Here is a 288,358-nt window from a genome sequence, read left to right on the forward strand (position 1 = left end):
TGAAAGAAAGAAGCAAGCAAAACCCATAAGAGCTATAATGCCAGGTGTCAATTGCGGCAGTTTCATTCATGGGCAACAGGACCCACAGCTCTTACAGCAAAAGAAACCACACCTTCCAAGCAAGCCTTGGCCCTCAGCATGGGACCTGGGCAGCTTCAAGACAAACATCAGTTCTGGCTTCATTGTTGAAAGTCACCAACAGTAAACTGGCTGCCATTTGGAGCATTAACAGTATGAAGAGATTTTCCCACAGAGTTCTTGAGCAGGAAGGGAGACAGACATGGTTTCCACAGTTTGGCCAAAGGAGCTAGTTCATGGAACCTTTGTGAGATACTCCTTGAGCCTCCCAAGACCATCTGGAAAGAATCAGACATGAGAGTTTCAATAGCATGCAGGACATGGAGGCTGAGCCCAGGAATTTCAGCATGTGTTCATTTTCTGCCAATTTATGTTTGTCATTTTGTATGAGAAGATTAACAAAGTCTCACTTTATATGCAAAATGTGAGAAAATTCATAACTTTGAAAATTCTAGAACCCATAATTCCAAAGCTGCATGACCAAGCGAATTTCATATTGAGTCTATCCAGTTGTCACGTGGCACAACTATATCAGCTATGAAACAGAAATAGCGTTCCTATTAGAATATTCACCTGACTTGTGTGGGTTTTGAAATACACAAGGTTTATGAGTTGACCTATTCAAACTCTAGGATGGTGTGGCTGGAATTTGGGGCTTATATAAGTATCAGAGGAAAAAAAGGTTGATGAGTCAAATATAGCCATTCCAAACAATGAAAAAAGAGCCATTTCCTTTCCTTCCAATAAACAAATACTTCATTTCTTACAGCATAGAATTTTTTTTCAGAGGACTCCTGAAAATGAATTAAGCAGTAGTTGCATTTTTAAGCTAGCTCCTGCAGAGATTTATCACCTAAGTAGTCATTATACTGACATAGCTGTAATATTTTTTTTTATTTTTTGATTCATCAGTGATAACTCTGATGTATTTTTCATCTCAAAAGTCACTCTTGCCCATAAGCAGTTCAGGAGCCTTTTGTATACACAGTCTTCCAAAATAAAGAGACTGTGCATGCTATAATTGATTTTCATTTTTGTTTGTTATGGAAAAGGTAAATGTAGTCAGTGAGATAAGCAGGCTTTTACAGCAAGTTCTGCTTGGTTTTTTTCTTTTTAACAAAAAGCTTTGGAGTTATTTTAGTAACCAGAGTATATAGAATTAGACCTATACTCTCCAACATGGCAGCCACTAGTCACATGGAGCTATTGAGCACTTTAAGTGGGTCAGTTTGAGCTGAAATGTGCTTTAAATGTAAAATGTACATCAGATTTCAAAATTTTAACATAAAAAATGTAAATTACCTCATTAGTAATATTTTATGTTGATTAAATATTCAATAATCATAATTTGAATCTCTTGGGTTAAATGAAATAAGTTTCAAAAAATTATGTATTTTTAAAAAATTTTTTGCAGGGGAGGCCTGGGATTGAACCCAGGGCCTCTCACATGCTAGGCAAGCACTCCCAGCCAAGTTACATCCCCAGCTCTCTTTTTACTTTTTTAATGTGACTAATATAAAAAATTTAAATACATAAGTGGCTCAAGTATATTTCTCCTCAGCAGTGCTGACGTACATACTGCCAAAACTTTTTTTTTTTAATATTTACTTTTTTTAGTTTTCGGTAGACACAACATCTTTATTTTATTTTTATGTGGTGCCGAGGATCCAACCCAGTGCCCGCGCATGCCAGGCGAGTGCGCTACCGCTTGAGCCACATCCCCAGCCCCTTACTGTCACAAATTTGCCTTCATTATTTCTCTTTCATCTTTAAATAGAAGACATGTTGGGTCAGGTAATTTATCACTTGGCCATTGGTGGAGATTCAGGTATCTCCAGAATATTTCAGAATACTTTCAAGGATTATATATATGCTCTGGTTGTCATTCTGAACTGCCTTCATGTTTCTGCCACCTCAACAGGGTCTCACTGAGTTGCTTAGTGTCTCACCTTTGCTGGGGCTGGCTTTGAACTCGCAATCCTCCTGTCTCAACCTCCTGAGTTGCTGGGATTACAGGTGTGTACTACCGTGCTACCATCTTTGTGTCTTCACTCCATAGAATTGACAACACCTCACTGGGCAGGGTCTGAAGTCAGGGAGCCATGTTGAAAGAGCCATTTGTTTACCATGACTGCCTGACTGGTTTTGCTCCCTTCAAGACTTTTTGCTTACTTAAATAGTATTCCCCCTTAATCTCTGCAACATCTGTGCATTTTTAAACAGCTGGTTGTGAACCATTAATTTTGATGAAACACCATGTCCCTTTAGCCCCTTCTGTGGGCCAAACATTGTTCTGGGTCTGAGACATGCTGGGAGCTTAGGGGCAGGCTTTGGCTCTACCTCCCACCGTAGCTACTTCCATCCAGGTGATCTTTCACTAAGCCTCAATTTGTGGCACTTTCCTCACATCACTCCCAACTTCTGTTCCTAATGTCACATCTTCTCTGGCCTGCCTCTCTCTTATAGAAGCCCTTATATTTATATTGAGCCTACCCACATAGTCTAGAATAAAGACCCCATCTCAAGATTTTTAATGTAATCAGGTTTAAAAGTCCTTTCTGCCATATAAGTTCACAAAATTCACAGATATCAGGGATTTGGACATAGTCACCTCTGAGGAGGGGCATGATTCTGTCCACCATAGTAGATAAAGGACAGAACAGGCAGGCTGGGTAAGGAACTCAGGTCTTGAGAGACAAACTGGAAGAGAGTTTCTAAGGTTTTTTTCTTTTCTTATATATCCCTGTTCAAGCTCTGGGGCAACCTGCAACTCAGAATTGAGAAAAGGCCTGCTCTCTAGACATTTTGCCACACTGAAGGACCTAGAACTTCCCTGCCCTATGGCAGGTAAAAACCTGAAATGATAAAACAGCAAGAAATCCCCAAATTTGGGGGCAGAAATGCTCTTTTTAGGATTAGAGAATCAAATCGAGTAAAAACAGTACCAGCAAAGAACACCATGGAATCTTTTGAGTTTATTTGTTCGTGTAGTAGTACTGGGAATCAAACCCAGGGCTTAGCATATGCTAGGCAGATTCTGAGCTACACCCCCAGCCTGTAAGTCCTTGGGTTCTAAAAAGATTTTTGGAAAATTAAAAATAAGAAAGGAAAAGAAAGACTCTTTGGGTTGAAAAGAAGGATCAACCATGCAAAATGTAAAAGAAAAGAATATGACCCATGAATTACAGATACATGAAGAAAATATGTAACAATTATACAGGAAGAGCCAGGTGGAGTGGTGCACACTTGTAGTTCCAGCTTCTTGGGAGGCTGAGATAGAAGGATCACTTGAGCCCACAAGTTCAAGAACAGCTTGGGCAACATAGCAAGGCCCCATCAAAAAAATTATTATTATACAGAGAACTGGAGATGTAGCTCAGTGGTAGAGCACTTGCCTGGCATACACAATGCTCTGAGTTCAATTCCCAGCACCACCAAAATAAAGAAAATATAATACAGAAGATAGAATTAGGGTAATTATTTGATGAGCTACTAAAGACAGAACCCCAAGTCATAGAAAATCTTCTGCCTATTTTCTTAGAATTTTCCAAGAAAATTTTTGAAGTACCCACCTGCTACACAATTTCAGGTTCCTTTCACAATTGTCAATCAAGCCAGAGAACATCCAAAAACCATTTAAATCAATTATGTGTGTCTAGAAAGTAACAACATTTGACTAACTCAAAAGAAAAATTTAAAGGCATTCTGAAGGAACTCCTGCCTCCTCATGGGTTCCCTTTTCTGATGCTCAACCTATCTCAGAGATGCAAGCCATGACTCCTTGGTACCTAGGAGGCCAGAGAAAAAGGGACACAGACTCCAGCCACTGCCATGACTTGGACAAGCCTTAAATTCTCTCTGTCCTCTCTGCTTCTTCCCAGAGTTGCCCTGCAGGTACTCAGGCTGTGATGTCTACCTATTCCATTTTTTTTCTGTCCCAAGTCCCTGAAGATGCAAAAATTAATTCACTCACCACTTCCCACAAGAAACTCACTCATACTGAGCATTTTTTGAGTTTTTAAAAATATTTTTAGTTATACCTGAACACAATATCTTTATTTCATTTATTTATTTTTACATGGTGCTGAGGATCGAACCCAGTGCCTCATGTGTGCAGGATAAGCACTCTGCCACTGAGCCACAACCTCAGCCCTTGGATTTAAATATAACATTTACAAGGTCTAAGAGTTTTCAGGGAGAGGTCACATGTGAGAGTGTGAGGACCTCTCCCATCTCTTTCTGTCTTTCACACCTTAGTGTCTCCTCTTCATCCTGAATGGATGATCTCCCCAGTCCCTAACTCAAAATTTTCATTTATTCATATAAATATCTCTCTCTCCCTCTCTCTTTCTTTCTTTTTCATGCCCAGTAAAGCATGTTCCAATGACTATTTCTTTCTTTTCTTTTTTTTTTTATGAAGCAGGGTTTATTTAGAAAGGGGTAACATAGACTTCTCCTGCAAGGGAGAAGGGGGGCCATAGCTGGTATCCTGGTATTCCAAGAAGCGAGGTGTTCTGCCTTTTTTATATGTCCTAGGCTTCCTCTGTTCTCCTGCTTTTCCCCACTTATCTTTCTCCTTCCTGTGTATGGGACTAGGCCAGGAATGCTGGTAGGATGGCCAAAAGGTGGGAAATAGGTGGGCTGAAGGGAGAAGGGCAGGATGGAGTAGACAAGGACACATTAACAACCTTATAGCTCCCTGTAGGGAGGGGAAATTCCTGGAACAGATTACCTTGGCAACAGGTTGGAGGGGTGGGCAGGTTCTTGATAAGATCCCTCAGGGGACAGTCTCCAACTTCCCAGACTCACTCAAAATTGGCCTCCTTGACCGACTTGACTCGATTTACCTATCTACACTGACTGCCTGTCTAATTCTGGCTTCATTCCCCGCCTCTAATTTTAGGAACTCCTTACTGCTGTAAGGAGAAGGGGCGGCGGTTTGTTCTGGCTGCTTCAAAGCTGAGAGGGGGTGACATAAGGGGGCAAGCAGCTTTGGAGTTCCCTTTTAGAAGTCAGGTATGGTTTGAAGTCTGGTTGGGGAAGAACAGGTTGTAAGTCATCTGGGGATGGGTGCTTCATACAACTTTAGTTTGGAGAACACCAGCTTGATATAATGCTCTTTCAACCTTAAAGACTTGTATACCTCAGTGTAGACCTCGGTGGAACCTCCAAATATGATACCGCCAGTTATTGGTGACGAGTCCTGCTTCCCTACATGTTGAAGTTTGAACATTAGAGAAGCATGCCGAGGCAAGCATATGAAACAGGGTTTATTTAAAAAGGGTTAACATAGACTTCTCCCACGAGGGAGAAGGAGGCCATAGCTGGTATCCTGGTATCCCCTCCAGTGACTATTTCAAACATAAAATTTTGATGCATGGAATTCTCTATCTCAGTTCATCAAGGTAGGATCATTTCTGAACTTAGTACTTTTCTCACAATCCTTCACAAAGTTCTTGAGAACTAAGTTACGTAAAACACACTTGAGTTTTACATACTGAAGTCCCGTTTCTACCACTGTTGTGTTTTCTATTACTTTTATTTCCTATGCCCTAACCCTAACTCTAACCCTCAGGTAAGATTCCCCAAGCAGCAGGCACTGAGATAGAGTTTTAGATGCAAGTAGCTAATTTGGGAGGTGATTCCAGGAAGCTCTGGTAGGGGAGTGGGAACATGAAATAGAAAACAAGAGGAAGTAATAGAGAATGCATTCATCAGCAAGTTAGCACTATAGGCAAACGGGTCTCAACTCTGCTGGTTCTTTGGGAGATGATGTTGAACAGGCCACTGGAGAGGCAAGGAAACTGAGCTATTTATTCACCAAGCCTTCTGTCATTGGTTGAGTGTAGCTCCCAGGAGTCTTTAGTCCCTACACTTACATAGGGCTAAAGCACAAGCCCACTTATAGACAGAAAAAGCCCTCAGTCAGAGTTTCAAATGCATCCAGTAAGAAGCCATTGGTACTTGTGGGTACAGGAATGGTGAGTGGTAAGTGTAGACGGGCATGAGTTTCTTCCACCATGATGAGTACCCTACACCTGGACTAGACTGATCTCCTGCATTAATTCCTGTTGTTGTTCTTCCTATATGCTATCCAACTGATATAACACAACCCACTTGTACTCCAGTCCCCCAAGAGGTTGGCTTGACCTCTTCTGTTCTCAAGTAACCATTTCAGAAGGAACCTTATAACCTAGTGAGCATAAGCAGAGAAGACAAAAATAAACAAGTCAATGAATATGAGTTGTATTCACCATTGTTTGCTGATGTGGTGATGACATTTAATTCCAATGCTTCTTCCCACCATTTTAACAGCTTCCTTATCCCAATGAATTTTATCAATGTTACTCTGGATTTATAAGCAAATTCCCATTAATCAGTAAAAGTAAAGGAAAAATCCATAAGCAAGAAAGAAAATGTCTGTAAAAATAATATTGGATCCAGAAACCCTGATTGTTTGATTATTTTTTGTCATAAAGTCTTGACCTCAAAATGTGATTGTGTTAGTCATCTTTTCATCAGTATAAACAAAATACCTGACCAGAACAACTTAGAGGAGGAAAAGTTTATTTTGTTTTAGGGTTTCAGAGGTGTTTAGTCCATGGTCAGATGAATCCATAGCTCTGGGCCCAAGATGAGGCAGAACATCATGGCAGGAGGGCATAGTAGAGGAATGCTGCTCTTTTCAGGAAGCAAAGCAAGCAAAGGGAAGGGCTTCCAAAGAAGATGAACCCTTCCAAGGCACACCCCATGTGGCTCGCCTCCTGTAACCATACCCCACTTGCTTATAGTTACCACCCAGTCAGTCCATTCAAACTAGGATGGGTTGATTAGGTAACAGCTCTCATAGTCTAATCATTTCAACTCCAAACATTCCTTCATTAAAACAGGGGCTTTGGGGGGATACCTATATCCAAACCATAACAGCAACTTACTCTTATTTGATTATATGAATGATATAATGAATGTTAGAAGGTAAAATGATTATTTTTTCCAAGTAAAATTTAAAAATGGTCTCCTTTTCAGCTGAAGCCTAAAGTGGGAATATTTGAGGTTTATTGTTTCTATTTCTCACTGTGTCCCATCTCCCATTCTTTTGGTAAACATTCCATCCAATGTTCTGATATTTCAATAGAAAGCAATGTTTGATAATGAAATGAGGGGGCACCTAGGAGATATGGGTGGGGCACATTTGTAGCTCCACCCAGGCATCCTATCATGTTCCTAATTTATATTTTCCTTTGGTCTCACCTCTCAAAGTCCTTATTCCAACTAACTTGTGTGTATCTAACAAACTAATTTATATTATGGCATAAATATATTAAAAAGAGTTTAATGCTGTATAATTCCCCCAAGACACTTGGCATTTAAAAAGCAATGTGTTCTTAGTGGTGGAATCTTAGATGATATATAGAAAAGGCTGTGGAAATGCTTTTTTTTCTATAGGAAAGCCTTTAATTATATCTTTCAAATCCTTCTGTTTGGGTGGCCACCTTTTCCATCTCATTCTAGAGGGGTCTGCATAAAAATGTCATAAAACAAAATGAATCACCTATGTGAAGAACAGATAAATTAGAATGTAAAGACTTTTCTCTATGGGATGCTCCCTATTAAATTTGATTTCTACAGAGTTCTATTTATTTATCCCATGGTGGTCTCAGAAGGAGAAAAACACACAGAGAAGGAATTCTGAAAAGTAATTAAATAGTAATTGTGTGTGTGAAGGAATTACCAATAGAAAATAAGTTTTTGGAACAGAATTCAGCTTCAGAAAAATAATTCCCCTGAGACTGACTATTCATCACATGCTAAGGCATAGACTGTTAATTGTTTCCTCACATCCATTATAATTGCATCCTCTTATAATCCCTGATTTTCTGCTAGGGATATGGCCAACAGGTGAAGACTACATTTCCCAGTCTCCTCTTCAGCTAAGTGTCCATGTGACTAAATTCAAGCCAATGGGCTATAAATATGATCTCATCTAGTGGTCTCATCTGAGGACCTTTCTTAATAGCAAGAGTTCACATTTTTCCCCTTCTCTTTACTCCCTCTTCCTTCATCCTGATACTTAACATGTTAATGGGATCATTCTAGCTTCATTTGGACCATTGAGATGTGGGTAGACCCCAGGGATGGCAGAGAGGAGAGCAAAAAATAGCCCGAGCCTCCAAGTGCATCACGGAGTTCCTTCAGACTTCAAAGTGAGAAGTGTAACTTCTGGGAGTTTCTATTACAGCCAAAATAATTCTGATTCAGCATTCTCCTTATTTTAAAATTAAACATGTAAGTCAACTTCTTGTATGAAAGAATGACCTATGCATCCTGCAGGCATATTCCCAGAATGAAGACTTAATTTTCTTACATATGTCAATACCCTGATATGATCCAAATGGTTTTTTAATATTCTTCTCTCTTGTCATTTCATTATGATTTTTGATGGCTTTGAGTGGAGCATCTGAGTAAAGTGACAAGAACATAGCCAACATGATAACTGGTTAATTAAAAAATAATAATAAAGAATAATCAAACTCCTGCATTTAATCCAGGCTTTAGCTGCACACTATTTAAAAGAACTCTTTTAGAAGCAATTGGATGAATAATAGGTTTAATGACCTTGTATTCCAATATAAATTATAATTTTCAGACTCAAAACATTTTTCATAAAGCAATTAATATGGTCTTGTATATTTTAAGAACAAAAGACCTAAAATTCATGATTTTTGAGATTGTGTTTGTTGAAATCACTTTAAAACAGTGGCAGGCAGGCATAGTTCTATGAGATATGATTTCAAATAATGACAAATGTGAGAGAATGACATTCTTTTGCAATTGATGAAAATTTTTCAGTATGAAAAGGCCATATTAGAAAAATAGGCCCACAAACATAACTAGCAAGACACTAGCTGTTCCCCAATAAGATAAGTCAAAAAAGGGGTCTCCCTGCAGAAGGGGAAGAAGAAGGAGGACAGAAAGCAATTAAGAGGGGCTTCTAGGGACTGGGAAGGATGCTAAGACACAATGTATGGATGTATGGTCATATCACAGTGAATTCCATCCATTTGTGCAGTTAATATGTGCTAATAATTATATATAATAGTTTTTTAAAAGAAACAGTTTTTCATACTGAAACTGAACCCTATTACATTGGTAAATTCATTTGTTCTAATAACTTTATCTGAAAATGGTTTAAATTATTTTTTTTAAAGTCTCCCACTTACTTTTTTTTTCTTTTTTTGTGGTGGGGGGAAGTAGCAGGGATTGAACTCAGGGGCACTCAACCACTAAGCGACATCGCCAGCCCTATTTTGTTTTTTATTTAGAGACAAGGTTGCTTAGCACCTCACTTTTGCTGAGCCTGGCTTTGAAGACTCAATCCTCCTGCCTCAGCCTCCTGAGCCACTAGAATTAGCTCTCCCACTTACTATTAACATGTCATTTTGCAATCCCTGCCAAATCATCCTGTGATTTTTGTCTCACACATTGTTAAAGAAAGCCGGACCCTCCAAGACCCTTTGTAATTTCCCCATAACAGTGTTCTCAAACTTGACTACACATGAGAATAACTAGCCTTTCAAAATAACCCTTTCTCAGGCCCAATCCCAGATCATCAACTGGTCTTAATATAAGAACCTCTAACATTTTCCATATCACCCCAGATGATTCTAACGTGTAGCATAGGGTATGTTGCACAGCTATAAATGTGCCCCACTCTGATGTGCCCAGAACAGACTTAAATTAAAATGTACAAGTTAATCATGTCATCACTTTCTCCCAAATGTACCATATTTAGATTTTTCCCTCACATTCTCATGCTGGCTTCATTTTAGATAAAGGGATCAAGAAAAAATGTTTTCCTAAAATATTTCCTTTTTACAGCTTTGCACTTTCCAGTTTGACTAAAATCTTCTCTAAATTAAAAAAAAAATAGGGCTGGGGATGCAGTTCAGTGGTAGAGCACTTGCCTGGTATGTGCAGGGCCCTGGGTTCAATCCCCAGTACCAAAGAACAAAAATGAAAAAAATTATTTGTCCTTGGCAGGTGAGAGGAAGCATTAGAACAAGGTAAAAGAGCAGGAGATACTTTTCCTTGACTGGAGATAGAACTAATCAACTCTCATCTTCCCTTCCATTCACCCCCCAACCTCAACCATCTTGGAACATCTGGTGCCTGAGTGTTTCCAGAATCATTTCTGTGGGGAAACTAAGCAATAAATTGGGGATACATTTGTCTATTACCCTGCCAGACAAAAATCTCACTAAAACATGAAAGGAAAATAAATATTGATGTTGATCATTTTTGATCATCCACATTCACCACAAGTTTGACTATTTGATTTGCAAGTGGCCTTTTTCCTCTCAAAGCAACCAGGTGGTGGTTGGGGTGGGGGTGAGGGGACAATGTTAGAAGTCCAAGTAGTTTCATTATTGATTGTTGAGTAATTCTAGAAGATTCATCTAGAAAATATGGACATAATCTGATTCAAATCCCAAACCTGCTCCCCTGTTTCTTTGCTACATGAGAAGATCAAAACTGGAAAATGGTATCCACATACCAGACACTGTGCATAACCAATTCAAAAGTTATACATGAGTGTCTATTAAGTTACATAAAATTGATTAATCTAATTTTAGTACATTTCCTTCTCTCCAACCTAATCCTGAATCAGAGGTTTTCAGTAATCACAGAGCAAGAAGAATTTCCATATTTAAAATGATACACTTAAAATGTTGGAAATGTTTAGAATATTAAGTGATTATACAAATGAACAGTATTTGCCTGTTAATCACATAGTGTAAAATGAATAATACTTTCATATATTTAAATAAAAGATATAAACACTGAAAATAATTGTGGTCAAGTTTAGATTATCTATAATCATGGAAAGTAAAGGTAACCCAAATAATAAAGTAGAATATAATTCTGGAAGGGAAGACAATTGTCAATTCTTCTAAACCAAATATATAAATGCCATTATAATCAGCATGAATTGGGAATTTTTTTAACACATGAAACAATTTTAAAGTTCATATGAAAGAATAAATGTAAGAAAATACCAAGGGAAGGGGGGGTGGCTCAGTGGTAGAACACTTGTCTAGCATATGTGAGGGCCCTGGGTTTGATCCCCAGTACCAGACAAAGAATGAAAGAAAGAGAGAAAGAAAGAAAATCATCCAAGGAAAAAATTAAAGAAAAATATGAAAAGGTAATTTATCTTTTCAGATATTAAGACTTAACTATAAAATCTGTTATACAGTATCTGTAAGAAGAGAAAAATAGATGGTAGAATGAATAATGGAGACTTCAGACATAGATTCAACTAAACATAGAAGCTTGTAAGAGTGCTATTGCAATTAATTTTTAAACAAAGTAAATAGATAGTTAATTTTTTTCAAGTGAAAACCTATCTCACACTATATATTTTTTTAAATTCTAAATGTGGATTGTAGTTGTAAGTATAAAAATCTCAAAGATTTTTTTTTTAAAATTAGGAGACCCAGGTACGATGACGTATTCCTGTAATCCCAGCAGCTAGGAGGCTGAGGCAGGAGGATCACAAGTTCAAGACCAACCTCAGCAACTTAGTGAGGCCCTAAGCAACTTAGCAAGACCCTGTATCAAAATAAAATATAAAAATGGACTGAGGATGTGACTCAGTGGTTAAGCACACCTGGGTTCAATCCCTGGTACCAAAAGAAAAAAAAAAGTTATTAGTCCCAAAGTCCTCCACTGTGTCCACTCCAAGTCATCATCTTCCCCAAGGGTAACCAACTATCCTTACTTCCATAACCACCAATTAGTTTTTTTCTATTTTTAGATTTTATATAAACAGAATCATATGGTGTGTTCTCTTTTGTATCTAGCACTTTTGACTCCACCATATTTGTGAGAATTATCTATTTTGTGACATAGATATACAACTCTTGATAGATATTTAGGCCATTTTAATGTTTGATTATTATGAATAGTGCTGTTATTAATATTTAATAGTTACTTCTTCTGGGTATGTACCTGGGAATGGCATCAAGTATTATAGCTATGTCCGGATTCGGTTTTTAGTAGATGTTACAAATTTTCCAATATGATTGCACCAATTTCCAACCATGTACCACCAGCAGAGAATAAGAGTTCTTGGTATTTTACATCATTGCCAGCATTTAGCATTGTCAGTTTTCCTAGTGCTAGGATTTAAGTAGTGTATAGTGTCTTCTCCTGATGTCTTAAATTTCTTCATGAACTAATGGGGAAATTTAAACTTATTATGTTTATTAGCAACAGAGAGCTTCTTTTATGAAGTGCCTATTCGAGTCTTTTGTGCACTTTTAAAAATTGAGATGTCTATATTTTTCTCATTGACTTGAGTTTTTCAAAAATCTTATTCGGTGCGTAATAATTACACAGAGTAGTGAGATTCGTTGTGACACTCACACATGCACATAACATAATTTGATCAATTTCAACCACCAGTATCTCCCCTTGCCCTTCTCTCCTCCCTCATAATAAAATATTCTTTAATATTATGCAGCCATAACAGTGATGGAAGAGTTTGAAATATCATGAAAATTACCAAGATTTCCATATATGCGTTTGTACACATAGAATGTCTCTGGAAGGAGATATAAGAAAGTGGTAACAATGGTTGTTATAGAAACTAGTTATCTGGAAAGTCTCCATTGGTCCCTCTAGGTCCACTTTTCATTCTTCTTCAACCTGCTCTATCCCAGACCTTTCACAGACTGAATCAACTGGTTCCCATGTCTTATAATTTCCAAGTGAGTTCAGCCAATTAGAGGCATCAGGGAGAAAGGTGATATAGAGGCATTTATTGCCCCAGCTTCTCTGTCTGGTGCCCAGGATTATCTATATGTCCCTCTAAGAAAAACCATGGCACCTATTGTCTCACCCTCTATATTAGTATTCTCCAGAAAAACAGAAGCATAGGAGATTGTGTGTGTGTGTGTGTGTGTATGAAAAAGAGAGAGAGAGAGAAACAAACAGTGACACAAAGACACAGAGAGAGATTTATTATAAGGCATTAGCTCCCATGATTACAGAGAAGTTCCAAGATCTTCAGTAGTCAAGCTGGAGACCCAGAAAAGCCATTGTATGTTTCCAATCTGCATCTGAAGACCCAAAAACCAGAATCAATGCTGTGAATTTCAGCCTGAAAGCCAGCTCATGCACGCAGGCAGAAGGAATTCCCTTTTACCTAGTCTTTTTGTTCTATTCAGGTCTTCTATTGATTGGATGAGGCCTACCCAAATTAGGACAATCTGCTTTATTCAGTTTACCAATTCAAATGCCAGTTTCATTTAGAAATACCCTCACAGACACACAGAGATAACATTTGGCCAAATGTCTGGGCACCATGTGGTCCAATCACCCTCTCCTATATATATATACTCTCTGGGTTCTGGTAACCATTCCTTCCCCTAACCCATTCAAATCTAAAATACTACTTGCTAATATTTTGCATGCTAAATGTTTGGTCCCCAGAACAATATTCAGAGATTCTGTGAACTTTTAAGAGGCAGGGCCTAGTGGTGGGGGTCCTTAGGTCACTGGTGACATACCCTTAAGGGAAGAGGGAGAGCCCCATCTCTCCATCTGTCTCTGCTTCCTGGTTCTGAAATGAGCTCCTACCATTGCCATCCATTGCCCTTATCAGAGGCCAAAACAACAAACCTCCAAACTGCGAGCTAAATAAAACTTTTCCCTTTACAAAATCATTGCCTCAGGTATTTCACTGTAGTCATGCAAAGCTGATGAATACATTACTTCACTGTGCCTTGTTTTCCTGAACCTATATCATTATAAATAGTCCCATAAGTAACAGTACTCTATTGTCCCACTTAAGTATGATGACACCTGTTTCCTGATGGGCCCCTGACTGGTACTCATTTTTAATTATTAGCTATGGTTAAAATTCCTAACATCATAAAACTCTATAAGCTTATTGGCAAAGAGCTTTTTCAAATACAATGCAATCATAGGCTAGTTGAGTAATAGGGAAGGCCTTCAGTACACAGTCTGTCCCTCTCTTGTCCTCCAGGATGAATGTCCAAGTGAAACCAAGAACAAGAGGCCAGAGGAAACTTCAATTGCTAACACCTCAACAGCCATGGTATCTTGCCCAGAATCTTTGAACTATAGTCTGGCCTCAGTGTCTCCTCCAGGACACAGATGGCCACTGACAATACAACATTTAAAATTCAAAATGTGAAACTCAGAATAATGAAGCCATCTGGTCCATATTATGTCATCCAACAATTATAAGTAATGTGAGCTATAAATACAACAAGCAAAAGGAAGCAAACAAGAGATCATTAATCAATACAGACAGTTGGTGTGAGATATGATGACTCAAGTGTATTTACACAAACACAGAAATTCCTTTCTCAGGAGCCTCTTTACAAACCATGGGCTGAAACAGGCCTAGATTAAAGTATTAAAACAGCCTGCCAGTGCCCTTCAGTCACATAATTTCTTTTAACAAAAACCTGCATGAGAATTTCACACAGAGAACCTTGATGTTGACTTTTAAGAATGTACAGTTAGGCCAGGTTCTGTGATGCATGCCTATAATTGCAGCGGCTTGGAAGGCTGAGGCCGGAGGAGCGAAAGTTCAAAGCCAGCCTCAGCAAAAGTGAGGTGTTAAGCATCTCTGTGAGACTCTGTCTCTAAATAAAATACAAAAGAGGGCTGGGGATGTAGCTCAGTGGTTGAGTGCCCCTGAGTTCAATACCTGGTACTGTCCCCCCCAAAAAAATTTCCTTTCATGTATACATGAAAGGAAACAGGACCAGTCATGGTTCTGAATCTAAAGTAACTTCATAAAGTTATATCATGAGGACACATTCATGGAGATGACCCTAAGAAACTAATAACATTTGCCATCAGCCCCACTCACAAAACCTATACAAGCTTGACTGGGAAAATAATAACCAAAATGGATCTATATGGCCAACAGTCTCCTTATCTCTTTGATTACCTCCCAGACTCCTTGAACTCAGTATACCTAAAATTGAACAAATGCTCTTTTCTTCCCAATCTGGATGCTCTCTTGTATCCTAGACTCCTAACAGGAGCAGCTACTTGGATAATGATATAATCATATGAGAGAGGAAACCACATTTAACTCACAAGTTAATTTCTCAAAATGGAGAGTAGGATGGAATGGATTATTTGTTCTCAATTCTTCCTTCCTTTCCCTCCTTTACCACGGTTTACATAGGCAATCCTCATTTATTTGGGGCTTGGACACTGTGACTTGTTTTACTTAATGGAATTAAAGCAGAAGCTTTAATTGTGTTCACATGGTCTGGCTTGACCTCATTTTGCCCTTCTGCCACTGGCCTCAAGAAGGATATGCCATGGGTGGCACTTGTGATAAATGGAGCAGAACAGAAACCAACCTGCAGCCAGCAGCCATGTCCTACAGGGCAAAAACCACCTGCAGATCCCTAAGTAAGAAACACCAGGTTGGGGATGTGGCTCAGTGGTACAGTGTTTGCCTAGCATGTGCGGGGCCCTGGGTTCAATCCCCAGCACTGAAAAAAATTTGTTTAATTAAGTTAAAAAATAAATGCTTGCTTTTGCAAGTCATTGAGATTTGAGTAATTAGTTATGTGCCATTATTACAGCAGAAACCTGAATAATACAGGTTTCTTCCCTGCTCTGGATAGACAAAATAATAAGAGTATACAATAATCTCTCCTTGGTAGTTCAGTGTACACACACATACATACACCATTACCCTCCTGCACATATTTTGAAAATGCCATTATCTAACAGCACTGTTCCCACAGACAGCCAAAAATGAACAGCTCTCTCCATTTGGAGACAACCCAAATCACAGCCAGTCTCCTGGCCAACTCCCAACTCAAGTATCTCTTTGGTGATGTCCATGACTCAGGCAGGATAAGACATCACTTCATATGGTTTTGCAATTTGTGGACTGAATAATATCTGATATACAAAGTGAGGATAGGAGACCAAAAAGTGCGATTAAAGAAAAAAAGAAACAAAACACCTCAAACATGTTGTTGACTACTTCTCTGGCAATGGAGAAAGGTCCTCATTCAACTCAGGTTGTGTCCATTGAATTTCCTTTTCCTAGAGTCCTCTAAGGCCTGGGTACTATACCACCTTAGCAGCCCATTTCCTAAGGGATTAGGACTGACAGGTTCTTTGTATATAAGATCATTGGCCAGCATATAGTTGGTTAATGAAATTATACCTCAGTCTGGTTCTCTGCATTCACGTGAACCATCTTGTACCAAAACTTAGTTCTCTTTCATGAAGCACTTTGAGAAAAACAGAAAGAAGTAGCCCATTCTTTTTTTTTTTTTTTTTTTTTTTTTTTTTTTTTTTTGTACTGGGGATTGAATCCAAAGAAGCTCAACCATTGAGCCTCATTCCCGGCCCATTTTTATTTTTTATTTTAAGACAGGGTCTCGCTAAGATGCTGAGGCCAACTTTGAACTTGTGATCCTCCTTCCTTGGCCTCTTGAGTTGCCAGGATTACAGTGTGTGCCACTGTGGCCAGGAACATCCTGACCTTTTTACAGGTGGTAACATTAGGAAATAAACCATAGTCTGGTTAACATTTTTGCTGTGCTTTATTATAACAAAATGAATGGCTCTAACATTCACTCCAACTCAAGCAATTCCACATTGTACTGTCTGTTGCTTACTAAAGCCCTTTTCTAGGTAAAAATGTTTTCTTTGTTGAAAAAATACAGGTTTGTGCAGAAACCTGTACGAACACGAAAATAAAGAAATCACTCCTAATGTTATCACTCAGACATAAGCACTAATAACATTTTCTTTTAAGTGGTCCTTTGTTTTATGCACATATGAGTTAATAACATATATATTATGTATTGTATTATATATTATATAAATGAGTTAATATTACATATACTGCAGTTAATATTTTTTTATTTTTTCCTAATATTGTAGAGATGTTCTAGAATTTATACATTGTTTCCTTTTTCTTTTGTTTCAACTTTACCAGTTTGGTCACCTAAAAAACCAGCATGTTTGTTTTGCATACTTATAACCTCAGAAATTAGCAATTATAAATACTCAACAAATGTTAGAATTCCTAGTTCAATTTTGTTCTCTCGAAATAATGTATGATTAAGAAATTGCTGCAATTACCTATTTGATTATACATTTTCGTTCCAGACATGCAGAGTAATTCAAAGAAATTTTCATTTCCTTGGGTGACTTCCTCTTTACTGGTATAATTTCAGAGAAAAGAATTGTAAGTTCATTTAACTCTTGCAAGATTGCTTCAGTAATTGTTTAAAGTGAGTCAACGTAGATTTCAGAGTTCATATTGTGCACTGAGAAGTTAAATCTCAAACTCTAGTGTACATAAGAATCACCTTATTAAAACAAGGGTATCCAAGCCGTGCCCCTGGAAATTCCAATTCAGTAACTCTCAGTATTTGCTTTTCCAATTAGTTTCCAAGTGATGGCGGCCCTGCTAGTCCTCTCTACTAGGAGTAATGATGTACTCAAGTACATGGAAAGGGGTAACCAAAGAAGAAAAATCCTTGCATCTATTCTTCAAGCAAACACTGAGAATCTTCTGGATCAAGTACACTGTGCTAGGGACAGAAAGCTTGGGCTGGGTTGTGGCTCAGTGGTAGAGTGTGTGCCTAGCTCACATGAAGCTCAGGATTCTATCCTCAGCACCATATAACAATGAAATAAAGATATTGTGTGTCCGCCTACAACTAAAAAAATAAATATTTTTTTTAAAAAAAGAATTGTATGCTTTTCAGTCAGGTGCATTGGTACATAACTATAATCTCAGCTACTCAGGAGGCTGAGGCAGGAGGATCTCAAGTTCAAAGCCAGCCTGAACAACTTAGTGAGACCCTATCTCAAAATAGAAAGGACTAGGAATGTAGCTCAGTGATAGGCTGTCCCAGAGGTTTTTTAAAAATGCATGCTTTTCAGAGAAAAAAGGAGCTATTCATTTTTATCTCAAGCAATATTTATGGAGCACCTACTGTGTGTCAGCCATTGTTCCCAACAATGGGGACATGGTCACAAACAGTATAAACAGCTTTGATGAGGTCATACAATGAACTAGACCCCAAAGGATGTAGCACCCAGTTCAGCCTTGACTGCATTAGGGGACTGTGAGGGAAGTCTTCTACAGGAGGGAGAAAATGCCTAAGTTTGTAAGTGATTTTTTTGTGACAATTGTTTGTGATGATGGTATTTACATACTTTTCAATAAACTATCTCATTTCCTTTTACATAGCTTGATTCAAATTATGCAAGCCCAGCAAAAAAAAAAAATTAAAAAGTAAAACACAATAATTTGATTGTGCAGATGGTTCTCTTTCTGGCAACAGGATTTTTTAAAAATCTGAAAATCCACTACAAAATATTATGAAATGCTGAATAAAATATTACAAACATCCTTGTAAATGAGTTTCTTAGCTTGCAAGAAAATAAAGCCCCAAGGCCACAAACAGAAAATGAACTAAAAACTCAAAAAGTAAGAACAAACTGGGCATGGTGGCACATGCCTGTAATCCCAGCAGCTCAGGAGGCTGAGACAGGAGGATCACAAGTTCAAGGCCAGTCTCAGCAATTTAGTGAGGCCCTAAGCAACTTGGTAAGATTCCATCTCTAAATTAAAAATGAAAAGGGCTGGGGAAATAGTTCAGTGGTTAAGTGCCCCTATGTTCAATCCCAGTATTGATAGGTAGGTAGGTAGGTAGGTAGGTAGGTAGATAGATAGATAGATAGATAGATAACATGAGATAATGCTGCAACTACTTTTCAGAGTGGGAAGTGAGAGCAAATAAATGGTTGGTGCCAGTCCCCAAGAGATCTCGAGTCTTAAGGCACCAGAAATATTCCTCATAGAAACAGGAAACATGGGTTGGGGTTGAAACCAAGGTCATCCCATTCCAACACACAAACAAGAACGAAATTAAATGGTGACCTTCAGTGAAAGAATAAGTTGGAAAAGCCCACTAGATATTTCTCTGCAAAATTATTTTTAATTTATTTCATATAACTATTTTACATATAAATGATTTACACTTTTATCACTTTGTCTTTGATCAGTATCATAAAATAGTATTTCTTAAGGTTAAATAAGCTATGGCAAAGGGGCTTTAAAAGTTTTCAACAGATGGATTCGGTCCCTTGTGTAAGGTCACTTCTAGGTGTGTCTCTTGGAGGGGAAAAAAAGATGCCTTATTAGGGGAAAAAAGGCATTTTCAGTTATGTAATGAGTATATGCCACCTTATTTACCTCCTTAACTATTGTTTTTGCACCTCAAATGATGTAAAGCTAAAGAAAACTTCAGGTGCAGACAATAAATAAAACAACTTGATTGGATGGGTTCCCAATTTGTAGGCATTCTGCATTTTCTCACAGCTGTGGAATCCCAATAGCAGCTTCGCCTTCAAAATAAACCATTTTCCTAGAGCTTAAATTCTCCATAGTTTAACCCATAAAGTGCTCTCATGGCTGCCTTCCTAAGTTTCTACAATCGAGGAAGCAAAGAAAAGAAAACAAAAATACTGTTGAGTTTACCAGACTTACACTGTGCAGCTATGTGGTAATTTAGGTTACATGTCACTTTTCCTTGGAGGCTCTTTCTGAATTCTTATTTCTGCTTAGAGGAGAACTGGGTTTTAAGTTAGGCTGTTTGTACGAGACCAGAAAGACACCAAGACCAAATAATTGCTACTCCAAAATTAGCTGATCCATATTGTGTGGCTTCAGATTGAACAAAGAGAAAGAGAAAATGAACTCAGAGAAATACCACCACACCCTGACTGAGTAGCAGCTGTCATATTAGAGGCTACTTTCTACCTAATTCAGTTAAGTATTTTTCCAGGGCAGCTGTTTTAGTCAGCTTTTTCTCTGCTTTGACTAAGGGCTCAACCAGAACAAGTGTAGAGGAGGAAAAGTTTATTTGAAGGCTCACAGTTTCAGAGGTCTCAATCCACAGTCAGCAGGCTCCATTCCTTGGGGCCCAGGGTGAGGCAGAACATCATGGCAGAAGAGTGTGGCAGAGGGAAGCAGCTCACATGATGATCAGGAAGCAGAGAGAGAGAGACTCCACTTGCCAGATACAAGATAAATACCCCTGCAGGGGTTGTGGCTCCATGGCAGAGTGCTTGCCTAACACATGTGAGGCCCTGGGTTCAATCCTCAGCACCACATAAAGAAAAGTAAATAAAATAAAGGTATTGTGTCCATCTACAACTTAAAAAAAATTAAAAATAAAATAAATAAATAAATACCCCATAGCCATGTCTCCAATTAACCATTTCCTCCAGTTATACCCCACCTGCCTCCAGTTACCACTAAATTAATCCCATCAGGGATTGATTCACTGATTCAGTTAAGGCTATCACCCAATCATTTCTCCTCCAAACCTTCTTGCCGTATCTCACATGTGAGCTTCTGGGGGACTCCTCACATCCAAACCATAACAACAGCCATCTTGGCCAGGCAGTTGGCCTTTGTCTGGAACAGTGTTATCCTATTTGAAGATGAAACCCTATCTCTCTCAAACGTAAAGGTGTCTATTCTCCATTAAGGGGGGCTTTCGTTACTAGCTTTTTGGTGAGTTTTCCGTTTACAAAACAGAAGTTAAGGTTATTCTTGACCTTGTATTCTTCTAACCAATAAAGAGAAGTTACATCATATATATATATATATATATATATATATATATATATATATATATATATATATATATATATATATATATACACACACACACACACACACACACACTCCATACTGTTACTAACAATGTATTCTGGATTGGATACTGTCTTACTTTGGGCTGTTGTAACAAAAAATACCAGAGACTAGGTAGCTTAAACAACAGAAATTTATTTCTCACAGTTCTGGAGGCTCTGAAGTCCAAAATCAAAACGCTAACAGATCTGGTGTCTGGTGAGGACTCTCATCCAGGTTTGCAGATGGCCACCTTCTCCCTGTATCCTCCACATGGTAGAGAGAGCAATCGTTCTCATTTCTCTTCTTATAAAGGCACTAATGCCTCACACTCACCACTAATTACTTTCAAAAGTCACACCTCCAAATACCATCACAATGGAGATTAGGATTCAACATACAAATTGGGGGTGAGGACACACATATTCAAGTCCATAGCAGACACCAAGCTTCCTACTTCATGGGACCAGCTACAAAATATGGAGTATGGAATAAGAGAGAGTGAGCTTTTTTTTTTTTTTTTTGCTCCAAGCAACCCAGACTACATGTCAAATGTAAAACAAACTTCCAACAGACATTAAATATCACTTCTAAATTAAGAAGCCCATCATTTACATAGACACTTGAAGGATTTTCTGCTCCACATTTACGGTTTGCCTTAACTGACATTTTAAAACAACTTTGATTGGGTCATTAACATCAGAGAATCCCAGCCTGCTACAGGCTTCCTAGGTTACCTTCATTCTGTTTCGGATTAGAAAAGAATCATACTAATGTATAGTTATTTACTATCAAGCCAAAAATAGCCAGGAATCAAGAGAGGTATAAAAAAAGTGTTGTAGTGCAATCTGAAAATTTTAAAAGTTCCCAGTTTCAGATCAGGACTGCATTTCCTATTGTTTGTTCCACAGCTGAAAGTCCTGCTATTATTTTTATAGAATCCTTTCATGAAACATGTCACAATTCCACCAGTCTACCCAGTTATATCCTTGGTTGAAGCCAATCACTCTTGTGCACTGCTTCCCTCAGTAACAGAAAACCTGACGTCCATGTGGTCACTTCTTCAGTAAGACGCCATGTCATTATTCTATCTCTCTACTGAAGCACTCTTGAGAAACAGATGCCACTCATGTTTGAATCTCTACCTGTCCCTCATGCCAGACTGAATTTCTCTGAACGCAGACAGGGCTATAAGTTACCTTTGTATCCACAAAAAGGTCGACTCAAAAAATTGTGAATAGGGCTGCAGGCATAGCTCAGCTATAAAGTGTTAGTCTAGTATGTGCAAGGCCCCGGGTTCAATCCCTGGCACTGCAAATAATGACAATGATGATGATGATGGTGGTGGTGGTGGTGGTGAATTGAATTATCCATGGGTTTCAACACTTCTTAATTTAAAGGTTTCATTTTGTTTAGTCCTAATGACTAGAAGGGACAAATTTTCTGATCAACAGTAGCTTTTATCTGATACTTGTCAGGGAATCTGGGTGTTTTCTAAACTATGCCTGAATTAAAGACAAGATATTGAAGTAAAACACTAGTGATTTGATTTGTTTTTTCTCCTTTAAATGCAGAAAGTACCCATTACCTGAAAATGTTCTTAAGGGGTTTCTGAATGAACTTTAACTATCATAGGTAGAGAATGGTAGATGTTAGAATAGCAAATCCAACCAAGCAGTATGTTTGCTCCCTTCGAGAACACTATTTGAGGCTGGGCATGGTGGCGCATGCCTATAATACCAGCTATTGGAGGAGGCTGAGGCAGGAAGATCCAAGTTCAAGGCCAGTATTCAGCAACTTAGTGAGACCCTTAGCAACTTAGCAAGTTAGTTGTTAATGAACCTTTATTTATTTATATGTGGTGCCAAGAATCAAACCCAGTGCCTCACACATGCTAGGCAGGCACTCTACCACTGAGCTACAACTCTAGCCCTAGCAAGAGCCTCTCTTAAAATTGTTTTACAAATTTTTAAAAAAGGACTGGGGGTGTATGTAGCTCAGTGGTCAAAGCACCCCTGTGTTCAATCCCCAGTACAAAAACAAAACAAAACAAAAACAGTTTGGCTTCTAAATTCTAAAGAAAAGAGAAGCAAGCCCTCTCTCAAAAACCAAAGGTAGTGTGATAGGACTAGGGAACCTGTGGTATGACTTGAAGCAAGATGACAGATTACCAAACGAAATAGCAGGCCTCTTACATGGCCCCACTATACAGGTTTCACCCAAAACACAGAGCTTATAAACGGTCCCATATCATACAGTTTAGATTAAATAAGTCAGTGTGCTATTCTCTTGCTAATCTGTCATTTGTTATAGGAGCCTCAATCACAAACCTAAGTATTTTTTCTCCCTTCCTCATTTCTGCTTATCTCCCCTCACTTTGTACAGCACCTATAGCTGCAGAACCTCAGTGCTGGAGGCAATGCTGGTGAGTGCCAATGTCTAGCACTGACCTTAACAGAGGCTAGATCTGCATGGAACTAGGACCTATTTAAAAAAAAAAACCAGTGCAAAGTAAGAAATAAAGTAGCAAAAGTGATCATTAAGATTGGTGCTGGGGCTGGGGATGTGGCTCAAGCGGTAGCGCGCTCGCCTGCCATGCGTGCGGCCCGGGTTCCATCCTCAGCACCACATACAAAGATGTTATGTCCGCCAATAACTAAAAAATAAATATTAAAAATTCTCTCTCTCTCTCTCTCCTCTCTTTAAAAAAAAAAAAAAAAAAGATTGGTGCTAAGCCAGGCACAGTGGCACACGCCTGTCATCCCAGCAGCTCAGGAGGCTGAGGCAGGAGAATTGCAAGTTCAAAGCCAGCCTCAGCAAAAGTGAGGCACTAAACCACTCAGTGAAACCCTGTCTCTAAATAAAATACAAAATAGGGCTGGGGATGAGGCTCAGTGGTCAAGCGCCCCTGAGTTCAATCCCCATATTCCCCCCCCAAAAAAGATTGGCACTAGATGGCTTATGAAGAAAAAAATTTTAAAATCTCTTCAGCTTCAATCCAAACTATAATTCAATCCAAATGAAGTATAGGCTGAGGCTGACAGCAAGTGGATGACAACACGGTCACTAAAACAGTATCACCATCCAACCAACTGCATCATCAGGGAAAGCCATCCCCACTAGGTCTCCTAGGTCTGGGTCCACCATCTTGAAACACTATGTGGCCAGGCACACATCTGGGTAAACTATTTACTCACTTTGCCCAAATAGCCTTCCTTGACTCTCCGGCTTGTCACAGGACCCCATTTTATTCTCTCTCTCACAAGCCCTTTTGTTCTTGTTCTTTGACACCCTCAGCTCCCTGAACATACAATTATAATTATGTACTTATTTCTCTATAGATTTAAAACCTGCCTGCCCCAAGAGACAGGCAAGTGCAAGAGGTAAGTGACTCCCTCTATATCCTGTACCTGACACCATGCCTGGCTCATGCTGGGGGCTTAAGACAAATTTGTTGAATGAATGATTCATAGTGACTTCCTAGGAGCTCTTGTCCCTCAGTTGCTCTGGTATTCTAAGCAGCCATGCCACGACTGTTCTGTGCTTCGCTAGAATCAAAGTTCAAGGAGAGTGTCCAAAAGAGAAAAACCTCATGTACCAACAACAAAGAGGCTAGCTTATTGTTTTGTAAGTGCTCTCTGTTCTGGTCCTATTTACATACACCATTGGTCCAAAGCAAAAGCACTTTGTTATAAGTGACTTTAGAAGTCCTAATCATTAAAATTGAAAACTTCCATTTAAGTCAGACTACCCCTTTGTGATATTAAAAGTATCCCCCTCTGTGTTTCTATCCCTCTCTCTATGAGACCTATTCCAGCTTTTAACCTGGGCTTTTCATTCGGAACCCCTTATGATCTTTGAGCTGTAATTTTCACGAATGGGGCCCTGAAGCTCTTTTTTGTTTACCACAATTGTTCATTTCATTTCTGCATGTATTTGGTAGATGAATTTCCTGTAACGTCTTACAAAATAATGCTGTAACATCTTGTAGTATTAAAAAAAAATTGAAAGGCCAACAAAAAAACCTACCAAAAAAAGAAAATAATAGAGCAGTTAAAATATTTAAATTACTATTAGAAAGTTAAAATGTAAAAACAGGAAGTATACTAGATGAGAATGTTGTGTATCAGGGCCAGGACCGAAGGAAGTGAGAAATGTGCAGGACTGTTTTTATATTTTTATATTTTTCAATTATTTTAAAATTTGATATTTTGTTCACTGTGGATTTTTTTTCCTTCAGTGCCGAGTATCAAATCCAAGGCCTTGGACATGCTGGGCAAGCACTCTATAGCTAGCCCTAATTTTTTAAATTGATTTTGATTTTTAAAAAATATTGCATGAAAAGATTAGTGATTGTTCCTCAAAAGTTAAACAGAAATACCATATAACACAGTGATTCCTGGTATAAACCCCCAAGAATTAAAAAACAACCAGGCACAGTGGCTCAGGCCTGTAATCCCAGTGGCTTGGGAGGCTAATGCAGGAAAATCTTGAGGTCAAAGCCAGCCTCAGCGACTTAGTGAGGCCCTAAGCAACTCAGTGAGACCCTGTCTCTAAATCTAAATAACATATAAAAAAAGGACTGGGGATGTGACTCAGAATGCCCCTTAGTTCAACCCCTGGTACAAAAAAAAAAAAAACAGGTGTTCCAAAATGTATATGCAAGTGAATGTTCATAGCAGCATTATTCACAATAGCCCAAAGCCAAATGTCCATCAACAAATGAATCAATAAATTGTGGTAGAAATATACAGTGGAATTTTATTCAGCCATAAAAAGAAATGAAGTTCTGATACATGCTACAACATGGACAAGCCTCACCAACATTACAATATATGAAAGAAATCAGTCACAAAAGGTCACACGCTATATGATTCCACATGTATGAAATATATGGATAGGAAATACAGGATAGGAAAATTTATACAAATCAAAGAGAGATTTGTGATTGCCAGGGGATACGAAGAGGGGGGATGAGGAGGAGCTGCTCATGGGTACAGGGATTTATTATGGATTATTGACAATGTTTGGAGCTAGATAAAGGTGGTGGTTGCACATCGGTGCATGCTACTGTATCATTCACTTTTAAATGGTTAATTCTATGTTATGTGAATTTTACCTCAATTTAAAAATTTGTATATATTACTGATCTTGATTCCTGAGTTTTTTGGATATTGTGTCTAAGGTGAGACCCTTATTTGCCACTCCAAGTCTTCAACCTGCTAAATTTCACTTTTAACTGGAAATAAGCAGGGTGAGAAATTGAAATAATCTTCATCCACACATGAACCTGAGGATGAGTTCCAGGTAACAAAACAAATCATTTTTTACTCAAAATTAATTACGGCATGTGCCCTGCCACATAACACCAGGAAGGCCCAATTACCTGGATCCCTGCTCACCACCTTGACATCATGTTGCACTGGACAAAACACAGACATACTTTCTCCCCCATTATTGTTGCTAGGGAAAGTTTAATTAACTATGGAAATTTGTGAATACCAAAGGCCACCTATGGAAGGAGAAGAAAATTACCCCCTTTGATTCTGGTTCATGGAAGTAAGCATTGCCAAATTCCCTTTGAGCCTTTATATCCCATATTTGGAGAACAAAGCGATTCTTTATGAGTGTGGTGATTTCTTCAGATAATTCCTTCATCTTCACTACAACTACTTCAGAGGCTTAAAAAAAAAAAACACAAGTATTAGCCACATCAAAATAAAATAATACATGTCCTTAAAATACCTCTAGATCGTCTTTACACCATTTTAACTTGCTCCTAAAAGCCAACACATTTGAAGCAAACCTAAATGGATACAGTTTAGCTTCCTCCCCCCAATGAACATCCATAGTCTGCCCCTCATACAAATATGAAGGGAGCTCACACTAGAACAATAAACTCATGACAAGTTTTCCAAAAGCTATTGTCCCTACTAAAGAGAAGCTTATCCAATTTGAGGCCAGCCATAACCCCTAGGGTACTCCCAAACCATATCCACCTCTGAATATAAATTTAATAATGCTATCCTGGCAGCTATCCTCTCTCATAATGCATAATAGAGCCACGGGGAAAATAAGCTGCCCTTGGACACCAAACCTATCTCTGGCACTTCCCTACAAAGAAATAAAATGCTATTTTATTTTATACAAATCCAAGAAAATATGCTTTGGGAGGAGTGGCCCTGACTAAGAGTCAGCAAAATGATTTTTGTAAATAAAGTTTTATTAGCACACAGCCATGTGCATTTATTTCTGTATTGCCTGTGGCTGGATTCCTACTACAATGGCAGAATTGAGTAGTTGTGACAGAGACTATAAGATCCACAAATCCTTTCTTGGAAAGCTGGGAATGGAGCCACCATTTGACCCAGCTATTCCCCTTCTCAGTCTATTCCCTAAAGACCTAAAAAGAGCATGCTACAGGGACACTGCTACATCAATGTTCATAGCAGCACAATTCACAATAGCAAGACTGTGGAACCAACCTAGATGCCCTTCAATAGATGAATGGATAAAAAAAATGTGGCATTTATACACAATGGAGTATTACTCTGCATTAAAAAATGACAAAATCATAGAATTTACAGGGAAATGGATGGCATTAGAGCAGATTATGCTAAGAGAAGCTAGCCAATCCCTAAAAAACAAATGCCAAATGTCTTCTTTGATATAAGGAGAGTAACTAAGAACAGAGTAGGGTCAAAGAGCATGAGAAGAAGATTAATATTAAACAGGGATGAGAGGTGGGAGGGAAAGGGAGAGAGAAGGGAAATTGCATGGAAATGGAAGGAGACCCTCAGAGTTATACAAAAGTACATACAAGAGGAAGTGAGGGGAAAGGGAAAAATAATACAAGGGGGACAAATGAATGTCAGTAGAGGGGGCAGAGAGAGAAGAGGGGAGGGGAGGGGAGGGGAGGGGAGGGGGGATAGTAGAGGATAGGAAAGGCAGCAGAACACAACAGACACTAGTATGGCAATATGTAAATCAATGGATGTGTAACTGATGTGATTCTGCAATCTGTATATGGGGTAAAAATGGGAGCTCATAACCCACTTGAATCAAAGTGTGAAATATGATATATCAAGAACTATGTAATGTTTTGAACAGCCAACAATAAAAAATTTAAAAAAAAAAGAATTAAAAAAAAAAAAAAGATCCACAAATCCTAAGAGACTTACTATCTGGACTGGCCTTACAGGAAAAAAAAAAAAAAACTGTCAACTCTAAACCTAGACCATTTATAACTCTACGCCCTCCATCCTTCAGGTACCCATTTATAGGTGTACCTGTAAATTGTTGACCTCAGATGCATTCCATTTGGGTTCAGTCTATCCTACTAACTGTACCGGTCAAATAGGAGCATCCCAAGGGAGAAGGATCCTGAGACACAAGTCCTATAGCACTCCCATAAGCTTATAAGACAAAAACACTCAAAGATTCCATCTTACCCTTTTAGGCAGTCCCCGTTATTCCGGGACATGTATTAGCTTCAGCTGATTTCCAACTCAGCTATCCTTGGCTCTGAAAAGCTGTCATCGCTGGCATCACTGTATCTATCACTAGATCAAAAGAGGAACTAATTTAACAAGGCATAAAACACAAACAAACAAACAAACAAAAACCTAGGCAATGATTCAATTTTCCATTCCAAACATGTTCCATAATTAACCTCTACTCAGAGAAAATATTAGGAAATATTCTATTATCACGTTCTAGTCACTACAGAAAGAGGTCAGTCCAACCACAAGTAACAGCTGACTTCTTTGGCCAGAGAAATTGATGGCGTGCTTTCATTGAAAATTGGAAGTTACTTCTTCAGAAAATTTAGAAAAGCATTTCAATTTAAGTTGAAATCTATAATTTTCTGAAGACCACTGATCACTTGTATATTTCAACAAAAGCCTTGATTTCCCACCTGCCAACCTTACCTATTGTTTGCTGTCTACTGGAGGTGTTCTATTAGTAAATTGATTTAAATAAAAGCCTGAGTTGATGCACCCTTTTATTCTCTGTGAATCTACTCTTGTCCAACTAAGGGCTAAATAAAGCTCAGTCCATCTGAGTTTGAGCCACATTTAGACCTATTCCGACTGACCACAATTTTCTCAAGTGCACAAAATATTACATGGCTATTTAGAGCTCTTTCACTTTTTGCCCTTCTGATGACAACTGTTTCTTTAGGCAATGAAGGGAGTCCAGGACACACTACTCCAGAATACAGCACCTCAGCAGAGTGACAATATTAAGCCATAGGATGCTGAGAGACAGTATGTGCTAGAAGGTCTCCTGGACCTTCCCCTGCCCTCTGGCCCTGAAGCAGATAATAAGAACCTCAGTTGAGAGGTAGTCTCCCTAAACCCCAATGGAAAGGAGTATTCTTCTCTCAGAAAACACTGAGACACAGAGAAGAATAATCTGAATAAAATGACCTTGCTAAGTTTCCCCTGGTTCATTACCATGACACTATACTCACTGCTCTATTCTATTTCTCCATGACTCCCCACTCTTCATTACCTGCTATAGAAAACACTAGGGTTGCTGAGCACGGTGGTGCATGCCTGTAATCTCAGTGGCTGGGGAGGCTGAGGCAGGAGGATAGCAAGTTCAAAGCCAACCTCATCAACTTAGCAAGGCCCTAAGCAACTCAGCGAGACCCTGTCTCTAAATAAAATATAAAAAAGGGCTGGGGATGTGGCTCAATGGTCGAGTGCCCCTGGGTTCAATCCCCAGTACCAAAAGAAAAAAACACTAGTGTTTATCTGTTTGTTTGGGTCTTCATTTCCTTATAAAGACTCCATGTCACATAAAACACAAATAAACGTGTGTGCTTTTCTGTTGTTGATCTATCTTTTGTTATAGGGGCCTCAGCCAGAAACTAAGATGGTTAGAGGAAAAGATGGTTTTTCCTCCTCACTGGCCATGTGAAAGGATTAGAGAACAGTAAACACAGCTGTGTGTCCCTGATTCTGTTAGTCAGCTGCAGGTTGGCTTTTGCCTCTGTTTAAGAACTATGGCTCCTCCTTAGATACAGAATTCTGCTTGCCTCTGTGCTTGAGATAACAGCAGCTCCTCATTACATGGGAACCTGTCATCTATGGTCAGCACATTCCACAGGGAGCTTGAACTTGGTGGTCATTAGGACTAGACATGCATGTTGGCTCAAGACCCAGGGAACACCAGCAGTGCACCAGAGTGCTAATGCACTCTCTAAACTCACCTTGAAATCTTATCCACTTCAGATCATATTTTCACAATGATTTATATGTCAGCAGCATGAAAGTTTTCCATTCCAACAAACATTCTCATTAATCCAAGGTTTTGAGTCACATATAGCCTTCAGAATAGGACCGATTATTGACACCTGTCACCATGCTGGGTTCCCTTAGAAATACACCTTCACCGTCAGTTACCTCTGCAATTGAACTTTTGCTCTGAGCCATGGGCTCTGTTTGGGTTTCCTTTTGCTTGGTTTAAAATAAATCAGCACATCGATGAACTCCACTAGAGTTCTACTGATCTGTGGAGACACACTGCCAGGAAGCGTTCCATGCGTGACCCATCCCTAACCTTGGCCAAGCTTTTGCTGAGTAGTAACAATGTCTGAATTTCATAACAGGTGAAATCACCACCACCACCTGCCTTTTTCTTAAATGGAACAGTTGGAGAAACTCTGTGTTGACGGGCTAGAAAACAAAGAGTTTATTCTCTACCTATTGAGTGAAAATCAATAAATAGATAAACCAAATCATAAAAGACCATCTATCTTTTCTGGTTTTCATTCTCACTGTCCTCCCTGACTTTTGGACAAACAGCAGAGGTACTGGGGCACTACAGCAGGGAGAGGAGATAGAAGATTAAGAAGAGGTATAAAAACCCAGAGTTGGTGGCACACACCTGTAATCCTAGCTACCCTGGAGGCTGAGGCAAAAGGATCTCAAATTCAAGGCCAGCCTGAGAAACTTAGTGAGACCTTATCTCAAAATAAAAAGTAAAAAGTGCTGAGGATGTGGAGCTCAGTGGTAAAGAGCCCCTGGGTTCAATCCCCAGTACCAAAAAGAAAAAGAAATTGTTGGCAGAAAAAACAAGATATGTTAAATAAGCATATAAAAATATATCCTTAAATTCAATAAAGTAGAAAATGCCACCTAGTTAGACTTTAGTTCAGGAAAAATCATTTCTGTCACACAGAAATAATCATTTAAAAGGAAAAAAATAAATTTATTAAAAAATAAATATTCTTTAAAAACTTGGCCAAAAATTGGATATAACCTCTCCCTACTCAAATGCTCAATCCTTGCTGGTTCCATGCTTCATTTTGTTGTCAGAGAATTAGCAAAGGAAGGGAATTCAGAAGTTGTACTCAACTCCCTATAGGAGAAGAAATGAAGGTCAAGGGTGTTCAAGTGACCTACCTAGCACACAACTTGTTTGAGATGGGGCTAGAATTCCCATCATACTAACCCAGGCCACAAATTCATCTCTAAGTTGGGCTGCAATGGGGCAGCCAAGCCCACCAGGGCATGTCACCTGACACTACAAGTGAGAAGGGGCCAAGGACCAAGGGACCTCCATTTCCTCAGGTATCACATGGTACACACACTTCCTTCCCTATTTCTAAGCCCTGAAAGGAGTAGGGTGGGCTCACATTTTTCCTCTCATATTCCCCCTCACACTATTAATAGTATTTATTTATTTACATAAATAAGTATTATGTATTAACCATGTATCTTTGGACAAGGTCACTTGACTCCTGAGACCCAAGAAAACGTGGCAATAATAAATTACAACTTCACCACAATGTTATGAGGGCCAAAACAGAATATACATAAACTTGCTCTGAAAGTTACATAAAAACATAAGTTGCTACTATTTATGAGGGTTACATATTCATACTGATATCACCTGCAAAACTCGTGAAATATAAAGAATCAGTTGAAAACTGTTAAGTGCATGTTTTTCAGAATTGTTTCTGGTACCAAGTGTAATTCCCTACCCACATTAGCCAGTGGACTTGTGTGGGTCTGTTTTGAATATACTGGGTCTTGATTCTATCCGAAGGGTGTCTGCCCTGAACTCTGCTAATACATCGAAATGGCCCAAACTGATATGACAAAATGAGGCTTAGCTTGAGTTTATGCATCTGCAATGCTAATGACTGGGTTCACCAATTTTCTTTTGTATAGGTTGAGAGATAAGCCATGACACTCAAGAACAGAACTACTGTTCTGTAGCTCAATGGCAGAGCATTTGCCTGGCATGCATGAGGCACACAGAACAAACTTAAAAGAAGTCATAAGCTAAATTTATCTGGGTGAATTTTCACTTAATTTAATATATATCAGCTCCATCTTAAAACTAACCCATCTTTTTGAGTAATCTCCATACACACAGAGAGCGAGCTTCTCAATGGGAAGAATTATCAGATATTAGATTTAAATTCTATGAAGTACCACAAAGTACAGACACATTCAGTGTGCCTTGTTACATTTGAGAAGGGGAAGGTTTTAAACCTGAACTGTTTAATACAGTAGCTACAAGCCACAGTGGCTATCTAAATTTAGATCAAATAATATTAAAAATTCCATTCCTCATTTGCCCTATTCAGTTGCTCGATAGCCAGGTGTGGCTAGTGATGGCAATATTTAATAATGCCAGTTATTAAGCATTTCAATCATTCCAGAAAGTTTTAATGGATAGTGCTGATTTACAAAGAAATGAATAATGAGATTTTAAAAAACAAACTACAATCAACATGCAATGGTCCTCAGTGTTTTTAAAGGTCTGGATACCTATAGTTAATTAAAAATCACAGCAAATATCTCTCATGCATACATGTGCCCTCCCCAAATAGTAGAAACTCTTCTTTTAAGAAAGTATCTCACAGGACCATTTCTTCAAGACAAAATGAAAATCAGCAGCAGCGACTCATGGAAATCCCTATCCTCAGGACACTAGCCTGACTTAAAAAACTTGACCACAATGGTCTCCATGTGGTTGAGAGACAAAAGGCTTGTCATAGTCAAGCGTATCTGTCCTGGCTCCTAATAAATTCCCATTATAAGAAAACATATTCCAAGGCTCCAGAGAAAGGGTATAGTAATGCCTCATATAACCCACCTTTTATGCAACCTCAAGGCAACCATTAAATCACTTCTTCATTAACGGAAGGAGGTGGTTGGAATTTAAAATATTTTAATGGCATAGTTAGGATTCCCAGCATGCATGAGTTCCTACAATACTTTCTATCAGAATCCATTTCACGTGAAAAAGCATGTCTTAAAACACGTTGCCATGCACACAGTTTTCCCCAAAGCATTGTTACTGCTATACTTACTTCCTTCTCAAAGGGCCCCTGGAAGCCATAAAATATAAGAGCAATGGAATAAAAACTTAGTATGCTTTGAATGAGTTTTGCATTTCATAGTAAACAGTAGAATCGACCCAGGCAAGGCATTAAAAGCACAGAATTCTGTATTACTTTGAACTCCACTCTGGCTGACCCCACATCATCAACACTAGAGTTAATCAACATCAATAAAGAACGTCTTTTTAGCCCTATATAACCCCCAAGGTAAGGTGCACTCAAATGTGATTTCTTTAATAATAATTTATCAGAAAAAAAGAATCTCCAGGCATGGAGTTGAAGTTAGTCACAGAGCAGGGAAACAGATTTAAAATGTTTAAAACAGCTGCTCAAAAGATAGCAAAAAAGGACTGGGGTTGTGGCTCAATAGTAGAGTGCTCACCTAACATGTGTGAGGCACTGGGTTCTATCCTCAGCACCACATAAAAATAAAGGTATTGTTTCCACCTAAAACTAAAAAATAAATATTTTAAAAAGATAGCAAAAAAGAAGCAAGCTCTTTTTTCTAATTTTCAATTCCTTTATGCTTGAAATACAAAAAGGGGAGAAAGTAGTATTTTGATAATGGTTCATAAAGCACCATCTCAACTATTCCTCATAGCAACCCTAAGAATGAAGAGTGGTAACTTGGACAAAATTTTCCAGTAAGTGATACAGCCAGAGGTCAAATGCATAGTACTTACTCTATGTGTTGATACTGTCCCCACAGAAATAAAAAATTTGCACCATATATTATAATAACAACCCCAGGCAACATCAACCTTGCAGACAAAAAAAAGTCAAAAAGCAAGAGGATTCCAAGTCTGAAATGGTGGTGGACATTGAATATCAATTCATGCAGGGGAAAACAGCAACTTACTCTGACTAAGCCTAAATGGAGTAAGCATGCCTCAGAGGGAGAAATGACCACTCTGCCAAAAACAGAGGGCTACTCTCACCTCCATGCCCCACCTTATCCATTCCCATGGGCTGGCATACTGATAGGATAGAGATTGGTCTTCCCAGCTCACTAAGCAGTTCAGAAATACATATCAAAAGCCAAGAAGCAAAGACATTAAAACCCTCTGGGGAGTTCAGAGGACTACAAGCTGTTTCACATGGATTTATCCTATATGCCCAGGGAAGACACTGAGGGTGGGTTTTAAGCTCCAAAATAATGTGGGAAGATCACTCTGAGGGCAGAAGATGGATTAGGAGGAGGAAAGCTAGAAGCACAAGACCAGGTAGGAGGCTATGCAGTAGGCAGGCGATGAAGGAAATTGGAATTAAGGTAAAATAATAATAATAGCATCATCATTCCTATTTAAGTTCCTACCATAGACTAGTCTAAATTGTTTTCTTACAATTACACGAGACAGTCTCCCTCCACTATACCAGCAAGACCACCCTTTTATACATGGGACAAATTATACTTAGACACGAGAGGAGAGACATCACCAAAGAATTAGAAGCTTTATTTAATGGACCACAATTTCCCATAGATTTATTCATTCTAAAAATGGTCTAACCAAGTACAGTGGCACACACCTGTAATCCCAGCAGCTCAGAAGGCTGAGGCAGGAAGATTGCATATTCAAAGCCAGCCTCAGCAACTTAGTGAGACCCCTGTCTTTAAAAAAAAAAAAAAAAATGGAATGGGGATGTAGCTCAGTAGTTGAGTGCTGCTGGGTTCAATCCCTGGTACCCCCCCCCCAAAAAAAAGGTTTAATGATGTAATTAATAAGTTACACTTGTAAGACTGGAGTTGTGGCTCAGTGGTAGAGCTCTCGCCTAGCATGTGCGAGGCACTAGATTCAATCCTCAGCACCACATAAAAATAAATAAATAAAATAAAGGTATTATGTCTCAGTACAACTTATATATATATATATATATATATGTGTGTGTGTGTGTGTGTGTGTGTGTGTGTGTGTATATTTTAGAGTTATACTTGTACAAAGAAGATAGCATAGCAGGCCTGAGACAGCCATCTTTAGAAAGGGCAACAGGGTTGGTTCTCGGCTGGTGTCTATACATGTGCCTTTCAGAATGTATGCTCCATTACTAACTGATTAAAATCCTTTTGCTGGGCCCAGGTTGTTTGTACAAACAATGTGATTTATAGTGAACACAGTTGTCCTTCTAGGAGTCTGGAATTTGGGGGTTGCTAGGCAGAGAACCTCTACGTGATCAGTCCTCAACAAAATCCCTAAAGACAGACAGACTTCTCTGGGCAGAAATATCATGCACATTTTGCATTCACTGCTAGAAGGAGGGTGAGCTCCGTGTGACTTATCACAGAAGGGAGAAAGCACTGAAAACCTGCAAATGGATGTTTCCAGACTCCACTTCCATCTTTTCCCTTACTGAGCCTGCTGTATATATTTACTGTGTCACTGTAATAAATATTAGCTGTGAGTTCAACTGTATTCTTATTCCTTCTTGAGAATCATCAATGTGCAAGTGGTCTTGGGAGACCCCAAAAACCAGACTCTCAGTTTGATTTTGCATATACTTTTTGAGTAGCTCACACACACACACACACAAAAAAAAAAAAAAAAAAAAAAACAAACACTACCCTAAAAATTTCATGTCCTTGAACAGACCACTACCCATCTAAAATCAAGTAGAACTGGTCTTCATAACTCCTGTCTTTCTGGAGATAATGGAATGGTTGACAAGTTAACTCACCAGCTCTAAATACCCCAAAAAATATTCTTACTACAACTTCCCTTGTGCTCAAAGATAAATATCTTCCACTAAGCAGAATGCAGAGGTTACAGCTCAGGTATTCTTACTGAAAGCCAAGGATTTTTACACTCTGTATCTTAGAGATATCAGCTGTCCATGTGCCATACAGTTGAATATCATCAGCCAATTTCTGGGAAAGGAAGTCATTATTCTAGCATTTGTTCTAGGGTCAATTAGAAGCAGTAATCTTGTCTGAAAGAAATTCAGCTCCAACTCAGCTCACATTAGAGTCTGGCCATCAAAGCAGTTATTTACTTTTCAAAGTGCACTAATCCCATGGAGCTGGGCAGAGAGGAGCTGAAGTCACTCTGGTATCTGTCTCTGGATTAATTCACAGTCACCATTCTTAGTTGGGAAACCTCCTGCAATGTGTCAAGACCAGACTAGACAACATCCATCCTTTCCTGACACCTGTATTTACTACTTTAACAGGTAATAAACAATCCCTTGTGCTAGGGAGCCAGGGAGACAAAGATAAATAAGATGCCAGTTGCCTCTAAGGAATGAGCCAGTTTGTAGCTGATTCGTAGGAATTCTCTTACAACCAAGGAAGTCTGCAATCAGCTGGAATTCTGATTCTCCAAGACATATTGCATCCTGCTCAGGAGTCACTAGCAAGCAGAAACTGCCAAGAAGCTTCCATTGAAGTCGGCGAACCTCCAAGAAGGAATTGGCAGGACACACAGCATGTAGGTGGGCAACCCACACACACCAAACAACATCCATATATTAGTTAATGCTTGCAAACAATTAGATGGTTATTAGTGAATAATTTCTCCCAGCCATCTACTTCGCTCCACTGTCACCCCCGCCCCTTTCAAGTGTGAGAACGTGAAATAACAGAGATGATTGGCTGTGAAGGGTCACGGCACACATATGACACATGTCACACATATGACCCTGGAATTTTCAATCTGCTGTATCAGCTGTATATCCTGACAACCCAGGAAGGTCTTCTTCATATGAAATCTCTCATGCAGAACCACAGCACATGAGCCAAAGAGTGTGGAGCCACTTGGCTGAAGCAGAGAAGAGCCCAGGGTGCCTTCACCCCACGCCCAGACTTCAGCTCTGTGGGCAAAGTTTGAAAGAATGCAAGTAGCAATAGTTAATTCAGTAAGGTGCACATCATGCAAAATATGTAAACCATTCCCATATAAATACACAGCTAAAGGAAATACTAGAGAGCTGTGAGCTTCTCCCAGCAAGCAATGGCATTAATAAGCAGGCTTTTGTGACACGATCTCACACATACACCCATGTATAGAGCCAGGCAGCCCTCAAGAGTTGTTGTCTAGGAAGAGGGCTGGCAATGTCAATCTTTTAAACTGCACAGAGGATTGTTGTGGTAATGACCTTTCCTAATCTCTGATATTCTGAGTTCCTTCCACTTTTAAATTTTTGGCATACTTTATTCTTGGATAAAAAGAAATAAAGAGATAAATTCTCCCCAAAGTGATATTTAAATGTAATGAAGTTCTCATGAAAATCCCTCAGGAGTTTTTACTTGAACCTGATCTAACAATCATTGTACAGTTCATCTGGAAGAATAGTAAAATACATTTTTAAAAACTGAACAACAGGAATAGAGTACATGAGGTCTTCCTTTACAGTAATGCTCTGACAGTGAAAAGAATAGTGAAGGTTCAGGTATGAAAGAGAAAATCATCAATTGAACAAAAGATAAATCTCTGCAATGAAACTAAATTGCCCAACTTACAATTCATAGGGAGCTGAGGGGGAGCCAGATCCCTACCTTGAATGCTGTGCTAAAAAGAAAGTCCATATAGATTATAGATTTAAACCAAAAAATCAAAACCATAATAGTGCAAGATGAAGATATCCTGGTTATTATTTAAATAGTCTTTGCATAGGAAAAGACTTTAGGCATGATCCTAAAGGTAGAAACCAGAAAAGTAAAAAAAATTGACTACACAATTTTTTATAAAATAGCTAGGCATGGTGGCACATGCTTGTAATCCCAGTGACTTGGGGGGGTGGGGTTGAGGCAGGAGGATTCCAAATTGGAAGCCAGCCTCAGCAACTTATCAAGATGCTGTCTCAAAATTAAAAAATAAAAAAGGGTTGGGGATGTAGCTCAATGGTAGAGCACCTCTGGGTTCAATCCCCAGAACAAAAAAACAAATTTTTTTTACATAAACTTTTACAAAACATACATAAAGCCAGGTGCGGTGGTGTATGCTTATAATCTCAGTGACTCAGGAGGCTCACAAGTTTAAAGGCAACCTCAGCAACTTAGCAAGGCTCTAAACAGCTTAGTGAGACCCTATCTTAAAAATTAAAATTTAAAAAAAGGGCTGTAGATGTGGCTCAGTGGTTAAGCACTCCTGGGTTCATTTTCCCCAGTTCCACCAAAAAAAAAAAAAAAAAACATAGAGACTACATAAAGTCCTTATCCAAAATGCCTTAGGAAGGATGAAAATTTCCATTAACAAGCCAGAAGAAAAACAAAATCATTTTGAAAAAAATCTGCATACAATCTAACAAAGGATTAATTTTCCTTATAACTAAAGAAGTTACTAGTCAGTATGAAAAAGAATATAAAAGGGAAAAGGGAGCAAAAGAACAGAAAATCTTTTCATAAAACAAAGAGCCAAGAGAACTATGATATTCATATATAATTATTAATCAAAGATCAACAAAAGAAAGTCATTTTTTACTTATCAAAATGAAAAAAAAAATATATGAAACAATACCCAGTGTCATCATGATCTGAAGAACTAGCACATTATTGCTGTAAACATGATTAAATTATTTGGGGGAGAGAAAACTTTGTTAAGGGTGAAAAACTGATCCTTTAAAAAAAATGCTATGATAATATTCGATTTTAGAAACATAAGATGCTAGTAAATGCACATCTCGGGTCATTGCTAGGAGTAGTGAGCTGGTTACCTGGAGGACAGTTTGCATCCCTGTTGCAGGTAGGTATTCAGGTTCCCAGTTGCTGCAAGTAAGAGCCCCAAGTATGGAGGGGAAGGCTTCATCGGCCTAGAAGAAAACTCAGGATGGAATTGGACACCGACAAAATAAGGATGATCTGAAATGAGAGCAATCAGGATGTGATTGAAGCAGACAAATATAAGAACTGCTTGAAAGGTCTTCATATCTTTGAATAAGAAAACTCATTAAATGCTAAGATGATTTTTTAACTTGTCATCACAGTTACTTTCATGATCCGTTTCTGGAGTAGAATTCTAAATATAAAGCACATCTCACTTAATTCAGGATTTTATCTGTGGAAGGTGTTAGCAAAACTAAGCGATAGTTTGTGAGTGCCATGATGAATCGTACATTTCCCAAAGTCAGCCTGCTTCTAGAAGGCCCTTTGCAGATTTGTGTTGGCTCTGTTTCCATGGTATCCCTCAGACTGCAGGCTAACCCAGGATCATTCTTTTTCTGAGATGGCTTCAGGCCATTTCCTGTAAAGTCTTCTCTGTCCCTGAGGGAAGGGTCCCCAGGGATAAACAAACACAATGCTGACCCAGTGGGCTGCCCCTGGGAAACAACAAGGACAACTGCTTTTCTAGTCACAGCTTTGTTAGGTATTAATCATAACACCATAAAATGGAATTGGTACTCATATTTCAGTCTATGCCAACTTGTCTCTGAGTGATGAAAAGATAGGCTTTCAACATGTTCACAGTAGCTACATCTCAAGGTGGCAAGAGTTCAAGCTCTTTTCTTCTTCCTTATATGTTTCTACATTGGGTGAACCTTCATGATGAGCATGTGTTACATTATCATGAAGAAAAATTAAGCTATTTTCATATCAAAGGTTATAAGAACCCCCTATATGATGAATTCAAATTCTCCCTCAGGTAATAGGAACAGAAAAGTAGCTTTTCCCAGATATCCAGAATCTTGTTTTAAAATAAAAAGAATTAAAAGGGTGACACTTCCAAATCTGGGTAGAAATTCCATATTCCTCACCACCACCACCACCACCAATCACAACTCTATAAAGCTACGTGTACTCCTAGATCATGGAGCACATAGATTGAGCATGTCTCTCTAATCCTATCATTATCATAGTACAGAGCATGGTTATTATGCTGTATTTCCAAATTTGAAAAATAATTGCTATATGTATCAAGCTGAATATAATTAAATAAAATGCTTTATGGGAAAAATAAAATAACTTCAAAGCTTTCAATAAGATGTTTTATCAAGTGGTCTAAAAATCTAGTACAGAATAAAAATCACCAATTCCTGTCACCCCTAGAGACCCAAAGGTACTGTATAGCAATAAGGAAATGATGATTGAACAAAAAATTTCTACTTCCTAAGGTTATCATTTAGCCTACAAAATGGTAGTTTCTAGTAGCATGTGGCTATTTGAACTCACTAGAATTAATCGAGCACATTTCAAGTGCTCTGTAGCCACATATGGCTAGTAGCCACCATACTAAACAGGGCAGAATAGTTCTATCATAGCAGCTCTGATCCCAGAAAAATCCGGTGCAGAAATCCTCTGTATGTAAGAAGAAGCCTCCTTGAATTAGAAGGATACTTAGGTATGAAAGTTTCGTCTGGTATATAGTACATTCCTTGTCCCAGGAATTCATCCCTTTAAGAAAAGAAGAGAAATCATCCACACTTAGAGAAGAAATTAAGCAATGTAGCTTTAAATTTAAGTCAGGGTAAATCTTATAGCATAGTCTTGGAAAGAAAGCAGACAGTAATTGTGTTTTTGTGGCGCTAACAGATAGAAGCTCAGAAATGGATCATGTAAAAGCCAGGGATAGAATATCTGAATGAATGAATCATTGTTCTGAATCACTCTATCCAAAAAATTCTCTACACCAATATGAGGAAAGACTAAAAAGTTTTAAATTTTGATGATCCTCTATCAGTCAGATAAAGTAACTTTAAAACAATGTTCTCAGGGGCTGCAAGGTGGAGGGTAGCTTAGTGGTAAAGCACTTGCCTAGCACGAGCAAGGCCCTGGGCTCCATCCCCAACACGCAAAATCACTACTTTGGCTTTAAGCCAAATTCTTTTGTGGGGGCGGGGAGGGGGGGTACAGTGGTAGTGCTTGGGCCAGAACGCAGGGGCACTTGACCACTGAGCCACATCCCCAGCCCTATTTTGTATTTTATTTAGAGACAGGGTCTCACTGAGTTGCTTAGCACCTTGCCTTTGCTGAGGCTGCCTTTAAACTCATGATCCTCCTGTCTCAGCTTCCCAAGCCACTAGGATTACAGGTGTTCGCCACTGCACCCGGCCAAATTCTGACATTGTAAGAATCTCAAGCTTTGTTGTTCTTCGAACCATTTCAGGACAGTGGAGATCCCTGAATGTGCTTCATCTGGGGAATCTTCCATCATAAAATAAATTTCCTTGCAGTCAGTTTTTAAAAATCGTAAGGTTTTACAGTGGCTCTCATTTTCTTTCCAACCTGCATAAAATTTGAAAGCATTGATGGGAATCTAAATCTTCATGATGAAAGAGGACTCTCAGTATTTGCAGACAATAATGGGAACCCAGTGAATTAAAAGAGAATGAGTAATTGAGCAAAGTAAACAAAGAGTAATTTAAGAAATTCTCTGCCCTCTCACATGCTAGAAGGACTTAAGAGGCTTCCACACCAAACAGTGATACATGCTTTAATTCTAAATGATGGGCATTTTTAATCAGAAAGATCCCTAGAATATATCCTTACTATTCTAACTCAAAACTCTGGGCAGAGCTGGGCAAGGTGGCAGCACACCTATAATCCCAGTTTGGGAGGCTGAGGCAGGAAGATCACAAGTTCAAAGGCAACCTCAGCAACTTAGCAAGGCCCTAAGCAACTTAGTGAGACCCTATCTCAAAATTTTCTTAAAAATTTAAAAAGGGCTGGGGATGTGGCTAAGTGGTTAAGTGACCCTGGGTTCAATCCCTGGTACAAAAAAAAAAAAACTCTAGGCAGAGATTGATAATCTTAGGCTGAGTAGTGAATGAAGATGAAGGTGGAGGCAGTGGAGGCAAGGGCCTGGTCTTACTCCAGCCCCACCAGTGCCTGTGGGCATATTACTTAACCTCTCTTCACTCCAGCCTCCTCTATAAACTGAGACAAGCATCCCTGCTTTGTAAATTACACAGGCATGTGGAGTCCTCAGTAAAGGGTCCAGTAACACACATGTAATGAGTGCATGACTTTCCTTCTTCCAGGGTCCAGGTAAAATGCTACCATGTTCAAAGGAGCCTTCTCTGACATCAGTTCCCCTCTTCTTGGGAATCCTGAAGTACTTGAACAGATTAGAGACAGAAAGGGCAAAGAACAGAAAGGCACTTGATGTAGAGAACAGTGACATGGGCTAAGATGGAGAAAGAAGTAGCAAAGTTACACAAACAGTTTGGGACCTAAAGCATAGAGGTCGAAAGGTAAACTCTAGAGTCTCATGCTACCATTTTTAGAGTATCCCACTCAATAAATAAGAGAAGTTACTCCAACAAATTAGTGTCAAAGGCACTGCATTTGTCAGAGCCTTGTCCTCCTTATTAGGAGTTACGAGAGAGGAAAGAAACTAGAGGAAGGGAGGGGCTTGAGGACACAGAGCTGGAGTCACCATGCACTGGGACTATGGTGGCACAAATGGAAATGCAATCTCAAACATCATCTTTCTTTCCAGAGACAGACCTACAGGACTCAACAACTGATCACAATTTGTAAAGGGGAAGAAGAACTAATGGTCCAACCAGGGGTAAATGTGCCTCCCAGGGATATTTAACAATGTCTGCGTATATTTTAGAATGTCATAAGTAAGAGGGAGGGGAAGAGATCTACTATTTTCATCGAGTTTTAGAGGCCAGGGATGTTGTTAAATCCACTACAACACATAGGACAGCTCAGAAACAAAGGTGATCATGCTTCAAAAGTCGCTGGTGGTCAGCAGAAGAAATTCCAGACAATAAGACACCTTCACAGGAATAGTCAGAGAGGGTGTGAATTTAGTTTTAAATAAGTTGAGATGGAAGTGCCAAGAGAACATCCAGATAGACAAATGGGGCAAGGAGGCACCTGAAAATGTTGAATTCAAGTGTGTTAAATGAAGTGCACCCAGGCAGGTCTACACCAGAGGTTGGCAAATATATCAGTAAATAATAAATATTTGAGGCTATGCAAGCCACAAGGTCTCTTTCCCAACTGCTCATCTCTGCCACTGACAGACAAAACATTAAGAAGGAGTGTGGCTATTGTCAAGACTCAAAAAACCCTGCCAAGAAGTACTCTGAATGGAAGGAGATGGGGCGGGCCCAGAAGCAAGAAGGTCACTCTGACCTTCTGGTCATAAAATCTCTGCCTCTCTGTTACCTTGTGTGAAAGTAGGTCTGAGACTCTCATTCCAGAGGGATCCTGCCCTACATCTCTTGAGAAGGAATGATACACAGAGAGGCCAAGAAGAATCTGAAGACAGGCCTTAGACCAAAACCTCTTATCCAATCAAATTTGCACAGCTGTCCATGCATCACTGAACCTAAGCATAAAAGTAGACAGTTTTCCCTGGACCCTCGGGTCTTTCTTTCTGAAGGTTCCTATGTCATGTACAAGTTTCATTAAATAAATTTGTTATGCTTTTCTCTCATTAACCTTTTGTCAGAGGAGTGTCCACCATGACCCTCACAGTGGGTGAGGAAAAGGTAACACCTTTCTGCCCCTATGCTATACTCCAATAAAACTATTTATGGACACTGAAATTGAATGCCACGTAATTATATAATTTTCATGTGTCACAAATATTATTCTTCCATTTCTTCTTTTAGCCCATTAAAAATGTAAAAAACATTCTCAGCTCATTAGCCACACAAAATAGTCAGCAGGCTGGATTTGGCCTATGTGGGCTCGAATGTCAAAGAGCCAAGGCCAGCTGTGACCATGGGCTTACCATGTCCTTGAAGACCTGAATGTTTTATCAATAATAAATGAATGCTTTGTGCCTGTGTTCTCAGGGGTGGCCCAGCCCAGCAACAAACAATTTCAGTGCTCTTCCACAATAGAAATCCAATCCTTGGCTAGAATTTCAAGGATGATATTGAATAGAAGGGGTGAAAGAGGACATCCTTGTCTTGTTCCAGCTTTTAGCAGGAATGCTTTCAATTTTCTCCATTTAAAATGATGCTGGCCTTGGATTTAACATATATAGCCTTTACAATGTTGAGGTATATTCCTACTATCCCTAGTTTTTCCAGTGTTTTAAACATGAAGATGTGCTGTATTTTGTCAAATACCTTTTCTGCATCGATTGAGATGATCATATGATTCTTGTTTTTAACTCTATTAATATGATGAATTACATTTATTGATTTCCATATGTTGAACCAATCCTGCATCTCTGGGATGGCTCTCATTTGATTGTGGTGCACTATCTTTTTAATATGTTTTTATATGTGATTTGCCAGAATTTTATTGAGAATTTTTGCGTCTATGTTCATCAGGGATATTGGGCTGAAGTTTTCTTTCCTTGATGTGTCTTTGTCTGGTTTTGGTATCAGGGTGATACTAGTTTCAAAGGATGAGTTTGGAAGGGTTCTCTGTTCTATTTCATGGTATACTTTGAGGAGAACTGGTGTTAATTTTTCTTTGAAAGTCTTGTAGAACTCAGCTGATAATCCATCGGGTCCTGGTTTTTTCTTGGTTGGTAGGCTTTTGATGGCATTTTCTATTTCATTACTTGAAATTGATCTGTTTAAATCATGTATGATGAGGGTCTCCTTTCATATACCTTATACATACCTTATATATATTCAGAGATATGATAAATTATGGTATAATGGTGTATTAAGAATTCTAATACAAAAATAATTTTTTTAAAAAAAAAGAATAACCAATGCAAAAATAAATAAATAAATAAAAGTAAATCATGTATGACCTCCTCATTCAGTTTGGGTAGGTCATATGTCTCTAGAAATTTGTCAATTTCTTCGATATTTTCTATTTTATTAGAGTATAAATTTTCAAAATAGTTTCTAATTATCTTCTGTATTTCAGATGTGTCCGTTGTGATATTTCCTTCTTCATCTTCTATTTTAGTAATTTGAGTTTTCTTTTTTTCTCTTCATTAGCATGGCCAGGGGTTTATCTATCTTATTTATTTTTTCAAAGAACTAACTTTTTGTTTTGTCAATTTTTTCAATTGTTTCTTTTGTTTTGATTTCATTAATTTCAGCTCTGATTTTAATTATTTCCTGTCTTGTACTGCTTTTGGTGTTGATTTGCTCTTCTTTTTCTAGGGCTTTTAGATGTAGTGTTAGGTCACTTATTTGTTGATTTTTTTATTCTTTTAATAAATGCACTCAATACAATAAAGTTTCCTCTTAGTACTGCCTTCATAGTGTCCCAGAGATTTTGATATGTCGTATCAGTGTTCTCATTTATCTCTAAGAATTTTTTTATTTAATCCTTGATTTCTTCTACTATCTATTCATCATTTAATTGGATGGATTCAAATTAAAAAGCTTCTTCCCAGCAAAGGAAACAATAATGTGAGGAGAGAAATTTTTTACCATATGCACCTCCAATAAAGCATTAATCTCTAGGATATATAAAGAACTCAAAAAACGTAATACCAAAAAAACAAATAACCCAATCAATAAATGGGCTAAGGAACTGAACAGACACTTCACAGAAGAAGAAATATAATTGATCAACAAATATATGAAAAGGTGTTTAACATCTCTAGTAATTAGAGAAATGCAAATCAAAACTACTCCAAGATTTCATCTCATTCCTGTCAGAATGGCAATCATCAAGAATACAGGCAACAATAAATGTTGGCGAGGATGTGGTGGAAAAGGTACACTCATACATTGCTGGTGAGACTGCAAATTGATGCAACCACTATGGAAAGCAGTATGGAGATTCCTCAGAAAGCTTGAAATGGAAGCACCATTTGACCCAACTATTCCACTCCTCAGTTTAGACCCAAAGGACTTAAAATCAGCATACTACAGTGACACAGCCACATCAATGTTTATAGTAGCTCAATTCACAATAGCTAGACTATGGAACCAACCTAGGTGTTCCTCAACAGATGAATGGATAAAGAAAATGTGGAATTCATACTCAATGGAATATTACTCAGCTTTAAAGAATAGTGAACTCATGGCATTGCCAGTAAGTGATTAGAGTTGGAGAATATCTGCTAAGTGAAATAAACCAATCTCACAAAACCAAAGACTGGATGTTTTCTCTAATATGCGGATGCTCATTCACAATAGGCGGGGAGGCACTAGAGAAGAATAGCATTACCTAAAATTAGGTAGAAGGAAGTGATGGCAGGGGAGGGGATGTGGGGATAGGAAAGATAGTAGAAGAAACAGATATTGTTACTGTATGTATATTTGTGACTACATGACCAATATGATTCTGCAACATGTACACTCAGAAAAATGAGAAATTATAACCCCTCTGTGTATAATATATCAAAGTGCATAAATGCATTCAACTGTCATGTATAACTAATTAAAACAAATTTAAAAATTTAAAAAAAAAATACAATCCCTTTGTGCTCTCTTTGGTCTTACAAAGAAGTCTGGGTGCAGTGATTCAAGTTTGGAAGTAAAATGACTGGCCTGAGCTTCACCATTGAGCATGAGCAGAAGGGAAAGGACAGGAGAGGAGCCAGGCTCTTCACACAACAGACATCAACAGCAGTCACTAATGGCAAGGTGGCCATTCATCCTCAAAGAAGGAAAACAAGCTTAGTGTCAGTTAACAGTGAGCTGTCTGCCTTCTGCAGAGCATCTAACCTAGAGGCTGACATACAGGAGAAACCCCAGAATAGGAAGACGGGGAGAGAAAAGAAGCCTACTACTTGTAGAACTGGTAGAGTTGGGAAAAGCCATTATTTTATAGTAGATTCAGACTAATAGACCCCCAAATGATTAGGACTAGAAGCCATCTGTTTTTCCTACACCCCATAATTTCATATTTCTTTCAAAGGCAAGAGGAATAGGAAGAGCGAAAACCTAGATCTCAAATTAGTCTGTGGTTGACACAAGGCTTTTCAAAAACAAAGAGCTCACTTACTCGCCAGTTCGATGATTTCCATCCTCTCCCCATCAACATCCTGACCAACAAAACTTAGGTCTTTCTGCTCAAAATGGTTGATCAGGTTCGGGTTCACCTGGAAATACAAGAAAGTAAGTGGTTTCGTTTTTGGGTTTGTTGTTATTGCTGTTGTTGCTATCGGGGATTGAACTCAGGGGCACTCGACCACTGAACCACATCCCCAGCCCTATTTTGTATTTTATTTAGAGACCGAGTTGCTTAGCACCTTGCTTTTGCTGAGGCTGCCTTTAAACTCATGATCTTCCTGCCCCAGCCTCCAAAGCTCCTGGGATTACAGGCATGCACCACCATATCCAGCTAGGAAAGTGTTTTTGAGCTGCAGTGCAATACAGACATATGAGCTTGTGAAACAATCCTTTATTGTTTGGGTGGATTTTTCCATTTCAGGGATTCTCTAACTAGTACTTAATTTCTCTACTTAATACCCAAAGCCTAATTTTAAACTCATAATGAACTTATAAGTCTAAACCCATCACTTCAATGTGAGAGGTCCACCTTCTATCACTCAAAGATGAGATTCAAAAAAGTAGAACTATGACACAGATATTCTGACTTGGAACTTTGAGACTAGCTAGTTACAACCTGTACTTGCTTCTTCCTTGAGTGGTGTGTACTTAACTATCTTTCTCCAAAGAATAAATTTGTTTGAGGATTGAAACTGTTCTTTTCCTTGGACTTGGAACTCTGTCTGTCCCACTTCAGAGGTTGACCTCAATTGGTCTAAACCAAATAAGATAAACCAATCCCTCTTGGTAGATGAATGTTGCAAAAACCCAGGTTTAAGCCAGGTGCAGTTGTGCACTCCTATAATCCCAGCAACTTGGGAGGCTGAGGCAGGAGGATCACAAGTTCAAGGCCAGACTGGGCAACTTAGCAAGACCCTACGCAACTTAACTAATACCTTGTCAGCTTAGTGGTTAAGCATCCCTGGGTTCAATCCATAGTACCAAAAAAACAAACAAACAAAACCCAGATTTAAACCCACCAAAAGGTTAAAATGGTTACTAATACACAGACTGGTAAAGTAAACTAAGGTAACCCAATCAGACTGAAGAAAAACTGCATGTCACCTCAGTTGCTGCTGGCAGCCATTCTGCAACTGTGAGAGAGACTAGTCAGAGGGCAAAGCAGACACACACAGAAAAGGGTAGGGCCAAGAAAACCACAGAGGTGACAGAAGCCCTAACTATTCCATGCCTGGAGTCTACCCAGGCTCTGGACTACCTGTTACTTGAGATAATAAATTTCATTATTGTTTAGACTTATTTGAATGACTAATAGAGATTTCTGTTCATTACAACCAAAAGCATCATAATTGATATATTAATTAATTTTGGTACAGACAATCTGCAGTTCTGGGCACCTGTGCTTCTCATGTGGCAATCTCAACTCCTAACCACTCTTAACCATGTGACACTAAACGTCAAGCTCAATGTAAGCTGCCAAGAGGTTTCCTAAATCTAGAATCCACCATATAATATGTAGGAACTCATCCCTATCCCAAGAGGCATTTGGTCTCTCTTTGGAGCTACTGCCATTTTCTCAAACCTGGAAAATAAAGGGCAGGGGTTAAGGAAGGGGAATGCAGGGCTTATCTTGCTCTGGAAGATGGTGGTTGGAGTTAACAGAGAACCCTGATATGCCCTTGTGCAGTCACTGAAAGCTTTTGCCTCTGGAAAGCCAAGGAGAGAAGAATCTCCTACCCCCACCCACCTCATCTGAAAGCTGTGGGAAATTTGGCATGTCTTCCCTGGCCCTCTGGATGCTATGGGGCTAGAAACTTTCTCCAGAGGGCCTGCTTATAATCACTGGGGTTCTTCACACTAAGCATCCACATTCCATAGTGATTCTGTGTGAAAGGCATACCTCATACCGATGTCTGTGTCTTTCTTCTATAAAAGGAACATTGCCATAAAGTTTCCCTGTAGAGATACAACAGTGAGATTAACATTGGTGTAATCAGCTTCAGAAGCACATTCATTGGCACATGTGTGAAAGAAGCCTCTGTGATCTCTAGCAGAAGCCCCCAAATGATCACACTCTAAGTAGGAATCTAGATTTTCTTCTCTTCTAGTGGAAGATGGTGTTAGCTAATTCAAAACCCTGAAACAGTTCTTTAATTAATTTATTTTAATTAGGTATATATGACAGCAGGATGCATTTTGATTCACTATAGTACACAATTGCAGCACAACTTTTCATTTCTCTGGTTATACATGATGTAGTGTCTCACCATATGTGCAGTCATACATGTACCTAGGGTAATGATGTCCATCTCATTCCACCATCTTTCCTGCCCCCATGCCCACTCACCCCCTCCTCAAAACCCTGAAACAGTTATTAAGTAAACCATCACCACTGCATTACATCAGGGAAGCCTGTACAATGCCAGGATACAAGCCCACCATGGAATCCGGCAGATCCTAGAGGATCGACCACGGATCCTCCTTTAATACACCTGCCTGAAGGACTGAAAAATCGAGTAACCTCCATACCATTGCTTCTGTGTGCACTCACCACAAGGCTCATCTTATAAAAGAACAAAATGAAAGCAAAGGACTTGCCCAAACCTCCCCCTACCCCATCCTGCCCTTTTGGACAGCACAGTCGATTCTGGAACAGAGGCCTCGGCATATCTGGCCCAATGCTTTCTCCCCAACACCAGCCACTTCTGTGTTTTCACACAGTACTGGCCACATTAGTCTATACCCCACATTAGAAACATACTTATCCTGTGGCTTAGTGGTAGCACAGCTTGCCTAGCATGTGTGAGGCACTGGGTTTGAGTCTCAGCACCACACATAAATAAAATAAAACAAAGGTCCATCGAATACTAAAAAAAATATTTTTAAAAAAGAAAGAGATCTTATTTTTAAAAATATATAGTTACCTTTGACCCTAAAATTTGGCTTCTGGGCTGGGGTGCTGCTCAATGGTAGAGCACTTGCCTAAAGTATTTGCAAGGCCCTGAGTTTGATCCCTAGCACCACACACACTCAAAAGCATCTAGCAGAAGTAGATAACAATACACCATGTTGTTATGAGTGGTCCTACAGACAGATTTGTTGAGCTCAAGTGCCATACAATGTCCCTAGGCGTGGGGGGAAAATCTCAACAAAATGACATAGTCTTCTCTCCCAGTCTTTTTGGAGACAAAATAAAGTACAGCAGAGATTAACTGCACATAAGCTTAAGGTTCACTTAAGAAGTGTCAGCAAGGCTTTAGAGAAAGACAATTGATAGAAGCCTTAGGACCTCTAAAATGCTCCCAACGCAGGCAGCAAGACACCAATGATGTGCATAAGAGGGTTATCAGAAACAAAAGCACTTTGCCAAACTATATATACCATCTTTTTCTCTAATTTGCTACTGGCTAGCATCTGTCTCATACTTAATATATTTTTAACACATCAATGGCCCTGCCTATCCTCACCCTCATGTTAGTAATCCTAAGCAACTCAACCTAATTTATTGCTCTCTCCTTTTTATTTTTTTATTTTTATTTGGAGGTGGGGGTGCCAGGGATTGACTCCAAAGGTACTTACCACTGAGCCACATCCCAGCCCTTTTTATTTATTTATTTATTTATTTATTTATTTTGGTACCAGGGATTGAACCCAGGGGCATTTAACCACTGAGCCACATCCCCAGCCTCTTTATATTTTATTTTAAGACAGAATCTCACTAAGTTGCTTAGAGCCTCACTAAGTTGCTGAGGCTGGCTTTGAACTTGTGATCCTCCTACTTCAGCCTCCGGAGTTACCTGGAAGACAAGTGTGCACCACCACACCCGATGCTATCTCCTTTTAAGAACTAAAATTTTTCCCAAGAAAAAGCTGTGCAAATTTAGAAGTGGAAACAGTCCAAATGTCCATCATGGATGAATGGATAAACAAATGTGGTATAGCACCAGGAATGATGGCACATGCTAGTAATCCCAGCAGCCTGGGAAGCTGAGGCACGAGGATCACAAGTTCAAAGCCAGCCTTAGCAACTTAGTGAAGAGGCCATGTCTCAAAAATAAAAAAATAATTTAAAATGGACTGGGGATATGGTTCAGTGTAAAGCACCCCTAGGCTCAATCCCCAGTACAAACAAAAAAAAAAGTTAATATAGTAAATTTTACTATAATTAAAATTTTTAAAAATGCAAGTTATATAGCTTCACTCTTACCCCTGGCTTTTTTCCCTGTTATGTTACAGTACTGCTTTCTGCAGGTGCAATCTGAGTGACATCCCCACCCCCTCTGGGATCCCTTGCCCATTTACCTGCTCTTCATCTTTAACAAAGGCCCCCTGCCCAAGACAGAATCCCCCACTTCCTCTCCCACATTCATGCCCTTGGAGCTATCACCCACATGTTGTCAATTCCCATCTACACCTTCTGAGCCATCTTTCAACTGGTTCCACATTTCCTGTTTCCAGAGAGGCTGCGGGGAAATAACCCATGTCCTCTACAAAAGACAAAATCACTACCTAATGGGCTTCATTACCAAGTTGCATAAACATCTTTTGACTGCTTCATCCAGTGTCTTAATTCAATTCTCTTTCAGGACTGCCCAAAATAATGCCCTATGCAATTAGGCATTTTAGGAACTTTCTATTCACCTGCAAGAATTTGCTGCTGTGTGTCTAATTCAGAGATCCTAAGAGGCTGCCTTAGGTGCAGGTATTTGGTGTATTTGATTTGCAAAGTGTTGGCAGATGGATAATTTTTTTTTTCTTTTGGTACCAGGAATTCAATCCAGAGGTGCTTAACCACTGAGTCACAACCCCAGCCCTTTTTTGTACTTTATTTAGAGACAGGGTCTCACTGAGTTGGTTAGCGCCTTGCTAAATCTTTGAGGCTGGCCTTGAACTGAAGATCCTCCTGCCTCAGCCTCCCAAGTCGCTGGAATTACAGGCATGCACCACCACACCTGGCTTAGTATTCTTAACTCATATTTAGCATCTCTTTTCTTAGCTTTTATTAATTCTTCTGATAGGGTATATTGGCAAGAAGGGGAGCCAAGAGATAGGAATAGAGGGAAGAGAGAGAACCTGCAAAACTCAGGGGATCCCTGTGCCCCTCCTCACACCACTCACTTCTCCCCTCCCACGACCTTAGGATAACCTCCCCTCTTTTTTGTGGTCCTGGGTACCAAACCCAGGGCCTCACACATGCTAGGCAAGCACTTATCACTGAGCTACACTCCCAACCTGACTGATCCCCTTAGTGCCAGATTATAAGCAAGTTCGCCCTGAGCTTTGAGAGGATCACAGGTCAATATAAGTCCTTCACATTTACAATCCCATCGGCCACATAAGAGTTGTGCCTTCTCTGTGCCAGACAACAGTATAAGGATTCACACGCGTTAACACTCACAAGAACCTCAGTGAGGCAGGCACTCTTGTTATCCCATTTTTCAGATGCAGAAACTGAGGTGCAGTAAGAGTAAGTAGCTATGTACAACCAGTGACCGAGAACTGGGCCCAAGAGACCTCTGGTAAGCAATGTGGCCTCAGGGGGTGAACTCAGAACCACTGTACTAGTTGCCATTGGTGAATTGATTAGGAAGTGCCAATCTGGTCAGGGGGACATAAATATCACCTACCAGTAGGCTCAAAGGAGCTCTGTCCCAGACCCCTGAGCCTCCATATTAACAAATACACTTTAGCAAATGGTTTCCCCAGGAAAAGGCAAGCAGCAAGGAAGAAAGCCACTCTGTGGGGTGGGCCTGGGGTCTGTGCATAGTCTCTCACAGGTCCCACCACACTGGTTCCTAATTCATGTGTCAGCACGGTGACAAATTACGATAAACCATTTTGTAAACCACCTCAATAACCAGGCAAAGGTTATGTGTGTGTGTGAGTGTGTATGTGTGTTTTAACTTTCTAATCACACTAGAAATTCAAAGCAGTTTATCTGTAGCAGTGCTTTGATAAGAGGAAAGAAAGCAAAAGTAACTTTTCTAGCCCCTGAAAATATGTTCTACCTAACCACATTTCTTTCAGCTCTTTCAAATGTTAGATTTGACCACTTTGCCTTTCCAGTGCCATGAATGTTCCCCAGACCCTTAACACTGGGACTCATGCAATACCTTCCTAATTGGCTCTTGCCTCTGTTCTTTAAGAAAGAAAACCTTTTTTTCCTTATAGTAAAGCAGAATCAACCATTTTAGTCAAGTTCTTCTCCTTAAAATGAGGAAATGCAGAGGAGGTTCCTGAAGCGAATGAAGTCTTTTCTTAAAGCATTTGATTTGACACATGCCTTGTCCAGATGGCTTTGCTGGTGTCATACTCCTGCTGGTATCACCCTGAAGAACTCTCCTTGTCCCCTTTTGCTAGCTGTCACCTGCCTACGTCAAGTTTCTGCCTGGTCCTGGGTGTCTGCCCTGAAGATAAGGACCACCTTCTCAGAACTCTGACAGAAAATCATCAGGTCTTAGTCTCCAGTTGCATAAACTGCACTGGACACCCATGAGGGGAAAATGGCGTCCACCTCACTTTTAAAGACCCCATAACCCAGCACTGCACTCAAGGAGTGGCCCTCCTATGGCCCCCAGAGCCCTTAGGCCCTCTCTATACCTCTCTGCACCCTTCCACCCCATGACAGTCCCCTATTCTAAAGGTTAAAGAGACCCTAGCATTTGGGTGTTAGTTTGGAGGGCATAAGTATTTGGGAGCTTAAGTTAGGTTGATGTTAACCAGCATCCATACTTAATGCACATAAACCAGATTGTGCAGTATTCAAACCTTTTAACTGAATGGTCCAGAAGCCATGTTCTTTCTAGAACAAATGAAGACTGAGGTCTGTAACATTTCGGAGGCACCATCAAACATATTGTCAAACATGCCCTGAATGAACTCTGAACCTTGCCTAAATTTCTTTGTGCTTTACTATGTTCCCATTTCTTGTGCTCAGTTGAGAGCCACAAGCAAAAATGATGAAGTTTAAAAACCAAGTTCCTCAGTGCACCTCCAGTTCCTCTCACCTGAGCCTAAGCCCCTCCATCTTGATTTCTTATTCTTCAAAGTATCCCAGTTCATAATGAACTGCTCTGTGCCATTCTCCCCACTTTTCAAAAATTATCTAATGAATCAATCGACTACTGGTGTCACTATAAGAAGACAGGTCCTAGTGCCTAAATTCCCTGATAAAATGTGGGGGGTTTTGCCTTTCTTTTTTTTTTCTTTCTTTCTTTTTCTTTTGGAGGGGGGTACTGGAGATTCAACCCAGGGGCACTTAACCACTAAGCTACATCCCCAGCCCTTTTTATTTTTTATTTTCAGACAGGGTCTCGCTAAATTACTGAGGCTGGCTTTGAATTTATAATCCTCCTGCCTCAGTCTCCCAAGTCTTTGAGATTATAGGCATGCACCACTGCATCCGGCCCAGATAAAATGTTGTTTTAATTGTGGTATAATATCTATGCAATAAAGAGGAGGGCATTCAGCGAGTCTAACAATTGTAAGACATGTATGTTAAGAGTTACATTTTGGACCAAAAACTAAAAAATGAATATTTAAAAAAAAATCCCTCCCTCCCTCCCTCCCTCCCCCTCTCTCTCTCTCTCTCTCTCTCTCTCTCTCTCTCTCTCTCTCTCTCTCTCTCTCTCTCTCTCCCTCTCTCTCATAAAAAAAAATAAAGAGTTACATTTTGGAGAGTGATTATAATGGTGGGACTGTGGAGCCAGGAGGTGTGGCTCAGTGGAAAGCTAGAAACGAATGGGACACAGTATCCTGAGTCCTGTTCTTGACTCTTCCAACCATCAGGTGCCCCTTCTCAACTTTCTACTTGCTCAGCCAAAATATAAAGATTTTTGGATCAAATGGTTTCTGGAAGCCCTCTTGTCTTATTCTCTGTCACTAAACGGAATATTTATGCTGGTGAATAGACAAGCAGTAACCTTGCTGTCCTTCACCATGTGCTGGTTCTTGTTTAGACCAGGATTCAGCAACCTATGGCCCAACCCACCACCAAATACAATTCCCCTGTTTTTGTTTGGCCCTTGAACTAAGAATAGTTTTTACATTTCAAATAGTTGGAAAAACATCAAACAATCCAGAAAAATTAGACATTAAATGTCAGTGGTCATAAATAAAGTTTTATTGACACATAACCATGCTCATTCATTTACAAATCATCTATGGCTGCTCTCACACCACAATAGCCTCAGAGCCAAAAATGTTTACTACCCTGGGTAGTAAATCCCAGGTTTAGGTGATTTAGATAATGGGCTTTGGGCAAGTAGATCTCTCCCTTGCCATGTTTAAGTGCTGATGAAGACCCTAGACCTGGGCAGTCTACACATGAGTAAATCAACATTTGAGGGTATAAAGTTTCACTCTGTGGCAATGAAAAGAAAAGCAAGATAAAGCACAATCATAAAGGGCTCCTTTCGCTCTTGCTAACAGAACAGGAAGAAAAATATTAATGACCCAAGAAAGACTAGGCAAAGCAAGCACCTTAGCACTGTTAACGTCATTAGGAACTGACTCGCCCCTTCTTTCAAACAATCTGGCAGAATGACCAGTCATAAAAGTGTTCATACCTTTCAACCTAATAATCCAACTCCTGGAAATCTAGCTTAAGGAAACATTCAAAGGAACAAAAACACCATGTTGAGATGTTTGAATCAGCGTTTTTCTAATAAAATGCTGGAACCAATCTGAAATGTTTATCAACAGGAAATGAATCAGCAAGTTAGGAGTCCTTAACTCAATTAAATACTATATGCCCAGAGCTAGGCACACATCTGAAATCCCAGCTACTCAGGAGGCTTATGCAGGAGGACCACTTGGGCCCCATGCATTGCAGGCCAGCCTGGGCAACATAGCAAGCCTCCATCACATACAAAAAAAGAGGACTTGCTATGTGGCTCAGTGGTACAGCACTTGCCTAGTATGTGCAAGGCCCTTGATTCGATTCCCAATACATGAAAATAGTATATGCCCAAATAATGGACATGAACTCCATCATATGAAAAAGATATGCTACAATAAGACTATGTAAAAACCAAACATAATATAAAGTTTAGAAAAGATCATGGATATACCAACTTAGGTAAAGGGTCATACATATACATTTAGAAAATTACCTGATTCCTTTTTGTTTGTTTGTTTTCAGTACCAGGGGTTGAACCCAGAACCTAGCACATGCTAAGCAAGTGCTTTACCACTGAGCTGTACCCCCAGCCTTTCTATTAAATTTCATTTTGAGACAGGGTCTCACTCAGTTGCCCAGACTGGTCTTGAACTTGCAACCCTCCTGCCTCAGCCTCCTGAGAACCTGGGATTACAGATGTTCACGACCATACACAGCTAAAATACCTAATTTCTAAAGGCCCTTAAGCCAGCTTTGACAATTCCACACACACTGTCATTAATCTTTTTATAAGAAAAAGGCTTTGCAAACAAAGACAAAAACACACAAATGGAACACAGAACAGGAGTGAGCTTCCAGGAACACATTTCTTATAAACAAAGCAAATGATAACTACCAGTACTTTTGTTCAAATCAATTTATACTTATCATCTCCACCTCAGAAAAAGTGACTTCATGTTTTCATAACCCTTAAGGGACTAACAGATGACTGAACAAAGTAGGAATTACTCCTGAACATAAAAATAGAATCACTCTGGTAATCCACCCTTTATGTCCAGTAACCTCTTCAGGCTCTGGTTCTATCTTAAGGCAGTCTCTTTTACTAAACAACTCTTTTCTTTCCTTATTTTTTTTCATTTAATCCACAACATTGTAAGTACTGGCCTATAAATAAAAAATTTTAATATCTTTATCTTATTTACTTATTTTTATGTGGTGCTAAGGATCAAACCCAGTGTCTCACACATGCTAGGCAAGTGCTCTATCACTGAGCCACAACCCCAGCCCCCCATAAATCAAATTTAAATTTTAAAAAAAGCCTCAAAAAGCTTTCCATCAAAACTGTTCTACATTTCTACAAGCAATGTAGGCAAATGTATTTTGCTCATACCGTCCTTGTAAAAATGTGCTTACTGGAAAAAATGCCTACCCAAGGAAATGTGCCAAATTGGGAGTGGGGGAGGTCCTACAAGAGAAATGTGTCAGCTTATGAAAAAATAATAAGATGCCACAAACGAAATATGCCAACTGGAGGCAGAGGAAGCCCATAAAACACCATGGTGCTATTTGTTTTTATATGTTTATGATACCTAATAGAGCTATGCACAGTGTTCATATTCTTATCCCCAACATAATCTTTTCTGGAGACCCATGCAAGCCAGTCTCACACAGGTGGGAAGGCAAAATCTTATGCTTTTTGAGGACCATAGGTTCACATATCACTTGCCTTTTGCAAACTAAGAAGCACAATCTAAATATAAGGCAACAAAATTCAACAAATTATTGCCTGAAAACCCAAATGTCTATAAGCTGATGAATGAATAAACAAAATGTTATGTATCCATAGAATGGAATATTATTCAGCCATTAAAAGGAATGATACATGCTATACTGTGGATGTATCGTGAATACATTGTAATTGAAAGAGCCAGACACAAAAGAAGATCTAGCATATGGTTCCATTTATATGAAATATCCAGAATGGGCAAATCTATAGACAGAAAGTGGATCAGTGGCTGCCAGAGGCTGATAGAGTAGGGGTGGTGATGACGAGGGGGTTCAGGTTGTCTAGTAGAGGTGATGAAACTATTCTAAAATTGACAGTGGTAATGGTTGCAATAAAATAAGAATACAATAAAATCCAGTGAATTGTACACTACTAACAGATGAATTGATGGGATGTGAATTATATCTCAATAAAGCTGTTTTTTAGAAATGTTTTAAACAAGCTTTGGTGCTGTATTTAAGATTCACAAAAATCGTAAACATTATTTTCATGTCTACTGTAAAGAAAAACAAATCAGTCTTATTTTCATTATCTTTAAATACATTGAGTACACTGCTCTTTTTAAAAAGCCTAGTACAATTATTGTTAGGGTCTATAAACAAGTCAGGATGGCGCCTGGCATTTTTGCAGAGGGAGTGGTTTGTGAAGTAACGCCAGCGAGCCATTAAGTGTGGAGATTCCTTATTGGTTGACTGCTGTATCTAGTTTATGTTAATTAAGATAAGCTGTGTGGAATGTATATATACCCCTCCTGTCCTAGAATAAACGGCTCCCACTCCTGCTGTATCAATCAGGAAAGTTGCTTGTCACCCCCCGGTTATTTTGCTGCCGGCAAATTATCACTGAATCTTTTATAGTGGATATAATTTTAGAACATTAATTTTTTTTTCACTAACCCTTTTTTGTCACTTAGGCAACTATTTGTAGAAAGTTCCAAAGTATCTGAAAACATCTGAAAGCCAAATCATCGCTAATACCCACAAAGAGGAAGCATCTTATGTTTATAAAGAAAAATGCTAGTCACTTAAAGAACAATGCTTCTTAGCCAAAGAAAGAAATGTATTCATTTCAAAACGTTTTCAATTTCATTCTTGCTAGGAAGAACTATATTCCTTAGAACTATTATATTCATTTTTAAAGCAGAAGCTCATATTTCTGGTCTTACTTATCCTATTAGCTAAGAAGGCATTTGTCTAAGGTATTTTCTTTTTGTTTGGTTGGTTTTGTGGGGTTGGGGATCCAAAGCAGGGCCTTTCACATGCTAGGCAAGCACTCTACCACGGAGCACCAGGCCCCTAAGGTATTCTTATAACTTCACAGGAATGACTCTAGGTGTCCGAGATCATTGGGCAAACTCTCCTCCCCCCTTGCTGGGGATAGTGAGGGAACAAAGAAATAGCAAACTTTCTTCTCTGGGATACTGAGAGAACAATGGAACATATATTTAAATTTTTTAAAAAGGGGCTGAGGATGTGGCTCAGTGGTAGAGCTCCTCCTGAGTTCAAATCTCAGTACTACAAAACAAATAAACAGAACTTTTTGCCAATCATCCCAGAATCCCCTGTGTGGCTGTCCTAATCAATGTTTCCTCCCCCGCTGCCTGCCCCACAAAAGGGCCCTCTACAGCCATCACTTCCTTATTTTGTCTGGTGTGGGAGAATGGAACCCAAGGCCTTGGGCATAATAGGCAAGCATTCTCTGTACCACTGAGGCATACCCTCAGCCCAGAAGAAAAATACTTCTGAGACATATACTTCTGAGCCTTCCTCCTTAGGAAGTTCATTAATGAGGCACCCAAGGCCAGTCAGACTGCAACAAAGAGCCAGTTTCAATGTAGTAGAGAGAACTGTGGATTCAAAAGAATTGAGTTTGAATCAGAGCGCTCTCCCCCAGTCCAAGTTCATCTCCAAGCACATTGGTAAACTCACAAAACAGCTTGCTGAACAAAGTGTCTTGCAGTTCAAATGAGAAGGAGCATTTATGCTGTGTTCTACCAAGTCCTGCCAGGGAGAAGAATGCCCAAAGCAGAGGGGCCAGCAAGAGAAAAGGGACAGGGCTGGGATTGTGGCTCAGTGGTAGAGCGCTCACATAGCATGGGCGGGACCCGGGTTCAATTCTCAGCACCATATTAAAAAAAAAAAAAAGATTCTCTCTCTCTCTCAAAAAAAAGAGAGAGAGAGAGAGAGAGAGAGAGAGAAAAGGGACAAGCAAGAGATAGAGTCGAAAGTCCTGAAGCTGCTGGAAGGGATGGGGCTGAGCCTCCAAAATGGGCTGGGTTCCTGTCATGGCCACGTGAACAGCCAGAAGTCTTGTAAAATAAACCATCTGGGAAACTTACTCAATATTGAATTTTCCGTTTTGAAAACAGTTCTTCTTAGTCCCAGTCTCATTGTTCCTCCCAAATTGCCAGGGTTGTGTTCAGGCATGTCAATCACCTTAGGAAACAAAACAGATTCAGTTTTACCATTTTGTAAAATTATCATTTCCCAAATTTCAAGCTGTACTTTTAGAGAAATGGTCATTGGGTCAGCATGTTCCCCAACGTATAATATCTGATCAGTTCCTTGATGTTCCTGTCCAAAAGCAGCCATCCTTCATACTCACCTCACACTGCGCTTCCATTTCATCTCTACTTCTCATCTTTCATTCAAATCACTTGTTAAAAAATTATCAGGAGCATCTTTATGACCCTTTTCCTATCATTTCTCAATCTGTCAGTTCCAAGCAATGTTCACTTTTCAAGTTCTGGGCTTCTGAGACCTTCTATTTTGGTATTCATGTCTCTCCCAGGATAAACTTCTTGCCACCCATTGCAAGATATTCTCTAAAGATTTTCCATAAGTAAATCTGTCAGTCCTTGTAGAAAGGTAAATCACAAGTATCTTATCTATAGAAAACCATTAGAAGAATTCCTTAAAAATCAAAAAGTAATATCCATTCTAGAACATTCTGTGGATCAGGAACCTAAGTAGCACCCTTGATCTCTCCCTCTTTCTCCTATCCAATCGGTCAAGTCCTGTTGATTTATCACCTACAGACCCTCTTGTCCAATTAAGGAGCTGTAGCCTAATGAGGGCCTTCTCTCTATGGCCTCACAGACCCAAGTTCTTCCCTTGTCCCTGCCCTTCTCAGTCTGTCTGATGGGTGTTTTGAGTGTGAGACTGGGGTGGTTTTGTTTTTTCTCACCATTGCATTCCTAGTCCCTGGCATGTGTGGATCTAGCACATGGTATACACTGAATGAATGAATGAACTCAAAAGAAAAACTTCAAATTCATCTTTATGGTTATACCACAGAAATTCAGAAACAAGTGACTTTTAAGTTTTTCACCTCTTCTTGTTAATCTGGTAATTCATGTGTTTTCCGGGTTCACTATGATCTCATGGTTTTGGTTCATCTCTTTTTTTTAAGTTGTTATAACAGATTACAGTTGGGTAAATTGACCTGTGCTGATGGAATTGCTTGGGCTTCCCTCATAGAAACTTCCTTTCCTTTTTTCCCCCACACCCTAACCGTCACATATTGATTGCTCCACTGGCATCCCTGACAACCAGAATTTCCTGAGGTAAGAATTTTCTAAGAAAACAACTGATCTTATCAGTGCTCCAGAACTTTTAGAACCATTTGAACTCTGTGTCCCAAGCAAGCTCCAAGAGTCACTGAGGGGAAGGGGTGGAGAAAAATCTGGATTACATCCCTCATTGGATGGAGTGCTCCATTCGGAACTGCTCTTGGCCTTGGCATCTCTTCCCTATCTTCTTTGCTGGGCTAATTATGGCTAGATTAAGTATTACTGGAGTGAGATGAGAGAGGGCATTGGCTTCCAGTTTATGAAGCTGAGCTGCTTATGAACACCTGGCCTTTCTAAATATTTTCTAGGAAAGGGCAGATAAGACCACACCACCTGTCATGGACTCACAGGAAGTCCTAAGTGTATTCAGAGCCTCAATCTCATTTAACTTCCATTTAAGTTAAGACAATCTAAACCATCTTGGCAGACCACAACAATAAACTCTACTAACATCCTGTTAAACTTGTGTGGCACATGCCTGTAATCCCAGCAGCTCGGGAGGCTGAGGCAGGAGGATCACAAGTTTGAGTCCAGACTCAGCAATTTAGCAAGGCCCTAAGCCACTTGGTGAAATGCTATCTCAAAAAGAAAAAAATTACTGGGGTTGTGGCTCAGTGGTAGAATGCTCGCCTAGCATGCATGAGGCACTGGATTCGATCCTTAGCACCACATATATGTAAAATAAAGATATTGTGTCCACCTAAAACTAAAAAATAAATATTAAAAAAGAATTTTAAAAGGGCTTGGGATGTGACTCACTGGTAAAGTACCCCTAGGTTCAATCCCCAGAACTACAAAAAAAAAAAAAAAGATCCTGTAATTCTCCATTCAATTCACCCACCTTACTGACTTAGCTGAGTCCAAGAACACACAGTCTTTCAATGTAGTATGTTCCGTTATTGGTGAATTTGATATTCAAGAATGCTCTGATCTGAACCATTGAGAACAGATAAAATTACCCAACTAAGATGAGGAAACCTGTCTTTGTGCTTATTTAGGATGAAGTTAACAGATATCTCCAGACAAGCAAACATTTTCAAAACTAAAGTATGGAGGTGGTGAGGGAAAGAAGGAAAATGTAGTGGACACGGAGGCTGTTAAATACTAAGGCCGTTAAATACTAATGCCATTAAATACTCACCTAACATGGGAAAATGTTTAAATTCCTAAAAGAAAAATGTGAGGATGTTATTTAGAAACCTGGAGGAGAAAGGGGCTGGGGCTGTAGCACTTGCCTGGCATGTGTGAGGCACTGGGTTCAATCCTCAGCACCACATATAAATAAATAAAATAAAGATCTATCAACAACTTAAAAAAAAAAACACCCAGATGGGTATTGAAAAAAAAAAAAGAAAGAAAGAAACCTGGAGGCAAATACCAGGAGAAACATCTAGAAGGGTTGAGAGGGTGAGGAAAGAGTACTGACTCTTTCATTATAGAAGAAACAGTTCTTTGGAACTGTTGGCTTTGCCCATAATATTATTTTAATGAAAATAAAAGTTTAAGGCACAAAGAGTGAAATGTATTACTAAGGCCTTACATGAGGGTATTAGTTCACACTCTCTACAGTGTGTTCAGAAGTAATAAACATGACCTTTCCCTAAAATGAGAGCAAAGAAAGAAATCCCAAAGGGTAACATCTACAGTGCTGCTCTGACTGCAGTGTGCTAACACAGGAACCAGTGGAGAAGGAAAAAGTGCAAAGAGATTGGAGAGCAAAGGAAACAGTCCCCCCACCACTCCAGACGATGCCTTGGACAGCAGTGAAAGGGGAAAATCAGAGAGGATCAATAGGAAAGGTACCAGGGAAGGAGGGAACAGGACAGGTCTCTCTGGGTGTCTCTAGGAGGCTCATCCAGGGATGCCCAGGACTTGCTCAGAATTTCTCATGTGTTCCTCAAGTACTCTTAACAATTCCCCAACCCCTTTCTTTCCTGCTGTCCATTAGGTTTTTCTGTTCCTTTTTGTTTTTCAAGTCTTACTCAGGCAAAGAACCTCACAGTTATCAAACAACACTATTTGCTCGAAAGATGTGCCTGACAGCCTCTTGGATCATAAGCAACCTGATTCAGCAAAAAAAAAGGAACCCAAACATCTTTGTTCCTTGCATTCCTTCCAAAACAAGCCTCAGCTGGGTGTGGTGGTACATGCCTGAAACCCAGCAGCTCAGGCTGCTGAGGCAGGAGGATTGCAAGTTCAAAGCCTGCCTCAGCAACTCAGCAAGACCCTAAGCAACTTAGCAAGACCCTGTCTCAAAATAACAAAATGGCTGGGGATGTAGCTCAGTAGAAGAGCGCCCCTGAGTTCAATCCCTCATATTAAAAAAAAAAAAAAAAAAACCTGAGAGATAGGAGAACATTCTCCTAACTATTTTATTATTGCTGGGTGATCAAAGAAAAGAACCTGAAATATGCTATAGATTTGTTGCCAACATTTTCAAAATAACCCAGACTTCGCATCTAAAAGCAAATTCCTCTTCCATTGCAAAAGGACTGCCTTGGCCCCTCTAATTTGGCCAGAATACTGGCTGTCATCTGTTCCCCAGATCTGTCCATTCTTGGAATTGAGCCATAGACATAAAAAGAATAAAAAAGGATCAATAAGTAATAAAGCTTTAGGAGATGTAAAAGCACCTCATGAGGATAAATATGATACTAATTAACCTTTACTAAATTTTTCTTCAAACCACAATAAAAGTATAATGGGTTCAAGTCCTTATTGCACTCAGGTACCTTCAACAGCAAAGTGTAAGGACGTTCAATTCTCTTACTAATGATACAACCCCTAATGGCAGTGTGCATGGGGTCTGTCTGATGGAGCTCTTGTCCTTCCTTCCTTTCTTTGCCTTTGGATATTTCACTGGGGGACAATGGGAAAGCTTCACATCTAGCAGACCATCTTCAGTATCTCAGGCAACATGCAAAGCAATTTGCTCAGGTATTTTAGAGTATTCTCTGAGTATATTTACAAGGATTCCCCAACCCATTCCTTTCCTAGCACTCTTTGGTTTTTCTCTTCCTTCTCTTCTTTACTCTGATTTTGATTCTTTACAGGTCCATATTCAAGTTGTACAAAAATATACGGGCTAGCTTTATTGTCAATGGTACTTACCTAATACTGTTTTACACAGCTAGCTCCAGCAGCCTCCGTCACTACAGATCAGATCTAAACTGCTGGGGGCACTCAGGTAGCACCTCATGCATGAGCCCAGCTAGCTGTGCTCTCCTTATGGATTCTAACCTGCTGTCTACCTCAGCTACACTGGTCTAATACCAAGGGCTCCTCCACTTCCTCCCACTACCCTGTGATTCACAAGACCACCCCTTTAACACTTTTCTGAAGGCACTTTCTCCCTCCCATTCCACAAGAGCCCATGCCTTAGGGATATCCTCCAGTACACCTTTTTGCCCCATAATTAATACCATTGCTCTGCCCACCCTCCCAAATAAATAATCTATACATTGTTAACTCATTTTTAGTTAGTCCCTGGAGAAGGCTGAATAATGCCTCCCCACAAAGATGTCCATATCTTATTCCTTGGAACCCAAGAATCCATGACCTTACATGGCAAAAGACTTTGCAGATAAGTTAAGGCTCTTGAGAGCCCTCATGCTGTGTCATAACATGGCAGAAGGCATCATAGGAGAGAAAGAGACAGAGACAGGCTAAACTCAGCCTTTATAAGGAACCCATCCACGAAACAGAAAATTATCCTGGATTATGAGGGTGAACTCAACATAACCGAGTAGGCCCTAAAAAGAAGGAGGCACAAAGGTAATAATCAGAGAAGGTAACTTAATGACAGAATCATACAGAGATTGGAAGATGGGGGGTGGGCCAAGACTAAGTAGCCTCTAGAAGCTTAAAAAAAAAAAAAAAAAAAGCAAACAGATTCCCCCATAGAACATCCAGAAAGAACACAGCTCTGCCAACCAACCCACTTTATACTTCTGACCTCCACGACTGAAAGAATTTGTACTGTAGGGCTGGGAATATAGCTCAGTTGGTAGAGTGCTTGCTTCACATGCATGAGGCCCTGGGTTCAATCCCCAGCACCACAAAAAAAAAAAAATTTTAAAAGAAATTTTTATTGTTTCAAGCCACTGTGTTTGTGGTAATTTGTTACAGCAGCAATAAGAAGCTAATACATTATTTAGATGTTTCTGTAGACATCCATTTCATAGCATTGCTGTGAGGATTTCATGATGTCACAGAAGTCGGGTGCTTAGGACAAAGGAGTGCCCATGGTAAAAATAAACTCCCAATAAGCATTGGCTATAATCAGGAGGCCTCTAAAACTCAATCACTGAGCATGAACACAGACAGGCCCAAAGGCAACAGACTCACAACCCAGGGAAAGGTTAAAAGTAGAAAAGAAAGTGAACTCTGTCTGAGGGTCCAGGGAAGGCAGGCACCAGACAAGGGGACAGGCAAACTATAATATAATAACCAGTCTTTTGAGTATTTATCATTTGATGGGGTGGTTATCATAATAAAATATAATAACCACCCCATCAACTGTAGCTCACAAGTGATTTTTTGAGAAGACAGATGATTTTAGGAATAGCTATAATTTAGTATTCAAGGTTTCTTTTAAACTTCAAGATTACATGATAGCATTCCACACGTGTTCTGCTTTGCAAAGACTGGGTACTAACACTGTACCCTCTTTCTCAAAGGGCTTTTTCAGACACTGCATACTGTTCACTTGGAGCAGAATAACATAGCCATGGAAGTTTGTGGCACCCTGAGCTTTTAAAATAAATTACTCTTGGTTTTTCCTAAGGAAAAGTTAAGTCTGTTCAAAGATCAAGCAATTGAGCAGCAAGATGATAAATAACCTTTGCCTCTCCATTTTTCCATTACCAATCTTGTACCTGTCATTCTTTCCCCTTCTCGCATTTCAAAATGCACTCTTGTGAACACACCCTGCATTTATCGCTTGTCTTCATATATTTCTAGTTAATGTTTCATGAGACTATCTATTAGTGGATTTAGTGTTTCTGACTGCAGGCTTACCCTCGTGGATTTAAGTCTATGGGTAAAGAGGTGTCACTGGAGGAAATGAGCAAGCAAAACTGAAAAGACCCACAGGTTGTTTTTCAATTTCTGTTAGCATTTGCTGCTGTATAAGTTCTGACAAGCAGCATTGGGCCCATCTTTCCTTGAAATGAGAAGTTGTAACCTGAAAGACTGTTAACTGATAAAAGTGCTTCTTAGAATGTATTTATACACACACACACATATATGTACATGTCATATACACCATGTGTCATGTGTTATATGTGTTCCTTATATAAAATGTTATCTGCCATATAATCTATTTCTATTAAGATTATAGGGGCTAGGGATATAGCTCAGTTGGTAGAGTGCCTGCCTTGCATGAACAAGGCCCTGAGTTCAATCCCCAGGACCACGAAAAAAAAAAAAAAAGATTCTATATTTATTGGGCTAGTGGTGTAGGTCAGGGGTAGAACACTTGCCCAGCATCCATGAAGCCCTGGGCTCAACTCCCACAACCACAAAAAAAGTTAGGTAATTATTACAATCATATTCTTCAATATACATACTAGAAGAGAAATATAATAACCACCCCATCAACTAACTGTAGCTCACAGTGATCATTTGAGGGGACAGATAATCTTAAGATTCTGTTTCAATAATTGGAGAGATTTGAATATAGTCTGTGATAATGGCATTGCAACTATGTGGGAGCATGTCCTTGTGGCGGGGGTGGGGGGGACACATGCTGAGGCATTTAGGGGTAAGTACATAAATGTTCACAACTGATTCTCAAATGGCTCATGGTGGAGAGGGGTTGGTCCAGAGAAAGAGAAAGCAAACATGAAAATATTAGCAATTAATGAATCTAGTCAAAAGGTAGGCTAGAGTTCGCTGTACTATTCTTGTACTTTTTTATAGACTCAGAATATTTTTAAAAGATGTTGGAGAAAAAAGATAGCTCTTGATATGGTTATTCACAAAAGCCGACTTCTTCCTAAGAGAACAGAACCTACACATAAAAACATCAGAAATTTTCTAAAATTTCAATTTAAAAAGCACTGTCAAAATCAGAATATTTTTGTGTAAAATCTTACAACTAAAAACAAAATGCACTAAAAACACAATGCCTGTCTTAACTCCAACCAGTGAATGAACACATATTCTATACTGGTGCAAACCAGACTTCAATAATCTGTAATAAAAATAATAATACATGCAAGACAGAGAAGACACATGGAATGATAAATACTCAAGACTGGTAGGAAGCTTTTAAGGAACTCTTTAAGATTTCACGTTTGTTCTCCAATGTAAAGACAGCTCTAGATTTTTACAGCTGAAAAGCATCAGGGAGAAATACAATCTGATAGTTCAAGCCTCAATTTGTAGGTGATATAATGCAGGTCAGAGAAAATTATACCAGTGTGGAAGTGTACAAGTGTTTAAAAGCTGTTAAGTGCTTTTAAAGTCGACCTGGAACCCCTTCCTGTGACTTATGATCAGTATTAGATCAATGTCCCCTGGAAATGGCCTAGTTATTTCATGGAACTCTTTCCAATATAAATCAATTTTGTCTACAATTTTAAATCCTGGCAGTTCCAAAAAAGTTTGAAGGATTTCCAATTGTATTAGAGTAGGCTGAGTGTTTTTGTAAGTTTGTAGAATGATTCCCAAAATATACTTGATAAGGAAAAGGCTAATGAGAAAAATAAAGCAGACAATGGGATCAACAAATAATGGAAAAGTTGAAAAATGACCATGTTACTCAGTAATCTTGCTTTGCCAAATGAAACCCCAAATTATTAGGTATCTTCTTCCCATATCTTAAAAGTGCTTCTGAAGCAATACTTCCATTCATTCATTCATGTATTGAAATATTTAAGTAACTGTCTTGTCCAAGACATAAGTGGAGACTTCAAGGGCCATACTAAAATTTTTTTTATTAGAGCTTAATGGTGAATGGCCCTGCTAAAATTTTTTTTAATATTTATTTTTTAGTTGTAGTTGGACACAATACCTTTATTTGCTTTTATGTGGTGCTGAGGATCGAACCCAGGGCCTCATGATTGCTAGGCGAGCACACTACCACTGAGCCACAACGCCAGCCCTGCTAAAATTTTTAAAACTATGTAACAGGGACTGGGGATGTGGCTCAAGCAGTAGCGCTCTCGCCTGGCATGCGTGCGGTTCTATCCTCAGCACCACATACAAAGATGTTGTGTCTGCCGAAAACCAAAAATATTTAAAAAAAAAAATTCTCTCTCTCTCTCTCTCTCTCTAAAAAAAAACAACTATGTAACATTTTCCTTCTGTGATAGCATTTTTTTTTCCTGGATATGAAGAAAGTGATTTTTTTTTCCAAGCCTAAGAATGCAACTAAATTGAAAACAATCGTCCACATTTAACTCAATCTGAAATGTGAACTGTGAGCAAATATCTTAATTTTACATTGGAGGGAAAATACAACCTAAGGAAGACAAAAATCCAAGTTTGCTCTTGGGACTCTGAACCATTAATCAATTAACTGTTGAGGTGGCCCTTTATTGGATCTTGCCCTTAATTAACAGGTTTATGCAGACTTAAGCTTGGGTTTCAAAAACCATTAATAATTACCCTTAAATGGCAAACAAAAGGAAAATTTCATAATCAGGGTGGTGTGTCTTGAAAGACTATAAAAGTCACAGGATCCTTCCCAACTCTTCACGCATCTCTGATTCTTCTAGCAGCTGCACAGTCAGGCGACCAGGTTAGTGTGATTTTAGTCCCATCTAGAGCTCCTTCTGCTTACAGGAATACTTTGCTTCCTTTAAGAATGGTGTTCAAGTAAGTAAGCTGGAGAGAAAGTGGGTTTTGCCATCTAAGGATATTACCAGTAACTTAGAGGCTAGAAGCTATGGTCAGAGATTCTTCAAGACTGCAGCCTAGAGCACAGACCGTGGACATGAGAGGGGAATGTTATTAATTACTAAGAAAAATGTTTATCTCCAGAGATCATTTCCTAACAAATGTATTCTAAGAACAGACATTTAACATACTATCTAAGTTTGTTTTATGCAGTGCTGGGGATCAAAAACAGGGCCTTGTACCCATTTATATTTCAAAAGCATTTAAACTTGTGCTAATTTCCGTTATGCACTTAAATTTGCAAGTATTTTACCACTGAGCTACATCCCTAGCTCTAAGATTATTATTTTTTGAGAGAGAGAGAGAGAGCGTGCGCGCGAGCCAGCCTTTTTTTTATGTGGTGCTGAGAATCGAACCCGGGTCCCGCCCGTGCTAGGCAAGCGCTCTACCGCTGAGCCACAATCCCAGCCCAAAGATTATTTTTAAAATCCATTGACAGGGGCTAGGGTTGTGGCTCAGTGGTAGAGCACTTGCCTGGCAGACGTGAGGCATTGGGTTCAATCCTCAGTACCACATAAAAATAAGTATATAAGATAAAAGTATTGTGTCCATCTACAACTAACATGTATTTAAAAAAAAACTGATGATTACTAGTGCCATTCCCATATTCCCACCCTGACCCTCTCTTCTCCTCTCTTTCTTCTTATTCTCCCATCTGGGCCAAGGAAAAGCCCCAGTAGAACTAAAATTCTGCTGATAACACTCAGCATAAAACTCCATTTGAATTTTTTGGTAAGTTAATTTCCTTCCAAATTTCCAGGACTCCAAAATGAGTTGTAAAAAGTCTCCCGAAGAACTAAAGAGCATTTTTGAAAAATATGCAGCCAAAGAAGGTGATCCGGACCAACTGTCGAAGGATGAACTGAAGCTATTGATTCAGACTGAATTCCCTACTCTGCTCAAAGTGAGTACAGGTCTACAGAGCTGTTGAATGATCTTCAGATGGTGGGAGGGGCGGAGGAGGAAAAGGAGCCCAGTGCAGGCACTTTCCCTAAAGTCAGGCAAACTCCCTGAAAACAGGGGCCCAGCCTTCTACCCCTCCCACAGCCTCAGCACAGAACTCTCTATGGTAAATGGCTTTGGCCAAGCTATGCCTGCAAGACCCACAAGTCACCATGCAGATCCACTAAGGCCTTCAGCCTGGTTTCAGCACCTCTGTGCCAGGCTTTAGGAAAACAAAGAGGACTGCAAAATAATATTTACTGGCCTGGAATGTGCTTCATTTTTTTTTTAATGTAGTGCCCTCAACAAAACCAACACTTCCTTGGGAATGTGTTAAGAAAACCCAGCTTCAGGCTGACAAATTGCCCTGTGGGCACCCATTTATATTTCAAAACCATTTAAATTTATGCTAATTTGTGTTATGTGCTTAAATTTGTGTTAATGAGGCAACCATGCACTCACTTCTAAACAACTTTCTAGAAAGGACTAAATTTCTTTGGCCATCAAGTTTCATATCAAAACCATCCCAGAGTCAACAAAATCATAATGTGTCCAGAGGTGGTGGGGGGGCCTGATTCTCTTTATACTTTCTTTGCCTTTGTTAGAGAAAAAATATTTATGACACTTGTTAAAGATAGTAAGGCAGTTATTGGGGGGTGGGGGGAGGGGAACAATCAGGATAAGTATGGGGATTACCATGGGGTCTTGCAATGGAGAGAGACCAGTTCAACTTGGGACTCCAACAAGGACAGATGGGGGTTTATAACCAAGTTTTGCAGGGTGGAATCAGCAGGTGGAAAATACTAGTGAAACAACAAGGATAAAGTGACCTGACAGGATTTTTGCTAAAGGCAGGCCAAGTTAAAAAGATAACCAGGGCAATCAGATCCCAAGGGCTAAGGATTTTCCCTAAATTGACTTAGCAGGTTTCTTGCTCAAACTGGATTCCCAGAGAGGAAAGCACAACACCAGGCCCAGTCAAGCAGAAGACTCAAGGAAGGCTAAGATTTGGTTAGGGACATAGTTTTTATCTTTGTCACTTTGCAACTAAACATGACTGTGCAGCAGTTACAGCCAATTCAGAAGAAAGTATTTGTTTCAAGTACCCCTGCTTTCTAGGTTTTAACCAGAAATGTCCCCTTCTGCCACTATGGCATTTGGAAAGATTTCTGTTTGTAATACTAAAAAGAAAAAAAAAACTGCTGAATTCAACAACATTATAATCTGATGTTTCCTCATTTTCTTAGAGTTGAAATATAAAGTAACTTGTGTGTGTGTGTGTGTGTGTGTGTGTATGCGCATGCACGCGCAAGCTCATGCATGTGTGTTGCTGGAAATTGAACCCAGGGCCTGGTGCATGCTAAGCAGGGACTCTAACCTTGAGCCACACCCCCAACTCCTAAAAATAACTTTTTTGGTGTGGTGATAGGCATCAAACCCACGGTCTTGTGCACACTAAGCAAGTGCTCTGCCACTGAGCTACATACTCAGCCCTAAAATAACCTTTAAAAACAGTTAAAAGCACTAGCAAGAAAAAATGATTCTTAATTAAAAGAACAAAAAGAAAAATAACAATCTAACAGGAAAACCCAGGCAACTAAACGAGTCATTTTAAAAGGTAAGACTCACCAGGCACAGTGGCCCATGTCTATAATACCAGCTACTCTAGCAGCTGAGGCAGGAGGATCACAAGTTTGAGGCCAACTTAGCAAGAATCTGTCTCAAAATAAAAACTTAAAAGGGTTGGGGATGTGGCTCAAGGGTAGAATGTTCCAAAGTTTGATTCCCAGTAGCACAAAGAGGAAAAAAGGTAAGACTAGTGAATTTTTCTTTATTTTATGTATTTCCTACAAAAAGTACATAAGACTATTATAATTTAGAAAAAGATAGGAAGATTAATAGTAAGTTTTGAAAGTCTGCTTACATATACCTGATTATATTTACTAAGATTTTCCAGCTGTACGCTGTATTATTATCAACTTATATGGTTTGGAATTTAGTAAATGCTTTGCATTTATAAAGCAGATGTTGAATAACTAAAGAGTTTGGCCTTGTGATTCCCCAAAGGGTCAAGTGTCTTTGTAGGACTCTTAAGGATTAAAATATACCCTGCCTGGAGAGATCTGTTGTATAGCAAAGTAAATAAACTCAGCACTACTGACCTGTCCATTTAAAAATAGTTAATAAGGTAAATTAAATGTTGTTTATTTTAACCACTATTTTGTGTATACATACCTATAGATATAGAGAGACAGCCAATGTCATTTGAAGTTGACACAAACTTAACAGTTATTTCAATAGGCTTTCTAAGTATTATTTGGCCACAAATAGACTCCCACCTAAAATTCCAAGTAGTAAATGGTTTTAAGATTTGAGCTTTATGGCAGAGACAAAAAAAAGTAAGTCTGCTTAGGATACAGGAATACCAGTAGTCACAAAGCCTGAACATAAGCTCATGGGGCATCTCAAGCAGTAGTTCTCAAGCCTGGTCCTGGACCAGCAGCATCAGCCCCACCTAGGGACCTGTTGAAAATACAGATGTTAGGCCTTCCACAGGGCTAGTGAATGATAAACTCTGACCCCCATGAAGCTAGCCATCCATCTGTGCCTACTAAGGTCAGGAAGCCCATCAGGCAACTCTGATGCATGCTAAAGCATGAGAACTAGTAATCCAAAGTCATCTTGGATAATCCAGAGGTGTGCTGCTGCCCAGGGTTTGGGAAAATCTCAGGTGGTGGCTCCTTACAGTGTTGGGCTCTGGGGTCAATGTCTGAAGCCCAAGCCCTCTGCTAACTACTGTGAATGCTGGAGCAAATTAGCAGCTGTCTCTGAACCTCAGGTTCCTCACCTATAAAGTAGGTCTCCCCTATAGAGTGGCTGAGAGGATAACACAGGCTACTAAAAGCCTCACTTGACCCAGAGGCAATATGGGCCAGCTAGTCCTCACTGCCTGCTGCCTCTGGTTATATGGCAACCACAGGCTTAGAGCCAGAGACAAAACCAGCTCCCAGGAAAAGCTTGAAGCAGAGGTCCTCAAATGTTTGTGGGTCAGGGGTAGTCTGGTAAAGCCCATGGACCCCTTTTCTGAGGAATATTTTTGGGGCACAAAGAAAATGTCATAAGATCACATTTTTTTAAAGTACATAAAATACACATTATTCTATTAAATATTAAATGTGATACAGTTAAAAAAAAGAAAGGTACTGTGACATGGACCAACCTAAAGCTGGTTTTTCCACACCTAACCATCAATAGCACATGACTGGAAACTCAGGCAGCCTTCTTGAAAAGAACACTCAGTCTCGCTAATTTCAGAGAATGTGTAGCAGTATCTGATTCATCTCCCCCCCCAACATGTCTTCCTTTTTGTCTAAAACCAGGGTTCAAGCACTATCGACAACCTCTTTAAAGAGCTAGACAAGAATGGAGATGGAGAAGTTAGTTTCGAAGAATTCCAAGTGTTAGTAAAAAAGATATCCCAATGAAGGAGCAAACAAAACAGCATCCTGAGCCCTGAACGAAGAGCACCTGGTTCTAACTCACATGGAATCCTCAGATTTCCGGTTGAATTCTTCACAATTATAATGATCTGGCTGTGAGATCCACTTATTGTCAATAAAGAAATTCTTAGACATGTCTCCCCTCTTTGAGTACTGACTCTCTTCACTGAGTATATTTAAAATTACTTTAAATTCCTGACTCATCTGATTTTAAGATTTTTAAAAATGGGGCTGGAGATGGGGCTAGTGGTAGAGCATTTGCTTAGCATATGCAAAGTCCAACACCATACAAAAAAAGAGAGAGACCCCAAATAACTATGAGAGTACACCCAAGACCACAAAGATGGTGTCAGGGACTTGAAAAGAATCCTGGAGTGTCAAAGCAAGGCCATCACTCCACTTTTCCAGAAGAATAACTCAGTTCCTTGTTTTCTCCCCCCAACTACTCAGTCCTGGCGTCATTTCCAATTTCAACCCTTATTTCATGTTATTCAATAACCAGTGAGGAACAGACTTCAAAAGCAGACACTTGTCTTTAAGTCACCTCCCAGCACTCACTGTGCCTTTTGAAGGAATGACCCTCGAGGGAACAGAAGGAACACAGGACCAAGAGTCAGTCGCTCTGCTCCTAACTGAGGGGTGGCCTCAGGTCTACCGGCCTAACATCTTGGTTCTAGAAAACAACATTCTGAACAATGTTTTTCAATCTTTTTTATTTTTAACTCATGCTGGGAGCCAAAATTGCCAAGCTTTACTTTCTGTAGAACACATCAGAATGCTATGGAACCATTTCCCCTTCAAAATGTAGAAAATAGTAATAATGAATGTTTTTCAACTGTATAAGCCCTTCAAAAGATCGCTGTATTATCCTACCCTAAACTGAGACTCCAGGGGTTTTCTTTTTAACCTAATGAACTTAAGTGTATACTGGGTGTGTCAGTCAAGGTGGCTGCTGTCATTTACACACACTCACACACATACAGCCCCAGTAGCTTAAAGACCCTCAAAGGCAGCCAGTGGAGCAAAAGCCCAGGCTCCCATCCCCATCCAAGTTTAAGGCCAGCCTGGGCAAACTTAATGAGACCCTGTCTCAAAATAAAATTTTAAAAGGGCTGTGGATGTAGCTCAGTGGTAGAGCACTTGTCTTGTAGGTGCAAGGACCCGAGTTCAATCTCCTGTGCAGAAATTTTAAGAAAAAAAAAAGGGGGGGGGGGAATACTCGTTCCCTTAAGAATTATCAGGTCCAGCGGCTCAGGAGGCTGAGGCTGGAGGATCACAAGTTCAAAACCAGCCTCAGCAACTTAGTGAGGCATTTAGCAATTCAGTGAGACCCTATCTCTACATAAAATACAAAAAAAAAAAACAGGGCTGAGGATGTGGCTCAGTGGTTGAGCACCCCTGGGTTCAATCCTCAGTACCAAAAAAAAAATGATCAGGCATTTGAGATTTAGCTCAGTTGCAGAGCATAAGGCCCCGAATTTGGTCTTTGGACTCAACCCTGAAAAAAAGAAGTATTAGTCTAGCCAGGTGTGACTCATGACGCACACCCATATTCCCAGTGGTTCAGGAGGGCAAGGCAGAAGGATTGCAAATTCAACACCAGCTCAGCAACTCAGTGAGGCCCAAAGAACTTAATGAGACCCTGTCTCAAAAGAAAAAATAAAAATACTGGGGATGTGGCTCAGTGGTTAAGCACCCCTGGATTCAATCTCCAGTACCAAAAAATAAAAATAAAAAAGTACCAATGTCTTCTTAGTTTGTTATGAGACTGAGAGACTGAGATCACCAGGGTGTGGATATTATAAACTGTCTTTGCAGCATCTATGGGGTCTCTATGTTTTGTTCAGTCAATATGTGTTAATTGATTCAATTCCCACAATAACACAGTATCCAGTCATGATTGATTATTCTCTAATGCTGTTAAATTAGCCACTCTAATATTTTAAGATTTTACAGCTTCATTCCTAACCAACATTAGTCAATAGTCTGAATGCTTATTATTTGCTGCCTGTGCTTCATTAGGTGTGTAGTATCCAGGGCACTCTAGCTTCCCATTTTAGCCTATGGTAAAGGTATCATTTAGCCCCTTCTGAGTAGCATTTCACCTGGGATTTGTAAGAAGCACCAGAGGGGAGTACACAAGGAAGAGGCAGCAGTGGCTATTCAAAAGAAAATACCCCAAATAAGCACATTGTGTCCATGTACATACACACTGTGTCTTGGATGGAAATCCAGGTGTGAGGAATGCAGGGCACACTGGCTTCAGACCATCAAAGTCCTTGGCTGTCATTCTGAAGAGCCAGCCCAAGGCCAGAAAGGGAACAGAAGGTGTAGGAGTCACAGAATGGCGTGAATGTGCTTTAAGATGAGGTAGATGCCATCTAAGAGCCTACTAGGGTGTGGAGGACACACAGTGAAAGCCAGGGCCATGCAGGGGGCCTCCACAGCAAGCAGGGCAAGAACAGGGACAAGATATAGCAAACAGACAGGAGAGATACCTCTGATTGGCTGGCATGGACAAATTATTGTTTGAGGTTTAACCTTCATAAAGGGTAAAAATGAAGCTGGGCGCAGTGGCACATGCCTGTAATTTCAGCAATCTGGGAGGCCAAGGCAGGAGAATTGCAAGTTCCAGACCAGCCTCAGCAAATTAGTAAGACCCCATCTCAAACTTTAAAAAGGGCTGGAGCTATAGCTCAGTGGTAAAGTGCCCCTGGGTTCAATCCCCAGTACCAAAAAGAAAAGGTGGAAATGAGTGGAGTGGCGTGTGCGCATATGTTCATGTTGTTAGCCTTCTTGGCCTCGATTCCACAACATTGATCTGATCTCCCACGTCACCAGAGTTCACCTACATTTCCCCTCAGATCAACAGTCCAGCTTTTTAACAGCCCCCTACCTCCACTCCTCACTAGACTACAAGTTCTACCAGGGCAAGGGTTTGATCTGCTCTTTCACTGATGTATCCTCAAGTCTAGACTGGGACCTGGTATGTAGAAGGGCTCAATAGGTATTTGCTGGTTGATTCTTGACTATCTAGTCACTAAATCTTGTTGACTGTTCCACTTTCCCAGTCAGATCAGCAGTTACTGTGACTCCTGCTCTGGCCCAGCTCCTTAACTTGAAGTTGGAAGCTCCCAGAATCCTCACCCATGTGCCCTGCCTGTAGTCTTTTCTCTCCTCTCCTCAAGCTCCCATGCCAGGTGAATCTTCCTAAACTATCCATTCTATAGAAAAGCCCGGAATGAGCATGGTATTTGTATCAGATGTCCTAGATGACAGGAATTATCCTATTAGCTCCTTTTTGGCTTCAAGTTAATTTTCACACTGATACTCCTGGACTTTCACAAATCAGCACCAATCTCCCTGAATTCTTTATACTCCCTACAGGAGCCATGTGCTTCTGCCAAGCTACGCACTGTTTCATGACCAGATCTTGGATATCCCAGCCTAGCACATGTCTCCTCTCTTTTTTATAAAGTCCCCAAGCCTGGGCTGGGGTTATAGCTCAGTGGTAGAGCACTTGCCTTCCACATGTGAGGCACTGGGTTCGATCCTCAGCATCACATAAAAATAAATAAATAAAGGTATTGTGTCTGTCTACAACTAAAAATATATTTTAAAAAAATAAAGTCCCCAAGCCTTCAATAATCTTCCCTTCTTACTCCAACCCACAGTATTTTTTCTTGACTCTGAATTCTTGAGAGTGACATAAATGGTCACACTCTGGCTGACAAAGTAGAAAGAATGACCTACTTGCACTGTCCAATACTGTGGCCACTAGACACATATGGTTATTGATGTATAAATCAATGAAAATTAAATAAAATTTAAAATTCAATTCCTCAGCCAAACTAACTACATATCAAGTGCTTTCTATGTGGCTAGTGGCTACCATATTGGATGACACAGATATAGAACATTCCATCATGGCAGAGAGTTCTAGTGGACAATATCATTAACATTAATGAGGGCACCCTCATATACTGCCCATGTATTTGGTTATTTGTTTCTCCAGTCTGGCTTGAATCCTCAGCTAGACTGCAAGAGAAATAATGAACTCAAAAGTTGATTTGTAATACACTGTATTTGGGATTTCAATGAAGTGGACAAGCTCTAAACATAGTAATTTTTTTTTTTAAGTAATCCCTTTCCACTAACATTCAATCATTCCTACTGCCAAAAAAAAGTCTTTAAAGAGGTTGAAATACTTATTTCTAAGGCATTTCCTATTGAACTCAAGGTACAAAAGCTTTAAACTACTTTAGATTTGAAGTACTCATTTTGTCACTCATTTTTTTGTTAACATAATGGATTACCCTTGTGATTCACTAATGGGTGCTCACTCCAAGCTGCACTGTCTCCTTTCCAAGAGAAGACACAGGGATGAAGGCCAGGAAAAGATGCCCTGAGTCATTAGGCAGAGGCCCTCACCCTGGAAAGGAGATTTCTTTTTTTTTTTTTTTTTTTTTTTAAAAAAAAAAAAGCTCTTTTAGGAAATTATTGACAAAAATTATATATATATTCAAAATGTACAATATGAGTTTTCATATATGCATACATTGTGAAAAGATTATTAAAATCAAGCTAATATCCATTATCTCACATAGTGACCATTTATATGTGTGTGTGCATGTGTGGCAAGAACACTTGAGATCTATTAACAACAGTCACTAGGCCTGTGCATTAGGTCTCCAGAATGATTCATCTAATAACTGCAAGTTTGTACCCTTTGACTAACATCTCCCTGTTTCTCCCACCCTCAGGCCCTGGTAACTGCCCTTCCACTCTTTGTTTTTATGGGTTCCATTTTTTTTTTATGTTCCACATATAAATGAGATCATGCAGTGTTTGTCTCTGTGTCTGAGGTATTTCACTTAACATAATGTCCTCCAGGTCCATATACATTATTACAAATGGCAGGATTTCCTTCTTTTTAAAGGCTTAATGAAATTCCATTGTGTATATATACCACATTTTCTTTATCCATCGAGGGACGCTTAGGTCAATTCTACATCTTGGCTCTTATGATTGATGCTGCAATGAACATGGAAGTACAGACATCTCTTGAACATACTAAGCTCACATCTTTTGGATATATACCCAGAAGGAGGAGTGCTAGATCATATGGTAGTTTTTAGTTTTAGTTCCATTTTATTTTATTTTGTGTGTGTGTGTGCGTGCACATGTGTGGTGCTGGGGATTGAACCCAGGGCGTGCATGTGAGGCAAGCACTCTACCAATTGAGCTATATCCCTAGGGCAGTTTTAGTTCCATTTTTTGTTTGTTTTTTTGTTGTTGGGGGGATTGTAGGGGGGCACTAGGGATTGAACCCCAGGGCACTCTACTACTGAACCACATCCCAAGTCCTTCTTATTTTTTATTTGAGACAGGGCCATGATAAATTGCGGAAGCTGGCCTTGAACTTGTCTTAGTCCTGCCTCTGCCTCCCAAATGGCTGGGATTACAGGAGTGGACTACCACACCCAGCTATTTTCAGTGTTTTGAGGAATCTCTACACTCTTTCCTATAATGGCTGTACCAACTTACATTTCCATCAACAGTGTGCAAGGTTTCCCTTTGAGAATTTTTCTTTGTCCAGGTAGAAGGTCGCTATCTCAGTCTGCTATCAACTCAGAACCTAACATCTCTTTAGAGACAGGATCAAACAACTATTAGGTTGCAGGACAGGTCCATAAAAAGCTATTTCACCACATTAGAGCTGAATTCTTAATAACTGCTTTTATAGGGAGGGGGTTTAGCCCAGCTCACTTCAAAATAACTTCTATAAGATCTTTTGTCAGTTGAGAAATATTTTAATGTTCACAAGGCAAATTAGTCCCCGAAGTAATAAAAGTCGCCTAAAAGGTAACTCTAAATGGGCTGTCTGGTTTTTTAAAAACATCTCAATTTGCATACCACATAAAGTTGTTGAAAATTAAGGAAGGGAAAATATTTCAAACACAGTTTTAAATAAAGGCAAAAAATGTAATGCATTCATTATGCTTAATGTATGACATAAATTACTCTTCACCTGAATTAACTTTTAATTATAAGTGACTATTTCACAAATCAACCATGAGATATAAAATTAAATTAACTTTGAAAGTTAAGTCATACTAATGATAACCAAAAGTGAAACAATATCAACTATCCAGTCTCAAATATCTATCTGCATCTTAAGAAAAAGCAAGAAATTTGAAGTACTTTATTACCAATACTACCATCCTGGTGGGCACATGTGTGTTGCTGTGTTTTGCAGTTGGAACAGACATTCTGTTTCCAGGGTGTTATGCAAATTCAGGGGGGTTTTGTTGTTGTTTGGGGGTTTGTGGGTTGCAGCACTGGGAATTGAACCCAGGAATACTATTACTGAGCTACATACCCAGTCCTTTTTGTTTTGTTTTAATTTTTTTAATATTTATTTTTTAGTTGTAGGTGGACACAATTTCTGAGGTTTGAACCCAGTGTCTCACACGTGCTAGGCAAGCACTTTACAACTGAGCCATAACCCCAGCCCCTTAATTTTTATTTTTTGTTTTGAGACAAGGTCTCACTAAGCTGCTTAGGGACTTGCTAAATTGCTCAGGCTGGCCTCAAACTTGTAATCCTCCTGCCTCAGTCACTGGGATTACAGGTTTATGCAACTGCATCTGGCTTGAGTTTTCTTTGTTTATTTTGTTCTGTTTATTTATTGTGGTTTTGGTTATCTTTTTCAACAAATGAAAATGAAATGGTTTCAGTTAAGCAGATCCACATGTCTATTTTTTTCCCCGTCTCCTCAGAGTTACTTATCCTCACGGAGCTCACATGTCTAAACATTAGATTGAGATCACTCCTTATGTATGTGCCTCAGTGCCACAAGTCCACAATGTTATACACTACCCTACAGATGAACAAAAGAGATCTTAAGCCAAAGTCAAGGTCAACAATGTCAGCAGCTGACATGGGATTGACATAGATAATGTAAGTCAGCTATGTTCTTCATAATCATTATCTAGAAGGCAGAGACTACTTTGAAACAATCCAAAACACCAGAGTTGATATAGAACCCTAAATACACTGTAATATCCCAGAGCCTGCTATTACACCTTGTGGATCAAGCAGAGAAATGACACTATAAGATAGATTTTACTTACTCTAAGATTCAGAGTCTACCTTAACCCTTAGAGAACATTATGTTCCTTCTTTTATGTGTAAGAGTCACCTCCTCTTATATCTGTTCTGGGTGCCAGGGTCTCCACTGATTCCATAAGCAACCATAACATTTATCATGCATACCAAAGGAGGATCATGATGCCTACAAAACAGATTTTAGCAGCAAATAAACCCTACAAGAGCCTCCAAATTGCTTACTTTTTTAGCTAGAATGGCAGAATGACCATGGACCACTAGGTTATTGTGATTTGCTCAAGTAAAGTGGCTTCCTAGGCTTCATTCATTGGCTGCCTCGTGATTCTGCCACCTTAGTCTTTCTTTAATAACCTTCTCACCATTAGTACAAACGCTGGTTCTTATGGCTATTTTTCTCCAGCAAACTGATTGCAGGCTATAAAGATGTTCAATAGCAATTAGGTTTTATTGTTCTCATCTCACTTATGTGTATAGGAGCCATCGAAATGTAAAATGCACATCGCCTCCAACTTAGCAATTCCCCTTCGAGGAATTCATCCTGTAGATGTGTTCACATGTGGGTGCGGGACATATGTACCCGGAGACTAATTGGCAGCATGATTTAAGATTAACAAAGCAAAGGGCACAACCTAAATACAAGATGAATTAAATAAAAACTGACGTATCCATAGAACACACAGCTAAATAAGAGCAAGCAGGGAAAGATCCATTGATGTGGGGCAACTGGTACAAAAAGCAAGGTGAGAACAATGTCTCAAGCTTACTAGCATGTGTCAGTTTTTAAAAGGGAGGACAGGGATCAAGAGTGTCACTCAGTGGTAGGGCAATTGCCCAGTATGCACAAAGCCCTGGGTTCCATTCCCAGCACAGCCAAAAAGAAAAAAAAAATACATCTATACACACACGTGGGTAGGTCTCTCTCACACACACACACACACACACACACACACACACACAGAGCTTCTGAACCAATAACAAAAGAAACAGATAAAGGCAGTTGCCTCTAGGAAAGGAAACTGAGATGACGTGGGAGCAAATAAGAAATATTTTTACACCAGGGCTTAACTTTTTTAAATTTTTTTTTTTAGTTGTAGTTGAACACAATACCTTTATTTTATTTATTTATTTTTATGTGGTGCTAGGCAAGCACTCTACCACTGAGCCACAATCCCAGCCCCAGGGCTTAACCTTTTTTGTTTACCCTGAGTTTACAAATTTATTTAATGAGTGTATACACATGTGCACATGCACACACGCACAGAGAATAAAGAATAGTCATCAATGCCGAGTGTGGTAGCACACACCTGTAATTCCAGCTATTCAGGAGGCTGGGGTAAGAGAATCACAAGGTCGAGGCTGGCCTCAGCAATCTAGCAAGACACTGTCTCAAAACAAAAAACAAAAAGGGCTGGGGGCGTGGGGTTGTGGTTCAGTGGTAGAGTGCTTGCCTAGCATGTGTGATGCACTGGGTTTGATCCTCAGCACCACATAAAAATACATAAATAAATTAATCAAATAAAGGTCCATTGCCACCTAAAAATATTTTTTAAAAGGGGGAGGTGGGCTGGGGATGTAGCTTAGTGGTTAAGTGCCCCTGGGTTCAATTCCTAGTACCATAAAAAGAAGAAAGAAAAGTCATCAAAGAATGAGCTATGCCAAAGTTATCTAACAGTGGCACCTACTGGTAAAATCACATCCTATCTCAAAGTATACCTTTAAGAAAACCCATTATTTTCCTGGTATAGCTATCTCAACTATTAGTCAGGAAATGAGTTTATATTAAAACCTCATAAGGAACTCTTTGCTGGTATTAGGACTTCTGAGCATAAGATTTGAAAGTACCATCTGGCTAGGAAGCTATGGTTCATTATGGTTTGATTCAAAGCTATAAAAAGGCATGAAGAGCTGGGTGTGGTGGCACATGCCTATAATCCCAGCCACCAGAGAGACTGAGGCAGGAGGACTGCAAGTTCAAGGCCAGCCTCAGCAACTTAGTGAGGCCCTAAGCAACTTAGCAAGACCATGTCTCAAAATAAAAATAAAAAGGGCTCAGGATGTGACTCAGTGGTTAAGTGCCCCTGGAATCAATCCCCAATACCAAAAAAAAAAAAAAAAAAGGCATGAAGAATCTGTATCCTACCATGGGATTATCTATAGCATATAATGTTGTGGAAAGAGCAAAGCAGGAAAAAAAACATGGAGAGTTTGTATCACTTACCTAAGAAGGGGAAAGGTCATAGAGAGATACGGGTCTTACGTGTGTGTGTGTGTGTGTGTGTGTGTGTGTATTAGTTGTAGGTGGACACAATACCTTTATTTTATTTTTATGTGGTGCTGAGGATCAAACCCAGTGCCTCACATGTGCCAGGCAAGTGCTCTACCACTGAGCCACAACCCCAGTCCCCCTTACTCATATTTTTTAAATGGAAAGATAAACCAAGAAAAACAAAAGAACAAATGGTTATCATCAGGGAAAGGAGGGAACAGGAACAGAAGTAGATTTCTTTAAGTCAGCACTTCTCAATAGGGCAATTCTGCACCTGCCCCCAGGAAACTGGAGGTATTTTCAGAGTTGGGGGATGGGGTCCTACTGGCATCTAGCGTCTCACATACAACAAAGAATGATCTGATCCAAAATGTCCACAGAACAAATCATATATCTGATAAGGAACTTGTATCTAGAATACATAAAGAACAACTTACAACTCAGCAATAAAAACAAAAATAGCCCAATTTGAAAATGGGCCAAGGATATGAATATCCAAAGAATTCATACAAGTGGCCAATAAGTATCTGAAAAGATGCTCTACATCCCTGGCCATCAGGGAAATGCAAATCAAAGGCACAAAGAAATGCCACTTCATCTGGACTGGGATGGTTATGATCGAAAAGACAGATAGTAACAAGTGTTCCCAAGGATGTAGAGAAATTGAGACCCTTGTTCATTGCTGGCGGGAAGGTAAAATGTTGTAGCCTCTTTGGAGAACTCTGGAAGCTCCTCAAAGGAATAAATATAGAGATGCCATATGACCCAGCAATTCCACTGCTAAGTGTCATGAAAATATATCCACACAACAACTTGTACATAAATGTTCACAGCAGCATTATTTGCAATAGCAACCCAAATGTCCAGATGAATGGAAAAATAAAATGCGTATGTCCATACAATGGAATATTCATTACCCATAAAAAGAAAAGAAGTGCTGATACATGCTACTATATAGCCAAATATTGAAAGCATTAGGCTAAGTGAAAGAAGCCAGTCACGAAAGGTCACATATTTTATTATTCCATTTATATGAAAGGACTAGAATAGGCAAATCTATAAACATAGGAAGTAGATTAATGTTTGCCCATGGTGGGGAGTGGTGGAGGACAGGAGGCTTGGGGATATCAACTATGGGGTAGGAGAGTTTCTTTTTGATGTAATGAAAATGGTCCCAAATTGATGCTGTGATAGTGACACAGATCTGTGAATATGCTAAAAGACAGACATTGGAGCTGGGCAGACAGTGCATGCCTGTAATCCCAGCGACTCAGAGGAGGTTGAGACAGGAGGATCACAAGCTCTCAGCCAGCTTCAGCAACTTAATGAGGCCCTAAGCAAAATAGCAAGACTTTGGCTCAAAATTAAAAAAAAATAAAAAGGGCTGGGAATGTGGTTCAGTGGTTAAGCACCCCTGGGTTGAATTCCCAGTACCAAAAAAGAAAAGAAAAAAGACATTGGGGCTGGGTATGTGGCTCAAACGGTAGCACACTCGCCTGGCGAGCACGGGGCGCTGGGTTCGATCCTCAGTACCACATAAAAATAAAATAAAGATATTGTGTCCACTTAAAACTAAAAAATTTTTAAAAAGACTTTGGATGGCATATTTCAAAGAGATGAATTTCGTTGTATGTGATGATATCTCAATAAATTGTTAAAAAAAAACAAACAGTTATGAACTGGGTTTGTGGTTCAGCAGAACACTTGCCTAGCATGTGTGAGGCACAGGGTTCGATCCTCAGCACCACATAAAAATAAATGAAATAAAGATCCATTGACAACTAAAAAAAATATTTTAAAAAATCATATTCGGTGTAGTTCTACATCACACACAACCAGAGAAGAATGAGAAAGTTATGCTCCATTTTTTGTATAATGTATCAAAATGTATCCCATCATCATGTATAACTAATTATAACATATTAAGAAAATTTATTTAAAAAAAAAAAACAAAAACACAATCACAACTATTGGTGAGTCGCTTGTTCTATTAGAGGTGGGTGCTAAGCAGCCAGGACACAATTGTGTGCACACAGGTAACTGGTGAGCAGGCAAACTCAGGCCAAGCACAATCGTGAAGAGCTTGTCTTATTAGCAGTGAGCGTGGCCAAAGAAGGCAGAGGCAGGGAAAGACACGAGGTCAGGAGAAGCTTCTCAGGATGAATAGAAAGTTTCTGATAACCAAATTGTTGCTTTAGCTAAATTCTTCATTGGTTTTATTGAGATCAAAAGATGGGGGACATCTCAGGCTACATGTGTTCAAACATCAAACCCAAAGCATGGGAGGAATTGGGATGCTATGGGACAAATGAACAAAGCAGCGTGTGACGGATCACAACAGCCTTTGGGGCCCAGCCAACAATTCTGCACTGAATATTTTAGGGGGAAAGGAATTGGCAGAACATGAGGCCCAGCAGCAGAATGGTTGTCACTTTTGTTTTAGAAAGATAGATGGCCACCAATGTGGAAAATAGACAGACCGGGGATGAGTCTAGAGACAGGACAGCTCATTTATTTATATTAACTGTTATAAATTGTTGTCACAGCCAATTTAATCCTTTCCTAAACATTAAGCTTGAAAGCTGCTACAAAGAGAAATCAGTCCAGGACTGTATCTTTTCTTCAAGGCACAGCTGACAAGATAGACAACTGCGAACAAAGCCGTTTGATATAAAAATAATAGATAATAATAAATTCATATAAAAATTTAAATGTTCTGGCACTGTAAGGAAAAAATAATAATTGCCCCTTATGAGCTTAGGCAAGAGCCAGAAATGAAATGACAATGACTGGACCCAGAAAGATCAACAGGCTGAAAATGGAATGTAGCTCAATGGTAGAGTGCTTGCCTAGCAGGTGTGAGGCCCTGGGATCCATCCACAAAAATAAAATAAAGTAAAATATCCCAGAGAATATTCCAGAAAGATAAACAAGTCACTTACCATAGGAACTAGGGCATTTGGTTCAAACTCTGTGGAATTAGCATCTGAAAATTAAGAAAAGAGTTCAGTAATTTACCAATATTGCTAAAAATATTTAAGTGATAACTTTTTAAATAAATGTTTATTAGACTTACCTTTCAAATCAAGGCAGTTTCTTGCAAACTCTATCACTGCTAGTTGCATCCCAAGGCAAACTCCTAGTTTAAAATGCACACATATACAGAAAATGAACACATTTTGTATTTATTCACATTTTCGGCTCATTTGTATCTGCTTATCTCCTCCATCTAGAATGCAGACTCCAAGAGAGTAAGACTGCCTGTTTTGTTCCCTGCTGTTCCCTACTGTCCCCTCAGTGCTCAGAAAAGTCCCTAGCAGAACCAGGAAGGGGGTTAAACTACTAAGGATCTACCTTAGGTGTAAACAAGAAAGCATTGGAGAACAGAAAAGAGGGCAAAGTTCTAGAAGCTTTCCACATCTCCACCTAAATCAAGGTAGGTGTGTGGGTTGCAGAGCCACCTCAGAGGGCCTGATTTCTTCAGAGAATTTTTTTTTTTTTCAGAGAATATTTAACAACAGTGATTTAAGAGGGAGGTTCCCTGGGCTGGGACTTCACAAGATTTCATAGCCAAAATACAGGTGTGGCCTGAGGGCAGCCTCAGGCCAGCCAAAGGGCTAGTATTTAAGGAACCTCAGGCTGCTAATCTGCAGAGCAGTTGTGGGGACTGGCACCTGCCCTGTGGGTGTGAGCATGGCAGACGGTAGGGAAGGAGACACAAAATGGAACTGAACAGGAACTCAATGATGGCATAAGGCTGAGACCTGTGTCACCGGATGCCCCCAAATCCATCTCCACATTTACTACAGTCCACCAATTCTCTCCATTAAACAAACACTAAAGGCTGGGGATATGGCTCAGTGGAAGAGCATTTCGGTAAGGCCTGGACTGCATCCCCAGCACTGAAAAAAATAAATAAATAAAATGCCAAGAAGCACTGCAGATGCTGTTATAGACATATACAAGGTATCCAGGGGATGGAAAGCAGGAAGAAATCAATACACGGGGCATGCCAGAACAAAAGTCGATAAGCAGGAAACAGCTGAGTGCTCAGGGGACTCCAGAAAGTTCCATATGGCTGGAACATAAAGAGCTGCTGTGTTCAAGAGAAACCTAAAAAGACTCACAAACCATTCTGTTCGGTGAAACTTATCTTAGAAATATTAATCATGTTTAGATGGAAACCAAGTTTAAATAGAAACATCAAAAGAAAACAAAGGCCCAGATGAGCTTAGACCAAGGTAAAACGAAACAGGTATCAAGATAACTGATCCTGTCTTCTCTTTTGAAAAGGGATCCCAAGAGCAGAGAGCCTAGGAAGCTAATCACAGAATTTGCAATGGGAAAAATAGTCTGCTGATAGTAAAAGGCAGCAAAGTCTGTCCAATCAGCTCATAAATCTGTCATCCAAAGTACAATGGAAACTAGGCTTCTCCACGCACACCCCCCCACCACATCCGACGCCTCCAACCAGAATCCCCAGCCGCAGGGTTGCCTTTAAGCACATCAACTTCCCATTTCATCTGGCTTCCTGGTACAGAGCCATGCTTTCTAATTTGAACAAGACCATTAAAAACACCCAACACTATACTTGACATGGCGTCGAGCATCTCTAGTCCCAGCTACTTGGGAGGACAAGGCAGATCACTTGAGCCCTGGAGTTTAAGGCCAGCCTGGGTAACATAGTAAAATCTTGTCTCTTAAAAAAAAAAAAAAAAAAAAAGACTGAATAGGCTCAGTGAAGCACTCCAGTGAGACCACATCTCAAAATAAAAAATAAAAAGTGGGGGATGATGTGGCTCAGTGGTTAACTGCCCCTGCTTTCAATCCTGGGCACCAAATAAATAAATAAACAAAAGGCCAGAGGTGTGGGTCAGAGGTAGAGTACTTGCCTAGCACGTGCAAAGCCCTGAGTTCAATCCCCAGCACCAAAAAAAAAAAGAACCTGACCACCAAATTTTAAGAGTTGTTCCTATGACACTGGTTGCCCTTTCTCTATTATCTTTTCTAGAAATAAGCATATACATTTCAACTGAAACATACTTCCTTTCTAAACAGGAAGATTACTATAGAGTTCCACTGAATGGCTCTTTGCTTGATGTGGCAAGAGAACAGGTTGGAGTGGGAATCAGAGGTCAGAGCAAGCACAGACAGACTTCTCCCAGCCTCTTGCTACCCAGAACTTGCTAGAACAGTGGCAAGTTCTCCTAAGGGGGACACACTCTTTCTGTAAAGTACCAGACAGTAAGATTCTGGGCTTTGCAAGCCATAGGGTCTCAAACTGTCATTCTACCACAAAAGCAGCCATGGACAATATGTAAAACAAACTGGTATAGTAGTGTTCCAATAAAATTTTATTTACAAAAATAGAGCCAAGTGTGGTGGCCCACGCCTATAATCCCAGGGACTCCCATATAATCCCAACAATTCGGGAGGCTGAAGTAAGAGGATTACAAATTCAAGGCCACCCTCAGCAATTTAGTGAGACCCTGTCTCAAAATAAAAAATAAAAAGGACTAGGGATATAGCTCAATGGTAAAGCACCCCTGAGTTCAATCCCCAGTACCAAAACAAAACAAAGACAGGCTATGAGCCAGATTTGGCCTGCAAAATAAGAGTTTGCTAACCCCTATAGCAGACTATTTAGTGCCTGAATTTTCAAACCTAAGTTCACATCTTCACGATAGCAAACCTTATCGAGTGTTACCCTAATAGGTGTCAAAAAAATCTAATTAAGTCATAGTCAGGATCAATAAATATGAGTTTTACCTAGAAAGGGAATCTTCTTTGTCCTTGCCCAAGAAATTGCTTGGAGTTTTCCCAATGTTCCTCTGATTCCAAAGCCTCCAGGCACAAGAATACCACTGAAATCAACATAAGAGGAGGGTAAAGTTGACCACCCATTATTTTTATCTTTAAACCTTGTGTTTTCAGCCATTCGTGCTTACTAGTTCCAAATCCAAAAAACTATACTCAAGTTCTATTTTCAGAATCGATTACATGATTTCATATCCTGGACTTTCTTCTTGAAATCCTCTCAATGCTATGAAGAAGTTATGACAATTTCACACCAGTGACCTTGATATATATTTTTTCTGATAGCTCTTTGTGGCATCTGAACGTAATAACTGGGAAACTCAATCCAATAAAGAATGCCACTGAAGGCCAGGGTTAACACTCCTAGGCTAGCGTGCTGAAAGCCCTGGATTTTAAGGCTAAGTACTGCCCCACACCCCCCCTCAAAAAAAAAAAAAAAAAAAGACAAAAAAATATCACTGGAAGAAGAATATGAATGAAAACGGTAAGGTTCTTTTCAAAGCCCTGTTGTAAAAATGTTAAGCTCTCCTGCATAACCAGAAAGAGCTAAACTGGTAAAATCAGCATAAGATTTCAATTGCTAATTAAATAGTTATAATGAAAATATCCTGGCTGGAGGCCATCTAGTCATTCAGGTGAAAAGACTAGAAGCATTCAAGACAAAAACCGGCAAGGTCATGCTACCTCATGATACAATGCTGCCCCCAAGAGTTCTGTCCATTACTTGTGAAATAAAACCTAGAAGCAAAACATGCAGAAAAGCAAAGAAAAATCAAGGGAAAAAGGTTGTCATTCTTGTCCTGTAGCTTTGTGTATGTACTATTCATCTCTGTATCTTTTGGTAGAATCAACACACCTTCCCTCTATTACAGTCTCCCCATCCTCCCCAAATAAAACTATTTCTGTTGCACACTCCGCCAACATTAATCTGGCGCATTTCAAAGCAATATTGGATGCAGCACAGCCACCTGTGAAGACAGCTATTTTAAATTACCTTTCAAAATGCACAAAAATTAGTAATTGGAGTAAATGGAATAATTAAAGGAAAAGCCATTGTGCGAACAGCCCTGGTACTCACTCAGCTTTGCATAGCTTCTGCCAAGCTTCATGGAATTTCACAGGGTCCTCGATTTTGGTGATCTGTTCCAAATCGATGGAGTCTATGTACTAAAAAAAATCCAACAGATGAAAGGAAGCTTTAAGAAAAATAAGCACTCAAAAATACTAGAACTGTCTAACATTATGACACAATTATTCAATAATTCCAGATGCTGCTCAACTTGTGATGGGGTTACAGCCTGATAAACCCATTGCAAGCTGAAAATATCATAAATCAAAACTGCACCTGACCTATCAAACATCATAGCTCAGCCCCGCCTTCCTTAAACAAGCTTAGAATATTTACATTAGCCTATAGTCATCTATAGGCAAAATCATCTAACACAAAGCCATTTTATAATAAAGCATTTAATAGCTTTTTATCAAACACCGTTCTGAAAATGAAAAACAGGGTAGTCATATGGGTGTGCTTTCACCCCATCATAAAGCTGAAAAATTATAAGTGGAATCATCATAAATCAGAGACTGTGTACTCATTATGCAACCACAGCACTGGGGCTGGAAAAAGATGCTCAGTGTTTTGTGGCTCGTAATCTTTGCAAAGATTACAAAGCCAAATAAACAGACATCTGTACTGTGGTGGGATCATGGCTAAGAGAGGCAAAGAAGAAAATGCTTCAAATAGGAACCACACCTAACATATAGGTGAACACTGTAAGAAAAAAAGGAAAGCCTGCACAGTAGCGAGTCCCAATAACTCCAGAGACTGAGGCAGGAGGATGAGAGTTCAAGGTCAGCCTCAGCAACTTAGAGAGGCCCTAAGCAACTTAGTGAGACCTTGTCTCAATATAAAAAATAAAAAGGGCTGGGGATGGTGCTAGGGTTCTGGCTCAGTGGTAGAGCACTTGCCTAACATGTGTGAGGCACTGGGTTCAATTCTCAGCACCACATATAAATAAATAAAATAAAGGTCCATCAACAACTAATAAAAAAATATTTTTAAAAGGGCTGGGGCTCAGGCTGGGGTTATGGCTCAGCGGTAGAGTGCTCATCTAGCACGTACAAGGCCCTGGGTTTGATCCTCAGCACTACATAAAAATAAATAAAATAAAGGTATTGCGTCCAACTACAACTAAAAAATAATAAATAAATAAAATAGGGCTAGGGCTCAATGATTAAGTGCCCCTAGATTCAATCCAATTCCCTGGTACCAAAAAAAAAAAAAAAAATCTCTGGAGAGATGATATCTAAAAAGCTAAGCACCAAGAATAAGCGCGCGCGTGTGCGTGTGCGTGTGCGCGCACGCACGTGCTAGGAGGTGACCAAGAAGGTGTTCAGGAGATGAAGGAAGGAAGGGAGAAGGCTATGAATTCTCACAGAAAAGAAAAAGTGCTGATCACTCACTCTGCACTCTAAGACCCTCAAAAGAGGCTCTGCCTAGCCAGAGGAAAGATCTGATTGGTCAGAGGGAAGTAAATGATGAAGCTGAGAAGCCATGACAGTGTTTTACACATGAAATTACTTGCAATGGACTGAATATGTGTCCCCAGAATTCATATGTTGAGACAGGTGCAATGGCACACACCTGTAATCCCAGCGGCGGGGAAGCCTGAGACAGAAGGATCACAAATTTCAGGCCAATCCCAGCAATTTAGCGAAGCCCTAAGCAACTTAGGGAGACTATCTCAAAATGAAAAAATAAAAAGGGCTAGGGATATGGCTCAGTGGTTAAGGCCCCTGGGTTCAATCCCCAGTACCAAAAAAAAAAAAAAAAAATTCATATGTTGAAATCCTAACTCCCATAACTAGGTCATGAGAGTAGAGCCCTCATGAAAAGGATTAGTGCCCATATAAAAGAGGCCCTAGAGAGCTCCCTCACCCCTTCCACCAAATGAGGATATTACCAGAACAGGATATTACCATCTACAACCTGGAAGAGGCCCCTCACCAGAGCCTGACTCTGCTAGGGTCCTGATCTCAACTCTCAGCCTCCAGAACACTGAGAAATATATTTCTATTGTTCATAAGCCACCTAGTCTGTGGTATTTTGTTATAGCAGCCCAAACAGACTCAGATACCACTGAAGAGTCTTAAGTAAGAGGATGACAGGAACAAAAAGAAGAGAATTTAGAAAGATCACTGGTACAGCATGGAAAAGAGAGGGAAGACTGGTGTTTAGAAGCCAGTGGGGAAGATATTCAGGCTATATATAATAACCACACTTCTGCTATTCCATAATAATGATTTTTAAAACAAATAACCATTGTTTACCAGGGACTATTCCTTCAAGTCAGAAAGGGCAATACAGGCCAGACAGGGTGGCACAGGCCTATAATCCCAGCAATTCAGGAGGCTGAGGCAGGATGATTACAAATTCAAGAACAACCCAGCAACTTAGTGAGGCCCTCAGCAACTTACCAAGACTCTGTCTCAAAGTAAAATAAAATAAGAAGGGCTAGGGATGTAGCTCAGTGGGAAAGTGCCCCTGGGTTCAATCCCCAGTATGAAAAAAGGAAAATATTTTAAAAATCTGTATTCTATCCTACCTAATGCTAAAGAGAAAGGAATGTTCTATTATTTTCTTGTTAGGTAAATAAAATGTGCTTAAATGAGCATGAAATACATGTTTAACTGGCTATGCAAAGTCTAATTTCAGAAATGTGCCTTAAACCTGTATGCAGAAAAAAGCTAGCACAGAAGACATAACCATTATCCTTGGAGAGGACTACTTAAAAGATTGACCCTTGGTTGGCATCTGGAAGCGTGGATTTCAGAAGGGTTCCCATCATTCCAAGAACTGATAAGAGTGGCTCTTTGTACCTAAAGTGTTTGTTACAAACAACAAGATTTACTCTGAGTACATGGTTCCCTCCTACAGGGCTGGAATTCAGGTACATAGTAAGCAGAGAGTACTTACATAACCAACCCTCAATAAAAACCCTGGGCACAGGCTGGGGGTGCTAGCTCAAGGGTAAAGCACTTGCCTAGCATACAAGAGACCCTGGGTTCAACCCCTAGCATCCCAGAAAAAAAGAAAAAAAACCTGGGCACTAAGTTTCTAATGAGCATCTCTGGTAGAGAACATTTCACACATGTTGTCACAAGTCATTGCTGGGGGAATTAAAAATTCGCTCAATCTGTGAGACTCCACTGGGGGAGGCTTGCATCTGGTTTCCCCAGACCTCTCCCTTTGCCAATATTGCTTTATATTCTTTGGCAGTAAATCTTAGCCATCAGTATGACCTTACGCTAAGTCCTGTGAGTCCTGGTCCATCTGAGTGTGGTTGCAGGGACTCTTTGGCACAACCTGCCCCTTTGGAATGCAAGGTATTGCACTAAAAGCTAACATATCTAGGAGACCTGGTCTGGACTCACCATCAGATTCAACTTGTGATTGATGGCCAAGGCTGAGTGTTCCAGGGCCTTAAACACGGAAGCGTAGCAGTCTCTGAGTTTGGTATATTTACCAACCAGGGCTATGGAACATGTTTTCTGTAATCTTTCATACCTGAGAAGAAAGACAAGCTCAAAGTTTATATGCATGTCATGGAACATCATTAAAAATAAATAAATAAATAAAAAACAGGCTAGGTGTGGTGGCATACGCCTGTAATCCCAGCAGCTCAGGAGGCTGAGGCAGGAGAATCTCATGTTCAAGCCCAGCCTCAGCAAAAGCAAGATGCTAAGCAACTCAGTGAGACCCTGTCTCTAATAAAATACAAAAAAGGCCTGAAGATGTGGCTCAGTAGTCAAGTGCCGCTGAGTTCAATCCCTAGTACCAAAAAAAAAAAAAAAAAGATAGCACTGCTCCAATTTCAAGGCACTTAGTACTTAATAAAATCTTAGGAGCAGGGCTGGGGATTTAGCTCAGTTGGTAGAGTGCTTGTCTTGCATACACAAGGCACAAGGCCCTGGGTTCAATCCCCAGCACCAAATAAAAAAAAAAAATCTTAGGAGCAGATAAGGCTCATGCTTGATGAACCTGAGTCAAATCTCCCCTCCAAAGCACCAAAATCTCCTCACCAGGTTTCAAAATCCTAATAAATGCCAATGTTGGCTTGTATAAGCAGGTGCAGATATAAATCTGTGAAAATTTAAAAGCATTCAAAACAAGACATTTAAAAAGCTATCTCATAAACAAGAGCTGTTCATAAATTAGTTTATAAGGTGACATTGAATAAGAAAAAGCATTCTGCTTGTCAATAGAAAACATTCCTATATTAATTTCATAAGGTGACATTGTATAAGAAAGTGCATTCAAAATGTCTCCATTTTAAATTCTTGCATTCCCAGCTGGCTCACAAATGTCTGTGTATTCATGCCATGCCTGAAGAATGGTGCTAAGAGAACTATTTAAAATATTACAAGCCATTTAGATCATTTTTATGAGAAAGTTCCATTCTATAGAAGATGCTCAATCACAATTCACCATTAGAGACATAATCCTTCATGTGGCTTTCATCAAGAAATCTGTTCAAAGAACAAGAAAAACATGTGACCTGGTATTAAGTAGGTGGAAATGTCATCTTGGGGCTGAAGATGTTTGGGGTCTTTGATGTGGCCCTTGCACTAACACCTCCCAAAAATTCCATGGTGAGAAATATCTTTCTTCTATACAAGAATACCAGGGCCAAAAACAGGTTGGGTGGAGAAAAATGCTCAATAAGAGGTCAAAACTTCCAGAAAAATACTTCCTTTTGTTTGTTTTGGTTTTGGTTTGGTTTTTGTGGGGGTTTTTTGTTTTGTTTTTTGGTACCAGGGATTGAACCCAGGGGGTGCTTAACCACTGAGCCATATCTCCAGCCCTTTTTTTAATTTTTTATTTATAGACAGGGCCTCACTAAGTTGCTTAGGGGCCTTGCTAAATTGCTAAGGCTAGCCTTGAACCTGTGATCCTCCTGCCTCAGGTTCCACAGCTGCCAGGATCACAGGCATGTGGCACCGTGCCCAATTTAGGAAAATACTTTCTAGGAAGGTGACTGAAGTACCTACAGAAAGCTGCTAAACCTTGACCTCCCTGCTAAAGTTTATGTTGCTCTGGAGATTCCATAGCTACACACATCTCATGCCATCTCTCCCTAAGGGATTCAGATAACAGAAAGCTAGTTGATAGGAAGCCAAGTATCAGCAATGATGATGACTTCAGAGGCAGGTGACCCACACCTGGGTCCTGGCAATCACAGCTGCCTCTGCACAGCAGGTTGGCTGGGCCTTACTCCTCCTCCCTCCTCCAAAGAGAGGAGGGGCATCAGCTCTGCCCTGGGAAGGAAGCTGCTCCAGCTGACTCCTCCTTTGGCTCTTTCATGTCTGGGCTTCCCAAAGAAGGAGGAGTCACTTAGTGGTGGCTGGAACGGGTGAGTCCATGGGTCACACCTCCCAGAAAGGGGGCTGCTGTGCAGGCAATCCCTTGTGCCCTTTTTCCCTCTTGACTCGCCCTTCCCAGAACAGCCTGGTGTGCTCCACAAAGCTAACACCAGGGGGTACAGGCAAGCTTTGGGTAAAACTATAAGCTGCTGCAGGAACAGAAGAGGGAATCCACTTTGCAAGCCTATCCCCAGGCAGGTCCCAAAGCCAAGAGGGGTGCTCCACGAGCTTTCCTTCCAGTTTAACCAAGGACCCCTGGCTCCAGGCATCACTAGGCTTCCATCATTGAGGCTGCTCCTTTGAATAAGAGTAGTCAGGGAACAACATCTAAAGAATGGACATTCTAGTCAGGTGCACTGGCTCATGCCTATAGTCTCAGCTACTTGGGAGGCTGAGGCAGGAGGATCACTTGAGCCCAGGAGTTCAGGGCCAGCCTGGCAACATAGTGAGACCCATCTCTCAAAAAAAAGAAAGAATATGGCTAGGCACAGGGCCGCATGCCTGTAATCCCAGCAGCTTGGGAGGCTGAGGCAGGAGGATCTCAAGTTCAAAGCCAGCCTCAGCAACATCAAGGTGCTAAGCAACTCAGTGAGACCCTGTCTCTAAATAAAATACAAAATAGGGCTGGGGATGTGATTCAGTGGTAAAGTGTCTCTGAGTTCAATACCCAGTACCAAAAAAAAAAAAAAAAAAAAAAGAAAGAATAGGAACTGGTGGTGGAACTCAATGGTAGAGCACTTGCCTAGCATGTGTGAGGCCCTGAGTTCCATCTCCAGCACCACAAAAAAAGTGGATATCCTACATCACCATTATCAGTTAACCAATATCACAGCCCATGTGGAATTATCAACATCTCCTTTGAGTAAAGACTATGATAAAGCTAATGGTGCCCACCTAAATAATATGTCCCCCTTATGTGGAAAAAGGGTTTTTGTTGATACAACTAAGTTAGGGATCTCCAGATGAAATCATCTTGGATTAGGGTGGGCCATAAATCCAACGACAAGCATACTTCCAAAAGAAGAGAATGGGAGAAGACACAAGGGAAAGGGTGATATAAACACAGAGGCAGAGATTAGAGTGTTAGGACCATATGCCAAGGAACATCAAGGATTGCAGGAAGCCACTAGAAAGTAGAAGAGGGGCATGGGACAGATACTCCAGAGTTTCCAGAAGGAACTAACCCTATGGATATCTTGATTTGGAACTTCTGGTCTCCAGGACTATGAGAGAATAAATTTCTATTGTTTAAAGCCACACAGGTTATGGTACTTTGTTACAGCAGCTACAGTAAACTAATACAAAGACCAAACATTTGGCTTTAGAAAGCATATAAGCACCCAGGCATGGTGGCACATGCCTGTAATCCCAGCAACTCAGGAGGCTAAGGCAGGAGAATCACAAGTTTGAGGCCAGCCTCAGCAACTTAGTGAGAGCCTCTCTCAAAGTAAAAGATTTTAAAGTGGGGGTTGGCCTGGGGGTGTAGTTCAGTGGGAAAGAAATGCTGAGTTCAATCCCCAGTACCAATAATAATAATGGTAATAATAATAGAAATCAGGCTGGGGTTGTGGCTCAGCTGTAGAGCACTCGCTTAGCACTTGTCAGGACCTGGGTTCGATACTCAGCACCACATAAAAGTATTGTGTCCAACAACAACTGAAAAATAAATATTTAAAAATATTATAATAATAATAAAAGAAAGTTTAGAAGCATAAAGCTATTTTCAATAAAAGAGTTAAATACTAAAAATCCTAGTGCTAAAGAGGATCAGCTCCAAGCTACTCAGAAAATTCCTACAAAATGACAGATTCTTTAAAGCTTTCTAGAGGGCAGAGGCTTGATTATATCATTATTTATTAGAGTACCTAAGTCAGAAATTTTGCATTATTCTTGATTCTACTTGCCCCAGAAAGTCTAAAGCAGTTTCGGGGCTGTTTGTTGTTGTTGTTGTTTAAGTGAAAGTGGTGTGGGGGTATAACTCAGTGGCAGAGCACCTGCTTAGCACAGAACCAAGAAACGAAAAAAAAATATTTAAGTGAAAGGGCAAGAGTATTTCAGTCTACCATACTCAGTGATTTTGTCACAGTCAAATAATTTTAATTATGGTTGCCAACATCAGCAACCAATACTTGGTGCCTGACTCAATGTGAAGTCCTGTGTTTTCTCTCGTTAATTCCCACTAGGTGGGTACTGGTAGGCCCCTGATATGTATAGATAATATGATGAGCCAAGAGAAGTGAAGTAATCTACCCAGATTTACAGTTAGTAAGACAGCCAGAGTCTGAATCCAGAATCTACTGACCTAAGCTGCATAAGCAATCAGATAGCCTGTGACTTGTAGAGTCACACCTCAACTGCATTGAAGAAAAGAAAACAGGGTTCTGGGATTTATTTTTAGGACTTGAAATTTAAGCAAACTTGGCTTAAATTAAAATAGTTATATTAAAGCTAAAACCTGTCAGGAATTTTAATAATGATATTAACTAGTTAATAGCTGCAGAATTGAACATTAATGGTAATAGCTGAAACTTCCCACTCAACAGGATTTTCTTTAGGAAATGTTAGCCAAGTCTTAAAAACAAACAAAACAGAACAAAAAGCTTGCAACATTTAAAAAGTGTAAAACTTAATAAGGAATAAACTAGCCCGGCATGGTGGTACATGCATGTAATCCCAGCTATTGGGGAGGCGAGGCAAAAGGATCACAAGTTCAAGGCCAGCCTCAGCAATTTAGCAAGATCCTGTCTCAAAATATAAAATAAAAATGGGCTGGGGATATGGCTCAGTGGTAGAGTGTTCTTGGGATCAATCACCAGTACTGAAAGAGAGAAAAGAGAGAGAGAGAGAGAAAAGGGAGAAAGAGAGAAAAACAAATAAAATCCTAGGGCTGGGGTTGTGGCTCAGAGGTAGAGTGCTTGCCTTGCATGTGTGAGGCACTAGGTTCAATCCTCAGCACCACATAAAGTAAAATAAAGACATTGTGTCCACCACTAACTAAAAAAATTAAATATAAAAAAATCCTTCCTGGGGCTGTAGCTCAGTGGAAGAGTACTTGCCTTGCACATATGAGGCACTGGGTTCGATCCTCAGCACCACATAAAAATAGACTAATAAAATAAAGGCATGCTGCCCATCTACAGCTACAAAAATTTAAAAAATAAAAATAAATAAAAATTTTAAAATCCTTCCAGAATTAAAAATATTCCTTCTAGGTAAAAATTCCTTCAATTCACTTTGGTTTAAGTAATGCAAAAATCAAAGGCTCCAGACATTTTCAGAGTACAGGAATTATTAAAGATTCTATAAGTAATTCCTTTCACATACCTGTCAGCCATATTCTTCCACTTGAAAAGCAAATTGCTTGAAGAATCACCAATGGGCAGGTCCAATCGCTCTTTAAAGTATTTAACAATGCCTTGTTCTTCCAAAAGCACAGGCACTCGGTAGGTAGAAGAAACATCATGGATACATATGACCTAATCAATAATAATAAAACACCACTCTTAGATAGATTGCCTCAAATGTGCCACAGAAATGAGACAAAACTCAAGAGACTGGCAGTTTATTTATATTGATATAAGAAAATGCAGTAACCTAAATGAGAGTCAGAATTAATACAAGGTGAGTTTGATTTAATAACAAAACTCTTTGAGTTCATTACTCTACTTCCAGAACAATGGGTATCATGTTAAAATAAAAAGTAAATATACAGCAATATCCACGGGTTCCACATATCTGATGGATATAACCAACCATGGATCAAAAATACTCAGAAAATAATATCTGCATCTGTATTGAACATGTACAGACTTTTTTCTTGTCATTATTCCTAAACAGTATTGCATAACAACGATTTACATAGTATTTGCATTGTATTTGACATTATAAGCAACCTAAAGATAAATAAAAGTATACAGGAGGATGTGACCAGGCACAAAGGTGGCTCATGTCTATAATCCCAACAGCTCCAGAGGCTGAGGCAGGAGGATCTGAAGTTCAAAGCCAGCCTCAGCAACTTAGTAAGACCCTGCCTCAAAAGAAAAAAATTAAAGAACTGGGAATGTAGCTCAGTGGTTAAGCATCCCTGGGTTCAATCCCTGGTACAAAAAAAATTTAATTAAAAAAAGAGGATATATGTAAGTTATGGGCACCATTTTATATTAAAATAGAACTTGAGCCCCACAGAATTTGGTATCCAGAGGGGTCCTAAAACCAATCACTTGAAAATGATGAAAGACAACTGACTGATATTTGTCCCCAGTTCCTGGTACAGCACTTGAAAAATCTTCAGAGTTTCCTGAGTAATAGAGTATCTTTATTATGCAGCTGAGGTGACTCCCGGTGCCCCTAGATAGCTTCAGGATGAGAATGGTGACCAGAAAAATAAACCAAGTGATTAGAGGACTGGAACTTTCAGCCACCAGCCTAACCTGTGGGGAGGGAAGAAGTTGGGGGGGGGGAAGAAGTGGGGGGATGGGGATTGAGTTCAAACACGTGGCCAGATATTCAATCATGCCTACATATAATACCCCAATAAAAACTTTGGAAGAGCAAAGCTTGTAGGGGAACTTCCCAGTGGGAAACTATATAAAGGTACCAAGAGGGACACACACCCTGATTCAGCAAGTCCTGTGCCTAGAACTTTCCTAGACCTTACCCTTTGCATCTCTTCACCTAGCTGTTCATTTGCACTTTTATAATAAAATAGGAACTATAAATACAGCATTTTCTGAGTTCTGTGAGTTATTCTAGTGCACTATCAAAGAAGGGGATCACGGAAGCCCCAAACTTGTAGTTAGCTGGCAGAAGCTCGGGTGGCTTGGGAACAACAGAAACTTGCATGAAGTGGGGTGGGGGGGTCTTATAAGAAAGTGAGTCCTTAAATCTGTGGCATTGGATGCTCACTCTGGGTAATTAGTATCAGAAGTGACCCTGTACTGTTGTCAGAGACTTGGTATTCGAATGTAGATGCTTTATAGATCAATATCCAAGATGCACTGTCCAAGCCACCATCTTTTACGTGTGAGTTAAAGCAGTCGCACTGAACACATGCACCTTGTCTTCTAAGTGTGAGTATATAGTTTATTTGTCCCTTCGTTTATTGTCACTGCTACTATAGTTGCTTCTGTCTGTAATCTTGTCCCCTGCTCCCTTCATTTGGGTACATTTGCTGGTGCACATTGACCACAGTAAAATTAATTATACCTGTTAGAAGAGAAGAATACTTTTAAATAGCAGCTGATATCTGGCTGTGGTTGTTTTTCACATTTACCCTAATGAGCTTTCAACAGCCTCTCAAATACATCCAAGGGGCTACTTGTAGTCATTTAAGGATCTGTCACATCCTAAATAAATGCCAAGAAATGTTCTGCCAACTCTGTGTTCAGTCTACCCAAGCCCATAGCTCTAAGTCAAGTGTTCTTAAGCTGTTTGAATATCATCAACTTGATACTCAGATTACAGAGCCTCTCTTGTGCATGCACCAATGCAATTCCAAGACACAAGATATCACTAGTATGGGGCTCCACCCCAATTGCTAATGAAATCTCTGCCCAGCTGCAACTCCCAAAAGTGGAAGGCATGAAATGTGGAACTATTTACTCATTTATCCTCCAGGCCAGAGAGAGACATTTTTCAAATATGGTGATGGGCCATCCACAGAGATGCCTGTGGCCCTCTTCATCACCTCCTCAGAGATACAGATGAAAACAACTTGAAATGCAGATTCACCACTACTCATGAAAAGGCTGCAATTAAGAAGTGGGGAGACTAGTTAGGTGTGGTGACATACATCTATAATTCCAGTGGCCTCAGGAGGCTGAGACAGGAGGATTGCAAGTTTGAGACCAGCTTTACCAACTTAGCAAGACCCTATCTCAAAATATATACACAAAGTACTATCTACACCAATAGGATGGGTACTCCAAACGACTGAAAGAAAACAAAAATGGTATGACAAAAGACAAAGACAAAAGAGTTCTCTATTTTTTCAAAGTAGTTCCAACTCATTTACTGACTTTGAAGCATCAGGCAGGAGGCTCTTCATCAGCCTGCCTCCCAAGATATTAAAAACCCCATTAAATGGTTTTTAGACTTCAGAGAACTCAGGGTTCAAACTCAGGTTTCTGCCAAACCTCATCCTTTGCCTGAGCACCATTATGCCACTTTATAAACTATAGCCAAGTCCCAGCCCTTGGAAACAAAAGACAATAAATAGGAGAAGGAAAGAAAAAGAAAAACTAATTTATCACAATACTCAGGTGAAAAGTTCTGCAGAACTTAGGGCCTGAGCCCAAGTCATAGTACAGTTTCTATAGTAATGCTACGAACTGAGGCCACTGTTGTGATTAGCAGAGAGAGAACAAGTGTTACTGTACTGGTGTGGCTTGGTGTGAGTTAAGCTGTACAAAGGAGAAACAAATGAAAGCAGTTAAGTGTCCAGAAGGAAAGACATGATTAAAAAGACAATTAGGAGAAGCTGGGTGTGGTGCCACACACCTGCAATCCCAACAAACTCAAGAGGCTGAGGCATGAGGATTACAAGTTCCAGGCCAGCCTCGGTAATTTAGCAAGTCTCTCAGCTTTATTGGCTGACCCTGTCTCAAAATAGTGAGAGACCTATGTGAAGTTTGTGAGTTAAAAAGCTCACAGTGGGTTTGTGCCTATAAATTAAGGAATGATGTCTAAGGAATCAGGAGACTCAAGATTGTTCACTTAAGAGTTAGGGAGCCATAGCTGGATAAGATGCCCCCAAAGCTTATGTAAGTGCCACCCAAAACAATACAATATTGAAGAGGTACTAAACTCTGGCTTCAGAAGAAGCTCGTGCAAGACAATAAAATCTGAAGGGCAGCACCAACCTGTTCAGGGTTTACGTGACAGAACATAGAAATCTTCTCCTTCACGGCCATCTCAATGGGTGTTGAACTTCGGCAGACAATCTGTCAAGGCCAGTTATGCACAGGTCAGCAAGTGGGAACTGGGATGTTCATGTTGCACTGATTTTTAGCATAACACTATATTCATTTCTTTACAGTACAAGAGATTTGGCCAGGTATGCGATTGCTCAGTTTAAGCAGTCCACTGGACTACTACATATTGGGCTCAGCACTAATATAAGGAAACAATCAAATTCAATACAAATCTACCAGAAAGAGCTCAAAATGTCAGCACATCTCTGATGAACAGAGGCAAGGCTCACAAGTGTTGCTTCATTAAATACAAGAAAAGAGCTAGATCAGGGGTTGATGAACCTTTTCTCCAAAAGCCCAGTTGGGAACTATTTTAAATTGACAGGTCAGTCACTGTCCTGATCCTCAGCTGTGCTGCTGCGGTACAGAAGGAGCTATAGACAATATGGAAATAACTGAGTGCATGCCAATAAAACTTTATCTCCAAGTTGGGCGCAGTAGCTCATGCTTGTAATCCCAGCAGCTGGGGAGGCTGAGATAGGAGGATCACAAGTTGAAAGCCGCCTCAGCAACTTCAAGGCAGTAAGCAACTCAGAGAGACCCTGTCTCTAAATAAAATACAAAATAGGGCTGGGGATGTGGCTCAGTGGTCCAGTGCCCCCGAGTTCAATCCCCCATATGAAAAAAAAAAAAAGAAGCCAGCCTCAGCAACTTAGTGAGACCCCGTCTCAAAATAAAATATAAAGGGCTGGGGATGTGGCTCAAGCGGTAGCACGCTTGCCTGGCATGCGTGCAGCCCGGGTTCGATCCTCAGCACCACATACAAAGATGTTGTGTCCGCCGAAAACTAAAAAAAAATAAATATTAAAAAAAATTCTCTCTCTCTCACTCTCTCTTTTAAAAAAATAAATAAAATATAAAAAGGGTTGGGGATGTGGCTCTGTGGTTAAGCACCCCTGGGTTGGATCCCTGATTAAAAAAAAAAAAACTTTATTTACAAAAATAGGCAGCTAAATTGAGAACTATTATTTGCAGATCCCTGATCTAGATTATTGGTGATAACCAGATTATGTGCTACAAGGCCACACCGCTCTTTAGACTAAAATAACAGTAGTGGGGCTGGGGATACAGCTCAGTTGGTAGAGCGCTTGCCTCACATTCACAAGGCCCTGGGTTCAATCCCCAGCACCACCAAAAATAGTAATAATAATAACAATTGCAGTGATAGTCCGTCTTTATCAGGGTCACAGAAAAATCCCAGGATCCCACCTTCAATCTAAAGGATCCAGGAACCACACAAATGGCAAGACCATTGCACTTGCCCAGCTGTCAATGTGGCCAATCAAATGAGGGCCTGGAGAAGAATAAATGGTCAATTTAAACATAAGGAAATAAGCCTTTCCTGGTTCCCAGATACAAAAAGCTCATTGTCATAAGGAACCATTGGAGAACTACAAAGAACTTGGATGAGGTAACAGATTAAGGGCTGGGAGTGTAGTTTAGAGACAGAGCACGTGCTTAGCATGTGCAAGGTCCTGGGTTCAATCCCCAGCACCAGGAAAAAAAAAAAAAAAAGATATGGAGGTCCTACTCCAAGAGATTTTAGGGATAAACTTACCCACTGTGGTTAACTCACCAGATCTGGAGACAAACCCAATCCCCTCAGCGCACGGACACTGTTTTGTGTGGGTTTAGTTTTTTGTTCTCCAGTAGCACTGGGCTAAAAAGAAATGAGTCTGTCAATACACCAGACAAGTAGCCTTTTGGACAATTAATGGCTCCCCAGTTTCAAATATAGGACACATATATCATAGAAATAGTGAGCAAAGTTGCTGTCCATATACTTATCTGGAAAGCCTACCTGTGGGACAAGACTGACATGGATATTATAGAAATTCTCTCTTTTTGCCTTAAACTGGAATTGTCTGAATGCTTCCACAAATGGCATTCCCTCGATGTCTCCGATGGTGCCTCCCAGCTGGGAATGGAAAACAAAAATAAGACACAAAGGACTCAACATTTTCCATTAGTCCAGAAGCTAACAGAATAATTCTTAATAATCTGAGCACAATGCTGGGTGTGGTGGTGCGTGCCTAACCCAGCGGCTCATAAGGCTGAGGCAGGAAGATCACAAGTTCAAGGCCAGCCTCAGCAACTTAGTGAGGCCTGGTCTCAAAATAAAATAAAATATAATAAGGAGGGCTGGGGATGTGGCTCAGTGGTTAAGTGCCCCTGGGTTCAATCCCAGGTACCCCCCCCCCAAAAAAAGAAAGAGCAATAGGACCACAGAGGGGGCAAGGTAAGCTACTTTCTACCAGTGGTTCCAATCGGAAGAAAAATTCAAATCCAGTGACAATATGAGAAAGGTGAGAATCACCTGGTTCTGTCTGAATTTAAAAATGAGCATTAGCATTCCCTCTCTTTCTCCCACATTCTATACACACTCACATACACATGCCTACACGACTCCTTACGGTGTTGCCTATAAAAATTGAATCATCTTATTAAAACATGCTGGCTTTCTGAAACAAATAGTACCAAAAGCCCTATGAATGTTCCTTACAGTGTAATCCTTTGATAAATGTCAACTTAATTTACAATGTGGTTCCAATAAAGTTACTTAAAGCATTTCACTTAGACCAAGATAAAATTCACATTAACTCATTCATCCTCTTTATATTAAATACTTAAAGACTATCACATGGATTTGAAAATGTATTCTCCAGTATTTGAGCCTCTACTACATGCTCAACACTATAAGCAAGGTGTTGGGAAGAATTTGAGACATGTTCTTAAGGAGATCAGAATTTAACAAGAAAAGCAAGACAGGGCTCAAGAGTAAAACTTGCTGGGTGCAGTGGCACACGCCTGTAATCCCAGCAACTCAGGAAGCTGAGGCAGGAGGATGGCAAGTTCAAGGCCTCTCTTAGCACCTTTCTCAAAATAAAATTTAGAAGTCTGTGGATGTAGCTCAGTGGTAGGGCACCTCTGGATTCAATCCCCAGTACCACAAAAGAGAAAAAATTATCATAATAAACTTGAGTACTCAGTGGAATGATGCAGATGTTGAAGGAGGAGGGATCATAGTGAGCCCAGTTCCAGATTTCACCATCGTCTCTGGCTTCAGCTACCTGGATGGATCTGAAATCTTGTAACCCTACCCTCTCCCCACAGCATTGAGTTTTGGAGCCATTGTGTCCTTGAGACCTTAGGTGGCTCAACAATTACTCTAGCTTAATGCTTCCCAAAGTAAACTCTTGTCCCCCATCAACCCCCCCACCAAAGCCTGCATTCCTTGGTGCTTCTACATCACAGCAAAGAGCATCTCCCTCTACTGACTGAATGGTCTTCTCTTCACCCAACCTAGTCTAGTGGGTCACAGTTCAAAATCTCCTGAGAATCTCTCTACCGCTACCATCCTAGATGCACCCAGCTAGTATTGTCTTTTGCCAGGATAATTGTAATAATCTAAACCAGGGGATTGGTAAACTAAGGCCCAGTGCCTGCTTTTATAAATAAAGCCTGAGTGGCACACAGCTATGCCCATTCTTTTTGTTTTTGCAGTGCTAGAGATCAAGAGATCCTTACAAATACACAAATGCTTTGTCAGTCAAGTACACCCCCATCCCTGCCCATTCCCTTACATATTGTCTAAGGCTGTTTCACACTTAATGACAGAATTGAGAGGTTGTGACACAGATTCTCTGACCCGCAAAGCTATAAATATTTAGTATCATGTCCTTCACAGAAAAAGGTTGCAGACCTCCAATCTAAATGGTCTTCCAACTTCCACCCTGTCCCATCCTACAATGAAAGCATTTGTCTCACACCAGCAGAGTAACTATTTTTTTTTTAAATATTCTTTAGTTGTCAATGGACCTTTATTCCATTTATTTTTATGTGGTGCTGAGAATCGAACCTAGTACCTCACACATGCTAGGCAAGCACTCTACTACTAAGCCAAACCCCAGCCCCCAGAGAAACTTTTAAAAATTTAAAATATGGAGCTAGGAGTATAGCTCCACCATTAGAGTATATGCAAGGTCCTCGGTTCCATTCCCAGCACAGCAAAAAAAAAAAAAAACAGATTCAAAATGTCTCTCCTGAGCTTATTAGTACCTCAGCTCGCTGCTTCACTAAAAAATAAAATCTCAACTCCTGGGGCTGGGGTTGTGGCTCAGTGGTAGAGTGCTTGCCTAGCATGGGCAGTACCCGGGTTCAACCCTGAGCACCACATAAAAAGAAATGCATTGTGTTGTGTCCATCTACACCAAAAAATATTTAAAATCTCAACACCTCCAGGCCCTTCATGATCCGGCCCAAGTCTCTAATCTTACCTGTTCCCCTAGCCCTACTGTCTGCTCCAAAATGAGCCACACTCTTTCTGCCCTTAAGGTCCCCCAGTGTCCTTCTTCATCTACAGCTTGCTCTTTTTTTTTCTTCAGCCAGAAGAGAGATGCATCCCTCAGTAAAGCTGACCCTGAATACCCACCAAAAGCAACCTGCATCCCCACAAGGCCACATGCCTAGCACCCAGCATGGTGCACTGAGAGATTAGATTAGTGATTGAGATGTAACATAAATTCTAAGTAAGTGTTCTAGTGAACTGTTACCAAAACTACAACAGAATCAAACTAAGAAGTCTAAGACCACCCTGATGTGGAAGAGATTATTCCTTACTAACTTTAATTCAAATAACAAAACATAATTAAAATTCCAAATTCCTGAGTATGGAAAGAATAAGAATATATGGTCAGGTGCAATGGCACACACCTGTAATCCCAGCAACTCAGGAGGCTGAGACAGGAGGACCACAAGTTCAAAGCCAGCCTCAGCAACTTAGCAAGGCATTAAAGCAACTTAGCGACACCCTATCTCAGAATTAAAGAAAATAAAAATGGTTGGGGATTGGGCTGGGGTTGTGGCTCAGTGGTAGAGCACTTCCCTAGCACCTGTGAGGCACTGGGTTTGATCCTCAGCACCACATAAAAATAAATAATAAATAAATAAAATAAAGGTGTTACGTCCACCTACAACTAAAACAATATTTTAAAATTAAAAAAAAGGTTGAGGATGTAGCTCAATGGCAAAGCACCCCTGGATTAGATCCCCAGTATCAAACAAACAAAAAGGAATAGGAATATATGATATGACCTTTCTGTAAGAGAATCACACAATTATGAAACTCCAAGTAGCAAAAACATATCACATGCAGGCAAGAATTTGATGGGGATGGAGAGTGTAAGAGCTCACTCACTACAACACACCAGATTTTAATAAAAACGATATTTTTTGAGAAGAGGTCTGCACTTGAACTGAAACCATGTGCAGATATCTTGGGGGTTTTTTTCTTCTTCTTTCTTCTTTTTTTCTGAAGTGCTGGAGGAGGCACCCGGGACCTCACATATGCTAGGCAAGAATTCTATCACTAAGCTACACTCCCATCCCTTTTCTGATTGTTAGTGGGAGTACTCTAGGAGAGAGTACGAAGAGGCCAAAACTTTAAAACTTCAAACATTATCCACGCCTGCCCTCAAGTGGCCATTGCTGGTACAGCATTCTCTCCACCTACTGGGCAGTTCCCTTTCCTGTGCCTCTGGGTCAAGGTCACCACTGTTCAGAAACCTTCAGTTCCTCTTCTGCAGGGTTTCACTTTCCACAGTTTATTACCTCTAGTCAGCCACAGCTCAAAAATATTAAATGAAAAACTCCAGAAATAAACAGTTCGTAAGTTTAAATTTTTATTATAATATGTTGTTATAATTTTCTATTTATTATTAGTTATCACTCGACCTTTTACTGCATCTAATTTATACATTAAAACTTTATTATAGGGCTGATGCTGTGGCTCAGTGGTAGAGCAATTGCGTAGCATGTGTGAGGCACTCAATTCAATTCTCAGCACTGCATATAAATAAATGAATAAAATAAAGGTTCATCAACATCTAAAAAATTTTTTTAACTTTAAGTATATATGTGTAGGAAAATACATAGTACATACAGAGTTGATACTATCTGAGGTTTTACACATCCAAGCTAAGAATCTGCCACACATAAAGGGAGACTACTAGATTAAAAATTGTTTTGTTTTGTTTTTTTTTTTTTTTTTTGGTACTGGGGATTGAACCTAGGGGTGCTTCACCACTAAGCACAACCCCAGCCCTTTTTTTAATTTTTTCATTTTGAGGCAGGAACTCGCTAAGTTGCTTAGGATTTTACTAAATTGCTGAGGCTGGCCTCAAACTTGTGGTCCTCCTGTCTCATCCTACCAAGTTGCTGGGATTACAGGCATGCACCACCACACCCTGCTCTTAGATTAAAAACCAAAGCAGCAGCAAATTTATGGATGTTCAAGGTTGGTCTTCTCTTCATTGAAGAAGTCACATCCATCCTTGCATCCCTGGCAGCTGTCACCAGGCTAGTACATATTATGTGCTAAATGAATGGTTGCTAAACTGAAAAAGTAAATTCAAGGGCAGAATAAGAAAAAAATAAATAATAAAGAACCTAGAAATGAAAAAAAAAAAAAAAAAGGAATAATGTGCCAGGTACAGGCCTAAAAATGCTTGCTGCTTGTTGAGATGGAAACTTCAGTTTAATTTGAGATGTCCCTGAGGATTCTTTTGGGGTGGGTGCAGGGATGGGGTTTGTCTATATTGCCTAGGCTGGTCGCCAGCTACTGAGCTCAGACAACCCTCTGGCCTTAGCCTCCAGAGCAGCTGGGATTACAGGCACTTGCCACCACACCCAGCTTTGTCAGTAAGAATTCTTTCTTTTAATTTTTAATTTTTTTTTTATATTAGAGATTAAGCCCTGGGGAACTTAACCACTGAGCCACATCCCCAAGCCTTTTTAGTTTTTATTTTGAGACAGGGTCTAAGTTATTGAGGGCCTCACTAAATTGCTGAGGCTGGCCTTGAGCTTGCAATCCTCCTGCCTCAGCCTCCCAAAACACTGGGGTTACAGGCCTGCACCACTGCACCCAGCTGTCACTGAGAATTCTTTTTTTTTTTTTTTAATATTTATTTATTTATTTATTTTTAGTACTCGGCAGACACAACATCTTTGTTGGTATGTGGTGCTGAGGATCGAACCCGGGCCACACACGTGCCAGGCGAGCGCGCTACCACTTGAGCCACATCCCCAGCCCCCAAGAATTCTTAATTCTATTATGCAAGTGGAAATGTCAACAATTAAAAGTCTAAATCTACAGTATACTTCTTTATAAAAAGATGACAAAAAGAGTGAGGTACACTGGCCCCAGAATGAAACATAAAAGTTTAGTTCAAAGAAGATTCTCAAAAACAATAGCCAGGGGTTCGGGCTATTGTTTGTTCATGCTATTGTTTGTTATTCATTGATAGCATGCTTGCCTAACATTCACAAGGCTCTGGGTTTATCCCCAGTACTGCAAAATAAATAATATAAAATTAGAAAGGAAGAATTTTATCTTTCCTCAGGGAAAATTAGGAAGAAAGAAATACCCAATGAGAGAAAATTTTGTGTAACACTCTACATTATGTATTCATATTATATTGATCAGTCATATTATTACAATAGTATAATATATAGATAATATATGACATAGTACATTCATTTATACTAAGTATCAGCTGTACTACTAACAGCGGATCTTCTACATAGCGTATTATCAATCTGCAAAGGCTTATAATAACGATAATAACAGCCAATATATTCATATATATATTTTGTTTCTGAGATGGTATCTCACAATGTTGCTGAGGCTCACCTTGAACTCACAAGCCTGCCTCAGATCTCAGGTAGCTGAGATTATAAGCATGCGCCCAGCTGGCTAGAATATTTTGTGTCTGTGTTTGTGTGTGTGTGTGCATATGTTACTAGGGATTGAAACCAGGAGTGTTCTACCACTGAGCTACATCCCCAGTCCTTTTTTTATTTTTCATTTTGAAACAGGGTCTTGCAAAGTTGTCCAGGCTGGCCTCAAGCTTGTAATCCTCCTGCCTCAGCCTCCTGAATAGCTAGGATTATAGGTATGTACCATTGCACCTGGCCTGGTTAATGTGTGTTTACTGAGCACTTCCTAAATGCCAGATAAGGCCAAGTGCTTTATACTATTGCATTTAATCTTCAACAATCCTTTCATTATCACCTTGCTATTACAGTATTACATATTATCATATTATTATCAATGAGTACTTTTGAGTAATAAGTAATGTGCTAAAAATTATATAGGCATCCTAATACTAGCTAATAATTTTGAGCACTTCCTATATCTCTGACACCATTCTAAGCACTAGGTATAGTGACTTAATTATGAAAACAATAAGTGTTATTTTTATTATTATGCCCATTTAGGAAATGAGTGAACTGAGACATAGAGAAGTTAAGCGAACTTGTCCAAGATCACACAGCTGGCAAAAGACCCACCTGGGCTAACCCAAGTAGTCCAGCACCAGACTCTCAACCACTAGAATATATCACCTGGGGCTGGTGTGGTGGTGCACACATGTAAACCCAGTGACTCAGGAGGCTGAAGCAAGAAGATCACAAGTTTGAGGCCAGCCTCAGCAAATTAGCAAGACTCTAAGCAACTTAGTGAGACTGTCTCAAAATAAAAACTAAAAAGGGCTGGGATGTGGCTCAATGGTAAAGCACCCCTGGGTTCAATCCCCAGCACCAAAAAACGTCACTTGGGGGGGTAGGGGGGTCACAGCAGAAATTTGAACCTGAGCAGTCTGACTCTAGGAACAATACTATCCAACATTCTATTCCCATGCCTGATAATTAGATTAACTGACATTTAGATGAGATGGACATAAATGTAATTCTCACTCTGCACATGAAGAGGAGGGGAAGAAGGTGAAAGCCATGCCAAGTGCCCAATTCAGATACTACTTTCTTTCTTCTACCTCCCTTTCTTTTTTTATCAGTTGATACTTACTTCTCACCTCTACGGTCTAGCTTGCCTAATTCAGTCGACTTCCAAAGCACTTTACAAATAATATTATTTTTATTTTTATTTACAAATAATATTATTTTTTTCAAATAATATGTACTAGGATACATTCTGTTGTGCATGGAACAGGCTGTCTGCAAGCTCCTCAAGGACAGAGACTGTGCCCATTCCAGGCCCTGGCCCTAACACTGACTTGATCAGTTAAAGATCTGTCTCTACATGCAGATCACTGCACACCCACCACAGGAATGCATGCCATTGTTTGTCTAATGACAATCTTGTGCACTGACTTGTGACCACAAGGGCAGGGACCCTCTATGTTGTTCCTCCCTACCTCCTGGCCTAGTGTTCAGCACCCAGGAAGCCACCTGTACACATATGTTGAATGAACAAAGATCAGATGCTTAAAGACCCAGCAGGGTGTAAGTTTATAAAGAAAAGTTCCATGCTTACCTCAATAACGCATATTTGGGGCTCTTCCTTATTACCATCCACAGGCACCTTGGCTTGGTTCATAACCCATTCTTGGATAGCATCAGTAATGTGGGGGACAACTGCAAAAAGAAGTAATAACAGCTTATTTCACACTCAAGAGAAAGGGAAGTACTTTAGAACTCTCAGGTGATCTGAAAGTCACCTGTCAAATTAGACAAGCTGCAGGTCTCATGCTTCCTTTACTGAAATGAGCAGGTACTGATGTAATTTAGGTTGAGTCACCTAAATGTTAGGCCTTTTCTTTTGAAACTGACCAGTCACAAAAGAACAAGACACAGAAAGTACAAGTGGCATCTGTGATGAAAACACCTATAATGCCTACTAAGAACCATGCAAGGAGGGATGCCAAGCAAGCTGAACGCTATACTCCACTGGGAAGGACACCCAGCTGGGGCACCAGGGGAGGCCACCAAGGTCCACTTCAAGAGCATGAGGGAAGCCTACCCACTGACCAGGAACCCCTGCAGGGGTGAAGAGGCCCATGACTGTTAATGTCAGAGGAAGAGGTCAAAGGGTGCATGTTCACCTACACTTAAAAACCAGGGGTCCCATAGGAGGTGAAAGGCCTAAAGTTGCTGGTCTCAGCTTTGAAGAAACAAAAAGGTGACATGTGCACAGGTTCACAGAGACTCAACCTCCTAACTTGATGCAGGAAGTAGAAACGATGGAATCTGGGAGGCTGAAATGAAGGAACAAGGAGTTCCAACTAGCCCTTAGGCTACACTGAATGAGAAAGTTGCCTGATTGGTGAACTCGGAACCATCCACTGCACACTGCAGTGGGCCTCCACCTGGGGGCTAAGGAGTCAGAGCTCACAGGGCCCAAGTTAGGAGCCTTGCTCTCTCCCATCTTTGGGATGTGGCAAGTGTGAGGCAGCAACTCCACCTCCAATGGATCTTCCCAAGACCGTCACTTGGGGAAAAAAAAAAAAAAATCACCTCAGAAGCACAATTTAGCTGAGGTCTAAGCACACTGCCCTGTTTCACAGCTGATCTTCTGATCTCCAACTGTCTACTGCTCAACTGGCTCCAACTTGAAGATGATTTAAAGGGGATGGGAATTTTCACCTCCATAGGAAAATAAGGATACAAAACTCCAGAGGGGAGCTGGGGCTGTGGCTCAGTGATAGAGCGCTTGCCTAGCACATGTGAGGCACTGGGTTCGATTCTCCGCACTGCATATAAATAAGTAAATAAAGATTAAAAAAAAAAAAAAAACTCTAGACGGTACCAAAAGAGTTCCTTCTAAGACAAAATAGAATCATCCCACCCAGGAAAAAGGTTAGTAGAAAAAAAATGTCAGGAATCTGCAGATGGTGCTGCCTGACACTCCAGTTCAATCCTTCTATCCCTCCCCAGTGCTACTCCTCTTCAAACAGGCGTGATCACCACCCATGCAAATTATAAGAAAAATGAAGAAGAATATATTAAATACAGATACATTAAATAAAAGACAAAAATAAGCTTTCCAATTAAAAAATAATTAAATGGTTCTCTGTAGATTTTCTGAACCAAAGCTGAAAGAGAGGGAAGAAGGGATGGGCTAAGGGGAACAATGACATTATTTTTGAAAAAAGAAGAAAGAGGAGGAGGAGGAGAAAAGAAACACTGATGAAAATAAAATCAGTAACATGGGGGGAGGGGTAAACTACATTTTTATGGAAAAGGAAAAAAAAATAGAGACTTCAAAAGGATTTGAATTTATGGAGCTTGGGGCCCAAGACATTTTTGCTCTATTTTTGAGCAGCCTGCTGGTTCTTGACACACAGGGTTCCATATTGTGTATGGAATACCTTGAACTGTTCTCCCCAAGTAATCACCACGCCTCTCTTTATTGATCACATGCTGATATATCTTCCCGGTGGTGATGTTGTTGTCTTTATAAAGGTTAATATCCAAGAATCTTTCATAATTTCCAAGATCTAAATCAACTTCTCCACCATCATTTAAGACAAATACTTCACCTAGGATAAAAGGCAATGTAGAAATTGATTACTTTTCCAAGATGGACACATTTTTATTAAAAAGCTGGTAAAAACTGTATTTATTAGCCGTATTCTACTACCATATTCTTATTTTGATGGGGAAATTTAAAATTTCAATTATATCTATGAAAATGCATTAGAAAAATTCTGGTATTCTATCATAGTATCTTTTTAGTCGCACTGAAATTCTGTCTTCGAGATTTAGCTTTTCCAAACTCCTCAGGTACCACTTGAAAAGAGAATTTTAAAACAGCAATTTTGAAAACAAATAGCAATTTACTTCAAGGCAACCATATCCTGGTCTCTGGAATTGGCATAAGGATATTCTCCTTGATTGTCATCTGGTTAAAGCCACTATTAGATGGTAGACAACAAACTCACAAAGGTCCATGGCTAGCCCATGGGAAAACTTTGTGAAATTAGGAAAAAGACCAGTGTGTGTACAATAAGCCACCTGCACAACAGCATTGTGACAAAGAATCTAGATATGGACTTTGTCACACTGCCTTTACTACTGGGTAGTCTCTGGATCTCCACTGTCACTTGAGGGTACTAATTGGGAGTTAGATGTTCTAAAGCCATCTTGTAAGAACTGAACCTCTCCCTAATCAAGAAACTCTCCTTTACTCCTACTGCTAGATGCTCACAACAAAAAATGAAGGCTGCCTAGTTTAGGAACCTAATCAAAAACTTCATTTACATCTTCATAAAATACATAAGTGTGACTGGGAAGATGAACTTAAGGATCAAAGAACACAACATGAAATTTAAATATTTTTATATTTTCCAAATTCCAGTTCAAATTCAAATTCTACTCTCTCATATTCATCAGGAATCACCAATCGATGGAAAAGTATTCCCCCTTTGATCTGTGTTCTTAACTTCCAACACATTCTTTGGGGGATGGGGGTGGGAGTGCACAACCTCTGAAATTTCTTCAATTACTTCACGTTAAATCCAGGTTGGCAAAACTCCATGTATATGTCAAAGTCTCAAATGTCCAAATTACCAAATGTTAAAAATATGCACATATTATATTCTTAGAAAAGAAAAATGAACTATAAAAACAGTTTTTTAGATATGTCATATAATAAAATTCCAGTAGATTTTATCTTGACAAAGACACTGAAGTTAATTTGGAAGAAAAATAGGTGAGATTACCAAAACCAAAAAAAAAATGAATATACCCTGTAAAGAATCCTAGTGAGGATGGACAAAGTGGCACACACCTGTAATCCCAGCAGCTCAGGAAGCTGAGGCAGGAGGATGGAAAATTCGAGGCCAACTTGGGCATTTAGCAAAATCCTGTCTCAAAATTAAAAATAAGCACCAGGCATGGTGATTCACTCCTATAATCCTAGCAACTTGGGAGGTTGAGGCAAGAGGATCCCAAATTCAAAGCCAGCCTTCAGCAACTTAGCAAGACGCTTTTTCTTTTTTATTTATTTATTTATTTACTTATTTTTTACATTAATCTACTCACACAGTCATGGCAGCAAGACCCTTTTTCTAAATAAAAATTAAAAAGGGTCGTTGGGCTGGGGTTGTAGTTCAGTGGTAGATCACTTGCCTAGCATGTGTGAGGCACTGTGTTCAATCCTCAGCATCACAAAAAAATAAATAAATAAATAAAATAAAGAATGTTTGAAGTATGATATTCCCTTAAAAATGCCCCCCCCTTGGGGAATTGTTGCTCAGTGATTGGGCACCCCTGGGTTCCATCCCCAGTATCCAAAAAAAGAAAGAAAAAGAAAACAAGTAACCTCCAAGTCTCCCAACTTAGAAAACATATTTATTTCTCCCTCATGAGGGACTGTGGGTTAGTTGAGAGTCTATTCTTTATGTCTCCTCTTTCCAAGACCCCTGATGAATAAGAAATTCCTATACAGAGCAAGCTGTTCTCATGGCAGATGGCAGAAGCACAAGAGAAACTGAACCAAATCGTGCATCTGCATTTAACATTTCTCCTTCGACAAGGCATGTCACATTTGCTAATGTCTCAAAGGGCAAAATAAATCACATTGCCAAAGAGAATGACCAATCTCTTCCATTAGCCTAGGACTAAGGGAGTTTCAGTTTTAAAGCCTGGAAGGTTCCAAACAAAACAGGAGAAGCTAGCCACCCCAAGTGGCCAAAGTCTAACGTCTAGAGGTGGGGAACATACTCCACAGAAGGATGTTGGGTGATCTATTCAAACAAAAATACAATCTCTAGACTTGAGTAAGTCATTCAGAAGATCAAAATCAAAGAAATCTAAATTAAAACAACAAAATATTTTTTGTTTGTTTTACTGTCAGGTTAATAAAGTTTAAAAATAATATTCAGCAAGGAGATAAGGAAATTGACATTGTTTCACGTATGGTGCAGATTCACAGTCCTCATCAGAAAATCCTTGGGAACAAGATGGATGTTGGAATTTGAACTTTTTGGGATTATAGAATGTAATATAGAACATGTCCCATATATCAGAAAATACTCCATAGTTGCTGAATGTGGTGGCACATGCCTGAAATCCCAGCAACTCAGGAGGCTGAGACAGGAGAATTGCAAGTTCAAACCCAGCCTCAGCAACTTAGCAAGGTCTTCAGCAATTTAGTGAGACCCTGTCTCAAAATAAAAAAGTAAAAAGGGCCAGAGATTTGGCTCAGTGGTCAAGGGCCCCTGGATTCAATCCCTAGTACCAAAAAGAAAGAAAGAAAAATACCCAATGGGCTATGGGTGTAGCTCAGTGGTACAGTGCTTGCCTCCATGCTCAAGGCCCTGAGTTCCATCCCAGGCACTGCCAAAAAAGAAAGAAAGAAAGAAAAAATAATAATACCCCCATAATCAAATACATTACAAATGAAATAAAGTGAAATAAAATCTATAAGGCTGGTAATATAGCTCAGTTGTTAGAGTGCTTGCCTCGATTGCAACAAGGCCCTGGGTTTGAACCCCAGCACCACAAAAAAAAAAAAAGAAAAAAATCTATAGCCACAAACTATTTGTTTTCAGAAATTTTGACTGCCAGGCATGGTAGTGCATACCTATAATCCCAGCCACTCTAGAGGCTGAGGCAGGAGAATCACAAGTTCAAAGCCAGCCTCAGCAACTTAGCAAGGCACTAAGAAACTCAGCAAGACCCTGTCTCTAAATAAAACACAAAAAAAGGGCTGGGGATATGGCTCAGTGGTTGAATGCTCTGGGTTTAATCCCTGGTATTAAAAAAAAAAAAAAAAACCCACTACAAATAGCCATAAAATTACAAAGTATTTTAAATTTTCAGAACTTTTCAGACTTCAGAGTTGAAGACAAGGGATAGTGAACCTAAAAACCTTTAGCAATATACATTCTGTGGGCTGGGGCTGTAACTCAGTGATGGAGACTTGCCTAGCATGCACGAGGCCCTGGGTTCCATCCCCTGCACTGGAAAAAAGAACAAAATATGCATTATGTATTAAAAGACTGAAAAACATCCTTACTTTTCAAATCAGAACTTTATGCACCTAGAAATGCATGCTTAAAAAATTAAATCTTATAGATTTCTAGCATGGTGTTGTTTACAATGTCAATGAATTAGAAATCATTTTCTGTTATTATATAGGTTCTGTGCAGTGTAGAATATATAAATATGTCCATAGTATATTAAATTTTAAAAATTAGATTAAAAAGTATTGCGGCTGGGCACAGTAGCCCACACCTTTAATCCCAGCTACTAGAAAGGCCAAGGTAGGAAGAACACAAGCTCAAAGTTAGTCTAAGCAATTTAGCAAGACCCTGTCTCAAAGTAAAATAAAAAGGGCTGGGGATGTAGCCCAGTGGTAGAACACTGCCTAGCATGCATGAGGCCTGGATTCAATCCCCAGTACCACAAGAAAAAGAAAAAAAAGACACAAAAAAGATATTATAACTGTAAAATTCAACTAAATTCAAAGTTTAAATGAAAGTTCAAAACCAAGTAAAATTAGCTGGGCGTGGTGGTGCACTTGTAGCCCCAGCTATTTAGGAAGCTGAGGCAGGAAGATTGCTTCAACCCAGGAGTTCAAGACCAACCTGGACAACATAACAAGACCCTGTCTCCGCCCCCACCCCACCCCCAAAAAAGCAAAACTAACGCACAGTGTCAGAAGACATGATAGCAGTTTTCTTGGGAGTTTGGGATTGAGAACAAAGGACACAAACAGGATTTCTGTTCCTTGATCAGAGGCTGGTTATATAATAGGTTCATTTAGTGAATATTCATCAAATCAGGACTTATGATTATGCACTTTTCTGCTTGTATGTAAAAAAACGTTTTTTAAAAAATGTTTTCTCGGGCTGGGGATATAGCCCAGTTGGTAGAGTGCCTGAGTAACATTCACAAGGCCCTGGGTTCAGTCCCCAGCACCACCTAAAAAAAAAAAATGTTTTCTCTCATATGCAGAAACTAGAGCAAAATAAGGGGTAAAAGGCGGGGCACCCCATGAAGACAGAAGGGAGATCAGTGGAATAAAGGAATAAAGGAGATCAGTAGAATAAAGACAGGTGTGGTGGCAAGGCAGGAGGACTGCGAGTTCAAAGCCAGCAGAAAGCAAGGTGCTAAGCAATTCATTGAGACCCTGACCCCTGTCTCTAAATAAAATACAAAATAGAGGGGCTGGGGATATAGCTCAGTTGGTAGAATGCTTGCCTCGCATGCACAAGGCCCTGGGTTCAATCCCTAGCACCACCAAAAAAAAAAAAAAAATACAAAATAGGGCTGGGGCTCAGTGGTCAAGTGCCCCTGAGTTCAATCCCAGTGCCAAAATAAATAAATAGATAAATATAAGGAATACCAGTACAGCAGAGGAAGAGAAGGAGGGGAGGGAGAGATGGTGGGGACTGAAATGGAACAAATTATATTCCATGCATGTATGATTATGTCAAAATGAACTCAAATATTATGTATAACTATAATGCACTAATGAAAACATGAAAAAAAAACTATGTAAAGGCTCATGCCTTTTTTGGTAATTAATATATACATCAAAATGTCAACATTAATAATAGTTACCCCAAGCAGTGGGAAATGTTAACAGAAATATATAACCTTTACGATAAAATAAAACAAAACATAATCCATAGCAGAAGACACAATGTTCTAAAAGGGTTGGCTAACTTGGAATGTTATCAGTAATCTGAAATACTATCAATGACCATAAGCACATCGACACATTCCTAAGGCCTGACCCAGCAAGCCTACTTCTGGAACTCTGTCCTAAAGAAACAGATCAAAATACAAGAAAGAAATGCAGTTTAGTGCAGTGCTTTATAAAGAAGGAAATGATCCTTTCATACCGTGTTCGTAAGGTGAAAAAGTCCCGGCATCAATGTTAATATAGGGGTCGATTTTGATGGCAGTAACTCGGAGTCCACATGATTTGAGAATCGTCCCAATGCTGCTGGCAATGATTCCTTTACCAATGCCGGAGATGACCCCACCAGTAACCAGGATATACTTCATTGGTGAAAGAGTGGCTGGTTGCCAGCACCCAGGTATAATCTGACAGGCAATAAAATTAATAGTCAAGGAAGAGAAACATTTTCTCAAAGCATCAAAGTGCATTAAACTAGAATTTCAAAAGCACATAGCATTGCATTTTTCTACTTGAACTAAATACCCGAAACTTTTGTGTAATCTAGTGGGCTTTTAATTGTTGTCACTATACAGAAAGCTGAGGACTGGGGATATAGCTCAGTTGGTAGAGTGCTTGCCTTGCATGCACAAAGCCCTGGGTTCAATTCCCAGTATCACCTAAAAATTTAAAAAAATAATAAGTCAGAAAGCAAAGTGGCTGGCTCTGTACCTTGGCCAAATGTATCACAAGAAATCAAATTTCCCTGGGAATCAGAGGCATAGTAAAATGTTTACAAGTTCAGACTCTAAAGTCAGACAGATGTATACAACCTACACGTAGGCAAGTATTTGTCCTTTCCATGCCTGCTTCTTTTAAAAAAAAAAAAATTAGTTGTATATGGACACAATATATTTTTATGTGGTGCTGAGGACCGAACCTAGTGCCTCACACATGCCAGGCAAGTGCTCTACCATTGAGCCACAACCCAAGCCCCCATGCCTGCTTCTTCATCTGTAAAATGGAATAACGATACCAAATGCTTGGAATATTATTTGATGCTAAAAAGAAATGAGTTATCGGGCTGGGGCTGTAGCTCAGTGGTAGAGCATTTGCCTTGCATGTGTGAGGCAATGGGTTCTATCCTCAGCACCACATAAAAATAAATAAAGATATTGTATCTACCTACAACTAAAATAAATAAATAGAATAATTCTTCTCTCTTGCAAACTTATCCTGGTTTTTTTTTTAAAAAAAAAAAAAAGAAAGAAAAAGAAAAAGAAAGAAAGAAAAAGAAATGAGCTATCAAGCCAGGAAGACATGGAGGAATTTTAAATGCATGTTACAAAGTGAAAGAAGCCAATCAAAAAAAGCTACATACTGTATGACTTCAACTATATGACATTTTGGAACAGGCAGAACTACAGCAACAGTAAAAAAAGATCAGTGGTTGCCAGGGAGTAGGAGGGAGATACGGATGAATAGGCAAAACATGAGGGATTTTAAAGGCAGTGACACTATTCTCTGTATGATATGATAATGGTGAACACATGGCATTACACATTTGTCATGACAAAGATTCTTTGCTTGGCCAAACTTCTGAATATCCTGTACACTTTCATGTAAAGCCAGTTTTAGCAAAGAACCCTGCTAAGTCCATTTAGCAAGAACACTGCACCCTCAATATTTGATCATCATTGATATCTGATCAGAGTCCTCATTCTGCGCCATCTCCCATGTGATGTGTGATCCTAGTCTGTCCCTCTTACTGCTGTTATATTCTTTTTCCCATCCCCTGGCCACTATGCCCCAACACCCTGCTCCTCAGGTATAAATTCCCCCTTTTCCATGCTATATTTGGAGTTGAGCCCAATCTCTCTCCCCTGATTCCAGACCCCATTGCAGTGGTCCTAATGCAATGGACCTAATGCAATGGCCCTGAAAAAAACTCTTCTTATAGTGCTTTAACAAGTGTCATTGAACGATTTTTTTTTTTTTTTTTTTTTAACAATTAAGGTACCAAAGCTCAGATAGGATCAGCTTCATCATTGATTCCCTGAGCCTCTCACCCAGGACCCAAAGTAAGTGCCTTTGCAGGCTTTGTCTTCACTCTTTTTTAAAAAAAAATATTTATTTTTTAGTTTTCGGTGGACACAACATCTTTATTTTATTTTTTATGTGGTGCTGAGGATCGAACCCAGCGCCCCGTGCATGCCAGGCAAGCGCGTTACCGCTTGAGCCACATCCCCAGCCCTGTCTTCACTCTTGATTGACTGATCTGGGATTCATTCATCCGTGAGTCAGAACCATTGACTGTTACTGGCTGCTTTCACACTAGGGTGGCACAGTTGAATCTGGTGCCAACCAAGACATTCCGTCCCACAAAGCCTGAAATATTTATTACCTGACTTTTACAGAAAAACGTTTTCTGATGCCTGATGTTATGGGGAGGGCATAGAGTAAAAGCTTAAGATTTGAGGCCGGGAGTGTAGCTCAGTAGTAGAGCCCATGCCTAGCATGCAAGGGGCCCTAGGATCCATCCTCAGTGACAATAAAAAAGAAAAACATAAAGATGGCTATTAAGTATTTTTATTTTTTTACATTTATTTTATTTATTTATATGTGGTGCTGAGGATGGAACCCAGGGCCTCGAACATACTAGGCGAGCACTTTACCACTGAGCCACAACTCCAGCCCCAGCTATTAACTATTAACATCTTTTTGCTTTTTGATTGTTGTTGTTGTTTTCCAGTGCTGGAGATGGAACCCAGGGCCTCTTGCCTGCTAGGCAAGTGCTGTACCACTGACCAACACCCCCCATTTATGGTTATTATTTATTATTATATCTTATATTATTATGAATATATCCATTTTAACTAAGAGTGCTGAACATAATCTTTTTCATTATTCAGTTTTACTACTGAAGAATATCCAAGCCAGGTGTGGTGGCACAAGCCTATAATGCCAAAGACTTGGGAGGCTCAGGCAGGAGGATCCCAAATTCAAGGTCAGCCTGGGCAATTTAGCAAGACCCTGTCTCAAAAAAAAAAATGTTTCTTTATAAACTAGGGGTTGTGGCTCAGTGGTAGAGTGCTTGCCTCATACATGGGAGGTACTGGGTTTGATCCTCAGCACCACATAAAAACAAATAAATAAATTAAAGGTATTGTCTCCACCTACAACTAAAAAAGTTTTTAAAACAACTGAGGGTGCTGGGGTTGTGGCTCAGTGGTAGAATGCTTGCCTTGCATGTGTAAGGCCCTTGATCCTCAGCACCACATAAAAATAAATAAATAAAAATAAAAATATTGTGTCCATCTACAACTAAAAAAAAAAAACGGGGGGTAGCCGGCTATGATGGGACATGTCTATAATCCCAGTGGTTCCAGAGGCTGAGGCACGAGGATCACAAATTCAAAGCCAGCATCAGCAACTAAGGCACTAAGCAATTCAGTGAGACCCTGTCTCTAAATAAAATACAAAATAAAACTGAGAATATGGTTCAGTGGTTGAGTGGCCCCGAGTTCAATCCCCAGAGCCCCCCCCAAAAAAAAAACTGAGGATATAGTTCAGTGGTAAAATATCCCTGGATTCAATCCCCAGTACCAAAAAAAAAAAAAAATCCCAAAAGGAAAATTAAAAGAAAATATGTTAGGCTGGGGTTGTGGCTCAGTGGTAGAGCATTTGCCTAGCACATGTGAGGCACTGGGTTCAATCCTCAGCACCATACACAAAACAATAAAGAATTGTGTCCATCTACAACTAAAAATATTTTTTTTAAAAAAGAAAATATGTCCTAAGGAATTTTTATTTTTCTTCTGTTGTCTGATGCAAATGTTTAACAAGTCAAATATCTTGATTTTCTTTGAGTACCATCATTTTCCCTTGAGTGTGTGCAGAGGCCATCTGCTCTTGTAATTTTACCAGTACAACAAAGTACTTCCTTAATGGTATTATTTGTGTAGTCGTGGCAGGCAAATGGGCAATTCCTTGAGACTGCTAATATGAAATTACAACTGCCAAAAAAAGAGAAACTAACAAAAGTTAATAACTATACATCTCATTTTTTTGTTACAATTCACACATTTTTTTAAAGTACTTGGAAATTAAGCATAAATGCATTCAGGTGGAAACAATTTCAGTTACCCATCCATTATTTGTATCTCTTCCTCAAAGAAATGCCCATACTGATTTTGTACCTTCCTCTGCTTATCTTTCAAAACAAACTATCTTAACAGCTACCACACTTAAGACTAATCTCACTTCAGAGCTATGAGTTTCATTTGAAATAGCTATTGGTCAGCTGAACTAAGATATACTTGTTCCATCCCAAATGTCCTCCCTAAATCCCTGGGCCTGCCTTACTCTACCATGGTATGGTCACATTCAGAATCACTACACTTCTTCCTACTAATCTGATCTATATATTTATAGCCTAAATGATTCTCATTCCAAACCCAGAATTCTCTTGTAAATCCCAAATGTAATTGATATTCATATCTTTCCACTTTTATTGCTCCATATCTTACTTATCCCACTATTGATCTATAGTCAGACAAACTAGATTCACTTACATCTATGATCCTAAACAAATTCTTTAACTTTTCAAAACCTTATATTCCTCAATTCATGCAATATACAGGGCTAAAGACAGTAGCTACCTTAGAGAGCTGTGCAAGAATTTACAAACAGGGTGCCTAAGGGCAAAATGGCGCCCAGCTGTTATTCTTCACATCCACCTATTTATTGATTCCATCAGTGAGCTCACAAGTGTTTATTGAACACTTATTTCATGCTTGATGTGTTCCCAGGTCCTAGGGATGAGGGATGAACAAAAAGTCAAGGTTCTGCCCTCTTGGAGTTTACTTTTCTTGTGAGATTAAGGGGCAAGTAAACTGTCATACTGTTCAAATGACTTCCTGTTTGTTAAAGTCAGCAAAAATCAAAGTGTGCCATGAAAGTAATGGTCAAGAAAACTGGAAGACAATCATGTGAAGTCACAAGATGCCAGATAATTTTTCATATAAGAAAATGCTTATTTTATGTGGAAAAAATGCAGGTATAAAATTGAATAAAAATATCTCAAATATGCTTTTTAAAATTAAGATAAGTCAGGCATGGTAGCACATGCCTGTAAGTCCCACCACGCAGGAGGATTGCAAGTTCCAGGCTAGATTGGGAAATTTAGTTAGACCCTGTCTCAAAATAAAATAAAAAGGGCTGGGGATGTAGCTCAGGTATAGTACACCATGGGTTCAATCCTCAGTACCTCAAAAAGGAAAGAACAACAGGGGGAGGGGGAAGGGGAGAGACAGAGAAAATAAATAAATAAATAAAAGCACTGGGGATATAACTCAGTGGTAGAGCGACCCTAGGTTCAATTCCCAGTACCAAATATATATATATAAAATTAAGATCAAAGTCGTAACTGTCAAGATCTTAATTTGATAGAAAATAATACACCATTTTCCTGTGTAATTCTACATCATGTACAACCAGACAAACAAGAAGTTATACTCCATTTATGTATGATGGGTCAAAATACATTCTGTCATGTCTAACTAATTAGAACAAATTAAAAATTTTTAAAAATACACCATGTTAAATTTTAATATATTTAGGTGATTGGGTTTTAGACAATTATTAGTTTTCAGTATTTCAAAAACACAAGATTCCCTTTTAAGGTACAAGAGTCCTTTTTGAAAAATATAACTTAATAGTAAAAGGTGGGCCTAATTCTACCTCATCTCAACAAACAAGTAAGTTTGAAAGAAGTTTTAAAACTGCAAGGTAGGCTGTTTGAAATCACTTCCTCCAATAAGGATGATTTCTGGTATGAAGATCCAAGTTTTTCATTTACTCAAATGTGGTGAACAGAACCAAATAGGAAATAGAACAGTGTTAGCAGAGCTGCCTGATAAAAATACTACACAGTAAGTCAGGTTAGTAATTTAAAATTTTCTAGTAGCCACGTTTAAAAAATAAAGAGAGGGCTGGGGTTGTGGCTCAGTGGTAGAGCACTTGCCTGGCATGTGTGAGGCACTGGGTTCAATCCTTAGCATCACATAAAAATAAATAAACAAAATACATATATTGTGTCCATCTACAACTAAAAAAATATATTTTAAAAATAAAGAGAAATGAGGTTAATTTTAATAACATATCTAACTCAATGTATTCACAATTATAATTAATAAAAGAATTCAGGTGTAAGATTGTTCCTTTTTTGTTTTGTTTGGCAGCACTGGGGATCCAATCCAATGGTGCTTTATTACTGAGCTACAATTCTGACCCTTTATTTTTTTGAGACAGGGTCACATTAAGTTGCCAGGTCTGGCCTGGAACTTGCAATCCTCCTGCCTCAGCCTCCCCAGTCACTGGGCTTACAAGCCAGCACCACGGCGCCCCTCATGTTACCACCTTTTACTAATCAGGTGCTTTTACTTAAGCATATCTCTATTCAGATTTGCCAACTTTCAGGTGTTCAATGGCCACATGTGGCCAGTGACTCCTACATTAGATCAGAAAAGCAAAGAGCAACTAAAAGCACCCAGAGGCACCAAGGTACACCTTCTCAATAACCGCCATTTACAAACCAATGTAAGTCAAACACAACAGAGTACTTTCTGAAAGAGCCCATTTTATGAAGTTCAAAATTTACAGGCAAAACTAAGCCAAGAACAGCAATCAAAACAGTGCAGGGGTGGGAAGGTGGAGTTACTGGAAAGGGGCACAAGGGAACTTTCTGGGGTGATATAAATGGTCTTAAGTCTATGATGGGTGGTAGTTAATGGATGTATAATTTGTCAGTCCCATCGATCTGCAGACTTAAAACGTGGCATTTTATTGTATATAAACTATGCATTGATTTTTGTTGTTTAATTTTTCCCCAAAAAGCTATTTTGTAGCAATAGCGTAGTTCTGCACTCTGAGCAGTAACCAGCTAATACACCAGGAATGCGAGGGTCGTTGTTTAACCGGGGCAGTAGGGCCAGGAGAAAACAGAAAGACCTTGTTCCTTAAGCTGATCACCAGCCTCGCCCGATTCCCGCGCGGGGCTTCACTTCCGCCAACGCCATCTCAGGGCTCTGGGGGGGCAGGAGAAATGGGGCTGGGGGCGCGGGTGGCGCGGGAGTGCGCCCCAGGGACGTGCCGCTCCCGACCCCGGACCACCGGCAGCCTCAGGACTGTCTCTGATCGCCCTGGGCAAGAGTGGGCGTCCAGCCGGGCCGCGAAGGTCTGCAAGCGCGAAGTGCAGGGCGCACTCCGCTGCCAGCGGGACTCGGACTCTGCGCCAGGGAAGGCGCGGGCGCCATCGCGAGGGGACAAAGGCTCCTAGCTCTCCAGTGCATAGGGACTAGGGGAGTAGGACGGGGGCAGGGAGGCCCGGGAGGCTCGGGATGGCCCAGGCGCCGCGGCCCTGGGGGTCGGGGGAAGGCCCAGCAGGGGAGTTACCTGCGCAGTGGTGCTGGCGCCTTGCAGGGAGGCTGGTGCGGGCTCCGCCCCGCGGCCAGCCTGGCGCTCACCTGTCGAGCTGAGAAGGGGGCCGCCTCTGGGGTTGTCCGGAGTCGCCACCGGGTCCTTCCTGCCGCCCGCACCGCGGAGCCCTCCTCGCCCACCTTCCCCTCTCCGCTTGGCTACTGGCCTCGCTGACTCACGCTAGTGAGCTTGGGTTTGCAACCGTGTTTTGTGCGATCGTCCAAAACAAGCGCCTAAAAAGTGATTCCTCCGGACACAGGCAGCTCCCGACACCCCCTGCTCTGGCCGCCCTTGGCCTCAGGCCTCGCTCAGCCCAGGCCTGCTCCTCCCTCCCTCTCGTGGCTCACTTTGCACAGACACTTCGGGTGTGCAGTGAATTCCACGGTTCCCGCCGAGATCTGGTTTCCCGGCCAACCGAGACCTTCAATCGGGTCCCCCGCGAACTTCACTCGCCACAGTCGTTTGTGGATCACTAGAATGCGGGAATTCTCTTTCCTCCTAAGAAGATTTAGGAGGAAAACAAAAGGGTATTTCTGCCCTAGTTGAGCTCAGGTCTGGTGGGAGGTTTACATATCTATCTATGGGAAGCAGTGAATTTCCATAGAACAATACTTGCTACTGCGCATCAGGGACGACGCGGGGGGGGGGGCAACTAAGACTTTACAGAGTGACTTTTTTTTTAAAAAAGTGTTTGTAGGATGGTTGGTACTAGGAAGGGACCTGGAAGGTTGTTTAGGCGAACACAAAACTGTAAACAAACCTCTGAAGGAGAAAGACTAACTGAATAGAAAGAGTTGAAGTAAACCAAAGATTCAGGATAGTCGTAAAATTTTTAATTACCAGTGTGAGACACTAGCGCGACAAGTTACACCTAGTGGAGTTTAGACATTATAATTGTGAGTTGGGGGGCGAGGTGGGGGTGCATGCCTGTAATCCCAGCAACTCTCGGAGGTTGAAGTAGGGAGGCTGAGGCAAGAGGATCAAATTCCAGGCTAGTCTGAACAACTCATCAAGACCCTGTCTAGAAATGAACTTTAAATAGGACTTGACATATACTTAAGTGGTAGAGACCTGACCTACTTGCAAGCCCCTGGGTTCTATCCCCAGCAAGGGCACAACAGGAATAATAATTGTGTAGTGCTGTCCAGTTATAATTTTGCAACATATCTATATCTATCAGTAGATAAAGATCTGATTGGTAAGACCAGAGTTTGCTGGTGGAGTCCAGTAGGGCAAGAGGAAGGTGCAGAAGTGGACAGTGCTAGAAGGATGCAATTGTAGTAATGGATGACCGGTCTAGTCCTAGAGGACAGGAACTGAAACCAGCAGAGAACTGATAGGCTGAGAGAAAGGAAAGAGAAAGGCCCAAAGAGAGTACTAGAGGACTGGCCAGTTGGCAGCAGTGTGATATTGAAGGCAAAGATTTCAAAGCTGAAGCAATTCAGGAGCTAGTTGCGGTAGCACAGACCTGTAGTCCCAGCAATTCAGGAGGCTCCCAAGTTCCAAACCAGCCTCAGCATTTGAGCAAGACCCTGTCTCCCCCATACACACTGGGAATTGAAGTCAGGGGCACTCAACCACTGAGCCACATCCTAGCCCTATTTTGTATTTTATTTAGAGACGGTCTCACTGACTTGCTTAGCGCCTCACTAAATTGCTGAAGCTCACTTTGAACTCACGATCCTCCAGTCTCAGTCGCCCGAGCTGCTGGGATTATAGGCGTGTGCCGCCACGCCTGACTGCAAGACCCTGTCTTTAAATATAGATAGAGAGAGAGAGATAGAGATAGATAGATAGATAGATAGATAGATAGATAGATAGATAAATGGGGCTGGGGATGTAGCTCAGTGGTAAAGCGCCCATGGGTTCAATCCCTGGTACCAAAAGATATAAAAAGGCTGGGCACTGTGGCACATGCCTGTAATCCCAGCAGCTCAGGAGGCTGAGACAGTAGCATTGGGAGTTCAAAGCCAGCCTCAGCAATTTAGCGAGGTACTAAGCAACTTGTGAGATCCTGTGTCTAAATAAAATAAAAAATAGGGCTGGGGAGCTCAGTGATTGAGTGCCCCTGGTTTCAATCCCTGGTACAAAAAAAAAAAAAAAATTACACACACACACACAAAGCAATTCCAGAAGATGAAACAAAGAGATGGCTGCTGAAATAGAATAGAAAAGTGAGATGGGGATGCCAGGACTAGGGTCTAGTGCCTGGAGGCCCTCTTTTTGAACATGGTGGAAGGGGGCAGAAGGATGGTGAACAGAGCTTACTCCATCGAGACCAAGGAACTTCCGGGGAATGTGGGGGAGTGTCCCCGAAGCTGACAGATGACTGCAACTAAGAAGGTTGCCTGGTGCCGGGGGAGGGTTGCTAATGCCTGTAATCCCTGTGACTTGGGAGGCTGAGTCAGGAAGATCACCAGTTCAAAGCCAGCCTAAGCAAAAAGTAAGGCCCTAAGCAACTCAGTGAGACCCTGTCTAGTATGCTGTTTTTAAGTCCTTTGGGTATAGACGAAGGAGTGGGATAGCTGGGTCAAATGGTGGTTCCATTCCCAATTTTCCAAGAAATCTCCATACTGAAAAGCTAATGAATTTCTAAGCTAAGCAGATCTTTCCCCGCCACAGATTAAAGAGTAGTGTTATGGAAGAAACAGGAGGAGCTTGGGATACTGAGTTCTTTTGGGAAAATAAGCAGAGACATCACTTAGCAGGGTATCCTTGCAGAAGACCCCAGGTCTCCCCCCAATCCTGCCCCAGTGGGGGAGAATAAAATAAGATTACCTTGTAAAAAGGCTGGAAGCACAGAGAAGCTTGTTAATGAAACAAGTCTTCTTACAGAGGGCAGAGTGGAAGGGATGCTTTTAAAGGGATTGATGTGGATAATAATACTTTACACCTGGGGTGTTTGTAAGGTTCCCTTGCACATTTCAGAACTTCACTTTCCGTTTACCCTTTTTGGAATGAGGAACCCGAGGCTCTGGTATTACACTCACCTGTAATACCAGAGACTCTCGAGGCCCGGGCTGGGGATGTAGCTCAATGATAGAGTGCCCCTGGGTTCAATTCCAGTGATGGAAAGGTCTTGACCAAAGACAATTAGTTAATATGAGTAGCAAAGCCAGGGGCATCAATATCAAATGTCTGGCCCCACAGCCAGACTCTTCATCACGGGATACAGGACCTGATCCAGTTATCTTATTCTATTATTCTATGAGGCTAGTGGATGAAACATATTTTGCAAATACAAAGGAAGGGGGCTATTATGGTAAATATTGCATCTGGAGTTTGGAAATTTAACTATGACCTGGGCACAGGGCACAGTTCATGAGCATCTGCTCATGAAAAACATAAACAGAAAAAAAAATTTTTTGATAAGAGTGCATATTGAGGGGCTGGGGATGTGGCTCAGTGGTAAAACCCTTGGTTAGGGTGAAAAAAAAGAAAGAGCAGATTGATCAGGTACAATGGCACTCACCTGTAATACCAGAGACTCTCGAGGCCTGGGCTGGGGATGTAGCTCAATGACAGAGTGCCCCTGGGTTCAATTCCCAGTGATGGAAAAAAATGGGGGGGGCAGATTGACTGAATTGTACATGATAAAGATGTGTCCTCATTCAGTAGGTGTCTATTCATGGACTACTACCCACATGACATTGTACTGGACCCTCAATCTGATTTTTTTAAAAAAAGAAGCCGGCGTGGGGGGCACACCTGTATTCCCAGCTGCTTGGGAGACTGAGGCAAGAGGATCGTGAATTCAGAGCCTGCCTCAGCAATTTATCCAGGCACTACGTGACTCAGTGAGACCTTCTCAACAAGAAATACAAAAAGGCTAGGGTGTGGCTCAGTGGTTAAGTGCCCCTGGGTTCAATCCCCTGTACCCCCCCAAAAAAAGCCATACACACACACACACACATATACATATACACATACACACATTTACCATTGAATTATACACTTTTAAACATGTCAGTAAAGCTGAGACGGGGAAAAAAACAGGTCAGGCTTGTTAAGATAAAGTCCTGAACCTGAATAAAATGTAAATATAGTTCAGTTTGGAATCATTGGCAACCATCCAGAATAGATTGCTGGAGTTGTTTGTGTGTGTATGTGTGTGTGTGTGTATATATATATATATATATATATATATATATATATATATGTATATATGTAATAGACATAATCATCCAGCGTCAATAATTACCAACACATGGCCAGAGTTGTCTAATCTATTACCTGTCCATTTGCCCCCAATTTACCCCCATCTTGTATTAATTTGAAGCAAATTCCATACATGGTATCATTTCTTTGGTCAATTCCTCAGTACAGTACAATTTATATTTAAAATATAAAACTTTAAGAACATACATATATAATACCATCACCACTTTTTTTTTTTTGTACTGGGGATTGAACTTAGGGGCATTTAACACATCTTGGTCCTTTTATTTTTTATTTTAAGACAGGGTCTATGGGGCTGCGGTTGTGGCTCAGCGGTAGAGCGCTCGCCTTGCACTTATAAGGCGCTGGGTTCGATCCTCAGCACCACATAAAAATAAATAAATAAAATTTAAAAAAAAAGACAGGGTCTAAGTTGCTGAGGACCTCTCCAAGTTGTAGAGGGGCTGGCCTTGAATTTGTCATCCTCCCCCAGCCTCTGGAGTAGATGGGATTACAGGTGTGCTCCACTAAAACTTTTCAAATTTTCACAATTCCTTAATTTCACAATTATTCAGTGTCCAAATTTCCAATTATAAGCATCATAATTTTTTTCAAAGTTTCTGCTGAATTAGGATCCTAATAAAATGCACAAGTAGCCTCTTTTCTCCCTGTGTTCTAGGGACAAACGAGGCAAGGCACCAAAGACAGCAGGAACAGTTTTATTTGGCTGCAGCCAGGTTCAGAGGGCATAGCTTTTGCTGTAATCAATTAATCCCCTGAACCCCGAGTTCAGGTAGTTTTATACCCAGCATGTAAAGGGAGGGGCTCAAGTTCACAGTCTGCAGAAGCAGCAGCTTTCTCTTTCACTGTTTTGAGCAAGTTAACCCTTCAAGGACAACACCTGGGAAGGGGAGAGCTTCTTCTTCCTTTCTTTCCTCCCCCTGCCAGCTGTTACCATGGAGTCCAATTGCTAACTTATCTTAAAAATGTAGACATCTCTGTGAAGCCCAGCTCAAGGCCAGAGGCCTTGTTTGCACAGTTCTACAAAGTACTATACTAGATACGTTTGTGAAAACTAGTAAGGGGTGTCCAGCACCTGGAGTGCTGGTATCTTCTTGGCCAGTGGCCAAATAAAACAGGGCTACAGGAAAATAGGAAGTTTATCTACATTAAACTCTTTTGCAGAGACTCTTGCTGGCAGTCCTAAAATCAGCCATGGTGCAGATTTCTGGAGAAGCCCAGTTAAGACTTTTCTGTGGAGAAAGGGGGCGCCACTTCACCTGTAAATTGGATTTAGAAGACTTGGGTTAGCATAGTAATGCCCCAATTCATTCTACTATCTTTTATTCCCATTTGCCATGCGACCAATGCGTGGTACATCATGTACCATCAAAAGAATGAGAAGTTATACTCCATATATGTATAATATGTGAAAATACATTCTACTACCACGTATGACTGCTTAGAAAAAATAAAATAAAAAAATCTTTGAAAAGCTAAAAAAGAAGCAGCAGCAGCAGCCGCAGCCTTGGGTTAGTTTTGACTTGGGCTCAGTGGAGGTTAATTTCCGCGCTCGGGGGTGGGGGGGGGCAGGTCTAGCTGGACCTAAAAAGTGAGGCTATGTCACCAGCCCAGCTCTTAGAGGCAATCATAAAATGAAACTAGGTATGAATGTGACAAAAAAGCTGTCCAAACACTCAGGTAAATCACCTACAAATCTGGGAAGGAGGGAAAGGGGCGGAGTGGGGCTGAGCTTCTGGGGAAAGCCCTTTGTCCTTTTTCCACGCTTGCAACCAACCAATCTGTCACAATCGCTGCGGAGGGGGCGGGGTGGAGCCTTTGGACGGAAATGAGGCATGCGCGTCCACCGGTAGCGTCGTCACAGAAGGGGGTAGATGGTAGATGGGCGGCACCAGCGTCTCTGCTACTTCCGGCCATTTCCCACCGAGTCTCGCAGAGTCGAGTAGCTACTAGGCAGTTCCCACAGGGGTCTAGGGGGATCCGGACTGCGGCGGCGGCCCGGCGGGCGGGATGTTCCGAGGGCTGAGTAGTTGGTTTGGCTTTCAGCAGCCGGCGGCGGTGGACGAGCCATCCCAAGGAGACGGGCAGTCAGCGGGAGACAGTCCACCTGAGCAGCCCTCGGAGACGGTGGCAGAGTCCACCGAGGAAGAGCAGCACTCTACGGAGGACCAAGAGTTCCTCCACCAGGCCAGAGGCCTCAGCAGTGAGTCTCTCGCGATCCGGGATTGAAAGGGGGTGGGGGGTGTCCCTGGATTGCGAGCCAGGCTGGCTGGCAGGAGCGGGGGCCTGGGAGGAAGGTGGACTTGCGGATCAGTCCTCTAGAGATGAGAGATTGGTGAGAATCTGAGCAAAGCCAAAGTTTCGTCTAGCAGTCAAATCCTGTCCCTGAAGTTCCTGGTGACATGCCATCCTGAAATTTTTTTTTTTTAATCACACTTTTCTTTTACTTAGTTTTTTGTTGTTGTTGTTGTTGTTTGTTGTAGGTTTTTTTTTTTTTTTTTTTTTTGGCTGTGCTTGGCATCGAACATAGATCTGTCCTTGTGCAAGCTAGGCAAGCACTCTACCACTGAGCTGCAACCCCAGCTCTCTGCAAAGTTTTCTTTTTTAATTTTATTTATTTTATTCATTTTAGTTGTTGACAAACCTTTACTTTTTATTTATATATGGTGCTGAGAATGGAATCCATTGCCTCACACATTCAAGGCAAGTGCTCTACCAGTGAGCCACAACCCCAGCCCCTCTGCAAAGTTTTTAAATCATTGGCAGCAGGGCCACAGTGGGTCTGGTCCCATTTGTCTTCAGGTTTTACAAATAATCTGCTTTGTTCAACAGGTCACGTTTCACCTTTACCCATTCACCCCACAGTGGGCTGAAGTCTTGGAAAAAATGCTTTTCTGCCCTTAGGGTAGAACGTGTTATCTCAAGTAAATAGATAGTTCCTGAATTCCTCAGTCCTGGTTGGTCATCTTGAGTGCAAGAGGACCTTTTTCTTGATGTGGAAAAAGAGCGGTCAATTGTCAAATTACTTAGATGTTTTATGAACCATGTCTCATTTCATCTGTTAACCCGTTAAGTCCCCAGTTTTCAATTCTTTGAACACAGATGTTCAAATACTATTTTGAAGTTACCATAAGTGATATGTTTGTTTCTCAATTTAAGTTTTTACAGGTGATCCACATCTGGGATGGTGGGACAAAATGGGTTTAACATCCTCGTGATTTGGGGGAACAAGCCTGAGCTACTGGATTGAAGTTATGCTGATAGTAAATGGTAGAGGTGGTATTTTAATCTGTCTAATTTCAAAGTGGTGCTTTTTTTTTTAGAGGGCGGTATTGGGGATTGAACTTGGGGGCACTTGACCACTGACCCATATCCCCAACCCTATATTGTATTTTATTTAGAGACAGAGTCTCTCTGAGTTGCTGAGCACCTCGATAAAATGCTGAGGCTGGCTTTGAACTAGCAATCCTCCTGTCAGCCTCTTGAGCTGCTGGGATTACAGGCATGTGCCACCTCTCTGTTTTGAATTTACAGTTTAGTTATGGGGGCACAGGCAGTACAATACGCATGAAAAATATAAATGCATGCTGTAGTGATTCTGATTCTGAAGAAACCTTCAAGAAACATAGGCCTAGCTAAAGCAGAGAGGGTCTATTAGGTGGTTGAGATAGATGAAAGTGGGATAAAGTTATGAACTGTGAACTATAACGTGTAGGTATTTACATGATTAAATAGAACCATTTTCATGTCATAAGGAGAGAATCAAAGTTGGTTTCTTAAAACTTAGGGCTTTACTGTTGATTTGAAATCTTATATTTCAATTTAGTAATAAAGACCTCTGAACAGTTTTTAATAAATGTCTTCTGGATGGCTGGGGGTGTGGCTTAGGGTGGAGCACATGCCTAGCATTTATGACATCATGGGTTATGAGGTCAATCGCCAGCATCACAAAGAGGAAAAAATGTAGTTTTGATAGGGTTGACTACTTTGGAGCTAATGTTGCCATCTTTCTTTCCTCACCAGGTTCTCTTTTGATATTTGAGGAGACTGGGGTTAGACGGAAGTTCCTGCCCACTCACACATTGTTTGTAATTTGAAAGTTTCAGAATAAATGAAAGCTCTTGCTTCTAAAATTTATGTGGTTCTAGGACTGTGTAAAGGGTCAGGTATATACACAAACTTTGAGAGAAATAAGACAGATGATCAGATAGTTTGAAAACTGAAATTAAACATCTCTGAGCCTAATTCCCCGTGAGTAGATTGGTTTCTTTAATTTTTTGAAATCTACATGGATTCTCCTAGGAACCTCCTTTGTTCTGCACACCTTTGTTGAGTGCCTGCCTCAACTGGACCTTAGGTGCTTTCTGTTGATAGTGATCTATTTATGAATTTAGGCCTTTCACCAGTTACCAATGGTGGACATCCAGGCTACATTCCTCTCTCTCACCCAAAACCAAACCTGATCCTTGGATCTTTCCCACCCCCATAAGTTTATGATGTCCTGTGGTCACTGTCTTCAAAGAGGGAACAGTACAGGAACTCAAGAATTCCTCCTTTCAGCTGGTAGCACACACCTGTAAACCCAGTGACTTGGGATGCTGAGGCAGGAGAGTCTTGAGTTCAGAGCCAGCCTCAGCAACTTAGCAAGGCCCTAAGCAACTTAGTGAGACCCTCTCTCTAAACAAAATATAAAAAGGGCTGAGGATGTGGCTCAGTGATTAAGTGCCCCTGGGTTCAATCCCTGATACAAAAAAAAAAAATTCTCCTTTCCCCTTAAAGGCACCATGCCCCAAAGTAACTTCTATTTACTACAGATCGGTTGGTGTTTGTTAGTCAACCAAATCAGAGCATTATCTGGACTCTTAAATAAAAGCAAAACAACAAAAAAATACCCTGTATTTCTGGGAGTTTTAAGAATCTGAGTCATTCACACAGCTTTTTAATTTTTTTTTTTTTTTTAGTTGTTGATGGACCTATATTTTATTTATTTATTTATATGTGGTGCTGAGAATCAAACCCAGTTCCTCACACATGCTAGGCAACCCTCTATCACTGAGCCACAACTTCAGCCCATTCACACAGTTTATACTCTTGGGAAGGTAGCCAATATTTTCAAGTTATGGCTTTTTCAGCATAGTCCCTATAAGATCAGCCTGTGCCCAGGAATAGAGGTCTGGCCACCTCTTCTAATTGCTCTTTTGAGGATTGCTACTGCAGTGGGACTTTGTGAATAAAGGCATCCTCCCTTTTTTTCCCTATAGAGAAAATCCATCTCAAGTTCCAGATGCCTGACTTAGAAACTAAGAAGACTCCAAAAATTAGTGTGTACATAGGAAAAGTAATGTGTCTGCTTTCATGTAGAAGTAGACTATCTAATTGAGTTCCAGTGACCGCAGTTTTGATGACAGAGTCAGATACACAGTACAAATGGTCATGAGCTTGAATCCCATGGCTTATGCACAATATCCTTTAGAATTGGGGGTTTTAGTTCAAAAAAAGAAATATCTTAGGGACATTGCTTTAGAAATGATTTTCATTTTGTGAGATGTCAGGCCTAAAATTGACAGGTGAAATTGTCATATGAGAAGTGAAAAGAAATTTCTAATTAGATGTGGGTAAAAGTAATAATTTTCTGCCCTTCAAAGTCCCCAAAACCACCTCAGTTCAATGATTGGTTAGGAGGACTCACAGCTCTGATTTATCACAATGAAGATGGCAAAGTTAGCAAAAGGAAAAGGTGCATGAGGCAAAGTCCAGAGGAAGCCAGTGGAGTCACAGGACATGCTTAATTCGTCCAGCAGTGAGTTGCGACAATGCATGTGAAATGTTCTCTACCAGGGAAGCTCTTTAGAAAATGAGTGCCCAGGATTTTTATGGATGGCAGGTCACACAGGCACCCTATGTCTACAATGTACTGTAATTCCAGACTCCAGAAGGAAAGCAGGTGTTGACTATGAACCATAATATTCACACACAGTTCAGTGAGCCACTCTCACAGTTTGGGGAGTGGTAGAAACCCTACTGAAATCCAAGTTGCCAAACACTAGCCAATAGCCAATCTTGAAAGCAGGCCTTTTAGGGGGTGAGGTATAACTCAGTGGTAGAGTGAGCACTTACCTAACACATGCAAGGTGCTGGATTTGATCCCTAGAAACACACACACACACACACAGGCCATTCCAAAGATAGCGGTCTTGGGCCTGCCCAGTTGAATGAATACTCTTGTTGTCTTTGATTCCTTTATTTATTTAGGCTAATAAATTCCTAGAAGGTGAGAATTATGCTTTTTCAAGCCTCGGTGTGATCAGTAAAATGCCCAGGTAGTCACTAAAATGTAAGAATTGAGATTATTATGCTAAAAGACCACTTTTTCAATGAAATTTCTCCCTTAGGGGCTGGGGTTGTGGCTCAGCAGTAGAGCACTTGCCTAGCACGCGCAAGGCCCTGGGTTCAATCCTCAGCACCACATATAAACAAATAAAATAAAGGTATTTTTAAAATTTCTCCCTTAGATTAAAATGACAGTTTAAATTCAAAATGGATTTCTGAAGGAAAAAAAAAAATTTTTGATACTACGGATTGGATCCAGGGGTGCTTTACCACTGAGCTACAACCCCAGCTTTTTTATTTTGAGACAGGGTCTGGCTAAATTGCTGAAGCCGACCTTGAATTTGCAATCGTCCTTCAGCCTCCAAAATTGCTGGGATTACAGGAATGCACCACCTCACCCAGCTATGAGAAAACCATAAAAGGAATACTCTTCTTTCAAAACTTTGTTTCTTTATCTGCAAAGAATAGCTTTACATAATAGCATGACTGTTTGTTTATACATTTTATCATACCACATTGCACATTAAACTATTTGTAACCAAAGGAGTGAATAGTTATAACTAAAGAAATGATGTTCTTTCTAAAATTCAGCATTAATTAGGTCCATCCATTCAACAAGTACTTACTGGTCACCCAGTGGGGATATAGTAGTGAATCAGACAGCCTCAATCCCTGCCCTAATGGGGCTTAGGATAGGCCTTTAGCTAAGAAGACATTCACCAAGTTATCAGTAGAGAATTATAGATATTGTTGTCCCCATCCCCAAAATATGCCAACGGAACACATCTCAGGGGCATCTACTTTTTTTTTTTCTTTTTGTACTGAGGGTGGAACCCAGGGTGCTTTACAATTGAGCTATATCCCTATCTCTTTTTTATGTGTGTATGTGTTGTACTGGGGATTGAACCCAAGGCCTTGTGCATGTGAGGCAAGCACTTTACCAACTAAGCTATATCCCCAGCCCCCATCTTATTTTTTATGTTGAGAACAGGGTATTGCTAAGTTGCTTAGGTTCTCACTAAGTTTCTAGTGCTGGCCTCAAACTTGTGATCCTCCTGTCTCAGCTTCCCAAGATGCTGGGATTACAGGCATGCACCACTGCACTTGGCTCTTATAAAATCTCTATTTAAGGGAGAAACATAATATCCATGGGTTCCATATCTGTTGGTTAAACCAGCCATGGATTGAAATATTTGAAATTGTGTCTATACTAAACATGTATAGTCTTTTCTTGTCATTATTCCCTAAACAATATAACAACTGTTTATATAGCATTTATATTGTATTAGGTATTATAAGTAATCTAGAGATATAACAGAATTATATGGGAGAAGAATGTGCATAAGTTATCATGTGAATGCCATGTGGTGCCCAACTATATATAATTCCAGCAGCAGCTGGGGATATAGCTCAGTTGGTAGAGTGCTTGCCTAGCGTGCACAAGGCCCTGGGTTCAACCCCCAGTATCACCAAGAAAGAAAAAAAAAATATGTATGATGTGTAATCCTAGCAGCTCAGGAGCCTGAGGCAGGAGGATTGTAAGTTCAATTCAGCAACTTGGCAAGGCCCTAAGCAATTCAGTGAGACCCTGTCTCTAAATGTAAGAGAAGGGCTGGGAATGTAGCTCAGTTATTAGCACCCCTGGGTTCAATCCTCAGTACCCAAAATAATAATAATTATAACAATATGAGGGACTTTAGCATCCACAGATTTTGATATCCAAGCAGGTCCTGGAACAAACCCTCTCCCAGATACCGAGGGACACCTGTAGTCATTATACTGGAATGAAACATTGATTCTCTTTATCCTTTACAGACTATCTATATAATTTCGCAAGTGCTGCCACAAAAAAGATAACTGAATCAGTTGCTGAAACGGCACAGACAATAAAGAGATCTGTAGAAGAAGGAAAAATAGATGACATCATTGAAAAGGTACACTTAAATATCTTTTGGAAGTAGAAGTATATGAAATTTATTAACAGCTAATACAATCAGTCCCCTCTTAGGAACTTTTTAAAAATGCAAGTAGGGTATCATATTCTAATAAAAATCTAGATTGTTGAGACTCTTGGGTTTTTTTTTCCTTCTCCCTGTACAGTAAGTGACTGAGATATTAATTACTTTGGTTATAAATAGCTTTGGTTTTTATTTTAATATAGTTGAAATGCCTTTATACTGTTGAATTATATAAGTAAACTTTTCATGTTGTGAGTTTAGTTATAAACTATGGCTATCTCAGGGTCTATTTATATCTTTGTGTAATTTGGTTAAGTTTTTTAAAGTCCAAGCCCATTAGGAACAACTCTGTTAAGACTCTTAAGGAGAAAGTTTGTTCATTTTTTTCCAGTGTTAATGTGCAAGCCTAGGGAATTTCATTTATGTTGATAATGATTTGAACTAAAGAGGTCATTAGTTCAGACTTAGATATGTTATTAGATGTTTTTGTTGTGTATACTCTATTAGATAATGAGATTCAACATGTCCTTTATTGTTTTTGGTTTTGGTCCCAGGAATTGAACTCGGGGGCACTCGACCACTGAGCCCCATCCCCAGCCCTGTTTTGTATTTTATTTAGAGACAGGGTCTCACCGAGTTGCTTAGTGCCTCGCTTTTTGCTGAGGCTGGCTTTGAACTCGTGATCCTCCTGCCTCAGCCTCCCAAGCTGCTGTGATTACAGGTGTGCACCACTGTGCCCAGCTTCCTTTATTGTTTAAAATTGGGTTTCACTTTTTATAACTTTATTTATTGTTTATTTATATGTGGTGCTGAGGATCGAACCCAGTGCCTCATATGTGCTAGCAAGAGCTCCATCACTGAGCCACCCAGCCCTGGGTTTCATTTTTGAATTTGAAAAGATCATGTGTCATAAAGGAAGTTTTATACTCAAAATTGAAAAACACTGAAGGATCCATTCTTGTTGAGGAAATGGAGATGTATCGCATTTTTAGCCTTTTTATTCAAAGGAAATGGATAAAATATCTCCATTAGACTTCAAAATCTTGAATGTAAATTGTTATCTAGTAGTAAACTTTTCAAAGTAATTTGAGCCGGGTGCAGTGGTGCACACCTGTAATCCCAGCGATTCAGGAGGCTGAGGCAAGAGGATAGCAAGTTCAAGGCCAACCTCAGGAATTTAGATGCCCTAGTGAGATCCTTTCTCAAAATAAAAAGGGGCTGGGTTGTGGCTCAGTGGTAAAGATCCTCTGGGTTCAATCCCTAGTACCAAAAAGAAAGAAAGAAAGAAATGTAATTTGATTCTTTATGTATTCTTTTTAACAGACAATTATAGGAGATTTTCAGAAGGAGCAGAAAAAATTTGTCGAGGAACAGCACACAAAGAAGTCTGGTACGGTATAGTTTTATCTTAAATACCTGTTATGTGCTGGAATGATACTAAGGCTATGATATTTATTTATTTATTTATTAAAGTTGTTTTTAACTCAGAAGGGCACCGCTTCCCCCTCTGCTTTTTTTTTTTAAAGAGAGAGAGAGAATTTTTTAATATTTATTTTTTAGTTTTCGGTGGACACAACATCTTTATTTTATTTTTATGTGGTGCTGAGGATCGAACCCAGCGCCCCACGCATGCCAGGCGAATGCGTTACCGCTTGAGCCACATCCTGGGCCCCAGGCTATGATATTTAAAAAAAATGTGTATGAGGGCTGGGGTTGTGGCTCAGTGGTAGAGCACTTGCTTAGCATGTGTGAGGCACTGGGTTCGATCCTCAGCACCACATATAAATAAATAAAATAAATGAAATAAATGTCCATCAACAACTTAAAAAAATTTTTTTTAAACGTGTATGAGGCTGGGGATGTAGCTCAGTGGTAAAATGTGTGCTTAGCACATACAGTGCCCTGGGTTCCATTCCAGCATTAAAAAAAAAAAAAGTGTATGTAACAGCCCCCATCCTTCGGATTGCACTAAGACTAGTGGGGAAGACATACTGATAAACATTTGTGGTTTAAAGAAAGGGAGTAAATTGTTCCCAGTGACTGGGACCGTGTGTAGGTCAAGCCTGTAACAGCCCCTCTAGGGAGTTGGCTCTGAAAGGGCGAGTAAGCTTTCATTGCTCATTTCATACCACATGCCCAGCGCAGTGAACACTGTGTACCTAAAGGGCACTTATTAAGTCTTAGTGCCCTTCCTGTTTTCTTTAAAAGAAACGGAGTAGCTTTCTGGGGGAGCCAGGACACCTGCAAGTGACATCACCATGAAAAGTCATGGGGTTTCTTTACTGACAAATGCCTGCTTAAATGTTTGCAGTTATAAGGACTCAAAAATGCCTACTTTTACCATTTGATGATATGCATACCTAAAACCAACCTCCTGTATTTGAATTTGGCAAAAGTAGCATAGATTCAGTTTGAGCTGTGCCATAATTCAGCCAATGATAAGTTCCCACCAGGTATTATTGTGCCTAGGTGAATTCAAAAGTGTGAAGCAGGGGCTGGGGCTGTAGCTCAGTGGTAGAGCACTTGCCTAGCATGTCTGAGGCACTGTTCAAACATCGGAACTACATAAAAATAATTAAAAGAAGAATAAAGTTTTTTAAATGTGATAAAGATATTGTATCTATCTACAACTAAAAAATATATATTAAAAAAAAACTTTTAAAAATGTGAAGCAGCCAGGCACTGTGGCACACACCTATAATCCCAGCAGCTCGGGAAGCTGAAGCAGGAGGTTCTCGAGTTCAAAGCCAGCTTCAGCAAAAGTGAGGCCTAAGCAACTCCATGACACCCTGTCTCTAAATAAAATACAAAATAGGGCTGGGTATGGGGCTCAGTGGTCAAGTGCCCCTGACTTCAATCCCCAGTACCCAAAAAGAAAAAGAAAAAAAAAATTAAAAAGTGTGAAGTAGCTGGGGGCACAGTGGCACACACCTATAATCCCTGGGATTGGTCAGGAGACTGAGGCAGGAGGATCATAAGTTCAAAGCCAGTCTCAGCAGTTTAGCAAGGGCCTAATGAATTTAGCAAGACCCTGTCCTAAATAAAACATAAAAAGGGCTGAGGATGTGGCTCATTGGTTAAATGCCCTTGGGTTCAATCCCTAGGACCAAAAAAAAAAAAAAAAAAAAATGTGAAGAGCTCTTTTGGACAAACTATACAAATTAGCATAATTTTGTGATTAAATGGAAGCAATAAAACTGATCTGGTGGGCTGCTTGCTGTAGGTGCCTCTGCATTAGGAATTGTGAGGGAGTGGGACTGAAAAACTTGGAGGCGATTTTAGTTTTGAGGTACCCATTAGACATCCTGGTGAGAGGAGGGGGTACAGAGGCAGAGAAGGGAACACAGGTGGTTTATCTGGAGAAAATGTAGTCGCTTAGTTGCACTAGCCACCTTTTTTAGTGCTCAATAACCACACATGGTTAATGACTTCCTTTTTATTATTATTATTATTTTAAAATTTATTTATTTACTTATTCATTTATTTTTGGTACTAGAGTTTTAACCCAGGGGCACTTTACCACTGAGCCCTTTTTTATTTTATTTTTTTTAATTTTAAGATAGGGTCTTGGGCTGGGGATGTAGCTCAAGCGGTAACGTGCTCACCTGGCATGCATGGGGCACTGGGTTCGATCCTCAGCACCACATAAAATAAAATAAAGATGTTGTGTCCACCAAAAACTGAAAAATAAATATTAAAAAAATTTCTCTCTCTCTCTCTCCTCTCTCTCTCTTTAAAAAAAAAAAGATAGGGTCTCACTAAATTGGTAAGACTGGCCTTGAATTAAGATCTTCTTGTCTCAGCCTCTCAAGTCACTGAAATTACAAGCATGCACCACCCCAACCAGCAGAAGGCTAATGACTTCTGTGTAGACCCTGCACATATAGAACATTTCCATCATTATAGAACACTTCCATCATTATAGAAAGTCATTTCCATCATTATAGAAAGTCATGTTCATCACTTCAGCTTTAAATAAATTATCTGGTTCCTGTAGTCATTTGCTCCTGTCTAAAGCATATAACAGAATTCAGTGTAGTGATACAGATTAATAGTCAAGTCACATAAAAATAGATGAGCTCCTCCATAAGAGTGTGTCAAGCATAAAGGGAGATGAGAAGATTCACAGTATTTAGGGAACAGAGGAATGGAAGAATTGACAGCTATCCGGTGCCTGCTAAGTAACAGACATTTTGTAATACAGCATCTCATTTAATAAAAGATGTAGTCAGCAAAATTAGAAATTTGCTGAAAGTCACCCAACTGATAAGTGACAAAACTGAAATCTACTATTAAAGCCAATGCCCAAGGGGCTGGAGTTGTGGCTCAGTGGAGTAGCGCTTGCCTAGCATGTGTGAGGCACTGGGGTCGATTCTCAGCACCACATATAAATAAATAAAATAAAGGTCCATCAACAACTAAAAAATATTAAAAAAAAAAAAAAAGCAGTGCCCAACCAGGCATGATGGTGTGCACACCTGTAATCTGAGTGACTGAAAGAGGATAAGACAGGAAGATTGCAAGTTCAAGGCCAGCCTTAGGAACTTTGCCAGACTCTGTTTCAAAATTAAAAGGGCTAGGGATACAGCTTAGTGGCAAAGTGCCCCTCGGTTGAGTCGCTAGTACTGCCCCCCTCACAAAAAACAATCCCAGGAGCTAGGGGTGTAGCTTAGTGATTGGATGCATGCTTAGCATGCATAGAGTCCTGGGTCTGATTGCCCAGCACTACAAAAAATAATTCCAATGCCCATTTACCCAAGAGAGAAGACCCCTAGGCAAGACAAATAATGGAAGCCCAGAGGGGGAGAATTTCCAGGAATAGGCTGAGAGGTGCAGTTACAGTGACCATGAAAAAAGGCACCATGCAGGGCTGGCAGGTAGCTCAGTGATAGAGTACTTGTCTAGCATGGGAAAAGCCCTGGGTTCTGTCCCCAACACCACCAACAAAAAGCACTGGGGCGGGAGGAATGTTTCTCTTGCATTTGTTCTCATGGTCATAGCACCCAGGGAAGTACTTTCCTTATCAATTTGCAAATAAGGAAACCTGCTGTAGAAAAAAAAAGAATTAAGTATCCTTAGGAGTTTAGGTAACCAGGAAGTTATTGGCCACCCTACAAAGAGCAATTTCAGAAGAATCAGGAGTGGGAGGGGCAGTCTCCTTCATACCCAATAACTTGGGCCTTGGGAGGGACCTCATCTGAAGATAAGCAGTGCTGGGAGAGGTGACCCAAGGTAAAGGACTTAAAATGGGCACCAAATTTTTAGTAAAGTGTGTGGGGGAAAAAGTCTTGGGGTGCTGTACTCTAATTTTTTTCTCTAAAGTATGAAAATATGTTTATATTAAAATGTAGCCATGTGTGGTGGTGCACACCAGTAATTCCCAGAGGCCTGGGAGGTTGAGGCAGGAGGATTGTGAGTTCAAAGCCAGCCTCAACAATATAGTGAGGCCCTGAACAATTTAACAAGATCCTGTCTCTAAGTAAAGTATAAAAAGGGCTGGGAATGTGGCTTCATTGTTAAGTGCCCCTGGGTTCAAACCCTGGTACCAAAAAAAATTAGCAGAATGTGTCACATTCCACGACTAAACACTCAGGGTCACTCCAAGTGAACTGGGCTACATAAAATAACCACACAGAGACAGAGATACCTTTTTCTTTGGGTCCTGTGACCGCTCCTCTGACCTTAGGGGTCTGCAGAAAGAGAGTGAGAGAGAGAGCACATGCTGAACCCTTTTATTGGGGAGAAGCCATTCAAATGAAACAAGGGGTCAGATTTCAGTCAGCAGATTGACTAACATCTAGGAAGGCCACACCCAAAGGCAGAGCAAGAGAAGGGGACATACAAAGGGAGTTTCCATGGAACATTCTATCCCAAACAGGACAAAGGGCTAGGATTACAAAAGAATAAGTGAGTGTAGCTCACCCCTAGGGGTATGCCTACTCAGAAGACTGGCCTTGCTATCTGAGCAGGGGGAAAAGACCGAGTGACCAGTCATGGCACTACTGCGCCAGAGTACAGTGATCTTTCAGATCCCCATGGTGCATTAGGACTGGAAAGCGTGGTAACTCAATGTGGCTCCCCACAATAATTGCTACCATTTGCTGGTTTAGGATGAACCAAAGAAAGAACTATGTGCTTATCTCTCCAGCCATCCGTGTGTCCATCCACACTTACGCATAACTTTTCTCACACTTGGTACACGATAAGGATGTGCCTTCCATTTGACTATTGCGATAAAAGGGTTATTTCTACAAAAATATTCCAAGACAGTATTCATTCTCCCAAGAGCCTGTCATGATCACCCCTTGGTCTTCAACAGCTCTTTTGAAGTATCTGCTAGGTCACCAGACTTATGTTTCCTTCAGCTATCGCTGCCCTAACTGCCCGGTCCTCTTTGTTGGTGGCTTTGTGGTAATGCAGGCAGTTTTCTCCAGAGTCACTTTTCTGACTGTGCATTTTGCAAAATTTACCCTCCCCCCACTTTTTTTAAAAAAATAAAAGCTCACCTTTTTTATTGAACAGCTACAGTAGGGGTTTAGTAAAGCCCCTTCTTTAATAAAGAAGGATCATCAGACCAGATTCCTTTTTTACTTCTCCTTGCTTCTGCCCAGAAAGGCAGCAGCAGCAGCAGAAGGGCGGGACCTCCTGTTGCTGCAGCACCAGCTGCTGGAGCAGGTCTGCCAGCCCCCGCATTGCAGATGAGGCTCCTGATGTTGACATTGGCCAGAGTCTTTGCAAACAAGCCAGGCTGAAAAGGTTCAACATTTATAGCAGCTGCTTTAATGAGGGCTTTGAGCGATCCTCCATGACGGTCACCTCATTGGAGTGCAGAATGAGGGCAGAGTAGAAGCAGGCACTCCAGCGCACAATTGCCTTTTCACCTTGAAATGGATTTCCCTGGGTCCGACACGTGTCGCGCAATTGGTAGTGCTAGAATCTGATACCCGCTGGAGGGGTGATTATGTGGAATTTGTGCTCTAAGCAGTTCCCATCCTAGTCTTGCTGTTGGGGGCTGCTGAATGCAGAGTATTAAAGACTCCCCCCCAACACCTGTATGTATATCTTCTATTCTGGTCTCCCAATTCCACACCATTCCCTCTTTCTCCTCACCCTGCTCCTGACTTCTTTGTAGTATATACTGACCTTCTCCAGCTGCACACTGCTCAGGTGGGAAAAAAGCGTCCCCCTCATTGCTTTCCTCCACTCTGAATACCCCACCCCATCTATCATGGACCTCCTTCTCCTCCTAGTCTAAGACAGGGCTCCCGGGTCACCTTATGGACCGGGTGCAGTGGCGCACACCTGTAATCCCAGCAGCTTGGCAGGCTGAGGCAGGAGGATCACGAGTTCAAAGCCAGCCTCAGCAACAGCAAGGCACTAAGCAACTCAGTGAGAACCTGTCTCTAAATAAAATACAAAATAGGGCTGGGGATGTGGCTCAGTGGTTAAGTGCCCCTGAGTTCAATTCCCCCCGCCCCACAAAAAAAGAATACCAGGTCACCTTAGGGAACACCCAGGAAACCTTACAGGACACACCTCTCCAAGGGATTGTCATTTGCTGTCTGACATGGAATTTACAGAGCTGAATTCTAATCATCTCTGTTTTGTAGGCCCCAAAACACTTGGGCTACATTTGTGTCATTTGGGTATTCCCAGTGTTTAGGTTCTAACTGCTTAGTGAGGATTTGATCCCAGTCCTATTACTTATTGCCTTTGATTTGTCTTTTTTCATTTACATTCACTCCCAAAAATCCTTTCTCATTCCCCGGCATATATATATTTTATATATATATATAAATTATTATAATTTTTTTAGAGAGAGAAAATCTTTTTTTTTTTTTTTTGGTAGATGGACACAATAACAATGCCTTTATTTTTATGTGGTGCTGAAAATCAAACCCGGGTCCCGCCCATGCTAGGCGAGTGCTCTACTGCTGAGCCACAATCCCAGCCCAACACATATTTTTTTAAATTTTTTTTTAGTTGTAGATGGATACAATATCTTTGTTTTTATTTATTTTTATTATGTGGTGCCAAGGATCGAACCCAGGGCCTCATGAGTGTGAGGCAAATGCTCTACCACTGAGCTATAATCCCAGCCCCCCAGTCACACATCTTGCTTTGGTTTTGGTTTTGATTTTGAGATGGGGTTTTTCCAAGTTGCCCAGGCTGGCCTCAAACTCCTGGATCCTCCTGCCTCAGCTTTCTGAGTAGCTGGGACAACAGGCATGCACTGCCCTGCCTGATCACTCACTTAGAACCAATCCTCATCACTTTTGTCATAAATCAATTACAGTAACTTCCTAAAAATATTTTTGTTTGGAAAATTATTTCAATTTACAGAAAGGTTGCAAGAATAAAAATAACACAAAGAACACCCAATTGCCAGTACCTAGAACATTAAAGTTTTGTTCATTTATGTAGTGTCTCCTTGCTCTTGCTGTGTCTGTGTGTCTTTTTCTCCTGGTCCATTCAGTATGCACTTCCAAAAGAACCTAGGCTTATTCTCTTTCATAATTATAATATAGTTAATGGCATTAGGAAACTTAACATTCATATAATGCTTTATCATTTATCCATTAATTTTGTCAATTGACCCAGTGACAGCCTTTATAACATTTCCCCCCTGAGTACAGAATCTAATCAAGGACAAGATATTGGACATGTTACTTAACTTCCTTTAATATGGAACATTCCAGTAGCCTTTCTTTTTCTTTTATGACATTAATGTTTTTGAAGAATACTCCTCCTCCTCCTTTTACATTCAGGCTTTGTCTGATGCTTCCTCATCATTAGATTCATATTATGAATTCTTGGCCAGTGTATCTCATAGGTGGTGGTGTGTCCTCAGGATATCACATCTGGAGGTCTACAGTGTTGTTCTCCCACCTTGTCGGTGACATTGATTTTGATCACCTGGTTAAGGTATTATCCAGTTCTCCATCGTATCATTCAAGTAGAGTTATTTTTTACCAAATTCATAAAGTTTTACCAAATGTATCAAATTCATAAATTAAGTCTGGATATTACAATGAATGTTCATGTCTGGGCACTTACTACTAAATTGCCATTTTAAGTGGTCATGTAGAAACTTTCTCATTCTTTGAAACCATAGATTACAGTGGAACCATTATAATCTATTTTATTCTCCTTTCTTCTTTGCCATTAAAAACTATACAGAAGCAGCTGTGCCCCCGTGGGTCGACAGTAATGATGAAGAAACAATTCAACAACAAATCTTGGCCTTATCTGCTGTAAGTTTCTTGAGATATCCTGAATATAAAGTACTTACTTCCTATCCTTGTACATCTCTGTAGATATAACTTTGTCCTTAACTGAATTTTTTCTTCTATAGTTTTTCTTAAACATTTTGAGATGTTAGAAATGTCCACATCAACTGTTATTGTTATTTTTTATTAACTTTCTAGATTTGGGCTTTTTAGTTGTTGTTGGGCCATGCTTGGGATTGAATCCAGGGCTACTACATGCTAGATAAGTGCTCTGCTACTGAACTACATTGTCAGCCCTTCTTATTTTCAATTAGTTTATCCTTAAGGTATTTTGTTTTTTTCATAATGTAAAAGTATAGCCTATTATGTGAAAATTCTTTCAGCCTTAAAAGGATACTTTTGGCCAGGCATGGTGGCACATGCCTATAATCCCAGTGACTTGGGAGACGGTGACTAGAAAACTGATGCAAGGAGGATCCCAAGTTTAAGACCAGCCTCAAAGACTTAATGAGACCCTATCTCAAAATAAAAAGTAATTTAGGCCAGATGCTGTGGTGCACACCTATAATCCGAGCATTTTGGGAAGCTGAGGCAAGAGGATCACAAATTCAAAGCCAGCCTTGGCAATTTAGAAAGGGCCCTAAGCAAGACCCTGTCTCAAAATAAAAAATAATAAGGGCTGGGGATGTGGCTCAGTGGTTAAATACCCCTGGTTGGGTTCAATCCCCAATTTAAAAAAAAAAAGATTGCTGGGCCAGTGGTACAGGCATGTAATCCCAGCAGCTTGGGAGGCTGAGACAGGAGAATCACAAGTTCAAAGCCAGCCTCAGCAACTTTGAGGCGCTAAGCAACTCATTGAGAACTTGTCTCTAAATAAAATATAAAATAGGGCTGCAGAGTCAGTGATCGACTGCCCCTGAGTTCAATCCCTAGGTACTAAAAGAAAAAAAAGGTTGGTTTATAACAGGGCAAGGGAAAGTTGAGGGGAGCCAGTTATTCTCCTCTCCTCTCTCTGTTGTATGCATCCTAGCACAATGCCTTTTGCATCAGAAACTTGCAAAAGGAGGGCTGGGGGTGTAGCTCGGTGGTAGAGCATGTGCCTAGCATGCTCAAGGCCCTGTGTTTGATCGCCTGCACCAAAAAATTTTAAATAAAAAGAAAGTAGCAAGAGGCACCAGGTGTGCAGGAGTGATCTGTTGAAAGGATTGTGTGAAAAAGTTAGAAGCAACTAACTTTCAAGTTCATAATCCTAAGGTGGCAGGATCTTGCTGTGTCACCATCCCTGTGGGTAGTATCCCACCCGGTGGCAGTGTTCATCTTGCAGAGTCAAGTGATTGTTCTGGATTAAAGTGTCCAGAAAACCTACATGATGTGTAAGATAGCACACTGAGTTTGAAACTCTGCTAAAGCAGAACTGTACCTGGGAGGGGCAGACTTGGAGTTCTGGCTGTGCCCCTCAATAGACCACATGCCTGACCTTGGACAGGCCATTTTTGCTTCCCTAACCCTTTTTCCTCATGTGTAAAATAAGAATAGAGGTGTTTGCTTCCTGGAATCCTTAGCAAATAGGCCAGAATAGTGGGTAAGTATTGAGTAATAATTTGTACCCACTCTAAGAACCACTGTCTCCCTTACTGGTTAAAAAGGGCTGGAAATTTAAAAAAATAATAATAAATGAAAACATTTTCTAAAAAAAGAAATAAAGGGCTATAGATATAGCTCAGTTGGTAGAGTACTTGCCTTGCATGCACAAGAAGGTTCAATCCCCAGCACCATACAAAAAAAAAGAAAGAAAGAAAAAGGGTTGGGGGTGTAGCTCAAAAGTGATAGGCAAGCGCCTAGCACTTTTCTGGGATGTGTGAGGCCCTGGGTTTGATCCACAGCACTGCAAAAAAGAAAAAAGAAATGAGATGGGTTTTTCCCACATGACCACACGGCTCACTGACTCTTCAACTTTGGGTTAGAATGTTTCTAAGAGGATTTACATTCGTTTTTCACATACCTAATGGTGCCCACTAAAACAAACGTGTATCTGTATGATTTCAAAATATGTGCTTTCAGCCAGTCACATGATTGAATTGCCTGGCCTCCCAAGAGGCTCTCTCCAGGTGAGTGTTAAAAAATCCATGAAAGGATCTGTTGTTCTCTAGTCTCTCTTAAAGTGGGTAGGTCAGTGATAGCTTAGTGGACTTTGTGGCTGAAGGCTCTAAGTGGAATTCAATACTTGTCCAATCTATGAACATTGTGACCTATTAATTGCAGTTTGTGGTCCCCCCCCCCCATGTTTTTCTCCCTTTTCATCAAAGGACAAGCGGAATTTCCTTCGCGACCCTCCGGCTGGTGTGCAATTTAATTTCGACTTTGACCAGATGTACCCCGTTGCCCTGGTCATGCTCCAAGAGGACGAGTTACTGAGCAAGATGAGATTCGCCCTGGTTCCTAAACTGTAAGCACTGTTCCCAAGCTGGAGTGGCACTGCTCACACAGCTCTGACTTCCATTTCCTGATGGCCATGGTTATGTGCACAGTGACAGGGAAGAATCATCAAAGAGAGGGCCAGAATAGTCTCAAGACTATCCACCCATAAAAATGGGCCCTGCAGCCCTTCACAGTTCCCAGCTGGCAGGGTGCCATCGACTCCAAACCCAGGACCGACTTGGCAGGAAGTTTGTGGTGAGGATAGGATGTGCTCTTATCCCAGTTAGAAGGTGGAACACGTTTTCTTTCAGAAACAACAAATATTCCTGTGTCTCCTCAAATAAAAGTCAGGCCTACAGAGCTCATTAAGACCATTGCCATTTTAGAACAGGCTCCTGCCTTTTTTCAAGCCGAGGATGTTCTCTATTCAGGCTGTGCTCTCCAGCAGCTGTGTTTTGTTCTTGTTCTTGTAGTCTTTCCTGCACCCGAAGGCCTTTCCCCACTCAGAAAATCCCTGCTGTCCCTTTAGCTCCATCACAAATAAGCATGTGCTCTCAGACCTGGCTTTGCCAGCAGGGGGCACCCTTCTCCTCTGCTGCTTCCTTTGGCTTTTGTGTTCCTTTCCTCATCCTTTTCTAGTTCATTCCCTTGTGTTGAATTTGTCCTGTGCATTTGTTGTTTTTTTGTTTGTTTGGGTTTTTGTTTTTGTTTTTGGTATCAGAAATTAAACCCAGGGGCAGTTAACCACTGAGCCATATCCCCAGCCCTTTTTTATTTTTTGAGACAGGGTCTCGCTAAGTTGCTTAGGGCCTCACTAAGTTGCTGAAGCTAACTTTGAACTTGTGATTTTCCTGTCTCAGCCTCCCGTGCCACTGAGATTTCAGACATGCTCCACCACACCCAGTTTCTATCATGTTTAATAATACTGGGTTTTTTGTTGTTTGTTTATTTGTTTATTTATTTATTTATTTTGAGAATACTTGGGATTGAACCCAGGGATGCTCTACCACTGAGCAACACCTCCAGCTCTTTTCATTTTTTAAGACAGGAAGACAGGATATCACTAAGTTGCTGAGCCTGGCCTTGAACTTGCACTCTTCCTACTTCAGTCTCCTGAGTAGGTGGCATCACAGGCACTTTTAGCACTCTTACTCTTGTTCTTGGATACATGATCTTCCTCTTCCCTGAGACATGGATTATAATTTTCTGGACATACATTTTTTTCCTATGTGGATTGTTTGGTTTTTTGTTTCTTTGGCACTGAGGATTGAACCCTGGGGTACTTAACCACTGAGCCATATCCCCAGCCCTTTTTTATATTTTATTTAGAGACAGGGTCTTGCTGAGTTGCTAAGTGCCTCACTAAGTTGCTGAGGCTGACCTTGCACTTGTGATCCTCTTGCCTCAGCCTCCCAAGCCGCTGGGATTACAGGCATGCACCACCACACCTACCTCCTATGTGGTTTTCTCAGAATCTCTTTGTTTATTTTGGACTCTGTTGTTTGTGTTGCAGGCCCTGCTTACCCATTCTTCTGCAGTAATGGTGCTGTGCTTAAAGGGTACTTGGACACTCCATGTTGGGACAGGCCTTTTGGATTGTGGTAGCTCAGTAGCTATAAAAGAGTAGCTTCCCATATACAACCAGAGATATGAAAGATCATGCTCCATATGTGTAATAAGAATTGTAATGCATTTCACTGTCATGTATAAATTAAAAAAAGAGTAGCTTCCCCATAGAAGTCTCCTCAGCCTCCTGGCTGGCTATAGATAGGAAACAGAAAAGGGCCTGCTTCTCTCTGGCTGCACACCCCCACTTCTGCAGGCAGCCCGGCGCAGCTTTCTCTGGTCAACAAAGTAGGTTACTATTTGCCTGTTGACTTTTCAGCTTCCACTGTCCCTCGCTCTCCTGTTCTCATCGTCCTTGTGGGATTAATCTGTTTAATTCCTTTTCTGTTATTTCCGTGGCATTTTCCGAGGGAGTTGAGATGAGCACATGTTTGTTTTGCTATGTTTAGCTGGCCACATAGGGATTTTGACAAATATTGCCTAGCCTTTGGGTCCACACAGGAGCACAGGTCTTTGTGTCTATGAAAGCACCTCTTTTGAAATGATCTACCAGACGTGAAAAACCAGTTATATAGAATCCTTTCTTTCTGTTTTTTTTTCTTTATAGTGAAACTCTTCTCTCCACCATTATTAACATATTGGTGGTAAATTTCTACAGCTTTACCTACCCTCCCCAAAGAAAAACATGTTTTTTTTTTTAATTTGTCAATTGTCCTTTATTTTATTTATTGATATTCAGTGCTGAGAATCGAACCCAGTGCCTCACATATGCTAGGCAAGCGCTCTGCCACTGAGCCCCAGCCCCAGCCCCAAAAAACATGTTTTATGGCTAAAATTTCATTACAGATCTCATCTATAGATCTGTCTAAAAATAGCTCCTTTTAAAAGTCAATGATATAAAGAAAATGTACCATCTAATTTTAAAAAAATATTTCTTTTAGTTGTAGATGGACACAATACCTTTATTTTACTTATTTTTTTTATATGGTGCTGAGAATCGAACCCAGGACCTCACACATGCCAGGCAAGTGCTCTACCACTGAGCCACAACTTCAGCCCCCATCTAATGTTTCATTGCATATGCTCATAAAACTTTAGAAATTTGCTTTTGGGGGGGGGCTTTTTTGTTTTTGTGGTTCTGGGGATTGAATCCAGGGCTTCTATCACCAAAGTATATGCCCAGCCCTTTTCTAATTTTATTTTGAGACAAGGTCTTGCTGTGTTGCCCAGGCTGGCCTTGAACTTGCAATACTCTTGCCTCAGACCCCCAAGTAGCTGGCATTACAGGCGTGTGCCACTGCGCCCAGCAGGCGTTGACTGTTTTTTAATTTTTAGTTTGTTTATCATTACGTGGTGCTGAGGATCAAACCCAGTGCCTCACATGTATGAGGCAAGCACTCTACCACTGAGCCACAACCCCAGCCCCAGGCATTGACTTTTAAACCCTTTATATATATAATGTGTGTATGAGTGCGTATCTGTTTGAAGCTCTTTCATCTTATAATTTGAGATCATGCCTAGTCTGTATAACTGCCTCTGAGGGAAGAGTAGCAAGGCTGTGGGGTCCAGGTGGGCTTCATGACCTTTAGACTCCATCAACCTCAGGATCATTCAAATCACTCTGGGCCATGTGCTAGGCTCCCTGCCATAACTCATGTCAAGTATCATCAAGCACTGAGTTGGTGGGACCTATAGCCCAAGGTACTTAGGGCAGGAATATCCACAATTTTGGTTCTTGACTATTTTGGATCCTCTCTGCTGATAATTTTAATTTTTTTCTTTGTTTATGGTACTGGGGATTGAACCCAAGAGTACTCCACCACCAAGCCCCTTTTTAGTTTTTATTTTGAAACAGGGTGTCACTAAGTTGCCCAGGCTTGTCTTGAACTTGTGATCCTCATGCCTCAGACTTCAAGTTGCTGGGATTAAAGACATGCCTGGCTGAATGGTTGTTTTTGTTAATCTGAAGAGCAAACTGTGCCCATGAGTCACCATGGAGACATAAGTACACCCACGGTTCATGTTGGGCATTTCATGGAGCTTAGAATTAAGAGGGATTTAGGCAACCCACTACCTCCTGGGAAGGGCCAGTTCACTTTTGTATGGTTCCGATGTTATATGGTTTAAGATCCTAGAGCTTGTCAGGTTAAACAGGCCCAATGCTTAGTTCCTCGGGGGTCTTCTTTTGGAGTGGGGGTATCAGGGATTGAACTCAGGGGCACTTGACTACTGAGCCACATCTCCAGCCCTATTTTGTGTTTTATTTAGAGACAGGGTCTTGTTGAGTGCTTAAGGCCTCGTTAAGTTGCTGAGGCTGGCTTTGAACTCGTGATCCTCCTGCCTCAGCCTCTCGAGTCACGGGGATTACAGGTGTGTGCCATCACACCCAGCCCCTCTCTTTACCTCTGTATCCTCCTTACTATATAGGTGATTTGCCTCCAAATATCATTGTTGATTTTTTTTGTTGTTATTGTTTTGTTTTTTAGGGTTTTTTTGCTACTAGGGATTGAACCCAGAGGTGCTTTACCACTGAGTCACATCCCCAGCCCTTCTTATTTTTGAGACAGGGTCTCACTAAGTTGCTTAGGGCCTCATTAAGTTGCTGAGGCTGGCCTCAAACTTGCAATCCCCCTGCCTCAGCTTCTATAGTTGCTGGGATTACAGGCATGTGTCACCACACCCAGCTCTAGATACCTTTTGAATTGTCAGTGTCCCCATTAAAATGAGTTCTCAGGAGTGAATGTGATGTTTCCTACTTGCAGGAGACTTCTCTTGTGCAATTTTTAATGTAGGTGAAGATTTCATTACCTCTCCCCACACCCTGCCCCTGCTTTGGTTCTGAGGATTAAGGAACACTTTACTACTGAGCTATACCCCAACCCTTTTATTTTTTTATTTTCAGACAGGATCTTTTTCAGTTGCCCAGGATGACCTCATACTTGTGATCCTCCTGTCTCAGCCTTAGCCTTGTGAGTTGCTGGGATTACAGGTCTGCACCACTGTGCCTGCTTCATTAGCTCTTTTGGCAGCTGTAATATACTGTTGCTTGCTCAGTTAAACTCGCGGTCAGCTATAACCAATTATAAACTGCTGGTAAGCCAGCTCTCCATTTTGCAGAACTACTTCCAAAAGATGTTATGAGAAAAAGGGAATTGTGAGCCAGGCACTGTGGTACATGCCTGTCGTCCTAGCTGCTCAAAAGATAGAGGCAGTTTGATGGCTTAAAGTTTAAGGCCAGCTTGGGCAACTTAGTGAGACTAGCCTCTCTTAAAAATAAATGAATAGCCGGGCACAGTGACATATGGCTGTAATCCCAGCGGCTCGGGAGGCTGAGGCAGGAGGATTGCTGAGTTAATAGTCAGCCTCAGCAAAAGTGAGGCACTAAGCAACTCAGCAAGACCCAGTCTCTAAATAAAATACAAAATAGGACTGGGGATGTGCCTCGGTGGTTGAGTGCTCCTGAGTTCAATCCCTGGTACCAAATAAATAAATAAAACTAGAGATATAGCTCAGTGGTAGAGCACTTGCCCTAACATGCATAAGGCCCTGGGTTCAATCACCACACTGCAAAAGAATAACAGAGAAAGAGAAAAAGAGACATGTAACCACATGGGTTCGGGAAATGCTTGGTACATAGTAAGAACTTAATAAGCTGGGCAGGGTGGCGCTTGCTTATAACCCAGTGACTTAGGAGGCTGAGGCAGGAAGATTGCAAGTTCAAGGCCAGCCTGGGCAACTTGGCAAGACCCTGTCTCAAAATAAAAATTAAAAAAAGGACTAGGGGTGTAACTCAGTGTAAAGTGCCCCTGGGTTCAATTTCCAGTACCAAAAAGAGTTTAACAAGTGAGAGGTTACTATGCCTGTGACTGACTATCTGTGATGGCAGACAACTTGTTTTATCCATCCCTGCATCCCTCCAGCACCTAACATGATGCTTGACACATGTGACACTTCATAAATATTAGTGGAATTCATAAAAGAAAAGATGGGCCATATCTTGCAGCAGATTCCATCTTGTTGCCTGGCCTAGCTTGTGTAGATTATTTGCATTTTGTCCCCGACACTAAAAAAACTAGTTTCCTGGCCCAGCTCCACTATTTACAGTTGTGATGACCATGATATCATTGCATTTTTTTTTTCAGTGCTGAGGATTGAACTCAGGGTTTGTACATGCTAGGCAAGCACTCTGCCACCGAGCTAAATCCCGCATGTGACCAAGCTTCTATTTTCGCCTTCACCCCCTCCTCTCCTTGGTTCTTACTCCATTCCAGGTCACTCATCATAGGCACTTAGCTTAACCCACTTGGATGCCAACACCTCATGCCAGGCAGTTCTCATATGCAGCCAAGTTTGAGAACCAGCGACAGTTCTCAAGTTGAACTGCACTTCACTCATTTTATCAACCACTTCCTGAAAGGCCTGGGGGTATAGTTCAGTGGTTGAGCATTTGCCTATCATGGGTGAGGCCCTGGGTTTGGTCCCCAGCACCAGGAGCTGGCAAGGGGGGCAGTAAGCTCTGTAATCATCCCCTGCCACATCACTAACTCTTACCAGTTGCTAGTTAATTAGCAAGCTGCCCACCCCTTTCTTTCATAAGGAACAACACCCACAATGCTTTCTTACTGTTTGAAAGCATTTAATCCTCTAGGAAACAGCTAATGATTGGTGGAGTCCTGGCTCTGCTTCCAGTCCCCTGCCTTGGTCACACTGCCTCACAACAATTCTGTTTCCCTCTCCCAAGGCCAGTGTTGGTCTCCTTAACCCATTAAGTCCCAAGATTTCAACTCTGTAAATGTTTCAACCGCACAGGTGCATTAAAATAGGTTAATATGTGTTGCTCAAATTAAGTTTTTGTACATGTTGCACATCTGGGACAGTGGGACAGAATAGACTAAAATACCAAGAAGTCAGGCATGATGGGTCATGCCTGTAATCTCAGCAACTTGAAAAGCTGATTCAGGAGAATCATAAGTTCAAGGCAAGCCTTGGCAACTTCGTAAGACCCTGTCTCAAAATAAAATTTAAAAATGAAGTGGATGGATGATGTAGCTCAGTGGTAGAACACTTGCCTAGCATGCACTAGGCCCTGGGCTCCATCCCCAGTACCTAAAAAAATGCTGCACTTTCATTGGTGTTATATAACTTGTTTTTTTTTTTTTTTTTGCCACTAAGGAGGAGATAGCTGTTCTGTTTATTCTGTTGTTCAGCTTTGAGTTGTAAAGCAAATGAGAATTTCCTTTGAACCACATTCAGATTTAAAAATGCTCCTAAAGAGGGGGAGGGAAGGATAGGATAACATAAAGATGAAGGGAGGATCAGTAACATAGAAACATAGAAGAAGGAGACCAAGAGACAGAGTGGAGGGATAAGGAAGGGAAGGCAATGCAGATGAAGTCTTTTTTTTTTTTTTTTTTGTACCAGGGACTGAATTCAGGGACAGTTGAGCACTGAGCCACATCCCTAGCCTTATTTTGTACTTTATTAGAGACAAGATCTCACTGAGTTGCTTAGTGTCTCACTAAATTGCTGAGGCCGCTTTGAACTTGCAATCCTCCTGCCTTCGCCTCCGGAGCCGCTAGGATTACAGGTGTCCTCCACCGCGCCCGGCTCAGAATGGAGTCTTAAAAATCATGTTATGTGGGGCTGGAGTTGTGGCTCAGAGGTAGAGTGCTTGCCTAGCATGCGTCAGGCACTGGGTTCGATCCTCAGCACCACATTAAAAAAAATAATAATGGTATTGGGTCCACCTCCAACTAAAAAATAAATGTTTTTTAAAAAATAAAGGTCCATCAACATCTAAAAAAACATGTGTATATATAAATGTACATAGGGAATTTCAACTTTATGTATAGGTAGAGAGAACCAATCAAATATAAATAGATGAGTGAAAGAAAATCTATTAGAATAGAGGAAGGAGAACGGGGGAGAGGAGAAAGTGGGGGGGTCATGAACTGAAATCGAATTCCATGCATGTATGAATTTGTCAGGATGAACCCAAATATTATATATAACTATATAAAGCTAATTTCAAATAAAATAAAATAAAAATTCTCCTAAAACTCATCTATTCCAGCATCTGTGGTGTAACTCAGCGGTAGAGCAGTTGCCAGGCATGCATAAGGCCCTAGCTTCAACTCCTAGTACTGCAAAAAAAAAAAAAAAAATCATTTATTCACGTCTCCTCTGCAACAGATAGCCCCTGCATGCACATTCATTCTCACCTGCACCTTTGTCTATCTTTAAAAGGGTGAAAGAAGAAGTGTTTTGGAGGAACTACTTTTACCGTGTCTCCCTGATTAAGCAGTCAGCTCAGCTTACTGCCCTGGCCGCCCAGCAGCAGGCCTCAGGAAAGGAGGAGAAAAGCAACAATAGAGAGAATGATTTGCCTCTGACAGGTATGTTCTGGGGATAAGACTTCAACTCCAGAAAAAGAGAATTACTGTAAAAAAAAATTTCTTAGAGATGCTAATGAGCTTGTCATCTTGTATGTACCAGAAATGTTGACATCACTATAGAGAAAAATTCTTTTTCTTTCCAGAGGAAATTTTCATTCTTGTTGCCCTCTCTCTGACCCAGCTCACCCATATCTTCCCCAGGCCTTCCATTACTATGCTATTCTTGGTGTTTTTTTTTTTTTTTTTTCTTTCTCCAACACCAATCATCCTCCCCACATCTCTATTTTTTCCCTTTACCATGTTCTACTTCCTGACCTCCACTGTCATTCAGTCACTCTCCTTCCCTTTGTTTCTCGGACTGTCATTCAACCTTGTTTCCTCTGTATGTGTGGTCTGTGGAGTAGAGCAAAGCTCCGTTGTGCCCCAAATTACAAGTGTCCCGCTCTAAGCTCAGTTCTATTCAGTTAAACATTTGATGCTTTCTTCTTGTGACATGGTAGCCCTGGTTGTGAGAGAAAGACTTTTATGATATCGGCAACTGTTTGCACCTATTAAATATCTTATACTAATTAAAATAAGGAATGTGGGTGCTGGGGATGTGGCTCAGTGGTACAACACTTGCCTAGCATGCATGAGGCCTTGGGTTTGATTGAGTAATACAAAATAAACTGTAGTTTGTTTATTTGTTTGTTTGTTTGTTTGTGGTACTGGGAATTGAACCCAGGGCCTTGTGCATGAAAGGCAAGCACTCTACCAACTGAGCTATATCCTCAGCCCCCCAAAAATGTATTTTGTGCAATATTTTTAATTTTGTATGAGTACCCGCTGTGTATAGGTAGGTACTAATTGCACCTGGACATTCATCCCACAATAAGTGGGGTAATTTTAGTTTGCAGAATTTTAGATGATTAAGGAAAACAGCATGACCTAAGATTAGTATAGACTGTTGAAAAGACTCCAAAACTGCATTAGGGTCAGGTAAATATAATGAAGTTCCTCCCCACAGGGTGATTTGTCGTTTGGCCTATAGATGTTAATATTGCAGCCCAATGGGCTATCCTTTTTTTTAATATTACTTTTACTGAAAAATAACCATTTTGCCAAATCCTGCCTGTGTAACAAAATGGACTTAAGACAGTATTTGGTAAAGACTGTCAATCTTTAAGTTTATTAAGATAGAAATATGAGGCCCATGAGAAAGAGAATACTGTGACTGAGTATTGACAACAGGGAAACTTTGCTAAACAACTTCCATTCTCATTATCCTCAAAGATCAGAATTAATTTTGCTAACACTGAAGTCAAAAATTATTTCCTGCTAGAAATTTTTATATAAAGGGCATTCAAGAGCTGGGCATAGTGCTGCATGCCTGTAATCCCAGCAGCTCGGGAAGCTGAGGCAGGAGGATGGTGAGTTCAAAGCCAGCCTCAGCAACAGTGAGGCTCTAAATAAAATACAAAATAGGGTTGGGGATGTGGCTCAGTGGCTGAGTGCCCCCTGAGATAATCCCTGGTACCCCCCTCACAAAAGGGGGGCATTCAATATGGTAACATTAAAATATACCCAAAAGCAAGAGTTTGAGATGGTTGCTCATGGCTATTTCTTGTAATAACTTAACAAAAAGCTGAAAATATAGAATATCATTTCTGAAAATTATTTAGTATCATTATACTTGTGGATATTTTAGCAGTTATTGTAATATGTATTCAGAACTGAATCAAGCAATTATTCTCTTTTATTCTCACTTCTTAGAGGCAGTACGGCCCAAAACGCCACCTGTCGTAATCAAATCTCAGCTTAAAACTCAAGAGGTAATACAGTTTTATGTTGTACCTAGTAGTTGATGTCTGAAAATGAAGTAACTGAGTTAACAATCTCTGATACCGCTTAAGACTGCTTAGGAGTGTGGGTCTTATCTGTTTCTAAGATAAGGAGTCCAGTATTTGAATAGTCAAGGACTGACAGCCACTAGGTGACTTGCTGGCATAAATCATTGTAGATGTGCTCAGCAGGGATTAGAAGAAATGGTGAGAGTGATCCAGACTGTGAGAACAAATAATAGCCTCGGGTGGTAACTCATTTAGTTACCAAGCAACTGTGCAAGTTAGACGGTTGGAGAGCAGTGGTCACTGTCTTCCAGCTAGCAAAGGAGAGAACAAAAACCAGGCTGTATTCCACTGAGACAACTGTAGGCCAGAATTCTAGCGCATAAATGTCACCGAGGAAATCATGTCAAGAACTCTTGTGTTGCATTTCAGGATGAGGAGGAGATTTCTACTAGCCCAGGCGTTTCTGAGTTTGTCAGTGATGCTTTCGATGCTTGTAACTTAAATCAGGAGGATTTAAGGAAGGAAATGGAGCAACTTGTGCTTGACAAAAAGGAAAATGAGACAGCTGGACTCGAAGGTAAAAAAAAAAAAAATGAATAAAAAAGAAAAAACTTGTTCTTTTCCTTAAATCCAACATTGATTGCATAAAAATGTTATCTTTAAGCTGATATACAGCCAGGTATGGTGACATGCACTTGTAATCCCAGATACGTGGCAGAAAAATTGGTTCAAAGGCAGGCAGCCTGGGCAACATAGTTATACCCCATCTCAAAAAAATTATTTATATACATATTATATATATAAATTATATTAATTATATATAATATTATATTATATATTATTAATGTAATATATAATTAATGCAACAAAATTATATAATAATATGATTATATATTATGTTAATTATATAATATATTATAATATTATATATATTAAGGGGGCTGATGATGTAGCTCAGTGGTTAAAGCCTCTGGGTTCAATCCTTGGTACCAAAAATACAATGGAAAAACAAGAAACCGAAAGAGAGAGGGAAAGCCAGTATATAAAATTGCAATGTAAATTTGGCATCAAAGTTGATTTTTGGAGGGCTGGGGCTGTGGCTCAGTGGTAGAGCACTTGCCTAGCATGTGCAAAGCCCTGGCTTCCATTCCCAGCACCACAAAAAAAAAAAAAAGAAAGAAAAAAATTTGATTCTCATTGGCATTCTGTACCCCTTGTCATCAGGACTTGCTGCCCCAATTCAAGAATTGTAAATAAAGCCAATTAAAATCTGCAGAAAAGAGGTTAGGGGTATAGCACTTGCCTAGCTTGCATGAAGCCCTGGGTTTAATGCCCAGCACTGCAAAAAAGTATATATTTCTGTTCCTACTAGAAGGTAGATGCTAGCAAGCATGATCAGACCTTATGTTCCTCTATCTTAAGCACTCCCAAAAGATTTGGGAGTTTGGTTTGATATTAAAGCTCCCCTGGTAAAACCCCCAAGTTCAGGACCAGGCTTGCCAACTTATTTTTGGGGATGGGGTACTTGGGATTGAACTCAGAGGCACTTGATCACTAAGCCACACCCCAGCCCTATTTTATATTTTATTTAGAGACAGGGTCTCACTGAGTTGCTGAGTGTGAAGCTTTTGCTGAGTTGACTTTGAATTCATAGTCCTCCTGCCTCAGTCTCCGGAGACACTGAGATTATAGGCATGTGCCACCCAGCTCGTCAACTTATTTTGAACTCTATCTCAAAATAAAAAACATAAAGGGCTGGAGATGTAGCTCTGTGGTAAAGTGCTCCTCCTGCATTCAATTCCCAGTACCACCAAAAAAAAAAAAGATTGAGTTAATCATTATCAAATGAAGAGTTTAGCTGAGTGCAGTGTTGCATACCTATAATCCCAAGTCACTGGCTCACACCGGAGGATGGTAAGTTCAAGACCAGCCTCAGCAACTTAGCAAGACCCTTTCTCAAAATAAAAAATTAAGAGGCTGGGATTGTGGCTCAGCGGTAGAGCGCTCACCTAGCATGGGCGGGACCCGGGTTTGATCCTCAGCACCACATTAAAAAAAAAAAATAAAGGCATTGTGTTATGTCCATCTACACCTAAAAAAATATTTAAGGAAAAAAAAAATTAAAAGGACACCAAATGTAGCTCGGTGGTGAAGTGCCCCTGGGTTCAATCTCCAATACCCAAAAGGGGGAAAAAAAAAAAAAAAAAGCGAGTGAACAGTTTCCTGAAACCTTTTTCAGATTTACAGAACATCCAGCAAACCAGCAGTTCCTACAGTTGTTCAGAAAAGTGGCCTAGAAAGGTGAACCTGAACTCTATTTTGCTTACCATCTCAGAGTTCCTCTGAGGACAGAATTGAGAAAGAAGGGTGTAGGGCATGGCCAAGAGAAATAAGTGGGCAAGTGAAAACCTACACTCCAGAGCCCACCCACTTTCTGTCTGTTTTTTGATAAGAGAAGGGTAGGTTCTGGCCAACACAGAAGGAAGGAGTGCATGAGCCCGTGTGTTGTAGGCAATAGCAAGAGAAAACTTTCCACGGCTTCCTTTAATGGGTAATGACACTAGTAGCAGAGACCCCTGAGGAGGCAAGCAGGGGCTGACATCTTTGTTTCCATATTAATAAATTGTTCTAATTATATTGTTCCTTGATCACTTTATTTTTTTTTCTTAGTGCATAAAGAAGCTTGAGACATTGGGCTTGGGGAGCTAGCTCAGTGGTGGGGAGCTTGCTTAGCTTATGTGAGGCCCTTGGGTTCTATCCCCAGAGCCACAAAAATAAATTACCATGGCTAGGACTTGCATAGGTAATTAAAGTTGCCTGAATTGTTACTACTGCCAGCATTGAGTTCAGCGAAAAATCTTTCTTTTCCTTTTCCTTTGTTCCTTGCAGAAGATTCTGCTGATTGGGAAAAGGAGCTGCAACAGGAGCTTCAAGAATATGAAGTGGTGACAGAATCAGAGAAGCGGGATGAAAATTGGGATAAAGAAATAGAGAAGATGCTCCAGGAAGAAAACTAGCTGCCTCCTGAAATTAAAATAATAATAATAATCCTTAACATTCTACAAAGTGACATGAAATTCTAAATGTTAAGCGTTCGCTCGATGAGTCACAAGGCACAAGAGTGTAACTTTATGAAATTCCAAATTATTCTTTTTTCCAGCTGAAACTTGCCTCTTCTACTTTAAAAAAGTATATAGAACAGTTATTCTAATAATCAAGAAAAGGTATGTTTTATGGGTAGCATTTCTTTAATATAAATTGAATTAGAGATGTTCTTATAGGCAGTAGGGAATATCTTTGCCACAGAAACACAGGTAAAATTTTAGGTTATGTTTTCAGTCGTGGTTTTCAAAACATTCATATTCCTCATTGCATTTTTGTTGATACATGATGTTAAAGTACTTAATGGATTGATTACTATCAAAATGACCAAATTATACCAAAGAACTTAAGAGGAAGCACTTTCAGGACTATTTCTTTGCAAGGTATTTTCTAAAATTCCATCTGAAAGCCAAAAGGTAAAATAGTGAAGTTGATTTTAATTATATAAACATCACACAATTTGACATTAAGATAAGCTATAGCCTGGCACAGGGGGCACTCCTGTAGTTCCAGCAACTAAGGAGAGCAAGCCAGGAGAACCTCAAGTTTGAGGCCAGCCTGGGCAATGTAGCAATACCCCGTCTCAAAAAATAAAAAGGGCTGGGGATGTAGCTCAGTGATAGACTCTCTAGGCTCTGAGTTTGATCACCAGCAAAGCAATTTTAAAAAAAATATCTGGGCATGGTGGGGAGCCCCTGTAATTCCAATTACTTGGGAAACTGAGATAATAGGGATGCAAGTTTGAAGCCAGCCTGAGCAACTTAGTGAGATCTTCTCGCAACATAAAAAGGACTAGAGGTATAAGTTCAGTGGTGGAGTGATTGCCTATCATGTGTGAGTCCCTGGGTTCAATACCCAGAACCAAAACAACAAAAAAACTGTGCAAACGTGTTTGTAAAAAATGTGTCTTTCTGTGGCACTATGGTGCACACCTGTAATTTCAGTGGCTCGACTCAAAAGTCTGAGACAGGAGGATCATAAGTTCAAAGCCAGCCTCAGCAACTTATCGAGACCCTGTCTCAAAAGAAAAAGGTCTGGGAATGTGGCTCAATGATTAAGCATCTCCAGGTTCAATCCCTGGTACCAAAAAAAAAAAAAAAAAAAATTCCCTTGGGCCTCCTCTTAAAAAAAAAAAAAAAAACTATACCACAAATTTCACTTCATGGTTTTCATAGTTTTTGTAGACAGTGGAGCCTTCTTTCCTCTGTCCTTTTTTGTATTAATCATATTCAGAAGCCCATTCACCTTAATGTCTATTGTTCTTTTAATGGTCACTACATGTACATGTTCTAGCTTTGTCTTAATTAAACTGTCAGTCTTTATGGAATTGTGTTCTTGAGTACGACTCTAGAACTTATTGATTAAAACTTGTATTCTGCTATACCAGCAGGCCCATGTTTGTAGAATATGATTTTTTTAAAGGAGCAAGGTGGTTGAACATTAGGAACTTGCTAAGCATTTGTTTTCCCAAACCTTCTGTATTTTTCAAGCAACCTTTAATTTCATAAAGGGGAATAAAATCAAGACATTTATTTATAAGAAAAACGTACATATTGATATTCTTGGACTCATAAAACTTAGTCTCTGGTCCTCTGGCAAAGTCATAGTCAATAAGTCAACCCTTGTGTTTGTAGATGGGCACATGTGAATGAGCCAGGCTGCTTCAGATAGTGTTATTTGGGTTATAGCAATAAACTCATGTATGCTATGAAACATCAGCCTCATTATCAAAAGATTTCTACTTGTTGCCAGGCATGGTGGCACACTCCTGCAAACCCAGCAACTCAGGAGGCTGAGGCAGGAGGATCTCAAGTTCAAAGCCAGCCTTAGCAAAAGTGAGGCCTTAAGTGTCTCTAAATAAAAATACAAAAAACAGGGCTGGGGTTGTGGCTCAGTGTTAGAGCACTTGCCTAGCACATGGATGACACTGGGTTCATTTCTCAGCACCACATATAAATAAATGAATAAGTAAAGGTCATAAACATCTAAAAATGTGTTTTTAAAAAATTTTTTAGTTGTAGATAGACATGATGTCTTTATTTTATCTAATTTTTTTTAATGTGGTGCTAAGGATTGAATCCAGTGTCTCAGGCATGCGAGGCAAGCGCCCACCACTGAGCCACAACCCCAGCCCCTAAAAAATATATTTTAAAAAAAATAGATAAATAGGGCTGGGGGTGTGGCTCACTGGTCGAGTGCCCCTGAGTTCAATCCCTGGTTTCAAAAAAAAAAAAAGAAGAAGAATTTCTACTTGTAGTGCCACAGTTGTTTATTTCTGAGTTTGGATTCATAGATGACTGGCAACTTCTGAAATAACCCTATTGAAGGGAGAATTTTAATTTTTTTTTTTTTACAATTTACTGGAAGAAAAGAAACATGTTACATGTTTTTAAGCAGCTGAAAAAAAATCCTAGATACAAGCACATCTGGTCATGACACCGCCTGACTCTTAGTGTACACACTAAAAAAAGCTTACTGATGAATGTTAAGACACTTATCAAAAAAAAAATAAGATCATATCTAACTAGGAATATTTGATTTGCCTCCTTTGACTGCTTTGGTATTAAAAAAACAGGGCTCTAGGCCAGGCATGGTGGTGCACGCCTATAATCCCTAGGGCTCAGGAGGCTGGGACAGGAGGATCGCGAGTTCAAAGCCAGCCTCAGCAATGGCCAGGTGCTTAGCAACTCAGTCTCTAAATAAAATGCAAAATAGGGCTGCGGGTGTGACTCAGTGGTAGAGCACTTGCCTACCACAGTGAGGCACTGGTCGAATCAGAACCACACAAAAATAAAATAAGGGTATTGTGTCCATCTAACAAAAAAAAAAAAAAAAACAGGGTTCTGACCCCAGCATACCAGTAATCCAAGTAACTTCAGAGACTGGGCAGGAAGATCACAAATTTGAGGCCAGCCTGGGCAACTTAACAAGACCCTGTCTCAAAGGGCTGGGGATGTGGTTCAGTGGTTAAGTGCCCCTGGGTTCAATCCCTAGTACCAAAAGAATTTTTAAAACCAGGGCTCTGAGTGTGTTTCTATAATTTAAATTGGATGTGGTTGTTCTTTCTGTTAATGAGATTCCCCACCCATTCTTAAGTAAAGAAACATTTTTTAATTATGAAAATGAGGTATATTCAGTCTTAGCAAATTTGCTTTTCAGCTTTTAAAAATACAACTGAAGCCAGGCAGGCATGGAGGCACAGGGCTGTTATCCCAGCTACTCTGAAGACTGAAGCAAAAGGATTACAAATTCCAAGGCCAGTGTCATGGATTGAGCAGGATCCTGTCTCAAAAACAAAAAAGAGTGGTGATGTAGCTCAATGGTACAGGATTTACCTAACATTTTCCAAAGTCCGGGATTAAATCCCCAGGACCAATATATATATAAACTGGTAGAAATTTTTATACAGCTTATAGTTTACAGGTTTTTTTTTTTCAATTTTTTTTCTAGTTGTGTATGAACAGCAGGCCTTTATGTACTTCCATGTTGTGCTAAGGATTGAACCCAGGGCCTCAGACATGCTAGGCAAGTGTTCTGCCACTGAGCTGCAGCCCCAGCCCTACAATCAGTTTTGTTAAGGGAAATGTGGGCCATTTTAGTAAATGATTACTTCCACAAACTGTTTATATAAAAAAAAAATAAGGGCTGGAGACATGGCTCAGTGGTAGAGCTTAGCATGTTGAAGCCCAAGATTCCATTCCCAAAACCACAAAACAAAATAGAAAATTTCAAAATATATGTTATAGTACCACAAAATGATGGTGCTTAGAAAACTAAGGAGGCAGCTGGGAGCCTTGGTGCACACCTGTAAATCCCAGCGACTCAGGAGGCTGAGGCAGGAAGATCACAAATTGAAGGACAGCCTCAGCAATTTAGCAAGGCCCTTTACAATTTAGTGAGTACGTTTCTCAAAAATGAAAAGGGCAGGCTGGGCATTATGGCTCAATGGTAGAGTAATTACCTAGTGTTCAGGAGGCCCAAAATTCAATCCCCAGCACCACAAAAACATATAAAAAGGGCTTGGGATATAGCTCAGTATAAAACATCCCTGGGTTCAATCCCCATTACTGAAAAAAGAAAACTAAAGAGTCATGACAGGGCTGGGAATGTGGCTCAGTTGGTAAAGTTCTTGCCTTGCATGCATTGGCCCTGGGTTCAATCCCTAGTACCACCAAAAAAAAAAAAAAGAGTCATGACAGATGATATACATATATGAAACTTTAATCACAAGTCATTATGAAGTTCCTATAGATGTGCTTCATACACGCATGGATAAACCATTTACCCTTGATTTTGTATCTCAGGAACAAATCTGACTTATTAGCACCATTACTTGTAAACTGCTAACCTGGTTCCCTGTGCTGTTGTAACATTATCTTGATGGGTTGCTGTGAATATGTGAAGATGTCTGTCAGGCAGGAAAAATTATGTAAAAATGATGTGGGCATAGAAAATGAAATCAACAAAAATGTAATAAACTCCTCCTGGGCTGAAAAATAAGAATTTTTTTCCAAGCCCAACCCTCAGCCACTGTCTGCCTCACACCAAATTATTTATCTGGTTTTCACACTAAAGAAGTAAGCCATGTATAACTTCAGTGGTTAAATTATTATTTTTTTACAGTATTTGTTCAATCCTAATTTATTTCCAAAATGAAAATTATGTTACACTTTGTCCTGAATAAGCAAACATTGCTTTTAGTGGTAAATGTAAGTTATAATGGTTGTTCCTGAATAGATAAAACTTCTATTTTGGAAGAGAGAACCTGTAAATATATTTCAAAGGTACCTTGTAGGCAGATATCATGGGTGAGATATTCAATGAATATAGATCAAACACATTTGTGTCTTTCCACAATATAAGAATTTATGGGATAACAATAAATTCACAGGCTACATCTGCAGTGACAGCTTAGCAAATATTCATGGGTTACCTGATAATCATAAGGCCAGTGATCACAGATTCTTTTATTCTAATCTTAACCACTAATATGTATAACACTCAAGTCCTATATCATATGTTACACAAATGTGTATATATATATATATATATATATATATATATATATACTTATGTTTGTGTGTATACACATACACACACATATTTTAACACAGAAAGGTGAGGTAAGGGTTAAGTCAGTCACAGGGGTTTTGGAGGCCACACTGAGAGCCAAAGCCAAGAACAAATACAAACGCAAAAGAGTCACTACAGATGGTCAGATGAAGGTTTAGAACCTGCCAAAGCAGTGGTACCTGCCTATAATTCCAGGGAGTCTGGAGGCTGAGGCAGGAGCATAGAGAGTTCCAGGCTAGCCTCTGCAATTTAGGGAGACCCTTGCTCAAAAAGGGCTGGGGATGTAGCTCAAAGGTAGAGCGCCCTGGGTTCAGTCCCCAGAACCACACATACAAAATAAGAACCAGTCAAAGAACTTGTTCAGGATGTGCAGTTGTCAGAGCTCAGAATTTATTCTAGGCTAGAATGGGGAGACAGAGAGTTGGAAGAGTTCAGAGGTTCATCCCTTGTCAACCCCCTTCACAGCATGGTCTGATGACCTCCTTCACAGGATAGTCTGATGACAGGTTGGTGTGTCTCTGTAAAGTCTTGGGGTGCTTCTCCTCTTACGGGTTTCAGATGAGGGGGGAACATCCGGAGAGGTTGCTAAAGCCACCACCAGCCTGTTTTCTCTGACATGGACCAACACACCCACACAGCCACGTGCTTCTGATTTAATTTGGTAAGCGCACAATTAATTTATCAATGTGCGCCTTATGGTTGTTCTGTGCAGATGGTGGTTGTTTACTTGTACAAACAAGGTATAGAGCCATTCAACCTTGGTACTTGAACTCAAAATGGAATAAGTCATGGCAAACTACTGCTTCACAGAATGAAATAACTCAGAGCTAGGCACAGTCTGATAACTGCTGTTCTATTCATCATGGAGTAACTCAGGGCAGGGCACAGCCAGATCTGCACAGGAGGCTCCAATGTTAGATTGAGATAATATGGAGTTTTAATAACACATTTTACTTTCAATGTAGCCTTTTACTCCAGTCCAATGAATTGTCCTTCATAATAAAACATCATCCTTAGGCTGAGGATGTAGCTCAGTGGTAGACAGACCACTTGCCTTGCTTGAGGTTATCCTCAGTACTGCAATGCACACACACACACACACACAGACATCTGGCTTACACCTGTAATCCCAAGCAGCTCAGGAGGCAGAGGCAGGAGGATCCCAAGTTTATGGCCAACCTCAACACCCTTAACAACTTAAAATTAAGCAAGACCCTGTCTTAAAAAAAAAAAAAAAAGGACTAGGGATGTGGCTCAGAAAGTCTCTTCCTGGGTTCAATACCCAATATCACCTCCTCTCTACCAAAAAAATCATTCTACCCCACAGACTCAATGGATCTTGTACTGTAAGGCTATGGTGTGATTTCTCATGTCAACAATGATAATATGCAGTGCTCTGTCTTGTTCTTTTCTGATATCTTGATGAACTATGGGTAACTATGCTTTCTGCTAGCAAGAGCTAAAACTCCAAAGTTTACCCTCTTCTATGACATTTATATAGAAAAAAATGGATCAATTAATCAAAATAGAAGATTTTGTTGACTCCTACTATAGTAATACACTGTAATCCTGATAATACTCATTAAGTATATAATACCCTCTACCATTGCTGCACTTAGACAATGCAAAACCTGGATACACCAAAATGACCAAGTCACTCTGCAATTTTTTGTTTGTTTTGCAGTAATGGTAAAGAACATCTGCATTCAATCCCCAGTACACAAGGGGGAGTGGGGGGAAAGATGAAGAGGAAAAGGTATAAATTCATAAATGACAAAAATAGAAGAGCTTGCAACAGCAGCCAAGTGATGACAAGAACATTTTCATGCTTCAGAAGCCAGGAAAGGCTTGGGAATTCTACAGGCAGCTACCTCTGAAGCCTAAGGAAAAACTGGTAGCATGGTAAGCAACTTGCAGTTTCTGCCACTATCTAAAAATGAAAATTAAGGTTGAATGGTATAAGCATATTATTATAAGATATAGGAGCAAATAGAAGAAACTGACAAAGAGTTTTAAATGGTGATTCCTGGGAAGTAGGAAACCCAGGGAAGGGCAGATTATAGGATCTTTGTTGTTTTAAAAGCCTTCTGTAATTTGATTTTTTTTTTCTTTTAGTACCAGGGATTGAACTCAGGGATGCTTAACCACTGAACCACATCCCCAGCCCTATTTTGTATTTTATCTAGAGACAGGGTCTCACTGAGTTACTTAGTGCCTCGCTAAATTGCTGAGGCTGGCTTTGAACTCTCGATCCTCTTGACTCAGTCTCCGAAGCCACTTTCATTGCAGGCCTGTGCCACCAGGCCCAGCTAGAATTCTCCAACTTTGTAATTTGACTTCTAAATGCATGCCTCACTCAGGTGTTTTTTAAAGAAACATCAACTTTTTTTTTTTTTTTTTTTTTGGCAGTACTGGAGATTGAAACCAGGGGTCCTCCACAACTGAACTACACTCTAGCCATTTTCTTTTTTTTAATTATTTTTTTTTTACTTGTAGTTGGACACAAGACCTTTATTTTACTTTTTTATTTTTTGTGTGTGGTGCTGAGGATCGAAGTCAGGGCCTCATATGTGCTAGGCGAGCGCTCTACCACTGAGCCACAACCCCAGCCCCTCACCCCAGTCATTTTTATTTTGTATTTTAAAACAGTGTCTCCTTCAGTTGCCCAAGCTGGCCTAAACTTGTGACTCTCCTGCTTCAGCCTCCCAAGTTGCTAGGATTACAGGAGTGTACTACCACACATGAGAAGAAGTACCTACTTTTGACAGGTGTGTAGGGGAAATGGTATATAAAACATTGTCCACGGGGATGTAAAATTGTTAAATATTTCCAAATGGCAGTTGGGTAATTTGGATCAAAATTTAAATATAGAGAACATTTAATCCAGCAGTTTTACTCTTGGAATTTATTCAAAGGAAGTAATTGAACAAACATTGCTTCGATTTGTAAAATAGAAAAATTGGGAACTAAGCACATATCTTATGCCATAATTTTTTTTTTTTTTTTTGTACCAGGGATCGAATCCAGGGGTACTTAACCACTGAGCCACATCCCCAGCTCTTTTTAGTTTTTATTTAGAGACAGGATCTCACAACATTGCTTAGGCCTCACTAAGTCACTGAGGCTGGCTTTGAACTTGTGATCCTCCTGCATCAGTCTCCCAGACTGCCGGGATTACAGGTGTATGCCACCTCACCTGGCTGCCATAAGCTTGATTTGAACAAATGATGACTCATATAATAAAATTGTATACAAATATTTTAAGTAATGGATATCTTTTTTTATATTTATTTTTTTAGATGTAGATGGACACAACACAATACCTTTTTTACTTTTATATGGTGCTGAGTGTTAGGTCGGTGGTGGCGATTTAGTGGCAATTTAGAATAAAGAAGCCCTCGCAGGAAAAGAACATCAATCAGATGCCGGCGGAAATGCCTGTCAATCAGCCAGATCTCCTGACTAACGCCTGTCAATCAGCAGGACCCTCTGGCCAATCCTGGAGTTCAGCCAATTTCCCTGACCAACTCCAAGGGGGCAAGGGACCCTAAAAACATCTTTTCCTGTCCTGAGCCCTTCCCTTCCTGCTGTAAGCCCCATAAAAGTCCAGTCCGGTCGAGCTTCCACGCGGTTTCTCCTCAGACCCTTCCTCTGTCCCCTCTGTGGGTCTGAGTTCCACCCGGAGTGATATCTCAATAAAGCCTGTTCAGTGGCCCTTTTAAATCTGCCTCCTTTGGTCGCTGCCTGCCTCGCCTGATCTGACACTGAGGATGGAACCTGGGCCCCGCCCTATGCTAGGCGAGCGCTCTACCGCTGAGCCACAATGCCAGCCCCTAAGTAATGGATTTCATACCCACCAATGGTCAAACATATAAAAGTCTAAAACTAGCAAAAGTTAAGCATGTGAAACAATAGAAAAGTTGGAGAAAGTGTAGGCTGGCATAGTCACAGTCTCTTTGGGACAAGCCAAAACTGACATTACTTAAATGAAAAGTTGACTATGTCCCTCTCTCTGACTTGTCCTAGGGAGCACAAAATGGAATAACCACTTATGAAAATAATTACCGTTACTTAGTAAAGAGGAAGAGAAATATATCCTAAGGCATGGGCCATTAGGTAAACTGTGCAATAATATCCATAATACTGGTGTTCTAATGACCTCAGGCTGTACCCAACCCAAATGTCCAACAACAGCAGATTGGAATTATACTATGGTACCATAGTGAGAAACAAAGAGCATGAAAAAATAACAGCTAAGCCAGGAGCAGTGGCAAATGCCTGTTATCCCAGCAGCTGGGGGTGGGGGAGGCTGAGGCAGGAGGATCACAAGTTCAAAGCCAGCCTCAGCAATTTATGAAGGCCCTAAGCAACTTAGTGAGACCCTGTATCAAAATAAAAAATAAAAAGGGCTGGGGATGTGACTTGGTAGTTAAGCACCCCTGGATTCAATTCCTGGTACCTAAACAAACAAACAACAACAACAAAAAAAAACCCCAGCTACACACAGTGATGTGAATGAACCTAAGACTCACAAATAAAAGGTTAAGCAGAAAAAGTAAGACAGAATGATCCCACCTACATAAAATTTAAATACAGGGTAAACTAAGCTACGTGAAAAATTTAACCAAAAGAGAAAATTACCATCAACCTGTGATACCACATAGCTAGGAAAAAAATAGGAGAAACTGTATCAGAGACCAAGGAAAACGGAAAAAAAAAAAAAAACTAACAGGGACATAAAATAATGAAAAGGTAAACCCTCCAAAAAGAAGGCTCTCAAATTTTTATTCATTTCCACAAAAACCTGCAATAATTGGCAACAGAAAAAAAGAAAAGAAAGAAAAAGCTATGCTTCTGGAAAGACAAGTGCCAGGTGATCGCTACTGGCACACTGAGGGTGAATCCCAGCTCAAATGCTTGCAGCAGTTCTTTGAGGCATGTGTAAAGAAAGGTCTCATTCTTCAAAATAATACATTAAAAGAAACATACAGCTTTTAACTTGAAAATCAATTGCATGCAGTGCTCCATGGTTATGCAAATGAGAAGCTGAGTCATTGCCCTTCAGATTAACGCTGTAGATCCCAGCAAGCCTGAGGCCTATGGGGAAGGGAAAGGCCTAGTTCTGAGTCTATCTGGGCAACTGAGTCGATTTGTTTCTTTGCACAGGCCTGCTTGTGATTTCTTTTGAATAAGGAATTTTGTTGAGCGCTTAAAACGATGGGGCTCTGGGGCTGGGGGTGTCATTAAGTGGCAGAGCATGTGCTTAGCATGCACAGGACCCCTGGTTCAATGCCCACAACCAAAAGAAAAGAAAAGATGAAGCTCTTCTTTTGACATGAGAAGATTCATCACATAATGTTGAATTAAATATAAAAGGCAAGTTATGAAAATATTTAATATTATTATACTTAATTATATTATTCCTCCAAATATGCACATGTATATATGCATGTGTTGGGCATGTATATGCATAGAAAAACAGATGTGGAAGGCTTACACCAAAATGTTAACAGCAGTTATATCTTTTTTTTTTTTTTTTTTTTTTGGTACTGGGGATTGAACTCAGGGACTCAGGGGCACTCAACCACTGAGCCACATCCCAAGCCCTATTTCGTATTTTATTTGGAAACAGGGTCCTACTGAGTTGCTTAGCACCTCGACATTGCTGAGGCTGGTTTTGAACTTGAAATCCTCCTGTCTCAGTCTCCCAAGCCGCTGGGATTACAGGCTTGCGCCACTGCGCCCAGCCCCTTTTTATTTTTTGAGACAGGGTTTTGCCAAGTTTCTTGGGGCCCCTCGCTAAATTGCTGAGACTGGCCTGGAATTTGTGATCAGTTTCCCAAATCGCTGAGATTGCAGGCATGCACCACCACGTCTGGCCTTATTTTAAACTGTATATTCTTGGGCTGGGGATGTAGCTCAGTGGCAGAGCAGTTGCCTAGCATGCATGAAGCCCTGGGTTCCATCTCCAGCACCACACATACACACACTAGTTAAATAAGAAAAAGAATGTATACATAAGACACTATATGACTAAGTTGTGGATAATATTGACACAGAAATAATGTGCGGGTTTGGGATGTAACTCAGTGGTAGATTGCATGTGCAAAACCCTGGGTTCAATCCTAGCACCAAATAAAAGTAATTAAAAAAAGAAAAGAATCACAGCAAGGGTGAAGTGTGTGTGTGTGTGTGTGTGTGTGTGTATACACATGGGTGTGATGTGAGGGCCAACATAAAAGCATCAGAGCTTTTTCCTCATTGCTTTCTTTCTTTCTTTTTTGTTTTTATTTGTTTGTTTTGCTTTTATTTTCAGACAGTGTCTCGCTAAATTGCTTTGGACCCTGGTAAATTGCTGAGGCTGGCCTCAAATTTGGAATCCTTCTGCCTCAGTCTCCCACATTGCTGGGATTATAGGCATGCACCAGGATGCCTGGCTATATAAATAGTTTTCTATGATTTCAGAATAAGTTTGATGGTATGTGACAGAAAATCTAACATGACAGTGGTCTAAAGTGGATGCTTATTCCATCTCACATTAATAAAGTCCAGAGGAAGGTGCAGCAGGCCTGATTGAGCTGCTCCAAGAAGTAACTAGGGATTCTGGTGCCTTCTCTTCCTCAGCTCCCTAAGGGTGCTATTTATCTGCCTACCCAGCAGCAAAATGGAGGAAATGCCCAAGAGGCAAATGGCACCATCTGCTGTCCTGTAAGGAGGAAGCAGTCACTATACTTCCATTTGCCTCCCCTTGGCCAGGACTTTGCCACTTAGCTAATACAGCTCCAGCCAGGGAAGAATGGGAAATATAGTCTTATTCAGGACATCCATGTGTCCAAGTAATATTTTGGAAGCTTTTTACTAAGGAACTGATCTCGGAGTTGAAAACTAGAAGTCTCTACCAGGGTGTGATGGTGCACACCTGTAATCCCAGCAGCTCTGGGTTTAGGCAGGAGGATCACAAGTTCAAAGCCAGTCTCTACAATTCAGCGGAACCCTCAGCAATTTAGGACACCCTGACTCAAAGAAATAAATAGAACTGGGGATGTGGCTCAGTGGTAAAGTGCCCTGGGTTCAATCCCCAGCACCAAAGTAATAAAAATTAGAAATATATTTTCATGTGCAAGGCCCTGAGATCAATCCTGACAGCAAAACAAACAAACAAACAAACAAACAAAAAACCCTGAAAATGTGATTCAGTAGTAGAGCCCACCTGACTTCTAGCCACGGTACTGAAAAATACAACTTTCTCAGTCATCCCCAGAATTCCCACACTTGCAAAGTCTGTCCCACTCACAGCTCCCTCACTTCCCACAAAGGCTACCCTGATTTATACAGTCTCACTTCCTTGTGTTTTCCTTTTCTCTTTCTTTTTTTTTTGGGGGGGTGGTTACCAGAAATTGAACCCAGGGGTGCTCTACCACTGAGCCACATCCCAGCCCTTTTTTTGTATTTTATTTAGAGACATGGTCTTGCTAAGTTGTTTAGGGTCTTGCTAAATTGTTGAGGCTGGCTTTTATCACAATCCTCCTGCCTCAGCCTCTAGAGCCACTGAGATTATAGGTGTGGGCCACTGTACCCTGACCAAGTCAGTATTTTTTGCAGGAGTTTGGGGTACTGGGAATTGAACTCAGGGGCACTTGACCACTGAGCCACATCCCCAGACCCCCTTTTTTTGTATTTTATATAGAGACAGGGTTTAACTGAGTTGCTTAGGGCCTTGCTAAATTGCTGAGCCTGACTTTGAACTCAAAATCCTCCTGCCTCAGCCTCCCAAGCCACTAGGATTATAGGCATGCACCACTGCGCCCAGCCCCAACCCACTTTTTTTTAAACATCTTTATTTCACATTTATGTGTTGCTAAGGATCCAACTCAGTGCCTCAAGCATGCTAGGCGAGCACTCTACCACTGAGCCACAACCCCAGCGCCCCCCAACTCAAGTTTTGATTGCTTCTGCACAAGCACATGTGAGTGGTAGTCCAAGGCTAGACTCTACAATTCCTCCATCTGTAGACATAAAATGGCAGTTGGTTTCCCTGTTTGAATGCTAGCAGGTACTTTGTTGCTCAGCTCCATATTCATTCATTCATGGGGGCTGAGGGTTGGAAAATTGTGATAATCTGATTTTTTTTTTCTGGTGGTACTGGGGATTGAGCCTAGAGTCTTGTACATGCCAGGCAAGCACTGTACAACCAACCCTTTTTATTATATTTATTTAAAAAAATTTTTGGAACTGGGGATTAAACCCAGGACTGCTTTACCATTGAGCCACATCCCCAGCCCTTTTTATTTATTTAAAAAAATTTTGTTGTAAATGGACACACTACCTTTTATTTTATTTATTTATTTATTTATTTTTATGGGGTGCTAAGGATTGAAGCCAGTGCCTCACACATGCTAGGCAAGCACTCTACCACGGAGCTACAACTGCAGCCCCCTCCTTTTTTATTTTAAGACAGGGTCTTGCTTAGACCCTCACTAAATTGCTGTGGCTGGCCTAGAACTTTTGATCCTCCTGCCTCAGCCTCCTCAGTCCCTGGAATTAGAGGTGTGCATACCAGAGTTTATTTTTTGTTGTTGTTGTTTTGAAATACAATCTGGCTAAATAGCTGGGATTTCAGGACTGACCACTGTGCCCAGCTATTTATTTTGGTACAGGGAGGGCATTGAACCTGAAGGCACTGAGCTACATCCCCAGTCCTTTTTACTTTCATTTATTTATTTTGGTACTAGGGATTGAACTCAAGGGTACTCAACCACTGAGCCACATCCCCAGCCCTATTTTGTATTTTATTTAGAGGTCTCACTTTTGCTAAGGCTGGCTTTCTTAAAAAATATTTATTTTTTAGTTATAGTTGGATTGAATACACTTATTTTATTTATTTATTTCTATGTGGTGCTGAGGATCGAACCCAGGGCTCACACATGGGAGGTGAACGCTCTACTGCTGAGCCACAACCCCAGCCATAAGGCTTTGAACTCACAATTCTCCTATCTCAGCCTCCCGAGTCGCTGGCACTCGGCCACTTTTATTTTTTTATTGGTACCAAAGATTGAACCCAGAGGTGCTTTACCACTGACCTACATCTCCAGTGCTTTTTACTTTTTATTTGGAGCCAGAATTTCACTAAGTGGCTGAGGGTCTCGCTAAATGCTGAGGTTGGCTTTGAACTTGATATACTCCTGCCTCAACCTCCCAACTATCTTGGATTATGGGGAAAGCCATGTTGCAATATTCTAATTCTAAGTGGTTAAAATGATAAATTTTCCAGGAGTGGTGGTACATGCCTATAATCCCAGCGACTCCAGAGGCTGAGGCAGGAGGATCACAAATTTGAGACCCGCGACAGAATCTAAGGGAGGCCCTAATCAATTTAACGAGACTCTGTCTCAAAAAATAAAAAGGACTGGGGATGTGGCTTAGTCATGAAGTCCCTCTGGGTTCAATTTCTAGTACCAAAAAAAATTTTTTTAAATAAAATGAAATGATAAATTTTACCACAAGAAAAGATTAAAAATGTATATTTATGCACACATGCTATCCATTGGTGTATGTAGCAAACAAAACTGCAAGGTAATACCAGGAAGTGTTAATAATGACTGCCTTTGTGGGTTAGGTGATCGTTTTTGACTTTTTATATCTATCTGAGAGATTTTCATTTAGAATAGATTACTTTTATAATATGAAACATCAGAAAGGCAGTTATTTTTTTGTTTGGTTGATTTTGTTCATTTTTTTTTCTGGCACTGGGGATTGAACACAGGGGTGATTTACTACCGAGCCACATCCCAACCCCTTTAATTTTTTAAGACAGAGTTTTGCTAAATTGCCGAGGCTGGCCTTGAACTTGTGATCATACTACTTCAGCCTCCGTGAGTCACTGGGGTTATAGGCATATGCCACCACGACCAGCTAGTGAGGCAATTTTATGACAGATAAAAACAAGTAGACAGAAGAAAATAAAAATGATGGCAGAAATGAATTAATGAACAGAAGCCAAAATTAGCCTCAGTGAATCAAGGAAGGACTGGTCAAGACAGAAGAGAAAGAAGGTTTAATAATATTGGGAATAATAAATGTCACTGTCACTGCTGACTGCCTTTCCAATATTAATGATATTATCTCTGTATATCTCCATAACATTATGCTGAGTGAAAGAAGCCAGACACAAAAGGTCACATATTGCATGATTCCATTTATATGAAATATTCAGAATAGGTAAATCCATAGAGACAGAATGATGATTGGTGGTTGCCAGGGGCTGGGGGGAGGGGGAGTGGAAGAAACTGCTTAATGAGTTTTATTTTGGAATGATGGAAATGTTTTGGAACTAGACAGAGGTGGTAGTGACACATTCTGAATGTACTAAATGCCACCGAATTGTTCACTGTAAAATGGTTAGTTTTGTGTTATATGAATTCCAACTCAATAAATTTAAAGCTGGATATGATTTCATATATATTTCATATATAAGTATATGTCTAAAATCATAAATAAATACATATGTATATACTCTAGATATTCTTGAGATAATAGAGTAAATTTTAAAATGAGCTGGATATTGGATAATATTATGAAATTATTCTTTGAATAACATTGGTGGAATGTGGTGTTGCCCAGGGACAGAACATGCACAAAACCCTGGGTTCCATCCCCAGCGCATGCACACGCACACATACACATGCACACATACACACGCACACACACACACACACGCACACACACTCTGAAAAAAACGTTAAAAGAAACAGCATTGATGCTGACATTTTATTTATTTATTTAGTGGGGGGTACTGGGGATTGAACTCAGGGACACTCCATCACTGAGCCACATCCTCAGCCCAATTTTGTATTTTATTTAGAGACAGGGTCTCACTGAATTGCTTAGTGCCCCACTGTTGCTGAGGCTGTCTTTGAACTCTCGATCCTCCTGTCTCAGCTTCCAGACCGGCTGGGATTATAGGAGTGCGCCACTGCACCCAGCCAATGGTGACATTTTAAATATGTCCCTTTCTCACTTGGGCCATTCAGAAACCTCTTCTGGGGGACTGGGGCTATAGCTCAGTGGTAGAGCGCTTGCTTTGCACAGGTGAGGCACTGGGTTCAATCCTCAGCACCGCATATAAATAAATAAATACATAGATAGATAAATAAATAAGTAAAATGAAGGTCCCCTGACAACTAAAAAAATATGAGAGAGAGAGAGAGAGAGAGAGAGAGAGAGAGACTAGAACTTCTCCCTAGATTACTTCATGATCCAGCCACTGACACTAAATCCTGGCCTGGACTGAGAAGATTCTAGGACCTCCTCTGATTAGAATAGAAGGTGCTGGTCAGGAAGCTTCTGTCTCAGCCTCAAAGGCTAGCTGTTGTTCTCCATGCTCTGCCTGTAAAGTCAGGACTGGGACTGTCTTCCTCTCTTTGTTAGCAGCTACCAGTTTAGGTTCCGCTATTATGAGACACTAGAGAGAGACAGGAAGGCAGGAAGAGGGACATGGAACTTGTTTCTGGGTTTCCTCAGCACAACTCAGTAATTGTCTTCAGCTATCCATAGTTGGTTTCTGTGGTAGCAGTGGATTCCCATTTGCAGCTTTCCCCCAACCTCCTACTGTCCTCAGAGACCCCAGAGTTGACAGTACCTTGTTCTCAGAGGTCTGGGTCCCAGACAGGTTCCTCCTTCAAGCTTGTCTGTCTGAATCATTGCAACTTCTCTTCATTTTTCCTCCAGTCCTAAAGATGATAATTGTTTCTAGCAATTGCTATTTTAGTGTTCCTGTTTGCCTTTTCAATATATAAGTTAATTTTTTCCCACTACTGGGGATTGAACCCAGGGGCACTCTACCTTGAACTACATTCCCAGCCCTTCCTTTTCTTTGGTACAGGGGCACTTTTACTACTGAGCTACATCCCAGTTTGTTTTTATTTATTTTTTTTTATTTTAAGTCAGAGTCTCACTAAGTTACAGTCTTGCTAAGTTGCTGGGGCTGGCTTCAAACTGGTGATTCTCCTGCCTCAGCCTCCTGAGTCCCTGGGATTATAGGCATTGTGCATTTATTTTTGTACTAAATATTATCTGTAAAAATAAGTGTCATTGTCCCTTTTTTTTTGTTTTGTTTTGTACTTTTTTTCTTAACTTTATTTTATTTATTATTTTTATGTGGTGCTGAGGATTGAACCCAGTGCCTCCCATGCACTCCACCACTGAACCTCAACCTCAGCCCCTGTCATTGTCCTTTGACAGGACCTTGACTGATGCATCTCCTATAGAGAGAGTTATTCATTATATTTGCTTTATGAGTTTTTGTATGTCTTAAATATTTCATTCTAATATATTCACTTTAATTTTTTTTGGTGCTAGGGTTGGAACCCAGGGCCTTTCACATGCTAGGTAAGTATTCTAGCACTGAGCTACATCCCTAGCCCTCACTTTATCATTTTTATTTTATTTATTTATTTATTTATTTTTATATTTATAACCAGGGATTTAACCCTGGTTAAATCCCAGTGCTTAAACCACTGAGCCACATCTCAGCCCCGTTTTTATTTTTATTTTGAGACAAGGCCTCGATAAATTGCTTAGGGCCTGCTAAAGTTCTGAGGCTGGCTTTGAACTTGTGATCCTCCTGCCTCAACCTCCTGAGTCCCTGAGATTACAGGCATGCACCACCATGCCTGCCTGTATCATTTTATCTACCAGCAAAAATGTGTTTCTAGGAATAAATCTGACAAAACATATATATGCAATGTACGGAGACATTAAAAAGCACCTAAATAAATGGAAAGATATATATTGTATTCATTGATGGAAAGAAAAAAATAGCCCTCAAGATGCCAGTTCTTTCTGGGCTGGGGTTGTTGCTCAGCGGTAAAGTACTCCCCTAGCGTGGGCGAGGCCCTGGGTTCGAGCCTCACCACCACATAAAAATAAACAAATAAAACAAAGGTATTGTGTCCAACTACAACTAAAAATAAATATTAAAAAAAGATGCCAGTTCTTTCCAAATGAGATCTTGGAAAAGGCCCTGGAATCTGTTTTTTTGTTTTATTTTTCAATACAGGGGATTGAACCAGAGGCACTTTACCACTGAGCTACTTCCCCAGCCCCTTTTTTATTTTGAGGAAGGGGCTCACTAAGTTGCTGAGGCTGGTCTCAGACTTGAAGTTGGGTTTCTCCTGCCTCAGCCTCCAGAGTTCCTAAGGTTACAGGCATGCTCTCCTGTACCTGGCAGGCCCTGGAGTCTGTATTTTGTTATGTAAGGATAATTTGAAATTGTTCTCAGACCACTGTAGAAAGAAACTGAAGAAGGATAATATTTCAAGTTGGAAATATTTTGTCAAGGAAAACTTGGATGTTCTATATTGTGATTTTCAATAAAGCCTAAAATATTTTGTGTATTTCTTTTCCACATCTTTATTTTTATTATTTTAAAATCATTATTATCATTATACAATATTGGGGATTGAACTCAGTGGTGCTCCACCAGTGAGTTATATTCCCAGTTCTTTTTACTTTTTTATTTTTGAGACAGGTCTCACTGAATTGTCCAGGGGCTGGCCTCAAAATTATGATCCTTCTGGACTGAGGTTTTTATTTAGTGGTAGAGTGCTTACCTAGCTTGTGTGAGGCTCTGGGTTCACCTCCTTAGCACCACCACATTTCAATAAGTAAATAAAATAAAGGTATTCTTTCCATCTACAACTAAAGGAAAAATTTTTTAAGAATTGTGATCCTCCTGCTTCAGCCTCCCAAGTCACTGGGATTACACATTTGTGCCACCCTGTCATTGTCTTTATATACAAGTATAGTTTCCATTTCCTCAAACGTTGGTAATTACAGCCAAGGCTTGAGGGAATTAACTAGAACAAAATTAATCAATGCCAATACTCTGAAATATGCAATACATATGGAGTATTTTTACTTTTCACTTTTTGTTTTTGGTACCAGGGATTGAACACAGGGGCACTTAACGGATGAGCACAATCCCTCGGCCCCATTTTATGGTTTTTAAATTTTGAGACAGGGTCTCAATAAATTGTTTAGGGACTCACTAAATTTCTGAGGCTGGCCTCAAATTTGTGATCTTCCTGCCTCGGCCTCCTAAGAGGCTGGGATTACAGGCATTCACCACTGCACCGGCTTCTTCTTTTTTTTCAGTGCTGAGACTCAAACCCAAGGCCTTGTGCATGCTAGGCAAGTATCACTGAACTACATCCCTAGCCCTCTATATGTGTGGTATTTTAATTTTTGCAGTGAATGTTTTCTCTTTTTTAAAAATCATATATATATATATATATATATATATATATATATATATATATATATATATCTTTGTACCAGTATTTGTACCTGAAAAGAGTTTTTAGATGTTTTCTTCCTGTTAGAGCATACACTCAAATGTATGCCAATCTAGGAATGTATTCCACAGCCTGCAATCAATATGCCTAAGTAATTTGTGCATAAAGTACAATCATTTTCTAAATCTTTCCATGTCTGTCAGAAATGTGGACATCTATAGCAATTGGCCAAATTCCTATAAGGAGTAAAAATAGGGTTAGCAAGGAAAAATAACATTGGGTAATCAAACAATAAGCTCTTTGTTGTATGAAAAGGCTAATAGTCCTTTCATTATCTACAACCCCAGTAGTATAACATAACAAAAATAAAATTCAACTTTTTTTTTTTTGGTACTGAGGTTACAACCCAGGGCTTTTTAACCACTAAGCCATATCCCCAGCCCTTTTTTAATTTTATTTTTTAATTTTGAGACAGGGTCTTGCCAAGTTGCTGAGATTGGCTTTGAACTTGGCATCCTCTTGCTTCAATCTCCCCTGTAGCTGGGATTACAGGCATGCATTATCACATCCAGTTATATGCTCCATTTTTAATAAAATGCTCAGTAGGTGCTCAGTAAATGTTCTGTTTTTATGGTCCCAAGGACCTTGTGCAAGCTAAACCCCTGAGCCATGTCCCAGCGCTCAGTAAAACTTTAATTGATGAACTAAAACACTGATTCCACTAAGTTTAACCTGGGTTAATCTTGGTCCGAAGGCTGCCTGAACTCTTCACAGTGTTGCAGAGGTCCATCTGTCCTGAGCAAGCTATGACATTAACACAGACCAAACACTTTTGTCTTTCCACAATGTCAGAATTGATTAATCAATTAACAATAAATTTACAAACTGTATCACTTTCATCAGCTGTAAATCACTTGAGTACTGGTGGATCATAAACTGGGCAATCATAAGTTCTTTTATTTCAGTCTTAACTACTAATATCTATAATACTCAAGTCACAGGTCCTGCTTTACATAAGTTTATATTTGCATATCTATATATACATATTATATATTAACCCTTTCTTAGCCTTTCTGTAATATATGCATTTATATTTATATATTTATTATATATAAATAATATCTTAACATTATTTATAAATAATATGTTTGTTATTTATATTATACATTTATGTATATATATTATAGAAAGGCTAAGAAAGGGTTAAGGAAGCCTGAGGGATTCTGAAGGTTGATTGGAGAGCCCTGGGGAGAGCAGATAGAAATGCAAAAGAGTCTCTGCAGGTGGTCAGATGAGGGTTTAGAACCTGCCAAGTGCTGGTGCTGTGAAGCAGGCCTGTAATCCCAGGGACTCAGGAGGCTGAGGCAAGAGCATAGAGTTCCAGACCAGCCTCTGCAATTTAGGAAGATTCTTGCTCAAAAAGGGCTGGAGATGTAGCTCAATGGTAGAGCGCCCTGGGTTCAGTCCCCAGAACCACACATACAAAATAAGAACCAGTCAAAGAACTTGTTCAGGATGTGCAGTTGTCAGAGCTCAGAATTTATTCTAGGCTAGAATGGGGAGACAGAGAGTTGGAAGAGTTCAGAGGTTCATCCCTTGTCAACCCCCTTCACAGCATGGTCTGATGACCTCCTTCACAGGATAGTCTGATGACAGGTTGGTGTGTCTCTGTAAAGTCTTGGGGTGCTTCTCCTCTTACGGGTTTCAGATGAGGGGGGAACATCCTGAGAGGTTGCTAAAGCCACCACCAGCCTGGTTTCTCTGACATGGACCAACACACCCATGCAGCCACGTGCTTCTGATTTAATTTGGTAAGCGCACAATTAATTTATCAATGTGCGCCTTATGGTTGTTCTGTGCAGATGGTGGTTGTTTACTTGTACAAACAAGGTATAGAGCCATTCAACCTTGGTACTTGAACTCAAAATGGAATAAGTCATGGCAAACTACTGCTTCACAGAATGAAATAACTCAGAGCTAGGCACAGTCTGATAACTGCTGTTCTATTCATCATGGAGTAACTCAGGGCAGGGCACAGCCTGCTCTCAACTTCACTTCCAGGAGGTTCTTCAAGAGGTCACAGGAAGGGATATCACCTTGGGGAACTGAGGGTTTGGTCCTCACCTGAACAGACTCAGAAAACAGATTACCAGTGCATTTTATCTCTTTGGTGGATCTTTCCTCTTTCACAGAGCTTTCTCTGTGCCTGGCATTTTGCTAAGCACCTGTGTTCCAGTCCTCACTTTGTTTACCACATGGCTGGGGACAGAGTCAATTAGACAAGCCACTGTATTGAGGAGTGGGATTGGCCTGGTACAAGAAGTACAGTATGCTCAGTATGTATAACATAGGGTACTTTGGGGGCCTGTGGGGCTTCTTAGAGGAGAAATTCAGGTTATGCTGTCTCCCAAGAGCAGGTGTTCATTACCCAAGCACTCAGGCCTGACATATAAAGTCAAAATGTTCCTTTAGTAACAAAGAGCAATGTAGCCAGTACACACCTGTAATCCCAGCATCCCAGTGTCCCAGGGTCTCAGAGACCCTGAGACAGGAGGATCACAAGTTCAAGGCCAGCCTCAGCAACTTAGTGAGGCTCTAACTTAGTAAGACCCTGTCTCAAAATAACAAATAAAAAGGTCTGGGAATATGGTTCAGTGGTTAAATGTCCCTGGGTTCAATTCCCAGTACCAAAGAAACAAAAACAAAAACAAAAACAACAAACAAACAAACAAACAAAAACAATGATCAATGTAACTGTCTCACAAAATAAACACACTCATCTCTACATTTTTCTATGGTCAAATCCACACAGGGAGCCTGATGGTAATGCACAGATTGATAAGTACAAAATCAAAACAAATTTTACTGATCAAAGGCATTCAATTAGTATAACCAGATCCCCCACCCCGACACTAGGGATACCTTTGCAAATGAGGCCATGACTATTATCCTTTTTATTTTTTTAAATTGTTCTAATTAGTTGAGGCCATTTTTTGTGGGGGGGGGGGGTACTGGGGATTGAATTTAGAGGCACTCGACCACTGAGCACATCCCTAGCCCTATTTGTATTTTGCTTAGAAACAGAGTCTCACTCAGTTGCCTAGCACCTTGCTTTTTGCTGAGTCTGGCTTTGAATTTGGGATTCTACTGCCTTAGTCTCCTGAGCCACTGGGATTACAGGTGTGCCCCACAGTGACCGGTTAAGGCCATTATTTTTTGATGTTCTCTTTTTGACCAATGTTATCTATTTTCCAAACAATGTTTGGATGGACTCTGGCAGCCTGGCCTCCCTGTCTTGGTATGTTTCTAGATTTCTTCTCTTTTGATGGCCATATTGCTTCTTTAGATATGCCAAACTCTTTGATCATATTCTAGGATATGATGAGGTCTATAATTTACTGCCAGCAAAGACAGAATAAGAGGGTGAAGAGCAGTGTGTTGTGTTGAGGGTTACAGCCTGGTGTGGTGGCACACTCCCACTCCCATAATCCCAGCTACTCAGGAGGCTGAGGCAGGAGATTGCAAGTTCGAGGACAGCCTGGGTAATTTTGCAAGTACCTGTCTCAAAATAATATAAATAGCCAGGCGAAGTGGTGCAAGCCTGCAATCCCAGCAGGGAGGTGGAGGCAGGAGGATTGCGAGTTCAAAGCCAGCCTTAGCAACAGTGAGGTGCTTAGCAACTCAGTGCCTCATACATGCTTGGCAAGTTCTCTGTCACTGAGCTACAGCCCCAGTACCCCCAGTCCTTTTTATTTTGAAACAGGGTCTTACCACATTGCTGAGGCTGGCCTCAAACTTGCCATCCTCCTGCTTCAGCCTACTGAGTCATTGGGATTACAGGTATGCCCCACTAAGCCTGCGAAGAAATGGGTTTTCATTGGTGAAATAATTAGCTTGTTGGCCAGTAAACTGGGCATAAGAAATGGGCTCATATTGATGAAATTGGTGATATTCAAGATTATGTCACTTACCCTTGCTTTAATAAGGTGTAAGAGCCTAGAAAGTTTGAAGCCTGTTCCCTTTGGGCTAATATTCTAAACTAAAGCTTTCAATGGTCCTGTGTCCAGGTTTCATTTCTGTGGTTTACATTTCCCCAATACTGGCCAAAAGGCCACAGAATCTTTTCTCTGTAATATTGGTGAGTCTCTCATGAGTGCCTTGTATTTTATTAAAATGATGGTTAGACCATCTAAAAGGCCAAAGAAGCTCCGTGTGGTGGTGCACACCTGTAATCCCATTGGCTCAGGAAGCGGAGGCAGGAGGATCTGAGTTCAAAGCCAGCCTTAGCAACTTAACAAGGCCCTAAGCAACTCAGTGAGACCCTGTCTCTAATAAAATATAAAAAAGGGGCTGGGGATATGGCTGAGTGGTGAAGCGCCCCTGGGTTCAATCCATAATACCAAATAAATAAATAAAAGGCCAGAGAGCTGGGACATCACTGGGCTTTTATTCACACAAATTACTTTGTGCCTATTTGCTCAAGACTTTAGTAAACATCTGAACATATGAACGGATATTCAGACCCCTACCCATAGCCCTTAGGGAGCCTGGAGAGAATGCCCGCTACCCAATGAGGAACTGTTGTTCTAGTGGCCTTTACCCTACTGGCAAGGGCAATTCTTAACAGATAATAAGGACTTCCTGGAGCAAAGGTGAGAATAATCAGTGTGGACAGAACACAGTTTCCTTTAAAGACTTGGACATTTTTTTTTTTTTAAAAAAGGTAGCCTTTTGGGCTGGGGTTGTGGCTCCAGTTCCCTGGAGAATTGCACTGCTGATAGATTTATACTGTTTCTTGATGGGGCTTTTTCCTTAAGAAGATGAGACACAGTGGCTGAGGCACCACGTATAAAAACAAATAAATGAAATAAAGGTCCATCAACAACTAAAAAAAAAAATTTTTTAAAGTGGTAGCCATTCAAGACCTAAAAAGCAACCCCAACAATGGATCCCAGCATAGATAAACAAAGTGCTTTACAAAGCCTTGGGCTAAAGTTTGTTAGAATGCCTAATCTCTCTGAAGGCACTTGAGATAAAAATCTAAAGAAAATTAGTGAGACCTTGTCTCAAAATAAAGAAGGGCTGAGGATGTAGCTTAGTGGTAAAGTGCCCCTGGATTAAGTGATTAAATTCTCAGTGCACAAAAAAAATGTAGGGCTGGGTCTGTAACTCAGCTGTAGAGCACTTGCCTGGCGTGTGTGAGGCACTGGGTTCCATCCTCAGCACCACATAAAAATAAATAAATAACCCACCCCCCAAAAAAATCTAAAGAAAAGTGGGTTGGTTTATCAAAAATCAGTTTAGTCTGACAGTCTGTCCTGGGAAAGAAGAGAGTGATCTAAGACTAGAGAGCCAGGCAGTACCCAGGGTACATCTCATTTCTGCCTGAATATTCTTTAGAAGAAAAATCACTAAGTTCCACCCACATTCAAGAGAGGAAGAGACTCACATTGCACCTTTGGAAGTTGGAAAAACTTGTGGGCAGAACGAAAAACCACCAGAGCATACGTTAAAGATGTTTGAGAAATAGTCTTCGTATTTCTGGCAGGACCAGTAATAGCTATGTTTCTCTTGAGCAACCAGTTTGTTTTCATTTTGTGATGTTGTGAATCAATCTGTAAATTTTGTTTTTCTCAGCTGTTGAGAAGCTCAAAATAAAAATTTGGCTCACCTCCCACTTGTGTAAAAGTCTTTTTTTTTTTTTTTTTTTTGTACTGGTGATTGAACCCAGGGGTGGGTTTACCTTTGAGCTACATTCCCAGTCGTTTTTTATTTTTTGAGACAGGGGTCTCACTAAGTTGCAGAGGCTGGCCTTGAACCTGTGATCCTCCTGCCTCAGCCTCCCAAGTTGTTGAGATTATAGATGTGTACCACTATACCTGGCTCAGGCTTTTGTGGAAGGAATGCAAGAAACAAAGATGTTTGGCATGTGTTTTACAGATTCAACTCACTATGACCTCACCTTATTTTCCTATTCTTTCATTTTAGTATCATTTCTGTGTGTGTATTTACACATCATACATATGGCAGAATTTCTATCAATACATCTACATATGTTATAGTATATTATGCATGTGATTCACACCAAATCCCTTCTGAGATGAGAATGTGTGTAAATAAATACAATGAAACAATGAAAAACTTTTAATTTTGCTTAAGACTTGAGGTCACTGACATAGGTTTATATATATACATATAATATACATATGTGAAATTATATATACATATACTTATATACATATATATGTGAAATTAAAGACTGAATTCTTTTTTTTTTTTTTTTGTAGTGCTGGGGATCGAACCCAGGGCCTTGTGAATACAAGGCAAACACTTTATCAACTGACCTATATCCCCAGCCCTGAATTCTTTATTTGGAATGAAATATTCTTGTCTTACAAATAGGTAATAAAAGGAATAATTCATACATATTATTAACCAAAATGAAAAGGGAAAGGTTGTGCAAAATGCAGCAGACAACACATCTCTAACATATTGCAAAGGCTGACTCCAGGACAACAAAATAGTTCAGAAAGGTGCAGCAAAATGGTGTGTGTGTGAAAACTGAAAAATATCGAGCTTACAGGGTGCAGAATGTTTCCCCAAATCTGACGGAGTCCATACATCTCTGCACTCAGAATACAGTTAAAATAATTTAACCATGACTATAAGGACTACAGAAAATAGCATTCTGTGTATATACCTGGCCTTCTAATTGCTTCCTTATGTGTTGTTTTCTTTTTGGTACTGGGGATTAAACCCAGAGGCACTTACCACTGAGCCATATCCCTCGTCCTTTTTTAAATTTTTATTTTGAGACAGGGCCTTGCTACCTTGCTGAGACTGGCCTCGAACTTGCTATCCTCCTACCTCAGCCTCCTGGGTAACTGAGATTACAGTCATGTGCTAGCCTGCCCAGCGTTCTAAGGTAATTTTAAATAATGCTTATAATTTTAGTAGCTACCCGGTATTCTATTGTACTGTAATTTAACTACAGTGCATTTGTCCCTCAGTTCCCTGGAGAATTGCACTGCTGATACATTTATTCTGTTTCTCCCTGGGGCTTTTTCCTTAAGAAGATGAGACAGGGTGGCTGAGGCCATCAGCTTTATATAGTCTGAAAATGGGTTCATTTTCAGCTGGCACTTATGTCTCAAAGTATGCTTTCGTTTTGAAATCTCAAAGCTGAACTGAGCTGTTCTGCTCGTGAAATGAAATAATGGTCCTTATTTCAAATTAAAAAACAATTTAAATTAATGAATGGAATTTTCCCAAATTTACATTTACTCTTACATTTACATTTACTCATGCATGTTATTAAATTTTTGACGCCTGCTACCACTGTCTTGTGTTCAACTCTAATAAAAAATGGCATAGGATTTACACAAATTTTCATAACGAATTATTTGAGACAATATGTCAGGATCTCATGATGATCAGTGACTTTCAGCTCAGCCATTGGAGACCTTGTTCCATCAGAGGGAAACGGAATATTCCTGAGGTACATCCCCCCCATCATATCAATAAAAATAACTGATTCAGCAAACCGAGTCTGTTGAGAAATTAAGAAATGAAACGAATGGCGGAGAAAGCAGAATGCATTCAACATGAATTAAGCTGCATCGAAGTACAGGAACTATGCTAGAAGTAGGGGGGGTTCAGTCAAGGTGTACAGAACGCGCTCCCACCCCAAAGGAGCTCGGTACTGGTAAACCATCGTGAGAACTCTGGTGGAGGGGCTGGGCTCGCAGCAAATATCCGAGCCTAGAGCCTCTAATTCTGAAGCCATTACATCTCCCGCCTTGAAAATCGCGAAGTATCCCCCTTATCCCCAAATCATTCGCACTCAATTTCGAAGAATAGCAACAAAATAAAAAACACAACCAGGTGTCCCTGACTCTATCCCTTCTCAATACTGGAATATTTAAAAACTTTTCCTGTAGGATAATAACGTATACTTTCCGGTACCGAGACATTACCCCTAGAAACTACAAGTCCCAGTAGGCTGCACATGGAGCAGAGTGGGCGTTCCTTTCTTCTCAGAACACCGCATTATGCTCCAATCGCGATCCAGGCCTGACAGCCGTGGCCGCGCAGCTTGCTAAGACTCGTAGTCGGCTGCGAAGTCCCTTTTCCAGTCCGCGCAGACGCGCGCGGCCTCCGTCCGCCCTTCGGCCCTAGCAGAAGCCCAGCCCAGGATTCGGTGCACCCCACCCCCATCTCACCGCTTTCCCTCGGGGGCCAACCTCCTCCGGTCACGTGGCAACCTTCCCACGCGACAATTGGCCGTGGCGTTCGGGGGCGGGGCTCAAGGCCCTGCGAGGTTCCGTGCCCCTTGTCGGGCCGCTTGTTTGGCTGCTGCCGTCACCTCATGGCGACGCGGTTAGAGGAGGCAGCGCGGGGAAGAGGCGGAGGCGCCGAGGAGGCTATTGAGGCCGGACGGGGCGGACGGCGACGTAGCCCGCGGCAGAAGGTCAGTCAGGGGGACGCCCTCGTTGTTGATGGGCCAGGGGGATCCTCGGTTATTTGGGTCTACCGCTTCACTCTCCTTGGTTACCTTTAGCCATGGGACGAACATCCGGCTCTTTTCCCTCTTGGGGGTGACGACAGTGGGAGCAGGTGGGGGGGTGGGACCGGGATGGATGGGGTGGGAAGAGACGATGGTTGGGATTTGGGGACGCACCGCGGGAGGGATGAGGGAGGACAGGGTTCACCCGGGTCTGAGGGGGAAGGGGTGCGAGGCGGGGGCGCGCCAGGTGTGACAGCCACGTGCGGCCGGCACCCCGGGGCCCCAAGCGCCAGGTGTTTTCTCTCCCAGCCCTTGCGGTCACAGTGCTCCTAGCTCTGGGCGCCGCCGTCCGGGGGCTCTGTGTGGTTGCGGGTCTCGCCCTCTTTGCGTCCGGCAGGTGCGCAGGGGCGCGCTGCGGGGTGTTCTCGGGCCGCTCAAGCGAGGCTGTTGCGCAGTAAGATAACCGCGCGGGAGCCGGGGCTGCGCTTCGCCCCCCTTCCCCCGCCCCCCTGCGCTCCCCGCCACTGCGCGGGCGGGCGGGCGGGCGGTGAGTACCGCGGGGCTTGTGAGGAAGGGGGGCGCCTGGTCTCTGGGACCCAGGGCACGGGGCTAGCCTCTGGGCACCACCGGCCTGGAGGCTGCACGTGGGGGCAAAAATGGGGAGATGATGCTAGAGGACCTGGGTCCTGCGGAGTTGGAAGCAAGCATCGTCTGATAGCCTTCCCAGTCCTGCTATTCCCCCCCCCCCCCCAAACCCCGGTTTCTTTTTTTCTTTTCTTTTTCTTTTATTTGGTAAGCGGAAACTTGAGCGCCTCCCTGACCCTGGCCTTCGGTCTTTCTTAATCTGGGAGACAGGCTGGACCGTTCTTGCCTTACTTGACTCACGTCAAGGAGTTTTCAATGTCTCCCTGGATACAAGAAAATCTAGACCTCTTTCAGAATGGGAGAATTCCACTTGTTCTGGAGCTTAATGGGTGGAGTTTGAAAAACATTGCACAACGAATAGGGTACAGGGCTTTCAGGACCTAGGAACGGAGAATTGCGTGGAATGGGGCTGGGAAGGTGGAAACCCCGTCTCTTTTTCTATGCAGGTGAACATATTGAAACGTTCAACTTGTTGGACGTCCTGCTTGATCACTCAGGGCTATTTAATATGACATAATTATGTATTTGACTAATCTTAAAAATCACTCCTCTATGAAATTTCGTAATAATATTTTTCTAATGCGATTCATGAACTTCAAAAGGGAGAACAAAGGTCCGGTTTACATTTGAGCAGAGTGTCGAGGATTGGCTTTTTGGGACCTGTTTTCTAAGGTCGGGTATTTTCATGTCTTTGCGTGAGGGTGTTACTCCTTCTCAATTTCCTCTCTCTTTGTATTCTAAAAGAAAGATCCAGTGCTTGGCTTGTAGGATTGAGAATGAAGCTGTGGATTCAGTGTACTTTAGGGATTCTACACAGTCACTTTGGACACTTGACTTATTCCCTGAGGGTGGGAAGCCAGTCTCAGTGTTTGATTTCATAGGTTCCCAGGGGAGAATTCTGATAAAAAGCCACTGCAATTGAGGACATAAGTGCCCTTTTATACCACTAGGTTAAGGACAAAAAGTCATTGAATTAGGAACTGAGACTTAATCAACTAGCGTTATTAAACGACAAAGATAGGAGGTAATGACTCTTTGAGGTTCTGAGCTCTGGTTAACAGCTAGATATGAAAAGTCATGTATTTCTACTGTCTTATTTTTGTTTTGCTCGTAGTCCTTTCTTTGCTCATGCTTTTCTGGGAAACTTGTCCTTTTCGTTTTTTCAACTGACTATAACGTTGAATTGAGATTCATGGTTAAATATTAATTTTCATAAAAAATGTGTGACTATCTTTTGTCTGCAGAAATCATTTTTAGTTAGTCCTTATGATCCTTTAAAAAATTTTTCTCTAGGTCACTAACTTGGGAAAATATTCCTTAATTCTGATTTAACCTCTACCCTCTTTTTCAGGAAGCAGAAATGAATTGTTTTAAAACACTGAAGAAATGAAAAGAAAAATGATTGTTTTGTCATTATTTGGTTACGTCTTGAAATGAGAAAAATTGGACATGGGCTTTATTGATTCCTGGTAGTTTGAACCCTTTACCTGCTCACTTTTTTTTGGTGGTGGTGGTGGGGGCAGTTTGGTGTTGCTAGGACAGCCTTGAACTGCTGGGTTCCAGTGCCTATTCACTCTTGACCCAGGCAGTTAATTTTGGCATTGTTTCATAACTACATTTATTTGAATGGTCTCTTGATATAACTAGGGGTTTATTGAGGAATTGTCTTAAACTATGCTGGTATGGTAGCTGCTAGCCACATGTGACTATTTAAATTTGTTAGTTAAATAAAATTTAAAAATTGTGTTCCTCAGTCATACTAGTCAAATTTCAGGTGTTCCAGTAGCCAGTGTGGCTAGTAGCTATTGTATTAGAGCAGATCTAGAATAATTTCCATCCAATTAAGTTCTGTTGGGCAGCATTGATGTAAAAAGAATGGGTGTACGTTATCGAGCATTGCAGGCATTTTATTTATTTAGTTTTAATTTATTTTTATTTTTTGGCCCTGGGGATTGAACTCAGGGGCACTTAACCACTAAGCCACATCCCCAGCCCTATTTTGTATTTTATTTAGAGATAGGGTCTCACTGAGTTGCTTAGTGCCTCGCTTTTGCTAAGGCTGACTTTGAACTTGTGATCCTCCTGCCTCAGCCTCCTGAGACACTGGGATTACAGGCATGCACCTGGCTTATTGTTTTTATTTTTTGCAGTTCTGGGGATTGAACCCAGGGGCATCATACCAATGAACTACATCCTGAACTGTTTTTATTTTTTTAGTTGTTCTTATTTTTTTTAAATTTTGATAAAAGATCTCAAGTTGCTCAGGCTGGCCTTGAACTCATGGTCCTCTTGTCTCAGTCTCCTGAGTATCTGGGATTACAGGCGTGTGCCACCATGTCCGGCACCACATTAACTCTTTAAGCATCACTCAGATGCTATGGAGAAGGCTGGGCAGCTGTCATTGCCCTCATTTACTGATGACAAACTGCTCAGCAAGGTCAAGTGATTTGCCCAAGGGGTAAAGCCGAGTCTGGAACCCAATACCCTTTCATCTACACCACAGTAATAAGTAGTGTAGCAGTGGGTAAATAGTATGGATTTTAGAGTCAAGACTCTTGGCTCTCTGCCACTTACTAGCTGTGCAACCTTGGGCAGGTTGCTCAATCTGTAAGCCTCATTTGTATCATCTATAAAGTGGGGATGATGCTAATATCTACCACATTAAGATTTTTTTTTATATTTTATTAGTTGTTGGTGGCCCTTTATTTATTTTTTATGTGGTGCTGAGAATCGAACCCAGTGCCTTACACATGCCAGGCAAGCGCTCTACCACTGAGTCACAACCCCAGCCCCCACATTAAGATTATTGTAAAGAATAAGTCATCTCCCCCACCCCCCATGTATTGGGGATTGAACCCAGGGCCTTGTGCAGGCAAGTGCTATCTATGGAACTACACCCCAGCCCCCTTTTTGTGAATAATAAGAGTTGATCTGACATTTGGCACAGTGCAGGGCATGTAGACTTTTGCATGGTTTGGAGGGGAAAATATATGAAAGGTTTCTTTCTCTCAGGGTGCTATTAATTTTGTAAATTCATCTTCTAACCTTTGTATTCTTCCCTCTTCCTAGAATCTCTGTATGATTAACATAATGAGGAGAAATTAGGGTTGGACAAGAATACGAGGTAGGAAGAAACCATTTTATTAATCTTGTTTTTTTCCTCATTTGTCAACTTGATGAACTTCCACTTTTCTGGCACAAATATTAAGTAATAAGAAGTAAAGTGACCTTCTATTTACAACATTGTTTATAACTGTATTACCAAGCTTTGGTAAATTTCATTTTTTATAGGATTCCAACTAGAAAAGCAAAGAGACCAGATACAGCACAGTCTTCTAGTAATAAAACATCTTTGTATTGTAATAATGTCATATTTATTTGTTATGTTATTGGAAATTTTTTATCATTAATATCGGACTTGACTAGAGAAGTTTTATTTAGGAAACCGTATGCCAAATACAGATGACATAAAATGGTGTATATGATTTGCTTTTATGGAATTTCTTTGTCTTCCCCCCCTTCCCCGCTGGAGATTGGACTGAGGGTGTCGCACATGCTGGGCAATTACTCTATCACTGACCTAAATCCCCAGCCCCTTTTGTGGGATTCTTTACAGGATTCACTATAAGAGGTTTCTTTTAAATAGATATACTGTTCATGTTTTATACTTTTCAGATTTATATTTCAAAGGAAAGAAATTTGCTCAAATTTCATTTGTTTCATGCACTGTTAGGCAATTTAAATGTGCCTAACTCGGCAGAGTATGTGGTACTCCGGGTATAGATAAGGCATTTGAAGCTCAGCCAAAAGCAGATTTGCTTAAATAATAGTTCATAGGGCTGGGGATGTGGCTCGAGCGGTAGCGCGCTCGCCTGGCATGCGCGCGGCCCAGGTTCGATCCTCAGCACCACATACAAACAAAGATGTTGTGTCTGCCGAAAACTAAAAAATAAATATTAAAAAATTCTCTCTTTAAAAAAAATAATAGTTCATAGTCAGTGAAGTTGATATATAATTGTGTAATTGATAGTGCAATAGACAGCCCCTCCTGCAAGGGCAGTTTCTGCCTACCTAGTAAGTTTCAATCAAATAGTCCCAAGAAATCCCTTTGCCTCTTCTTTTTCTTCCTGACTCCTTCCCAGTTTCTTTTTTTGTTAGGTTCTAATATGATATGAGTAACATATAGTTAATATAATGAATGTGTCCATATTTTAAAATTTGTGAAACTGAGCTGGCTATGTGGCCCAGTGGTAGAGTACTTAGCTAGCTTCCATGAAGCCTGGGTTCCATCCCCAGCCCCACAAAAACAAACAAAAAATGTGTAATATATACAAGTATAATATATAAGTTATTTATTTGTTGGTGGTGCTGGGAATGGAACCCAGAGCCTTGCACATGGTAGGTCATGGCTCTACCGCTGGGCCACACCCCCAGCCCAAGTTTAATGTAGTATTCATCAACATTGAGAATTAGATACATTTAAGTTTTTCCAGGTGGGACATTTCCAGAAGAAGCTAAAAATAGGTCAGTGACCTTTAAGATCCATTCAGACACAGAGAGTGTATTTTTATGATTTTATTTACTTACTAGTTGAAATTCTCTTGGCACTTAGAACTACTTAAATTTTATTACTTGAAGAAAAAGATAAATAAAATGACCAGTGATGTCCTTCTATACTATTAAAATAATTTATTGGCTTTTATTGCTTTGAGTGTTGATTTGTATTTTCTCTTTTGGGCAGTGCTAGGATTGAACCCAGGGCTGTGTACATGCTAGGCAAGCACTCTGCCACTGAGCTAAGCACCCTCAGTCCCTGTTGATTTGTATTCTGTTTCATTTTCTAAGTGTCCCCAGAATGACCTTCATTATCCTCCACTTCACACCCTTTAGTCTGCTATGGGTAATGTTTACTTTTAAAACCACCACTTTTTCATTTTTATTGTTTCTCTACTCTTAGAAAGGTCAAGGTAGAATGACTTGGTGAGAAGATATGCTAATAGTTTAGATGAACATTTCTTTTTTTTAAAAAAAATTTAGTTGTAGATGAACACAATACCTGTATTTATTTATTTTAATGTGGTGCTGAGAATCAAACTCAGTGCTTCCCACGTGCCAGGCAGGTGCTGTAGCACTGAGCTACAACCCCAGTCCCTAGATGGACATTTCCTTAATAGGATCTTTTGGACTGAAATGTGGGCCATGTTAAAAGTTAAAAAAAAGATGTCTTTTTAAAAATATCTGTATTAAAATATCGTAATAGATCTTTGGTGCAGCTGTAGTGTATATTCATTATGTCTGATCTTCTTGCAACTATAAAACGTAGCTACTGTATATCCCTAGTTTACGGGTAAAGAAACTTAAGAAGTTGACTTCCTGTGGCTACACAGGTAGTGATAAGTGATATATTAAAGTTTGGGTTCTTCAGTCTTTAAAGGTATCATCCATATTCCTTATGTTTTATGCTCTCTTCACACTTTTTTTTAACGGTGCTGGGGATGGAACCCAGGGCCTCCTGTGTGTGTGTGTGTGTGTGTGTGTGTGTGTCTGCCACTAAACTGTGTCCCCAGACCAACACATTTATTGAAGATAGTAAAGGTCAAACTTTTTCATGTGGGCAAAACTTTGTGGTAGGTAAAACAAGTAAGTTTTTGGTAAATGAAAAGAAATTATGAAGGGTGGGGTTGGGTGATTGGGGGTATGGAACATCTGTTGTGATCCAGAGACCAGGGAAATTTTGAGCCTAATAGGCTTCATACCTCTTGTTCCATTCACCTAGAACCTAGGTTGACCAGATCTGCTTTGCAGGTAACTTCCTGCAAAGGTACCTTCAAATGTAATTTAGATAAATTAAAAGGTTAAGAGACCCTTTTTAACCTCTCCAAAGTCTACATAGCCTGGTGTTAACAAAGAGTTGAAGTGCTCTGGGTAAGTAGAATAAGTAAAGAGAAGGTTTGGGAGCTGGGGGTTATGGCTCAGTGGTAGAGTGCTTGCCTGGCATGTGTAAGGCACTGGGTTCAATTCTCAGCACCACATAAAAATAAATAAATAAGATAAAGGTATTGTGTCCATCTACAACTAAAAAATATTTTAAAAAATAGAAGGCTTGGTGTTTGTTTCAAACATGCATTGGGATTGGCCCACGTGGAGCTGGAGAAGTGTGACTTCATAAAATTGGGACAAGGATGTTCCATTTAGGTAACCCATAAAAGTAAAGGACCATTTTACATCTAGGAGTCTGTGACTTGAAGATGCTACTTGTGTGACTCAGCCCCAGCCCCTCTGCAAAATAGGTCAGGCCCAAGCATATTTGGACATTCAAATCTTTGGATTTCCTGTTCCTTTTGCTGTCAGGATAGGTGTTTAGACTAAAACAGCTATCTCCCAGTTTGCAGAGAATCATCAGATTACAATTTTAGAGCTAGAAAGTGATTTCTCAATTCACAGAGTCCAGCACCCTTAATTTCAAAAAAGAAATAGCCACAGAAGTTAAATGTGAAGTTAATGCAGTCATCCTCTTATTAAAAGGCAAATGATGTATGCAGTCTAATATAGATATTACCAGCAAACCCAGAATATTAGCACCTGCTACTACCAGAGAGATCATGAGAATCAAGAAGCAGTGTCCTGACTAGACCTTTTCCAGACTGTTGCTCCTTCTTGCCTTCTTCACTAGTAGGGGAAATTAGGTTCCCTCATTCGTTGCTTTAGTGCTGATTTGCTCCTCTTTTCTTATTTACCCGTTAATACTTCCTCCCATGTTTTTGGACCCTTTGCTGCCAACAGTTCTGGGACCACTAGAACTTATCTTGCCTCCAGTTTAGGCCCCTCCTCAGAAATCCCATCATTGTGTTGGCATCACTCATTTTTTAAAATATATTTTTTAGTTGTACACAATATCTTTAGTTGTACACAATATTTTATTTATTTGTGTGGTGCTGGGGATTGAACCCAGGGTCTTGCACATGCTAGGTGAGTGCTCTACCGCTAAGCCACAACTCCATCCCGGCTTCATTCATTTGTTTATTTTTATAGTAACAAATTTTTTTGAGAAATAATTCATATACCATACAGTTGACTCACTGAAAGTATATCATTCAATGGTTTTTATTTTTATTTTTTCTGTACTGTGGATTAAACCCCAGGGGTGCTCTACCTCCTCAGCCATTTCAAATTTAAATTTTTTTTTTTTATTTTTTGGGGTGGGGGTTCCTGAGGATTTAACCCAAGGGCAATTTACCACTGAGCTATATCCCCAACCCTTTTTATGTTTTATTTTGAGACAGAGTCTCACTAAGGGCTTTGCTAAGTTGTTGAGGCTGGCCTTGAATTTGTGATCTCAGCCTCCCCAGCCGCTGGGATTATAGGCATGTGCCATCACACCTGGTTATTTTTTTTTTTAAGATAGGGTCTATAAAGAAAAGACCATTTGTTGGGGCTGGGGCTGTGGCTCAGTGGTAGAGTGCTTGCCTAGCATGTGTGAGGTACTGGGTTCGATTTTTGGCACCAAATATAAATAAATAAAATATTTTAAAAAAAGACCAGATGTTCAGGCTGGCTTCAAAGTTGGAATCCTCCTGCCCTAGCCTCTTGAGTAGCTAGCTGGGATTACAGGAATGCACCACCACACCTGGTACACTTATTTTTAACGTAACTTGTGGAAGATCATTCTCTGAAAGATGAAAATTCAGTCTCTATTTTCCCTATTTTGGGTCTATGACGATGAGACATAGTATAGTATTTAAAACTACCTGACAGCTGAGGCTATCATACTTGCCTAGAAGGTAGTTTTGAGGATTGAGGAAGTATATCAAGCTTTGTTACAGAGGCTTCTGGATGAGCCAGAGAAATGTAGGTGGAGGATAATGTTTATACCAGTTCTCCCTCATTACACTGATTGGTACACCTGTCACTTAAGGAGGTTTGTTCATTAAATGTAGTTGGGGAGTAAGGAAGTGACACTCTTCTCCCTGTTCTCCCATTTAAAGTATACAGTGGTCCTAGGGCACATACCCTAGGGATGGATCTGCCTGGTTATTGCTGTCATGATGAGGACTCCTCTGTGGTCATGGTTTGACTAAGCTGGGCTTCTAGTTTCCATCCTTGTTCCCCCCACAACTAGGATAGCAATTCCCAAACTTTTTGGTTTGGGGATCATTTTATAAACTAAAAATTATTGAGAATCCTGAGGAACTTCTGTTCCTGTGGGCTAAGCCTAATAATGTATGCCACTTTAGAAATCAAGGCAAAAAATTCAAAATTATTATTCATATTTAAAAGAAACTGATGTTGAATAGTTATCTATTGCTATGTAACAAATCACTCCAAAACATAGTGGCTTGAAACATGTGTGATCTGAGTTTCCATAGCTCAGGAATATGGGTATGGCTTGCTTGGGTTCTCTGCTTCGGGGGGTCTCATGGGCTGTAGTCATCTGAAGGCTTGTCTGGGAAGGATCCACTTCCTAGCTCACTCATGTGGTTGTTGGCAGGATCCAGTTCCCTGTGGTCTATTGGACTGAGGCCTCAGTTCCTCATGAGCTGTTGGCCAGAGGCCTTCCTTGGTTCTTTGCCACATGGACCTTTCCATAAGCCTCTCACAACATGGCAAATGACTTCAATAGAGTAAGCAAAAGAGAGCGCCAGCATGAACAGAGGAGGAAGTTACAGTCTTTTCTTTTTTCGTACTGGGATTGAACCCAGGACTTTACCACTGAGCTACATCCTCAGCCCTTTTTTTATTTTGAAACGGGGTCTTGGTAAGTTTGCCCAGGCTGGCCTTGAACTTGGGATCTTCCTACCTCAGCCTTTAGAGCTGCTGGGATTACAGGCCTGAAATATTGCACCTGGCAGTCTTTTATATTATAATCACAAAAGTATGATATCCCTTTACTTTTGCCTAATTCTCTGTTTTCATTTGTTGTTGTTTTTGAGATAGGGTCTCATCATGTTGCACAAGCTGGCCTGGATTTTGTGATCCTTCTGCCTCAACTTCCCAAGTAGCTGGGATTTATAGGCATGTGTCACCATACCCAGCTAATTCTTTCTTCATTGGAAAACACTTATTATGTTCAGACCGCATTCAAGGGAAAGGAGGATCATTGAGATCATTGAGTGCCATGACAGAAGCTGCCTACCACACATGTTACCATAAGTAACTTTAAAAATAAAACAGCAAGGGCTGGGGTTGTGGCTCAGAGGTAGAGCGCTCACCTAGCATGTGTGAGGCACTGGGTTCAATCCTCAGCACCACATAAAGTAAAATAAAGATATTGTATCCACCTATAACTAAAAAATAAACATTTTATTTTATTTATTTATTTTTAAATTTTTTTTAGTTGTAGATGAACAGAAGACCTTTATTTTGTTTTATTTTTATGTGGTACCAGGGATCGAACCCAGTGCCTCACGCATGCTAGGCAAGCGTTCTACCACTGAGCCACAACCCCAGCCCCTAAAAAATAAATATTTTAAAAAAATAAATAAAACAGCAAATATTCCAAAATAAAAGTAGTGTTCTTTTACATTTTTTACATTTTTGTAGTTCTCTTTAATAGAAGATAGCTGAATTCTCATATCTGTATCTGCATTTAATCTGTTGTAATATGCCATTAAAGTATATGAAGACAATCTAGACTCAAGTGTATATGTAGTCGAAATAGGGAGCATTATTGTAATAGCATTTTTTCATAATTGTGGGAATTCTTTGATTGGTTTCTCTTGTACAGTTCCTTATTTTGTATTGCTGGAGATGGAACCCAGGACCTCATGTATGCCAAGCATGTGCTCAACCACTGAGATACACCCCCAGCCCTGTCTTGTACATTTAATGGGTCTTTTTTTCCATGTATTATTTTGTAATACTCATTAGTCATTTGGAAAATACTAGTGTACTGAATTGTGTTGATCTTCCAAATGTTAACACATTTTGTTAAACAGTATTAAAAAAAAATCACATTAATCAGTCATCACTGATCTCATCAGAAAGTGTTTTTAAGAATTGGGAAGCTAGCCAGGCATGGTGGTGCAGGCCTGTAATCTAGTGATGTGGCAGGCTGAAGCAGGAGGATCACAAATTAAAGGCCAGTCTGAGCAACTTAGACCCTATCTCAACATAAAACTAAAGAAAAGGACTGGCAGTGTAACTCAGTGGTAGAGCATACCTGGGTTCAACCTATACTGCCATGAAAAATAAAGGATGTCATTAAGCACCTGGTAGAACATAGTTTTCAAAAATCGTGTTTTTTTTTTTTCTTGAAAGCTAAAATTTTATTATTGGCAACAAATATGGTTGGTTGGTTGCCTCAAAGTGATAGACTCTCTTTGTATACTTTGGAGAAAATGTCTGCCAAATGCCCAAGCCTGAACAAACAACCATAGTTTGTCTTTAAAACATAACAACAAAAGCACAAGATGTTACGTGAAGAGTGGCTAGTTGGCTCCTCATTCAAACAACTGCACTCGTGCCTTTCCTACAGACCACCAGCGTACTTTGGTGTACAATAGAATTTGTGTGTGGGGGGGGGGCTTGGGATGTGGCTCAAGCGGTAGCGTGCTCGCCTGGCATGCATGCAGCCTGGGTTTGATCCTCAGTACCACATACAAAGATGTTGTGTCCGCCAAAAACTAAAAAAATAAATAAATATTAAAATTCTCTCTCTAAAAAAAATTAGAATTTGTGTGTATTTCTATTCCTTCACACAGAACTAAAACATGGCTACTTAAGGGCTGAGGTTTTAATTTATGTGTGTATTTATTTATAGCATTGGGGATTAAACCCAGGGGTACTTGAGCACTGAGCCACATTCCCAGTCCTTTTTGTTTTTTATTTTGAGATAGGGTTTCACTAAGTTGCTGAGGCTGGACTCCAACTTGTGATCCTCTTGCCTCAGCATCCTGAGTTGCTGGGATTATAGGTGTGCTCCATCATCCATAATACTTTTATGTGGCTTAATCATGGGCATTTTAAAGTGAAAATGACTTTTTCTCCCTGTGAGTACATGGTTGTGGGGAAGACCAGTACTTTTATTGTAGTTTAGTGCCACTGCCATGATTTGTTCTAAGGAGCCGGCAGGTTTCTCATTACAACTTTTGCACCATCAGTGCAATTCTCAACACTGAAAAATACAAGTGATATTTATTATTATTATTCTATTATTAGTTGTAGGAGGACACAATACCTTTGCTTTATTTATTTATTTTTATGTGGTGCTAAGGATCGAACCCAGTACCTCTCGTGGGCTAGGCAAGTGCTTTGCCACTGAGCCATAACCCCAGCCCACATTTTATTATTATTATAAAAATAGTTTTTGATCTTTAAGAATACCTGGAAGAGTCCAGCAACAATACTTTGAGAACCACTGTCAGGTCCCCATGCCCCCTAGGTTTTTTCAGAAGTGGGGTCTGCTTTTCCCTGCTTTCTCCTTCCATAGGCTATTTTATTATAGAATTGGCTGATTTTTCTTGGACCTATTCAACACTTGTTTTTAACTTTAAAATGTGGTTCTTTAGGACATCCCCTGTAGAAGCATCTATCTCCATGCAAGGCTCCATAAATATAGGTCTCAATGTCTTTTTCCTCTTATTTCCTACTCTGCTTCCTAGTTATTTTTTGGGGGGGTGGTACTAGAGATTGAACTCAGGGGCACTCAACCACTGAGCCACATTCCCAGCCCTATTTTGTATTTTATTTAGAGACAGGGTCTGATCGAGTGGCTTGGTAACTCGATTTTGCTGATGCTGGCTTTGAACGTGTGATCTTCATGCCTCAGCCTCCCGAGCTGCTGGTATTACAGGCGTGTGCCACTGCGTTCAGCCCCTAGTATCTTTGTCTACATAGCAAGGTCATATTCTCACCATCTTGGAATTGTAAGGCTAAATTAATGTATTTAAAATATCTGGTAAATAGCAATTAGTGATGTTAGGTTTTGTTTTCCTTTTTTTCTTTCACTCAAAACTTAAGTCTTGGGCTGGGGTTGTGGCTCAGTGATAGAGCATTTGCCTTGAATGTATGAGGCACTGGGTTCAATTCTCAGCACCACATATAAATAAAAAAAATAAAGGTCTATCAATAGTTTAAAAAATAAATAAAATTGAAAAAAAAAAAAAAACACCTCAGTATTGTGCAAGGTGTGGTGGTTCATGCCTGTAATCCCAGTGACTCAGGAGGCTGAGACTGGAGAATTGCAAGTTGGAGGTCAGCCTCAGCAATTTAGAGGCCCTGAGCAACTTAGTGGGATTATAGTCACGTGCCACTGTGCCCAGCCAGCTAACTAATTTATAGGCAGCCCACCTTTTCCCCAAAGATAATGTCATCTTTAGAGCTGTGACGGCTTGTCTCAAATTTGTGATACTCCTGCCTCTCCAGTAGATGGGATTACAGGTGTGCACTACTTCTCCCAGCTATGGTTGTTATTTTAATTTCTTTTAAAATCTGGCAGGTAAAAGATGATACCTTAATTTGATTTTAATTTGTATTGTTTTCATTATGAGCAAGGTTGAAAATGTTTTTCTATATTGGGCATCTTTAGTTCTTTAATTGTGACTTGCTTGTTCACAAACCCTTGAAAATGGGGTCTCTGTCTCATTTGTCAGGGCTTCCTGTGCTATTTGGGCTAGTCTGGAGTTTTCAGTTATTATTTACCATCGATCTTTCTCTCCTTTTCTTTTTTCTCATTATAGTTCCTCACATTTTGCTTTCCTTAGAGAGGCCCTTCCCATGCCAAGTTTGTGGAAAATTTATTTATTTTTTCTTTTTTTGCAATACTGGGGATTGAACCCAGGGCCTCCCACATGCTAGGAAGCACTCTACCACTGAGCTATACCCCAAACCCATTTAAAATTCTAATTTATTTTTTTAGGTACTGGGGATTGAACCCAAGGGTGCTTTACTACTGAGTGACATCCCCAGCCCTTTTTATTTTTAATTTTGAGACAGTGGAGAGCCTCACTAAGTTGCTGAGGCTGCCCTCGACCTTGGGATGTTTCCTTCTGCCTCAGCCTCCTGAGTAGCTGGAATTATCAGTGTGTACCACCATGCCTGTCTATTTAGTATTACTTCTAGTTCTTTGTGATTTTCATTTTCATTTTTCAATCTTGATACATTTTGGAGGGGTGAGACAGATAGGGTACCATTTTTTCCTCTCTCCTATGCTTTAGTAGATACTGCAAATCATTTGTTTCCTATACAAATTTGAAATGTCACCATTTTTGATGTAGAAAATTCCCATGAATGGGTCTGTGCGGTCTGCTTTTGAAAACAGTGCTATATAATTAGGATGTCTCAGACAAGTATTTCATGACTGAGAATAAATAAGATCTCACCTTTGGGAGTTCATATTTTAAGACATGAAGAATTTATCTTAAAGAATATAGGCATATTGTAGAAACATGTACACCAGAATCTAATTATATGTTACTTTACAGTAATGTATCATTTTATCTGTTAAAAATAAAAACCCTTTAATTTCGTTTTATTCCTTTGTTCTAACACAGTAAAATAGTCTACTATTTAAGGATGCATAATAAGCATTTTAAAGACTTTGATCTAAAATGGTTAAAAAAGATTTTGAGATTAATGATTGATAAAGTATTAACTGTGGGGAAAACTTTACTGTCTAGAATAATTCTTTGTAAGATTAAAATAGCTTTATTATATAAACTTCTAAATGACATATAAAGCTAGTCATTTTTCTAATTTAAGTACATGAGAATGTAATTTTCTTAATAGGATTGTTTATAAAACTTTCAACGTTCTGGAAGAGTTTGGGGGGAGGTTTATATTAAAAATAATAGTAATAAGGGCTGGGGTTGTGGCTCGGTAGAGCACTCAGCATGTGTGAGACATTGGGTTCAATTCTCAGCACCATAAATAAATAAATTAATTAATTGAATAAAGGTCCATTGACAACTAAAAAATATTTAAAAAAATAATAATAAGACCTGAGGATTATAGGGTATTTTTGGTATCTTTCACTATTTCCTGGTCTGGTTCTGCCTTCTCTGGCCCACAACAGGCATGCAAATATGGTTGCACATATGTTCTTGTCTTTACTTTCCCAGTTAGTTGTTAACAGCTGTTATGGTAAATTACTTGAAACAGGGTTGGAGGAGTTTTTAGAGATAATTTAGTTTATCCTAAAACACAAATTTTAAAAAAGCCCCTCAATCCTTTAAATAATTACTTCAAATTATTTAAAGACATTCCTACCCCAAAATTAGGCCTGTCTTGCCTCCTTAAATCTCCCAGAGTTAATCACTGCTAAAAATTCTACAGTAATTCCCCAATTTTTTTCTAAATGTATACTGGTATATATAGCATGCCATATATTTTTAGACATTTCATTTCTTAGATTTATTTTGTAACTGCATTAGTGATCTGTTAGACTTTGTACTTTCATTTTCCAAGGCTTTTTTTTTTTTTTTTTGGTAACTGGGATTGAACCTGCATTTCCAGCCCTTTTTATGTATTTATTTATTTTTTTTATTTTGGTACAGGGTCTTGCTAAGTTGCTTAGAGCATTGCTAAATTGCTGAAGTTGGCCTTGAACTTGCAATCCTCCAGCATCAGCTTCCCAAGCTGCTGGGATTACATTCATGCGCCACCACATCTATCTCCTGTAGTCTTTTTATTTCCATGCAATCTTAGTTTTGAGAAGATATTACAAGTAGTCTAGGAATAGAATACTTCTTTATGTTTATTTGCAAAAGTTTCCATGATAGTTCCTCTTTGCTCCTACAATTTATTGTTGATAAACTAGTGGCTACCCATTTTGATGGCATTTCTTGGTAAGATAGTGAGTCATTTTACCTCCAAGTATTGAGAGAGTGGAAGGAAGATTGTGAAATGTATCCTTTGACCAGAGGTAGCAGCTGGGCTGGGGATGTGTTGAAGGCTCTAGTAAACACAATGCAATGGTGTCTTTCTCTAGTGTTTTTAAAACTTCTGCTACTGACAAGTACAGACTTGACAAACAAAAATTTGATAGTTCTGTTTCATGATTTTGTCTACAAAAGGTTTCTATAATAAATCCAAACTGGCCGGGGACTGTGGCATTGCTTGTCCATAATCCCAGCTACTCGGGAGACTGAGGCAGGAGGATGGCAAGTCTTCCTTAGCAACTTGACAAGACCCTGTCTCAAAATAAAAATTAAGAAAAGGGGAGGTTGGGGCTATAGCTCAGTGGCAGAGCACTTGCCTAGCATGTGTGAGGCACTGGGTTCAATCCTTAGTACTACATAAAAATAAATAAATGAATAAATAAAATATAAAATAATTTTTTTAGGTGTAGATGGACACAACACAATGCCTTTATTTTTATGTGGTGCTGAGGATCAAACCTGGGTCCCGCCCGTGCTAGGCGAGTGCTCTACCACTGAGCCACAGTCTCAGCCCAAAATAATTTTTAAAAAATTAAGAAAAAGGGTCTGGGGATGCAGCTCTGTGGCAGAATTGCTTACCAGGTGTGTTCAAGATTCTGGATTTAATCCCCAGTACCACACAATAAGTAAATAAAATTTAAAAGCTCTTGTAAAGGTAACCTGTATTACCTAACTTAAAAGGTAAAGTCAGGCATGTTGTGAAAGTCCTTCCCGCTCCTGGCCACCACCCATTTAGTTTCTCTCCAGTAGTATGTTTCTCTTTGTACGCTGCAAGAGATTCTATGTGCTTCTTTGCTCATAAATTCATACAACCACATACAGCTGGTTCACCACCAGCACCTACCCCAAAAATCATGGCATATGGTGCCTATGGTACTTTTCTTTTTTCCTTTTCATCCTGTCCTTACACACCAGTAATTACGCAAGTGCTTCATTCTTTTTAAACAGATGCTGTAGTACTCCATTGGGTGGATATACCACAATTTACTCATTGAGTCCATTATTAATTAACATTTAGGGTATTTCTGATTTTTTGCTATCACAAATAATGCTGCATATATATCCTTATATCCTTTTACAAGTATACTGGCTAATCTGTAGGAAAAATTGATAAGAAGTGAATTTATTTTGTCAAAGCATATGTGACTTGATGATTTTCCCACAACATATTATTATGAAAAAATTTCAGACATACAGCAAAGTTGAAAGAATTCCATAGTAATTATCCATTTTGCTACCACCCAGATTCTACCATTGATTTTTTTTTTGAGAGAAAGAGAGAGAATTTTTTAATATTTATTTTTTAGTTTTCGGCGGACACAACATCTTTATTTGTATGTGGTGCTGAGGATTGAACCCAGCGCCGCGCGCATGCCAGGCAAGCGCACTACCACTTGAGCCACATCCCCAGCCCTACCATTGATGTTTTACTGTACTTTTTCAGTTATCCATCTGTCTGTCCCTTCACCCAGAAACATTTTAAGTGTATGAATGCTGAGGTTTACAAATACATGGAGTTCTGTAACCTATACCACTATAAAGATGTAGATCATTACCCAACGTTGCCTTGTAGAACATAGAACATTCTCTTGTAGAACGCAGAGCATTCCCTTGTGCCTTTTCCCAGACAGTCCCTCCCCTATTGGACTCCTTAAGTGGTTAAGCCAACTTTTCCTTCCACCAGGAATGCTTGAGAGTCGCACACCCTCGCCTACACTGTCCCAAGTTTTTTTGGTGTATGAAAAATGATATTTCTCTTATTTTGAGAAAAATTTGGCATGTTTATAAGTTGTTTGTATTTAATTTTTATGAATTCTTGCTTTATATCCTTTGCATATTTGGGGGAGGTTGTAGGTATTACCATTCTTTATTGCATTTGGGTATCAATTTATGATAATAAAAAGTTAATTTCAGAGCTGAACACAGTGGCATATGCCTGTAATCCCAGCCACTGGGGAAGCTGAAGCAGAAGGAACACAAGTTGGAAGGCAGCAGCATGGGCAACTTAGAGATCCTGTCTCAAAATAAAAAATAAGAAGGACTGCAGGTATATATCAGTGGTAGGATACATGAGGCCTAGGATACATGAGGCCCTGGGTTCAATCCTCAGTACTAGGAGAAAAAGGTTAATTTTTATCCACATGCTTAGAACTGTCAATAAAATGTACACATGATATGTTCTATGATACTTTTCAAGTGGCTTGTTATTAGTGCAAGTAATTTTCCTTTTGGATTTTTTATTGTAGGCATAATAAAAATTAATTGTAATAAAACTAGAAAATATAGCAAAGCAAAAGGAAGTACCACCTATAAAATTATACCATTTTAAGATAACCATTATTATCTAGATATATTTCCTTCCAACATTTTTCTTGTGTATGTGTATAAAATATATTACACATACTATTGTGTTTATTCTTATATGCATATTTTGGAAGCATCTTTCCCTGTTATTAAATAGACTTTGATAAGATGGCTGGGCCAGGGCAAGGATGTTTATACAGAAGTAGACAAAGGGTGGTTATGAAGCAGTAGATTGTTGTGGTTAGGAGTGTGAACTTGGAAGCTTAAATTGTCAGGGTTCAGATCTTTGCCCTACAATTTAGTGTGACCTTCGGCCGTACACTTTATGTTGCCATAGTTTATTTGTGAAGTGGAGATCATAATAGTACCTACTTCATGGCGTTGAGAATTACGTTAGCTAATGTAGGAAAAAGCTTACAGTGGTTGTCTGTATGTGGTATTTGCTGCACAAACGTTAGCTGCTACTGCTGTTGTCCATATGAGATTGTCCTGAAGAAAAGGCATATAGAATGCGTATTGGAGAGGGAGGACAAAGTAGGAAATTTTATTGGCCATATGACACAGAATTCTCTGAAGAGATGTGGGCTGAGAAATCATTTCTAATTTAAATACATTTAATGAAGTTTTTGGCCTAAAAATTTGCTTCATATCCAATAGCCCAGGACAGGGTCTCAAGTAGATTAAAAATGAATAGTCCTTGCATTAGAAAAATTGGAGCCCGTTCCTTCCTTCCTTCCTTCCTTCCTTCCTTCCTTCCTTCCTTCCTTCCTTCCTTCCTTCCTTCCTTCTTTCTTTCTTGGTACTAGGAATTGAACTGAAGGGTCCTTTACCACTGAACCACTTTCCCTGTCTTTTTTATTTTTTTTTATTTTGAGACAGGGTCTTGTGTGTTTTCCAGGCTGGCCTTGAACTTGTGATTCTTCTGCCTCAGCCTTCACAGTTGCTATGATTACAGGTGTGCACCACCATGCCTGGGTGGGGCCTGCTATTTCAAACATATTTGTACATTACTGTTTGAATCAAGCCCAGCTAGAATTGGGCTCATTCAAAAACAAAGATTTTTTTATAGAGCCAAAGGCTTTCATTAGCAAATGTAAAAAATACCACATAATACTACTGCATCAAAATTAGTTGCATGGGAAAGAATACTGTTTGCATTAATGATAGAATAATAATAGTGGTGTTTTCTATAACATGTGTGTTAGGGGTTCAGAGGTAGAAGGAATGTCTGGAAAAACTAAACAGTAAGAAATATTAAGTATAAACAGGAAATGGTGACATTAAGTTAGAAAGAAAACATGAAATGTGATGTTGGTGCACTGTTCAGATTAATATCCTTTTTTAAAGATAGACACAATATCTTTATTTATTTATTTTTTATGTGGTGCTGAGGATCAAAGCCAGTGCCTCACATGCGTGAGGCAAGTGCTCTACTGCTGAGGTATAACCCCAACCCCTTAATATTCTTATTTATGCTAAATGCCACCAGGTATAATTTTGAGTTAGATCATTTGGGCCTTTCCAAATCTTTTAAAACTATTTATTCTCCATATGATAATAGTAACTAACTTTATATACCTTTAATCTGATATCAAGAGTAGCTTTTAATTAAATCTTAAGACATTTTGAGATAGGCATATATGTCGTGCCTTTTCTCTGAGGGGATGGAAAATCAGTAATGGGAGAAAATATTTGCCAACCATATGTCTGATAAGAGACTAGTAACATAAAGAACTCTCACAACTCACTAGCAAAATAATAACCCAGTTAAAAAGTAGGCAGTAGTACTCTTGACTAGTGTGTAAATTGCAATTCATACATTCAGAAAAACATACAAATCAAAAATATTTGGGCTTCTTAATAAGTTTTCATAATGTGAATAGCTGAATAGGTGTGTTTCCTCTCTAGATCAAGAAATCGAATATTGGGGGCCAGGGTTGTAGTTCAGTGGAGGAGTGCTTGCCTAGCATGTGTGAGGCACTGGGTTCGATTCTCAGCACCACATATAAGTAAATAAAGGTCCATTGACAACTTAAAAAAAAGAAAAGAAAAAGAAATAGAATATTACCAAGCACCCAGAAGGCCCTGCCTATTTTTATATGTAAGTGGCTTTCTGTAGAATGTACTCTTCTGTTACCTTTCTCACAAGTTTAGGTCTGTGAGACTCATGTGTTACTGAAGCTCATTCTCATTGCTGGATAGTGTAAATGTATTGCAATTTATCCATTTTCTGTTGATAGAAATTTGGGTTGGTTCCATCTTAGGGCCATTATGAATAGTGTTGCTTTAAACATTGTTGGCCTTTGGGCACACGTATGTACACACTTGGGTAGAATACTGGGAGTAAAGTTAAATAGGTTAGAAGGTATTCATATTGCCTAAGAGTTTTTCAGTTGATGGTGCCAGTTTGTTCTTCCAAAAGCATAGAACTTGATTCATCAACTAAGAAAGTTAAGGTTTTAGTTTCTTTGACCCCTCCCTTCTTTCTATCCCCTCCTACTCTAATGCTTTAAATTATTTTTAGTTCTTCAATTGGATATGTTACAACTTGAAATAACAAATCTCTGCTATTATTATTATTATTATTTTTGGTACCGGGGATTGAACTCAGGGACACTCAACCACTGAGCCACACCCCCAGCCCTATTTTGTATTTTACTTAGAGACAGAGTCTCACCGAGTTGTTTAGCACCTCGCCATTGCTGAGGCTGGCTTTGAACTCATGATCCTCCTGCCTCAACCTCCTAAGCCGCTGGATTACAGGTGTGTACCACCATGTCCAGCTCATTAATTTTTGTTTATTTGTGATGCTGGACATTGAACCCATGGCCTTGTGCATGTGAGGCAAGCACTGTACCAGCTGAGCTATACCCCCCCCAGTCCCTCATTAATTGTTGAAAATAACTTTTGTCCAGCTTTGGCAAGAGATGAATATTAGATACCAACTACTTCAGTGGTATTATTCTGAAAGGAAGAAACCCTCATTCAGGGAGGAAATGTACCGAATTTACATTTGTGCCACATCACATGACCAAGGAGTGCTAACAAGTGGGAAAGCCTACATAAACCAATAGTGTTGACAATATGATAGAATAGAGAATAAGGTAAAATAACTGATTCAAAGAGGAAAAAAAAACACTGGAATAAAGATATCTTTACATATTATGTGTATGTATTATTTAGGGCAGGGAAAGAGGATTGAAATACCCCCTAAAATTTTTTCCTTCTTTCAGTTTTTAATCCCAAATAGTGGGGTTTAAACCCAGTGTACTCTACCACTGAGTCACATCCCCAGCCCTTTTTGTTTTGAGACAGGATCTCACTAAGCGGCTTACAGCCTGGCTAAGTTGCTGAGGTTAGTCTTGAACTTGTGATTTTTCTGTCTCAGCCTCTTGAACTGCTGGGATTACAGGTGTATGCCACTGCTACTACACCTAGCTCCTTTTTTAAAAAAAATTTTAAGACAGGGTCTCACTAAGTTGCCTAGGCTGTCTTTGAATTTGCAGTCCTCCTGCCATACTCTTGCAAGTAACTAGGATTATAGGTGCACAGCACCACACCCAACCAGCCTCAAAAATTCTATGGCTGGCCAGGCACAGTGGTGCACAACTGTAATCCCAGCAACTCAGGAGGCTGAGGCAGGAGGATCACAAGTTCAAAGCTAGCCTCAGCAATGTAGTGGAGTCCTAAGCAGTCTAGCGAGAATCTGTCTCCAAAAAGGCTGGCAATGTGGCTTAGTGGTTGTGGGCCCCTGGGTTCAATCCCTGGCACACCCCCCCCCCCGCCCAATTTTTTTCCTATGGCTTAACATGAGAGAAGTTTATTACTTGTTCACCTATTAGTCCAGTTGTGGGTTTTCTTTGCAGGGAGGTTGACTTTCCTGTGTGGGATTTAGGGGTCCACGCTGCTTTCATTTTCTGGCTCTGCCATCCTGTACCATGTTGGAGACCTGCATTCAGCCAGAGAAGGGAAGGAGGGATGGTAGAGAAAGAACATGTGCTTTTGAGAATGAAAGTCTGGTTGCACAAGTGACAGTCATTACCTTTGTTCACATTCTCTCAGTGAGAGCTTCACACGAGAGCCCCATCTAGAATGTGAGTGGCTGGTATGTGTCCCACAGTGGCAGCTCCAGAGGATGGTATAGGAGCTAGCTTTTGGTGGATAGTTAGCTAGTTATCTCTGCCATCCTGTCTTAAGGATAAGACCAGAATAATTAATGTTCATTGACTTGGAGACAATTTCACTTCTGTTAAGGTGTTCTGGTGTTTTTTTTTTTGTTGTTGTTGTTGTTGTTCTGGTTATTTTTAAATGACTTTTTATAGTGAAATAACTAAAGATTTATAACCAAATGGTATTTTTTAAACCTCTTTTGGTACAACTTAGTTGTATGATTTGTTTAACTTTATTATTTTGTTTAATTTAATCTGGTGTCAGGGATCCAAACCAAGACATGCTATACATCCACTTTATCACTTAGCTATATACCCCCATCCCTTTTTAAATATTTTTTATATTCAGGATTGAGCCCAGGGACTCTTAACCACTGAGCTACATCCTCAGTCCTTTTTTTTTTTTAAATATTTTTTAGTTATGGATGAGCCTTAATTTTTTAAAAAATATTTTAATTTTAGTTGTAGATGGACACAATATCTTTATTTTTATTTTTTTATATGGTGCTAAGGCAAGCACTCTACCACTGAGCCCCAGCCCGATGAACCTTTTATTTTTATTTATTTATTTATATGCAGTGCTGAGAATCAAACCCAGGGCCTCACGCATTCTAGGCAAGCACTCTTAGCACTGAGTCACAACCCTAGCCCAGTCCTTTTTATTTTTTTATTTTGAAGCAGTCTCTCACCATTTACTGAGGGTCTCATTAAGTTGCTAAGGTTGGCCTTGAACTTGTGATTCTTCTGCCTCAGTCTCCTGAGTCACTGGGATAACAGTTGTGTATCACCACAACTGGCCTTTTTTAACTTGTAATTTATCTCAGTGAAACTTAGAAAGTGCTTATTTACTTTGATTTTATAAACCACTAAGAAAAAAAAAGCTGTCAAGCTATGATGTATCTGTCATTGGTTATAAATATGGATTGCATTTAATTTAACTTTTTCCATCTTTTTTTTTCTCCGTCCACTTTCCTCTAGTTTGAAATTAGCACAATGGAAGAAACTGGAATTTGTGGGCTAGGGGTGAAACCTGATATGTTGTGTAACTCTCAATCAAATGATATTCTTCAACATCAAGACTCCAAATGTGGTGGCACAAGTAACAAGCATTCACTGGAAGAGGATGAAGGTAGCGGTGATTTTATAACAAAGAACAGGAATTTGGTGAGCTCAGCCTACCGTGCCCAGGAGTCAAGAGAGGAAATTCCTGGACGAGAAGCTCGAACAGATCCCCCTGATGGTCAGCAAGATTCAGAGTGCACCAGGAACAAAGAAAAAACCTTAGGTAATAATCTCTGCTCAGTGGTTGCACATTTTCACATACTGCTCATTTTACTCATATTTTCTGCAGCACAGTGGCCATGAACTTGACCTGTTTGGGGGTGTTTAGCTAGTATACCTACTGGTGAGGTCAGTCTGCATGTCTGCTGCAGTTATGTTTAGGAGGCAAAAATAGCAGAGGAGGAAGCGTAGTTATTTCTCTCTAAAAAAATCAAAGAGTTCGGGCTTGGGTTGTGGTGCTCACCTAGCACGAGCAAGTTTGATCCTCAGCACCACATAAAAATAAATAAATAAAGGTACTGTGTCCAACTACAACTAAAAAAAAATATTAAAAAAAAATCAAGAGTTCACTTTTTTGGGCTGCAGTTGTAGCTCAGTGGTAGAGTGCTGGCCTAGCACATGTGAGGCACTGGGTTCCATCCTCAGCACCACATAAAAATAAATAAATAAAATGAAGGTATTGTGTCCATCTACAACAACAACAACAAAAAAGTTTTCTTGAAAAAATTAGGGGCCACCTTGACTGAAGTGGTATTTGACTTGACTTGTTACATCTTTAACGTAGTATGACCAAAAATATGTATTTATTTGATCAGTTTCTTTAAAGATAAGGAACAAAACTCAAGAGACAACATAATGTTATTTGTAGTTCAGAAAGCGGGTCGACTAGCTTTCAGGGTATATTTTCTCTCCTTTGCTATGTAGCTTGCAGTTTAGATCAAGAATGTGACAGGCTAAATCTCATGAAGGAAATTTGAAAACCTATTTTATTTTAGTCTTATTGGTTGTCCCTCAGTTATTGTTGTTTGAACCCAGGAGTACTTTACCTCTGACCTATATCCCTTGTCCTTTTTTATTTTTTTATTTTGAGACAGAGTCTCAAAGGGTCTTGCTAAGTTGCTAAGTCTTGCCTCGAACTTGGAATCCTTCTACCTCAGACTCCCGAGTTGCTGGGATTACAGGCTTGTGCCACTTTGTCTGGCAGGAATATGAAAATAATTTTAATTCCTTACAAACAAGACATAATTTCTTAAATTGATAGCCCTAATTACATGTGTAAAAGCATGTAAGAGTTCCAGATAAACAAAATGTGGTCGGTCTGCATTATGGAATATTACTCAGCCATAAAAATGAATGAAGCATTGATACATCACACTCCACGAATGAACTTAAAAACATTTTGTGAAGTGAAGTAAGTCAGACACACAAAAAAATCCACAATTGTGTAACTCCATTTTATATGTAATGTCCAGAATTGGCAAATCCATGGAGACAGGAAAATAGATTTGTGATTGCCAGAGCTGGGGAGGATAGAGGAATGAGGAGTGACTGCTAATAGGTATAAGTTTCTTTTTAGGGTAATGAAAGTGTTCTGGAATTAAGACAGTGGAGATGGTTATACAACCTTGTGAATATAGTAAATTGTACACCTAAAAAGTGAATTGTATCTGGGCACTGTGGCAAGAGCCTGTAGTCCCAGCTAATCTGGAGGCCGAGGCAGGAGGATCGCTTAAGCCTGGGAGTTCAAGGCTAGCCTGGAACTTTAGAGATCTCATCTCTAAAAATAAATAAATAAACAAACAAAATGAACTTTATGGTATGCAACTTATCTAAAAAAGATGGAATTTTCAATTCTTCATAATAGTATAAATGACATTATGATTATTTCTGATCATACTCAATAGTCATGTTTTATTGCCTCAATGGGCTCAGGGAATCCTCCCACCTCATCTTCCTGATTAGCTGGGATCATAAGCCCTTGCCAGCGCCCCTGGCCTGAAAAGTATTCTTTTTTTCCTTTTCCTTTCATTCGTTCTTTTTTTTTTTACATTTATTTTTTAGTTGTAAGTGGACACAATACCTTTATTTAATTTTTATGTGGTGCTGAGGATCAAACCCAGCGCCTCACGTACTCTACTTCTGAGCCACAACCCCAACCCCTCCTTTCCCTTTATTTATTTATTTATTTATTTATTTATTTATTTATTTATTTTTGTGATGCTGAGGATTAAACCTGGACTTCTGCATGGTGGTTCAGTGCTATACCACTGATGTATACCCCAGCCCAGAAGTATTTCTTTCGGCCTGCTTTTCCCCCATACTAGATGCCAAAGTTAGTTTGTTTGTTCTTTCTTTCTCAGTCCTGGGGATCGAACCCATGAGTGTGTATTGCTGATCTACATCCCCAGCCCATTTTTTGTTTGGAGACAGGGTCTCACTACATTGCTGAGGCTGGCCTTATTACAAACCTCCTTTCTCAGCCTCTGGAATTGCTGGGATTATAGGCGTGCCCCACTGTGCATGGCACCAAAGTCATTTTAAGATAGATATATATATATATATATATATATATATATATATATATATATATATAGATATATCTATATATATATATATATATATATATATATTTTTTTTTTTTTTTTAAACTTTGTTTATTTTTCTAATGTGGTGCCGGGGATTGAACCTGGTGCTTCATACATGCTAGGCAAGCGCTCTACCACTGAGCCACAACCCTGGCCCTAAGATATATATTTTAATGAAATATATTACATGTAAAAATAAACATTAAAAAAATGAAAATGGTACCTACCACTCAGCTTGAGAAATAAAATGTTATCACTTATCTTGAAGCACCATTTTTCTGTGTCCATGCTACCCTGAACATGCCTGATCTCTTCTGAGACACCATTTGTCCCCTCCTGTCTCAGCTAACTGCTTCTCCCTGCCAAAGTCCTTAAAATACTCTTGTTAAGCTTTTTGTCCCAAGGGAAGAGCTATCTTGTGCTTTTATTTGTACTGACCTTGGCTAACACAAGGAATATGCTTAGTACATCACTAGAAGATAAGTTATTTAATTGCTCACAAGAAAAAATATAGGTCACCAGTGATTGTGTACATTTTGGATAGGCAAGGCATAGTACCAACTGAAACTCCCTTTGAACTTGTTTCTGTAGTTGTACTTGGTTAGGAGGAAGCTTTTAAAAATATTCTGTGCCCTTTGTAATTTGCCCTTTATCTTAACTTGGACATCAATGGTAGGCAAGGGAATTTTCAACAAGTGTTCTTAGAAATAGCAGTGTTAATGAGTGAGTGAAGAAATTTGGGGTGTGGATGGTAGCCTGCTAATCCAGAATTTAAAAATAGCTTTTCTTTCTTTTTTTTTTTGTGTTGGTACCAGGGTTTAAACCCAGTGTATCATGCTTGCTGGGCAATTGCTTAACCACTGAGCCACACCCCTAGTCCCCAAAATAATTTTCTTAATTAAGCTTATTTCCAGTTGTAGATATGTTACTTTATTTTCAATATGAAAACATGGCAAGTGTTACTAGAATTAGCTGGTTAGATTCAATCATCTTCTTCTTCTGGGACTTATTTCTTATCTTGTTAATTATCAGGAAAAGAAGTTTTATTACTGATGCAAGCCCTAAACACCCTTTCAACCCCAGAGGAGAAGCTGGCAGCTCTCTGTAAGAAATATGCTGATCTTGTGAGTATTAAATCAAGGATGTGAGGGCCATATGAAATACAGCAAAATGTATGCCTTGATAATATCGATTTTTAAACTATAATTTTGCTTTAGCTTTAAATTATATTTTATTCTAAAATGGAAGGGGAGAATTGGATTTCTTGGGGCTTTTTGTTGATTGCTTAATTTCAATTTGCCAGGTAATAGATGGAGAATATTATAGTGCTGAGCTGTGGCATAGATTTTCTGGGGTTTGTTTGTTTGTTTGTGTTGAGATGGGGGGTCTCAAATTCCTGGGCTTAAGTGATTGTTTTGCCTCAGCTTCCCACAGAACTGGGACTACAGGCCTATCTATGTCACCATACCCAGCTGGCATAGATTTTTTAAAGCTCGGTTTTAGAGTTCTAAGACAGCCTTTTCATTGCTGTGTTGAAGTTGGGGGTATAGTGGTTCCTGTATTTAACTTTTCCTAAGGGAATTCTAGAGACAAAGGCTATAACCATTTGGATTGAAATTGTGGGTTAGATGAAATGATCTCTGAGATGAAATGGCCTCAGGAATATCTCAAGGAATTTATTTAGCATCTACTCTGTGTCACTTGTTCATTTTTCCATCTTCCAAAGAAATCAACCTCATCAAAGAGTTTGTTCTGCATTTATGTTGTTTTAATTAGCATTAATATCATTTTGGAATTGTGAAAGCAGTCTCAACATGGAAACCCTGCCATCCTATTTTAATTGAAGAAGTGGAAAGGCATAGAGTCCTTTGATAGAAGGGTTGTGGGAAACTTTTACAATGAATGTAAATGGTAAAATTGTTGCCTTTTGTGAAATATTTAGGTGAATTATCATTAAAAATTTTTATGTATTTTAATCTCTTGTTAGCAGCTATTCCATATTATAAATTATTACTTTTTGTCAATGACCAGCTCAAAGAAATTATTTTTTATTGGCACATTACAGTTGTACATAAGGGTGGGATTTGTTGTTATATATTCATACATGCATACCATATGATGATATGATTTGGCCAACATCATTCCCCAATATTTCCCCTTTCCTTCCTTCCTCCCTCGCCTGGTCCCTTTACTCTATTCTACTGGTCTCCCTTCAATTTTCATGAGATTCCCCCTTCCACCTTAAAGAAGTGAATTCTGTTTATTGATTACTCAAAGAATGACTTCCTTTCCCTTAGTTTACAGAGTGGTCCAGGCCTACTCTGCTTGGCTGACATTCCGTAGTCTGGCACCTTCTACTATTTGGAGCAGTAGGAAATCCTGTGCATCATTGAAAGTGACCCTGCAAAGTTGGCAGAAAACACAATGTAGTGGATTGCTGGCTTCAGGAAAGGAATGCTTCCATTTGCTGTGGAAGCTAGTCCCCATTATCACCATTCACATGAGAAGAATCATGCAAGAAGTGGTAGAAAAAGGCAAAGACAAAAAAGGCAAAAGAAAGAAATGGGTAGAAGGATAAAAATCAGAAAAAGCAGTATAGAAGTGTAGCTATTTGACCCATTGTCATGAGAGCAGCAGACAACCATGAGTGGATTCAGAGAAAAAAGAGCAGATAGTTATCTAGGGTATTTCTTTTCTTTTTAGTATGAGGGATTGAACCCCAGGGCACTTAAGCACTGAGCCACACCCCCAGCCATTTAAAAAAATATTTTAACTAGAGGCAAGTTCTCATTGAGTTGATAAGTTACTGAGGCTGGCTTTGAACTCATGATCCTCCTGCCTCAGCCTCCTGAGCCACTGGGATTACAGGTATGCACCACCATGCTTGGCTGGGATATTTCTTTGCAAGTGCACACAAATGTCTATAGCCTTACCACCTTTAATACACACAAATCATTGGGATTTTCATTAAAATATACACTCTGATTCACTAGGTCTGGGTCAGGCCTGAGAATCTGCACTGTAACAAGCTCCAGGGTGACGTGATGCTGCCAGACCTTGACTCATAACTTAAGTAGCAAGATCCTGGTCCTAGGGTGTTTTTGTGTGTGGCTTTTGTTGTCACCCCTTTTTTTTGGGAGGGGGGCAGGTACCAAGGATTGAACTCAGGGTCACTCAGACCCCTGAGCTCCATCCCCAGCCCTTTTTTGTATTTTATTTAGAGACATAGTCTCACTGAGTTGCTTAGTGCCTTGCTTTTACTGAGGCTGGCTTTGAACTTGTGATCTTCCTGCCTCAGCCTCCCAAGCCAGTAAGATTACAGGCATGCACCACCGGCTCGGCTGTTGTCATCATTTGTGCGCATGTGGTTATTGTTAAGCATTGGTATTAATTGCTGCATTCATTTTAGAATGTGGCACATTGAAGACTTGCCTAGTGAGTAATCTCTTTTTCTCATAGGTTTGTGCTGAACGTATGAAAGATGAATATGTGCCATTTTCAGAAAAACTCTAAAGCTTTATTTTTTAAAACACTTCATTTAAAAGGTAGAGTGTACACGTTACATAGTAGTGAGACCACTTAAGGGATTAGCCTTTTCTCAAGGATTATTCCAACAGTTTCCCATTTGCCATGACTATCCCTGTCCTTTGGTGATGGAGTCATCTTGTATCATCACTGCTCATTACACTGGTGCATAGAATTGTTCTGTGGAGCAGCTAAAATGGAGTTTTTGCTCTATAATTGGGATAGTCCACTGGGGGGGGACCTGGTGGCCAACCATGCTCACCAGATTTCATGGGCTCCAGAAATCTCATTATTTTGCTTTTAAGTGTGGATACCATTAACTTGATCCCTAAGTACTTTGTAATGCTATTCTTTTATATTCAACAGTTTATATAGATTAATATAGTGTAATAATAAATGAAATTGGGTAGGTATATCATTTTATTACTCTTTTAGTCAGAGTATTTTTGCTATTCTTGGCCCTTTACTCTCTGTAAAGTTTGAATTCATCTTAGTAGTTCCATTGGAGGATTTTTTTTTTCCTGATGGTGTATTGCTATGTGACTGGGGCTTGTTTTGAATTCCTGGGCTCAGGTGATCTTCCATTTGGGATTTTGGAGAGCATTTCATGGGATCAGCAGATGCATTTTGGGGGAATCTTGTCATCCCTAACTGGTTTTTGTTTGTTTTATTTTGTTTATTGGCAGTAGTAGGGGTTGAACCAACCCTTTTTAATTTCAAGACGGGGTCTCACTAAATTGCTGAGGGTGTCTTTGAACTTGTGATCTTCCTTCCTTAGCCCCCTGAGTAGCTGGGATCCTTATGATGTTAATGGAAATTTAAAAGGCATTATCCTTATGGGGAAATGAAAGTGGTTCCTTATGTACTATATTACAATTTCCAATTTTAAATGTTAAAAGTAAGGTTTTAAAAGTTTAGATATTATTTAGATTTATTAGTAGGCAAATATTTTCCCAGTCTTAGGTAAAGAAATGATTCCTCACTACATGGAAAGTACTGTCAGAGAAAAGATTGCACAAATTGGCTTTATTGAAATTAAGACTTCTCAAAAAAAAAAAAAAAAAGAAATTAAGACTTCTCATCAGAAGACACCTAACAAAGAAGTTCCAAAGTGAGGATAACATATCTCCAATAAATATAATACCAGCAGAAGACTTAGTATCAAGGATACCTACAAATGAATATTAAAGTCACAAATAACCCAGATGATATGAAAGAGGCATTTTATAAAAGTGGAAAAACAAAGATGCATAGATAACTTAAAGTCACATAAACATGAAGGAATGTTTTACCTTCTGTAGTGATCAGGGAGATGCAGATCAAGATCACAATGAGATGCCAGTTTATGTTTATTGTAGTGGCATAAATTAAAAATCTGATGGTACTATGATTTGGATAGGATGTAGAGATCTGCATGATATCTTACATATTGCTTGGGGGAATATAAATTTGCCAGCCATTCTGGAAAATAATTTGGTGATGTCATGTGAAACTGAACATTTAGAAATCATTGCCTAGCAACCCTGCTTCTCATTTTGCACCCAAAAGAAATTCCTGCATGTGTATATGAGGAAACACATCTGAGAGCGTTCATACTGCTGTGACCTGAACACAGTACTAATGCCCATTGATTAGAGGACGGATCGATGAAGTAATGAAGTGTGTGCTGGTGGGAGGGGGGTGGCTTTTTGTGTGTATATGTGTGTGGTGGTGCTGGGGATTGAACCTAGGGCCTTGTGCATTCTAGGAAGAGCTCTTCCATGAGCTAAAAGTGGAGATTATACAACCTGTGGGCCAAATCCAGCCCAAAGCCTGTTTTTACACTACCCACAAGTTAAGAATGGTTTTACATTTGGGGGGGGATATCGAAGGTTGAACCCAGGGGTGTTGAACCATCACTGAACTACATCCCCATCTGGTTTTATGTTTTGAGATAGGGTTTTGCTGAATTGCTTAGGGCCTTGCTAAATTGCTGAGGCTGGCTTTGAACTTGCAATCTTCCTGTCTTAGCCTCCCAGGCCACTGGGATTATAGGTGTGCACCACTATGCCTGGCTTGATTTTGCATTTTTAAAGTGTTTAATATATGGCCTGCCTTAAATATTTGCTTTGTGGCCCTTTGTAAAAAAATTTGCTAATTCCCTGTCTATAGCTACATGCCAACAATATGGACCTGTTTTAGAAGTAGTTGAGACATGTGCTAAGGCAGTCACCATTGGCCATGTGTGACTACTTAACTTTAATACAAATTAAGAATGATAAAATTCAGTTCCTCGGTTCTACCAGTCACCACAAAGTCAAAACAACTAAAACCAAAAAGATATTTTTTAATAGTATATATGATAAAATGAAGTAACATTAAAAAGGGAAGCAAAGGAGCTCGGCGCTGTGGCACACGCCTGTAAATCCCAGTGGCTTGGGAGGCTGAGACAGGAGAATCGTGAGTTCAAAGACGCCCTCAGCAATTTTGAGGTGCTAAGCAACTCAGTGAGACCCTGTCTCTAAATAACATACAAAAAAAGGACTGGGGATGTGGCTCAGTGGTCGAGTACCCCTAAGTTCAATCCCCAGTATCCCCCCCACAAAAAAAAGGAAGCAAAGGAATATGACATAGTATTTAGGATTGGGGTGTCATTTTCAGGGTGGGCTGGGGAGCTACATACCCAGGGGCCGTTGTAGGCACTGTGAGCTGAACCTGCACTGCCACTCACAGTCCATGGGAAGATGACTTTTCACCTTTATTATTCAAGAGCAGTGATTTTCCTACAGAAATTTCAGCAAAGTTGTTTTTAATATCCGTAAGCTTAATGCTGGTGAAGATGCTAGAGGTTTTGATAGACCACAAGATGGCACTCTTGCCATTGAAATTGTGACTCAGCATCATTTCCTTCTTCAGTAAAAGCTGTACAGAAAGGTCAGTGAGGCTGCCATCTTATCTGCTAGTGTTGATTTAATCTTGAAATAGATTCATTTGCCTCAAACCTAAAATTGCAGCAATTCTTCTCGCTCATAGAGTGCTACTTTTATCGAGTTCTAAATTCTGATGATCATTTCAGTACAATAGTCTGTGGGTATTCTTTTAGAAGAATAACTCAGTGTTGGTTCCTAAAACATCATTTTTTTAAAAAAAAAATAAAAGAATGAAGAGATAACTTGGTGTGGTGCTGCACATCTGTCTTTCCGGCTACTCAGGAGGTTAAGGCAGAAACATTGCAAGTTCCAAGCCAGCCTGGCCAACTTACCTGCCCTGAAATAAAAATTTTAAAAAAGACTTGCAATCCTCCTGCCTCAGCCTCTATAGAATTGCTGGTATTACAGGTATGTGCCACTGTGCCTGGTGGAATTTGGGGCAATTTAATATCTCTGACAGCTCAGGTAATTTTTTTATAAAGCTTAGATAATAAAGCTGAACAGGATAATAAAATGTCATTGTAAAAATTAAGTATATCTAATGCCCTCCTCCCCCCAAAAAAAGATTAAGATCATTTTTTCTGACCAATCTAAATTTGCTTACTTTCCCATTGCAATTGGAAAAGAAATGAGGCTGGGAATGTTGCGTGGCATGAAACAATTTAAATAAGATAACTATACTACAGTTTGTGACATTTTGGGGTGGGGGATTACTGGGGATCTAACCTAGGGCTTCACACATTGGGCAGGTGCTCTACAGCTGAGCTACATCCCCAGCCCCCCGTATGTGGCTTTTTGAAGAGTATATAGCCCTCACTGTGATTCTCCAAGCCATAATGGTAAGGTTTTTTGCTATACTTCCTAAACATCAAGTCTTTGTTAATTTTAGCTGGAGGAAAGCAGGAATGTTCAGAAGCAAATGAAGATTCTGCAGAAGAAGCAAGCCCAGATCGTGAAAGAGAAAGTTCACTTGCAGAGTGAACACAGCAAGGCTATCTTGGCAAGAAGCAAACTGGAGTCTCTTTGCAGGGAACTTCAGCGTCACAATAAGACCTTAAAGGTTAGTTGGTTCATTTTCCTGTCTTTCAGGAGGGACTTAACTCTGCTGGTTTTATAATCACATTGTACCTATTTGAAATAAGTCCAGGTTTCTGCTTGGAGATAGAAATACTACCTTCCTTCTGCTTTGCTTGGACTGATGCCATGTGTGAGGTCAGTCAAATACCCCTTTCTGCAGCAGCTCCCCAAGGCCCTAGGCATAGGAGCACACAAAAAATGGACTTTCCACTGGGGGCCTTGGCGCACGCCTGTAATCCCAGTGGCTTGGGAGGCTGAGGCAGGAGGATCCCAAGGTCAAAGCCAGCCTCAGCAACTTATCAAGGCCCTAAACAACTCAAGAGACCCTGTCTCTAAATAAAATACAAAAAAGGGCTGGGGATGTGGCTCAGTGGTTAAGTGCCCCTGGGTTCAATCCTCAGTACCAAAAAAAAAAAAAAAAAAAAAGAAAGAAAGAGGATCTTCTGATGTGGGAGTCATTGATTTCTTCTTTGCTTTCAAACCCCTGGATTTAGATCTTAATTAAGATAAGTGGTATCTTTTTCTCTACAACATATCATTTTGAAGCTGGGCACGGTGGTGTTTGCCTGTAATCTCAGTGACCTGGGAGGCTGAAGCAGGAGAATGGTGAGTTGGGGTCAGCCTCAGCAACTTAGCAAGACCTTGTCTCAAAATAAAGTTAAAATGGGGGCTGTGGCTCAGTGGTAGAGGGTCGCTGGGCTTAGTCTCCAGTACAAAAAGAACAAAAGCATTTTGGTAACTGTTTAGGCATGTAAAGGTCTTTGACACTTGTATCCTACCAAGAGTTGAAAGTAAGCTATTATTTATTTTATTTTTTGCAGTGTGAGGGATTGAACCCAGGGCCTTGGGCATGATAGACAAGTGCTCTACCTCTGAACCATAACCCCAGTTCTAAAGAAGTCTTTATTTTTAATTTTTTGTGTTCATTATAGTTTTACATAATAACAGGATTCATTGTGATGTTTTTATACATGTACAGTTTACAGTTTGGTCTATTTCATTCCTTCTTACCCCTCTCCTCTCCCCTCCTCCTTCCCCAGATCCCCTTCTTCTCATCTACTAGTCTCTTTGCTGTTTTGATGAGGTCCCTTTTCTTTTTTCTCGCTAGCTTTCACACACAAAGTTATAACTCTTGGCTTTCCGAGTCTGGCTAATCTCACTTAGCATAATATTCTCTGCTTTCATCCATTTTCCTGCAAATAACATCATTTCATTCTTTATAGCTGTGTATATGTACTACATTTTCTTTATTCAGTCTTCTGTTGATGGGCACCTAGTTTGATTCCATAATTTAGCTATTGTAAATTGTGCTGCTGTAAACACAGGATGCATGTAATGTTATAGTATGCTGACTTTAATTCAGATTTAGGGTAAATACTGAGGAGTGGTATAATTGGGTCATATGATGACACCATGCCTAGTATTTTGAGGAACATCCATACTGGTTATAGTCCATAGTGGTTATACTAATTTATAAATTATACTAATTTATAATCCACCAGCAGTGTATAAATGTTCTTTTCCCTTGCATCTTCACCAGCATTTATTTGTATTATTTTTGGGGAGAGGGTACCAGACATTGAACCCAGGGGCACTAAACTACTGAGCCACACCCTGAGCCCTTTTTATATTTTATATTTTTACATTGGAACAGGGTCTCACTAAGTTGCTTAGGGCCTTGCTAAGTTGCTGAAGCTGGCTGTGAACTTGCGATCCTCCTGCTTCAGCATCCCTAGCTGCTGGGATTACAGGTATAGACCACCGCACCTGGCGATTATTTGTATTCTTGTTGATTGTCATTCTACTGGTGTGAGATTAAACCTTAGTGTAGTTTTGTTTGCATTTCCCTCATTCCTAGAGAGATCAAACATTTTTCATTTATTTGTTGGCCATTTGAATTTCTTTTGAGAAATGTTGATTCGGTTCATTTGCCCATTTATTGATTGGGCTTTTTTTTATTTGCTTTAACTTTTGTGTAGGTGGAGTAGTGGGGATTGAATCCAGGGATACTTTACCATTGAGCTGTATACCCCCGCCCCCCGCCTTTTTGAGACAGGGTCTTGCTTAGTTGCTGATGGTGGGCTCAAACTTGTGATCCTCCTGCCTCCTAAGCTACCACGCTCAACTTGAGTTCTTTATATGTTCTGGATATTAATCCTTTTAGAAGAGTCCTGGCAAAGATGTTTTTTTCCATTCTCTAGGCTTTCTCTTCACATTTTTCTCTTTTTTTTTTTTTTTTTTTGCTGATGGTTGAGATTGAACCCAGGGCCCTGCACACTCTACCACTGAGCCCCATCTCCAGCCCAATAAGTAATCTTTTTTTGAGTTTTTTAATATTTGTTTTTTAGTTTTTGGTGGACACAACATCTTTATTTTATTTTTATGTGGTGCTGAGGATCGAACCCAGCACCCCGCGTATGCCAGGTGAGCACGCTACTGCTTAAGCCACATCCCCAGCCCAATAAGTAATCTTTAAAAAATATTCCATTTGTCCTTTTAACTCCTCCAGAAGTAGAATGTGTGACCTAGTGAGTAAACTACAAGAGGAGGTCTTATCTCCAGGTTGATGTAAGATGATGCCCTAAATACCCAGTGAGGCAGGAGAAGCTCTTCTCTTATATTTTGTCACAGTGGATTTTTGATGTTATATTGTACTTATAACAGGACAGATTTGAATCTCATGTTACCATTTACTTTGTGAAATTATCTTGCCCTGTTTTTTATGGGGGGGGTAGTGGGGATTTAGAACCCAGGGTGCTTAACCACTGAGCCATGTCCCCAGCCCTTTTTTACATTTTATTTAGAGACAGGGTCTCGATAAGTTGCTTTAGGGCTTTGCTAAGTTGCTGAGGCTGGTTTTGAACTTGTGATCTTCCTGCCTCAGCCTCTCAAGCTGCTGGGATTTCAGGCATGCTCCACTGTGCCCAGTGTATCTTGCTTTTAAATGAGAATCTTCTGGTCATAAGTAAGGGGGTGGACTTGTAGCTCAGTAGCAACATTTCAGAGAAGCAAAAATGAAGCCACATCAGCAGCTTTTTGTGAGTATTTTATCTATAAGTCTATTAACAGAAATTATTTTGAATACTAAGGAGGAAAATATGCAGCAGGCACGAGAGGAAGAAGAACGACGTAAAGAAGCAACGGCACATTTCCAGATTACTTTAAATGAAATCCAGGCCCAGCTGGAACAACATGACATACACAATGCCAAACTCCGCCAGGAGAACATCGAACTGGGAGAGAAGCTGAAGAAGCTCATTGAGCAGTACGCATTGAGGGAAGAGGTAAAAGGCACACTTGGTTTATTTAGACAGCTTGTCACAAATATCACCATTCACAACTACAGCAAAACTACTGTCACCGAATGTTTTACGACTTATAGTGGAAGTTATTTATTTACTAGTAAAAGATCAGGCATTATTCAGCCTGGAGGATTAATTGGGATTACTCAATACCCAGAAGCCCATGGATTTGGTGTTTTTTTTTTAAGGAAACATTAAATACTACTTATCTTCCACATAATACTGAAAGATGGCAATTTTCACATAAAGATGATTTTCCTTATCCAAATGAATAATGAATAAATATTTGACCCCCTAAATGGCCTGTATCCCAGATAGTTGTGATATTCTGTATACTATCTGTACGTGGTCCCATGTTTCAGAAATTTTTTAAAAAAAATATTTATTTATTTGTATGTGGTGCTGAGAATTGAACCTAGTGCCTCATGTATGCTAGGTGAGCGCTCTACCCCTGAGCCACAATCCCAGCCCCACGTTTCAGATTTTTTATTTTTTTAAGTCATGGTCTTGCTATGTTGGCTTGGCTGATCTTGAACTCCCAGGCTCAAGTGATCCTCCTGCCTTAGCCTCCCAACTAGGTGGGACTACAGGCCTGCACCACCATGTCCAGTTTCAGATTTTTAAAAAAAGTTCTAGGTTGTTTTTTTGAGATTGAACCCAAGTCCTTGCATATACTAGGGAAGTACTCTTCTACTAAGTTATCCCCCAAGCCCTTTATTTTACTTTTTTATTTTTGGTGCTAGGATCTACCCAGGGCTTTGTGCATGCTAAGCAGGTACTTTACCATTGATCTCTATCTCCAGCCTCATGATTTTTTTTTAATGAGGGTTTTTATATATATAAGTAGTTGGACACAATATACCTTTATTTATTTTTATGTGGTGCTGAGGATCAAACCTAGTGCCTCACACATGGTAGGTGAGAGCTCTACCCCCAGCCCCTAAATGAGGGTTTTTATACTGTTTGGGAGAAAAAGGGAACCTACTTCTAAGCCCTCACACATACATTCATTGAAGTAATGTTTACTGGAATGATCCAGGCTATAGAACTTGCTCATTGACTTCCACTTAAGACATTTGCAGTCATTTTATGTTAGTCTAGAAGTTCATGGTGGTAGCCAGATTAGTTCATGGTGCATTCTGTGCTTTTAAAATTAGTAAAATGATGTGCCTTTATATGTTATATCCTTTACACAAATAAATTCAAATAGCTGATTCAGATTGAAAAAAATAAAGATTGTGTTACCTCTGTTACTTTTTCCAGTCTTGATCTACATTTCATATTAATTTATAGTTTTACTTCAGCCTTTCAAAAACTGTTAGTTGTGGAATTGGACATGGTGCCACACACCTGTTATCCCAGCGACTCAGAAGGCAGAAGGATCACAAGTTCGAGGCCAGCCTTGGCTACTTTATCTAAAGTAAAACAAATAGGGCTAGGGATGTAGCTCAGCAGTAAAGTACCCTGAGTTCAAATACCAGTACCAAATGAAACAAAACAAAAAAATCTCACAAAAACTTGTTAGTTTTGTTAAAAGATTTTATTATTATTTTCATTGTTTTGCCATATTAGGGATTGAACCCAGGGCTTTGCACATGCTAAGCAAGCACTCTGACACTTGAGCTATGTCCCCATCTCATTTTTTAAAAACATATATATTTTTAACTGTTGATGGATATTTATTTATTTATTTATATGTGGTGCTGAGATTTGAACCCAGTGCCCGACAACACTCTACCACTGAGCTACAATCCCAGGCCCCCATTTTATTTTTGACAGGGCCTCACTTATTTGACCAGGCTAGTGTTTAACATGTGATCTTCCTGCCTCATCCTCCCTCATATCTGGGATTACAGGCAGGCACTACCACATCTGACAAAAAGATTTTCATTTTGATCATTCTCACCAAATTTTACTTTTTAAAAAAAATACTCTTATGGAAAATTTAAAACTTTAAAAGACAGAATATATTACCTGGCTTGAGCATATGGAACTACTCTCCTATGTTGTTCTGAAGCAAATCTAAGTTGTCTTACCATTATTTGTAGCTCATTTTGTGTGTGTGACTACTAGGGGTCAGCCCCAGGGAGGGTCTTGTGATGCCGAGCAGGCACTCTGCCACTCAGCTACATCCTCAACCTTAGGATTCTTTTTAAGCATAACCACAATATTGTTTTGTTTTGTTTTGGTACCAGGGATTGAACTCAGGGGCACCATTGAGCCACATTCCCAGCCCTATTTTGTATTTTATTTAGAGACAGAGTCTCACTGAGTTGCCGAGTACCTTGCCATTGCAGAGGCTGGCTTTGAACTCACGATCCTCCTGCCTCAGCCTCCTGAGCCACTGGGATTATAGGCATGTACCACCACGCCTGGCCACAATATTATTTTTCACAACTAAAAAATTATCAGTCATTTAATATGATGTATTTAGTCACTGTTCAGAGTTTTCTGCTTATTTTTTTTATTATTCCCCCAAAATTATTTGAATCAAGATCTAAATAATGTCCATCTATTTCACTGGCTCATATGTCTCAAGTTTCTAAAATATCTTTTTTATTTATGTATTGTGTTTATTGAAGATAATTTTTTTTTGGTCTGAGAGGTTAAATTTTCTCTTGCTGAATGCCATGATATATTTTAAATGAATTTTTTGTTGTTTAATATGACAGTCTTGTAGAAAATTTTAAAATCACATGTTTAAATTATATTTTATGTCTTATTTATTTTGAATATTATCAGATGCTTCCTTTGCTCGGGATATAATTAATAGTGGTTAAATCATTTGTAGGTGATGATAAATCATCTTCTGTGCTCTTCTCATTACTTAGGCTGCCTTACTACCAACTAGCATTTCCTCTCTCGCACAGAGTATTACAACTGAAAGAGTACTATTTTTGATGACTTTGTTGTAGATAGATGATATTAAGTGACAGTTCTGTTTGGAAATGCTAATGAGCTTGAACCAAATGTCTAATATGTTTTGGGCACCAACGTGTTATATGATTCACCATTGCAGTTACTGTCACAGCTATGCAAGATGATCATGGTTATCTTGAAGCTCAGATGTGGGTAAATTCAGAGGAACAGGAATTTGCCCAGGGCCACACATCACCCAGACTTTGACCTTGACCATACAGCTGCCTCCAGCTGAGAAATCTGGCAAAACTTAATGGATATAAAAAAGGAATTATGTGCATGATGTATAGATTTAGTAGTTTGATCTCCTTATCTGTCTTTGTCTTGATGCAGTCCAAGTTTTATTTTCAGGGTTGGGCAGAACAGGAAGTACAAAGGTGGTGATGGGGATGGCCCAGGTCCCACAGGGCTGGCTACGGGGCAGCGCTTCTGTAGGTGAGGGACCATTTGCAAGGTATGTTGAGCAGTGCTTCTTCAAGCACAGGGACTGAAAGTCCTCTATGGTCATATGAGGAAGACAGCAGGGTGTTGTAACTGGTGGTACAGGTCCTCATCATTGTGTTCATTTCTTCATGAAGTGATAGAAGGAATTTTACTTTTCCTGTAGCATATTGATAAAGTATTCAAACATAAGGAACTGCAACAACAGCTTGTGGACGCCAAACTTCAGCAAACAACACAGCTGATAAAAGAAGCTGATGAAAAGCATCAGAGAGAGAGAGAGTTTGTAAGTTCTGTTTCTTAAAAAAACTCATTGCCAAAATTGTAACCAAAGCCATTTAAAACATTTATACTTAACAATGCATTTAATGTTGTACTTGGGCCATGCTAGTTGTTTTTTTTTTCTTCTAGAAATTTTGTGTGTGTGTGTGTGGTTACTGTGGTTCTAACCCAGGGCTTCACACATGCTAGGCAAGAGCTGTACCACTGAGCCACATCTCCAGCCCTTTTTATTTTTTATTTTGAGCAAAGATCGCACTAAGTTGCTGAGGTTGGCCTCCAACTTGTGATTCTCTTGCCTCAACCTTCCAAGTAGGTGGGATTACAAGCACCTGCTTTCTTTTTCACTTTTTATACCAAAAACATACTAGAGAGATCAGACTAAGTTATTGGAAAGACCTGTACTTGTTTGATTTTTCTGTACTTAAAATATTTATTTCATTTCTTTTTTAAAATTTTTTTAAAAAAATTTTTTAGTTGTAGGTGGACACAATATCTTTATTTTTATGTGGTGCTGAGGATCGAACCCAGGGCCTCACACATGCCAGATGAGCACTCTACCACCTGAGCCACACCCCCAGCCCCTTTATTTCATTTCTTATCAGGTTTAAGAATTGTGGTAATGTTTAACACATGAAAATTTGTAATTTTATTGAAATCAAACAGGTCTTCTGTCTATAGTCACATTTTGTTTTTAAATAAGCAGTTTGAATCTAGAGAAACCATTTGTTTACTTACTCATCCAAAAATTTTAAATAAGATTTTAGTAGTATAGACCTGGCATTATTCTGAGTGTATGTTCACATTATTGTAGCCTGTCAATACTTATATTGAGTATGGTGGCATTTCATTGGGTATATTGATCATATGCAAATTCAATAAAATGTGCTTATCAAAAAAGTAATAAATGTGGACTGTGCATTCAGCATTCACTCAAGTAGCCCAGGCTCCAAAGGTAAGTGTGTTATGAAGACCTTTCTCTAGTGGCCCTCATGACATTAAGTACGGAATGCTGAGCACAAGTCTAGGGTTCACAGACACATTTTTAACATGGCTTGGTTTTTCCACGTTAATTGACAATAGTATAGCGAATTCTATGTTGAAGATGTTTATCGTTTCTAAAGTTGGAGTGTAAAATTTTACACATATTATAAGTATGTGCTGTCTGTTTGATTCAATAGGACTTTTCAAGGCTTCTTTGACATTTTACTTCACTGAATTTTACACTGAGCACTATATAATTGTCTTAAAATCTCAAGTATAGAAATTAAAGGCCCTGTTCTTTTCTCCCCTGTATATTAAAAATATGCTTAGAAACCAGGTCTCAGATTTCTTTTTTGTACTCTACACTCTTTTATCAGGTCTCATCTGTCCTCTTGGAATTAGGTGGGCTTTCTTAATCTTGAGAATAATGTTGAGAACTCCTAGTTGTGTTTTCTGCTAATATTAGATGTAATTATTTTCACCTAAAACAAAAGGGTTTTTTTATAGTATTTTTTTAGTTGTAGATGGACACAGTATCTTTATTTTTATTTATTTTTTATGTGGTGCTGAGGATCAAACCCAGTCTCTATCACATGCTAGGCAAGTGCTCCACCACTGAGCCCCAGCCCCTAAAACAAAGTTTAACCTGGAGTTTTGTAAATCTTTTCAGGCCTCCAGGGTACTTTTTCTTTCTTTCTTTCTTTTTTTTGGTACTGGGGATTGAACTAAGGGGCACTCGGCCACTGAGGCCCCAGCTCTATTTTGTGTTTTATTTAGAGATAGGGTCTCACTGAGTAGTTCAGCGCCTTGTTGTTGCTAAGACTGGCTTTGAACTTGTGATCCTCTTGCCTCAGCTTCCCAAGCTGCTGGGATTACAGGCATATGCCACCATGCCTGGCTTGAGGTACTTTTTCTACTCATACAGTAAAAGCTAACAAGTGGAATAAATGGAAGATATAGGTAAATGGCAACTGATTGAACAAAATGTTCCTTGTTGGTTTGTACTAATATGTGAGAACAAGGATGAGACCTGCCTGACCAGTATAGTCATTTGTAATTATATTTGTAGTTACTATTAGTGTTTTGCCAGAATGTTTCTGTTTTCTAGTTATTAAAAGAAGCAACAGAATCGAGGCACAAATATGAACAAATGAAACAGCAAGAAGTACAACTGAAACAGCAGGTAACTTGACAGCAGGGGATAGGATTTCTAAGAAAAATCTGTGGTTTGTTTCATACATACCTTGAATCTCCTCTAAGATCATTTGCTTGTTCCTAGCCAGAGCTACCAAAACTGAGGAAGAGGTCACATGTCCTTGAAACTTTCCTCCTCACTTAGGATTACCAGGATCATCTCTAGTACTAAGGACTTACCTGGTTTTAGTCCTGAAAACCCATGTCTCATTACCTCCTGACCTATACCCACTATCTCAGGTCAACTGGTATGGCTGGCCACCCTATCTTGTGTCCCCTTTCCAAGATTCCAGATACTTGTCTCCCTTTCTCAGTCTGTTCCCATGTGTGTCCTTCTAATTTCCCACTAAAGAAATATTGATAAATTTCCATATTTTACTTTTTTTGTATCAAGTTGAATTATAAAATGTCAATTTCATAGACTTTAATCTTTTTGTGCAGTGAGCATGTATGCTGTTTTACAAACCATTTCTAACCACGTAGTTCCCTCCCAGGTAGTCTTACAGTGGTGGTTTTAATCAGGGCCCTTCTTCCTTTTTCAGTCCAGACCCTGTAAATGTGTTCTATTATAAACTCTATGTGGTTTTCTTGTGGCATCAGAGTAGCAGATGCCATCTCCTTACCCCAAGAAGAGGAATAAGTAAGGCTTTCTGTGTCTTCATAGACAGTTGAAATTAGGTATATCTATAATTCACCCCTTTTCTGTTAACTGGATTATATTCTGTTGAAAAAAGTATTGTTTATTATATAGATTTCTTTGATGTAACACTCTAGTACTAAAATACACTGATCATTAAAACTGTGATAAGTCCATGACCATCTCTTTTAGGTGGTATTTTTCTTTGGGAACATTTTATAATGTTGGTGGCATTAACTTCCTCTAAATTTTTTGCGGGGAGTGCCATGGATTGAATGCAGGGGTGCTTAACCACTGAGTTATATCCCCAGACCTTTTTTTCATTTTTTTATTTTGAAGCATGGTCTCATCAAGCTGCTTAGGGCCCCACTAAAAGTTGATGAGGTTAGCCTCAAACTTGGTGATCCTCCTGTTCAGCTTCCTGAGTCACTAGGTTTATAGATATGGGCCACTGCACCTAGCAAGCTAACATTTTTTGGGGGAGGGGTACCAGGGATTGAGCCCAGAGGCACTCAACCAGTGAGCCATATCCCCAGCCCTATTTTGTATTTTATTTAGAGACAGGGTCTAAGTTGCTTAGCGTCTTGCCATGCTGAGGCTGGCTTGGAACTCACGATCCTCCTGTCTAAGCCTCCCAAGCTGCTGGGATTACAGGTGTGTGCCACTGTACCCGGCAAGCTAACATATTTTAAGAGTAAAAATTCAAGAGGTGTCAGATACAAGTCTTTAGAACATTTCGTTCTCAGTTACGATCATGCCAGAATGCTGCCAGGAGATTGGAACCCCTTATTTACCAACCCTATCCTTTTAGTTGTCTGTAAATTGAGCCAAGAAGTAACGTAGAGAAAAGGTATGGCCTCCGAAGATGTTCTTGAATTTAGGAGTCACAGATATTGAGTCACCTGAGGGCCCCTTCACTAAGGCCATAGGCCAGCTCTGATTCTTTTATAGTCACCAGTATAGCCTCTGTTGTCTGTGATCTGTGTTTCGAAGTCCTCTTTCCCAATTGTTATTTTCTTTTGCCATCCTTCTTTTTTATTTTTCTTTTTGCTACTTAAATATAACTGTCCTTCCCACGTCTGTCTTTCTGTTCTTACCATGTCATCTCACGACATTTGCTGAAGACACTCAGTCTTGTTGCTGTGCTTTGGCCCACTGTTTTGGAATCTAGCCATGTAAGTCCAGGTGTGACGGTAGTTGCCGTTTATTCACTGTTCACTGTGGGCCAGCATTGCACTCTAGGTTGGAACAGCCATTACCTGGATATTCCACTTTAAATCATGGGCCATACTGCTTTGAATCTCCTTCAAGGCCAGTACTGCTCCTTAGCAAGAGCACCACTGTTATTTGTGACTCCAGGTCTCAGTGTTTGCTTCTTTTACCTCTGCTCTGCATTCCATTCCTTCCTCTCCTCCTGGGCCCAGGGACTTGCCTTTTTACAGGCCTGCCTGGTTTGCTTGTCTTCCTCTTGGAGCTTTAGCCATACTAGAACCAACTTTTCAAAGTCTGCTGCTTCCTCCCACATCCAGCAGCTCCTGCTTCCAAGTGCTTCCCGTGTGGCCCACCCTACCTGGCAACTGTGGGTGTGCTGGGTTCCGTCATATTCTACTGCCTGCCCCCCACATCCTGTGAGTTGGTGCTCTTTAGTATTCCTAATACAGTGCTGCTTATGAGATTTCTTGGCCTCTGATGAACTTTTTGATTTCTCTGCTTTTCTTATGTGTATTTTGTGATCTTCATTAAAACACTATTCCTCTGGGTCTGTTTCCTCATCCTGAAAATGATGCATTGACATTAGACAGTCTTGAGTTCTCTTCTGGTCTATAGTAAGTCCTTCAGTGCACCCTTGAGGCCTCGCCCAGGCCTCTTCCACATGAGGTTTTCCTTCTCTTTCTGACCTTTGCTGTGTGCCTTTCCTTCCCGTAGCTCTGGATGCTTATTCTAGGGGGAGAAAAAGGTGACTGCATTTTATATTCTGCTTCCTTGCTTTTTCTCAGCTTGAATACAAATTCTTTGAAGGTAGGAGTTAAAGAAAAAAATTGGTGTTTCAATCTTGGGTTTCTTTTTCTCTTAACTGTACTCCAACCAAACCAATTCTTGGACTTTTGTTGCATTTTCCTGCATGCATTCAGGAAAGAGAGATCCTTGAGAGCAAGCTACAAACTATGCAGGTGGTATTCTAAGAGAAGACTCTTTTCTCAAAAACAGTTTTCAAATGTCAGAAGAGGAGGATTCATAAAGCATTACAGGTGTATGAAATTTATAGCTATATGACATTCTTTAGGTTTTATCATTGATGGGATGGAGGTAGTAAATGTTTCTGTATTTTAAACAAATTATAATAATGTCAACACAATTTCTTGAGTTTTAATGCATTTCTGAGAGTTGTTAGAGCTTTAGCTGTCTATATCTAGTACCCAAGGATTGGCTGTGCATTTATTCACATGTAACAAGTAACTTGACATTTAACCACATAGTTTTAGAAGTTTGAGGATTTGTATTTTTTACCTAGGACCATATTTACCTGATTTTATTTTATTTTTCTGTAGCTTTCTCTTTATATGGATAAGTTTGAAGAATTCCAGACTACTATGGCAAAAAGCAATGAACTGTTTACAACCTTCAGACAGGAAATGGAAAAGGTATTTGTATATTTTTAGTAGACTGTTACATCAAATGGAATTTATATGAGCTCTTTGAAGCATGAGTACTACTACTTGGGTGGGTTTGTGTTATTATGGTACTCTCTTTTGGCGGGGGGGCGGGGGTACTGGGGATTGAACTCGGGGACACTCAACCATTGAGCCACATCCCCAGCCCTATTTTGTATTTTATTTAAAGACAGGGTCTCACTGAGTTGCTTTGGGCCTCCCCAAATTGTTGAGGCTGGCTTTGAACTCCCAATCTTCCTGTCTCAGCCTCCCAAGCTGCTGGCATTACAGGTGTGTGCCACCATGCCCGGCGGTACTCTTTTCATTTTATTTTATCTTTCCTGATATTCCAGTGGCATATTTGGTCATTTTGCACTCAGTGGTACTCCAAGAAGCTAATGATCTCTCCACTCTTGGAATTCTTGGTTACAATGAATTTCTCTATTAATACAATTTGTCATTAGAAATAAGGGGGGATCTTTGTTTTTATCACTTGAGAGGATTGCTCCCAGGTCCTTGCGGAAAGTTCTGTCCTTAGAAATTAGACATCTGTGCCCAGAAAAGAAATTATGTATTTTGGTTTGTTGAGAATTCACACACACACACACACACACACACACACACACACGTCTTTCTATTTTAAGCTTCTTTTTTTGTCTTAACTTTAATTCTTTCTCTGATCAAACAAATTCTTTGGCTTCTATTGCATTGTCTGCCTGCATTAAGGAAAGAGAGACCCTTGATATCAAACTAAGGATTAGTATATTTAAATAACTATGTCTATATATATCCCTACATCCTCATTTTGGCAAGTTTCCCTTAAATTGGGAGGGTTTTTTGTTATTTTTCTTTTTTAAGGTATGGTTTGCCATGTAGCCCAGGCTAGCTTTGAATTCCTGAACTGAAAACAGTCCTGCTGCCTCCACCTTCTGGGTAGCTGGTGCTACCAGTGCACACTATCATACTTGGCTAAATTTGGGGGGTTTTAATTTTTTAAATTTTTATGATGCTGTGGATTGAACCCAGGGCCTCGCAAATGCTATGCAAGTGCTCTACCACTGAGTTACATCTCCAACCCCTACATTGGGGGATTTTTAAAAATATTTAGAAGTACAGTGATACACGGCACTTTGTAAGCATTCAACAGATGCTAGTCATGAGGATTATTGGATCTTACATCGGGGTTGAATGGGTGTGCTCTGGCTTAATGTTCCTGTTGCATCATGTAATGTGTAACTGTGGACAAGTTGACCCTTTGCCTTTCTATTCCTTCACTTTAAAAAAAATGGTTAAAAAAATAATACTGTCCTTCATAAAATAGAATATCTTAGACAGTGTTTGGCATTAACATGTTAAGCTTAGTAACCCTGAGCTTAACGGTGCTCACATTACCATCTTGAGATATTTTTAGACCTAGCAATCTGGAGAATTCCATGAGCACATGAGTTCTGCCTGCCAGTCCTTTCAGTTGATGCTCTAATTGAGGGAGACCTGTCAGGCAAAGTGAAAGTATTTTTTGGGCTGTAACACGTGTTCACTCTTGAGGTGGAACAGAGTTCAAGATAGAGACTCCCCAAATTTGCTATCCTTCTGGAGAATACTCTGGCAGTGTTAGTGGCTATAGGGAATCCTGTGAGTCAGTGCTTAACCCAGATCTTCCATGAGCTCTTTCCATGGCCTTTGTCCCAGTTTGCCTTGTGTTACTGTTTTGTGGGTCATGACCTAAGGCATAGCACACTGGCTCTGTCTTATCCTTGTTTCCCTTAACAACACCTGGCTTAGTGCCCTTACTTGGATTGGAGCTGGTGTGCAGTCAGTAGTAGGTAAAGGAATATTGAGAATGTGGCTGATTAACAGGAAAAGATTTTCATTCTCTATTTCTGAATATCAAGTTCTTGTAGCAGAGGTTTAAGAATATTCCTCTAATTTTTGGACCCAATTTATCTTTAGCAAAATCTGAGGTAAAACAGTCTTGTAAGATGTGAGGATGAATTACTTTGGTTTTTGCTGGAATCTTAACTAAATTGTGCTGGGTGTAGTTCTAAAGTGATGTGATGTTGTATATTATAGCAGAGCACCAATACTTAAACCTCTTGTGGGGCTGAAAAATCTATGTCCTTCCAAGAATCTGAGAAATTGTTTTAAAGGCAGGAAACCCACAAACATGGACTCCCCCACCACACACAAATATCTTAGGGAAAAAGAAGTCATGTCTCTTGCTCTCCTGAAGTGGATTGGAAGTTGTACTGAACTGAGAGTTCAAAGCATGGTGCTCAACAACTTCCTCAGTTTGCTGTTGCCTCTGAAATTTAGGAGATTACGTTTGTTTTTCTCATATGAAACCCCCACTTTGTTTCCATCCTAGGAGCTTCTGAGGTCAGCTCTGCTACTGACAGCTATTTCTATAAAGGCACACACAGCTGTCTGCTGGGCAAGGCAGATGCAGTGATGGGGGAGGGAGCAGTATTAAAACATTTCTTGTGTGACAAGGAGTAGATATAAGAAATGGAATTTAGAATTTAAATTTGCAATTGTGTTGATTCACAGATGACAAAGAAAATTAAAAAACTGGAAAAAGAAACAATAATATGGCGTACCAAATGGGAAAACAATAATAAAGCACTTCTGCAAATGGCTGAAGAGGTGAGGTGGTTTCCTATGACTAAGGTGTTGTTTTGTTTTGTTTTGTTTTTGGTACTGGGGATGATTGAATCCATTGGTGCTTAACCACTGAGCCACATCCCCAGCCCTTTTTTATATTTTATTTAGAAGAGAGGGTCTCTCTGAGTTTCTTAGGGCCTCATTAAGTTGCTGAGGCTGGCTTTGAACTGGCAATCCTTCTGCCTCAGCCTCCCAAGCCCATGGGATTACAGGTGTGCACCACAACATCTGGTGACTAACGTATATTCTTAGATAACTGAACTTAATGATAAGGGACGTATATTGGAACACTTGCTGAGTAGACTCTGTCTTTCCTGACAGCGGTGGACAAACATGGGGCCCTGAGTGAGAGATTGAGCTTCTTACCAGCATTTAATTCACCAAGGCTTGTGTTAGAGATAGCTGCAAGGCATCTAGATTTTTGCTTTCTTCTATAGCAGTGATTTCTTAAACTTGAGCCTGTACAAACCCCTGTTATAAAATCAGGATGGCTAGGCCCCAGCCAGAGGTCCTGTCCTACTAGGTCTCTGGTGGGTCAGAACACCTGTTTTTCTAACAAGCATCTAGGCAATGCTGCTGCCAGTCTAGGGACTGGACCCTACACTTTGGGAAACAATAGTAGAGAGCCTGCAAGCAAAACACCAACTGCCTCTTTCTGCCTTGATATAGTCTTTTCAGAAAAGTAACAAAATACTTTTTTCCAGTTTTGTAAGGTAACGTATTGCTTGCAATCACTAAATTTCACATTTTAGAAACTTGACTAGTTTAAAATATTTCACAAGAAATTGAATGTTGAGTTGGCCAAGATAGCTCAGCGGGGAGAGCATTAGACTGAGGAAATAGAATGTTGGCACATGAATACAAGTCTTATTAGTAGAAGTGAGGCATTTCCTGTTCTTAGACTCCTAAGTTTTCTGCTAGTCTTTGTGAAGAATATCATAAATTTCTTTAACAGTTTATCAATGTTTTAGAAAGGAGATTTTGTCTATTCTAAACAGACTTATCTTAAAACAGTATTGCTAAATATAATTCACATACTTAGATATGTATTCGGTGAAGTTAGCAGCTAGAATGTCAGCAAGTACCTGAAGAAAGTGAACATGTTTAATAGGTGATAAAACAGGCAGTTTCCAGTGTGGCTCGGTTCATTTTTGGTGTGTGTGTGTATGTACAATATCCTGATTTGTATTTAATGAGGTTATGGAACTCTCATTTGTTTTTTTCCTTACAGAAAACTGTCCGTGATAAAGAGTACAAGGCCTTTCAAATAAAACTGGAACGCTTAGAGAAGCTGTGTAGGGCTCTTCAGACGGAAAGGAATGAGCTTAACGAGAAGGTGGAAGTCCTGAAAGAGCAGGTCTCTGTCAGAGCTGCAGACGGGGACTTGGTACCACCTGTGCTGCAGCCTTGCACCACCCTCGATTCTCACCAGGAGCCGAACACTTCCTCAAGAGTGCGCCTGGAAGTGGAGGCCAAGGCGGCAAGTGAGAGAAGCGCTGCACAAAAGCCCTCTTCCCCAGGCTCTGCTCCAGGCATTGAGTCAGTTGACTAAAGTGAAGTGTGATTACTGTATTGAGAGATATATTTTGTGTATAACTTTCTCTGTTAGTAGTAACTATTGGTTTTGTGGTGAAAATTTTCTTACTTTTTCTACCATATCTGTATTTTCTTAGAACTACTGGACTTATGTGGTACAGGAGGCTGCTTAGCAGTTTTGAATAGTTTTATTCTATAAATTTCCCTCAGCTGTGTTGCACATCTGCCTCATTTTCCCCCTTCATTGGAATGCATGTGTTCATTGCCTTGTCCTTTCTCTTCCCTGCTTCTTGCACATAATTTTTCTAATTAAAATTTCACTCAAGACGGGGCCAACCATTACAAAGGAACTCCATTTGGATAATGGTTCCTTGATGTGAAGACAATATTCATTCAAACATCTTGGCTCCCATTAATGCTACTAAAAAATATCAAGATGATTAGTTTTGTCTAATAGCCCATTTAAATGCCAAGTGAAAAAATAAATCACTAGTGTTGGGTCAGAAATAAGCATAGCATACTTGATTGAGATTAGCTTTTTGATAATATTTATATCATTTGACAAACTGAGATGGCCGTGAGCCTTTACTTCTAGGTTTTGGCAGAATATGTACATAGAGATGTCATTTGTGAACAAAGTAGAATATGTAGGCAAAGCATCGGACAAACAGGTTTAATGTATACATGACTAAAGTCATACTGCTTTGATTTCAGGGTAGAACCCACATGTGGATTTGAACCACTTGGTGCTCGCTATAGAGCATGGTGGTTTCTATTCGATTTGGGATTTAGGTACATATTCTCCACTTCTTCAGAAAGCCAATTATTTGAAAACTGCTGGTCACGTTTACAGGCCCTTATTGATCTAAGACAAGAAGGGTAAATTAACGTGGTCCTTTCACTACGCAAAAGTTCATTCACTACCTTCTGGCTATGTGAAAGTTGGTGTCCCACCAGCAAGGTACTTTTTAAAATACAATTTAAACAATGGATAGCAGTAACTAACACCATTTCTATTTCTAAAACAAACACTGGAACCAGCATTTTTACCTTGGGAAAACTTGGCAGAGTGTTACATAGTCAGGACTGTAACTTATGCTTCCCCTCATTTCTTGTTCCTTTGTTACTGTCATTTTTTCCCAAAGAAAAAAACACAGTATTAAGATATCTACACTTGGAATGGGGGAAATTTTGAAATTAAGCACATAACTTTTGCTTTAGTTCTTTAACTTCCCTTTGTTTTCTTCAATGTTGAATGTGGTTCAGTTATGCAAATGACTAATCAGGCTGCACTGATGCAAGTCTTGACTGGTGTAATTTGCATTGAAATACTTTATGAAATAAAAAGGTTCTACTAGAACTGCTGTTAGCACATTCCACTGAGTGAAACTATCAAACTGACACTTGTTAAATTGCTTACTGGACTGAATAAACTCCGTTTTGTCCAGTTAAAAGGGTTTTCTCTTTGTTAAAAGTTTTACTTGTAAAGTCCTGTCACATTCGTGGTCTAAACTGGGTTGAAAGAATTGAAAATTGTTCAACAGATACGAGATGGTGCCTGGAGTAGAGAATTACATATAAGCTTCTACCATCAATTATGCTAATCAAGGGGCCATATAGTAGAAGAAATCCACCAAGTAGGTTATCTATAATTACTGTGGTCAAAATGAGTTCGAAGTACAAATAACACCCTACAACAGCCTCTTATAAATACCCCCTTCAGCTGTTACGTGAAATACTGGACTCATTCCCCTACCCCCAGGGGAAATGAAGACATATATCAGAAATATAATTAACTTAAAATTAGTACTAACAATCACATTTCACAAGAACTCTGCTGGATGTACAGCTCTTAACATTTTATCAAGCCATGTGTGTAGCCCACCACGTTTCTTTGTGGTGCTTGTCCTGTGTGGAAGACTGTAAATCTTGGACCTGTTGCATATCTTCAAGGGCTTCATAAAGCAATGTGATTAACAGTACTTGGCCTGCTGCTTTTGGCTTACATGTATTTAGCTAGATGCTATCATTATGTTTAAAGGATATGGATTCTGTCTGGGATGCATTCAGAATCTTTCCATTACCCTGTGAATAAAAAAATGGGGCCCTCTGAGGACACCCTCCCCTAAAGTGATCACCTCACCAGCCCAGTGTTGTGGCTTTGTAGCACGCCCTGTATCTATCATATTCTAGAACACTGTAATGCTACTAGGCTGGCCCGGAAAAGGTTTAACTGTTGAATTCACTTAAATTGCATTTGTTGCACCATCATGGAATCTTGATGTATATTATTTATAGTGGCAGTAGACCCCAAGGTGTAGCGAAAACTTGGGTCTTGGATAATGGACCATTTCATCCTCAGACTTGTAGGAATACATTTCTTGGTCTTCAGACCAGTATTTTAGTTATGTATGCAACTGCCTTTATTACACCTGGTTATCACAATTCAATTCTCAGGTGTTGCAGAAAAATCTACCTCTTTCAGACTGTAGATGGAAATAACTGTGAAAAAATGATGCAGATATCTTCTAGTTTGTGCTAAACACACTGCTTTATTTTTACAGCCCACGTCTTTCATGAGGATACGAATTGTTAAGAGGCAGTCTTGTTTTGCTTTTCAAAGACATTTTGTAGAGATTTTTCACTAATGTGAATCTGATTTTATCTACTCGATTCTGTATAGATTAAGTAAATATGTATGATAAATTTAACAGCTTCTGTGTATTCTGTTACCCAAATGGCCTTCATTCTAAAGAACATCCCAAAGATACAACCTTACCCATTTCTACTCAAGAAGGGGATATGTGCATACATATGAACCCACCCTCAAGCTTCTAAAAGAATGACACAATTTTTATTTTAAAACTTTATTTCTGCAAAGCCAATCAAGAAGTGTTGGAAGGAAAAAGTGTAAAAGTTATCCTTGCATATTCAGGAACAGCAAGCACTTAGTTTGAGAAAATGAGGACTTAAAACAGTTGAATCAAAGGCAGTACCCTGCTACTTGTATTTTAAAACAATGGTGATATTCTTTCTTAAGCAACATTCTTTTCTTCCCTAACAGCTACAATATGATACAGTACGCAACAGCTCACTTGAAAGTGCTAGAATCAGAATCAGAAGGTAAAGAACGCCATAAGCCATCCACTTAACATTTCCTACTATACAATGCCTTTTTGGCGCTTGATAAATCAAGCATTCATGTAGCATTACATTCAACAGAAACATTTCTCATACTTTGGGTTTAAGATCCTTGTCCCTCCAGTTCCGATGTTGTGACATCTGACTCTTCGTCATTGTAAATATTTTCAGCCTGGGGATAACAATCAAATAAATTCACAGGTAAAACTCCCCAAGGGTTTCACAAAATCATCTAAAAATAGAATTTAATCCGTCAATTCTAATTTTAGGATATACTGTCAATGTGTTTTAGTGTTGGAAATTACAGGACACTTTTTTTTTATAGTAATTTGTTGATTAGTTCCATTTTTGTGTTTTCCAAAAAGACTGATAAGGAAAAGGCAGGCCAATATTCTTAATTACCAGTAGGTAATTCCAAAAACACAACTAGCCACTCAGGCATTATTTAATCATTGTTCATGAAAGGTGTTTTCTGAAAGCACTTTTAAGCATCACTTAAAGAGTGACGACCCTGATGTTTTTATGAAAAGCTTGATTAACAACTCAGCATCTTAGAAATGGCAAATATTTAATACTCCTCATCATAGAGCTTGGTATCATTTGAACACCTCAACATTTCTCTCTGACATCGTTCATGCCCATGACACACAGACACTGCAGACAGCAGTGAGGCCAATGCCAAGACCCCAGTGCACAAAGAAACAGCAACAATGCAAAGCAACAGATGCTTTATGTGTCTGCATCTGCATCTTATACAGATATGCAGAGATTTCTCCTGACCTGACAGGTGTAGCAGACAAAGTACCACTATGGAACCAAGATCACTGTACAATATGCACCTAAATATACGAAGTATTTCTATTACATTGCATCACTAGGGAAAATAAACATTTCAGCTTACCATTTGCCATATCTGCATGATATTATCCTCAGACACTGAGCAAATGACCCAAGGCTCATTGGGGTTCCAACTGAAGTCCGAAATCTTGGCAGTGTGTCCTCCATGAATGAACTGTTAATAAGAAAAGTGTCATGGTTTCATACCTTCTCCTTTTGATTCTAATACTTGGATTTTAAAATAATTTTTAACAGTCTTTCACTAGAGATGCAGCTCAGTGGTAGAGAGCTTGCCTAGCATGCACAAGGTCCTGGGATCAATCACTAGCAGCACTGAACAACGACAACAAAAACACCAGCTTTCCAGTTTGGAAGGGCAATGACCCACAGTTTAGAGGGTAGGCAGTACAGGCCTTATAAGCTATATTTTGCAAACTGGCTCAGCATAGTGTGCATATCTAAGCTGTAGATGGGATGCTTCACTTCTATGTTCTTTGGCATGTGTCCCCTAAGAACATTTTTCTATATTACCATTTCTATATCATTTCCAGAATGCCATTTTCATACCAAATACAATGAACATAAATCCAGCATATAGAGTTAAATGCAAATGTCTAAGGTGATATTTTTCCAGTGTGCCAGGTCACATACTCTTTCCTATACTAGCGCACCTGCCAGAGTCTCCTGATTCTTCTCCGGCTCCCTCTCTCTCTTCTCCTTTAACTAAAATAAAGGCATAGCTCTCACCCTTCTCAATCTTCCGAGGTACACTGGGCCAAAGGAGAGAAACTCTTGGCACTTTCCAACTCCAGGGTCCCTCAAAAGGTCCAAACTACAACAGCTTTGCTACAAAATGCTGAAGGGGAACAAAGTCTTATTTCCTTTAAGAGACAACCTTATGGGAAAGCAATGTGCCTTTTATTATCTTTGAAACAAGATTCACAGGAACCAGTTCTTTGCAATGATAAAAATATAAATACAATGTTTTGAACTGGGAAGTCAGTCTTCCCTGATAAACTTTTAAATTGACTACTTTGACAATGATATCTCTGTCTACTGTTTTACCTGTTCATTTTATCCACATAAGTGAAAGGGTAAAGAGCTTTTCAAAATACTCAAGGGGTACACAAGTGAAAATAGTTTAAGACCACTGACTTGGAATATATATAAGAGATACTGTTATATTAAAATTATATTTATGTAATACCTCACTTTTAAGTACCCCGTGATTCAGGCTTTCTTGAGCAGAGCAAAATCCTAGCAGACTTCTTTAAAAGATCATGAAAAACTGTTGCAGAGTCATAATACACAAAGTAATACACTTTTCTCTCATTATCAAAAAAAAAAAAAAAAAGCTAAAACCTTGAAAAGGTCATGCTAAGTAATCAGTCACAAAAGACCATATTCTGTTTATGTAGCCAAAATTATACCAACAAAAAGAAGATGGGGGACAGGGGAAGAATTGGAAGTTGACAGCTACATTGTTTTATTTCCTCACGGACAAAAATGTTCTAGAATTGATTTGTGGTGGTGGTTGTACAACTCTGAATATTTAAAAAATCAGTGAATAGTATACATTATAGATGTGCATTGTATAGTATGTGAATTATCTCAATAGAGTTGTTACCAAAACAAATAAGTGAAAATTGCTAGACCAAAATAATTGGGAACAATGCTCTTTCAAGACAATACCTTAAAAAAAAAAAGACTTTTCAGAGTAAGTCACCGCATATAGAATAAAGCATTTAGATGCTACCCTCAGGCCAGGGAATTTATTTATTGAGAAATACTTTTTTATATAGCAGTGGTACAAACACTAAATATACTGGTTCATCTGAGGCTTATTCTGGTGCTTTGCTGATTTCTGCCCAGAATCCCAGGGCATGGGGACCAGCTAGTTGAGGAGGAAAAGGGGCAAGGGATATTGGTGTAAGTTGGGACTTAGTGAGCATCTTCTGTATGTCAGGCTTACTCTCAAGGGCTTTAATTTTTCAAAGTTGAAGCACAAGTATACCAAAAATTAGTACTGGCTTAAGAACTAAATAAAACATATGCTACAGAGTGATGAATGATTATCCGCCAAATGACTGGAGGAGAAAAATGTTGAATTCAGAGCAAGGGCAAAGTACCATGGCTAAGTCTGGCAATACGTCACAGGAAAATACTAAATTAAGTATTTCTAACTGGAAAGCAGGGGTATCACCCCTCCCAAAAAACTGTTAGAAAATATACCTTAAACCATTGAGAAATTACTATACACTATTTTACATGAGCTCAAACTGCTATGTCATTGAAATATTCATAAAAACCTACTGGCCTCTATTTACTATTTTCAATAAATGTCAAAGCTCAATGGCTATAACCTCTAGGACTTCCATTTTGAAATCATCTGCAAGAGCAAGAATTTGAAGTTGTGAACTCATTCTTTTTAAAAAATATTTTTTTAAGTTGCAGCTGGACACAATACCTTTGTTTTATTTATTTGTATGTGGTGCTGAGGATTAAACCCATGGCCTCGCATGTTCTAGGTGAGCGCTTTACCATTGAGCCACAATCCCAGCCCCTGAAATTGTGACTCATCCTAGAGATAAATGGATAAAAGACAAACAATCCAATCTGTATATAACATTTTGTATAAGAAAGCTAATGCATACCAGGAGTTCTGGAGGCCCATCTTCTGCATCTTCTGCTGATTGTTCTTCTCCAATTTTACTATTAAAAAAGAACATAATGTTTTCATTGTTGAAAAATTTTTAGCATAAATATACATGAAACCAGTATCAGCCCAGAAAATTCATCTTAAAGCATGCACACACTACTCACTCCGTCTCAATTAGGGATTTTATATTAATTTTTGGTGGGAGGGTAGAATGTTTACTTTTGGAAATAGGTAAGAGCTATACATAATTGAAGTTGTAGAATGAGGAATTGTTCAAAATAAACTTGACTCTACATTAGAATTAAAAGGTGAAACAGGTTTTAAAAATCTACAAGCAAAGAATGCACATTCTTTATGGTCTTAAACCCTTTATTCTTCTTTTTGTATGGGGATTGAAGCCAAGGGCGTTTTACCACTGAGTTACATCTCCAGCCCTTTTAATCTATTTTGAGATAGGGCCTTGCTAAGTTGCTGAGGCTGACTTTGAACTTGCCATCTTCATGCCTCAGCCTCCCAAGGTGCTAGGATTACAAGCAAGTGCCTGGATGGCCAGAATTCTTAACACCTTTTGCATTCTAGGAGTGAAATACATTACACATCAGTACTTCAGATCTGTCTAAAGATATCAGCAACAAAACATTATGAAACATATAAAATGGTGTAAAAAATGGTACTGGGAATTGAATCCAGGGGCTTGTGCACGCAAGGCAAGTACTCTACCAACTGAGCTATATATCCCCCCAGCCCCCCCTTTTAAATTTCTATTGTTCTTTTTAGATATGCGTGACAGTAGAGTATATTTTGACATATATACATGGAGTTCAGCCTAAATTTCTTAGGAAAGCAACTCCGAAGTCAAGAAACCTTAAAAACTGGAGAAACTATACAATGAGTCCCAAGAGAACATAAGCTCTGATAGCAAGGGTTGTCCCTGTCTCCTTCACAAAGGTTTCCCCAAGTGGTTATACAACCTATATTGGGAGCTCGTATCTGTGGAATGAGTCAATAAAAAGCACAGAAGAGGGGCTGGGGTTGTGGACTCAGCAGTAGAGTGCTCGTCTGGCACGGGTGGGGCCCTGGGTTTGATCCTCAGTTGTAGTTGTGTCCAACTACAACTAAAATATTTAAAAAAAAAGCTCAGAAGAGCAAAATGGCACAACTGTAAGAACAGCCTTGCTGGTGTACTGTGAAATCCAATGAGAAATGATTATCTCTCACCTTTATTCCTTTCTATAGTAAGAGTGTTTTATAAAATTATCTGGATGCACAGGCTGGGATTGTGGCTCAGCAGTAGAGCACTCACCTAGCATATGCAAGGCGCGGGGTTCGATGCTCAGCACCACATAAAAATAATAAAATAAAAGGTACTGTGTCCGACTAGAACTAAAAAAATATTTTAAAAATACCACTTCATGGCTGATATCAAACATGACTCACAGAAATTTACTTTATCATAAATTGCTGATTTTGCTTCTATTTTATAGACCAGGAAAGTACTTAAAAGTTACTTTGTAACCTGCCACATTAGCACAGTCATGCAGTATCCTGTCACCAGATTCTAAATTACCTTAAATCCCACACATTCAGGCGGCGATCAGTACCACTTGAAGCCAGAATAGTTTCATTATGTGGAGACCAGTGGACCTAACAAATAGATATTATGAAAATGTATTTAAAGGACACTCTGTTCCTGGTTTTGTGGCTATTGTTCTAATCCACAGTATTTTCCCATCTCATGATATTTCCACTTCTTGGACTAGAGCCCTTGCATCCTGTCCCAGCCTTTCCTTAGTATTGAGAACACAGCTAGGGGGCCCCATTAAACTTGTTCAGTTCCAGAAGCACCCCAAAAGCCTTAAAACTTTTCAACAAAGTGTATGCTATGGAAATCTCTACGTTAAACCATGTATATAATATTTTTTTACTACTGGACCTGCCATACCAGTACACCTAACTGAAAATCCTTAGATTTCACATTTTTTTGGTACCAGGGATTGAACTCAGGGGCACTCAACCACTGAACCAACTCCCCAGCCCTATTTTGTATTTTATTTAGAGACAGGGTCTCACTGAGTTGCTTAGCGCCTCCCTGTTGATGAGGCTGGCTTTGAATCTGGGATCCTCCTATCTCAGCCTCCCAAGCTGCTGGGATTACAGGCATGAACCACTGCACCCAGCAGATTTCATATTTTAAACCAATCCTGCTTGCAAGCCTTTTTCTTCTACTTCTGAACTAAGGGCCTGTAGAAAAATATCCCAGTTATTTCCCACTTGTGTACATAATTATACAGTGGAATCAAGTGGCTTTGAAAAGAAAAAGTATCTCACGCCCACCATATAAAAGAAAAAAATGAAAACTTTTATGTTACAAAGCATGCAAACACTAAAACCTGACATACAGACACCAAAAAACTATCACATACCTGGAAAATTTCATCCTTATGAGATTCGAAGGTATGGAGTTTTAACTTTAAGTTACGCAGATCCCACAAAGCTACAGTCTAAAAAAATAATAAAGAAGTGAATTCATTTCTGTGCTTTACATAAGGCCTTTCAAATATCTGATTAATGTACAGAGCAACTGAGTTTTGTAAACACCAAATACACAAAAACTTTAAAACCTTATCCGCAGAGCCGGTTGCTAGAATGAACTCGCTGTAGGGATTGAATGAGAGGCAGTTGACCTCGGCGGTATGCGCATCCACCAAATGGCTCGGTTTAGAAGTGGTATTGGACCTGGTGTCCCATCTAAAACACAAAGGTATAAGGCATACAGCACCCGAGGAGTATGCTGAGCCTCCCAAACCTCTCACACATTCATGCCAGATCCAGTCAAAGCCATTCCACTCTGCTATAAGATCTGCTCAATCCTGAGCAAAGACACCATTACATAGAGCTGGCAATCTAGATTTTGACCACACATTCTAAACCTAGAGCTATTATTTCTGGATCTTCTTTTATTAGATTACTGACTTAATTACTATTTCAAGCACACACAAAATAAGACTGTAAGAATAATAATTTGATACCTACAACTGGCCTTGTCAAATTTCAGTATTTTACCATATTTGTCTCAGTTCATGACAGCAGTTCATGAGACAAGCAGTATTCTAGGACTGAGGATAGAGATCAATGGTAAAAGCACTTTCCTATCATGTGTGAGTCCTTGGGTTCGAACTCCAGTACTGTGCCCCTCACCAAAAATAAAATAAAGGTATTCTAGGTGGTTGAATTCAGCCCTGTGGCCACAACCCTCACAGAATCACTCTCTCCTCGGACCTCTAACTGAAGTAATTCTGGGTCCCAATTTTAATATATTTTTTTGTAGTGCTAATACTACTATAAGCATTTTCTTTCACACTATCTTTCATTTTTAAACAAAAAGCTATTTATTCATATTGAACAGTAAACCTTATTAAAAAGGCAATTATAGACATGTAATTCATTGTAGTATCTATTGTACCTCACCTAAAGCTTAAAAAAAAAGACCCAAATCAGTCTACCACAATCACTAATGGTCATTCAGATCACCTATCAAGGTCCCACTGAACTTTCCATCTTACATCATAAGTTTCTGATCATCAGCGACAGATCCAAACAATGACTCATGCAGGAGATGCCAGGCCACATCCTCTACAACAGCTGAGTGGCCAGTAAAGATTGCTTTAGCATCCACAATTTTGCCTTCCTTTGGTCCTGCATTTATATCCCACAGGCAGACAGTCTGAGGGAGAAAGGGGGAATGAAAAGCTATAAGACAATGATTCTAAAGGTTAACATCTTATTTAAAAATCTTCACTAAAACCAAAATTTACTTAATAAATAAAAGTTAGAAATGCACATAAGAGAGAGGTAATAAACAAACAGAAGAGTGTGTTGGTGCAGAATCCATGTGAGTTTGAGTGAAAAGAAACTAAAGATTTTGGGGGTGGGGCGCTAAGTATGATAGCAGGCAAGGAATGAACACTTAAGTTATAGTTTCTATCTATGTACATTCAAGTATTTGCAACTCATGGCAATGGCACAACAAATCACAGCCAGGAACATGGTTCTGTTGAGCAGGAGTGCACATCTTAAAAATTCCTACTGGGATTGGAAGATTGAGAATTAAAACTAAAACATGACTCAAAAAATAAAGCTTTTTGGACAAGTTTTTCACTTCATGGCAGAAACAACCATAGGCATCAAGAGTTGTGACAGTGAAGTCATGGGGCCTTCCTCAGGCCTTAAAGATCACAAGAGCCCAAAAATTCTGTGTCTTCATGATCAAGGTTTTCTCTTGACATTTCATCACAAAGAGTTAAGAGCAATGTATTCAGTTTTTATAAAAAAATATTTTAAGCTATAAGGCAATGATTCACACTTGATGGTTTAAAATAGGAAGTAATTTTTTTTCTTTCTGCAATGCTGGAGAACTATCATCTCAGCATCTGCTAGGCAAGTACTATCATACCGAGTCCCCAGCCCAAGAAGTAATTCCTTTAAGTTATAATTCTATTGATACTGGTATTGGCCTCATCTCTTTTTCTTTCTTTTTATTGTACTGGGTATTGAACCCAGGGGTATACTACCTCTGAGCCATGTCTATCCCTTTTGATTTTTTTAGATAAGGTCTTGCACGGTTGCCCAAACTGACTTCCAACTTGTGATTCTCTTCTTAATTCAGCCTCCTGTGTAACTGGGATTACAGGTGTATAATACCTAGCTCTGCAGGCCTTATTGCTATTGCACGCATGCTCTCTTTTGGCACTGGGGATTGAACCCAGAGTTGCTTAACCACCAAACCACATCCCCAGCCATTTTTATATATATATTTTTAAATTTAGAGACAGGATCTCACTGAGTTGCTTAGGGCCTTGCTAAATTGCTGAGACTGGCTTTGAACTCACGATCCTCCTGCTCAGCTTCCCAAGCTACTGAGATTATAGGCGTGAGCCACTGTGCTGGCCCATCCCCGGCCTTTTATAAATTTTTTATTTACAGACAGAAACTAAGTTGCTTAAGGCCTTACTAAGTTGCTGAGGCTGGCCTTGAACTTAAGATCCTCCTTCCTCAGCCTCCAGGGTCTCTGGGATTACTGGTGCATGCCACTGCATCCAGCATCTCATCTTTTAAATTTCATTTTATTTATTTTTTAAGTTTAATTTCATCATCTTTTAAAACTGCTTTTATTGTTTTGGTTTGCAATGCTGAGAATCATGCATGCTAGGTAATTGCTTTACCACTGTGCTATGCCCCCAACCTCTTAATCCACCTTCTTTTATAAAAGGGTTGCTGTAACAAAGCTGTTTCCCAGTCATAGGTATTTTCAAAGTTAAGAAAAACATTAAAAAAAATTTTTTTTAGTTGTAGATGAACACAACATCTTTCTTTATTCATCTTTATGTGGTGCTGAGGATCGAACCCAGTGCCTCATGCATGCAAGGCAAGTGCTCTATCACTGAGATACAACCCAAGCCCCACAAAACATTTCTTTACATAATACATGTGCTTTAGTATCTGCTGTTACCTAGACTAGAGTACTCTAGCATATAATTTATATATACCAAAGAAAAAGGAATGTGTAGAAAGCTCCTGTCATCCACTCCTGCTTCCTACCTAAGAAAGAGCCTGGGAAGCCAGGTGTGGTAGCACATGCCTGTAATCCCAGAGACGTGGGAGGCTGAGGCAGGAGGACTGCAAATTCAAAGACACCTTCAGCAACTTAATGAGGCCCTAGGTAATCTGAACCCTGTCATAAAATAAAAACTAGAAAAGATTGGGGATGTGGCTCAGTGGTTAAGCAACCCTGAGTTCAATTCCTAACCAAAAAAACCCCCAAAACCAGAAAGAGCCTATGAAGATTAACACTATGTGAGGCACTTGGGGAGCCCTTGGTAATTGAAAACTATCATTGTTACTAAAAATTCTCAGTCCAGTATCTTTAAAAAGTACTAGTTATTAGATTACTGACTTGGCTCACTTTTCCTATTTGGGGAACTGCCCCACATACACTTAAGAGGGAAGCAGTAGAACTTACTTTCAGAAAACTAAGGCAGATTCTTGTTTGTGGCTTTTCTGGAAGAATGTGACAAAGGTGCCATCAGTCCCCCAGGACTTTGAACAGCAATGAAGACACTGTTCTGATGAAAGTGGAAACTGCCACTTTCCAGGGTAGCAAGAGTGAGATCTTACTGGCATGATTTAGAGTGTGGATCTGGCTTCTCCTCTCTTTCTAAACCTCATTCTCTAGCTATTACAGCAATTCTGTGAGCTACCCTACCCAATGCTCTTTAGATAAATTCCTTTTCTGCTGAAAAAGTCACAGTTGGTTTGGGGTACACGAAACTAAAAACTCTTGACTTGAGACAATTCTCTATTTTTGATATTTAAAACAGCTTGAGAAAAATGGTGATCAACAAAAATATAAAGGTCTGACACATGACAGGCCATTCTAGGCACAGGGATGTATTAAGGAAGGTGGCAAAGAACTTGCTCTCCTGAAGCTGACACAAAACACTAAGTGTGGCCAAGTTATATGAACTTTGAAAAGCCTCAGAAATTTAACTCTTACTTGGAATCATACCAAATGCATTTTGCCTATTGTCAGGGATCCACCAGAAAAGATATGGGGGCTGTTAGTGTTCAGAATGCTATATACGTTGATCTATGATAAACTATCAAGATCACTTTGCATTTGAATGATACTTTTAATTATTAAAAAGTAGCTTTTATAGCTGGGTGTCGTGGCATACACCTGTAATCTCAGTGACTCTGGAGGCAGGAAGATGGCAAGTCAGAGGCCAGCCTCAGCAACTTAGTGAGATCCTGCCTCAAAATAAGAAATAAAAATGGGATGAGGATGTTGCTCAGTGGTAATACCTCTGGGTTCAATCCCCAGTACAAAAACAAAAAAAAAAGGATTTGAAAACATTTTGTCCAAAAGAGAGATACAAATGGTCAATAAGCATAAGAAAAGATGTTCAACATCATTAGTCAGAGAAATGCGAATCAAAACCAAAATGAGATACTACTTCATATCTACTGGGATGGCTATAAATAAAAAGTATAGGGTCTGGGGATATAGCTCAGTTGGTAGAGTGCTTGCCTCACATGCACAAGGCCCTGGGTTCAATCCCCAGCACCACCACCACAAAAAAAAGTGGGGGGGGCCTGGGGTTGCAGCTCAGTGGTTGAGTGCTTGCCTCGCATGCATGAGGCACTGAGTTCAATCCTCGGTATCACATACAAAAATAAATAAAGAAAGAAAAACAAAAGCCAAGTATTGGCAAGGATGTGGAGAAAGGGGACATTTATATGTTGTTGGTGGAAATATAAAATGGGCAGCAATTCTGGAAAAGTTTGGCAGTTCTTCCAAGTTAAACATAGTGTTACCATAAGAACCAGCAATTCCACTCCTAGGTAATTACCCAAGAAAAATGAAAGCACATCCACACAGAACTGGCACAAAAAAGGTCATATCACTCAAAATAGACCAAACAGGGCTGGGAGACAGAATAGACCATAGTATAGACACAGAAAATTAGTGTCAATGGTTGCACAACGTTTAAATATACTTACATTAATCCCACCCTGTAAATGTCTAATAGAATTTCCATCATAAAGGCCTAGAGGTCCTCTTTTAAAGAATGGGAGATCTTCCCATTTTTCCTCCATTCTAAGGCTAGTTCAAAAGAGCTTTGCAGGGGCTGGGGTTGTGGCTCAGTGGTACAGTGCATGCCTAGCATGTGTGAGGCATTGGGTTTGATTCTCAGCACCATATACAAATAAATGAATAAATATAGGTCCATCAACATCTAAAAATATTTTTTTTAAAAAAGAGCTTTGCAAGGGGCTGGGGATTCAACTTAGTAGTAGAGTAGCATGTGTCAGGGTCTGAGTTTAATCCCCAGGAGTGAAAAAAGAAAAAATAACTAGCCAGTGTGTACCCAGGAGTTCGGACCAGCTAGCAAGACACTGTCTGAGTGGTGGTGGGATTATGAAGTCCTAAGGCTCATGTCTGAAAACCAATGCTTTAATACCTGGGAAATGTTATAATAAAGTGTTATCTTAGGAAATCTTTTATCTATAAAAAGGTGATCCTTCACCACAGCTCCACCAAAAAAAAAAAAAAAAAAAGATCCTTCAGTATAAAGGTGTCTTGTGACACTAATTCTCTGTACATAAGCAGATTAGAAAGAATATATTTCTCACATGGTCATCAGATGCACTTAGGAGATGTCCACTCAAATTTGAATTCCAGGATAGACCATATCCTTCCTTTTGGTGACCTCTTAACCTAAGATCAGGATTACATTCTCCACTTGGGTCTACCAAAAAAAAAAAAAAACCACATTATTATTATCTATTTATTAGAAGTGGTGAGAACAAATTCTTGCTCTTTTGCTCGTGAACCATAATAGCAATTCCATATAAACAAGGACTTGGTCTGACCTGGAATTGCTTTGAAAATTTACTCTCTTGCTTCATATTAAATATTCTATGCAAACTGAGCCTCATGACAGTTACTTAAATGGCTAGTTTCTTACCTGATATGATACTATCTCCAACATGGAAATACTGAAAAGTAGTATATCTAGCCCATAAATTTGTGTAGTGGTAACACCCACACCCCACCCCTTGCATCTGAGTCAATTTTTAGAAATACTTTTAACACAGCAGGTCTGGTTACTCAGTCCTCGAATGTCTCTATGGTACCCTGCAACCATGAATGACCCTTGGCTAAGTCCTGAGAATGTGACCTTTGGAGAGTTCTTTATGTCAATGTGATGAAGTTGTGTATACCCAGAGCACTGGGGCATGCTGTAGTGACTTGTCAAAACTTGTAGGACTGTTCAGCAAGAATTCATGATGTATCTGGCTTAACTGTTGGGGTCCTGAATTTTCATTACCATGGCCAGTCACAGAACACGATATGCCTAGACCTCCATTAAAATCCCCAGACTCTGAGGCTCAAAACAGGCTTCCTTGGGCAGTCATTTAACATATGTTATTGGGGTTTGCTGCTAAGAAAAATCATGTTCTTTGTGGCCCCAGAGAGGAAGGACTCAGAAGCCCTTGATCACTGAACTTCACCTCATGTGTATCTTTTTATTCCTGCCTTGCTCTGGATCCTTTGTCATAGTAAACCTTAGATGTAAGTATAACTTGCTATTAGGTCCTTTTGGCATATCACCAAACTTCAGGATGGTTACAGGACCTTCAAACAATTTTTAACCTTATAAATACTGTAGAGCATAATACTTTGATCTTAAAAACATTATCATTTTGAATCAAGAAAAATGCTCAAGTAATGGCCTGGCCTTGTTATTACTTACCTGGTTTAGCAGGATGTTTTGTATAGTCAAAAACCAACACATCAGAAGATGGTGTTTTTGTAGCAATGATGTGAGGGTTCTGTGGCATGTAACGAGCACGGTTTACTTCTCCTTCATGATTAATTTTAATTTCACATTCAATTTTTCCGGTTACAGAACCAAAGCCACCAAATTCTAATGTGCATAGAGAGAAATAAACACATACACTTAGGATTAAAACTCACAAGTCTCTGTTTAATCAACCCAACAGATTTTACCATGACAAAATACTATAGTGCAAACTGATGAGACAGAGAAAACCCAAAAATATGCATCTACTTGCTACTTGAATTTATTCTGAAAGTTCATTTACACTGGAAAATATCACTAGCTGCCTGATGTAAGTTAATTCAGTTCCACCTTGGATTTAAAACAATTAAAACTACCCTCTTTCAATTGTGAAGACTATATAGTTATTCACAAAAATTTTAAATAACTACATATTAAACAGGCCAATAGTTTTTTAATTCAAATTTAACTCATTTGGAACTGTCAATTCATCAAAACAAAACTGAAATGGAGCAAAATGTCATAGGCACTTATGAATGTCAAAATGTATTTCATGTAACAATGCACTAAATCAAAAAAGAAAACAGGAAAGGTTTTACCTGAATGTGAACACTCAATCAATCTAAACGCAGAAACATTCTCACATCAGAAACCCATGTTGACTAATCCCCACTTGTCCTTAAGACACATACATATATGTGGTTCATCTACACGTGCAGTGCCAAAATTAAAACAAGGGGGTAGGGCTGGGGTTGTGGCTCCGTGGCAGAGCACTTGCCTAGCACGTATGAGGCAACAGGTTTGATCCTCAGCACCACATAAAAAATAAAGTTCAAAAGTATTTTTAAAAAGCATGTAAACTTCTCTATCTAGTACTTAAATAGAACTATAGTGTTATAGTCATGAAAAATGCCTTGTAAAGTAACAAAACTGCATAAAAAATAAGATAACTTCTGAAAAGTAGCAAGATGTTAGCAGAAAGAATACAAGTAGAGGACATCTAAGCAGATAAAGCATAACAAGAACATTTTCTTTTTTGTGCTCCTAGATAAAAACTTGAATTCCATGCTGACACTTCAAAAGTTAGCAGGCTTTATATTACAATTTTGTTATTTCTTTCTGACTGGTGTTATTGCTTCTTTGCACATTCTTTTTTAGCTTACCCTGTGTCTTGGGTCAAGGACCACTAACTCAAATGTCTAATGGAATCATGCAGTTAAGAAGTGAGAAAGGCAGCTGGGTGTGGTGGTGCACTCCCGTGGCTCAGGAGGCTGAGACAGGAGGATTCCAAGTTCAAAGCCAGCCTCATCTAAAGCAAAGTGCTAAGCAACTCAGTGAGACCCTGTCTATAAATATAATGCAAAACAGAGCTGGGGACGTGGCTCAGTGGGTGAGTGCCTCTGAATTCAATCCCCCGGTACCCCAACGGCGGGGGGTGGGGGGGGATTGAGACAGGGGCCTGGGGAAAAAAACAAAAGGAGTAAGCCATTTCTCAGTTCTAGCCAGTTCTCCTTCTCCTTTTTTTTTTTTTTTTCCATTGGCACTGGAGATTGAACCCAGGACTGTTCTGCCCCAGAGCTACATTCCCAGTCCTTGTTTTCACATTTAATTTTGAGACAGGGTCTTGCTAAGTTACACAGGTTGGCCTTGAACTTGCAATCATTCTCTCTTAGGCTCCCAAGTAGCTGGGATTTCAGGTGTGCATCACTGTGCCTGGCTAGCCAGCTCTTGCTATGAGAATGCTTTATAAACACTGGCTCCTACATCTTAATATCAGCATCTAGTGAATTGTCTCTGAGGCAAACACAGCTTGCTACTTCAGTGGCAACTACTCCAAAGCTCTTCCACCCAGTAAATGGAAGAAATGTCCTTCAACCTTCCTGACTATCCCCTTCTACTTATAGATATGGTGATACACACCCATAATCCAGCTATTCAAGAAGCTGAGGCACAATTGCTTGAGCCTAGGAGTTTGAAACTCCATTAAGAGAATTCAACGAACCCCATCCCTACCTCCTCTGTCTCTGCTCCAAAGATGTCCCTCCTTCCTGACTTTCAACATCCCATCGACACGGATTCCAGTGGCTTTAATCTTCCTGCTACAAAGACATTCAGGTCTCCCAATTCTTTTTTTCCCCCATTCACTGAGCTACATCCCCAGCCCCCCCCCCACTTTTTAATTTTGAGATGGGGCCTAAGTTGCTTAAGGCCTCATTAAGTTGCTGAGGTTGGCCTTACATTTGGTGATGCGCCTGTCTCAGACGCTTTAGTCACTGGAATTACAGGTGTATGCCACCATGCCTGGCTCTCAATTCCTATTTAAAACAACTCTCCTTTAAAAAACTTAGAGCTGGACACATTGGTGCATATCTAGCCAATCAGGAAGCCACTCAGGAGGATCCCCTGAGCTCACGTGTTGAAGATCAGCCTGGGCTACAGAGAAGACTGTCTCAAAAAAATATATATATATAAATAAAATAAATTTAGGTGTTCAGGTATGTTTTTCTTTTAATACAGAGCTTTGTTTTCCACAACAATAAACATGCTTTAAAAAACTGTCAATGATCATAATATCCATTTAAAAAATAATGATTGAACCCAAGGTTTAACACATGCTAAATCTCTACCCTAAGCTTCACCTCCAGACCTTTTATTTTGAGACAAGGTCTCTCTAGGTTACCCAGGCTGGCCTTGGACTTGCAATCCTCATGTCTTGGCCTCTCGAATAGCTGCAATTACAGGTATGTGCCACCATGCCTGGCTGAGACAAATGATTAAACTGAAAGGCCAGTAAGTATTCCATGGGTAAAAGCTACATTAAAATTTCTGATTTTAGCTGTTTACAAAATAATCCATCAGAAGGTGTAGGAGAATGAATTATAAATTGTGAGACAACCTGGGTAAATCATTCTGGGTAAAAGCTTAAAAGAATAAAGTCTTTTAAGTTGACAATGAATATGCCACACAACCCAGCAATTTCAATATACTAGATAATGTAATACTTTATGCTCAATAATAGTCATAAAGCAAATATTTTAAAAATGTTATATCATAAAAAGTCTGAGGCATCGAAGAATTAACCCAACAGGTTTGGTTACTTAGCCATCACACCTGAGGGACACCTCTGAGGGACACAAGGACCATTACTGACCCTTGGCCAACTCCTGGGAACATGGACCTCAGAATGTTCTCTATGTAATTGATAGATTGATGATTTTTTTGGTGTACACCTGGAGCAATGAACCATGATGTACCAGTTTGTCAGGGACACTTTGCACACATGTCAAGATTGATGATATACACTTGCTTTCATTACCGGGGTCCTGACCTTTAGTTGTAATGGCTGGTTGCCAGGAGGATATGCGTATGCAACCAGCCCTCCAAGAAAGCCTCAGACCAAGACCTAAATAGCCTTCCTCGGACAGAGATATTCCACACATGTCCCTATAGCTTGCTGCCAAAAAGAAAACATATCCTGTGTGGCCTTGGATGAAACTTGTGCCAGACCTCCTTGAACTCACCAATGCATATCTTGTTCCTGCTGCTTTTGTTCTGTATTCTTTACTGTAACAAACTTCAGCAGTAAGTATAATGTGCTATTGAGGTTTCTGAGTACTTCCAGCAAAATTATCAAACTTTAGGTGGTTGGGGGAATATCAAAACAGGGAAGTGTTGTTAAAAACAAAAAAAGTTAGGGGCAAAAGTTACAGTGTGTACCTAGTACAGCTGACCCCTGCGTTAGAACCCCAGCACACACACACACAAAAAAAAACAAAAAATAAATCATTCCTTTTAAAAAAAGGTTATAAGAACCCCAAATTAAACCTGCCACTACTGTGTCTCTCCCCCTACAAAAAGAACATCACTTTTAACTCTTTGGTATATATGCCTGATTTTTTTCCCTACGCATATCAACACATTACTTTCATCAACATAGTATAATTACACATAGCAGTTATTCATTTTATTATCGTAGATAACATTCCATACCAGTGTATGTAAATTTTTCTTACTCTTATTAATTGCTGAATATTATTTCAAACATACCATAATGTGTTTAACCAATTTCCCACAAACCAACATCTGGCTTGCTAGGTTGTACAGGATAAAGTCATATAAATTACAATGCTGAGACAAAATCTGATAGTATAAATTTTTAATAGCATGCTTTGAAAGAGGCACAACTCTCTTTGACAACAATATTAGAATGTTATACCTACCACCCTTGTCACTGTCACAATGGGAAGCATCAAATTGTGCATCATCATTTGGAATATGAACTCGAGCCACCACCAGATGATTCTGCTCATCAGACGTATGAGTGCCCAACACTAGCCAATGAAGGGCATAATCTTTTCCTTCCGGTCTGTTCAAGAAAGAAAATTAATCACACTAATCCTACAGGAAATCTTCAGTTGCTAAGAAATTCAGTCTAGTTCCCACAAAATACATTAAAATTTCTTTAATGAACATACACTAAACATCCACTAAGTACTTCCTTCCCCCCTACATCAACTTTACAATCCCCACATTTGCAAATGTAAAGAAATAGTCTTTTATTTATTTATTTATTTATTTGGGTCCTGGGGATTAAGCGTAGGACTCAGGGGCACTCAACCACTGAGCCACATCCCCAGCCCTGTTTTTTTGTATTTTATTTAGAAACAGGATCTACACTGAGTTGTTTAGTGCCTCGCTTTTTGCTAAGACTGGCTTTGAACTCAAGATCCTCCTGTCTCAGCCTCCCTTATCAGGCATGCGCCACATAACCTAGCAAGAAATAGTCTAACTACAACAAGCAGAGGACTTGTTTCTTTTTCCTTTTCTTTCTTTTTTTCCTTATTTTGAGACAGGGTCTCCATAAGATGTTTAGGGACTGGCTAAAATTGCTAAGGCTGGCCTCAAACTTGCAACCCTCCTGCCTTAGCCTCCCAAGTTGCTGGGATCACAGGCTTGCACCACGGCACTGGACTTGCTTCTTTTTTAAAGAGTCATCCTTCTCTTCCTCAAATGTCAAGGTGAATACCACCTTTTTTTAGAGCATCATTCTGGGGAAGGCAGTTTCAACTCAGTAAACAACAATAAATATCTACATAGTAGTCCATCACTGATCCCCATACTTCTATATCCTGATTTCTTGCCTATAGCCCTATTTTAATGTACTAAATGTTTCTGATTTCCGAATAAGAAACAAGGCAGAATAGAAAAAATAAAGTGTTGAGTCAGTAAAACTGGGTGTAAATCCTGAGTCATACTAAAATTAGCAACATACAATTGCTTTCTTCACCTAAAAAATAGGTTATAAATGCAAATGGTATGATGTCAAAAAACCCTCATTTGTGTTTATGATGCCTATAGTTCTATCAGTTTTACCTAGAGGTTTTTGTTATCTTGTTCTATGGAAACTTACCTTAAAGATGAAGAACTTGCCAGTGCCTCTTGGCACCTTGGTCCAAGCAGTGATTTTTCCATTGGTATCTACCAATAATACATTTCCATTTGTATTATCTAGAATAGCAACTTTCAACAGTTCTAGGCCCCAATACTAGACAAGCCAGTTACTGTCCTTAATTTCAGTTGTACAAGGAAACAGTTTTTAAAAAAAAGTTTGTAGATTACATCTAGGCCTGTAAGTTAGTAATAGGTTAAGAACTACAAAATGTAATTTTACCAAGTTATGATGTGGCTTATGGTAAAAAAAAAAGAGCGCACACAGCACCAAAAACAAAAGAGGTAGCCATGGCTAAGCAATACCAATCTGTTTGGGGGGAGGGGTGGCAAACAACATGGAACTTAGTTGATGCATGCACAGTAGGCCAAGAATATGATGTGACTATCAACAAAGGTAATTAATTCCATCTTAGATAGTCATTATATGGGGGGGATGGTAATGTGCATAAGCCCGAAAATCAGGCTCTAAAAAAGTACTTTAGGAGGACTTGGACAAAAATGAAACCTTTACAAGGAATGTCAGTTTAAAATGAAAGGGAGATATAGAACTCCTAAGAAACATTTGAAAAGAAATAGGAATGTTTGACAGGAGGCACCACAGAGCAATGTTAGGGATGACATAAATGACTTATTGGGTGAGGAGAGAAAATAACAAAAGTTATTTTAAGCAGGAAAACTAAGACCAACAGGTAAAAGTGTCAGCTAGATAGGCTAGTTTATCATTGGACCTAAGGAGCACTGTCTCAAGTGGACTGAAGGATTTTAAAAGATTCCTCTTTACTCAATTATTCTAGTTTCTCCTGACTTATCATAAGTAATTTTTCTTTTTACTACAAACCTTTTCACCTCTATTATTAAAACACAGCTTACCTTCCTAAAATAATCAAAAAGATATGATTTTTCTCTAATACTGGACATACCTTAAAGGTTTGCAGAAGCATTAATGGTAAAAGATCTTATCCATCTCCAGTACTAGAATCCTTTGACCCAGTAACTGCCACTAGAAAATTCACCCAATAATCAGAAAAATGTGCTCTTTTAAAAGATTATTCTCAGCAGCACTGTTTGAGAAGCAAAAGACTGAAAACAACCTACACACCCATCAATAAGGAACTAGTGACAAAAGCTATATCCATAAATAGAATTCTTGGTGCCCTTAAGAAGAAGGGAGTAGCCCGGTGCTTTGGCCCATGCCTATAATCCCAGCAGCTCTGGAGGCTGAGGCAGGCAGATCGTGATTTCAAAGCCAGCCTCAGCAAAAGCAAGGTGCTAAGCAACTCGAAATAAAATACAAAATAGGGCTGGGGATGTGGCTCAGTGGTTGAGTGCCTCTCTGAGTTCAATCCCCAGTACCCCACCCCACAAAAAAAGATAAAGGGAGTATAGCTGGGCATGGTGGCACTCGCCTGTAATTCCAGCAGCTCACGAGGCTGAGGCAGTATGATCACAAATTCAAAGCCGGCCTCAGCAACTTAGGGAGACCCTGTCTCAAAACACAAAAAGAGCTGGGGATGTAACACAATGATTAAGTGCCCCTGGTTCAATCTCCAGTACCAAAAAAAAAAAAAAAGGCTGGGGAGGACAGGTAATAGCTAAGCATGTTGATAGGGAAAAGTCTCTTCAATATTCACTCTAAGAAGATAACGAACAACTTGTTATCATTAAAAACAAAACAAAACAAAACAAAAAGAATAAGAGCCGGGCTTGGAGGCTGAGACTGAAGAATTCCGAATTCCAAATTCCAAGCCAGCCTCAGCAAAAGCAAGGTGTTAGGCAACTCAGTGAGACCCTGTCTCTAAATAAAATACAAAACAGGGCTGAGGATGTGGCTCAGTAGTAGAGTGCTCCTGAGTTCAATCTCAGGTACCAAAAAAATTGTCAGAAAAATTATCTTCAGTTCCATGTATATAAAATACAAATCAATCTCACACGTTCAGATTTGATCCCACCCAGGGTATCTCATTAAATATATATGCAAATATCCCAAAATCAAATATTTTTGGTTCCAAGCATTTCAGATAAAGTTTTAAAAGATAATGCAGGCCAAGTATTCTTTAAGTACAACATATTTTAGGTCACATTTAAAAAACTTCAATAAAGGGCTGGGATTGTGGCTCAGTGGTAGAGTGCTCGTCTAACACGTGTGAGGCCCTGGGTTCAATCCTCAGCACCACATAAAAATAAATAAATAAAACAAAGGTATTGTGTCCAACTACTTCTAAAAAAAATGTTAAAAAAAGACTTTAAAAAACTTCAGTAAACACCTTTCACTGAAATTCAAGTAGTTATTTCAACTCTTACAAATTATTTTTGAACAGGAAGGGGTGGGAGAATCAATAGTCACCACTTAATGTTCCTATGCTGTGGAAGGCACTTTAACATGCAAGATTTTATTTGACTACTTCTAGTGTAGGCAGTCAGTACTATCAATACCTCCACTTACAGACCGGACAACTCACAGATAGACTGAACAACTTGCCCTAATTCACAAAGGTAACAAGTAGGGGCAGAATTCAAACCCAGGTGTCTGACTTCAAAGCCCCTGTTTTTTTTTCTATTATGGTACAATAGGTCAAAAAAGATTAAAAAAAAAAGATAAATCAAGTTGCTAGCAAATTTTAAATCTACTTAACAGGAAGATAAAAAGAGGCAAACACACAAACTTCCAAACCAGAACCTGAATACTCTCGAGTATCAGATACTCAGCTCCCCCCCCCCCACCTCTTCAGGTCTGGGGATTGAACTCAGGGGTGCTCTGTCACTGAACTACATCCCCAGCTCTTTTCTTTTTTGAGATAGGATCTCACTAAATTGCTGGCCTCGGGAGTTGGAATCCTCCTGCCTCCATCTCCCAGGTAGCTAGGATTACAAGCCTACATCACTGCAATGGACTTTAATCTATTTTTAAATCTGTTCTAAAGTAGCTGTAAAGCCAGGCATAGTGGCGCTGGCCTGTAATCTCAGCAGCTTGGGAGGCTGAGGCAGGAGGATCCAAAGTTCAAAGCTAGTCTCAGGAACCTAGCAAGGCCCTAAGCAACTTAGGGAGACCCTGTCTCAAAATTAAAAAAACATAAAAAGGGCTTACAATGTGACTCAGTGGTTAAGCACACCTGAATTCAATTCCTGGTACCCCAAGAGGAAAAACAAAACAAAAAAAAAGAGCGAGCAAGCAAGCAAACAAGCAGTTGTAAAAGTCAATGCTCAGTGCTGGGGGTATAGCTCAGCTGCAGAGCATGGCATGCACAAGGCCCAGGGTATGATGCCCAACACCAAAATATCAGTGCCTAGAAGTTTCCATTATTTAGTTCAAGACTCTTCCCACATTTGTACATGTACATTTAGATTTTTCAAAACTCCAATGGAAGCCCATCTGTATGTAAGTCAAGTTTGCATATGGAATCTGGCCATTATAAGAGCAATTTTATATAAAATTAGATTGCTCTTATTTTTATAACTTGCCGTAAAATCCTCTTTTGAATTAGAGTCTGATTTAATCCTCATTAAATTATAGGTTCACAATATGCAAACCAATAATATCTCCCCACCCCAGCATTGGGGATAGAATCCAGGGCCTCCCACATGCTAGGCCAGCACTCTATCACTGAGCCACACCCCCAATGCCAAATTCAATACTTTTTTTTTGTACTGGCCCTTTACCACTGAGCTACAGTCCAGCCCTTTGTTTTTTTTTTTTTTTTTTAAATTTTTTTTAATACTTATTTATTAGTTTTCGGCGGACACAACATCTTTGTTTGTATGTGGTGCTGAGGATCGAACCCAGGCCGCACGCACGCCAGGCGAGCGCAATACAGCTTGAGCCACATCCCAGCCCCAGCCCTTTGTTTTTTATTTTGATCCAAGGTCTAGCTAAATTGTTTAGGCTGGCCTCAAGCTTTTAGTCTTCTCATGCCTCAGAGTTGCTGGGATAACAGGGGTGTGCCACCACACCCCGCAATTCAATACACTTTTAAAGGTATGTGTCCAAGTTCCTACTAGAAAAGTTGCAAGTCTATGAGAAAGGTAGTCAAATACTGGCATTGCCTCAATTCTGGAGCCAACCGGTTTGGATTGGTTAAGCCCAGAGTGTAAACTGGAGGTTTTTAGGCTCAGATGTGTAAAACAAGGTTTGTAAACCAAGGTTTGTAAGCCTGAGCAACCACTTACTAGCTGTAAGTTTTGGGGTATGGTACTTAACAGCCGGGCGTGGTGGCGCATGCCTGTAATCCCAGCAGCTGCGGAGGCAGCCTCAGCCATGTAGCCAGGAGCTAAGCAACTCAGGGAGACCCTGTCTCTAATAAAATACAAAACAGAGCTAGGGATGTGGCTCAGAGTGCCCCTGCCCTGAGTTCAATTCCAGGTAAACCCGCCCCAAGAAAAATGTACATACACATAGTACTGTTATGCAGATTAAACCCAAATAACAGAACATAAAATTTATCTGGTCCAGTTCCAAGAGCTCAATAAAAATCACCAATTCTTAAACTCTTTCATGCTATAAGCCGATGACACATTTTCTTTTGGTTAATTGCTGTCAAGTTTTTCCCTTTGCCAATTAAAATGTATTCACCTTAGGTGTCATTTACACTTGTGTTCATTTTGCAAAAATTTAGAAAGCCATATGCTTGTAATTTGGGCACTTTATGCTATTTTTCCCCATAGCTCACATGCCAAGCAAGCGCTCTACCTCTGAGCTACACCCCTAACCCTTTTCATTAGGTACGCTATTTTTCAATAATTTTAAAGAAATGCATTGGGAGATGCTGATCACTGAAGTCCAAGTAATGTCAACCATATTCAGATGTTCCTCTCAACAGGTTTTCTCTCCCATTACCACACCACACTTTTATGCTAGAAATCATCTAATAAATCAGAGTTTTGAAAATAAAAACCACCTGCCACCTTATCCAAGGGTATGCTTATGTTCTATGTATAAAATGCCCAAACTAGGAAATTCAAAAGGACAGTTAAATTTATGCAAAACAAAAGTTGCCAGAAACCCTTACTTAGTCACTTCAGGAAGCCACTGAACCGTAAGACTAGGCCACTGAAGAGCATGGGTCATAACCAGGTCATACAGAAACGGTGTATTCTTCTTCCAGATTTTATATTCTTCATTGATGACACGCTCCTCCACAGTATCTTCAAACACTGAAATTTGGAGAAAGCCCACACGATTAAGTGGCTGAGAGGGATGGAAGTCAAATCCATACACAAATACTAGAGGTCACCTCGAGATGGCCACACCTTATCTTCTACCTTTTACCTATAATGTGGACAACTAACTGCTCTTTCACAATGTGGAGAGAATAATAACCAGGAAGCTAATTTTTTCCATTTTCGAGATCAATACGTACGGCATACACCAAATTGGGTCATTAATTGCACGGACTGCGAGATTGTTTAGCATGTTGCAGCTGTTCACACCTGTTCTAAGATGACGACCTGTATGTACAGGGGGCTCCACAACCCACTCGGAAGGACAAATCCACGTGTAGCAGAAACCCATAGGCCCGCTTCCTGGATTCCCCTCCAGGAGAGGCCCCAGCTCACACAACGCCATCTCTGGCAGCCATAGGCCGGCGGACTCCACAACCCCCCGGATAAGGGCCGCGACCCCAAGACGGACTACGAGCACGCGCGGAAGGAGCCGCCGCGCTCGTTTCCCAGCGGTGACCGCCTCCGCCCCGAGACCCAGAGCGCCGAAGGGAGTGAAGCCTGGGGGGGGGGGGGGGGCGGAAAGAGGGGGGCCTAGTCTTCGTCCCCGTGCCCGGCTCCGGAAGTGCTCGGAGCCCTCCGTATGGCGGCCCCGTCCCGCGCAGGCCCCTCGAGGCGCGCGCCCAGTCTCGCGCCCGGCCCCGCCCCCTGCTCCTCACGCCAATTCGCGCCTTTCGCCGGCGCGTGCAGCGGCCTCTCGCGCCCGCCGCCCCCCGCAGCCACGGCGCGCGCCGCCCCGCAGGGCCTCTTACTCTCTTTACTCGCCATCTTGCGTCGGGTCGTTCGCCCCTCGTTGCCTCCTCGGACTCCTCTCGCTAGCCAAGAGCAGCCCGATTGCTGGCGCTCTTGCTTTTCCCAGGCGCGTCACGCACTCCTAGCTCTGGAAGCCTGAGCTCCGTCTTGCTGCCTGGGTGCTCCCCAGACGCTGCGTCCCTCTCTCCCGCCTCTTCCCCGCTCGCGGGTATCGAGGTCTGAGGCGCTCTTCTCTCTCTCTCCAAACTTGGAACGAGACTTTTCAACCCGCGCCTCCCAGCCCGCCCAGGCAGCTGAGCGCAGGCGCATCCGCCCTGGGAAAAATGAGAGGCGGTGGAGAGGCGGGCCTGGGAGCCAACGGCTGGGCCGCCTCCACCAATGGTGTGCGGCGGGCGGGTTTCACGCGTCATTCTGAGGTGGGCTTTCGGAGGTAGGTGGGGCGCTCCGCGGCAGGAAGTTGGCGAGGCGCAGGCGCGAGGACTCGCCCGGCGCTCCCAGGGCCGGTCGCGGGGGCGGGTGGGGGCGCGCGGGGGTGGGGCGAATGGAGGCGCGGCGGGCCGGCTGCGCGGGGGCCGCTATCCCTGGGCTGGCGAGCCCTGGGGCCCGCGGGGCGTGGTTGCTCGAAGCAGCAACAGCAGCGGTGGGATTGGGAGGGGGCAGGGAGGCTGCAGCCGCTTAGCCAAGCAAAATCTCAAAGCAAGAGAGGAAAATGGTTCCTATTCTCGAGAGATTACTGTGCCCTCAAAATCTTCCCCATAATCACGGACGTGCAATTCTCTGCACCCCGCAAATGTTCCCATCCAGACGACCAGCCTTTCCTGGGGCCCGGTCAGGCCGAGGCCGTGTTTGCCTGAGGCAAAGGGGACCTTTTGCAGAGGCCTTGGGCGTTTTCTGCCTTTGGTCGCCTGGCCACCCTCTTTAGGCTCAATGTGAGGCCTATGATAGTACAGGCCTCCAGGCCGCTGATAGCCTGAAGCTGACTTAAATTACATTTTCATTTGTTCTCACATTTGGACCTTAAAATGTTGGTTTGCAGTCTTTTGGCTTCAGGGATTTTGCTCCTGCACTGGTGTTCCCGTCGGCCAGGGCCCTGGTCCCTGCTGAGTCATTCTTGTCACCTGCAAGGGTTCCAGGGCGAGCCCACCCCAAGCTGGAAAGAACAAGGTTGGGCTGACCCTGACGGTTTACCTGAGTCCTCTCAGCCCAGAAGCTTAGCTCCTGAGGGGCTGGGTGGAGGGAGGTGGGGAGAAAGGGGCAGCAAGGCCAAAAGGGGAATAGAAGAAATTGAGGGTCAGACCATACAGGATGAGGTGGTGGGAGGCGGCCGAGGTGTCTACGTGGAAAGGGAGCCGCAGTCTGCATCCAGGCTCCCCTTGGAAAAGCACCCCCGGAACATTTGCTGCCTTGATACTTTTCCAAGTGCCTTCATGCTCTTTAAAAGCAGCTGTGCAGATGCCGCTATGATGCCCACTTTTGTGATCGGGAAACAAACCTAGACCTTTCCCTAGTTTGTGGCACAACTAGTCACGTTCCTTAACAAAGAAACCTTACTGTCCTGTGTCTCTGGTTTCCCCTTCAATACAATTCATTATTCTAATGCCCTCCCTCCATGTTAGGTCCTGGAATCCTGTTAGTGACTAACGCTGAGGGGGTGGCTGGAGAGGGAAAATAGTTACAAGGGTGTTTCAGCGTACAGTCCTCATATTCTAGAACACTGGTTGCCAAACTTTTTCTAAAAGGTACTGGATAGGAAATATTTTAGGTTTGGGGGGCAACTAATTCATTCCGCTGTGTTATAGCGCAAAGGCAGCCATAGACAATGTGAAAAACCTGGCCCTGTTCCAGGAAAAGTATAGACACTGAAATTTAAGCTTCATATACTTTTCACGGATCACAAAATATTCTCTTGATTTTTTTCAACCACTCGAAAATGTACAAATCATTCTCAGCTCGAGGGCCATACAAAAGCATGTGGGTTAAATTTGGCCGAAATTCTGCAGTTTGTCCACCTTGTTCTAGAATAATTGTCCTACAGTTCTGCTTCAAAGAGAACTTAATGTACTCAGCAAGAGAAGACTTGGGAGATGATTTCCTGTCTCCCTTTAATATAGTTTACTCATTTCTGATAGGTACACATGATTTCCAAAATATATTAAACGTTTAAAGGACTGAGAAGAAAAAAATCATTCCAGACAATATGGCTTTAGATTCTCTATATTGTCTACCTCACTTAGGGCCAAAGAATAAAGTATGCATGGAGCAGATATTTGGGGAATTTCTTTTTTTGGGGGGGGAGAGGGAGGGCGGGGGTGGATACCAGGGATTGAACCCGCATGGAGCCACATCTCCAGCCCTTTTAACATTTTATCTATCTAGAGACAGGGTCACACTAAGTTGCTTAGGGGCACTCTAAATTGCTGGAGCCAGCTTTGAACTTGTTTGTGATCCTCCTGCCTCAGCCTCTTGAGCCACTGGGATTACAGGCATGCACCACCATGCCCAGCTAGTTGGGGAATGTATGAGAGGATTCATGTACTATCTGTCTTATACTTAATCTGAAAATACCATGTACAGAATATTTTGTTAGCTTTGGATTTTTTGTTATTGAATTTGTCAATTTTGTTTCTATAACTTTTAGTTTTTTCCTCTTAAGGTGCTTTTTTAAAAAAAAATTTGTAGTTGTAGATGGACAGAATGCCTTTATTTTATTTACTTTTATATGGTGCTAAGGATTGAACCCAGTGCCTCACATAGGCTAGGCAAGCACTTTGCCCACTGAGCTACAGCTCCAGCCCCCATCAGGTGCTTTTTTGTGTAAAAATATAATAAGAAATCTCTCTCTTGGATTACTTAATGGTTCAGTTTTGTTTGCATTTCTCTCTTCAGCTCTGGTCTCTATTTTTTTTTTGGGGGGGGTCATTTTTTCTGTGCTTGTCTCTTTGTCTCTCCTGTACTCTGCTAAATCTGTTAATCAAGTAAGGCACAAATATGTGTGCACAAGAGGCATGGATTATCTTAACCAAGGTACCTTAACCCTGTTGAGGTACCTTTGCCCAAGACTGCTTACCTCAAGGTTGCTTGTTCCAAGCCTAATGGTGTTTTGCAGATTAGTGCACAGTGCATATAAATTGAAACAAGTTATACAAAGAAGTGCTGATCTTTAATTGTGTGATGCACTCTGGTATTTTATTCCATTTTTAAAAAATACAGACCATTCTCTAAACTGATTTCATGATTACATTTTGTTACAACTTCGAAAAACATTAGGATATTTTTAAAACCTCTAGCTCTCCCCCATCACCCTTTATAAGATAACATGTCCTCATCTGCCTCTACACGTAATTGCTTTCCATCCTCTTTATTTTGTTATTTTTGTTTTGTTTTGTTTTTCATAACATTTACCACCACCTGACAAGTGTTTTTTCCTCTATACTGGACTACAAATGTTTTCAGGCAAGATTTTAGTTTTGTTGTGCCCACAGTGCCTGGACCAGTGCTTATCGGATAGGAAGCCGAGGCAGGGTGGTGATGTTTCTTACTAACGTCACATAGCAAGTGAGTATTAGAAGTGGAATTTGAATTCAGTCTTGTATTTAGATAGCATGTGTGTTAGAACAAACTACTATTATTTATTTTAGTCACTATTCTGTGCAATGGATCATTAAAGCTTATTTCTCCTAACTGTAGAAAGAAAGAATACTGGTACATAGCTGCACATTGACTCTGTTCATTAGCAACCATATCTCACCAGTTCTGGGGCAAAAATCTTTGTCATTCAAAAAAGATTTTTCTGGAGTATCTATTGTGTGTTAAGCACTGTTCTGGGAACTGGAGACATCTGGATGAATAAGACATCCAGAGATCCTGCTATTGGATACATTTTCTCTCTCTCTCTCTCTCTCTCTCTCTCTCTCTCTCTCTCTCTCTCTCTCTTTCTTTCATAGTGGGGATTGAGTGCAGGGCGCTTAACCTTGAGCCACATTCCCAGCCCTTTTTAAATATTTTGTTTAGAGACAGAGTCTCCCTAAGTTGTTTAGGGCGTTGCTAAATTACTGAGGCTGCCTTTGAAGTTTTGATCCTCCTGCCTCAGCCTCCTGAGCCACTAGGATTACAGGCGTGGGCCACCAGGCCCAGCTGATACATTTCTTTATTTTTTGTTTTTCTAGAAAAACAAAGTTCATTACAGAAAATCTGCAAATTATACACACAAAAGAAGAGCATAAAGAATACCAGTTTTAGGGGCTGGGGTTGTAGCTCAGTGGTAGAGCGCTTGCCTCGCATGCATGAGGCACTGGGTCTGATTCTCAGCACAGCATATAAACAAATAAATAAATAAAGGTCCATTAATAACTAATAAAATACTTTAAAAAGGAATACCAGTTTTAGCTAGGCATGGTGGTGCCTGTAATCCCAGCAGCTCAGGAGGCTAAGACAGGAGAATTGCGAGTTCAAAGCCAGCCTCAGCAATGGCAAGGTGCTTAGCAACTCAGTGAGACCCTGTCTCTAAATAAAGTACAAAATAGAGCTGGGGATGTGGCTCAGTAGTCAAGTGCCCTTGAGTTCAATACCCAGTACTCCCCCCACCCAAAAAATATCAGTTTTGTTTCTTATCAAATTGTTTTTCATCAAAATCATTAGGAGAAAATGAAAATTTACTAAATTGTTAATAGCCATTGTCTCTTGGTACTGATATATAGAAAATGATTATTTCTTCATATATTGCTCTATTTAAATTTGTATCCAGTGGAAACACATTACTTTTGTAAACCAAAATGGCCATACATTTTAGAAAAAATATATAAAGAAATGGTAGAGGAGTAATACAAATGAGAAGAGTTGTCTTAGTGTGATTGAATATTAAGTACTTAAATACTGTTTAATGTAATGTGCAAGGAGTTAAAGGAAAATACTATAATAGAAAATACACTGTACTTGTTTGAACTTACTTTTTCATTTACTATTGTGATATTAAGTAAAGTGAAATAATTGTTTTGTATTTGTAAATGCATTAATATTTAACTTTTGTGAAGTGTCCCTCTGGATTTTAAAAGGCCAACTTACCCCTTCGTGCTAGCTGTTAATGTTAAGCCACACAAGCTCCACATTGGTGACAGTGAATAAAGGAAATGACCTAGGCTAGAATCACTGGGGCTTAGACTTAGAGTCACTGGGGCGTAGTAAATAAATATTTGTCAAATGAAATCTAATGAATAAGAAACTCCTCTTGGGCTTGGCCCAACCCAGAAGCAGAGATGAAATTGCTTTATATGTAAAACCTCCTTTTGCTGTGGGTGTACACCTGTAATCCCAGCTACTTGAGGCTGAGGCAAGAAGATGGCAAATTCAAAGCCACCTCCAGTAACTCAGTGAGACTCTGTGTCAAAATAAAAAATAAAAAGGGCTGGGAATGTAACTCAGTGGTAGGGCACTCCTGAGTTCAATTCCCAGTTCTGAAACAAACCTTCCTTAACTTTATTTTTAACTAACAAATAATTTCATATATTCATGGAGTACAACATGGTTTATGCCGTAGAATGATTAAATCAAGCTAGTTAACAAATTTATCACATCAGATACTTTCCTTTTTTATGATGAAAACATTTAAAATCTACTCTTCAATTTTTTCTTTTTTTTTGGTACTGGGGATTGAACTCAGGGGTACTCAACCACTGAGCCACATCCCCAGCCCTATTTTGTATTTTATTTAGAGTCAAGGTATCACTAAGTTGCTTAGTATCTTGCAGTTGCTGAGGCTAGCTTTGAACTCAGGATTCTCCTGTCTCAGCCTCCCAAGCTGCTGGGATTATAGGCATATGCCACCACATCTGGCTCTTATAGCAATTTTGAAATATAAGATGCATTATTATTTATTTTAGTCACTATTCTGTGCAATATATCATTAAAGCTTATTTCTCCTAACTGTAGAACCTTTAAAAACATTGTTGTGAGCCTTTACCCTAAGCATATTATTTACATTGCACTCTGTTTTCTCTTTTTTTGTGGGGTATGGGGGACTGGGAATTAAACCCAGACCTTCTGTGTATGATAGGCAAACACTCTACCACTGAGAGCATCACCCCCAGGCCAATGCATTCTTTTCATTCTTTTTTTTGCATTACTGAGGATTGAACCCAGGGGCTCTCTACTACCAAGCTATACCCTCAGCCCTTTTTATTTATTATTTTGAGACAAAGTCTCACTAAATTGCCCAGGCTGTCTTTGAACATGCAATCCTCCTACCTCAGCTTTCCCTCAGAATTACAGGCCTGCAACACTGTACCAGGCCCTGATGCATTCTTATTTATAACTGAAGACCTCTTCTAAAGTTCACTATAGTGAAAGTTTGTTATCATACCTAGTCACCATCCAATTTTTCTTTCTCCAGGAAACAGTATGCTACATTTCTTTTGGGTGAACTATTTTTCAACCAGTTATGGTTTGGGAGGACTGTCCATCAGGATGTCCTGCTCTCTGCCAGCCAAAGGGTAGGGACCTGACCCCAGCAGGCCACACCTTTCCTGGAATATGGATTCCATACAAGTATGCTGGGGAAGCACCCAAGTGGTGCAGCCCACTGTTTCCTGCTTCCTAGATCTCTGGAATGATTCAGATTTCCACACTTTCCAAATTTGCTCCTTTGATTTTGTAAGCTCATCACATCCTTACAAAGATGCCATATTTTGCTTAAGTTACCCCAAGTCCCTTTGTTGCTTTTTACCAAATAACTCTGATATTTGCCTAGCCTTATCCCATTCTCTCTCCAAGTCATTAACTCAGCCACAGATAGTCTTGAATAAGGGACGTGACCCTTAGCTGGAGAGGATATAGATAAGATACTAAAAAAATTTGCAGCCAGGCATGGTGCTGCATGCCTGTAATCCCAGCAATTCCGGAGGCTCATGCGAGAGGATCAAAAGTTCCAGGCCAGCCTCAGCAATTTAGTGAGGCCCTAAGCAACTTAGTGAGGCCCTATCTCAAATATCTAGATAGATAGATAGGCTGGGGATATAGCTTAAGGTAAAGTGCTTGGAGTTCAATCTCCAGTACCAAAAAATATAAAATTTTTTAAAAATTGCAGAATTTGGTTTGCAGTTGTATAAAAAAAGCTATGCTACTCTGGGAAACAGAAGCCATGCTAAGTATTTCAAAGAGAATGAGGAATTGGGTACCTAGGTATTAGAAAGCTGAAAGAAGAGATAGAAAACTCACATATTTGACATTTGTAACTGCTTCCTGTACCCCTAGAACTAATACTAACTGCAAAAAGCAGCTACCTCACCCGGCTGGTGGCGTGTATAAATCTTTTGGAGGCACTCCCCATAGCCACTGATCACATGTCTGAGGCACATACTGTTAGGCTTAGGCTCAGACCACCAAGGAAGGTACAGCTGGTTGGTGCTAATGCTGGGAAGGCTGCAAAAAAGTAGAGGCTGGAGCCATGAGGGCAGGGGCTGTTGGGGGAAGCCGGCAACAAGTAGTCCCTTCTCTCTTCTTCCAGTCTCCCAACAGAACCCTCCATTGATAGGACCTAAAAGGAAAACTCTCTGCATGGGAGTTTGGGAAAAGCAGTTTGTGACCCTTAGCACCACAGAATGGAATAAAAAAGATCAGCATAGACAGCAGGTAAATAACCAGCACAAAAACACACTTCACTTTTAAGAGGATCAGTAATGGTTTTTGAAACAACATTTTGTCTTTTGCTTTTTGTTTTTATTTTGGTACTGGGGAATAAACCCAGGGGTGCTTAACCACTGAGCCACATCCCCAGCCCTCAAGAATGGTTTTTGAAAATAGAATTCCCTAGTAAATTGGAACATTTAAATGTATCTATGGCTGAATATAAATTACATCATTATTGTACTATGCTGAAAGACCTAAAGGCACAGAATTCAAACCTACAACATGTTCTCTGGCCCTTAGTGATGGCATATGGGTATATTGATTGGAAAATTTGTCTCCCAGTACATATCTATGAGGTACAGGAGGTACAGCAAAATTGTTCAGTATGATTATTACAAAGAGGAAATGGCCATTGATGTAAAGCTATCATAGTCATTAAAGGATCTGTAATTGTAAAGTCACTTACAAATTCCTACTGAGAATTGCTTTTTGGAGTAAGTTAGAAGTGGGCTAAGGATATAGCTGAGTGAGAGAGTACTGTGAGGCCCTGAGTTCAATTCCAAGCAGTGCAAAAATAAAAATAAAAGAATTAGAAGAGAAATTAGAAATTTATTATATAATTCAAAAAATACTTCAAAATCTCTTAAGGGAAATTGTACATATTTCCAATGTATAGATCTATTAAGCCAACATATTTTATTTGAAAAATTTGCAAAATTGGGCTGGGGTTGCGCCTCAGCAGTAGAGTGCTCACCTAGCACATGTGAGGCTCTGGGTTCGATCCTCAGCACCACATATAAATAATTAAAATAAACGTATTGTGTCCACTTGCAACTAATTTTTTTTAATTTGCAAAATTACCAATCATATGAGAATAATCAATCAGAAGGAAAATTATACTAATAGCAAATTATACTAGTAGCAAAACAAAATGACAAATACATCTATGAATGTTCACAGCACCTTTATTTGTAGTAGCCCAAAAGTGAAATCAACTTGTCCTTCAACTGGTGAATGGTTAAACAAACTGTGATCCATATATGCCACAAATACTACTCAACAATTAAAAGGATGGAACTTTTTTGTTGTTTCATACACAACAACTTGGATGCAACTCCAAGGAATTATGCTAAGTAAGAAAAAAAGCCGATTCCAAAGGTTTATATACTTTATGATTCCATTCATACAACTTTTTTTTTTTTTTTGGTACCAGGATTGAACCCAGGGGTGCTTAACCACTGAGCCACATCCCCAGCCCTTTTCTTCATGTTTTATTTTGAGACAGGGTTGCACTAAGTTGCTGAGGCTGGCTTTGTACTTGTGATCCTCCTGCCTCAGTTTCCAGAGCCACTGGGATTACAGGTGTGTGCCACCACTGCTGGCCATGTAACATTTCTGAAATGACAAAAGTTTAGAAATGGAGGACAGACTAGTACTGCCAGGTTTTAGGGTTTGGCTGGGACAGTGTGGTAAGGTGGGTGTAGTTATAAAAGGGAAAATTGAAAAATCCTTCTGCTTGTAGTATTGGAACTGTTCGGTATCTTGACCTGTCGTGGTAGATACATGAACCCACACAAGTCGTAAAATTGTATAGCACTCCCACACAAATGAGTACAAATAAAATGGGAAATCAGAATCAGATGAAATGGATTGTATCATATTGATAACCTGGTTGTAATATTTTTATATGATACTATAGTTTTGCAAGATGTTACCTTGTGAGAAACTGTGGAAAGCATACTTTCTCTGTAATATTTCTTGAAACTGCATATGAATCTACAATCACCTCAAATTTTTTAATTAAAAATTAAGATTTCACAAATAACTCTTTTCTCAACCCAGATGGGTACTTGGATTTATTTTTCTAGGTAGTAGGTGTAATGTTAAACTGAAAAGGCTGGGACTCAGGTAAATTTCCCCAGTTGGAATTGGACTTTCTCATTACCGAGTGGGTGTATCTCAGAACCAATGTTTTCAATCCACTGGTTGTTTCATTGTATATTTAGAAGAAATTCAGGATCTGAAAAAAAACCTCAAATAAGAAAAAATAGTTCCACTAAGAAATGTGGATTTTGTGTTTCATTCATTATAGATTGAGAAGAAATTCAGGGTTTGGGAAAAAAAAACAAGAAATATGGATCTTCCTTTTTTCCCCTTTAACATTAGTTATATGATGAAGACTAGAGTGGAAAACTGTTCTTGCTTCCAAACAAACAGGAGCATTGTATGATGTCAAGCCTTTCATAAGAAGCATGAACACTTTATTAATGATTCTTAGTAGAGAAAGAATTTTAAACTTACTAGATGAAATTAAGAACAGGTAGTATAATTAGATCATCTTTGTTTTCTGGAGTGGTTGCTGAGGGCCATGGGTGCGATGATGCTGGGAACACAGGGCAGATTTACCAAAAATTGAGAGTGATAGAAATTGCCAAAAATGGGAAATGTTGAGCATTGTTATGGTTAGATTGGTGAACTAATTTGATTTAGAATAAAAAAGCTTTTTCACACACACACACACACACACACAAATTAAGATTAAGCCAGGAGTGGTAGTGCATACCTGTTATGCCAGGCTGAGGCAGGAAGATCTCAGGTTCAAAGCCAGCCTCAGCAAAAGCAAGGCACTAAGCAATTCAGGGAGACCCTGTCTCTAAGTAAAATACAAAATAGGTCTGGGGATGTGGCTCAGTGGTTGAGTGCCTGAGTTTAATCCCTGGTAACCTCCCCCCACCCCAAAAATGGTATGTATGGCCAGGTGTGGTGGCACACATCTGTAATCCCAGCTACTGGGGAAGCAGGAGGACCACAAGTTCAAGGCCAGAGTGGGCAATTTAGCAGGATCTTGTATCAGTATAAAAACGGGGTGGGGGTATAGCTCAGTTTTAGAGTACTTACCTAGCATGTGGGAACCCCTTGGTTCAATCCCTAGTACTGAAAAAAAAAAGTGTGCTAGGCTGCGGATGTAGTTTCATGGTAAGGTACATGCTTTAAGCTGGGTACCATGGCACATGGCTGTAGTCTGAGCTACTTGGGAGCTAACATTTATTGAACATTTACTATGTACCAAATGCTTTACTATACTAATTTGTCTCACGATATTAATAATAATATGATCATTATTAATCATTATTATTATCAAACCCATTATACAGTTGAGGGAATTGAGGCTTGGAAACTTGCCCACAATCTCATAGCCTGTCTCTGAAATGCTAAAACAACCAGGTCATGTGACTCCAGAGATAATTTCCTTTAACACTAAACTGAAAGAACTGACATGAAAAGAACAGCTGGATGTTGGGCTGGGGATGTGGCTCAAGCGGTAGCGCACTTGCCTGGCGTGCGTGCGGCCCGGGTTCGATCCTCAGCACCACGTACAAAGATGTTGTGTCTGCCGAAAACTAAAAAATAAATATTAAAATTCTCTCTCTCTCTCTCTTTAAAAAAAAAAAAAGAACACCTGGATGTGTTGCTAAAAAGCTCACCCTCTTTGGGACTGGGGATATAGCTTTGTTGGGTAAAGTGTTTTGCCTTGCATGCATAAGGCCCTGGGTTCAATCACCAGCACCACACAAAAAAAAAAAAAAAAAAAAAATTCACCCTCTTTGACAAAAGCAAGCAAAGACAACTCAATGAATGAAGGAAAGTTTTTTTTTTTTCAACAAATCACATTTACATACAACTGCTGGGGATCCAGCCAGGGGCCTCCTGTATGCTAGGCAAGTACTAAAAAGTTGAATCTTGATGTGGGCCTTACAACTTTTCACCAAAATTAACTCAAAAGGGATAAAAGACCTGAATGTAAAACCTAAAAGTATGAAATTCCTAGAAGATAACATAGGAGAAAATCTGAATGACTTTGGGTTCGATGATGTCTCCTCAGAGATAACACAAAAGCACAATCCATGAAAAAATTGATAAATTTGATTCCATCAAAGTTAAAAACTTTTGCTTTGCAAAAGACATTGTTGAGAGAATGAGACAACAAGCTACAGACTGGGAAAAATATTTGGAAAACGCTTATCTAATAAAGGACTGGTGTTCAAAATATATAAGCAACTCTTATAACTAAATAAGAAAACAAACAACCCTATTTAAAAAATGGGCAAAGGAGGGGCTGGGATATAGCTCAGTGGTAGAATGCTTACCTACCTTGTCTAAGGCTCTGGGGTAGAGTCCCAGCACCAAAAACCAAAAACAAAAGATAAAGACGCCTTATTAAAGAAGATTGAGATGGCAAATAAGCATATGAAAAGATGCTCCAAGCCAGGCTGCTAGCATGTCTCTGCAATCCTGGTGACTTGCAGGGCTAAGGCAAGAGGATCACAAGTTCAAAGCCAGCCTCTGCAAAAGCGAGGAATTAAGCAATTTAGCCTGTCTCTAAATAAAATACAAAAAAAGGGCTAGGGATTTGCTCAGTGGTTAAGCACCTCTGGGTTCAATCTCTGGTACAAATAAATAAATAAAAAGCCTAAGCCTTGTTTTCCTCATCTCTGAAATGAGGAGTAGGACTGGATCTTGGAATGAAATCCTTTCCCTATAAAGTAGGCATTAAATTGTCTTTTTAAAAAAATTTTGTAGTAGTAGATGGACAGAATGCCTTTATTTTGTTTCATTTTTATGTAGTGCTAAGGATCAAACCCAGTGCCTCACACATGCGAGGCAAGTGTTCTGCCATTGAGCTACTGCCCCAGTCCTTAAATTGCCTTTTAATCTCTTGTTATTTTTCTTTTTAAAAATTTTTTGTAGTTGTAGATGAACAGCATGCCTTTATTTTATTTGTGTATTTTTTAATGTGGTGCTAAGGATCGAACCCAGTGCCTCCCACGTACAAGGCAAGTGCTCTGCCACTAAGCTACACAGCCCCACCCCAATCCCTTATTATTTTTCTATGTCCCTGCCATGAGACTTTTAATGATTTCATTGATATATTGGCCAAGCTAGCATCATTTGGCTGTGGGTGTTCTGGCAAAGAATAGACTCAATCAAAATTTTAAAACATTTTATCTTTAGCAAATCTTTTTGGTGCTCTTAAAAGTAAAAAACTTTTGGGAAAAGCTGTTTCTTATGTCTATCAAATGGCTTCTGTTCATGTTAGTTTGAAAGTCATTTTGCATATTCATCTATGATTTGGGCTTCAGTGGCCCAGAAAATATGATTTCAAGTTAGAGTAAATATGCTAACTCTGGGGGAAATCTTAATTATATTATGATTTTAGTGAACTCATTAGCCATATCTTGTAATTGAACAGCTCAATAATTTAGTCTTAACTGAAAACACAAATTTAAATAATAATATAAATTGGTCACAGGGACCTTGTTGTGTTATCCTGATATGAAATAAAAAGTTATTCAAGAGCATCATGGCCATATAAACTCTGCCACTCTAACTTCCTGTTGCGAGGGAACGTACAACATTTTTATAAGCCACCATGCCCAATGTTCCCTACAGATAGTCATAATAATAAATATTTTTTGTTTGTTCATTTTTGCTGTGCTAGGGATTGAACCCAGGGCCTTGTACATGTTGGGCATACATTCTACCACTGAGCTATGCCCTCGACCCCTGACAGTCATAAATGTTTGGTGATGATGTTTAATGAGTAAAACTGAGTGGATAAAGAGGTATAAGACAATAGACTGAAACACATCAGCAAATACCTTAATGTATATTAAATGTTCTTTAAATTGTAAATGTGAAAAGGCATTGTGGTTGATTTTTTTTTTTTTTTTTTTTTTTTTGGTACCGGGAATTGAACACAGGGGCACTTAACCACTGAGCCACATCCCTAGTTCCTTTTTGTATTTTATTAGAGACAGGGTCTCACTAAGTTGCTAAGGCTGGCTTTGAACTCGCAATCCTCCTGCCTCAGCCTCCCAAGCTGCTGGGATTATAGGTGTGCACCACCGTACCTGGCTTGTGTTTGATTCTTTTTTTTTTTTAATATTTTTTTAGTTGTAGACAGACACAATACCTTTATTTTATTTGTTTGCTTTTACGTGGTACTGAGGTTCAAACCCAGAGACTCACACATGCAAGGCAAACACTCTACCAGGTGAGATACACCCCCAGCCCCTTGTGGTTGATTCTTTTTAAATTAATTAATGAGGAGTCAGGGCAACTTGCTCAGATGGAACACTGACCTTAAATTTACACTAAATACTATTTATTACTATATAAAAATTAGTATTGTTTTTCTCAGAGTGACTGTTAACATAAGGTATTTTTGCTTATGTTATATTAATTTTTCTATTTTAATCAAGAAAGAAGAGACTTCCCCATGTACCAATTTACTCCCATTCTAGAAAGGAGGTGTGTGTGTGTGTGTGTGTGTGTGTGTGTGTGTAGATAGATAGCTTATAGTAGTGGGTTTTAAATTGTTTTCTTGGTTGCAAACCACAGTAAACATACATTTTACATTTGCCTATCTATCCTATCTATCTGATACGGAAACAAATTTCTCATAAAGCAGTACTTTTCCTTATGTTAATACACTCTGATCTGATTTGTACTATTTCATTTTTTTAAAAGTGCTGCCATGACGACCTTTTAATTTGATTCCACAAATGAGCCAAGATTGGTGGTTTGAAAAATGTGGCTTGAAGAGGTCCAGATGAAATATTGCAGCAAAAAGACCAAATTATCACATGTAGAATAAAAATGCACTAACAGGAGATTTTCGCCATTTCACTTCTGCATCAATATAAAAATTTAAAACCAGTATACCGTAGACTGTTTCTGGGTAGTGGGATTGAAAGATAAAGGCTTATTCCAAGCTGTTTGAATTTTTTTTCACATGTATAACTTCTATAGTTAAAAAAAAAAAAGAAAGTCTAACAGGATGTAGCTATTTACTTTAAGGAGCTGATGTCGTATTTTCTAAAAGTTATGTTTTTAAAAAATATTTTTCTAGCTGTAGATGGACACAATATCTTTATTCATTTTTATGTGGTGCTGAAGATTGAACCCAGTGCCCCACACGTGAGAGGCAGGCGCTCTACCACTGAGCCACAGCCCCAGCCCTTCTAAAAGTTATGTTTTATAAAAATATAGTGAAAATTGTGAATAGCAGGAATGTGCATTTATAGGGTATTAGGTGCATAATTTGTAAATTATTCATGGCATATACTGTGTGACCAATAAAAATGACTATGTGAGCCAGGTGTGGTGGCTCACACCAGTAATCCCAACTACTCAGGAGGCTGTTGCAGGAGGATTGCAAATTTGAGGTCAGAGCAATTTAGTGAGACTGGTATAAAAAATAATATAAAGATTTAACTCAATTGTTCTCAACTAGGAGAAATTTTGCTTCCCTGGGGACATTTGGCAATGCCTGGAGACATTTTGGGTTGTTATAACCCGGGGTTGGGAACAACTGGCAACTAGGAGGTAGAGGTTAGGGATGCTAGTAAATATCCTTCAACATACATGATAAAGAATAATCTCCAAATATCAACAATGCTGAGGCTGAGAACCTTAGTTTGGTCAAATGGCAATATCTCTGTGGAAGCTTTGCCTCATGCTTTATATATGTAAATAATCTTTTTTCTTTCTTTCTTTTTTCTTTTTGGTACTAGGGATTGAATTCCCAAGGCTCCTGCATGCAACGCAAGCACTCTACATTTTATCTATACCTCTCATACTTGGAGTAATTTACATTCATGATTTATTCTCTTCCTAGGTGAAAGCTGTTTTTTATAAGTGAATATGTATATGGTTCATCTCTGTATACCCAATAATATAAGACAGTCACCAAACTAAATTTTCAATAACTCAATATAAAAATGGGCAAAGGATCTGAATATACATTTCTCCAATAAATGTGTACAAATATATTAGTGAAATTATATTGTTATAATGTGTGTATGTATGGATATAACAACAAAATCCATCATTGTGTACAACTGTAATATGCCAATTTAAAAATGTGGAAAAAAAGATATGCAAATGGCCAGAAAGCACATAAAAAGGAAAAATGTCAATCAAACCAAAATGAGATGCTATTTCCCACACACAAGGATAGCTACAATAAAAAATACAGACAGTGCTGGGTTGTGGCTCAGTGGTAGAGTGCTCGCCTAGCACATGTAAGGCGCTGGGTATGATCCTCATCACCACATAAAAATAAATAAATAAAATAAAGGTATTATGTCCAAATACAACTAAAAATATATTTAAAAAATACAGACAAGGGCTGGGGTTGTGGCTCAAGCGGTAGTGCGCTCGCCTGGCATGCGCGGGGCACTGGGTTCGATCCTCAACACCACATAAAAAAATGAAATAAAGATATTGTGTCCACCTAAAAACTAAAAAATAAATATTTAAGAAAATTCAGACAATAATAAATTTGGTGAGAATGTGAAGAAACTGGAACCTTTATACCTTGCTGATGGGAATGTAAAATGGGGTAGCAGAATTGGAAAACAGTTTAGAAATTCCTGAAAAAGTTTTGAGTGCAATTCTCCCAAGAGAAACTAAAACAAATTCACACAAAAAGTTATACATGTTTATAGCAGCAGTGTTCCCAGTCGCTAAGAATTGTAAACAATCCAAGTGTCTATTAGTTGATAAACAGATAAATAAAAGGTGGTATATCCATACAATGAAATATTATTTTGTGATAAAAAGAAAGTACCAATACATGCTACAACATGGATGAATCTTGAAAACGTTATACTAAACGAAAGAAGCCAGGCACACAAAAAGCACGTTATCTGATTCCATTTATATGAAATGGCCAGAATAGATCAAATCCAGAGACACAAAGTAGATAAGTGATTGACTGAGTTGGGAGGTTTGGGGGAAATTGGGCAGTGACTGGTGATTTGTCCAGGATTCTTTTAGGGGGATGTAACTGTTTTAAAATTAGATTTTGAATATACTAAAAGCTAGTCACTTTTACACTTTAAATGGGTGTAATGTATAGTATGTGAATTATAGCTCAGTAGAGGGGGGAAAAAAAAGAGAAAAAGCAATACTGTAATTGCTCCCTGGAATGCAGTGAGCTCAGATAAATTTGGAAAGTTAGTGGTTCAGCGTGTACCTGGTTTCCAAAAACATTCATTGTGAAACCCCTGACTGATGAGTTTCAGCTGTATTAGGAGGGATGTGACTTGGCACTTCCTCCCAGACAATGTACTGACCCTAGTACACACGTAGGGGCTCAATCCAGCTGTTGCACTAAGCAAGCCCTGCATGACGAAAGGACCCGGAAGCTGCACCTGACCACACGGCCAGACCCCAGGAGGAAGCTTCTTTTTGGCCATGTGCACTGATTACTACGTGTCTTTTGAAGCCGAGTGGGCGGAAATACCACTATGTTTAAGAGGGCCTTATATTTAGCTACATTAGTTAAGTGATTTCTCTTTGGGTGCCAGGATTATGTGTGATCTTTTTTTCTTTGTATTTCTCTGTGTTTTAAGATTTTTCGCGTGCGTGTGTGTGCGGATGTGTAAGTGACATATTGATATTGTCTTAAGAAAATAAACTTTTACAACGAGATTAAGCTCTCCCCGCCAATATCAAGGGGCCCTTAGTGAGGCTGGAATGCCAGGCAGAAGCGTCAGCTGTCGCGGGGCCTCCCAGGCTCCCAGCATCCTGTGGCCTAGAGGCTTGGCAACAGCAGCACTCCAGCGCCCACTGCTCCGCGGGAAGCCCCGCCTTGCGCCACGATCTCCATTTTTATTGCGCAAGCGTGAAAACGGGGTGGGGGAGGTGGAGCATAAACCTTGGGGCTCAGAAAGCAGGCAGGCTGAGTTTAGGTGTCAGCTGTTTAAGGGAGTGCCTGTAAGGCCCGAGGGCCCAGCACCAAAAAACAGGGGTCCCCTTCATGCAGCGGGAAGTGGAGTCTCAGTTTAGCCCTTCTACTCTCCATAGAGGGAGCCGTAGGTACCCGTTTGGGTTTTTTTTTTTTTTTTTTTGCCAGCTACCTACCAGGTACCGTGGGTCATTTGTTGAATAATCCTTGTCTGGCCACACTTTTAAAGAGCTATATAGTTCCATCCTTTGTTTAAATGTCTTTACCGTACAAGTGTAGGTAATTCACAAAATATTGAGATATAGAAATAATTTCATTACGTGGTACAATCTTCTCAAACATATTTTCCTTAGTAATCTCTATAGAGTTCGGTATGCATACACTATATCATGTCACCTTTCTTTCCAGTGTGAGATTGTTAAAGATTTCTAAGATGTCCCTTTTATAAATGTACAGCTTCACCCCAGTAAACGAACACTCGTTCCTACCTCTCGCCACAGGAGGGCGCACAAATACATTAGTCAAGTGATGTATGTTTGGCATAAAATGTTGGGACATACTTGAGCTAGGAAAAGAAAAACAAGGGCAGTGTTAAACTCTTACTAGTTTAGAGCAGCATTGTCCAATGAACCTTCCTGCGACGATGGAAATGTTCTGTACCTTTGTTTCCCAGCATATCAATCACTAGCCACAGCCATGCATGAATATTAAGTTCTTTTTTAAAAATATTTTTTATTTGTCACTGTACCTTTATTTTATTTATATGTGGTGATGAGAATTGAACCTAGTGCTAGGCAAGCGCCGTACTGCTGAGCTACAACCTTAGCCCGAATATTAAGCTCTTGAAATGTAGCTACTGTGACTGAGGAAATGAATTTTTTTTCCATGCTAGGGGTAGAACCTCACTCATGCTAAGCAAGTTCCCTACCACTGAACTACACCCCCAGCCCTAAATTTTTAATTTCACTTAATTTTATTACAAATTTAGATAGCCACATAGACTAGTGGATACCATACTGAATTGCACAAGTCTTAGAACTTTGTACTCTATAGCAAGGTGGTTTTTCTGAAAGGCTTTACCAAGATGGCATCTAAATGAATAATAGCAATAACTTAAGACGTGAAGGAGACTAACATTGATATTCCCACTATTGGCTAGTTTCCGTGCCTGGCATACTTACATACCCATCTTGTTTAATGCACGATGTACTTGAAAGATGGTTATTAGTATGCCCACTTTGTAAACCAAGAAGCAAACTCAGAGAGATGAAGTAACTGGTCCAAAGTCACTGGTAGTCATTAAGCCAGATATAATCATCTAACATTTATTGAGAACTGACACTGCTAATAAAGATATCAGCTAGTCCCTGGAAACCTATGATGGAAACCAGTGCTTGATTTGGGGACTTTTTAGCAGATGCATTATTCTGCTGTTCTATATAGCATCTTCTGATCTATCAGAGAGTGATTTATACCCTGTCTCAAAATAAAAAATAAAAGGGCTGGGGATATAGCTCAGTGGAACAGCACCCATGGGTTGAAAAAAAAAATAGTTCCACAATGGCTGATTTCAAGCTATGGACATAACATCAAGAGCTTGTATAATTTCTTAAAATTTCAGTTAGCTTTCAAGAGTTGTTATGCCCCTATTTCATCCAGCAAACCACCACTTGGTACAGATCTGATTATTTCATTCTCCTACCAGAATCCTATTATGGTTCCTAGTTGTTTCCAAGGTTAAATCCAACTTCTCCATCTTGATATTAAAGAACAGAGGTTGAGCCAGCCTCAGTGGCTCACGCCTGTAATCCCAGCAACTCAGGAGGCTGAGGCAGGAGGATCACGAGTTCAAAGCCAGCAAAAGCAAGGTGCTAAGCAACTCAGTGAGACCCTGTCTCTAAATAAAATAGGGCTGGGGATGTGGCTCAGTGGTCGAGTGCCCCTGAAGTTTATGAAGTTTGTGGTCCCTCTTTAAGAACATATAAAAAATTTAGCCAGGTGCATGAAGTAAAATCAAGAATCAACAAATGGAATGTAATCAAAACTAAAAAGCTGCTTCACAGAGAGAAATTAGTTTCAACCTACCTCTCAACCTTATCTGATCTCACCCTTATACGTTTTTATTTATGTTTCTGACCCTCTGCTTCTGTGGGTCTGGCTGGTTCTCTATCACACAGACACATATACACATTTCCTGAGCTCTGTGTACTAGGCGTGTTCTAGGTACTGGGGATCCAGAAGTGAACAAAACTGACAAAAAAGCCTATCCTCATGGCTTTACATTTCTAGTGGGGTGGAGCAGACAAAGCTAAGAAGCCTGTATGTACGTTGGATGGTTGTAAAGCACCAGGAATTTTCTTCTGACTTCCAGAACCTCCTGGTGTGACAACCCAAGAAGAATACAAGGTTTTTTATGTATATCCCCATCAAAAATGCACAACTCAATCTGATCAAAAGAAATTATTATACAAATCCATATTAAAGGACCTTCTGTAGTGTAGAACAACTGGCTCATATTCCTCACAACCATCAATGTCAAGAAAGGTCAAAAAGGTTGAGAAACTGTTTCAGATGAAAAGACATTGAAGAGACATGACAACCAAATGCCATGTATACAAATGGATTGGGTCCAGCCTTGGACATTATTGGCATAGTTGGAAAATGTTGACTATGAACTGTAGATTTTAAATAGTATGATATCAACATTAAATGTCCTGATTCTTGTAATTGAATTATGGTTATGTAAGAGAAGATTCTTATTTTTGAAAAGTACACTCTGAGGTATTTAGGGGGTAAAGGGACATCTTTTTATGTTTTATATTTATTTTTTTATTGATGCATTATAATTATACACAATAGCAGGATTCATTATGCCATACTCTTTGATCTACACTATCTATCTGTCTTAGAGAATAATAAAGCAGATGTGGCAAAATGTTAAATGAATTTGAGTAAAGGGGATATATGGGAATTCTTTCTACTATTCTTACAACTTTTCTGTAAGTCTGAAATTATTTCACAAATAAAAACCTTGAAGAAGGTAACTACAATTTTAGAATTCTAGATAAAGGAAATGGAAGTTGGAATCTTTATAGCAGATATCTCCTTTACTCTTTTTTAAAGTAGGATT

The 288,358-nt window shown here is 40.0% G+C and overlaps 5 protein-coding genes, 2 long non-coding RNA genes and 4 other non-coding genes across 19 annotated transcripts; 8 read left to right on the top strand and 3 right to left on the bottom strand.

Annotated features, from left to right (window-relative positions):
* Window positions 1–25,553: 25,553 nt before the first annotated feature.
* Ctps2 (CTP synthase 2) lies at window positions 25,554–126,095 on the bottom strand. 6 transcript variants are annotated; one of them, XM_071606267.1, is made up of 21 exons: window positions 125,772–126,095; window positions 122,978–123,130; window positions 118,540–118,744; window positions 115,949–116,023; window positions 113,053–113,223; window positions 111,219–111,319; window positions 103,689–103,805; window positions 103,464–103,547; window positions 101,777–101,857; window positions 98,241–98,392; window positions 92,928–93,060; window positions 89,572–89,660; window positions 88,446–88,540; window positions 85,753–85,815; window positions 85,619–85,662; window positions 59,700–59,796; window positions 48,856–48,911; window positions 46,948–47,044; window positions 38,829–38,973; window positions 28,270–28,380; window positions 25,554–26,499 (listed from the first exon to the last, which is right to left on the bottom strand). In XM_071606267.1, the coding sequence occupies exons 3-20, from the start codon at window positions 118,703–118,705 to the stop codon at window positions 28,311–28,313; spliced, it is 1,836 nt and encodes a 611-aa protein (XP_071462368.1). In that variant the 5' UTR covers window positions 118,706–118,744; window positions 122,978–123,130; window positions 125,772–126,095; the 3' UTR covers window positions 25,554–26,499; window positions 28,270–28,310. The 6 variants fall into 6 exon arrangements, with proteins under 6 accessions (XP_071462368.1, XP_071462369.1, XP_071462367.1 ...); XM_071606268.1 differs by lacking the exon at window positions 122,978–123,130 and having other exon boundaries at window positions 125,843–126,095; XM_071606266.1 differs by lacking the exon at window positions 122,978–123,130.
* Window positions 69,607–73,264, top strand: S100g (S100 calcium binding protein G). Its single transcript, XM_027927427.2, has 2 exons — window positions 69,607–69,741; window positions 73,160–73,264. The coding sequence occupies exons 1-2, from the start codon at window positions 69,607–69,609 to the stop codon at window positions 73,262–73,264; spliced, it is 240 nt and encodes a 79-aa protein (XP_027783228.2).
* Trnaa-ugc (transfer RNA alanine (anticodon UGC)) lies at window positions 118,926–118,998 on the top strand. The gene has a single exon. It is a non-coding gene; the product is annotated as a tRNA-Ala (tRNA).
* Window positions 126,096–131,823: 5,728 nt separating the features above from the next.
* Syap1 (synapse associated protein 1) lies at window positions 131,824–164,188 on the top strand. Its single transcript, XM_027927394.2, has 9 exons — window positions 131,824–132,177; window positions 138,120–138,238; window positions 139,586–139,652; window positions 147,443–147,516; window positions 149,799–149,938; window positions 157,723–157,871; window positions 159,624–159,682; window positions 160,130–160,277; window positions 162,590–164,188. Exons 1-9 carry the CDS (start codon window positions 131,985–131,987, stop codon window positions 162,715–162,717), a joined length of 1,077 nt encoding a protein of 358 aa, XP_027783195.2. The 5' UTR covers window positions 131,824–131,984; the 3' UTR covers window positions 162,718–164,188.
* LOC139703094 (uncharacterized) lies at window positions 133,258–134,219 on the top strand. The gene is made up of 2 exons (XR_011705583.1): window positions 133,258–133,476; window positions 133,998–134,219. It is a non-coding gene; the product is annotated as an uncharacterized lncRNA (long non-coding RNA).
* Trnaa-agc (transfer RNA alanine (anticodon AGC)) lies at window positions 137,704–137,776 on the top strand. The gene has a single exon. It is a non-coding gene; the product is annotated as a tRNA-Ala (tRNA).
* Trnae-uuc (transfer RNA glutamic acid (anticodon UUC)) lies at window positions 158,571–158,644 on the bottom strand. The gene has a single exon. It is a non-coding gene; the product is annotated as a tRNA-Glu (tRNA).
* A 5,207-nt stretch (window positions 164,189–169,395) lies between the features above and the next one.
* LOC139703261 (uncharacterized) lies at window positions 169,396–171,598 on the top strand. The gene is made up of 3 exons (XR_011705662.1): window positions 169,396–169,777; window positions 170,525–170,643; window positions 171,175–171,598. It is a non-coding gene; the product is annotated as an uncharacterized lncRNA (long non-coding RNA).
* Window positions 171,599–190,476: 18,878 nt separating this feature from the next.
* Window positions 190,477–243,142, top strand: Txlng (taxilin gamma). 4 transcript variants are annotated; one of them, XM_071606818.1, is made up of 11 exons: window positions 192,656–192,789; window positions 194,390–194,444; window positions 213,648–213,954; window positions 217,349–217,440; window positions 223,640–223,810; window positions 226,917–227,111; window positions 230,656–230,775; window positions 232,861–232,935; window positions 236,133–236,225; window positions 238,782–238,877; window positions 240,127–243,142. In XM_071606818.1, exons 3-11 carry the CDS (start codon window positions 213,663–213,665, stop codon window positions 240,445–240,447), a joined length of 1,455 nt encoding a protein of 484 aa, XP_071462919.1. In that variant the 5' UTR covers window positions 192,656–192,789; window positions 194,390–194,444; window positions 213,648–213,662; the 3' UTR covers window positions 240,448–243,142. The 4 variants fall into 4 exon arrangements, with proteins under 4 accessions (XP_071462918.1, XP_027783133.1, XP_071462920.1 ...); XM_027927332.2 differs by lacking the exons at window positions 192,656–192,789; window positions 194,390–194,444 and adding an exon at window positions 190,480–190,639; XM_071606819.1 differs by lacking the exons at window positions 192,656–192,789; window positions 194,390–194,444 and adding an exon at window positions 191,688–191,766.
* Window positions 243,143–243,282: 140 nt separating this feature from the next.
* Rbbp7 (RB binding protein 7, chromatin remodeling factor) lies at window positions 243,283–268,162 on the bottom strand. The gene is made up of 12 exons (XM_027927333.3): window positions 267,851–268,162; window positions 266,888–267,032; window positions 260,654–260,799; window positions 256,386–256,559; window positions 255,262–255,377; window positions 250,632–250,792; window positions 249,690–249,816; window positions 249,492–249,569; window positions 248,636–248,712; window positions 247,064–247,121; window positions 244,474–244,584; window positions 243,283–243,744 (listed from the first exon to the last, which is right to left on the bottom strand). Exons 1-12 carry the CDS (start codon window positions 267,864–267,866, stop codon window positions 243,676–243,678), a joined length of 1,278 nt encoding a protein of 425 aa, XP_027783134.1. The 5' UTR covers window positions 267,867–268,162; the 3' UTR covers window positions 243,283–243,675.
* On the top strand, window positions 254,125–254,197 carry Trnav-cac (transfer RNA valine (anticodon CAC)). Its single transcript has one exon. It is a non-coding gene; the product is annotated as a tRNA-Val (tRNA).
* Window positions 268,163–288,358: the final 20,196 nt, after the last annotated feature.

The sequence above is a fragment of the Marmota flaviventris genome, chromosome X (genome assembly GCF_047511675.1).
Source record: "Marmota flaviventris isolate mMarFla1 chromosome X, mMarFla1.hap1, whole genome shotgun sequence".
In the NCBI taxonomy this organism is placed as follows: domain Eukaryota; kingdom Metazoa; phylum Chordata; class Mammalia; order Rodentia; family Sciuridae; genus Marmota; species Marmota flaviventris.

Bases quoted from the DNA above. Each gene is read 5' to 3' on its own strand.
- S100g (XM_027927427.2), top strand. From the start codon at position 69,607: ATGAGTTGTAAAAAGTCTCCCGAAGAACTAAAGAGCATTTTTGAAAAA. The intron at 69,742-73,159 runs GTGAGTACAGGT...GTCTAAAACCAG, and splicing joins AATTCCCTACTCTGCTCAAA to GGTTCAAGCACTATCGACAA.
- Ctps2 (XM_071606268.1), bottom strand. From the start codon at position 118,705: ATGAAGTATATCCTGGTTACTGGTGGGGTCATCTCCGGCATTGGTAAA. The intron at 93,061-98,240 runs GTATGTGAAAGG...CTTTCTTCTCAG, and splicing joins TGGAAGAATATGGCTGACAG to GTATGAAAGATTACAGAAAA. The intron at 47,045-48,855 runs GTATGCCTTTCA...TTGTATTTCCAG, and splicing joins GACACAGACATCGGTATGAG to GTGAACCCGAACCTGATCAA.
- Syap1 (XM_027927394.2), top strand. From the start codon at position 131,985: ATGTTCCGAGGGCTGAGTAGTTGGTTTGGCTTTCAGCAGCCGGCGGCG. The intron at 132,178-138,119 runs GTGAGTCTCTCG...TATCCTTTACAG, and splicing joins CCAGGCCAGAGGCCTCAGCA to ACTATCTATATAATTTCGCA. The intron at 159,683-160,129 runs GTAATACAGTTT...GTTGCATTTCAG, and splicing joins CTCAGCTTAAAACTCAAGAG to GATGAGGAGGAGATTTCTAC.
- Txlng (XM_027927332.2), top strand. From the start codon at position 190,538: ATGGCGACGCGGTTAGAGGAGGCAGCGCGGGGAAGAGGCGGAGGCGCC. The intron at 227,112-230,655 runs GTAAAAGGCACA...CTTTTCCTGTAG, and splicing joins AGTACGCATTGAGGGAAGAG to CATATTGATAAAGTATTCAA. The intron at 236,226-238,781 runs GTATTTGTATAT...GTTGATTCACAG, and splicing joins TCAGACAGGAAATGGAAAAG to ATGACAAAGAAAATTAAAAA.
- Rbbp7 (XM_027927333.3), bottom strand. The intron at 260,800-266,887 runs GTAAGGGTTTCT...TTTCTTGAACAG, and splicing joins TGGCTTCCTGAAGTGACTAA to ACCGGAAGGAAAAGATTATG. The intron at 243,745-244,473 runs GTAAGCTGAAAT...TGTTATCCCCAG, and splicing joins TCATGCAGATATGGCAAATG to GCTGAAAATATTTACAATGA.